Here is a 288,358-nt window from a genome sequence, read left to right on the forward strand (position 1 = left end):
TCTACCTCTCTCAATTTTTGCGATCATCTTAAAGGTGAAAACATTGAAAATCAATTGAACAACCAAACATTTCCTTCATACATGAGCCATACAAATGTAGAGCATATTTAATATTTGATAATAGTCTGTCTCAATAATGTCTACATAATCTCGCTGTGCCTTCGCACAGTTACAATAGTGCACATTCGGTGATAACTCTACACTAAGTTACTCATGTGCACTACTGTAATTGTGCCAAGGCACAGAGTGATTTTATGGACAGCGTTAAGACAGATTATTATGACAATTATATGTGTTCCACGTTTGTAAGGCTCATTTATAATGGAAATGCGTGTTTGATCCATTGATGTACAATGTTTTTCTTCTTGAAGATGATTGCAACAATCGAAACTGGTAGAGAATAAACATAAAGTTGCACAAATGTTTCAAATTATTTAACAACTGTAGACAATCACCTACGAAAAGCTCTACTTATATTTTCCCCGGATCTGCCCTCCGTTGTCTGTCGTAGCCCAGATTTGCGTCTATTCTGCCTGGTAGATAGGATGAGCCTTTTCTTTCAAGGTTCTTAGATGAATCACGAACATGCAGTGTCTCATTAATCAGAAGCGATTCCCTCGTTCCTTTCCATAAAAACTAAGCGTCATGAAACCGCTATTTATCATCGTCCACAGCTACAGAGGCTATCACAGTCTTTTCTTTGTCACATGTGGTTAAACCGGCACTTGTATCCTTTGTCAGCATATGATGTTACCTAAATGATTTTTCTACGGCTCCACACCCTATTTTACACAGTTTCTACTGGGTCACTCAACTCTGTGTTGCTCTGTTCGACGGCAGATGAACTGACGGAGTTGGTGGGCTGGTGACTGTATGAATTTAATGTTTTGTCTTTTCTGAATAATACTTAAGACATCCCCGGAAATATTTTGTTAATACAAGCTCTATTTCTTGAACATAACGGGTGCTATTTAATTTAAATTTCGTCATGTCAGCATTTCGCTTCCTAACTTTGACAGATCGTGACATGGCCATAATTCATAACATTACGAATCTTATGTAGGCTACAACCAAATTAGTTACTTTTGCAGACGGCCAATAATCCAAGATTAATGAGTCTACCACTGATGTAATTTCGCATAGCCGTGAGAAACAAATAAATGGTGTGAGACACGTTGGCGACTTGTCACAGGAGAATGAGTCTTACTTTTTTATTTTTTATGAATTCCTGATTTTAGAATTTCCCTCTGATTGTGGTAGCTTCTAAGGAATATCAATGAAAATAATGTGTCACCTGCGCAGTGTTTCGATGAATTTCTGTATAATATACTTACGTTCGGAGCTTCTAACGGTATACCATTTTTCACCACAATGGTTTCCTTTTCTTAAAAAATCGCATGAAGCTGGTAAGATGCCAGTGTGGAAATAATGACTGAGACTAGGCACTCCGACTACATAAAAGTTCGAAATATTGTGTACTTCTAAACCAGGTCATTTTTGTATTTTATTTGTTAGGAACAATGCATTTCTAAACTGTGACTACAACATTTGATTTAGTTCGGTGTAATTATGTATTTGTATTATGTATTTGTAATATAGCTAATTCCCCAATCTGCACATGGTGAAACCATAGGCTCCGAACTTCACTGTCCGTAATAAATAAAATGTTAGTGCATCTGAAAGTGGACTTCTTAACCATAAAGTCACGGTGAAAGATTCTACAATGAGGTATTAAAATTATTGTCTTTCTGCATCATCTTGTTTTTTTCTTGCGTTACGGCCTCTGTAGGACCGCAAGTATCCCCTAAATGGACTGCATTTTCCTTTTCTCCTCCCAGAACCTCTTCATCAATTCTCTTCTTCTCTCCTGCATTTCTTCAATGATCTTCAGTATCCTGGTGACGTCCTGTCTTTTACCTGAATCGTTGTCTGTTGTCGATCTCCGGTATATTGGTCGAGTTGTACTTGCTTCTTCCCTTTCCTTTCCTTCCACCTTTGTCCTCAATTCCGACCACACTTTCCGGTGTGCAACAACCTACTTGGTTCCTATCTTTCCTCTAGTCTTCCTTGTTGTTTCACATATTCTTTTCGTCATTATATCTAAATTCATGCTTATTACATGTCGGGAGTTACATTTTCAGTCTAATATCTCCTGAAATTGTCCTTTTACTCCGGTACAGTTCTTGCTAGGGCTTCACATCTACATATCACCATCTCCTTTAGGGCCCAGTATTTCCCTTAGCACTTCTCTCTCTTCTTTCTCTAGCTGTTCTCCGCCTTTTCTTCCTATTGCCATCACTTCAGCAGCATGTACCACCGCATTCCTCACGTTGCCTTGTAGTGTCTGAGAATTGCGTCAGTAGATATCTTTTTTTGTTGCATACCTCTCTGGCCATACAGGAGGCTGACTTCATCTTCTTTATCCTCCCCGTTATTCCCTCTTTGCTCCTGTTTCTTTATATTGTATGTTCTCCCAGGTGTTTAAATTTCTCCTCCTTTTTCACGGTGCCTTCTGGTATTTTCCAATACTCAGTGGTATTCGAATATTCGTTTTGTTGTAGGCGATCCACACTACTTATCCTTCTCGCTATCTTGCTTAGGTTGTCGAGCTGTGTCTTTACGTCTTCTTCCGTCTCACTTACTATCACTATGTCGTCCGCAAGGGCTAAGCAGTCAACTTGAGCCCTATTGTCCATTTTGTCCCCCACACACGTCTTTGGCATGCCCATTTTCTCGTTCATTGCATCCCACTACCTGCTCACTTCGTCTACTGCTATGCTGAACAAAACTGGAGACCATGCATCTCCTTGTTTGGTCTTGATTTTAAACTCTCTTGATAGTTTTTTTTTAATTAGGTTAGCAATTGAAAACTGTTGAAGTCAAGATCGCACATGAAATCTTCTTTATTTGGGTGGGTTACTAGTTTCCGCTAGCAATCTAGCCATCTTCAAATCTAATATATAAAACAATTTTTTTCTCTTCTTAACAACATAAACTACCTTACAGAACTGCGCATAATATTGCAGCAGGTTCAAGAGTATATACACGGGTTAATTAAAGAGTACATACCATAAACCATTCTTGATCCATCTTGGTGACTTTACACATAGTTAAAATCTTTCTTAAAATGACAACATTCATTCATGACATAGTTAAAAACAGCTTTTCATCGTTCGTGGCCAGTGTAATTGAATGAAGGTCATAAAACTGAACATATACATTAATATATACAAGAGCCAGCGGAAATAAAGGAATAATATTTGCATAAGAAACTATATACTAAAATGACTAAATGTAAAAAGTATCGTGTTACCAAAGACTTTATGCCGTTAAAACTTAGTACCTGACACAATCAGTACTTACATCATCTCATAACAGATATCATCATCATATGTATGTTTCTGTAACGTGGTTCATGTGAATAGTATGGCAGCTGATACCTGTTACAGCCTTCAAGAAACGGCAACAAACGTCAATAAACTTGATAAGCGTGCCAAGTCAGGTACCTTCTGATTGCGCTCCTCTGCATCTCACCCTTGCCTTTGTGTCTGCCACAACTTCCATTACTAGTTCATTTGTAGTCTCCCTCTAGTCTTCTTTTCTAAAGGACATTTCCAAGAGTCTGTCTGTCAATGGAGTCCAACAAGGTTGCTACGATCTTTATGTACTTCATCTTAAATCTCGCTTCGTAGTCTCCAACTGCACTTTCTGTTCTTCTAATCGGCTGAGGCGGAGTTTCGGCAGCATCTTGCATCCGACCTCTAGTAGCGATATTCCTCCGTAGCTCTTTCAATACCTCTTGCCCTCCCCTCTTATGTATTAGCACTGTGGTTGTATTTTTCCATCCTTCTGGTAAATTCTCTGCTCCCCAGATTTGGCAGATAACGGTGGTCTTGTTTTGAAAAAGCTTGTCGCCTCCCCACCATAACATCTTGGCCGCTATCCCATTTTCCCTTGTACGTAGTCTTTCCGAGTATGGCTGTTAATGCTATTTAAAGTAAACATTGTCATCAAATAAAAGAAATAGAACTTTAAAAATGAAAACTTAAGAAAACTTAAGCTGGATGTTAAAGTCCACTCTACAACCTCAAATCGTGGCCTGTTGAAACACAGTTCCCAAAGTCCATAGAACTGCGTAAGTATACCCGAGATTCCACGCACCATGTGGGCACGAACCATGTGGCAAGCACGAAAGAACACTCAGCTTGCATAAAAATAAAAACTACATCCACATTATACAGGGGATGAATCGTTCACAATTGGGTTACATTAGTGGCAAAAGAAAAAGGTGTAAACACAAACAGTGTGTGAGCTTGAGACTACAAAGATGTAGGTATCTAGAGTTGATATAATATGGTTTGTCCTTGTCACAAGCCACATATACAAGGTGTTTAAAAATTTTACAAACTTTGGTGACAGGTTCCTTACATCAAAACAAGAAAATAATGTTTTACAAACATGGGCTCTGAAACGCATACCCGTAAGAGCTATGACCACCTGCCTATCTTCGATGTTATGAAACGCATCTCTTCTGTTGCAACCTCTTTGCATTCCATGTTTTAGAAGGAGGTAGTACGGACAAAAACAAGGAAAAAATGTCTAGTAAACATGGGCTCTGAAATGTGTGCCTTACGACATATGAGCACTTCCTCAGTAGAAAGTATGTGTTTCATAGTAACTAAGATGAACCAGTGTTCATAGCTCTTAAGGTACGTATTTTAGAGTCAGTGTTTACTGGACACTTTTTCTTGTTTTGGTTGAAGGAACCTGTCCCTCAAAGTTTGTAGAAGCATTTTTGGAACATTCTGTATATTATTATGGCTTTACTATGTACTTAGATTCGAATCTGACAATTCTCTTTGCAGCACCTGGATGGTTGACTTCTATGCTTTTTTGTTACTAACCTGAATTATTTAATTCCATGCAACGCTGAAGAATTTGGTAAGAAATGGGTTTCCGTAGTGGCTGTGTAGTTCCCTCACAGTGAACGATATGAATCCCACCTGTTTCGTAGATACAGTTTAATGGGAACGATTCACTAAAGTGCTCCTCCCTTAAAGCTGAGTAAGATGAACAGTTTCTTCGTTGGTAGCTTCATAAAATCTGTCTACTCTATGGTCATGAAAAACTGAAACGAAGTGAAAAAAGAAAGAAAACTGATGTGACACTTCAGGCAACCAGGTGTCTCCAAACGAGTTGCCAGGATGAAAACAAAGAAGGTAAAGCAAACAAGATATGCAGAATCTTTAATTAGAAATATTTTGCAAACCGACAGTACATTAGGACGTAGACTTTGTTTCTTGTAGCATTATCCTTGAAATTCGTAGGGTAGAGACTGATTTGCGGATACGTCACAATTTCGTGACAATCACTGGGTAAAAATAGTAACTTATACCTTGTGTGAATGCACGGTACAGCGGCGATACGAATTAATAACATCTGCTCCAGCTTCAAGCCGCGTCAAGAATCCCGCTAGCTTTCGACCGAGATCTCCTCGGTAAATGACCACTTGACAATGATCGATGAGACCTCAGTCGAAAGTTCGTGATATATTAACCACCAGACGCATCTAGAATCCAGAGAAGATTTTATTAATTTATGGTCTATTTTACATTACAGCTGAAAAATTCTGGAAGTATTGGGTTCGGTGAATTTGCATGATGACGACGGATGCTGCCCATTCGTACTCAAAACATTTACCGCCTGACCAGGAGCCGTCTGTCCAAGCAGCTAATTTCATTTTTCTTCATGTCTGAAACATTTGACTGCGCTCATCATTGTTACATAGCTCGTTGGCTTTTGCTTCACAGAGAAAAATATCAGTTTCAGTCACTGTTTTCCAAGCACTGTCGGAATTGTCTGGTCAGTTCGACCATAAACAATGAGAGTCTGCATCAGGGGCAATCATGCAACAGTCAATTGCTAGAACAAGAGAGTGCTGCATCACTTACCTTCTTAGCAACCTACCGCACTTCCCGAGTGCGCTGCATCTCAGCCACAACTTACCCTTAGCTAAAAATATTTGATAGTCCGAAGACTTTTTTTGAGGACGGCGCTCGCCAGCTATCGCTTTCTGGTACTGTACATCCTGATACTTCATTGAGAACAACTGCCAGTTCCATAGAGCAGCAACTGCCTCTACACGAACGTAGAGGCAACAGAAGTGATACCGTTTCGTAACGTTGTCAGACGAATTCACATTCCCTCATCAGCGTCCCTCATTAGATATTCTATTTCAGGACCCTTTTTTTGTTTTTATCTCAAATCCATCTCATATCTACGAAGACTGTTACTTACAATGCATGTGTTAATGTATCTTTAAGACACAACATCTAATTTCTTTAGTAAGCTTGCTGCAAAAGGTCATTGTGAGGGTTCTACATCAAACAATGGAGTTATAAAACAAAATCTGTGAAGAAGCATCACGCTTCTTCTGCCATACGACAAGTCTCCTGTGGAGTAATAACAAACAGGACACATAAAATGTATTGTTCTTAATACATATCTGTTGTTAATACTTTATTATCTATTGAAGATGTTATATTATAGTTTTTAAAATCATTTGGGCTTTTATTCAGCGACAGAATGAATCTCCTTGATAAATTCTAAGTTTTCTCCCCGTCAGCGGTGACCATCTTCAATCAGCAACGAGCCACCATCTGTAGCTATTCGAAGCCACGAGCCTCCCTGAAGATGAAGGGTGGGACAAAATGTAGATTTTATCAAAGAAATTCATTCTACTATGGATTAATAACTCGGAAAAATGTTAGAAACGGTAACGTATGCCTTGCCAGATAGAGGCAAAGACAGAATCAACTGAGTGGAAATTTCGTTCGTCAGAATCATGCGTCAAAAAATCTAGAAGAAATATCTTAAATTACATAAATAAATAGAGACGAGACGTGTGACGAAGTATAAATGAAAAAATACCTACTAATAGGGATCGGTGACGTGTAACTGTACAATGAGGCTAATTTTATATATGCAATGGAGGACGAAGCACTGAAATTCATTCCGTGTCTCTCAGCATCAATACCGTAATCTTAGTAAGGGTGCAGATATTACTCGTGACACGCTGAATGTGCTCTATTTAAGATCACACTGTCCATTGTTTGCGCTGGGTTCAACTCTATAGACACGGACAGGTATTCAGTGAAAGTTATGAAAATGTCACTGCAGTCGAACATCCACGTACGTTTGAAACATGTTTAACAGACAAAAATTACTAACTTTCGTTACGTATTTACGTGTTTGAGGGAATACAGATTTTGCTGTGAGCGAGCAATCGTTTAGATGCCTTCTGTCATTCTGGGAACTTCATATAGTGAAATACAATTTTTGCTCGATGAGAATTCAGAAAGGTGTGTGACATAAAAGGATCTATTGACTACAATGGAGCCATATGAACGCAGTAACGGAAACTAACTATGATTTTATTATTTATTTCGAAATCGTTGAGATGTACTGTGGTCTACGGATAGCGTCTTTGATTCATAATCAAAACGTCTTTGGTCCTGTGTTCGATCCCCGCCAGTGCCTAAATTTTGATAAATAATCAGCATTGACGGCCGAAGACTTCCGGCATAAGAAGTCATAAGAAGTCAGTCTCATTCTGCCAATGGTCTTGTCAAAGAGAGCGGAGGATCGGATAGAGGTTCAGGGCACTCTCTTGTCCTAGGGGTGGGAAATTGCCCCTAAAGGCGGAAGAATCGTCAATGATCAACGACATGAGGATGCAGAAGGCAATGGAAACCACTGCATTAAAGACACGTAACGTGTATCCACAGGACATGTGGCCCGTATTTGAAGAAGTGTCATGATGATCTCTCCATTGGCAAAAGATTCCGGAATAGTCCCCCATTCGGATCTCCGGGAGGGGACTGCCAAGCGGGAGGTTACCATGAGAAAAAGATTGAATAATCAACGAAAGGATAACGTTCTACGAGTCGGGGCGTGGAATGTCAGAAGCTTGAACGTGGTAGGGAAACTAGAAAATCTGAAAAGGGAAATGCAAAGGCTCAATCTAGATATAGTAGGGGTCAGTGAAGTGGAGTGGAAGGAAGACAAGGATTTCTGGTCAGATGAGTATCGGGTAATATCAACAGCAGCAGAAAATGGTATAACAAGTGTAGGATTCGTTATGAATAGGAAGGTAGGGCAGAGGGTGTGTTACTGTGAACAGCTCAGTGACCGGGTTGTTCTAATCAGAATCGACAGCAGACCAACACCGACAACGATAGTTCAGGTATTCATGCCGACGTCGCAAGCTGAACATGAACAGATAGAGAAAGTGTATGAGGATATTGAAAGGGTAATGCAGTATGTAAAGGGGGACGAAAATCTAATAGTCATGGGCGACTGGAATGCAGTTGTAGGGGAAGGAGTAGAAGAAAAGGTTACAGGAGAATATGGGCTTGGGACAAGGAATGAAAGAGGAGAAAGACTAATTGAGTTCTGTAACAAGTTTCAGCTAGTAATAACGAATACCCTGTTCAAGAATCACAAGAGGAGGAGGTATACTTGGAAAAGGCCGGGAGATACGGGAAGATTTCAATTAGATTACATCATGGTCAGACAGAGATTCCAAAATCAGATACTGGATTGTAAGGCGTACCCAGGAGCAGATATAGACTCGGATCACAATATAGTAGTGATGAAGAGTAGGCTGAAGTTCATGACATTAGTCAGGAAGAATCAATACGCAAAGAAGTGGGATACGGAAGTACTAAGGAATGACGAGGTACGTTTGAAATTCTCTAACGCTATAGATACAGCAATAAGGAATAGCGCAGTAGGCAGTACAGTTGAAGAGGAATGGACTTCTCTAAAAAGGGCCATCACAGAAGTTGGGAAGGAAAACATAGGTGCAAAGAAGGTAGCTGCGGAGAAACCATGGGTAACAAAAGAAATACTTCAGTTGGTTGAAGAAAGGAGGAAGTACAAACATGTTCCGGGAAAATCAGGAATACAGAAATACAAGTCGCTGAGGAACGAAATAAATAGGAAGTGCAGGGAAGCTAAGACGAAATGGCTGCAGGAAAAATGTGAAGACATCGAAAAAGATATGATTGTCGGAAGGACAGTCTCAGCATACCGGAAAGTCAAAACAACCTTTGGTGACATTAAAAGCAACGGTGGTAACATTAAGAGTGCAACGGGAATTCCACTGTTAAATGCAGAGGAGAGAGCAGATAGGTGGAAAGAATACATTGAAAGCCTCTATGAGGGTGAAGATTTGTCTGATGTGATAGAAGAAGAAACAGGACTCGATTTAGAAGAGATAGGGGATCCAGTATTAGAATCGGATTTTAAAAGAGCTTTGGAGGACTTACGGTCAAATAAGGCAGAAGGGATAGATAACATTCCATCAGAATTTCTAAAATCATTGGGGGAAGTGGCAACAAAACGACTATTCACGTTGGTGTGTAGAATATATGAGTCTGGCGAAATACCATCTGACTTTCGGAAAAGCATCATCCACACAATTCCCAAAACGGCAAGAACTGACAAGTGCGAGAATTATCGCACAATCAGCTTAACAGCTCATGCATCGAAGCTGCTTACAAGAATAATATACAGAAGAATGGAAAAGAAAATTGAGAATGCGCTAGGTGACGATCAGTGTGGCTTTAGGAAAAGTAAAGGGACGAGAGAGGCAATTCTGACGTTACGGCTAACAATGGAAGCAAGGCTAAAGAAAAATCAAGATACTTTCATAGGAATTGTCGACCTGGAAAAAGCGTTCGACAATATAAAATGGTGCAAGCTGTTCGAGATTCTGAAAAAAGTAGGGGTAAGCTATAGGGAGAGACGGGTCATATACAATATGTACAACAACCAAGAGGGAATAATAAGAGTGGACGATCAAGAACGAAGTGCTCGTATTAAGAAGGGTGTAAGACAAGGCTGTAGCCTTTCGCCCCTACTCTTCAATCTGTACATCGAGGAAGCAATGATGGAAATAAAAGAAAGGTTCAGGAGTGGAATTAAAATACAAGGTGAAAGGATATCAATGATACGATTCGCTGATAACATTGCTATCCTGAGTGAAAGTGAAGAAGAATTAAATGATCTGCTGAACGGAATGGTCTAATGAGTACACAGTATGGTTTGAGAGTAAATCGGAGAAAGACGAAGGTAATGAGAAGTAGTAGATATGAGAACAGCGAGAAACTTAACATCTGGATTGATGGTCACGAAGTCAATGAAGTTAAAGAATTATGCTGCCTAGGCAGTGAAATAACCAATGACGGGCGGAGCAAGGAGGACATCAAAAGCAGACTCACTATCGCAAAAAAGGCATTTCTGGCCAAGAGAAGTCTACTAATATCAAATACCGGCCTTAATTTGAGGAAGAAATTTCTGAGGATATACGTCTGGAGTACAGCATTGTATGATAGTGAAACATGGACTGTGGGAAAACCGGAACAGTAGAGAATCGAAGCATTTGAGATGTGGTGCTATAGACGAATGTTGAAAATTAGGTGGACTGAAAGGTAAGGAATGAGGAGGTTCTACGCAGAATCAGAGAGGAAAAGAATATGTGGAAAACACTGATAAGGAGAAGGGACAGGATGATAGGACATCTGCTAAGACATGAGGGGATGACTTCCATGGTACTAGAGGGAGGGAGCTGTAGAGGGCAAAAACTGTAGAGGAAGACAGAGATTGGAATACGTCAAGCAAATAATTGAGGACGTACGTAGCAAGTGCTACTCTGAGATGAAGAGGTTAGCACAGGAAAGGAATTCGTGGCGGGCCGCATCAAACCAGTCAGCAGACTGATGACCAAAAAAAAAAAAAAAAAAATTCGAAATCTCATTATCAATATATTACGAGAAATCTTCCGTCTTTGGCTAGGATGTTATTGAGGTATTGCTATATCTGACCATTCAAATTCTCCATTGCTTAGTGAACTTAGAGCACTTTTCGTATTTATTGTTCTTGGACATAATTTAACTTGTTTCCACTGTTATATGAAATTTAAAATCGCTTTTACTACTTGCTCTTACGTGTAGTTTCACATCACGTATTCGCAAAGGAAATTATGATAAAAAGAATTTATTTTTAGAAAACTAAGGGCAGTTATAAGTTCTACTTGTGATCTCCGTTTAATCTGACAAGTATGTACATTAATAATATTACTTTAAGGCTTCACATAAATAAATATTGCTTACGTAACATACTGAAAGTTGTTTTATTGTGTTGGATAACCACTACATTTTAATATTTGGCAATTTTTCTGGATCAGTTGGTCTATTATTCATCGTTGTCTCAACAAGGGTTTCTTTTAACCTTAGATATTTAAAATTTTGGGTAAAACGAAGGCTATAACAAACTATTTGAAAATGGAAGGAAATAACAGACATATAGAATTTGAAAAGTTGTAATTGTATAATTTAATTTATGTCATATACATATTCATTTTTACATAAGACGTATTTTTAACAAAAAGAAAAACAATTGTATTTTAGCGAGAGGACAATCGTAAAAGGATTATGCACGCTGTGCGCCTGGCGCGGCACACAGTGCTGCCAACTTGATGACCTGACGCCTGCGTTAGGGATATACACATTACTCACCTCTCAGCGCCCTTGACTCAGTTTTGAACAGACTCGTCGTACTTACTTCCTTAAAAGAAGTGAGCAGTAAGTAGATTTTTCGATCGGAGAAGCTCTCTATGTAAAAGGCAAGTCGAAGACGACGAAGGTACGTTTTGAAGGGCTGCCTATTACCTACACATGACTATACATACATACTGGTTTTTTTTTGCTTAATCCACTGAGGTTTCCATTTTTTGAATTGAAAAACTCGGACAGTCACCATGTAAAGATAATTTGTAACTGGCTTAAGTTAATCTAACAAAAGACGTACAATAAAAGGAACATCGCACATACAAACGTATCGTCCTAAAGAAATACTTATGGTTTTTCCTGAAACATCAAACGACCCCCACGCATTCAAGCAATTCAACGAGCGTCCAAAATATCCGCATCACGATGTTGGAAACGATGAAGCGTATAACTGCTGTAGCTGCGGCTCTACAGCCCGTTAAAATTTTGATTAATTAAATTAACTGCTACTGATACGTATTCGTCCAAACGATCTGCGGCAAATGTCTGTTAGTGGCATAACAAATCAACGACACTGCATAATTTAGACAATGTTCGTTTTTTCTGCGACAGTCTTCGTCGCAGCATTGAATATGTTTCACATTGTACTGTTTTTGATGCTTCTACACAGCGTCGGAGGATACGAGATGTTTGAATCAGGCCCTGTACTGTTCTGGAAGAGTTTATTGCAGTAGCTCGGCACTCCCTTCCAGATGTAGAGCTGACGATCTCGAGGAGCGTAGTATTCCTCTCGGGAAAAGGGCGCTGGGCGCTCCTCTCGACGCCAGAGGTGCCAGCAATGTCGAAATATCTAGAGCGCACGAAAAACTGCAAGGCAGTCGCGGACAGTTTTCAAGTCGTGTCCTCGTCGTCGTACGAATACCCTCAGTGTGCGGCTGTTGGCACAGCTGTGTCGGCAGAGTGGCCTCAGGGGCGGATGGCGGCGGGCACCACCAGCAGGCCGGCGGCGAGCGGCCGCGGGGGCGGCGGCGGGGGCGGAGGCGGCGCTGGCCGGCGGCGTCAGTTCTTCTCCGGCGGGTCGGCGCCCGACGCCGACGAGCTGGACGACGAGGACGAGGAGGCGGGCGCGGGCGCCACCGTCAGGCCCTGCGCCGCGTGAGCGTGCGCGTGCGCGTGAGCGTGAACGTGCGCGTGCACCTGCGCCTGCGCCTGCGCCTGCGCCGCCGCCAGCGACGCCGCCTTGGACAGCCGCGAGTAGGCGTCGTGGTGGCCTGCCGCCGCCGCCGCCGCGTAGAAGCCGCGGTATAACTCCGGGTGCGGCCGCGGGTACCTGCAACACCCAGCCGCGGCTCTCACATGTGCTCCAGCGGAACATAGAAGCGAGTGCGTGGAGAACTTGAACGATGGCCTTCGTCAAGGATCAGTTCTGCCTCTCACACTACACCGACAGAAACGAAAACTGTTAAATCATAAACAAACTTGACGAAACGCTACCAAACAGATACACCGATACTTCCATGTGTGATACGTTGTTCAAAATTTATTTTCAGTACAAGATATATGGAAAGAGGACTAAGAAAATTCATTCTGAGATTAAAAAAAGTTAAAGAAAGATGCAACGCAAAGGAATTATCCGAATGCGGTGGATATCAGGAGATTTGATGTACTGTACATAGAAATTCTTCCAGTCCATATGTGGCATAACAGCAAACCAGTGCTTAACAGTATTGGTTAAAAACAGTCTTGGTTGTAATTTTTTTTTTTTTTATTTTTCAACGACGCGTTTCGCCTTATTTGGGCATCTTCAGGTTATCTTTTCTAGATGGACGCGAGAGGCATCAAGATCTGTATAACGCGTTCCCGTTCACAGGAGCGTCCATCTAGAAAAGATAACCTGAAGATTCCTAAATAAGGCGAAACGCGTCGTTGCAAAATAAAAAAAAACAAAAATTGCAACCAAGACTGTTTTCAACCAATACTGTACTGTACATGTTCAGACAAACATATGGTTACAAATTCAGAAAAATTGGATGCTTCATTCAAGGAACAGAGCTTCGCAAATTGACGAAGTCAATAATGCGATGTTTCACCTCCGCCCCTTTCATAAACAGTTTTTCGGCTTGGCATTGACCGAGTTGGTGGATGTCCTCCTGAGCGATGCGGCGCCAAATTCTGGACAAATGGCACTTTAGATCGTCAAAATCTTGTGATGTCTGGAGAGCCCTGCTCATAATGCTCCAAAAATTCTCGATTGAGAAGAGACCCGGCAACCTTCCTGACCAAGGCACCGTTTGGCAAGCACGAAGACAAGTACTACAAAACCTCGCCGTCTGCGGGTGGCCATCACCTTGCTGGAATGTAAGCCCAGGATGGCATGCGTGAAGGCGAACAAATCGGGGTATAGAATATCGGTGGCCGTGCGGTTCTAGGCGCTACAGTCTGGAGCCGAGCGACCGCTACGGTCGCAGGTTAGAATCCTGCCTCGGGCATGGATGTGTGTGATGTCCTTAGGTTAGTTAGGTTTAATTAGTTCTAAGTTCTAGGCGACTGATGACCTCAGAAATTAAGTCGCATAGTGCTCAGAGCCATAGAATCTCGTCAACGTTCCCAGCAGTCGCGGATGACAACCAAAGCAGATGTGCTATGAAAAGAAATTGCACCGAAGACCATAACTCCTGAGCGACGTCGTGCCAAATCCTAGTCAACTGGCACGTTAGATCGTCAAAATCCTGTGATGTCTGGAGAGCACTGCTCATAATGCTCCAAAAATTCTCGATTGGGAAGAGATCCGGCAACTTTCTTGACCAAGACAGTGTTTGGCAAGCACGAGGACGAGCAGTACAAACTATCGCCGACTGCGGGTGGCCGTCATCTTGCTGGAATGTAAGCCCAGGATGGGTTGCGTGAAGGCCAACAAAATGTGGCATAGAATCTCGTCGACGTGCTGCTATGGTGTAAAAGTGTCGCGGATGACAACCAAGGGAGATGTGCTATGAAAAGAAATTTCACCGAAGACCATCACTCCTGGTTGTCGGGCTGCATGGCAGGCGACGACACTCAGGTTGTTTTCTCATCGCTGTCTGGGGCTTCGTAAAGACACGTCTTCAGTCTGGAATCTCATCGACTATGGTAGAATTGTCTTCAGTGATGAGACTCTGTTCAAGCTGAGTCCCGATGACCAACAAAGGCATGTCTTGAGATTCCACCAACAGTAGCAAGGACAACCAGGAGTGATGGTCTGGGACACCTTTTCATTTCACAGCAGTACCTCATTGGTTGTCATCTGCGGCACCCTTACAGCACAGTGATACGTCGACAATATTCCTCGCTAGATTCGCTGCCCTTCATGGCAACCCATCCTCGGCTTAGGCGAGAGTTGCTAATGCCAGCCCTTGTGCTTATCAAACTCTTCCCTCGCCAGCAGGGTCAGCGGATCTCTCCCCGACTGAGAGCGTTTGGAACATTGTGGGTTCTCAACCACTTTGGCATTTTTACGATCTAACACGCCAATTGGACGGATTATGGCACGAGATTCCTCAGGAGCAGACCCAACCAATCTGTCAGTCAATGCCCAGCCGAATGATTGCTTGCCGAAGGGACGGAAGTGGACCAATGCATTATTGACTAACTCAATTTGTGAAGTTCTTTCTCTTGAATAAATCATCCTCTTTTTTTTTTTTTTTTTTTTTCAAATGGTAATCATTTGTTTGTCTGTACGTGTATATCATACCTACCGATTTCCGTCTCATTCGGATAATTTATTCGTTGAGTGCCGTATTTTCCCTTATAATGTACAGTAATAAGAAAGTATAAGTAAGAGGCATGGGAAACAGTATTGGGGAAACAAAGGATTCGCTTCAATATAGGAAGTTGGCGGACGAGTGACGGATGATAAGGGAGGTGAAAATGGCTAGCAGTTCTGCACCACAATACAACCTACATTTGTTGAAGAGTGGAGAAACCACTTGGAAGAATTTCTGGTAGAAGAAAGAAGAGGCCAGGTTATAGAAGTCTACAGCAGAGGCAGTAATCTAGGTAATACAGAATCTATAGTACGGACAGAAATAAAACAGGTATACCGAAAAAGGCAAGGACTGGATAGAGAAGTGGGCCAGAAGAAGTTGCGGTAGAAGTGAGGAAATATGGACCTTCTCAAGTGGTGAGACTTATAAGTAAATTTTTCAGATTTGTGACGGGGGGGGAGGGGGGGAAGCGGGGTGGTGGTTAGTGTTTAACGTCCTGTCGACAACGAGGTCATTAGAGACGGAGCGCAAGCTCGGGTTACGGAAGGATGGGGAAGGGAATCGGCCGTGCCCTTTCAAAGGAACCATCCCGGCATTTGCCTGAAACGATTTAGGGAAATCACGGAAAACCTAAATCAGGATGGCCGGAGACGGGATTGAACCGTCGTCCTCCCGAATGCGAGTCCAGTGTGCTAACCACTGCGCCACCTCGCTCGGTGGGGAAGCGGGGGTTGGTAGTACCAAGAGACTGGCGTGTATCATATTCATCTAATATCTATAAAAAAAGAAAACAAGGACCCGGGCAATTATTATAGGATTAGCGTTATGGTGTCTATCAGAAGACGCTTTAGCGCTATACTGACAGGCTGAGGAATGAGACTGAAAGAAATATGTGAGAGGGCCAAGCAGGTTTTATGGCAGGACGATCTTTTATGGGTCATATTTGCAGCCTTACACAAGTAAGTGACAAGCCATGTTGTAATGGTCATGAAGTACACCTAATATGCGTGGGTTCACAAAAAGCGTGTACTCGTAATTCTGTGGCCGTCAACGCATTATGGGAAACGAAAGAGTATATAAGTGCAGAAGCACAGGAGATACAGGGTACTCCTAATTTAGAGAATGTACTAACAATCGTACGCCGTAGCTAAAATAAGGAGAAAGATAAGTAAGCCATTCCAAACGTGGAGAACTTGCATCTGCAGCTTCTCGCCATCATTCGAACTCCGAGAACAGTGGAATCATTGGTATGACAGACGTGACATCATATCGCCAGATCGCACAGAAGGTTAACTGTGGAATGACGGCGAAACGAGTTGTGATGAGATGGCCTCAGGATTACACTACAGCAATGAAAGTAGGCTCGGATCTTTCCTGAGGGGCTACACCATGAGAAGATCGGAGAGCTGTTCGACTGGGTCTAACAGTGCATGGATGTCAACAACTGCATCCTGGTCACAGTAACAGGCAGTGTCATGACGAACAACAGGGAACAGAGTACCGAAAGCCGTACTCAGAGTTCGTGTTCCCATTCATCGTTTACTGCTGACACTTCGCCACAGACAGCGGACACCTATTTGCACGCGTGTGGAGCCAGAGTCAATTGGGACACTGAGTGACATATTGTGAGTTTCTCTTCCGTTTATGACGCTCATGTCGAAGTAATTGCATCTGCAGAGGAAATGGTGTTGGTAGCCATTAAATATGACAACAGGATCTCTTTGGTAATTGTTGAAGGAAGGCTGAATCCTCGGCAGTAAATGGCATGAATGTTAAACCCTGGCGTCATAGCCTCCATGACCACGATCAACGATGAGGTCATAAGAGACTCAGCACAAACACAGAATAGCGAAGGGACCATGTCGTATCGTTTCCGAGGAACCATCTTGGCATTTGTCTTGAGACATCAAGGGAAATCACGCGAAACCTATATCTTGTAAGCGGGACGGGAATCTGAAACGTCGCTCCACCGAATTCTATTCCAGTGTCTTACCTCTGCGACATCTCGGCTAGATACTTTTAAGGGCGTACATTCCGAGCAGCCAGGGAACGTATTACTTCACTCCATCTCGCTAAATGCACAACCGAGAAAATCAAAGAAGTTACTACTAGGTTAGGTTGAACTAGGTTAGTGCTCTTCTCGTTGACTTACTGTAACGGTTTGATAGAACAACACAATTCCAACAACTTCCATCACCCATCAGTTTCAGGACTAAGTAACAATTTCCCCGAAGATAGATACCTGATGGAAAGTTACTACATGCAGTTCACGCTCTACTAAAGTGAGAAAGCAGCTCTAGTAGCTGAAAGACGACATCTCACCTGTCAACGCACGCTGTCGACATATGTCTCTGAGCCGTGATGGTCTCTGCTGAATTACTACTGAGTAAAAATGGTTCAAATGGCTCTGAGCACTATGGGACTCAACTGCTGAGGTCATTAGTCCCCTAGAACTTAGAACTAGTTAAACCTAACTAACCTAAGGACATCACAAACATCCATGCCCGAGGCAGGATTCGAACCTGCGACCGTAGCGGTCTTGCGGTTCCAGACTGCAGCGCCTTTAACCGCACGGCCACTTCGGCCGGCTTACTACTGAGTATTTTTAACTTCTATTGTGATGTAGTATGTGAAAGCCATTACGTATGTTGACTTATGTGGCCATTTCCAGACACACTTATTCAGTTGTTTTGATCGCCACAATAGTCATAAGAGCACTGCTTCTCAATTTGAATAGAGAGAGTATAGTCACAGAGATATTATCCATGAAATACGTCGCCAGTACTATAGAAACCAACCATACATAGACTGTTTAGCCGGATAGTTACTCAGATTGTAAGAAGTGCGATTTGACAGCTTATTTTCCAATACTATAGCCGATGTGAGCACATGGTTAACGACTTAGCCAGAATGATGTATCTGCACGAACAAAGCATTCGCTTCCCTTTAGAAGCTCAAATTGTCTCGGCTGAGAATACGTAATGTCCATTGGGTATATTCTTCTGTTATCCCACACAGAAGCAGCTAAGGGACAGGGATGAAAACTGATGCTTGTTGACGATATTTTTCTGTGCACTGAAATAGAAAATTCTGGAGAACAGCCGCTTTACTGGTACTTCTTACCGTTTGAGTAAGTATACCAGACAGATTAATGAAAATATTTGTTTCAGAGCTCTGTAGTAGGTAAAGCAATTGCTTAAGTCCGAAGAACAAGGAGACGAACGTGTGATCTACAAGTATGTTTATATTACTGCAAACAGACTAGTCAATGAGGAACCCGCCGGGGTAGCCGAGAGCGCTAACGCGCTGCTTCCTGGACTCGGGTAGGCGCGCCGGCCCCGGATCGGATCCGCCCTGCGGATTAACGACGACGGCTGGTGTACCGGCCAGACTGGATGTGGTTTTTAGGCGGTTTTCCACATTCCGCTATGTGAATACCGGGCTGGTCCCCACGTGCCGCCTCAGTTACACGCATCGCAGACATTTGATACACGTCCGCACTATTTCACGATTTACACTAGATGCAGACAGCTGGGGTACACTGATTCCATCCCTGAGGGTACAGGGTGGCGGCAGGAAGGGCATCCGGCCACCCCTAAAACTAACCTTGCCAGTTCCGTTGTAACCATGCCGACCCTGCGATCGCTGCGGAACTATGGCGTAAGTGAAAGAAAGAAAGAAGAAAGACTAGCCAATGAGAAAGGGGTTACAAAATAGACTACCCGCAACTCTAGAACTTATACGGTGAACAGCTGCGACCACTCATATTTGCTGATGTGTCGTAAGTTATCGGGCAAAGTGTAGTGTAGTGTAGTGTAGCGTATTGTTGCCAATACTCACAGCAGGTGGTGGCGGTGCGCAGGTGCGGCAAGCGGGGCGACGAGCTTGCCCGAGTAATAGGCGGCGGCGGCCGCGGCGGAGGCGGAGGCGGCGGAAGGCGCGAGAGGCCCCGGCGCCGGCTGTGGGTGGGAGGCGGTGGGGGCGGCGACGGCGGGGGCGGGCTGGTGCTGGTGCTGCGGCGCGACCGGCGGCGACGGGTCGCGGTCCTTGCTGGCCATGTCTGCCAGCGACCAGATGCGCGGCTTGCTAGGCCCCGCGGGCGCCGACTGCTGCGAGCTGAGCGGCGCACCCGCCCCCGCTCCCGCCCCCGCTGGCCGCGTGTACAGCAGATGCGGGGGCGGCGGCAGGCAGTCGGCCGGCGACTCGGGCCGCGAGCCGCCCCACTCGCTGCTGCGCGGCCGGTCGCCGTCCTCGCTGGACCCCGTCCCAGAGTCCTTGCAGTCTGCAACGCAAACAGGCACTCAGCAACACGCCGCGTTCGTGGCTACACAACTAAGCGGACAGGATAAAAAATTATTCACCCCTAAGAGGTGTATATCGTACTTCGTACGATAACCTGAATGTATGTACCGAGTTCGCGATACGAAAAACACTCCTAAATCATCACAGAACCACTGCTGCTAGCCTCAATTTCAGGTTCCACAACCTAAGAGGTAAACGTTTCATTGCCCCTAGCGCATTCTGCAAGGGATCCACGATTCCTTACTCATATACAACCACATTTCTGCTGGCACAGGCCGATGGTAGGTAATAGAATCGATTGTCAAGCGCCGAGAGCGCCTAACGGGACGAGGCAGCCCTACCGGCGGGGTGGATCACCATTGCCTTTGACTGACCCTAAGCAAAACATAAGAATTATTCCGAATGGCGACAAGTGTTTCTACCAAAAGGTGATTACAAGTACGGAGTACCGATATTACGCGTTCTCGCCGACTGCGCCGGCTAATGTATTGCACCGAAGGTATCGTGTGCAGATTATTGTAACAGCGTAAGACAATACTCGATGTATTTCACCTTAGTTGAGATTTAACATGAATTGATATGTATAACAATGGCCGTGGCTGTCTCCAATTGTGTTTAACGAGAATATATAACTTTACTTGGTTAATGCAAAATCTCATTTTTCTTAGTATAGCATTAATGAGCAACAAAATTCCGACTGAAACAACTCTCGTAGCGGTTAAGACCTATCAACGCTATTCATTAAGTCACGGTCATTGAAACCAAAGGTTAAGCTGCAACAGTATTAGATCCCTAACAATAGGACATTTGATCGGGGTCTTTTAAATTCAGCCTTACATCATTTGAAAAGAATCAAAACCGCTGTTCATCGGGCCAAACTACAAGTCCTAGTCAGCTACTGGGTAGTTCTTTGCCGCCCGGTGTGGCCGTGCGGTTCTAGGCGCTTCAATCTGGAACCGCGTGACCACTACGGTCGCAGGTTCGAATCCTGCCTTGGGCATGGATGTGTGCGATGTCCTTAGGTTAGTTAGGTTTAAGTAGTTCTAAGTTCTAGGGCACTGACGACCACAGAAGTTAAGTCCCATAGTGCTCAGAGCCATTTGAACCATTTGGGTAGTTCTTTGTTGTTTGGCTCATTGCAGACGTGTAGCTTCACATGTCACTGTAAGCGATGGCCTTTTACTTCTCAGTGAAATAGCTCCTCAATTGGCCTCACAAAATCTGAGTGCACCCCGCTTGCTAACAGTGCTCGGGAGACCCAAATGGTCACCTATCAAAGCGTTAGCCAAGCCCGACAGCGCTTAACTTCGATGATCTGACGGGAACCGTTGTCACCATTGCGATAAGGCCATTGGCTTTTTCAAGGTACCCGATTCCAGATGTTCTTTGCGCACAGTTCCCTTCGCTATGTTCACTCGAAAAATTGTTGAGACCGATCTGCAAGCACGGACAACGATAATTTCTGTAGACGTTGAAACCGGTTGCCATTCACAAGGCGTCAACTGTGTCCCCCGGTTACGGTCACTGTTCTTACGCCGGGTTACCTGGTTGCTAGTGGTAAACCTTTCCATGTAGACACCTTGGACAGTCTGCGATGATGCACCAACAAATCGGGTATCTTCATCTAAGACCTGGTTATGGGGTCGTCGAAACATGACAGCTCCTTTCTGTTCTTCGGTCATTTTTCCACATCAACCCATCTTATGGCCCAAAGAAATGACAGATACTGGCTGCGAGCTGGCATTGATTGAACTCAGTGGGGAATGTTGAAAATTTGAGCTAGACCTGGATTCGAACCCGGCTCTGCCACTTAATAGGCAGTTTCCCGTCCACTGAGCCATCCATACCCCTCGGTTAGTGCAACTGCGCTGACTACCCTAGCACGCCTCCAGTCGGATCCAAATTCCCAACTAATCCACACACTACTAATTTTATATCCATTGCTCATTATTCTAATTACTCGCGGCATTTTGCCAATTCCCGTAAGTGTTCTAGCCCGGTGTGCATTTTCAGTAAAGAAATCATTGTCCGTCACGCTTGTATACAGGGTGTTACAAAAAGGTACGGCCAAACTTACAGGAAACATTCCTCACACACAAAGAAAGAAAATATGTTATGTGGACATGTGTCCGGAAACGCTTACTTTCCACGTTAGAGCTCATTTTATTACTGCTCTTCAAATCACATTAATCATGGAATGGAAAGACACAGCAACAGAAAGTACCAGCGTGGCATCAAACACTTTGCTCAAAATGTCCTCCGTTAGGGAGGATACATGCATCCACCCTCCGTCGCATGGAATCCCTGATGCGCTGATGCAGCCCTGGAGAATGGCGTATTGTATCACAGCCATCCACAATACGAGCACGAAGAGTCTCTACATTTGGTACCGGGGTTGCGTAGACAAGAGCTTTCAAATGCCCCCATAAATGAAAGTCAAGAGGGTTGAGGTCAGGAGAGCGTGGAGGCCATGGAATTGGTCCGCCTCTACCAATCCATCGGTCACCGAATCTATTGTTCAGAAGCGTACGAACACTTCGACTGAAATGTGCAGGAGCTCCATCGTGCATGAACCACATGTTGTCGTACTTGTAAAGGCACATGTTCTAGCAGCACAGGTAGAATATCCCGTATGAAATCATGATAACGTGCTCCATTGAGCGTAGGTGGAAGAACATGGAGCCCAATCAAGACATCACCAACAATGCCTGCCCAAACGTTCACAGAAAATCTGTGTTGATGACGTGATTGCACAACTGCGTGCGGATTCTCGTCAGCCCACACATGTTGATTGTGAAAATTTACAATTTGATCACGTTGGAATGAAGCCTCATCCGTAAAGAGAACATTTGCACTGAAATGAGGATTGACACATTGTTGGATGAACCATTCGCAGAAGTGTACCCGTGGAGGCCAGTCAGCTGCTGATAGTGCCTGCACACGCTGTACATGGTACGGAAACAACTGGTTCTCCCGTGGCACTCTCCATACAGTGACGTGGTCAATGTTACCTTGTACAGCGGCAACTTCTCTGACGCTGACATTAGGGTTATCGTCAACTGCACGAAGAATTGCCTCGTCTATTGCAGGTGTCCTCGTCGTTCTAGGTCTTCCCCAGTCGCGAGTCATAAGCTGGAATGTTTCGTGCTCCCTAAGACGCCGATCAATTGCTTCGAAAGCCTTCCTGTCGGGACACCTTCGTTCTGGAAATCTGTCTCGATACAAACGTACCGCGCCACGGCTATTGCCCCGTGCTAATCCATACATCAAATGGGCATCTGCCAACTCCGCATTTGTAAACATTGCACTGACTGCAAAACCACGTTCGTGATGAACACTAACATGTTGATGCTACGTACTGATGTGCTTGATGCTAGTACTGTAGAGCAATGAGTCGCATGTCAACACAAGCACCGAAGTCAACATTACCTTCCTTCAATTGGGCCAACTGGCGGTGAATCGAGGAAGTACAGTACATACTGACGAAACTAAAATGAGCTCTAACATGGAAATTAAGCGTTTCCGGACACATGTCCACATAACATCTTTTCTTTATTTGTGTGAGGAATCTTTCCTGAAAGTTTGGCCGTACCTCTTTGTAACACCCTGTACGAGTACATCAACCCAACAGGATGCTAATTATAGGCAGATACATACCAGTTTATTACCAGAACTTGCGTAAGAGACCGCATGGTACCGTTTCTACACCATCTACCACGCTCCAAAGCGATCAGTGTGTTCTTTTGAGAGGGTCAGTAATATTTTGTGAGGTGGCCGTTTCAATGTTTTTGTGTCCTCTACGCGAGTCTAAATATCGCTAGTGATCTTGTTTATTGTTTCATCTCATACGTACGCATTAATTTCTGTGGAAACTTGCGGCACCTTTTGACGGAATTGTCCTGTATAGCTGTTTGTTTCCGGCTGTTGGCAGAAAGCTGTCGACAAGTCGACTGTTGCGTGACGCGGTGAGCTTTTTGCTCGCGGCTGCCTGTTGTGCTCGGGGAACGAAGTAGAAGACTCAGAGAGGGCGTCGGAGAGGCGTGCCGCCCGTCTTGTGTGTGGCTGCACAACACCACGCACCACATGGTACACAGAACACGCCCCTCCCCCGCTCCCCTCCCGGCCACCGCCAGCTCTTGCCGCGCCGTTGCTCTCGAATACAGCCCCACCAGAGGCCGGGGCTGCAGCCATTCATCAAACGTCGCCCGCAAACGTCTCCAAAGGCGTGCTTGGTGACATTTCAAGAGAGAACCAGCAGTGTGAGAGATTTCCTATGACTGTCGCAGACTAGTATCTCCACATCTCTTCCCAGTGGCCCTTCTTACGCTCCTAACCAATAACAGAAGTTTGCTTTCTCGGTCAGAGAGCAGTGACAATGATTATTTACCGTACTTGTTTCGGGACGCAGCAGGCCTGCAGTACAAAGACTACTGCTGTCGGCTGGGGTCAGTAGTGCTTTTGATTAAATCTGATAAAGCTGAGAGTTTTAATTACCAGTAGGATCACTATAAGAACGTAACTTCATTATATGACATTCAGTGTCGCGGTAGGCAGTGGACATATTGTTTTGGTTTTCCAGAGTAAATACGAAATCTGTATGGGAATTTAGGATGAAATTCAGCGATGAAATTTTCTTGCGTTGTTACTGAGTAACAGAGTTCACAGAGCTTCAACGAAATTGCTACTGTTGTGGAAACGGTCATTAAGAAAACTGTTGCTTCCTCCACTATGGCGCTCTTACTTGTCCTCTCTCTTAATTGGCTATTACATTACCTAGTGCAAAACTTGAAGTACCCAGAAGTATGTGACGCTATTTCAGTGACTGCAATATTGAGTCAAATTCACAAAGATCTTGGCAATATGAGACCAGTTATCAGTATGACACTGCCCATCCTCTGGCGTAGATATATGCAATGATTTGGTTGGACAGGGTGTCATAAAGCTGTTATATCTTCTTCTGAGTCAATCTGACGCAGATTATAGCTGGTCCTTGACATCCTTGATACCGGAATTTGGCTGGTTGATGGCATCATCTATTGATCTGCCAGTTGTGAAGCCGAATTGGTGCTGGCTCATATACCTGAGAGCTCTGTGTGTTTGCAGGCACTTATAAAGTAGTTTCTCCCGAATCTTTGCTACGGTATTTATTAGGCATATTGGCCTGTAAGTCTTTGGATCTGAAGGATCTCTGTCCTCTGATTTCTTAATAATGACTGCTTTGGAAGTTTTCCATATTATAGGTACCCTGCCCATTCGTAAGGCATCGTTCAGTAAAGTTGTTAGGAACGGGGTGGTCTGTGGTGTTTCCGAGTCGATACCACCTGGTCCAGGTGCTTTCTTGTAGCGGCGTGTGAATCAAAACACACATGTCATAGTTACCGCCATCTACAAGCAAACCTACCGACGGGGAATGCCTACTTCTCCAGCGGGTGACAAAACCGGCGCATCAGGATGTCACCGACTTCCACTCGGACTTGAGGAGCGTCCTCGGCAGCCGTGACTCTGCTATTGGATTCAGCGGATTTTTCCAGTTGGGGAGAGGGCGGCATCTGGAAGGCTATTCCAGAAGACAGCCCAAATGTCCCAGCCCCTAATGAGATGATAGCACACTTTCCTGTCGGTAAAGTAGTAACGGTTTGACAGCAGTGCTGTCTTCTTTGCACTTGGCGGACGCGGCCAGCGCCGTGCGTGGGCGTGCGTGGGGGTGGCGTAACCCCCGGCTACGGCCCTGCGCACCCTCGCGGAAGCGCGGCTCACCGACCAGGCGAGGGCGGCTCTTATCGTGACTCCTAATCTCGTTATCAGGACCGAGTCAAATTAAATCGCAGTTGGCTATTTATGGGCTATTGAGCGCTGGGGTCTGGCGACATATGGAGAGGGCGCGAGCCCCCGCCGGGGGATTCCATTTACTGCAGTCATCTCAAGACATTATCAATAACTCGCGGCCCGGCACCCACTCGCACTCGGGATTAAAATATCTGCCACGACAGCTGCGAAGGGGATGTCACGGTCGGGGGAGCGGCCGACTTCCACACTCGCAAGTGGCGAGCAGCCGAGCTGAAAGCCACCCCCACACTCCTGTGCGCTAAGGGAAGTTGGTCCAAAGCACGCACGTGACAAAAAGCACTCCCCCCCCTCTTCCCCACACTGTTTGTAGCTAACAAAGATCTCATTTTACATTTGTTTAAGTCCACATACTGTAAAAATGTATTTAATGTGTGTGTGTGTGTGTGTGTGTGTGTGTGTGTGTGTGTGTGTGTGTGTGTGTCCTCCTAAACCACTGGACCGATTTCAGACAAACTTGGTATACATATCCCCTACTGCCAGGCATAAATCGCTGTGGGGGTAAGAGCCACCCACCTATTGTAGTTCAAGAGATACGACTTCATAATCAATGAGATACGTGAAAAAATGCCGCATCATGCATGAAATTTTAATACATTTATTCTTTGCTACTAAGACACTCCTATGGTTGAGACAACATAAGGAAGTCCCTGACACCCGGCAGCGTCTTTGGCAACTTTCAACTGCGAAGCGCAAATGGCTGTGGGCAAAACAATAGCGGTCTATAGAGCCCTGAAGAGACGTTTCCAAGGAGACGTTTCGGTAGCCAAAATCGCGTTGTAGACACGCGAAGTAGCTGCACCCAGCGTACAGAAATTGTACAGGCTACTGTATTTACACATTTGTACAATACACGTATTACTTTGTACGAATGTTCCATAATTTCAAAGGTGTTTTCACGAATACATGGAAATGAAATTTTTTAGATATTACACAACAAACACAGTTCATGTTTTGCCTTCGTTTCTAACAGAAAATTAGCACAATGAATACGCGGGGCATGTTCGGTTGTCAGTCAGGGTGTACACACACCTCGATCAAAAACGGCGTTGAAACAAAACGTATAAACCGGACTAGACGGCACACATCCCCGTCTGGTCAATCTGATGTAGGTTTCCCGTGGATTCTCGTAACTATCCCAGTCATTCTCGTTTATAAGAAACTTGTTCGAACAGAGGTACAAAACTATTCGCCTATAACTATGACATTGGTCTTATGCGGAATTTTGGAACACGTTTTATGCCTGTAGTATTATGACATTTCTGGAGACCGAAAATCTATGTAGGAATCAACATGTCTTCCGAAATCAATGATCGTGAGAAATTCAGCTCGCTCAAAAAGCAGTAGATCCAGGCGCCCAGGTTGATGCCACGTTCCTTGACTTCCGCAAGGCGTTCGATGCAGTTCCGCACTGCCGCCTAATGAACAAAATACGATCGTACGGAATATCAGACTGACTGTGTGACTGGACCGATGAGCATGTTACTTCTTAATGGAGAGAAATCTTCAGACACAATATATATATATATATATATATATATATTTATTTATTTATTTCTCTCCATTAAGAAGTAACATGCTCTTCGGTCCAGTCACACAGTCAATATATATATATATATATATATATATATATATATATATATATATATATATATATTGTGTCTGAAGATTTCTCTCCATTAAGAAGTAACATGCTCTTCGGTCCAGTCACACAGTCAGTCTGACATTTCGTACGATCGTATTTTGTTCATTAGGCGGCAGTGCGGAACTGCATCGAACGCCTAGCGGAAGTCAAGGTTTTCGATATATATCGGATAACGCCGAAGTTCCATGATGATGCTGGAGCATACAGCGAAGTTGCAGCGCTATAAAATTGTAGCGAAATGTAGAAAGAGCAGCAGATGATCGACACTCGGTGCAGGAACTAGCAGTTGGCAGCTGTATACTGCGCATAAACAGGCAGACAAACCCATTATTGTATGACCAAATACTTGCAGAACAATTAATGGAAGGAATCACAGCCATAAAATATCGAGAACTATGCGTAGGGGGAAATTTAAAGTTTAACTACCATATAAAACTAACTGCAGGAAAGGCAGATGCCGGACAGGTTCATTGGAAGAATCCTCAGGAAATTTAATCCGTCAACAAAGGAGGTAGGGTACAAAACCATCGTTCGAACGATACTGCTTGTCGGTATGGTATCCGTGCCATATAGGAACAATAGAGGAAATAGAGAAGATACAAAGAAGAGCAGCACGTTTCTTTACAGGTCAATTTAGTAAGCGCGGAAGCGTCACGGATATGCTCAGCCAGCTCCAGTGGCAGACGATGCAAGGGAGGCGTTCTGCATCACGGTGTGACCGACTGTTAAAATTCCGAGAGTATACAAGCACATACCTAGAAGAATTGACCAACATAACTGCATCCTGCTACGTATATCTTCTACATTTATACTGGCCATGAGAATACGTCAACTCATGCATAGCTTACACAGAAGGTAGAAAGAAGCAAGTGTACCTAAAAACTTTGTCGAGACATACTCTTGATATGCGTGGTCTCATAAGTAAACTACACGTTTGCATGTCCATACTCAAGCTCCATTTATATAGGGACCCAATCTTACGTAATACTAACCAGCAACTGTATATGAAAACAATTATTTTGAACCTTGAAAGGATCTACACAGTTGATTGTCTTAAACTCTTAAAAGAAATTATTAAACTATCACATAGCGCTGTTCAGATATCATGCAGACGCAGACACTACAAGAGTAGAAATTATTTTTAAATTTCGAAATGTCGGCTATGTGGCATATAACAGAGTGTCTTCTGATGCACGGGGTAAGATTCATACTTGTCAAGGAATAGGCACTTCGTTGAATGGCATAGGAATAACTGTACTCCGACGTAATCCGCACTTGTGGCTGAGAAGGTTATGAACTGGCGGATGCAGTGGCATCCAGCATGAACTGTGGAGGGTGAACCCTGGTGATGGCAATATGAAAGTTATCACCGCAGTTAGGGTCGTAAGCGCAAGTGACCGTTTCTTGAACAGACAAATCCTTCTTCTGTGCGTCCGGTAGTCCACTACGTCTTAGCGAGTGAGACAGAGAGACACGCGAACAACTATCAGGCGGTGGTCAAAAACATTAGGAGACTCGCCGATTATAGTACGTCTGTGAGATAAATTCGTTAAGTCCGATACCTCCCTTTCTTATTTATCATCATCATTATTTATTGTTTTGTATACTTATTATTTTACGTTAGAGTATGTAAAGAGAAATCCCTAGGAAGCTGACGTTCAGTATTGAAGAGCTAAAAAACGGCACGAAAAGCGTGGAATATATGATGCCGTACAATCGTATCTATGTAATGTGTAAACTACGTAATTACAACAATCAAAATAATCGAATTTACGGCGTACTCGACAATGGACACCCAGTAATAACAGACATCTCCTTTGGGGTAATTACAAAATGGTTCAAATGGTTCTGAGCACTATGGGACTTAACTTCTGAGGTCATCAGTCCCCTAGATCTTAGAACTACTTAAACCTGATTAACCTAAGGACATCACACACATCCATGCTCGAGGCAGGATTCGAACCTGCGACCGTAGCGGTCGCGCGGTTCCAGACTGGAGCTCCTAGAACCGCTCGGCCATCCCGGCCAGCGGAATAATTACACGTAGAACAGAACATCGGTTGCATTCGTCAGGAGAGAAGCCAAGTGTTCGCTATTACAGTACCTTTCCAGTGTCATGTTTGAACAACCAAAAAATGGTTCAAATGACTCTGAGCACTATGCGACTTAACTTCTGAGGTCATCAGTCGCCTAGAACTTAGAACTAATTAAACCTAACTAACCTAAGGACATCACACACATCCATGCTCGAGGCGGGATTCGAACCTGCGACCGTAGCGATCGCTCAGCCCCAGACTGTAGCGCCTAGAACCGCACGGCCACTTAGTAGATAGTGCAACACATACTTCAGTTTCTTCTGTAACTTAAATATACTGAAAGGGAAGTGCCATATTAGTCAAAAGTTAACCTCAAATTTATAACGAACTAGCCATATTTATTTGACTCGTGTTTCACAATCCGAAACTTGTGCAGGGACTATAAGCAGAAAACACTGTTCTCTGCGAGCGGGGGGAAAGAACAGGCCCTTTCGCCGTATCAGGAATTCGCACCGACAGTCTCGCCCTCGATATTCACAAGACGGCGGCTGCTTTTCCACCCCTCGGCTTTGTTGCTCAAGTCGGCACTCCCTTAAAAACTTGTCCCAACCCCTTGACTCGCTTAATTATTTCCTTCCAGATCCGTGATTAATGCCCGGGGGCGTCATAATGCGGACTGGGTGATTTAAACTGCGCCACGCCGCCTACAGCTGGCAGACAATTTGCACAGTACGGTGCGCGCGCTGCCCGCGTGCTGCGCGGTGCGTGGTGCGTGGCGCGTGTGCTTGGAGGCAGCGGCGCGGACGCGATCGCCGCCTGAGCCGGCCGCCGCCCAAAACACCCGCATTAATACTCCAAAGGCCGGCCGCGTCCATCAATTTCAGAGTCCGCCGGGCGCCGCTGGTCCGCTTTTCGCAATTTCAGACCTCGCTGCCTCTGTTTCGGCCGATTTACCGAATGCCACCCCTCTCTCTTTCTGCCATCGGCTTTTATTTGGCGCATTGCCTCGGCGTACACGCCCTTGTGCTACGCGCGGAACCGGCACCGTTGTGGCTGTCGAGCCGTTTTTATCCTCCCTGCCGCAGTGTCCTCTCGGGCAGATATTCCGCTCCTCGTTTTTTTTTTTTTTTATTCAACTTGCAGCTCTATTTACTGATCATGCCCTTGTGCACATGTAATTTCGTTTCTGCTCGGCTGGTTGTAGTGTGAATAAAATGCAGAATAGCTATAGCACGAAAGAATTTCTGAAAAAGAGGAATTTATCAACATCGAATATAAATTTAAGTAAGTCTTTTTTGAAGGTATCAGTGTGCAGTGTAGTGTTGTACGGAAGTGAAACGTGGATCATAAGCAGTTCAGACAAGAGAATAGTAGAAACTTTTCAAATACGGTGCTACAGAAGAATGGTGAAGATTACGTGGATAGATCGAGAGACAAATGACGAGCAAGTGAATCGAATCGAGGAAAATATAAATTTGCCGCAACAACTGACTAAAAAAAAAATGGTTCAAATGGCTCTAAGCACTATGGGACTTAACATCTGAGGTCATCAGTCCCCTAGACTTCGAACTACTTAAACCTAACTAACCTAAGGACATCACACATCCATGCCCGAGGCAGGATTCGAACCTGTGACCGCAGCAGCAGCGCGGTTCCGAACTAAAGCGCCTAGAACTGCTCGGCCACGCGGCCGGCCAAGTGACTAAAAGAAAAGCCTTTTGAAAGGATGCTTCCTATGGCATTCCGGAATTATCAGTGTGGTAATGGAGGGAAGCGTGTGTGAGAGGGGGAGTGGTGCTGCGATAAAAATATTGTAGAGGGAAACGAAGGAACGAATACAGTAAGCGTGTTCAAATGGACGTAGGCTGCAACAGTTATTCGAGACGAAGAGGCCTGCACAGGATGGAGTACCGGGGAGAGCTGCATTAAACCACTCTGCGAACTGAAGGCCACAATAAGAACGGCGATAATCGTCATCTGGACTGAAATTGTTCACAGATGCGTTCTCCAGTTTTCGCTGTTACATAATATTAAGTGCATTATCTTTTGGTAGCTACAGTCATCCTCGTGATTTGAAGAAATTCGTGAAACCATACGCGTCTCGACTGGCGCACGAAGAGGTTAGTTTCATTTGTCTGACTTCAAAAAGTTCGCCAGTGGAGATTCGATGTCAAGCTGGACTCATGGCAGGAAAGATTAAGAGAAGAGTCACAGCTTTATTTGATTATTGTAAGGGACTCACGGAAATGCTCGAGCGACTGCTACACGAAACGAAAAGAAAAATGTGTTACAGATCACGGAAACCTGACGCTGAAGTTCACAAGAGCGGTCGTTACAAGAAGAGTCAAGAATCACTTTACTTCCTTATATGTACACTAACCGAAGTGAAGCAGTGTTTGAAGCACTGGATTCCCACTTGAGAGAACTGGATTTCAAATCTCTTTCATCGCAGGGAATTGATAATCTCGTCTTCTGTCTTTACTTGCCAGGTGCGTCCCGTGTAATGAAAGTAAAGGTAAAATCATAGAACTTCAGAGTTATAGGGAGACCTGCTCACGATAGTTATTACCCTGTAACATTAGCGAATTAGGTATGCAGGAGGTTAATAAATGTGTTCATTATATACGCTAGTTTACGTCTAGGAAGATTCCTTCAGTAGCTACTCGATGAATTTATTTACACATAAAATCTTACTGTGCTACTGCTCCGCCACGAACGTTGCTGTCAGCTGCATACTGAACACCATTATGAAATATCTAAATCGAGCTACTGATTCTACGGTCTTCAGAGAGATTCTCCATAAATCTTTTTAAACAATGGCAAGATGCAGTTATCGAACAAATATTTATTTTACTTGTAGTAACTACACAATGAAACACTCAAATGCACTGGAGCTAAATTCTGAAAATAAGCAATGGGTGGTCAGTGTCACAGTTGGTAATGTGACCACCTGGTCGATAAATCCAAAATTTAACATTCTCCTCAGATTAAACTTCAGTACCCAAGGAAGACTGTAAACCACACATATTTTATTCTACGAGAAACACTTTCCCATTTCACCCTCTGTATCATCCGAATGTGCCTCAGAGAATAACTCAAAGATTCTAATTACCACTGTTCTCCTCCTGTTAGGAAACCTCACGAAAGTTCTCGTATAGAATTCGTTACACTGGTGGAATGAATAAATACATTTCTACACATTTCTACATCTCTTCTCTAAATATCACCGTGAAACCCATGGCGTAGAGTATTTCCCATTGTACCGCTTACACAGGGTAGGGTGGTGTGGTGTACTGCTAGAGTCTTCATTTAATGCTGCTTCTTGAGACATGGTAAGTAGGGTTTCGCGTGTCAGTAGGTGCGTATCTTCATGCATTTTCTCATCATCTCTGTGGCGCTCTTCCAAGTATCAAGTAAACCCGTGACCATTCGTGCTCTCTTTCTTTGCGCGCGTTCTATATCCTCCCAAATTCCTATTAGGTACTGGTCCTACAAACTAGAGCAATACTCTTGGGTTGTTCACACTACTGTTTTGTAAGCCATCTCCTTTGATTACATTTTCGCAGTATCCTAGCAATGATTTGAGTCTGCTTCTTTCATTAACTACGGCTGTGCCAATGTGATCATTCGATTTCATATATCTAAAACATTTTTACACCCAGATACTTGTGTATCAGTTGACTGATACCACTTGTGACTTAATAACATTGTAGTTATAGGATATTTCGTTTTAATTTATTTAATTTTGTAGACACAAAATTCAACATTTGTGTATGGAGTTTTAAAAGCAAGTTGCCAATGTTAACACAATTTGGAAACCTTATAGACAAAGTTTGGAGAAGTCAGAGCGATATGGCACGTTAGCAGTCTGAGGTCTGAACAATACAAAGCGTTATGAGGCGAAAATGGCTACACGTTCGATATGTCGGTCGAAATTTCTTATGTGACAAATAGCGTCCAATTTGAATCGCTAATAACTACAAGCCTAATAATGCGTAAACAAAGGCCGAGGCCAACAACGGATAGATCATCTCAGTATTTGTTTTGTACCAGTGCAAGAGCATGCGCGTTAATATTGCGCATTAGCTTCATGTAAAGTTGTTAATTTGTTTACCGTCGAAACGCGTTTAGCTAGCACAGTGATTTTGGTGGCATCGTAGGAATATATGTGAAAATCCGTTCCGAATTGAAAATTACAAAATAATGAAAGATGCCATCTCGCATGACTCGTAATGTGCCAGGAATCTTAGAAAATGTAAGTGAGAGGAAAGTTCACGTCGAAAGGCCAGTGTCGAGCGAATGCGAAAGCTAAGGTAGCGTTGGAAAGAAAATAAAGAAAGCACGGAGAAAAGCGATTATGTGCCTGGCGCAACGGGAATTTTGCGTTCTGCGGCTAGCGACAGACCTAACTTCTAGGGTCATGTACAAGCGTCGTTGGTACGGGAAACAGAAAACGGTGATGTTATACACTGAAATGACCAAAGCCATGGGACACCTCCTAATACCGCATCGATCCTGCTTTTTTATGTTGTGGTGCAGCAGCTCGACGTAGTATGGACTCAACAAGTCGTTGGGTGTCCGGTGCAGAAATATAGAGCCACGCAGCCTTTATAACCGTCGATAATTGCGGAAATGTTGCCCGTTCAGGAGTTTGTGCACGAACTGACCTCTCGGTTCTGTCCCATAAATTTTCGGTGGGATTCAAATCGGGCGATCTGGGCATCCAAATAATTCGCTCGAATTGTCCAGAATGTTCTTCAAACCAATCGTGAACAATTGTGGTCTTGTGACATGGCTCGTTGTCATGCACAAAAATTACATCGTTGTTTGGGAACATGGAGTCCACAGATCGCTGCAAATAGTCTACTCTAGTCAATGATCTACATGGATACTCTGCAAATCACATTTAAGAGCCTGGCAGAGGGTTCATCGAACCACCTTCACAATTCTCTATTATTCGAATCTCGTTTAGCGCGCGGAAAGAATGAACACCTATATCGGTTCAGTTGGAATAGAGGACCCAGTCCATTCCACCAGCTTACACAGTGCCTTGTTGAGAACTTGGGTCCATGGCTTCGTGGTGTCTCCGCCACACTCGAACCGCCACCAACTGAAATCTGGGCTCATCTGACCAGACCACGGTTTTCCAGTCGTTTATGGTCCAGTCAGCTTGGTCACGTTGACAGGAGAGTCGCTGCAGGTGATGTCGTACTGTTAGTAAAGCTACTCGCGTCGTTCGTCTGCTGCCATAACCCATTAGCGCCGGATTTCGCCACACTGTCCTGACAGATACGTTCGTCGTACGTCCTACGTTGATTTCTGTGGTTATTCCATGCAGTGTTGCTTGTCTGTTAGCACTGACAACTCTACGCAAACGCCGCTGCTCGTGGTCGTTAAGTAAAGGCCGACGGCCACTGAGTGGTCCGTGGTGAGAGGTAATCCCTGAAATCCGATATTCTCGGGCACACTCTTGACACTGTATATCTCCAAATATTGAATCCCCTAACGGTTTCCTAAATGGAATGTCCCATGCATCTAGCTCTTTCTACCAATCCGCGTTCAAAATCTGTTGATTCCCATCGCACTGCTATAATCAGATCGAAAACCGTTTCACATGAGTCACTTGAATACAAATAATAGCTCCACCAGTGCAGTGCCGTTTTATACCCTGCGAACGACATACTACCGCCATCAGTAATAGTGGATATTGCTGTCACGTGACTTCTGTCAGCCGGCCGCGGTGGCCGAGTGGTTCTAGGCGCTTCACTCTGGAACAGCGCGATTGCTGCGGTCGCAGGTTCGAATCCTGCCTCGGGCATGGATGTGTGTTATGTCCTTAGTTTAGTTAGGTTTACGTCGTTCTAAGTTCTAAGAGACTGATGACCTCAGATGTTAAGTCCCATAGTGCTCAGAGCCATTTGAACCATTTTTGACTTCTGTTACCCGAGTGTTGACATATCTGGCAACATGACAGCGCCAGACGATTATGTATCATGATCACCAAATAACACTTGTTGGTAACCGACGCAAAAACATGGGAGATCAATGCACGCACACCGACGGAGGGTGCTACGGTAGACTGATGTTACTGATATTAAAATTAGATTTTAATACGGAACATTTGCTATGGTTGAAACCCCTCGTTTTCAGGAAAATCTATGGCGCGGAGCTGAACTACTCCCAAAGACTTTTCTTCCGAGGTGTGGCAGACACACGAAACCTAACTTGCCAGGAAGGTCGACTGGATGCACAATGGAGGCTTCATTGCTAACATCTAGCTTTTCTGGTATGCACGAAGGCGAGAATGTGGCTGGGCATGAGAGACACAAGTGATAGTCGCAGAGCACGAGGCGACGGTAGGAGCAAAGACTAGGTGACAGCCAGAGATCGTTAACGAGTGACGCAAGCCCGTCGCGTCGCTGCCACCGTGCCTAGCTGACTCAGTCGCCGGTCAGGCTGGCTATTAATAGAGCGGAGCGGTGATATTGCGCCACCCTGATATTTGCACGCTTTTACGAGCGCTCACACGTGCCGTCGCGGGACCGTGGGTCGCGTCGCGTCGCCGGGGATTTTCATCTCGGCCTGGGGACACGCCGCCGCTCGTCTTTCTTTAAATATCTATTTGGACAGCTAACACAAACAAGCGGATGAAAGTGGACGGCGTAATTTAGTACCGCGGGTGCACAGTTACCCTGATAGAAGCATAGGTCGCCAATCGTCGGGCTGACTCAATAACTCTTCCGTCAAAGGCGGCCGGCGGCCGCGCGCCGCTTTGAGCCAAGGAAGGCCTGTCAACACGGCCGCTTGGAAGTTCCGGTGTCGGTAATATGCTGATGGGCAGCGAGCGGGCTTCTTTTTTTTTATTTTAAGTCAGTCGAAAGTTGGCGCGCGCGGGCATGTGTGTGTGTGTGTGTGTGTGTGTGTGTGTGTGTGTGTGTGCGATGCAGTGCTCAGCCCTGTAAAAGAGCACCTAAATTAAACCTCTTCTCTGAATAATGCATAAGATGGCTCACAAGGCGGGCAAGATGAAACAACATCGTTTGAAAATTCATCAGACTCGCGGGGGGACGGACTCTGAAGCGTGTGAGTAGCTATGCGTACGGCGTGAACAAAGGGCGTATAGTTACACGTATTTTTCGGTGACCTCTCCTTTCGCAATGAAGAGTGCCCTGTTGGGAAATGTTGTAGAGAAAGCCATGGGTAAAGCCTTTACTAGGACTTCAGGTTTCTTTCACGAGTATGGAGTAGCTTTTGTCTTTCGTTTTAATTTTTGTTCCACGGATATACGGAGAAATCTGAAATTCACGAAGTTCATTCATTGTGTAAGACATATAGGTAACTCAACCACACTACAATAAACTAGAGTCGTAAGGAGCTAGGCGCAAGCGAACCAGCCACTCCTCTGTTTTCCACATATAACAGACCTGGTCGTAGTGGTGATTCTGCGTATTTGTAAATGCTGAACGTATTATCGGAATTTTGAGAAGGGAGCAGCGATTCTTGTCTCTCACTTTCCATCAACAGTATTTTGTGAGTTTATAATAAAAAACGAGAACCCGTAAACAACTACCCCAATAATGACCTGTTTTAATTTGCGGGCAGGGCTGCTGAGGCGGTAAAAGCTAAATATCACAATAAAAGAGCTAAGAAAAGCAGAGAAAACCGTCATCACTAGACACGGAAAACGCTTCTCAGTCCTTTCTAGGCACACTCCATCTTGCGGAAAACGATAGACATTGAGCGGGATAGCTTTGCAGTCGAGCCACTGCGTAAGTATTTGGAAAAATCTGGCAACAGCGCATGTTCTGGAATACCGACGTGTTTTCTGTGATTTCTCTACTTCAGGCGAATACCTGCAGGATATCTTTGGGACGTCTACGTCATTTACTTCTTTGATACTTTGTCAGCAGAACTAACGACCGCCACTAATGATCAATCTGTCTACGACACGTTACATTCCAACCTTATTCCATTCCAGTTCTAGGTCCTGATGCGAACGCGAAGACAGTGCTTGTTGTATTGGGTACGGCTTTCATCGCACTGTCGAACATTTAGCAAGCAGTAACTAGACAGACTTGTTAACCGTTCCGTACGTGGTAGGAAAGACTCAGCGAAACGCGAGCGTTTGATTTATGAGTCCTCTCTGCAACTGGTTTGCTCCATCTTATTAACAATGTTGCGTAAGTGGGACTGTCACTCGGACAGGCTGACAGGTTCGTCAGCGCTGGATTACGGTAAACAGCACTTCCTGACCTCCTGGCCACTCGCAGGTGCTGCACTTATGTGTACTCTGTGACCAGTACAATAACTGTCAACTACCACGAAATCATCTCAAACGGCACCTAAAAGGTTCATCATACTTCTCACAGTTACACTTACATTTGCACTTCAAAATGAGAAGAAGAGGAAGAAGAAATTTTAGTAGCAAGCGTTAGCAATAACCATTGTACCTGACTAGTTCTACACAGAGAACGCCCACATCTTAACCGCGAGGCAGGTAGCCACACAAAGGCCCTAGTGGAAATGGAAATGCCGTGTGGCTAGGGCTCTCGTCAGGTAGACCGTTCGCCTGGTGCAAGTCTTTCGAGCTGACGCCACTTCGACGATTGGCGTGTCGATGGGGATGAAATGACAGTGATAAGGACAAGACCGCACCCAGTCCCTGAGCGGAGGTATGACATTCCGTCACGCTGACCACTCAGCTACCAATAACGCCCTAGTGAGGAATAGACATATAAATTATCATTTTGATGAAGATAAAAGAGTGTGGAAACAATAAGAAAGTAACTATGTTCCGCTGAGTTTGATTACTGTTGTTGACACTGAGGTTGCCAGTTATACTGTTTTGGATGGTATTTTTTCACTTCCTATTAAAAAGCTCATTCCCGATTGAACAGCTTCACGACAAGTAAAAATTCCTATTAGAGGCAAATGAACAGTATTTCACGTAATACCGTTCGTTCATTAGTCTCACGTTTAACCTTTTAGTCCGAAGAGAGCTAAACTGGCATACCTGCAATCAACAGGCGTCATACCGAGCTTACTCCTACTCAGTAGCGAGATGGATGTCTGTGGAAAGATTTGGGTTCAAATGGCTCTGAGTACTATGGGACTTAACATCTGTGCTCATCAGTCCCCTAGAACTTAGAACTACTTAAACCTAACTAACCTAAGGACATCACACACATCCATGCCCGAGGCAGGATTCGAACCTGCGACCGTAGCAGTCGCGCGGTTCCGGACTGAGCGCCTAGAACCGCTAGACCACCGCGGCCGGCGAAAGATTTGGGTGTTTTTACAGTCAGTTTTACCTTTCGTGATGCCTTTCAGCCGATAGCAAGCAAATGGTGTAAGGTTTACTCACGGCTTAACAAGGGTAAAGATTATAATGCTTTTTGCACTGTATGCCCTTGGTGATCTGCACTCGGGTGACAAAAGTCTTAGGATAGCGATATCCACATATACAGATGGCGGAAATATAGCGTACGCAGGGTATAGAGGGGCAATACACTGCTGAAGCTGTCGTTTGTACTCACGTGATTCATGTTGCCGCACGACGGGAATAAACGGACTTTGAACGCAGAATGGTAGCTGGAGGTAGACACATGGCACAATCCATTCCAGATACAGGGAATTCACTATTCGGAGATCGACAGTGTCAAGAGTCTGCCGAGATTAGCAAACTTCATGCGTTACCTCTCACCCAGGCAACGCAGTGCCTGATGGACTTCACTTAACGACCGAGAGCAGCGGCGTTTGCGTAGGTGTCAGTGCTAACAGAGAAGCAACACTGAGCGAAATAATTGCAGAAATCGATGTGGGCGTACAACGAATGCATCCGTTAGGACAGCGCGGCGAAACTTGGCTTAATACGCTACAGCAGCAGACAATCGACGCGAGTGCCTTTGCTGACAGCACGATATCGACTGCAGTGCCTCTCGGGGGCTCGTGACCATATCACTTGGACTCTAGGCGCCTGGAAAACCGTGGCCTGCTTAGATGGGGCCAGAGTTCAGTTGGTAAGAACTGATATTGGGCTTCGAATGCGGTGCAGACCCCACGAAGCCATGGACAAGTTGTCAACAAGGCACTGTGCAAGCTGGTGGTGGCTCCATAACGGTATGTACTATGTTTACATGGAAAAGAGCGGGTCCTCTGGTCAAATTGAACCAGTCATTGACTGGAAATGGTTATGCTCGGGTACTTGAAAATCATTTGCAACCATTCAACTATGAGATTATTGTGGATGACAGTGCAGCATGTCAGCGGGCCCCAATTGTTCCCGATAGGTGTGAATAACATTCTGGACAATTCGAGCGAATGATTTGGCCACCCAGATCGCCATTGAATATCCATGGGTTGTAATCGAGAGATCAGTTCGTGCACAAAACCCTGCACCGGCAACACTTACGCAATCATGAACGGTTATAGAGACAGCGTGGCTCAATGTTTCTGCAGAGGACTTCCAACGACTTCTTGAGTCCATGCCAGGTCGAGTTGCTGCACTACGCCGAGCAAAAGGAGATCCGTCACGATATTGTAGGACGTATCCCATGACTTTCGTTACGTTAGTGTAGTGTTTCTAACGGAGGTGAGAATGAAGTAAAAAACGTGGCTGACTACAAGGTAATGACAGTGTACAGTTGGGAAGTGTGACGTTAGTGGAAGCTCGCACTGCTGCGCGGCACTCACCGGGGTCCTTGTGGTGGTCGGCGCTCTTGCGGCCGCTGTCCTCCTCGTTGTTGTTATCTTCGTCGTCGACGCGGTTGCGCGGCTCCCACGTCATCTTGTTCTCCTTCTTGAGGCGGCGGCGCGCGTTCGCGAACCACGTGGACACCTGCGTCAGCGTCATCTTGGTGATGATGGCCAGCATGATCTTCTCGCCCTTGGTGGGGTACGGGTTCTTTTTGTGCTCGTTGAGCCACGCCTTGAGCGTGCTCGTCGTTTCTCGGGTCGCATTCTTCCGTCGCGCGCCGTTCAGGTCCATTCCGTACCTGAAAATGTACAGCCTTATATTGGTATCTTCACTATGAGAACTGTTTCAGTTCTGCCGTGAAACATTATCAGAGGAAACTTATTATGACATCGTCTTTCTACTACAATTTTCATTTCGTTTAATGGTGAGATTAACTGCCAACGCGTAGCTTGGACGAGAACAAGATATGTACAAAACCATCTTTACTACATATGGCAATAACATGCTTTTGCTCTTAATATTATGAAGAGTAATTGCTTTACGAAACGGAAAAGTAAACTCCGTAGTTAGGCAAGAACCCCAAGCGAATGAGTGCATAGGCGATAGCTAAGGATTTCGATTTCCACGAGGGTAATTAAGTCGATGTATTAGGAATCGGAAAATGGACTTTTATGGGACTGAATGTCGTAAGAGAGTGAGAAAACGTGAAGAATGATATAAACGAACAAAGTAAGGTTACACGTGATTCTGGAATGAAACTGGAAGAGAGAAATAGTTGAAGGACGACTGTAGGCTACTAACGACATTACGACGGTATAACGGTTATTAATAAATAGTTAAAACAAGAAGAAAATAGAATCTTTCGAAATGTGAAGCTACAGAAGAATGCTGAAGATTAGATGGGTAGATTACGTAACTAATGAGAAGGTGCTGAATAGAATTGGGGAGAAGAGGAATTTGTGGCACAACTTGACTAGAAGAAGGGATCGGTTGGTAGGACACGTTCTGAGGCATCAAGGGATCACCAATTTAGTATTGGAGAATACGCAAAGCAGATTCAGAATGATGTAAGTTGCAGTAGGTACTTGGAGATGGAGAAGCTTGCACAGGATACACTAACATGGAGAGCTGCATCGAACCAGTCTCTGGACTGTAGGCCACAACAACAATAACAATAAATAAGAAACGAATCAGCATGAGGTGATATACGTGAATGAATTACTGTGTAGGCCCTGCAGAATGTTTATCTGAAAAAAAAAAAAAACTTCGTCAGAGGCCTCCGAAGGTCCTGCAGAACTGACCGACAGCCGTGTTGTGCACAACCGATAGGGGTCACTGGATGCGCAAGTTGAGGGGCATGTGGTCAGTAAAATTTACTAGTAATTATGTCAGATGCTCCACAGAGGTTGCCCAGGAGAGATGGCACAGTGGTTCCCTACGATTAATGCTACGTAGCACATGATCTGTGCATACCAAATTTAGAGACTAAATAAATTCAGGTCACTCCGCAGTGTTCCTGGAGTGAAATTTCAGTGTTGATAAATCCTTCTAATCTAGAAAGGTGACCCTTAGGTTCCTTTATTTTAGCCGAAAACAATAAGCTGTCCCATTTCCTGCATAAAATTGTTGAAGCGCTTCCATGCAATATCTGTTTTATTACTGACGTCCCTTAGCTCATTACCGCTTTGATGTGTACAATGCTTTTCATCGCCTGCAGGAAACTAGTTATAGCAAACTAATGAAAGCTTTTCCAAAGTACTCGAAATTGTGGCCGGCTGCAGATTCTTTTAAGCGTAAAAACACGGGCTCGGAGCTCTCAGAGATCAATATAACTTACATGTGTAAGAACCAAAAACATTGCAGTATTCTGCTGACTCCAGTTGTGAAAGGCGCGTACAAGATTAAATTCGACTCGAGTTACGGCATTACTGTCCGATTACGCTGATGGCGATAAACCTCTGCAAACAGTAACAACAGTAAGATACCTGGGAGTAACTGTTGAGACAGACCTAAAGACGAATGATCACATAAAGCAAATTTTAGGAAAAGAAGACGCCAGGCGGAAATACATTGGAAGAATATTAAGAAAATGTAACTAATCGCCGAAAAGCCGGCCGTTGTGGCCGAGCGGTTCTAGGCGCTTCAGTCCGGAACCGCACTGCTGCTACGGTCACAGGTTCGAATCCTGCCTCGGGCATGGATGTGTGTTATGTCCTTAGGTTGGTTAGGTTTAAGTAGTCCTAAGTCTAGGGGACTGATGACCTCAGATGTTAAGTCCCATAGTGCTCAGAACCATTTGAACCATTTGAGTCCACGAAAGAAGTGGGTCACATAACACAACACTTCTACAGCCGATTCTTGAGTGCTGCTCACCAATAAGGGCCCTTGGCACTTTGGATCAAAAGAAAACACAGGCAACGTCCAATGAAAAGCTGCGCGTTTCGTCATGGGATTGTTTAGTAAACGGAAGAACGTTATGGAGATGCTCATAAAAAAAAGTTCAGATGTGTGCGAATTCCTAAGAGACGAAACTGCTCAGGTCATCCGTCCCTAGGCTTACACACTAGTTAAACGAACTTATGCTAAGAACAACACACACACACACAAGCCCGAGGGAGGACTCGAATCTGCGGCGGGAGGGGCCGCGAAGTCCGTGACATGACGCCTCAAACCGTGCGGCCACTCAGAAAACGTCAGTTGTAGATGCTACAACAAAGGCTTCGCGCGTCATTGTTGCCTGTTACCGTTTGCTGTTGAAATTCCAGGAGCATACGTACTAAGGAGACTCTTGCAAAATATTACTTCCATATGCGTCAACCGGTAAGATGACTATTACAAAATCGTAGCAATGAGGGCTCATTTGGCGGTCTATCGACAGTCTTTCTAACCACGCACCGTACGCGAAGTGGACAGGAAGGAGGGGTGAAGGTATGAGATAACTTTAATGATACCAGACGCAGTAGTCTGTGCCACACACATTAAAAATATGGTTCAAAATGGCTCTGAGCACTATGAGACTTAACATCTGAGGTCATCAGTCGCCTAGAACTTAGAACTACTAAAACCTAACTAACCTAAGGACATCAGATACATCCATGCCCGAGGCAGGATTCGAGCCTGCGACCGTAGCGGTCGCGCGATTCCAGACTGAAGCGCATAGAACTGCTCGGCCACCACGGCCGGCCACACACATTAAAATGGCTTACAGAGTACAGATGTAGATTGGAGATGTAGATGGAGGAAGTGTAAGTCACTTTCTCCATTATCACTACCGCTCTGTAGAGATACAGGGCATCTACTTCGTCGCCCCACTGCCACCTCCCAGCGTTCATAGATAATAAATTAACTTCGGAATTCTGTAACTCCTTTGAAAGTGCGTCAGCGGTGACAAAATACGTCGCTGACGTCGACAAATATTTCAGATTTGCGCGGAGGACGCCGCGATAGGCTGCTGTCAGCCGGCGCCGGCGCGTTTGTCATCGGGTTCGTGAATTAGCAACGGCAATCCCACTCGCGGGGCTCTCCAAAACGCGCGTAGAAAACGCTCAGTTTTCAGGGGCGCCTTTTATAAATTCGTGATGTGGCGGCTGAATAAAACAGCGCGCCGCGCGGTCTGCAGCGTTAATTAAGGAAAACAAAAACAGCGCGCTGCCGGGGGCGGCCGCGTATCAATTATGGAATGTTTATTCGCACGTCGCGCGGCGCCGGGCCGTTGCTGCGACGGAGGCGGCCGGCGCAGACGCACCTCATTACGCATTGAACGCAGCCGTTTGTTTTTGCACGAACGACGAGAAGACTTTGACAGGCGGCGCGTCGCGCGTCGACGGCTGCATTATGCACGCCGCGCCTCGCCTCGCCTGCACTCCTCTTCGACTCCTCCCGCCTCTGAGCGCCCGCTGACACTGAATTCTGCGCTGCGTTGTCCACTTTTAATATTCACATGCGCTGTCTGCCTGATGAAATGGCTGCGCCGAGCCGAGCCGCTCCCGTGCCCCTGTCGTCGCCCGGCGAAGAATTCCCGCCAGCCATCTGCAACGACGCTTGCGACTCCACGTACAAGCAGTGCAGGCATGTGAGGCCGCCAATAAAAGGTAAGGCATCCGACTTATTCTAGAGAATCAGTGTGCCTCCCTCAGCGTGATTTTGGTGTGATTCATCTTCATGGGTGTAATCTTAGCAGCGTTCAGCTGTATTTTACTAATACACTCTCACCAGCTTAGCGCCCACTGCTCTGCTCGTGTAGACTGTTTGCTCGGAACAGTTTTTTGTTTAATCTAACTTCTATGATGTTCACAAATTGTAACATCTTCTACACTTTTCACGCTAATTAAGGACACAGAAGCATTAACTTTTCCGATTGTACTCCTGACCAAAAAGTGAATCTGATGGCTGGAGTCCAAGGTTTTTGTTAATCATGCCTTTTGCGTTCTTTTGGTGATATTTCCATGGAAACTTTCGTTTCCTGAGGCATGTTTCTTTATCTGTAACGGAGACGTGAAATAGCAATTTTCATAGATTTAGTTTTAAAACTTTTTTTCATATAACGAAATAATTTCTTAAAAATGTTCCTATTGTATTTTCTCCCTTTTCCAAAAACAGAGAGACACATATTTTTAACTTCTAAGCAACAAGTCAAATCCAGTTTTAAAAAATTAGCTTTAAATATTATGCTTTCATAATGAAATATTTCCATAAAACATTTCATTTCCTTAGAGGTCGAATTTCCAAAAACACTGAAGAGGGTTTTTTTTTTACCCGAGAAGTAAAATACCACATTTCGTAGCCGTAGCTTTAAAAATTCCTTAGTTGTTTTTAATAACGATCTATTTTTAAAAAAATTTACACCAGCCATTTCGCCCCCACAGGGCGACCGACAAACCAAATGCTGATTTCCGTACATCTAGCAACTTATTTTCAAAAATCTTCTCATTCCCTATTTCAGCACCTTAGGAGTTGAATTTCGAGAACTCCCATTTTAAACGACGCCTACATTGCGAGATCAACACCCTCAGCTTTCTATAATTCGCGGTCTGGGCTGGGTGCTGATGAGTCATTCAGTCAGGACATTGCCTTTCACATATACATACATTGGATAATACATTCGGCCGAGCGGTTCTAGGCACTTCAGTCCGGAACCGCGCTGCTGCTACGGTCGCAGGTTCGAATCTTGCCTCGGGCATGGATGTGTGTGATGTCCTTAGGTTAGTTAGGTTTAAGAAGTTCTAAGTCTAGGGGACTGCTGACTTCAGATGTTAAGTCCCGTAGTGCTTAGAGCCATTTGAACCATTTTTGATAATACATTCAGTTGTTTTAATGATTATATTTAATTCACGAGATCTATTTGGAAATTATACACTTTTATCTTGAAACGGGTTTTAACCGTCCAACACAGACACTACATTGACGCACTTAAAGTTATTTTAATTATGATTATGCTCTGAACTGCAACAAGTATGTCCAGAGATGAAATTCTGTGACTCGGAAATCGATCATGCGAATTAAATACGAGGACTACGTTTTTCAACCTCCTATCGGCCATGAAATTAAAACCATATTGAAAATTCCGTGAAGCTTTGAGCAGATGTGTTGCGTATGGTCTCTAAAATGCCTGTCTATAGCGTCACGTCGTACTCTAAGAGCACCGAGCGCGCAGGGAGTACGTAAAGATGCCTGAAAGATAGTCATTTCAGACTGCGGGCAACCCTACGGATTTCCACATGTCGAATTAAATGACTCGCATTGGCAGTAAAAGACTTTTTGTTTGAAGTCACGACCGGTTTCGCAGCAATTGAAGACGCATTCTCAGATGATAGAGATTCTTTTTAATAAGTTATACAGGGAAGGTAACTGCCTTAGAGCCCTTCCTCATCAACCATGTCAAGTTACAAACAAATAGCGCACTGAAAGCGGTAGTTCATAGTTAAAATGAAGGGTGCATCAGAACGGAACCACCAGCAGCAAGGTGGTTGAGGGACAGCAGGAAAGGCAGTACTGACCGCTCGGAAAAGCGGTATTTTTTTCTAGAATATGTATTACCGCTTTTAGCGCGCTGTTTGTTTATAGCTTGACAAAAACGATAGTGAGTGGTTCTAAGTTAATTACCTTCCCACTATGATTTGTTAAAAAGAATCTCTAACACCAAAGGATGCGTCTTCATTTGACGTGAAATTGGTCGTGATTTTTAACAAAAAGTATTTTATAGCCACTGCGGGTCTTTTCAGTCAAAATCTAGAAAATAGTGTCTCCCACTCTTTTCCCCTTCTCCCTCCCCGCCTCTCACGTTCGATGTCAAGAGTTTAATTCCACATGCCTGTAATCTTTCTTTTATTGTTCTTTTTTTTTCACGAGCAGCTATAAACAATGTCTTCTGCACTATTCTGTTTTCTGCACTGTTCGTGTCATAGTAATTTCTAAATGTTGAGGTCTATGTAAGATGTAATTTATAACGTACTTGTGAAGAACGTAGTGTAACAGACGTACAATACCTGACCAGATTAAACAAAAAACCATTTGAACCATTTTTGTGGTCCGAAAATGGTAGTTTGTTGACATCTAACAACGAGCGACTTAGGATAGGGAAATTAACAGTAGAAACATCTACATCTGTAGCTATTTAAGTACACCACAGGACACTTCACAGAGAATGGCAGAGGATACATCGATGGGATGGTTGGTGTATAGCGTAAAGGAAACATAGAGTAAACATTTATGTTCAGTATGTGTGAGGGAAAAAGGAACTTTGATAAGCAGGAAAATAGCTTGTACCCTGCCTTCATAACGCAGCCGCAGCTGTTTCCGTCTGAAAAATAGGAGTGGTAATACGACGTGTCCATTTCGTTACTTCGGAAAGTTGCCGTTTACTGGAACGCGCTCCGTGTAGTGGTTAAGAGAGCTGAGTATCCTTTTTTCGCCCTTTTCCCTTTTCCGCGCCCCTTGTTTGGAGCGCCGTCTTTACTCAGTGCCTCGTGCCGTAATGCGATTTGCTTGTTATCGGGCCGGTTCCAGAGCCACGCCTGCACAAAGGCGCCGGCCGCCCTCGCCGCCGTGTCGGCGCGCTGCCGCTCCTCGGCCGGCGGCCGATCGGAATTTTCACCTCTTAATCGCGACAGGCTACGCGTCCCGGCGCCGCACGCGGACTCTACCAGCGGAAGGCGCCCAATCAGATGCTTCCCCCTCCCCCCTCCCCTCTGCACCCTCCCTCCCATAAAACTCTCGCCACCTCCCGGCCCATTACAGCAGGCGACTTAAGCCCTTATCAAAGATTAAAGTTCCCCCGCACCGGCAGCAACTGCTGAATCAACGAGATCGAAATTAAATTTCCCTCCCATTCCGCTGCGTTTTCCTCGGACGTGGAGAGAAAGAGGAGACTTAAATATGGTGAGGAGAGGCGCTTGGAAAACGCCTGTCTTACGGCTTAACGGCGAACTGTACCCAGCGCGGAGACACCGATAGTGCCGTCTCAGGTGCTCTGGGGCGTCGCGGAATTGTCGTCGACTTAAATTTTTATTAATTTCCCTCATTCTTCGTCTGCATTACTTTAAGGCGTGTCGGTGAACTGTAACAGTACGTCAGATCAATACCGCCTCCTGAACCTGGACGTGGACTCGAGCCCCAATTTACACTGGAAACGCTACCCAAGTAACGTCACCGGCAAAGTCAGTCTAACGATAACTCACAACGCGTAGGTTCTCGAAGCATGTCACGAGTTTCTCCCTGTATTTCTTGTCTGTTACATGAACACTTGACGTAAGGGCAAACACAAGTCTGAATACGACTGCGTGCCAAACTGCACAGACTTAGGAAGGGTCGCGTAGTATCAATGAAGACGGTACCGAGTGCAAATACATTCACGTGAATTAGGAGATTTTGGGGGCCAGATCAGAGACAAACTCTTTTCGAGACGCCATGAAATCTCACAACTGACTAAAATAATAATAACTTGGAAATGCGTTTATTACAAAAGATGTTGGTTTTCATTTGTTGATAGGCTTACACATTTTATTTTATGATGATGATAACTGTTATAATAAATATTTTTCTTTTGCTACATAATGTGAAGTGTATATCGGGCCACACATGCGAATCACTTATTTTGCTGTCCAACATTTGACAGTTTCTTCCGAACGTTATACCGTCATTTTGCAATTGTCTCTCACTTCAATTTTCCACGGCACTTTCTGGAAGCGATCTATCGATGTGGAGTTACTCCATTTGTATACACGGATAGTAGGCTATATTTGCAGGAAAAAAAGGAAGAACAAGAAGCTGAAATGGTGAAGAACAAGATCTACAGAGTAAGATATATTGAGTAGGAAATGACGTTACCACAGTTGTCTTTTCTAATCACTACACTAAATGTTCACTGACCTAAAGGTAATACCAGCAAGAGGTGCAGGAGACTAAATTTACAGTACTTGTAGAACAAGCGCCAAATACAGTATACACCTCGCAACCACACAGACACTGGAAGTTCACACGCTTCCACGGCGAGCGTCAATTTGAATAAAATTATTTTCGGTATTCAGCCGCGTCATTATGTACGAAATACATTACTAAAGGTATATGGACTCAGGTTGCTTATCTACCGGCCTACTGTGGCAACTAAAATTTGATTTTCAGCATTTCTCATGATTATTGACACAATATAAAAATTTATAATGTTATAATCTTCTACTCATTAAGAGTCACATTATTATAATAAAGGTGTAACACAGTAAGTCAAATATTAAGGTTAGAAACTGGTTATATTACGTCTATGAGACAGCATGGCTCTCGACGCGCAAGTTAACTAAATTATATTCGTCCAATGTTTGAGAATGAGAGCATTTAGCTATATCCAACAAACTTCACACATAATTGCAAACCTTTATGAAACTTTCTCTCGCTGATTCCCCCCCCCCCCCCCCGCGCACAAAATTATGATAGTTAAAAAGTTTATCGCTTACTGCATTTTCTCTGTTCATGCAGTAAAACTTCAGCGTCGGTCATCGCGTCATAGTTTATTACTTCTTTATTATTGACGATACGCACAATATATGTTGCAGATTGTATCTACATACACCACTGAATGAACCTGCAAAATTATATCCCTGAGCGGCACATATTTCAGAAGATATGACGTCATAAAAATTTAGATGCATAAAAAATAGCTTTCGTTACAGTGGAGCGCAACTTGCCCAGACTGCGAGATTCATCCAGTTTTTCATAATGAGAGAACTTAGCGACTTTCAATAAATTTTAAACTTAGTTTCGAACGTTATTCAAACTTGTCTTCTCGTACATGCTTAACGTTAAATATTTAACACATTAACTCATTTGTAATCAGACGTTTGAAGCTGTTTTATACATGGGAGTACGATTCTGTAAAAAAAAAGGGGGTTTATTGGTAAAATAATTAAACAAGTAAACAGAGGACGTTTCGTGCTTCTTTGCAATGGCCTTCTTCAGAGTGAAAAGGACTGCTGCAAAGAAGATTCGAAACGCCGGTTGCATAGCGGCTTACAAACTAAATGATTTTATTCAGTGTGGGAGCTTTCGTCTAGTTATGCCTAGTGTTATCAGACCACTATTGTAGAATTTACTCCAACAGAATCGTTGCTAGTCATAAATCAGGTATTTATAACTATGGCGGGATTTCCTTCTTGGCACCACAACATTACCTTAGCCGAAATAAGTAAGTCTGGTATTCGCCATTTGCCGGATAATCGTGCATACTGTGTACTCTGTGTTTTCGCGTTTAACTGTTTGTCTTTCCAAGATGCACCTTAGGAGACAACAGTTACACTGTATGTTATCCCCTAACACGGGTATCCTTGCCAGCCAGTGTAGCAGAACAACCACTTCTAATCTGGTCAGCGTATAAATCCGTGCCTCGCATGCGTCTGTCTAGTAAGCGCATTTTGATAAAGACATCAGCAACTGCTGTGATTTCATTCATTCCGGCGAGAATTTCTGACAAACCGAGATAAATGTAAATTAGACGCACGTACGGAACCACACACATTTGCCACTAGGAGTATACAACGAAGAAAACAAACTCATAGAAGACGGAAAAGATATGAGTCATTTCTACTTTTATCAGCCCTATATACGTTAACCTTTTGTAGATTGATCGGCCACACATTGCCCGCTTGTCACTTGCGTTAAATTAGACATCTTTTCCACGTTATTTCCGTTGTGACTTCCGTGGATCATGTTGCTGATTTTATAAATCACGCAAAAATCGTGGCAATTTCATTTCGATTCTGGATGGATGGTAGTTCTCTCTCCAAGCTATTTAACAAAAGAAATCTAGAATAAACGATTTGCTTTCTACGTGAACACAAAATTGTTGCATAATATTCAGAAGCTTTGGCAGATATCCAGGAATTCTCTGCGTGCTAACACGGAAGAGATATAACAGGATACAATCTAGTATGCGAAGACAAGAGAAGGAGAAGGCTACAGAAACGGACAGCATTGTTAACGACGGTCATAATTCTGCATTGTTTGCAATCACATCCCGCTATCCACTGCTGCTGATAAGTAGCTGTCAATTACTGAAATGCAGCAGGGTGATGGCTTTAGTTATCACCGTAAATCAGGTGCCGTAGGGGATTCAGAAAAATAACAAAAAATGCATAATTAATTATTTCCGTCCAACCAACAACGTCGAACTTTATTTAAATCAGTTTTACGTTTATGTTTAATCGCTATTAAAAGAATTACTTAAGCTGGGCACGTAGAAGTGTATGTAAATCCCTAATAACTAATAAGAGTATGCTTTTGAAACCAATAACTACGTCAGGAACATAATACACGGGGAAAAATAACACCAGTAACTACTTGTAGGGAGTCATTATGGATGTTTGATGTTTTTTCTTCACAAGCAACCAACAGTCTCCGACGTCGTACTACCGAGTAATTTAATGACGATGTCTGGAAATTAACTGTATCCCTTGGCCGGTTATTGTAATTAGGCAGTTAGAGATTAAAGTAAATATTAGAAGTTACTTCATTCATTGCTGTCCCTTATCGCAGTAGTTTTAAGTACAAACTGTAGCTATGTCGGAAGTCGGCAATTAAACTCGCATATCTTCCGGAAACGTATAGTCAAATGGTTCAAATGGCTCTGAGCACTATGGGACTTAACATCTATGGTCATCAGTCCCCTAGAACTTAGAACTACTTAAACCTAACTAACCTAAGGACATCACACACATCCATGCCCGAGGCAGGATTCGAACCTGCGACCGTAGCGGTCACGCGGTTTCAGACTGAAGCGCCTAGAACCGCACGGCCACACCGGCCGGCAAACGTATAGTCCTTACGATAGGATGTCCCTCTTGATTGATCGAGACAATGACTGGTGATAATTTGAACAATCTGCTGTAAAGTGTCTGTAGTTAATTCGTAATACTTTTCATTGTAATGTAGTAAAGCAATTCAGCTGGTGAGCTGGAAACAAGCGTTTTCAGTACTTGACAATCAAGCTATCCGATAAGAAGAGACGACGTACTTTTCTGTATACGGACATTGAGCCAATGACCTTTCGAAATTATCCTAAATTTGGCGGTGTATTTTGTATTCGTTTGGTATGTCGGCTAACACTGTTAGCAATAAAACAGCTGTAAAATCAGAGCTCGGATATACCGCGGTACGAATGTTCATGCTTTGAAGTAACTTACAGAATCGCTTGGTACGATGGTGTAGGCCGCTTGCTGCGTGGGTTTCCTCCTTAAATAATAATTTTAGATGGATAAGATTATTATTTCTCATATAACGGACATCTTTTATTAATTTCCTGTTGAAATTAGACCACAAAGAACTACAGAAGCAACGTAAATATGTTTTCTCGGATCCCTGACATAGCCGGGCGAAGACAGAACGAAAACACGAAATTTGTAGCGGTTGCACAAGAATAACTTTAGCATTGTAGATAGATAGGGTCCCTTTGGAGCAGTGAATATTAGCGACGTCGAAAATCATTGACAAGTTGACCTGCAATTATTATTTCGTAAAATTTCTATTATTAGTCTGTAGTGAAAATAGAATCAATTCGGCAAATTATTAGAGTTTGTATCTGTATTTATTTTAGTTGTTAATATCAACATTCAAACAACTTTAAATATAATACAGGAGGTATTTAATAATTTTTCCTTTTCATCCTATACCTTTCATGTTTCACATTCATCGAATAATAATGTCAATACAAATATTTTGGAACAACAGTAATATCAATCCTCGTTGGAGCGAATATGGGTCATAACATGAGACGTCAATTAAAATGTGTCACAGCTGAAAATTGCAACCATTCACTGTAAGGTGGCTGCTGGGACGTCGATATGAGAGATGAATGCTATCGTTGATTATTCATGAGGATAGTGCTACAACTCTCCTCAACCCCCCTCCTCCCACAACACAAACACACACACACACACACACACACACACACACACACACACAACCACAGCCATCCAGTTTTCTGTGTTTTCCCTAAAGCGAATGCCGTGATGGTTTCGTTGAAAATGACACGGCCGATATCCTTCACCATCCTTGTCCAATCGGAGCTTGTGCTCCAAGTGCAGTGGTACTGTACTCACTTAGACGTCGAGCATTAGTCTCTCTCTTTTCTCCCCTAATACTAATATGCGTATGTAGGTGGTTCATGGAAATCACAGGAGCTTCTTACACTGCGTATGTTGGAAATTCTCAGCTGCATAGAATAAAGTTTGTGTGATGGGATACAGAAGCCTGAAGACTGCTATTTCTATCCGGCGATATACGGACACGGCTGTGGGATGGGGGTCAGATTTGAAGCGGCGCGGCCCCGCCACGCGCTCGCGCTGCCATTATCTGGCGGACGTAATTTATTTTGCGCGGCGGCACAATGGACACAAAGCCGATATTCCGTCGATTATTTACCGTCGAGGTGGCTGAGCTGGCAGCGCCGCGTCCTCCCTGTTTGTTTTTCCCACGCCACAATGGAGCACAAAGAGCCCGCGCGAGGGAGCATCTCTGCCACCGCAGATGATAATATACGCTGTAAAATGCGCCAGGGGTGCCAACACTACCGCGAAGCGAGGCTGATTTCCGCGGAAGTAAACATCTCCGGCCGCAGGCCTGTTCCTAGTAGTGAGACGCAGGGCGGAAATAACAAAAAGAAAATAGGCTAAGTAAATAAGTTATATAGCAACTACAGTATCTCACTGGTTGCAGTCACGACAGCTGATTACACCATAAAAAAATTTGTGATATCATGGCGTAATTTTGAATGACAACCAAATAATATTATAGCTCGTGATTTAGTTCGTTACAAGTACATGTGCTTCTAATGTGTTTTGGAAAGTCATGCCTTACGAGTTTTTGTTTGTGATGTGGCTCAGAAAAGTAACTCTCAGGCTACATAGATCCACGTCCAAGATTAATCCTCTGTCCGTATTTTTTCCGTCACTTACCGTTGCTATTACATCTAGCGATATGTGTGAAAAATGGCAAGCTGCGTCATTGTTTGGAGGTCACGACAAAAACGGAGAGCACTATATAAAACGATAAATAAATTTAAAAGCCACTAGGAAGGCAAGGGAATACCACCTCCAATAAAAATACGTCTGATAAATTACTGTGTTGTTCGAACTAATCTTCAGGTCGCGGAAAAGTTGAAATTCCTTTTCATCTTTAGGAGATTATGGATTGTTGAAAAAAAAAAGTGATTTTCAACTGTAGGAAAACATATGGAGATTATGGATTGTTGGAAACAAAAACAAGAGATTTTCACCTGTAGGAAAGCAACTCATGCGACAGGAGCGTGCTGCAGGATGTATTTCTTGAGTCATCGTTATGTAATTACATCCTGTTGAAATTTATAATATAAATATTTGTGTAGAAAGGACAGTTTTTTTTTTACTGTTAAGATTGCCAGCTTTACACTGTTGTGACCGATTTGAATAAATCTGCTTTTATATATTTGTTGGCTGGCAAAGAGACTATAAAGTATCATGTTTATCAGTATGCTGTTATTCTTTCCTACATGTATTTACGCCTTTGAAAATGTCATTCCATTCTTCACATAATAATTCAGCATTGTAAAATTACTCCGAAACGATTGGAAATATCAGCCACATAGTACGAAATTTGATTATAATTTCAAAGCATTGATTTTCCTTTTTTTGCAGCTCTCTCCGAATGCATCACTGAAAATATGGGTCAGATTTGTTCGTAATAATTCATCCATTTTATTGGTTCACGCTGCGCATGGTTAGTATGTTCCAGTGTGCTAAAGATATCTATCTGTTCCAACAGAATTTCTGACGACCGGTGTATGGCAATAAGGCAAGAAAGTCCAACACACTAATATTAATTTTGTTGCCCAAATGATTCAAAATTGACTAGCGATGCAGATGGTAGTGGCTGACGATTAGGGTACGTATTGGACGGGAGAAGCGTTCAACTCTTGAGATGGCATTCCTGCTTTAGGTGTTTCGAAGTTTCGCGTATCACTTCAGATGAATCTCAGGGCGCTTGCCTGCAAACCCAAAAGACATTTTCTTCCCCTAATATTCTTCGACACAGTCAGTGCTCCATCCCTACTGATAATGACATAGACTTGCTTTTGCGAAATTATTTCTCTGAATTCATGGAAATGGGTTCCGTTTATGCAACTAAATCAAAGGCAGTTTGTTTTTTGCCTTACACGTTTCGCTTCTTTTATTTATGGAGCATCTTTAGTTTCCTGTAATACATGTCTTTTTTTCAAAAATGGTTCAAATGGCTCTGAGCACTATGGGACTCAACATCTTAGGTCATAAGTCCCCTAGAACTTAGAACTACTTAAACCTAACTAACCTAAGGACATCACACACACACCCATGCCCGAGGCAGGATTCGAACCTACGACCGTAGCAGTCCCGCGGTTCCGGACTGCAGCGCCAGAACCGCTAGACACCGCGGCCGGCCATGTCTATTTTTACACATATAATAAATATATTATGTAGTAGTTACAATATGTTTCTAAGTTACATTTTGCAGGTTTTTCTCTTGTTTCTAGATTAGAAACAACTCCTGTAGCACAAATTTCGTGATGTGAAATTATAGTGAAAACGAAAAAATGACAATATTCTTGTGAAGTTGAACGTTCGATAGAGGTTCTTACAATAATTAAAACATTACAAGTAGAAATTTTTGCACCTGTTTCCATTACCTTCATTAGCGTAAAAAATAAATAGCATCTCAATTCTGTAAATAAAATAATATTTCCGTCGCTCGTTTCACCTAACTTTATTGCTTCTTAAGATTTCCGAGTTATTCCTGCAAATGGGGAGCCATTCAGATAGCACTGTATATCAAATGTGCCGAAGTAAAAGTCGTTAGCTGACAAAGGATAACTTTCATCAACATAGAATTTGAAATATATATTACCATTATGTATACGTAGTTGCGATTGTCTCTAGGTGTTCGCTTTAATATAGCCTGACATCTTCTGTTTTAAGCCTCTTTTAGAGCAGTTGGTATTGGGTTCTTTATGAGCTCACACCGCACTGCTTCGCGCGTGAAATGTATCGTCGCGTTGTATGACTCACGAGTTAACTCTACGGTAGTAAATATCGCCCGACAGCACGGTTGCAATTTCGCTTTCGACACACACACACACACACACACACACACACACACACACACACACACACAAAACAAACACAGTTGAGCTCCATGGTAAACAAAAACATAAATTTACATCATAGATACTTTTTGCAAAATTTTTCTGTAAATGGTATCTGTGAAGCTCTGATGATCTGCCTTGCAAACGAATCGATGAGCGAAATAAGAGGGAAATTTGAGAAAAACTAAAATAATAATTTTGACACTTTCTTTTCTGTTGCATAGCCATATTTTCATATTTCGTAACCGTACATTCTTCACTCAGCTGCCAGTTTCCTATGAAGATGCAAAAATTACAAGTATGGCTTCACATCAAGAGACGTAATTGTTATTGTCTATTACTGTTTTTTTAATGTTCGAAAACGTACACTGATTTCACAATCCTATTTCTTCAAGAATGAGAACAGACTAACACAATTAAATGTGCATGCCAGTCTCTCTCTTAAAGGAATTACTTTACTGCACAAAAAATACTGTTGAGCAAATAAATAATTATGCTGATGTTTATGATCAGAATTTAAAAAATGGTTCAAATGGCTCTGAGCACTGTGGGACGTAACATCTATGTTCATCAGTCCCCTAGAACTTAGAACTACTTCAACCTAACTAACCTACGGACATCACACAACACCCAGTCATCAGAATTTAAACCCGTCGTCACTGTGATAAGTAGCTTATAGAGAACTAAAGCATTTGTGTAGAATGGATATCTACGTTTCTGGACATATGATGTATCATATCCTTTTTTTCCTATAATGGGTGTGTGGATGAGGAGGGGGGAGGATGAAAGGGGGGAGGGGGGGAGAGCGAATCGAACCGAAATGACTCAGTGAGTAAAGCACTGGTCTCGTAAGTGGTAGCAGGAATGACTGAAAAAATACAGGTTCTGTGCTATTTCCCCAAGGGGGCGCAAGTGTCGTAGAGATAAAGGGGTCACGACAGCTTTTTTTGTCATTTATATTAAACTGATGCTTCAATAAACGGATGCGGATGAAATGTTAAACTTCAATCTTTTTCTTTCTTATCGAGTGAGGTAGCGCAGTGGTAAGATACTAGCCTCATATTCTGGAGGACAGCGGTTCAAAGCCCTGTCCGGCTGTCAAGTTTAAATTTTTTCCACGATTGCCCTCATCCGCTTAAAGCAAATGCAAGGGTCGCTGGTCATTGCTGATTTCCTTCACCGCCCTACCACGATCCGAGTTTGTGGTCCGTCTCTTATGTCATCGTCATCGTCAGAACGTTAAACGATAACATTCCATTTTCCTTTCTTTCCATCGAAGAAAGAGTGTCTTTCCTATGCAGCATTGTCAACACCCGGTAAATTATTCGTATCATAGATTTTGTACGGAATATGTTTTGGGTTTCGTGTTGCAGCACAAGTTGTTACTGTGATTTTAGCAGTGCAGGTCTCTCTCTATCTGTCTGTTTCTCTCTCTCACTCTCTCTCTCTCTCCCTGACACACACACACATACACACACACACACGCACACAAACACATGAGCAACTACAATACTGAATAAAATCACTCTCACACACACACCCAGTGACTCTTATAATAAAAAGTACACAATGAGGATAAAGCGCAAAGCCAGTGGTGATTCCAGTAACCAGCTAACCAGCGCGGCGGCGGCAGTCTTGGGCAGAGCCCGCACGCTCAGCCACACTTTCCGCCTCACAGACGGCGCGGCGCTTTCCATTTAATCTGTTTCTATATACATAAAACAAAGAGAGCGGGGCGCGGCGGCGGTCTCCACCCTACCCCCGTGGCGCCACCGGGCGCGTGATGGAAGCTCCGGGATTAATCAGCCTGTCAGCCGGAGTTCCGTTCCCAGCGCCACTGTTCGCCCGTGTTTTGAAACATTTCCATTTGATGGCGCGTTTATTTAAGCCCTGATCTGTGATGTGAGTTTTAAACTTGAAAGCTCTAAAGCCCACACATCTCTCAACGATCCCACCCCCAACGTACCGTCACTCCCCGTCCCTTTCTCTGTTTCTCTCTCTCTCGTTTCGTCTCTCTACACGCGTACACCCAACCCTGTTCCTACCACCCTTGTCTCTTTTTCCGATCTCTGTCCGTGTCCCTCCCTCCCCTTTCACTCGGAACTGTTTCACGCTTCCCCTCCCCTCCCCCCTCCTACTCCCATCCTATTCCCTCCGGTTTTTCGCTGTCGCTCTTTTCTATCTCTCTCTCCCTCTCTCTGCCTTGCTCTTCCTCGTACACTTCGCGGCGCTAAACTCTGTGATGGCGTTTCGTGCTCATTTTAAAATTCAGGGAGAGAGAGAAAGCGGCAGAGCTTGGGCACGCTTAAAAAAAAAGGAAAAAAATGGAACGATGGGAGGGATGAAGGGGGCAGTGCTGGGAGGGAGAATTAAAGCGGCGCAGGCATGTCGGCGCTGATAACGGCGCGCCGATCGCATTATCAGGACGGCCGTTGCCGTGGAAACGGCGCGCGACGCTCCGCCCCGACGCCCCGATCTGCGGCCGCAATGGCGTCCCGCCTCGCTGCCCGGCGTCTCCGCGTCCAGCCACGGCTGCAAAATACCGCAGCTACCGGCAACACCACAAGTAGGCGATTACCCGCCAACGCACCGTGTGTATAATCCTCTTCTAAACGTGCTCGTACGGCCTAGCGCGTAGAACACTCTCTAGGCAGTGGTCGGCAAACTCACTAGCCAACCGATTCAAATTTCCTTTAAGATCCAAATATTTAAACCTAAGCTATAGAAATAGTTACATCGTTACTAACTTAACTAGGGATCTCTTAAGCTGGCCTCGGTTAACAATATCTTCACTCCCATCCACACACGTCTTGTCTAACTATTTCATGTATCTCAAAATTCTTTTCTGAATATTCGGCTCTACATCTTCTTTCTCTTCACATTGCTCCCCAAAATTAACTCGATAAACTTTGCTCGTATTCGTAAGTCTTAGTTAAAGTACGTTGAATAAAACTTGCTATTGTACTTAATAACATTGTTTACTGATAAAATTAAACTCTAAGTTATCCATAAAATTAAATCATGACAATGACTGACAAACACTAATGTCAACAATGGTCTTGCATATTCTTGAAAAGTTCTGGTAACTCGACCTTGTATATTGTTGTTCTTAATTTTAGGCACGATTCAAAAAATGTTCAAATGTGTGTGAAATCTTATGGGACTTAACTGCTAAGATCATCAGTCCCTAAGCTTACACACTACTGAACCTAAATTATCCTAAGGACAAACACACACACCCATGCCCGAGGGAGGACTCGAAGTTCCGCCGGGACCAGCCGCACAGTCCATGACTGCAGTGCCTTACACCGCTCGGCTAATCCCGCGCGGCTAGGCACGATTCCATGTTCTCGCAAATAAGATGACGTCTCAGTTTACTCCCTAAAGTTCGTGATTGAAAGTGATTGTTAGCATTGTGTTGTCCTAATCATCATCATTTCATCCCCATCGACGTGCAAGTGGCCGAAGTGGCGTCAAATCGAATGACTTGCACCAGGCGAACGGTCTACCCGACGGGAGGCCCCAGTCACACGTCATTTATTTATTGTTAGCATGAATATGTAGACCTGACCAAGGAAATAAAGGCAAACGCCAGATTTTTCAGCTGAATATGTGTCATAAATATCATTCTAGGTGTTAAAAGTCGACATATCTTCCTTCTCCAGGTCTTCTAAAGCATATCACTTTTGGTGTGAACGAAGTTCCTCCAGTACTTCTGTACCAGTGTAAGGACGTCAAAGTTTCGAGGTCCATAATTTTCTGGTTTGTAAGCCGAGCAATTGCATCTCCACGTTGCGTGTTAATCTGAAACGAAGAAAATTTAATTCTGCTAGAGCAGGTTTAAGGGGTATTTTAAGAAACGCTAGCGTCGCTTTGTTATTTCTTAATTCCTGGAACCTGCTTGGAAAAGCTGCCTTCTTATTTGAAAGTGCTGTTCCGAAATAGCAGATGTCATTCTCAGAATTGTTTTCTTGGGGATATTTCACCGTCTTCCAAAGTGAATCAAAGTTTCTCTTTCAAAATCTGGATCAAAATGAGATGACTTATCTTCGAATGAAATAATTTTTTCTGACATCGAAAAAAATGTTTTTCCTTTCCCTTGAAGATTACGACTAAGGTGATTTAATGAGACGTAACGTCTGCAACGATACAGAAGTTTTCGATCCATTGATAGTTCGTTTGTTCTGGATAGTGAACACGTTTCTCAAGGAGTAATGCTTTAATTTCTGTTAATAAGGAAGCGAAACATTTCAAAACGATCCCTCCTAATAACCGACCTGTCTTGCTATGCAAAAGAAGATATGCGTATTCTCTCTCCACTTCAACTAAAAGTTCCTTAAACTGGGGAAGCCGGCCGGTGTGGCCGTGCGGTTAAAGGCGCTTCAGTCTGGAACCGCGTGACCGCTACGGTCGCAGGTTCCAATCCTGCCTCGGGCATGGATGTGTGTGATGTCCTTAGGTTAGTTAGGTTTAAGTAGTTCTAAGTTCTAGGCGACTGATGACCTCAGAAGTTAAGTCGCATAGTGCTCAGAGCCATTTGAACCATTTGAAACTGGGGAAACCCAAGAACTTCGGCACTATACGTGCGCTCCTGCGCTCGCTATTTTGTTGAAGAGTCACGCTCAAGGGGCCGAAGAGCGACAAGAGGCTCGCGGCCCTCGGTTTGACGACCACTGGTCTAGGGGAGATTATCTGCACACTATACGAGGGCAGGGGAAAAACTTTCTTTCACGAAAGAGGAACTGTTTTTTGATCTCATAGCGCACTTACACTTCGTCAAAGTCTTCCTCTGTGTCTACGAACTTGTTGAATATTTTTTCAGTCCTTAGGTTCCATCCTTGAAGTTCGTTTAAGAACACAGATATAAGGCTCCCGTAACCAGACGTCTGCGCGAGCAGGAGAAATGGGACCAGCATCCGCAAGGCCCTTTCCACATACACAAGTATTTTAACCGCGTCCGCGGATGTAGAAGTTTTCTATACTACTAGAGGAAACTGGAGAAGTTATAAACTGTAGGGGAAGACAGAGTTTGGAATACACAAACAAATAATTGACGGTGTAGGATGGAAGTGCTACTCTTAGATGTAAATGTTGACGGAAGAGAGGAATTCGTGACGGGCCGCATCAAACCACACAGATGATGATGTATATTTTAATACAACATAGCTTCGCACAGTAAGTTACTACTTCGTCGTAACTAATCGTCAAAATTTGCTGCGAATCATTTCTACAGTAATAGGAAGTCAATTTAAGTGTTGTTACAATTTCTCAAATTCAAATGTCTCTGAGCGCTATGGGACTTAACATCTGAGGTCATCAGTCCCCTAGACTTAGAACTATTTAAACCTAACTTACCTAAGGACATCACATACATCCGTGCCCGAGGCAGGATTCGAACCTGTGACCGTAGCAGCAGCGCGGTTCCGGACTGAAGCGCCTGGAACCGCTCGACCACAACGGCTGGCTATAATTTTTCGTTGTTAAGCGTTAATTACACAGGATGCAACTCTCTTCCTTTACAGACTTTGAGGACAGGTTCCTTACACCAAAACAAGGGAAAAAATGTCTAGCAAACATGGGTCGTAAAATGCATTCTTTAAGAGCTATGAACACTTGCCCGTCTTCACTGCTGTGAAACATCTCTTCTATTCAATAAGTGCTCACAGCTCTTAACGTACGCATTTTATAGAGTCCATATTTACTAGGAGTCTTTTGTTGTTTTAATGCAAGAAATCTTTCCTCAAATTTTGTTAAGGAAACTTAGTTAAAACCTGTGTAGATCGTGTATCAGACGCGGGTTAATTCAGTAAATGTTAAACCAAGACCACATACTCTGTGTAGCAAGCGTTGCATTTTGTACGTTCAACGTGTGTAAAAACTACGAGGTCTGCAGTATTTCAGAGTGTTAAGAGAAGATATAAGAAAACATTTTTTCAGGCGAAAGAGGTGACACACGTGCACCATTTCCGCTCTAGAAATCCTTCAAGGGTGTGACGTTGGACTTCCATTACCCCAACGTTAACAGCTGTTCTGTCTGCTTGATATGCAAGACAATGACTCTGGAACCTGATTTTCAACACAATTACATCTTGCTGCTAGGAGGGATAAGTTTGCATTACAGCTAGGAGTGTGACATACCTGGATAAATAACTACATTAGGGCCTATTAATTTTTAAGTTACGTCGTGTTTGCATGAAAGTTTTTACTGATTTTTACAGGTTCTTGACGTCTGACGACAATCTAAGCGAGTTAGGTGACATGCATCTCATTTATGCCAGACACGATGCAACAGTCAAGCAACAAAGTGTCTGTAATCTCAAATAATGTAATCTCAGAGTCTTGATGAGTTCTTTCGTGAAACAGAAACCCCTAGACCAGTCCAACAGCAAACTAATAGACTTCGCAGTGTGTGCGAACTGTTCAGTTTGAGGAAGCTGTGTTAACAGCGAATTGAGGAAAGCCCCATTAACAGCACACAATCCATACCCAAAGGACTAAATACCACGAACACCCACGTGTGAAACGTTCTTCACGATACAGTTATGCAACCATTCAATTGTTAGAAGGTACAAGGCCTATCAGCTGATGACTTTCCCCAGGCTGTAGGATACTGCCAATGGTGTCTACATCAAACTCTAAACATTCCATACTTTCAAATGTGCGTTTTGATTACTGAAGAGGCCACCTTCAAAAGGAAGGGATTATTCAATAGCCACAATAGCCATTTCTGAGAGTTGGTAAATCCTAAATTAGCACGTGTGTTTCACCATTAAAAAAGATTTACCACAGATGTGTGGGCTGGTGCTGTTCACGACCATCTGACTGGGCCACATCTTCTGCCCAACACACTCACTGGACGAAATTACCATTTCTCTCTCCGCGAAGTATTACGGGAAATAATGGAGAATGCCCGCTAGCGCTAGCAGTCAGCCAGTGATTATGGTTCCAGCATGACGGGACCCCAGCACATTATGCCGTACACGTAAGAGAACATTTAGACAATGTTTTCCCCAACTGTTAGATTGGAAGATGTAAGCCAGTACCATGGTCATCACTTCCTACTGACCTCATTTTTATGGACTTTTTGTGGAGGAGACTAAGCGTTCAGCGGAAGATACTGCAAATGAGTTCGTTACCAGTTTGGCCGAGGTCCCATCCATTATTCGTGAGCGTGTTAGACAATCATTAGCACGTAGATTCCAGCTGTGCATTAATGTAAACGTACGAACTTTTCAGCTACATCTCTCAATATTCATCACGTTACAGTTTGAACACCACCTCTGAAAATCGCTAGCGTCAAAATCTTCGAGGATCTTCAGGACACTGTATTAACGCCAATATAGTGTCATTTTGTCCTAATTGGTAATAACAGTGACTTATAAAATATTAATAACTAATATCAAAAATGGTTCAAATGGCTTTGAGCACTATGGGACTTAACATCTGAGGTCATCAGTCCCCTAGCACTTAGAACTACTTTAACCTAAGGACATCACACACATCCATGCCCGAGGCAGGATTCGAACCTGCGACTGTAGCGGTCGCGCGGTTCCAGACTGAAGCGCCTAGAACCGCTCGGCTACCACTGCCGGCAATAACTAATATCGATTACGTTAATGTAAACAGACGTAAATCGACATATTGACACTGTCGTTTAACTTTTCAATGACATTTTTACGGATATTCGCTAAGTAATTATGCGGATATCCGATGATGTATTTGCGGATATCCACATCTGCGTTGATCTCTAGCCATAAGCTATTCGCTGGACTGAAAAAATTTCTCAGCCATGAATTTCTTTTTATGTGAAAATCGACAGAAGGATGCCACAAGAATTCATTCATAGCTTTGTCACTGATGAAACACCTTTGCCGTCAAGAGCCACACAGTTACTTCCTATTACCTTCCAAAAGGTAGTAAATTAGTAAGGGCCCATTTGTATCCTGGGAAACTCTTACACTGATGAAATATTTACGTGTAGTTTTGCGGATGTACATAAATTCTGAATTGCAGTTTTCGGCACACTGCCATCATCAGATTCAAGAGGAAATAAAGATTACAGAATATATCGTTAATTTTTTAACTGGATCGTACTGTAAGCAGATTGGCTACCAACTCAAAGTCTGCCGAACCGCATAATTTACAGCCTATCAGCGTTAATAACATTTCTTTTGTTGTGCAAGTCTATTTAATTGCTGCCCACATGTAAGACTTGCTGTCTAGGAAAATCTGGACGTAACGTAACCGATCCCTTTTTAGTGCCATGTTACCAGTTTCCTCTCAGTGCGTTGATTCTCTTTCGTTTACGGCGTACAATAACGTTTACTCATCTCATCGAATAGACGTACAAAACCCGTTGGTTCGTTCCAAATCGATGCAAACATTTCTGATAAATTCGTTTTTGCTTTCATTTCAAGTTAGTTTTTGCCCAATATTAAAAACATGTGTTACTCATCTTACACAATGTTTTCTAATGATTAATACTTTGATATTTTTTGTGTAGTCGGTGCTGCAGCGCTTCTAAGTACTTGAAAAAGAACTGCATGGCCACTAGTTTTGACGGATTTGACATCATACTGGGTAACAATTAAGAACCGTTCTGGTCATGTACCATTTTGATTAATTCTTTATGTGGAATATACCTCACTCGGTAGTTTTATTCATTCATTTCACGTATACGTGTATACCTTCGACCTCCGATCCAGTACAATACTGTAGCGAATTACTGCTGTCCGCAAACCATCTGAAATGTGTAATTATATGGCTAACGTTATTCCAATTATTCCATTTGAATGAAACACACACGAGGTAATTTCATTACTGAGCTGTATAAATAAAACTAATCTGCAGATCACGTAGAAACTCACGTTGCTGCACAAAATTTAAAAAGAAATCGTCCTATTTCCAATCCAGGTCAATAACGTTTCACATTAACCATGTAGAACACTTTTAGTTTGGTGACCGGAATATGAACCAAATGTGAGATGAACCTACTCAGCACACCATATTATTGACTGATTGGTGCTGCAAGCAATCTACTGTGCTTGTTATGTGCTTTCCCATATTGAAAGCAGTTTTTCTGTCTCTCCTCACAACCACAGCCTTTTTTTTTTTCCTGCGACATACGTTTGCGGTAATTAATAGTATTGTAAAAGTCAATGGAGGAGGAAGTAAGAGTGTAGGATGATTACTCGTAAAATGTAAAGTCTCTGCAACAGCAAGGTTGTTAGAGGCGGAGCGCAAGCTAATACTACGAAAGGATGAGGAAGGAAGTCGGTCGCGTCCTTTCAAAGATACCATGCCGGCATTTGCCTTAAGGGGGACGTTCATGAAATTGACTGAAAATGTCAATTTTCAGTTTATCTTTTATTTATTAGTAGAGCTCATGGACAATAAATTTCCAAAGTTTGAATGATGAAATCGAATCCGAAGTGCCAGAAAAGTAATAAAACGTGTGACGAGACCGTGCCACGCTCAGTTTTTGAAGCAACATTTCTATACTGCCTCGGCGAACAACGATCCGTGGATTACTTTCCAGCAAACTTGCGTGGGGTACATCTAGAAGGTTGTGAAAGGTGCTCTTTGGCTTTAGAGATCTTCTGTGACTCTGTTCCGCATCTTAGGAACAATAGCAAACCAGTTGCTTTGTTTATAAAAAATCAATTCTTGTTTTGCATTGTGCTATTGGCGGAAATTGATGGAAGTGCTCAATTCTTATGTTTAATTATGGGAACATAGGGAGGAGAATGTGGGCTTTAAGATAGGAAATTCCGTTCAAGATACCCCGAGAAAAATAAATTTTCAGGGCCTCTCAGAAGCTGAAAAACCAGTTAAAGACCTAATAAAGGAAAGAAGGCAGAAAACAAGAAACCAGAAGATAAGCCTTGAAGGGAAAAAGGACCCTGAACACAAATCTGGGACCTAATGAAGAGCTGACACGAGAAAAAACGTTAGGTTCAATTTTAAAACGCATTTCCTGAAAATTATGTTTTTTAATGTTTTTGTACCTTTTTCTCAGAATTTGTGAAGGCTAGAATTATGAAATTTCGCACAGTTATAGTGTAAGCTGAGATAAGGGGCAAAGTTCTTGGAATTTTGCATGAATTTTGTATTATTCCTACAGAATCATAATTATTAAAATTCTTGTGTTTGTTATATTAAAAAAAACTCACGGGAGAAGCTTGCTCTACACAAAGAGATTAAACAGAGAAAATTTTGTAGAAATCTCTTGAATAGTTTCTGAGAAAAAGGTACATATATTATTTTCTGAAAATAAAGTTTTTAAATCCCACAAAATCCAAAGAACTTAACAGCAACTGTCTTGATTTCATTTAAGGCATGGTACAAAATTTCATTGCCGTATCTTCAAAATTGTGGATTTGGAGCATCTTTAAAATAGTGTATGTTTCTCGTGAATCTCCCTCCTTGAGTGAGTTAGGGAATCACGAAAAATCTAAATATGGATGGCCGAAAGGGGATCTGTGCCGCTGTCTTTCCGTATTCGAATCCACTGTGCGAACCACTGTGCTATCTTGCTCAGATAGTAGGGGAAGATCATAGTCACACTCCATTTCTAAAAGATATTTTTGAAGCTGAAACCGATTTCTCAGATACACAGACTTCTCAAATAATATGCTATTGGTTTCCAGGTAGTATGCCACTGACTTGCATCTCTCTAAAGTGATACTTCGAAAATATTCCACTTCTTTGTTACGCCGTTCCTTGATCTATTCGTGTATATTGATCAGAATATATCTAAAACTTCACTGTAAGTTTTCCCTTTCGAGTAAAATCGAGCGTCGGATAGCGTTCTCTTTTCTCTTGAAGCTTCGACACTAAATGATTTAAATAAATAAGGCAGTGTAGGCTGCAGAATATAAGATTCCTTAGGGACACAGTAAGATGTGGTTGGAAGCGTGTTGCTGCGTTATTTTCGTTGAATCTCTACGATTGACATACTTCCAAACGCACACAAATACTTGAAAGTTTCTAATTATAACCTCATCTGGTACCTTGCTTTAACTGTCAACCACAGATGGCGAATTGGCGTTTTGGTGAATATTTACAAGCACCTTTAGTCTTTCTGTGTACTGGCGAAAGGTCCCCGTGCTGTGTAATATTTCCCGTGGGTCGTTTTAGAAAATCGTAGAGACGTAGAAACAAAGTTAAATACGACAGGCAATATGCATTAACGTCAACTGTTTGTTTGACAGGCAAATATTTTGAAGTATTTAGTGCCTAGTATTGTGAGTCGTATTATCTTTCGAATATGGAAATGGGGCAGCAAACATTACACACCTCGCCGTCATATTTGCGCTGAAGCGTGCTGTTTGGCGATGACTGCCACGTATTTGCGAAATGTGACGTAAGGCCATGGCGTGACGTGCCGTTTCACGTAACTGACCCGAATGGTGAGTAAATTTGCAGCAAAAAATTATTGTATGCCGGCGGCTTGATGTGCCTTGTTTCATTCGTTTCTATGCGGAAGTATCGGCGACAGTTTGAAAGATTCGGTGTATTCAAAACAGTGCCATTCTAATAACACTGAAAGTATCTTACTGCATCGATAAGGTGAGCTAGGTTATTACGAAATTGTTTCAAATGATTTCGTATAGTTAAAAATTGAAGGAAAATGATCAGAACGGTGTGCTTTATTCCCCTTTCTGTTCGTCCGTCTCGGTGCTCATTTAAGGACAAACAGCCTTGGGTTTTGCAACAGACGTTGTTCAGGTAGTTTGCTTGTGGCGAAACTAAATTACAGTTGTAATATCTACGGACTTGCAGCAACGTTAGTCAGGGATAGTGTTTATTTGAGAATCGTTTACAAAAGATGGCTATCAATGTCAGTAAGTGGAGCAAAAAAAGTGTATAGCTGTTGTGTTACGTAATGCAAACGAAACTATTTCTTTACAGAGAGAAACCTTCAGGTCTATAATAACGCAAAAATTAGTCCGCGGAACGTAGTTCTCCAAGCCTCTTAAGTGACGCTGAATATGACAGAGGATATTTTGTTTCAATAAAGTGACAAGTGTAACCTGTTTGCAATACTGTCTCTCTGGTCAAAATCAGAAATTTCAGCAGAAGTTGAAATTTATAGCCCCTTTAAAAAATCCCGCCAAATTATTGTTCACAGTCTTATTTGTAAATCAGTATTAAGTGGACGCTGTGTATGTTGCTGCTACGATATTAGTTGGGAAACAGCTCTTCTCTTCCCTACTCTACTCTTCTCTTCTCTTTACTGTCCCTTTCTTATCGTAAGAAAATGACGCAGAGCCTTAGTAATGTATTTACAGTTTCAACTACTTGATGATATTCTTGAGATAGGTCTGTGGCAGGAACGTCAAGCAGAACTGATCCTTCAGTTTCATCAAATTTGAGAAGATATTCGTCCCATATATATGAAAAAGAAAAGGCCAAGGCGGTAAGCCTGTGACATGAAGTGGAATGCTCAGCCTTACCTAGCAGTCAGATGATTAATCCACTGATTCCACCTTATTCACTGATGGGTAGAAAGCTACACCTGCGGCTCAAAGTGCCAAGACGGCAAACGCTGTCCAGGCGTTAGCGGGCAGATCCTATGCGGTCACTGGCGCGGAACGTTTTGGAAAGCAGGACGGCACTCGCTGCGGTGAATAGTCGCACGTGCTGCATAATTAACGTATAAAACGACCATTAAAGCGTTCATTACCGGTTTTCTTCTACAGGTGACCAACTAAGGACTTATACTTGGGACACTGACCTTTTCATGTAAGAAGCTGTACCGTTATCGCGAAACATTTTTCTGAGGGAAAGAAGAAATGCTGCCAAAACACTGCACCAAGTATTCAGGATCAAAACCTTTAGCAGAAAGTGTGTGTGAGGGGGACGGGGGAGTTTCAGTTGACGCTAAAACTGTGTAGTGGCTATATCTCACAATTAATAATTCAGCAGTTAACCAATCTGTTTGACACAGAATACAGGTGGAGGACAAAAATATGGAAACACAAAAACACAACATATAACTGTGCTTAACACGGTGCAGGAAAACCTTTGGAGGTCAAACAATCTTACAATCGTCTCAGAATGGGTAAGTACAGGTAGTTTACAGTTTTAAAGGGAAGCAGATGGGTTCAAATGGCTCTAAGCTTTATGGGGCTTAACTGCTCAGGTCATCAGTCCCCTAGAACTTAGAACTACTTAAACCTAACTAACCTAAGGACATCACACACATCTATGCCCGAGGCAGGATTCGAACCTGCGACCGTAGCAGCAGCGCGGTTCCAGACTGAAGCGCCTGGCACCGCTCGGTCACAGGGGCCCGCGAAACGGAATCTTATACCATTCTTCCTGCAAAACACTGGCAAGTTCAGGTGACAATGACGGCAGTGGATAGCTCCCTTCCCTCCAAAGTAGACCACAAAGGCTCAATGACATTGAGATCTCGTTACTGTGGTAACCAGGCGAGATGCGACAATTCATCGTCATGCTCTCAAAACCAGTCCTGGACGATGCGAGCCGTTTTACCATGGCCCTATCGTATGGAACACAGGATCGCAATTGGTGAACAGACATTTTTCCGTGAGATGGACCTGATCACCCAATATGGTCACATAATCCTTGCAGAGCATCCACTGGGCCAATGCAGTACCACTACATGGCTGCCCAAATCACCATCGAACCCCCGCCATGCTTCACTCTTCAGACGTAAATTAAGACAGAATTTGAAAACATTGTGAAACAAACACTAGTCCAGCCAAATGACTTCTCCAATTGCTCCATAGTCCAGGTATTAGACTTCGGCACTACGTTTCCGTGTTACAGGCATTTACACCACTGATGACTGGCTTTAGAATTCCAGCTCGCCCTGCAGAGTGGGACATTGAGTTCTGCAGTGACTTTGGCAGCTGTCGTCTTCTTATTTTTCGTCACAATCTTCTTTAGTGACCGTCTGTCACGATCCCGCAACACACATTTTAATCTGCGTTGTGCCTCAGCCGATGATGTTTTCCCCGCTTTTTTTCTGCAAGCGGCACAGATCTTCAGTGTGATGCCTCGTAAAACACCAAAGACATCTTATACCTTGGTTAGAGAAACACTCATCATATGAGTGCCAACAGTTTTCCCACTTCTGAATTCTCTTCGCCCCGACATAATGCACTCACAACTACACAAAACACTGTTGTGACGACATCTGACACTTGCCACGTATTGAGGACCCTGCACTGGTGCCGTTAGTCGTCAACACGACGACCCCACCTGCAGCCCTCGCTAGCATCTGCATTTATGTCCAAGCATGCATTTCTGGCGGTGTTCATTTTGTCTGATCCCTCTAGCTTCTTACCTTCCGTAGGTACAGTTTGACAATGACTACAGAATTAGGTAAGCTTTGTTTTACCTTATTTTGACATAAAACTAACGTTGTCAAGAAAATAATTAGGGTAACCGACCTACTGGACTTTGTACCAAATGACTGTTATATATACACAGTGCTTTTATTTATGAAAAAAATTTGCATCACGTAGTAAGAGGCTGATATGACTGAAGTGTAATCGCACGGTGTGTGATGTTGCTCCAAGAACTGATTTTACTGTTTGTTTTGTCAATTAGTTCTCACTATGAGCACAGACTTTATGAGTTGTAAGTAGGCTGTTTAGGTTTTTATATTGGTAACGCCACGAAGCGCTCTGTATGAAAATCACTGACTGTGCTGTGTGCAGTCTGTGGCTGGTTTGCATTGTTGGAATTTGCTATTGTAGTGCTGGGCAGTTGGCTGTTAACAGCACGTAGCGTTGTGCAGTTGGAGATGAGCCGCCAGCAGTGGTGGATGTAGGGAGAGAGATGGTGGAGTTTTGAGAGCGGATGATCTGGACGTGTGTTCATCAGAGACAGTAAATTTGTAAGACTGGATGTCATGAACTGATATATATATTATGACTTTTGAACACTATTAAGGTAAATACATTGCTTGTTCTATATCAAAATCTTTCATTTGCTAAGTATGCCTATCAGTAGTTAATGCCTTCAGAAGTTAGAATCTTTTATTTAGCTGGCAGTATTGGCGCACGCTGTATTGCAGTAGTTCGAGTAACGAAGATTTTTGTGAGGTAAGTGATTCATGAAAGGTATAGGTTATTGTTAGTCAGGGCCATTCTTTTGTAGGGATTATTGAAAGTCAGACTGCGTTGTGCTAAAGATATTGTGTGTCAGTTTATTGATAATCTGAATAAGTAAAGAGAGAAATGTCTGTGCACATTCAGTTTTGCTCAGCTGTTTGAAAATCAGCTAGCGTAAGGGGTTTATCAGCACAATCATCCATAAATTTTTCTAAGGGGAGGTTACAGAGTATTTACTAGACGTACATTGCTCGCTTGGAAGAGTTAAAAAACGTTTTTTAGAAATATAATAAAAAACTGAGTGGATTTTAAGAATTTCATAAAAGGTTTCAGGTGAAAAACGGGTCTACAGAACGGAAAGTCCAAGTGAGAAGTGGCAAAACAACTAAATAAGCAAAGCTGCTCCCATTATAAAGAAATACACGTACCATAACCAGTGAAGCAAGCGTATGTCAAGACACCTCTCTCTACTGTCAAAGTACTCTGAGAACGGCACAACAGTTACAGGAAGTGCCTTATATGGCGGTTTCCTGGAAAATAATTCAGTGTCTAGGACAAACTACCGCCCAAGAAGGCAGGCACGTGAGCAGGGACTAGGAAAGCCAGTAAAAAACCAGGTCGAAGAGATGTATTCAGAATTCCACAAACTCTATGTGTAGAAGTACATTCCCGTATAAAGTGCAGGCCAATGAAAACGAGAAAAATGGAAAAAAAAGTTAAGTAAACTGTTTTCAACTGTATTTCAAAGTAGTCGCCATAACTGTCAATACATTTATCCCGCTGTGAGACAAGACTGTCATCGCCTTTGTGCAATATGTTTGCTGTTGCCTACGAAACCACGATTGTACCCAGGCGCGCACCAGCATCTTTCTTCAGGGCGCCAAAATTATGGAAATCGCATGGGGAGAGGTCGGGACTATGTGGACGATTCATAGTAGCAAGCTTGGGTGAATCTTATGGGCTGCAGAAGGTAAGTTGGCATCTGTATCTTCTGAACAATTAATTATAAACCGAGGTCCGTTCTCCGTTACTCTGGTAATCAGCATTTTCAGTCTTGGTGTGGGAAAGCTTGTAACAACATGTGGGCTGGACACCATCTTGCCAAGGTTGTTTCGACTACAATGCACAAGTTTCGCTGGGAAGCCCTTGCACACCCTCCACTAAGTGCCCGTTTCTCCTCAAGTGATTTCCTTATTCTTAGAGCCCTGAAGAGAGGCACTGGTGGGCATCGATTTGCTCCTGATGGAAAGGGGCACGCCTGCATACAATCATGGTTCCGTAGGTAACGGTGAATGCACTGACCATCTTGTCTCACAATCCGATAAATGTATAAACAGTTGCGGCTATTTTGTAATAATAAACAGTTCATTTACTTTTTCCGCCTGCCTCGTTTTCATTTGACTGCCCCTAATATTTCACTAATTACACTATTTGTGAACAACCCCTCTTGCACTGCTCTATCAGTTCCCCACGTGGGTCGCTCATTTCATGAAAACTTGTGTGCAAATCTCTGGGCCGGAATTCCATGTGGTGGACCTAACCGCCGTGAATGGGCGCCGGTTCATCACGTGCTCGATTACCGGCTGCCACGAGCGCAGCAGACAGTAAAGCGGCGGTGGTTCATAAGCCGGCGCGGCGGGGCCGTGTTGACCTCTGAACCGCAGTAAAAGCTTTCCCCCGCCCGCCGACGCCAAATGTTTTGTTTGACAACAGCTCGCCAGGCCGCAGGCGGGCTTCCCCGGCCTGCTCCTCTGTTATTGCCCTGCAAACAGCTTTCTCCTTTGCGCTTCTCCTCACAGTTCTTTAATGTTTTACAGATCGACCCACCATTAGAGTTAGATGTTTCCCTAAAAGTAACACACAAATATCAAATGTGTAACAGAATATCTTAAGAACGTATAGGTACCAGTGTTAATTGTAGCCGTAAACATGTGGGTATTTTGGTGACTGTGGGGGGAAGAATATTTGGTTTCACTTTTGAAATGTCTTAATCAATTGCCGTTTCACAGCTAATCGAACAGGACTTGGGGATATGAGTGGTTGGAACTCTAAGTGCTGAAGTTTATTGAAAACTAGCTGAGGACTTGGCGCTGCCCCGGTAGGTATTTATTTATTTATTTCAAACTTCAATTAGTCCATGTCCACCTTCGCCCTCTCTCTGTTTATCTCCTCCTACCCCATTTCTCTGCACATCTCCTCCTCTTCCCTTTCTCTGATCATTTGCTCTTCTCCCTTTCTCTGTCCGTCTCATCCTACCTCCTCTGTCTGTTCATCACCCCATCCCGCCTATTTCTGTATATTGGTTTACTCTTTTAGGAACGTACGCCCTCGAAATTTTAACATAAGACCATACCGTGATTGACAACGCCTCTCTAGCAGCTCCCGCCACTGGAATTGGCTGAACATCTCCATGAGACTTTCGCGGCTGTTAAATGAACCTGTAACGAAACATGTTGCTCTTCTTTCGATCTTCTCTATCTCCTCTATCAATCCTGTCTGGCCACTGTGCAACAACAGTGGCTCATTTCAGAAGGTAGCACTTGCTGCTTCTTTCCTGTAGGCATAGTTCTACTGCAGAATGCATAACAGGTATGAGCGAAGTGTTGCAGCTACTGCATGTGTATTCCAAAGATAAAATATGCGGGACAGTATGATTCTTGTGAAGAAACATCTAAATAGCACGGAAATTCATCGTGAAAATCTGACGGTAAGTGGAGAAAGTGTAATGTGGCGACCAGCCGTAGTGAAATGGTGCCAATATGACCAGGGCCGCACAGACGTGGGTGACGGTGATCGGGAGGGACGGCCAACCACATCGACCACAGACGACAGTATCCAGGCCATCGAGGGAGAACACCAGGCTGCGGGCCGAGGAGGAAGATATTTTTCAACAATGATGTCTTCTAGCAAGGGATTCTCGAATGGTTCCATGACAAAAGAGCGGATTTCTATCGTCGGGGAATTGAACGACTGGTAGAACGTACTGACCGTTGTTAGCAGACACTGGGCGACCTTGTAGTAAAATAGCGTGATGTCTCTGTGTCACTTTCAAGTGTAGATCATCACTGAATAAAAGTTATTTCCCCCGCCAAAATAACGTGCAATTTATTTTTTTGAAATCCCTTCGCAATTTTAACTTGTTTGACATCAATTTAAGCGTCTCACTGATTTCACCATTATCAGTATATGTGATACATCGAAATAACAAAATATCACCTCAGAGTAGATGAATGAAAATGGAAAATCGTGAAAGAAGAGTTATCGTAAATCAGACACACATTATGATGATAATGAAGATACTGAAACCCTTTAAGTGATGTCAAATTACGAGGGTGAATCAAATGAAAACCTTAAATATTTTTTAAATATTATTTATTGTGGAGAAGTGGTACAAAGCTGCATCACTTTTCAGCATAATCTCCCCCACGCTCAATGCAGGTCCTCCAGCGCTTACAAAGTGCATAAATTCCTTTAGAAAAAAATTATTTTCGTAGTTCGCGCAACCACTCATGCACTGCGTGACGTACCTCTTCATCAGAACGGAAATTCTTTCCTCCCACTGCGTCTTTGAGTGGTCCAAACATACGGAAATCACTTAGGGAAAGGTCTGGTGAGTATGGGGGATGAGGAAGACACTCAAAATGCAGGTCTGTGATTGTTGCAACTGTTGCATGGGCAGTGTGGGGCCTTGCATTGTCATGTTGCAAAAGGACACCTGCTGACAGCAATCCACGTCGTTTTCATTTGATTGCAGGCCGCAGACGATTTTTTAGGAGATTGTGTATGATGCACTGGTGACAGTGGTCCCTCTAGGCATGAAATGCTCCAAAATGACGCCTTTTTCGTCCCAAAAGAGAGTCAGCATAACCTTCCCCGCTGATGATTCTGTTCGACACTTCTTTGGTTTTGGTGACGAGGAATGGTGTCATTCCTTGCTCGCTCTCTTCGTTTCCGGTTGGTGGAAGCGAACCAAGGTTTCGTCCCCAGTAACGATTCTTGTAAGGAAGCCATCACCTTCTCTTTCAAAGCGCCGAAAAAGTTCTTTACAAGCATCAACACGTCGTTCTCTCATTTCTGGAGTCAGCTGCCGTGGTTCAAATGGTTCAAAAATGGCTCTGAGCACTATGGGACTTAACATCTGTGGTCATCAGTCCCCTAGAACTTAGAACTACTTAAACCTAACTAACCTAAGAACATCACACACATCCATGCCCGAGGCAGGATTCGAACCTGCGACCGTAGCAGTCGCGCGGTTCCGGACTGAGCGCCTAGAACCGCTAGACCACCGCAGCTGCCGTGGTACCCATCTTGCAGACACTTTGTGAAACTGGAGCACATCATGCACAATGTGGTGTGCTGGCCTATGAGTAATCTGTTAACACGCTGCAGTGTCATTCAGTGTCACTCGGCGGTTTTCCATCACTATGGCTTCAACTGCTGCAATGTCCTGCGGAGTCACAACTCGTGCATGACCTGGACGAGGAGCATCTTCCACTGAAGTCACACCATTTGTGAACTTCCTACTCCATTCGTAGACTTACTACTGTGACAAACATGCATCACCGTACTGACCCTTCATTCGTCGATGAATTTCAATAGGTTTCACACCTTCACTAAGCAAAAACCTAATAACAGAACCCTGTTCTTCCCTGGTGCAAGTCGCAAGTGGGGCGGCCATCTTTATACTGATACTGCGACGGTTTGTGTGCATCTGCACTATGCTGCCACCTACAGGCCATTCTGCACGCTGTTTGTAGCACGCTTACCAACTTACAGGATAACGGCGCGAAGTTTCGATTTGTTATTACAAATTTAAGGTTTTCATTTGACTCACCCTCGTATGTTATCAAGGGTTTTCCTTATTTATTTATATGGGAGAACGTCAGTCTCACAATTTTCTGCTAGTTGCTTCTGCTGCATTTTTGCATGTATACAGTGAATTTAAAACAATGACGAGTGATCTGTATAAACTACTTTTGGACGCAGAAGAGCGTTACATCGGTATTTCTGCTGCTACCTCGGTATCTGAAACACACGTGAGATGCCTTCACACTTACGAAATTGTTGCAACTGACCTACAGAGCGTGATGGAGGATTCCTTAAAAATTCCTTTCTATTATACTATACAACTGCAAGCAGCCAACGTCCTGTGGTTTTCCGTCTCACGCAAACAGAAGGACGTCGGGGCGCCAAGCGGTGGAACGGTCTTCCGCAGCAGACAGTGGCTGCTGCTGGCGGCCCCGCCGATCCGCGGTAGCTGCAGAAGCGGCGTTCTTCCAAGAGAGCCGTGCCGGCACATTGCTTCACACGAAAGCCATCACGAGAAGGCAAACTTGGGCAGCGTCGAGTACGTGCACAGCAGAAGCGCAAACAGCCGCCTCTCAGCTGCGCACACTGCTCGCGGCGGGCCGTGGCCGTTGCCCGCTGTCAAAACTTGCCACTGTGCTCGCTGCCCGGCGCCGGCAAACACACTCCTCCTCCACGTTTAAATGTACATGGCGTCACGCCTTGCGGAACTCGACCCAGACTCTCGCGGAGATGTCAGCGCAGTTTCCGTGACGTACCGACATCCTTGACTTCTTATTTCAACAGTTAAATAGTACTTTTATACCGCAATGCCACTTCGGCTTTCTCTTGCTCTTATTTCCGGTTGTGAGTATAAGATGGCCGCCGGCCTTCTAAAACCGTGGGACAGGACGTCACTCTTCGCTGCAACTTGATAGACGACGGATGTGACGCAGGAGCTAGACGACGGATGTGACGCAGGAGCTGCATAACACGCGACGACGATACGCTCGTCCCAGAGGCATTGCTGAGGCACAAAGTAAACGTAGCAAGCCAACACCCAGTGAGACCCAGAGCTAAGCTTACGCCCAACACGACGTTCGCAGACCGAATGACGCTCCGTGCTGTGGCGCAGTGCTTTTAAAGACAAGGCCCTTCCGGGCAGCGCCCAAGCGCTTATCAAGCTGAAGTTGCTTGCGCAACCGGAAGTTTTGAGTTTAGCCGGCCGGGCTGCATAACACATGTTCCATGGAAGAGTGATGGTACTTATGGACGAGTAACTAGGCCATATTTATGATAAAATTTCAGTTAGTATATGATAAAATTAGGCAGACACCCCCGTGTAATACAAAACTACCATTAGATATCATGAGAGTCGGACCAGACAGTATAAAAAGGAGGCACGGAGTATTGTGTTGTCAGTAGGGGAGCAGTAACAGCAGAATGGATCGGTCAATACAGCTCAGTGACGTCGAACGTGGTCTAGTCATTTGATGTAACCTTGGCAGCAAATCCGTCTGAGTGACTACAACCCTTCTAAAGCTGCCCACGTCGACTACTGGTAATGTGACCGTGAAGTGAAGTGAAAAGCCGACGGAACAACGACAGCTAAACCAAGACCATGCAGAGCTCGTGTACTGACGAACAGGGACTGCCGAGCATTGCGGAGTAGTTCCAAATTTCTATCATACTCTAGATAGCTTAACGACTGTGCATCGAGAGTTCAAAAGAATGGCGTACAGTGATCTAGCAGCTTGTCATAAGCCACACATTTCTGTAGTCAACGCTAAGTGAAGCTTGAGTTGGAGTCAAGACTGACGCCACTGGACAGGATGATTAGAAAGGAATGGTTTGAAGCGATTAGCCAAGGTATACCCTGTGACAGCCCAGAGGAGGGGTTTGGATTTGGCGAATACCTGGAGAACTTTACCTACTATCATGTGTAGTGCCAATAGCGAAATGCAGAAGTGATGCTACGATGTGGTGGTGTTTTCGAGGTTAGGAAGTGGTCCCCTTATCGCTCTTGAGAAGGCGATAAATGCGGAAGGGTATGAACACATTTTACAAAATTACGAACTGTATACAGTAGAGGAACAGTTTAGAGACGGTGATTGACTGCATCACCATGACAACATTCACTGTCAAAAAACAGCATCTGTGAAGCAATGGTGGACAATAACATTTCTGAATGGACTAACATTCTCCCACAAACATTCAGACACCTTACTGCAAGTGTCTCCAGCACAGTCGTCAGGACGAGAGCAGTAGCATGTACAAATGTGAATATCTTAGGGTAACGCTATCCGGAAACTTTCGTTGGTGTTATACGTCCCTAAAACTAATCAAAATGTATTTCATTCACTGACAACCAACATTTTATTGTGCCTCACATCATAATTACACGTCAACTTCTGTACAGCTTCACTGTTCGGACTTGTATATGAAGGTCCTCGGAAATTTCTTTCATTCTTTTTTTAGGTGATAAAGCCTAGTAGTGACCCTTCAGTTTAATAGTTAATTTGTTCATGTTATATTCCAGCATGACCACTTGCCTTATAAAGGGCCAAAATTAATTTACACGCTGGTACGCTGTGGAGCAGTGAGCGAAGGAAATAAAGGAACTCAGATTGTGAAGGAGAATAACTGTTACAATCACACAGAAATGGTTCAAATGGCTCTGAGCACTATGGGACTTAACTTCTGAGGTCATCAGTCCCCTAGAACTTAGAACTACTTAAACCTAACTAACCTAAGGACATCACACACATCCATGCCCGAGGCAGGATTCGAAACTGCGACCGTAGCGGTCACGCGGTTCCGGACTGAAGCGCCTAGAAGCGCTCGGCCACCGCGGCCGGCGAGGAAGAAGTTTTGTGAGATCCTATAAGCTGCGCAGTGTAACGTGAGGCTTTGTGTTGTCTTGGAGAAGAAGCAGTTCGTTTACATTTTTGTGGCGAGACACACATTGAAGATGTTTCTTTAGTTTCTTGAAGACAGCACAATATACCTCAGAGTTGATCGTTGCATTATGAGAGAGAGAGAGAAACAGAACAGAATAACCCTTTGAGAACCCGAGACCGTCGCCATGACTTTACCGGTTGAGGGTGTGGCTTTGAAATTTTTCTTCGGAGAAGAGGTGGTATGGCACCACTCCATGCATTGCCGTTACGTTTCCGATTCGAAGTGATGAACTCAGGTTTCACCGCTTGTGACGATATTCGACAAAAAATTGTCATGGTCAGCCTCGCAACGTGCAAGCAGTGCCGCACATTTGGTCATTCGTTGCTCTTTATGGTATTCCGTAAGGTGGCGAAGAACCCGCGGGCACCTTCGAGTGCCCTAACTGCTGGAGAAGTGTGTCTGCACTACCAGCAGAGACGTCCAATTGAGCTGCGAGGTGTTTGCGATCAGTCGGTCATCTCGAATGAGAGTGTCCGCACGTTCCAACATTGTAGGAATCATAGCTGTGTGGGTCGAGCGGCACGTGGGACACCGGACAGGTCTGCGCGACCTTGTTGCGATGATGACGGACGCCTCGCCCAACGGCTCACCGTGCTTTTGTTCACTGCCAGGTCTCAGTAGACATTCTGCAAGTGCCTACAAATATCTGAGGTGCTCTGCTTTTCCGCCAAAAGAAACCCAATGACAGCTCTCTTCTTGGAACACACCTACGTTACAGAAAAGTATAGTGCGTTACTTATTGAAACGCTCTCGTGTGTAGTATCTGAAGCATGTAATCACTACGATTCATGAGATTTTCTTTTCAGTCAATCCTCAGGGCACTGAATTCAGCGACGTTCTCCACTTAAGACTGTGGAATGCTACCAAACTGTCCGCAGCTTCCCCGAGGTGATGCTCGCGGCTTGGACGGGTGTGTCTACGCCTGCAGCCGCCTGGGACGCCGGTGTTGCGCGCTGCACGCCGGTGTTGACACACGCGACGCTTATCGGGCGCAGTCTCGGAGGCGGCCCGTTGCCGTGTGTATTCGTTTATGTAACACTAATGGTCGGTCTCCTCATTCATTTCGGTAGCACTCAGAGCCCTTCGATAACGTGGTATTTGTCGGCTATTATCACGGCAGCCTATAAAGAGACTATCTGTGTACGCCCAGAGTAAGGGCGGATCGACAAACGCAGCGTGTATGTATGTTTTAGATTGTAGTTGAGCTTCCTGAGTGGTTATGTACATGGTGGGAGTAGTTCTTCACCTCACACTGGAGTGTTCGCGGCTCCGCCAATATTGCTGAAAACTCAGCACAACATAAGGCACCCAAAGTGGGAACATTATGTTCTCTCTCAAACGTTGTGTTACCGGTTGAATCTGTCTATTTCGTTCGCAACTGTTGGTCTAGTTTAGCCGGCACGGCAGTCCATAGTGTTCGGTCAGAGGACTGGACTCCATAAATTAAAAAAAATAAGAAAAAAAAAGAAAAAAGGAAAGAAAAAACTGAGTGAAGTTCTCATCGTTAAAATTTGGAAGGACTACTATCGAATAAACGACGAAAGACGAAGGAACGCATTGAAAGAAAGCAGAAAAAATGCGATTATATTTGCTGCCTGCTGAGGTTCCAGATTCGATTCCCGGTCGCTTCGGGGATTTCATCCGTTCGGAGACAAGGCATTGTGTTGTCCTGATCATCACTTCATCATCACCGAAGTGCAAGCCGCCGAAATGGCGTCGAATAAAACGACTTTTAATAGGCGGCCGAACAATGCCAGGCAGGGCTTCATGGCTAATAATGCCATACGATCATATGACTTCATTTCTGTCTTACATCACGTAACGCTCCAAGCCCAGCCCTCCACTTTAAGTCTTAGATAGCGGCATATGAAGTTACGTCCTCGTTAGGAGCTCCAAAACGGGATTGCCAGAAGCACTGTGACAAACTTCGCAAGTGTTAGTCTTCCGGTAACGTAAAGCCGGAATAAGGCTGGACTATCAACCTATAGCGAATAACATGTCATAAACATAGGTTTATTGGCTTTCAGGCCCAGTATCAATTAAAATGAAATCATTTTGGGTGGTCGGCCGTGTCGCCATAAAACTCTTAAAACAACTACACAGTCGATATTTAGTCGTCCTGAAGAGTCCTACTACAAAGACAGTTGAAACGCCGGTAGTGCAGTTCACTTAGTATTGTATATTTACGTCATTTAACGCCCAAAATTATTTTATTCACACGTCATGAACAGTTTGTGGTATTCCGAGTGTACGGCTTATGCACGAATTGGCTCATCTTGATCGTCTTGGTAGTCTGACGTATTTGTAGTGTGTAACTAAATACCAAAACAGAAGAGGCACGGCGTGTAAATCTTGCATCTCTCTTGTAAGTATGGAACAAGTAACATATTTTGTAGTAGTTACAATTACTTGTTCAATTTTCTAATATCGTGAAACTACAAACGAGTTGCGGAGTCTCGCGACATAATTGTTGGAAAGAACAAGAAAACTAAAAACCGTAACTAAACGGTGACCGTGAGAGCACACGACGGAAATAATGAATGGCAGCATTCTTTCGTATCAATATGAGGCTGTTTCTTCTCGTATTTAAAGAATTAGTTCCTGAATGCTATGCCCTGAGCTATAAACTATCATATACACCAAAACGATGTTTTAGAGATTTCAATCAACAATTGAAAACAGAAAATCCCGGAGCATGGGGAATCTATTCCGCAAATAAATAGCTTATGAAAAGTCTTACAGACATTCTACTCGAAGTATCTTGGCCGTAGGTATACTGATGGGCTCATTTTAGTATTACGCTTTCTGTGCTCCGATGTAAGCATTTAGCTCATAGCAAAAGTTTCCGAGGGACTTGGGAACAGATTTATTTTGAAAATGTATTTGATTTAGGAAGAAACTGGAAGAAGAGAACTTATGGTCATAAGCGTCGTTAGGGATGGAAAACAAGCTCGAATTTGAGAAAGAATAAGGCAAGAAACTGAACGTCCCCTTCCCAAGGAGCCAACCCCGCATTTGTTTTAAGCTGTTAAATTTGTCGTAAGCGATTTAGGGACACTAAGGAAAACCGGAATCAAGATGCTCAGACGGAGATTTAAACCACCGTCGTCTAGATAATGAGTCTATTGCCTTAGCACTTACGTCACCTCGCTCAGTGAAGAAATTAGAGCAGAAGCAGAAGGAATTGAAAATTTAACTAAAAGCCTGCCAATAGGATGCGGGGACTCACTCACATTGAAGCAAGATCTATGATAGCGTAGAGAATCACGAAAGTGAACAACATGAGTTCTGAGAGCCTAGTGGTGTAGCAGCACAATTCAACCTTGAGCAGTAGTAGTGGAAGCGAGAACCGGTGCAAAATGACGTCACAGCCGCACAACAAATAAAACGTGTCCATTATCCGGATAATGTCAAATCGATTAAAAAAAATTTCTTCTTAATTCAATTTGACTTACGCCGTCCCAGCCATCTAGACATGTAAAAACACTTCACAGAATCGATAAGATGCGTCCACCGCTCGCATACTTCCACAGTGTGGAAACGTGTTTACCGGCTTGGGTGGTCGCATTTACACTGATTTCAAAATAGCGTGACATATCGTTCAACTAATCATTTTGACCGGCTCGCATCTCAATGATCTCGTTATACGGAAACCATCGACGGCTGCGGCGCAGACTAGATATTCAGGCCAAATAACCAGGCAGCGTGTCCCAAAATGGAAAGCAATACCGTGAGGGAAATTTTAATTGGACGCGCCGCCGGGCGGCAACCGTACAACTGCGTTCAAGTGTCTCATTTAGTGGCACGACGCAGCTGCTCGAGATAATCGCGGTCGGTCGGACAAGCTCTCTTGACACTGGTTTCCCCTTAGCCTGTCAGCTTAACTCCTAGGAAAAGGAAATCATGTTAACAAGTATGTGACGGAAATCATAAATTTGAAACGGCAACTCTGAGCCACATGGCTTCGCGTAATGGGCCAATAAATTAAACGTCCGTGATGAGGATACAAATTGGAAGTCGGACTAAGTATCTGAAAAGTGGTATGTGGCTCCTTATTCTCATACTTTGAGGAATATACAATAAGAACATCGTAAAAAAGTACAAAATTAATTTCTTCTGCATTTTATTGTCCCTTTAGCAGGTTTTTTAAATTACTGTCGACAGGCAACTCCAATTCGCATTCATGTTTGCCCTCGTAAGATGCACGCTGAGGACTGCAGCTGCACTGAAAATTGGCGCAATACTCACACAAAGCCGTAATCAAAAATGCTTAACGAAGTTTTTCACGCTGAATTACGTCCACTTACGAAATTATTTACATCTGTTTTGTTCGCATCTTAAAAATAACTAGTTTCGAATTTACTTTTATTGCCCTAAGGACTCGAAACGTGAAGCAAATAAGAGTGGTGCAGCGATTAAGGGACTAACGAGTATTGTGGAAGTTCGTGTTTGAAATCCCCGCCTCGACATCGTCATTGCAATTGTTCCTGGTTTCAGGAGAACAGCAGAACGTTTTCTTTGATAATGCCGAAGTTGAGTGTTTCCTGCATTAATTTCCAAATGATATTTCGCACTGCCTCTTTTATTAGCTTAAAAGATGCTTCGAACCCTCTAAAATACTTGTCAAAAATCTAATCCCTGAAAAAATTGTTGTATGGAATTCCGAGCTCCTCCTCAAGTGTCTAGCATGACCCGCATCGGCCTACGTGCGCCAACTCGATAACCCCTGCGGTGTCTCGGTATAATTAGAAGTATTTCAACACAATAATATGTTAACTTGGCCTCAGCCAGCGTTAGAACGTGCAAGAGAAAAACAATTCTTTCGCTTCAAATCTTGATTTTTATGTGTGGTATTGACTTTTGATAGTTTATTTGTGATCTTATAGTATACGGTTTTGTCTTTCAAGTAAGAATGAGTGGCAAGAAGTCGTACTTGGGAAAAAAAGTATGTAAACATCATATCTAACGCGATATCGAAACAGTATATCGTCAGAGCGTCCAAAGAATGGATATGAGGCAGAGAGTAGTTCGGAAAGAGTCAGTGCCTCTGCTATGAAATTGAAAGACAGTGACCAGTATATTACGGATCGAGCTATAGGATTATAAATTTTCTTTCGGTTTTCTCTATTATTTCTCAACAAGCGAAATGTAAAAAGAGCAATGCAGACATTAAGTTGTAAGAACGAAATCCTGGAGGCTCAGGCCTCACAATAATTATTACTTGTCCAAACTGCACAGAAGTTGTTATACCTAGCAGTAAGTTTACGCGGAACGCATATGAAATCAACCATCGAATCGCCCTAACAATGCACAATGCACCTCCTTGGAGTAAGGCTAAACGGAATTGTAAAGTTTTGTGCGCTTACGGAACTGCGAGACTATATTTCTATCTTTCTGTGCTAAACTAGCGGACGCGATTTCGATCGCAAAGGCAACAGTACGACACGCCAGTCCTGGGAAAGCAGATTAATGGTATGAGTTTTTCAAGAGAAGAATTTTTTCATTTGTTCATGTCCGTAACACACTTCAAAACTTCAAACGCGTTTTTCTCGGAATACGAGTTTTCAAAACAGCACACAGCGTAATTCCAACACTTTTCAATCTTTTTATTTGAAAATTTAGCCACAACTTTGAAATAATTGCCGGCCGAAGTGGCCGAGCGGTTCTAGGCGCTTCAGTCTGGAACCGCGTGACCGCTACGGTCGCAGGTTCGAATCCTGCCTCGGGCGTGGATGTGTGTGATGTCCTTAGGTTACTTAGGTTTAAGTAGTTCTAAGTTCTAAGGGACTGATGACCTCAGATGTTAAGTCTCATAGTTCTCCGAGCCATTTGAACAATTTTTTTAAAATAATATTTCAAAGTGAACGACATAGGGGTTTTTTGATTAGTTAATTTAAACAATATTTATTAACAAATGACTGTGCTTTTTGGTGAAAATTGAACGACTTTCTTGAAATACTCGCCGACTACACGAAAATAAATATTTCGTAAAATCCCCTACGTGGTTCACTAGCTACACTCTAGAGTACACAGATTTTCTTTTCTCTTTTCTATATTCACATTTGCTCCAGTTGTAGCGCGTGCCGCTCATCGCCTCAAATTCAAAATGCATCTGGAGAATTGCTCCAGTCGCGATTTTGTAATATTTTACGAAGAAATTTTTCTGTGGTACACTTGAAGATATGCTTCATAACTACCCCAAGTGTTACTTCTCTATCATCCTTCCTTCAGCAAAATAAATAAATAAATGTCAAGAAAACGCTTCTTTTAGGCCTTTTTACCCCTTAAGAGCCGTATGAAGAATCTGAAGGAAATGTAATTTACCCACGTAATTCGGAAATTAGACAGCATCCTTTCGACTCGTTTTTGAGTGTTGCTCGTCGCTCCTGGACTCTTAGCTGACAGAATTAATGGAAGAGTTAGAGAAGATGTAACGAAGAGTAACGAGTTTTCCGTGTTTCTTCCGCAAAAGCTAAAGTGTCACGGTGATGCTCGACGAACGAGAGTGGCAGACGCGAACACAGAGACGTTTACTGTTAAAATTCCGAGAGCCTGCTTTCCGAGAAGAATCAGGCAATAAGCTAATTCCTTCCAAATATCCACATATTACGAAATGGCGACGTGAAAACCAGAGATACTAGATCTCAGACGGATGCCTACCGACAGATGCTGTACACAGGCGCCGTTCGCGACTGGAACAAGATGGATAGACGCACCCTCCTCCTCACACTGTAACGTGACTTGAAGAGTGTAGGTGTAGATGCAGATCACTGATATTCAAAAGCCTCTAAACGGGTGTGATCATTTTCCACATACAAAAAAACGTCGTGTTTCCAATAGCTCGCATGCGAGAGACGGGAATATAATTCATTTGTATTTGCGAAAATGAGGACGACAATCGTATGCTGTTTGTTCGCTAGGACACAGTGAAAGTTGAAATCCTATTTCAGCCATCATGATTTAGATTTTCCCCAGATTTTCTATTCAACTTTACACGAATTCCAGAATGGTTCCACGACTAATTTCCAGCTCCATTCTTGTCCAAGTGAAGCATTGTCTCGTTTCAAATGGACTCAGTGTCAAATTCCCACCATTTCGCTTTCCTGGAAGGTCGTTGTAATCTGTATTTCAGATGAATCGAGCACAGTCAATCTCCAACTGAATTTAAAAGTCTGACCAACGTTTGATATCGTAGCGCTACAACAGGCTAGTTTCTAGATTGCGCCGTATCTGACAAAAACCGATGACGGTAGGGCTGCCGCTGGAAGCCTTCGTTAAATATACTGCCATTTAAAACAATGAACGGATTCGGGATTAGGAAAATGTATTCGGGCATCAATTTATGTTGTACAGGATGGGAACAGCGCTGGGAAAACGCGCGGTGGTCGGCTTTTCGCGGAGTGGCGGCGCGGGCCAGCTAAAGGGACACCAACCTTGTTAGGCGGCGCACATAAATCGGGACACTTTCTGACGGAGAGGGCGCCAGCGGCGCAAAAACCACGTCTGGGCGGGGGCGCTCCAGCTGACGAGTCCCCGCTCCGTGGGAGGGACCAGGGGCACCTGGTCGTACGGCTCTCAACGGGTTAGCCACCGTATGCCACAGAAACGATGTGGCTGAGTCTACAGTGCACACTTCTTCCCCCAGATTCGTCAAATTACTGTAAAGTACATGGCAAAGATTTCTTTTGATGCTACCGTAAAATATACTCTCACATCACCCACGGGTAACGCATGGAGAAAGTGAGTGCTTGTATGCCTGTGTGTAGGGTTGTAAAACTACCTTACGCTACCGTAGACTACCGTAAGCGAGCGTAGAACACGGTAGTTTTCCCAGTAGCTTTGGTCGGGTAATGTTGTATCCGCGTTACCTGTACATAAGGTGTGTTGCATACGTATCGGGTGTTTACCTTATAACTATCGCTTTCTTTACATACGTCATCAGTGTCTTACTAGATTCTCCTAAAAACCGGAGGTGATGAAGCGTGTAGAAATTGAGTGAGGATATATAAAGGACCGGATAAACCATGGAACACTTTTGTTCTACATAGCTATCCTCCTGACTGTTGCTTAAAGGTAATCAGTATTTATAGTAAAACTGAAATTGTTTAATGCAAATTATATCTGAAAATTGTTTATTTGCAACACGAAACAAGGGATATTGCAGTAAAAATATAGCGCTAGAAAACGCAATTCCCTCAACAAAAACATAAAATAAAAAAGAAGACACACAAAAAACAAAAATATGTCAAACATCGTTTCAAAACTTCGTCGAACTTAAATAAAAGGGGTTTCTATTATTCATAAGCAACGTTCGTGTTTATCAATAACAACAGGAAATTCATTTCATTATGATGAAGAACGTTCTGTTGAGAACAAAATAACAACAATAATTGTACATATTTTTTACGTTTGTGCGTGTAAACTGTTCTTGCATAAAAAGTAATTGCTTTGGTTATATAAAAGCGCGGAACACACTCGATCAGGTAATTTCTATTACTTATAAAACGCAATCTGTATTCTGTGAGAACATAAAATACACATTGGACTAACAATGTATGATGTGGGATTCTAATTATTCGAAAATAAAACAACTTAACAAACGAAATTAGAAGATAATTTGTCAGATCCCATTTTCTCTCTTACACATTCATTTATGTTTCTTTCGCTACCAACTCTGCCAAGACTGTCGGTAGTTCTACTACTTACTACATCATTTACTTAGTCTATCAAAACTACCAAAATCGTAATTTTGATAGAGAGCAACTCTACCTGTCTGTGAATAGTTTACTAATTCAGCTTGCAGTTTCATAGAAACGACGTAATGCGTACGGAAGAATATCCACAGTACCCTCTGTCACAGCCAGACCCTACAATATTCTAAAAAAATTTTATCTAAGAGCCAGGCAATTCACCAGTTGCTGTGTTATACATTCCCAGGAATCATATCAAGCTGTGCACATTTGTGCTATTCAGTATCAGCTGTCAGTCCTTATTGGGAAGGATTCCACACATTGGACACATAGTCCACTATAAATTATGCAACGGATTACATGAGCACATGCGATGATTGGGACCAAGACCTCAAAAAGGATGGTTTATGGCTGGCTGCGACCTAAAATATCTGTTACTATATGATTTACTTAATTGGAATATAAGCAGGCGATTCATAACAACGATTACGCGCCTGCCCCTAAATATGACATTTCCAGTGCACCTGTTCCGAATATGAGTGAAAAATTTCCATTATGTGCTGTATTCCATGAAGACGGAGGCGTGAACCACATCCTATTTTCGTGCAGCAGTTACAACAGATAACAAAAATCTTTAATCTGTACATTAGTTAAGGCAGAGGTCCGTGCTTCAACATTGGCTGTAGTCCTGCTGTCAACCCAAAGGAGTGGGCTTGTATTAAATGTGATGTTGAATCACTTACATATATAAACATGTAGAGGTACTACGCTCATTATGGGTAGATATTTTGTATAATACAATAAGTCTTTTATTTAAGATACTGTATGCATTCTTCAGGGTTCCATAAGTATAGAAATCGCATGGGGGGAGATCGGGATTGTATGGAGGACGCAAAAACTGAAGGACGCCATCAAGTCCAAGCGCCCCAGGATGTTGTCGGACGCCATCATTCTGTTTGCAGAATAATGCCCCCTACATGTTGCCAAGGTTGTTTCGAGTACGCTGCAGAAGATTCGCTGGAAAGCCCTTGTACATCCTCCAAACAGTCTCGATCTCTCCCCCCACAATTTACATATTTTTGGAGACATTAAGAAAGACATCTGCGACCATCGATTTGCTTCGGACGAATGGTTTCATAGAGAACCGTAAACACATTTCACGAAGGTATTAACCGTCTTGTATCACAGTGGATAAATGTATTATCTGTTTTGCCGATTAGTTTTAAAATAATGAACAGTTTACTATCGTTTTGCCATCTGTCTAGTTTTCATTTGACTTTCCCTTATAAGAACGCAAAATCTCCAGGATTGGCTCGAAATTTAGCGTGGACCTCATTGTGGGATGCCTTTAATAGCTTCCACGATGAAATTTTGTCTCGAAATCCGACAGAAAATCCAGTGACTGGTCGTACGTATAGTGTAGTAGAAGCAAGACACAATCTTATTTTCATTGCGCGAAAGCGATGGCAATGGTTGTAGGTAATTTCTAAATATGGAGCTGTTACATCAACATACTCTGAGAGGTACCTAATCGGTATACTATCTTGACCGGGAGTCTTGCCAACTCTTCTTCATTCGCAGTCTGGAATATTTGCTTCGTCTCCATTGATGACAGAACTTCGGATAACCATTTTTAGTAATTCCGCTGTAGTAGCTGTGTCATCAGTAACATTTATTTATTTATTTATTTAACCTGGCAAGATTAAATAAATAAATGTTACTGATGACACAGCTACTACAGCGGAATTACTAAAAATGGTTATCCGAAGTTCTGTCATCAATGGAGACGAAGCAAATATTCCAGACTGCGAATGAAGAAGAGTTGGCAAGACTCCCGGTCAAGATAGTATACCGATTAGGTACCTCTCAGAGTATGTTGATGTAACAGCTCCATATTTAGAAATTACCTACAACCATTCACCCGATCAAAGGTCCGTAGCTATGGAATAGAAAAATACTCAGTTCATACCAGTATACACAAAAAGAAAATAAGTAATCCGCTGAATTATAATTCCATACTACTGACATCGATTTGTAGTAGGATTTTTGAACATATACTGTATGAGAACATTATGAATTATCTCGAAGAAAACGATCTATTGATACATAGCATGGATTCAGAAAATATTGCTCATGTTAAACACCAATGCCTCTTCATTCATACGATGTACTGAGTGCTATCGACAAGGGATATCAAATTGATTCCATGTTCCTAGATTTCCAGACGTCTTTTGATACCGTATTTCACAAGTGACTTTCAATCAAATTGCGATCCTATGGACTATCGTCTCAGTTACGCGACTAGATTCGTGATTTCCTCTCAGAAATATCACAGGTCGTTGTAACTGACGGAAGGTCATCGAGTAAGATAGAAGTTCCCTAGGGAACTGTTATAGGCCCTCTGCCGTTTATAATCTATATAAGCGATTTATGACACAATCAAAGCAGCCCTCTTATATATTTTTTATATGATGTTGTCGTTTGCCGTCTAGTAATGTCATCAGCAGATCAAAACCAATTGCAATATGGTTTAGACAAGATATCTGTATGCTGCGAAAAGAGGCAGTCGGCTTTAAAAATGAAAAGTGTGGGGCCATTAACGTGATTACTGAAAGAAAGCCGTTAAATTTCGGTTACATGATAAACCGAACACTTCTAAAGGCTGCCGATCGAACTAAATACCTACAGATTAAATTACGAACAACATAAATTGCGATTTCCTGGCAGATTAAAACTTTATGCCAGACCGAGACTCGAACTCGGACCTTTGCCTTTCGCGAGAAAGTGCTCTACCGGTAGAACAATTGCTCGCGAAAGGTAAAGGTCGCGAGCTCGAGTCTCTGTCCGGAACACAGTTTTAATCTTTCATAACAGCGCACACTCAGCTGCAGAACGAAAATTCTGGAATCTAAATTGAAACGATCACATAGCAAATGTTGTAGGGTGGGCAAATCAAATACTGGGTTTTATAAGCAGGACATTTAGTAGCGGCAACACGGCTACTAAAGAGACTGACTACACTACGCTTGTCTGTCCTCTACTGAAGAAATGCTGAGCGATATGGGATACTTACCAGATAGGACTGACGAAGAACGTGGAAAAAGTTCAGAGAAAGGAATTTCGTTTTGTATTGTTTCTAAATAGAAGAGAGATAAGCACGGATATGATAAGCAAGCTGCGGTGGCAATTATCAAAACAAAGGCGTTTTTCGTTACTGAAATATCTTTTCACTAAATTTCAATAACCAACTTTCTCCTTGGAACGCGGAAATACTTCATGCACTCCCATCTACATAGGAAGAAATTATCATTATAATAAAGTTAGAGAAATCAAAATTCACACGGAAACATTTAATTGTTCGTTTTTCTCACGTGCTACTTAAAAGAGGAACAGTTAAGGAACTGTCTTAAAGTGATTCTATGAAACCTCTGCCAGGCACTCACGCATGAATTGTAGAAAAAATGGTTCAAATGGCTCTGAGCACTATGGGACTTAACATCTATGGTCATGAGTCTCTTAGAACTTAGAACTACTTAAACCTAACTAACCTAAGGACATCACACAACACCCAGTCATCACGAGGCAGAGAAAATCCCTGACCCCGCCGGGAATCGAACCCGGGAAACCGGGCGTGGGAAGCGAGGACGCTACCGCACGACCCATGAATTGTAGAGTAGTCTCGTAGATGTCGATGTAGGCTCACTATTGAACTCTTAATGCTTTACAGGGATCCATTTTTACATCTAGTGTTGTACACTAATCAGTGTATATAATTTGTAATAGTGGCTGAAATAACAGACTTTTTGAGATATCTTTACAGACTGTAGAAGTAACAACATATACAAGTCTTATGAAATACTTCCGTGTACTGGAATGCTGTAATTCGAGTTTCCTTATAATGTCATTTTGTAAGTCATTATTTAATGTAAATATGCAGTATAAACCACTTTAGTCCTTTTTTAAATCACCTTTATCTGTAATCCTACACACTACAAATATATCAATTTTTATTTTGTAGGCATGCCGTAAGTTTCTCTTACGCGGCTAGGGAATCATTTGCTTTATCTACTGTCAGAGCTATCGTTCTACACAAGATGAATGGGAATACGTATATGAAAACATGAAATCGTGAAAATATTTTCCGTCAGTTCAGCGCAGTTTGCTAAAAGTCGAACGCCTATATATGGAAGAACAGATGGAAATAAAGTTAGAGCCAAGAATGTGACCATTGAAGATGCTTCACACAACGCGAAACGCGTCTGGTCCAAATAACATTTTATTACAGTCACAAAACACGGAAGAGCTCCCATATTACTTGCAAAATTGTGAGTGAGGAAGGGGGCTTCAAAAACAAAAAGACAACAAACACGCGTTGATTATACCGGAATGTTAATGGCATGAGAGGCTCTAGTTGTGACTTAGTAATCAACTAACCAACAACCGTTCAATATGAATAAGAAACAGAAAGCGTGTTCGTCGTTTCTCTTCATTCAGAAGTATTTATTGAGTCATGACTGAGGTAATTATGCGAGAACGAGGTGGCTGACTCATTAAGGTACCAACACATTTTTATTATCTTGACTACGGTCAGACGTGAATTTGCAGGCAAGAAGACAAATGTCGCAAATTATTCGTCGCTTTAAATGCAGCATTTCCCAGATGATTTTTCCGCATGGAAATCATACTAAGCATCTACAACTCGTTATACATTACATTGTTAGGGAAGGCCACATTCAACCAGAATAATTCAAAGGTAGATTGTTCTTAATTGTGTACCGCATACGAAGGGAAAACTTTTATAGTAACCTTACTTGATTTTAAGAGATAAAATGGGTTACGAATTACGTCAGCAACTGATTTATTTATTCCTTTCTCATTGGTCCTTGAAATTAATTTACTGGGAAAGTTACTGACGGCAATATTTTAACTGATTTTCACAACAGTATTACGGAGTTTAGGTTAACTCTTTATCTTCACCATGCAAAAGACATTTCACACAGTTTAACATTTATTAGTTTGTATACCATTGTTAATATATAGAGTATATATTAAGCGTGTTCTCTGAGAAATGTTAATTAATTAAGTTAACAAGCTCCTTGTATCTCGAATAATTTCTACAAAACTACTTGACTAACACACCGAAGCACATCTACATTCACTGTGTTCACCAGACCGGGATTTGAGTGATAATTCTTTTGTTCCGAAATGCAAAGACGTAACTAATCAGGCGAAAATTCTTCACTTCACTTTCCAAACCCGTCATATTATCCACAAGCTTTTGTTATTCGCCAACTAATTGTTTAAGATCTGTGACTTTCAACTTTAAAACAGAGACTTAGCTCACATGTCTGGACATACTTTATTTTAATCAATGTATTGTAGTAGTAGTAGTAGAAGTAGTAGTAGTAGTAGTTGTTGTTGTTGTGGTATTCAGATGCCGCTCTCTGCACCCTAGACTGTCCTGTGCAAGCTTATTCATCTCTGCATAACTGCAGCTACCTTTATGCATTTGAACCTATATTCTGTACGCTTTCTACATTTTTACGTGTCACACTTCCCTCTATTACCAAATAAACTAATGCCTGATACCGCTTGATGTTACATAAATCTCTTTTTCCCTCACTTCGTTACAGAATCTTACAATTAGTTATCCGATCTACCAATCGAACCTTCAGCATTCTCCAGCTGAAAAAAATTTAAAAAGCTTTTATTCTCTTCTTATCTCAGTTTTTCTCACTTGTTTATCTCTCAGGAAAGTCACAATTCGTAATAATTGAGGGGAAGTCACCTAGTGAAACCGAAGTTCTGTTTGGGGTTTCCCAAAGAAGCTTTATAGCCCGTCTGCTGTTCTTAGTCTACCTAAACAATTTTGGAGGCTATCTGAGCAGCCAGCACAGGTCTTTTTGCAGAGGACGCCGTCGTTTACCGTTTAGTTAGGTCACCAGTAAATCAGACGAAGTACAAAAGTAATTAGACATGATATCTGCATAATGCGAAAAGTGGCAACTGACACCCCCACCCCCTCCAAAAAAAAAAAAAAAAAAAAAAAAAGAGATGAGCCTTTCCAAATGAGTACTGTATGAAAGTAATCCGTTTATTTCAGGCACGCGGCGTATCACATAAACAGAAAAGTTGCCAGTTCAGCTAAATACCAGGGAATTACAAGTAAGAATAACTTAAAATGAAATTATCACGCGTAAGATGTTGTGGAGAAGGTAAACCATATATCGTGTTTTATTGGGTGAATACATATCTACTGAAGACACTATGTTAGGCGAGTTGCTTGGCAATCGCTAAAAGAAACAGGTTTTTAAGTTGCGGCGACATCGCACATGAAGTGAATTTTAACGTTATCATGATGAGCTGAATGTTCAAACAAATTTTGGACTGGCAGCCGGCCGTCGTTTAATTCATCCCACCATATTTCGACAGGACACCTCCCGGTCATCCTCAGGTGAGCCACCGAAGACTGTCTTCAGTGGCCCACCTGAAGATGACTGTCGAGTGTCCTATCGAAACATCGTGGAATTAATTAAACGATGCCCAGCTGCAAACCCGAATTTTTTTAACATCTATTCACGAAATTTCAGTCACCATTTTTTTCCTGTGAATGTGAAAATATTTTGTTGACCCCACCTACATTGGGAGAAATGATAATAGTGGTAGAACAAGAAGGATAAGAGCTCGCATGGAGAAATTAGGTTTACGTTTTTCCACCCGTGCTATTCGAGATTGTGATGGTACAGAAATAGTATGCACCCTGTTCCAAAGAAGTTAAGAGTGAATTATAGAGCAAATCATGTATATGTATATGTAGAACCAAGCTGAGCTGAAAGAATTGAAAGTTGAAAAATCCTAGGGTTGGTGTGTGTTGGTTCAAGGCTGATTATTTTAATTTTATCCATTGCTGTCAGTGTTTCTTCTGTGACTGTATTACTTTCATAAGATACAACCGCTTCCCTCACAATACTGTTGTTAGAAAAGGTAGATATGTCATAAATTTTGTGTTTCGCTTGTCATATCGAGAACTTTTTGAGCTTCCCTCGTCTGTTAGCAGCAGCAGCAGCGACGATTGATGGCAAAGCTGAGGCGAAGCTATTGGATTTATCAGGTAGCGTAGTGACAGGTAGGGGAAGCCCCTCGAGATGAGAGCGGCAGATGTTCCCGCGCTTTCCCCCCACTGCAACAGCTGGCCCGTCCGCCATTGTGGCCGACTGCTCTCGGTAAACATCAATTATTCAGGGGGCCGCGGCGACATTGTACTAAATGTAGAATAGCTAGCTGTGAGGTCTCGCCGGGCCGCCTCATTGTCGCCGAGTGTCCGCTGTTCTACTGTCGACCCGACCAAGAATCTCCCGATCCGCTCTGATCCTCCAGTGGAAAACTACCCGCGGGTGTACACCGACCTCAGCGCAAATTTCACGCCCTTTCTCTCCCCACACGGAGTCTCACCGGAACAGATTCTTGACTCAGACAACGGCGTTGCAAACAACCGCTTTACGAGTTACACGTTTTGAAGAACATCATTCAACTGCAATAAAGTTTACTGCCTGTCTGGCTATTGTTTTCAGCGATAAGAAGCGCTAACAAGTAACAAGATGTTGTTCTACTAGAATGTTTGTCATAGATATCTTTTGGTAGTGCGCGTGTACGTCCATACGCCATGAGAGATAGGGGCTTTTAACCATTATCGTGTGAACAGACTATTCTTCTTCTTCTCTTCCTCCATCTCCGTCGACTCTAGACCTTCTCGTGTCTACCGACTCGTTGTAATAACGCCACATAAAAATGCATTTTGTAAACATACTACAGGTGACGAGGCGGTCATGAGGAACTTTCCTATTGTGGGGCCTGCATTCTGTTTTTACGCACATCCAGTTACAAAAGGCTACTTCTTATGAAAGAAGAGGGAACGCGGGTATAAAGTTTATGGAATGGGTAATTCTAGAGTACAACCGCTAAAAGAATACACACATTAAAGCGTCTCAGGCCTGTGCTTATCTCCCACGTCGTGTCTTTCTGGAAGTAATGCCGCATGTATAGTCCTGACAAACATTAAAATACTAAAACACACCAATTAGTCGCGCGATTCTCTCGAACCAAACTTAAGCTTTAGATGAGTTCACATCACAAGCAGACCTATGACGAATTGCTAAAAGGAGCAACTCAAGAAACTAATCAAATTTGCCTACATGCGAACATCACTTTCGTATTATTATATAAGTGTTTGAAGGAGAGCAGAATGTAGAAAACTACTTTGCTACATCCACTGATAATAGGGATGTCCTCTTAATCTTGTATAGAGAAAGTGAAAAAAAGACTTGCATTATGCAATTAATTTTCGTTGAAAGAAATCAGGATTCACCAGAAAACGTTATTCGGGTTTTCTATGATTTGCAGTAGCGATCTATGGCGGATAGTCCACATGAAACATGCCCTTGGAAAAATTAATGAATGACAGTGCTGGAAAACCTCTACGTTATTTGATTTTCAAACAGCTGAGCAAAACTGAACGTACTCAGACATTCACTAAACTGACACACAATTTTTTTTATCGCAACGCAATCTGACTTTCAATAATCCCTACAAAAGAATGACCCTGACTAACAATAACCTATACCTTTTATGAATCACTTACCCTCACAAAAATCTTCGTTACTCAAACTACTGCAATACTGCGTGCGCCAACACTGCCAGCTGAATAAAAGATTCTAACTACTGAAGGCACTAACTACTGATAGGCATAGTTAGCAAATGAAAGATTTTGGTAGAGAACAAACAATGTATTTACCTTAATAATGTTCAAAAGTCATTATATATATATATGACATCCAGTCTTACAAATTTACTGTTTCTGATGGACACACTTCAGATCATCCGCTCTCAAAACTCCGCCATCTCTCTCCCCACATCCACCACTGCTGGCGGCTCACCTCCAACTGCGCAGCGCTACGCGCTGTTCACATCCAACTATCCAACACTACAATAGCAAATATTCCAACAATGCCAACCAGCCACAGAATGCATACAGCACAGTCAGTGATTTTCATACAGAGCGCTACGTGGAGTTACGAACATAAAAACCTAAACAGCAGCCTACTTACACACAGAGCTGCCGAACAGGTACAGTGAAATTCAGTGGATATAAAACTACTTTCTTCACCTGATAAACGAGAGACATGTAAAACATACACGTAGCTTCCAGTTACATAGCATCTAACGCCAACTTCTGAGCTACGGGTAAGTTATCGCGTTACGTTGCAAAATACAATACCTAGCAGTAACGCTGTACTTTTCTATGAACACTGATAAGCTCCTACAGGTGACGGGCTATTGTGTGGTAATTAGGCTGGAGATACGAAGTAAATAAGCTGTTAGTTAATACGATTATCACAGTCAGTGCAGGCACAAACGTTGACTAGACCCAGAATAGCTCAAGAACATATAATACACTTGGCGTCAGAAGTTAGACGAATCGATTTCTCGGTGGGAAGTGGTCCGCTGTGTCCAGCTATTCTAGTCACTTGGCAGAACCTCCGTCCACGTAATAGGCTGCACAAACTTTACGCTCCCCGCGTCCACGCAAACAGCCCCAGCGCTCGAATGAATCTGGACGCAGGCCAACGGCATGTGTCGGCTCTGCAACGCCTGTCAGCCCGCGCACACCCTCAACGGCACGGGAGGCTTCCGGCACCGCTACAGCCTATGTCTGTGCGGTAAACACACCAACGACACATGAAGGGTCCTATCTATAATTAGGTAAGCACTTATAGCGACCCCGATGATAGCAGGACTGGCAAAATATTCGAGAAAGGAAAAGACTAAGGTGGTAGTGCGTCACGTACAGTATATCGTAAAGCGGCCTGTAACGATTCCATAATTTTCCGGACGAGCATCTTGAATGCACAAACCAAAAACAATGGAATACTCTGCCGGAGCACCAGCAATAATCAGAGCTATAGCGAGACCTCCACTGTAACGTAATGCCGAATGGTGGCTATGGCAAACCTATAATTTTCGTGCTAATTGGGTAGTGTTGCATTACAAAAGGCCTCGTTTAGGGGAGAAGCATTTATTAAGACTGCACAATTTATAAGAAAGCTTCCACATTTCGAAAGCTTAATACTGAATAACAATGATTTTAAAATACGCAGACGTGTCTGTTGTACACTCGTTATTTTTTCTGAAAAATCTGCATTTGAGTTCAATCGAAATTTAAACGTTAACGATTACAAAGACACAAAAGCACAGATCAAGGAAGAGACAATATCGTGTGACATGCGATTGTGACCCACAGTTTAACAGGAGTCACAAAGAAGCTATATTTTGCAAGAGCAAATATTCGCATGAAACGTAAGTTAACACACGCAGTATTTACGCAGTCATATCTTCCAAAATATAAGTTGGTCAACTTGTTCTTCTGCGCTCTTCTCTGATTCATCATCGAACCGAAAATCTGTTTCAGTAAAGTGATTAAAACACAGCGGTATTTTACAGCTCGTGGCAAAGATGTGGATAGTACTATCACTGTGGTTTTGGATATTAGACCATTGCAGTCCGGGCACAATATAAATGATATGGCATGTCCACAGGTCGCCGCTGTCAAGTCTACGTACTGTTCCATTCCGCTGTGGTTTAACGATTTCACTGAAACTCCACGTTTTCACTTCGATGACGGATAAGGGCAGTAACTTATATTTTCGGAAATATCGTTCTTCATGTAAGTGAAAAGTGTTGACATCTATACATATTATAAACTGAAGTCTCCCAATGCATTTTTCTGCCTGTATGTGAAAGCTAATTTCAGGAATTACTGTAAAAATTTTGATACTATCTTCACTAATAGATAGACTGATTCACGAGGAACGTTTGTGTAAATAATTGATCAATATTTCGTGCAAATTATCCGAGATGTGATGAATTAACGTCCCTAGCTAATTCTGTCTGTATGCGAAAGCTGAGCTCAGAACTAATGTAGGGACTTTAAGGACTTTAGTACGGTATTCAGCAGTATATAAATTTGTGTATGTAATTAGTTACCCCTACACTAGACAAGTAGCCCAGCGCTAGGTACTGAGTGCTACCCGCGCGAACCAGGGACAGGTTCCTAGTCGAATACAAGTTTAAGTGTTAGAATGTCTTTCCTGAGGGTATTTGTATGGCGTGTGGTCTTTTACGGAAGTGAGACGTGGACGATGAGCAGTTTAGACATGATGATAATGAAAGCTTTCGAAATGTGGTGCTACAGAAGAATATTGAAAATTAGTTGGCTAGTGTGGTGTCACCGCCAGACACCACACTTGCTAGGTGGTAGCCTTTAAATCGGCCGCGGTCCATTAGTATACGTCGGACCCGCGTGTCGCCACTGTCAGTGATCGCAGACCGAGCGCCGCCACACGGCAGGTCTAGAGAGACTTCCTAGCACTCGCCCGAGTTGTACAGCCGACGTTGCTAGGAAAGGTTCACTGAGAATTACGCTCTCATTTGCCGACATAGTTAGCATAGCCTTCAGCTAAGTCAATTGCTACGACCTAGCAAGACGCCATTTATCCTTTGCTATGTATCTAATGAAGCATGTACAGTAACAAGACCAATGTTCACCAATTGTGGATTAAAGTTAAGTATTCCAGCAGCTACGTACTTTTCTTTATAGCATTCATTACGTATCCTGTTTCAGACCTCACGCCATCCTGCGTGAGCTTATAGCGTGCATTTCGGCCTCCTCAAACAACACGGTGTTGGCACGTCTGCCGACACTTCAGCTAGAGTGAATAACTTATGAAGAGGTACTAAAGTGAATTGGGCGAAACATAAATTTGCGACACAGCTTGACCAAAAGGAGGGAGAATTGATAAGAAACATCCGGAGGCATCAACGAAATGTCAGTTTGGTGATGGAATGTAGTATTTGATAGGCGGGAGGGGAGATTGTTGAGGGACACAAGGCTTGCGCAAGTTTGAATAGCGTGGAGAGCTGCATCAGGCGCGTCTCCGGACTTAAGACCGCAACAACAACAAAAAGGGCTGCATGTTTTAACATACATCGTTAAAGCAAGTTGTAGGTTTTCAGCAAATAATACCTCTTTAATAACTCTTGCGAATCAGCTGGTCGCAATTGTCTGTTACACGTTATTATTTCTTTAGCGAACAGTGCAACTGTGGTCGCTAGATTCGTTAACCATGAAACAAAGGTTTAACACAAATAAAAGGCTTTGCAGGTAAATTACCTTGATGGCTGTAAAAGTTGTCTGTTCATTCGCACTTTCATTTCTTGCCATATTTTGTTGTTTAGATATCGCGAAATTTATCTTTGCTTTACTTTACGTATATCGACTATGATCAGTTTCGATTGATCGATACAAGTTATTTGCATGTTCGCTGTATCGACTTCACATATTTTGAGGATCAGTTTTTTGTCGACTGAGGGAAAGCTTTTGCGGGTGGAAAACGACTGGTTTGAAAGAAGATTCGCCATCCCAGTTCGGTTTTGTTCCGGGTTCGTGCAGCCGTGTTTGGAGACAAGCCTGCCTTTGTCTGTTGGTGATGTGTGGTTGTGTGGATTAAAGTGGTTAGGTTGTTTGGCATTGCTTGTCGCTATTAATCCGCGGGTAGTAATGGGGCAGTGTGGTTTCGCGCAATGAAATGGAAACTTGTAGGTTGTTCTTATTTCATGGATTGGCAGCATGGAAGATGGTTATAGCGCATTATACTATCTTTTCACTTCGTCGTGCTGCAAATTCGATGTCGTCACACACTCATGGATTGTGAAATGGTTTTTGCTTTGTCCGGAATCGTTAACTAGGAATGTATGTTCCGATTACTTATCATTAGTGTGACTTTTGCACCTTTTGCTTTGAGTACCCATGTCGGCTTGTAAGTCACTGATCTGTGTTTAGAACAAGATATGGGATTATCAATCTACTTCTTACAGAATCAACTTCTACGTCACTCTTTGTTATAGATGTATCACACTGTGTCACGTTGCTTTCTTTGCCTGCTGTAAGATTCCAGGTACAGACAAAGAAGGTCGATGCATTCCGTTTCGACGACTGCTCATTATTACATATCGTGCGTATTAGTCACGCGCATTACTATGATGTTACATAAAGATACTGTTTAGGATTTTTATGTTTACTGAGAAGGCTTACAGATTCTTTACACTCAGGTTCGATGCTTACAAAACATAGGAGACATCCCAACTGCAGAGCTTGAAGCTATTAGCAGAAAGCTGTCACTTGTTCAATTTGATTCACTGCATTCACGAATCAGTACTCACCGTGTAATATTCAAATACTAGCCATACAGACCATGTAGGTGTGTGTGTGCGGGGGGGGGGGGGGGGGGGGAGGGGGGGGGGATGGGCGCGTGAGACAGACAGCGTTTCTAGTTTCCAAACTATTTTTGGGAGAATAAGAATTATACTTTTTGCGTAGCTTGGAGGTTTCATGACGGAACCAACGCTACTTATGGGAGCAGTCGTTGCTTTTTATCACAACACAAGTCTTTCCTATGGTATAGCAGACACGTCTGCGTATTTCACGATCACTTTTATTTGATACTGACCGTCCAAGATGAGGTACCCGCTCGTCAGCCAGCTGTTAAGGAAACTATTCTTTTGCTGGCAAAAGAATGTAATGGAAAGATGGAAAGACAGTTGTTGGTATCAGACGCCAAACACACGTTCTCGCATGTTTGACTAACAGCGGTGTGGATGTCCAATATGAGTGATAAGCCTCGATTCCCAGCTGGCGGGTCCACCAGCAAAGTGTAGCCGCGCCGCAAGAACTGCTCGGCGGTTCGCTTGCTAATAGCGAGATGAGCGCCGTAATTGGTCGTCCATTCCTGCTCAGTGTTCGCCGGTCCTCGGATCAAATTCGCGCTGGAATGCCGCCGGGTCACTGGCGTCCAACAATCAGCGGAAGTGCCTCTTTTTTACATTCCGCATGGCGGCTGTTCTGATTGAGAACCGGACACGAGCTGGCAGCTGCCAAATTAGTGACGAGTTCGATGGGAAACGTGAGACATTTGAGAATACTAATGCGGATCTACAATGCAGTCGCAACTGTTTTCGCCGGGGTAGATGGCACCGCACCAAGTCACTCCAGAGAAATGACTCCTTAGCGATCACATGCTTGATCACTTTCTGCCAATACCGCCGTCACTACATAAGACTCTGTACTGTCTACTGAGTCAAAAAAAAAGAAGAAAAGAAAAAAAGCCACTTCCCTACGCATGTGAACTCGTCCCGTAACTCATTTTGATAGGGAAAGACTTCGCATACGATTTAGTAGTATGAGCTCGCGGCATTTCATCAGCTTAAAATCAGATTGAACACTGGAAAGAAACTGCGGAGAAAGCCGGTCTATGTACATCTTTCGGAGAGACAGAGTACCTCACGAGCAACACAGAAGTACCAAAATTTATGAAGATGAAATATGGCAAAATTAAACGGATTCCACAACTTAAATATCGCAGTGAAATCATTCATGATAATGGCATCGAAACAAAACGAATGAAATTAGATACCACAAGATGAAAACTGCCTATTGACAAGTCGAAAATGGCGAAAACACGAAATGCGTATCCAATCACACAAAAAGAAGGCATTATAATCCGGTAATCAAACCAGAATGTCTCTTTGGATCAAAAACACTTATTTTGAACAGGAAAACAGAACAATGAAAAAACCAGAATGTCTCTTTGGATCAAAAACACTTATTTTGAACAGGAAAACAGAACAATGAAAAAACTGAGAAAAGGAACGCAAAATCGTAAGAAAAACTTACGAACAATACCGACTCAGAAGCAATCAGCAATTCAAATAATACAAAAATATCCATAGTGACATTAGAAAACGGAGGTTAAGATCCTATGGACATACAAGAATGAACCCCGACAGACTTATAAGACAAAGAGTCAATTTTGTTATGAGCAAAGCCAATACCGACACTGTGAAATTGATCGGCGAGATCAAAAACGACTGTAAACTGGCCAAAATTACTAGAGAAGATGTCCAAAACTGTGAAATCTGCAGGTTTAAAATTCTTAAATGGCAAGATGAACACGAGAAAAAAGCAAAGAAGACTGGAACAACATCGTCTGAAGATACAAAGGAAGTCCACAGGAAGAGAATGAAAGAAATATTTCTTTGGGTACAAAAGGAGGCTACTGCCCACTTCTAAGTACTCTGCGTAGTCCTAATGGGCTTCTTCCCAAATAAAATAAAATATCATTTTAAAATAATATAGTGACATTCACAATCTCACCTTAAACAAAAAAAATGCATCCCTCATTTCATCAACGTTTCCTATGTTGTTTCCCAATAAACCATCCTCAAATAATGCTTTTCGAAAAAATAAAAAAAATTTCCCTCACAGGTGAAGTTCATCCGGTCTTTCCTATAAGTGAGCAATTTTAGGTAATGACATTAATTTTCTTGGCAGCATATTCGTATTTATTGATTAATTCTCTAATTGTGTAATTTTATTCCACGGCCCAGTGAAAACAGTCCATTATTTTCGAAGGCAGTGTGCGCAAAAACGTTATGTACTTCCTACATCTGTATCACCGCTTATAATAAAAAAAATCTGTAACATTCAGAATTAAAGTTTGCTGACATCATACAACGTTCATTACAAAAAAAAAAAAATTGTTGATGCATTCGCTAACGAGCATTTGCTGTTCTGGTTTTCCAATCGTGTCACTTCCGCTTCATAATCACACGTCCATTGTAAACTTCCTTGTAATCATCTTAGCATTTCATGAGAATATGAGAATATCGGCGTCACGTTGATAAACAGCGAACCGAAATTCAAATTTCACATGAGGGGTGGACGATTTTTCATTTACGAACTTCCCGGACTGAATACTATTTCATTTGTTCTTTCGTCATTCTCGAAAAAGGAAGAACAATTGTTCTTCGAACTCAGTGGTTGAGGCCTAACTACGCAAGCTATCAAACGTTTGACTCTATCGGTACTCGCATCGCTTTGGAAATGTAATCGGTGAACGATAATGGCATTAAGTTCCTAACCAAGTAATGTACGTGATTAGTGTCATTTAAGAAATCCATTTGATGATGGCTGTACATTTCGTAAAGCGATGTTGGCTGCGAATCATAATGTATTTGTCTGAGTTAATTAAGAGAGGGTGTAACTGTCTGCCAGGTACTAAGTGTGATTTGTAAAGTATCTATGTAGATATAAAAATGTCAGTCACCATCTTTAGTTGCCATTCAAGCTTCTATCCCAGCGTCTGCAAGTAAACGCAATACGAATACCAAAATCTGGCAGTGTATGAAAAAGATAAAGATATATTCAGATGACGTTATGTTAGTACAATTAAGACGTTTAGAAGGCTAGATGTGATATTAGATGCAGTAACGACGGTGGATAAGAAACATAAAAGAAACTCAGATTTAAACTTAGTAGCGCTGAAAGATACAAACAAATGTAATTTAACAACATTTTTTCATAGTCACACTTTTAAAAGGTATCAAAATTTGGATAAGAGCAAATGAAAATACATTACAGGGAACTGAAATGGAATTTATTAGAAGAGTAATGGATGTGCGATACCGTACTAAACTGCATCAGAAATGACGCAATCCCAGAACAGCTAATGTTCTTCGCCGAGATTAATAAAATGGATTGTGGACTACTACGACATCAACATCGTTAGTGAATAAAGGATCATGTTTTATTTTCATTGCTCTCGCATCCTGTACAAAAGGTAAAATAAGTGTGCGAACACCTGCGACAAGACAGACCACGGGTCAGAAACGGTTGGAGTGCTCATCTATAAAGAAAGTGAATGAATCGTGATTTTATAAATAAATGGTTGGCATAATATATTAATGTATTGCAATTGATATCAACTAAAATTCGATTATTTGACGTTCCTGTTCTATTGAAACGTATTTATTTTCACCGCCGGTTATGAAAATAACTGGAACTTCCACTTAGAGAAATTGATAACAATAATTGCGGACACACTACGTCCGAGATGAGAGCATGTTCGACAAAATGGTTGCAATAAGACACATGGTAGAATTTTACACCATGATGTTTCAAGATATGGTTCTGTTGGAGGTGGTACACAGCGGACATTTTTGAACTGGTCATTTGGATAGCAACAGGGAACTAAAACGAAAATACTGTCTTACGTTAAATCCTATGTACGTTGTTGACACATGTTATCATTTATTCAAAGAACTGCTGGAAATGAGCATTCCCATCAGTGGTCAAAATATCCCGAGCAGCCAGGAGCATATGGAAACGTAATCATCTAAGTTTGGTACGTGACATTGTGTCACGAAACAACATGTCGCATAACAAGAAGAAAATCATAATTATTTTATCTATGGGAAAGAAGTCCGATGCTTCTTGACAGAGCATAGGGGAACGATGCGCACCGCCGTACTAGGCAAGGTCCTAATGGAAGCGATTTGCCATTGCCTTCCTCCGACCGTAATAGGGATGAATGATGATGATGAAAACGACATAACAATACCCAGTCATCTCGGGGCAGGTGAAAATCCCTGACCCCGTGCTCGGGAAGCAAGAACGCTACCGCGAGACCACGAGCGGCGGACTTCACTCTGTTTATAAAGGATAATATTATGAAGACTGCGACTGACTATTGAATATAAATAAAATTGTATTGTTTATTAGTTACTGATTTGTTGCAGCATCGAAACTCTTTTATACACAACAAATTGCTGATTGAGGCATTAATCTTTTATTTATATAAAAAGAGAAGCGTTGCAGGTGCATAAAAACGTATCTATTGTCACTTCTTGTTGTGAATGTATATACGTTCCTGTAGAACTGGACCTGCCATTTAATGATATTACCACAGTTGGACATACCTGATGCTACACGAGGGGCTGAGCGGTTCTAGGCTCTACAGTCCGGAACCGCGCGACCGCTACGGTCGCAGGTTCGAATCCTGCCTCGGGCATGGATGTGTGTAACGTCCTTAGGTTAGTTAGTTTTAAGTAGTTCTGAGTTCTAGGGGACTGATGACCTCAGAAGTTAAGTCCCATAGTGCTGAGAGCCATTTGAACCATTCCACAAGAGTAAAGCCTTTGGCAAAATAACAAAAATCATAAAATGTTCTCTATAAAATCCGTAATAGGTTGGTGCACCATAGTTCTCCATTGGGTACAGGTTGGAGGTGCCGTTCGTGGGCTATTCTTTAGGCCAATTTGAGATGGAGGGAATAGAAAATACTGTTTAACGTGGAATACGAACAATGTTGGTTTTTTTGTTCAGTTTTACGAATCCGAACCAGTTTGTCTTATGTCCATTTTTACCATTTAATAACATGCGTTCCGTGGAATAGCAGAAACCTGCAGTAGGATCAGGAGGGTTCGTAATCTGAAACAGCGCCACGAAGCTACGCGTCGCAAGAACAAGAAGATAACGATAATTATTTCGTCCATAGCGGAGAGTATCATGAAGACTGTGTCTGATTATTAAATATAAACAAAAAAGTTTTCTGCGTCAGTCACTTGTTTACTATCGGAAGGCATAGTAGTACAATTAATCTATAACTTTCGTACAAAACTGTTTTAATGATATTTGTTTATACAGGAAGAGAAGCGTTAATTCAGCTGTCAGTGAAGAATTATTTTGTGAGGAGGGAGAATATACAGATTTCTTCTTTAACACCCGCACATGTTTCGGTGAACTGTTATTTTATTTTCTGTCGTATAACAGGTAAAATTTTGTCATGATAGTAAATACAGCTTTGGGGTTAAGGTCAGTATATTCGTTATGTGTTAACTACACATATACCTTAACTGTCAGCCGGCAGCGGTGGCTGAGCGGTTCTAGGCGCTTCAGTTCGTAACCGCGCTGCTGCTACGGTCGCAGGTTCGAATCCTGCCTCGGACATGACTGTGTGTGATATCATTAGGTTAGTTAGTTTTAAGTAGTTCTAAGTCTAGGGGACTGATGACCTCAGATGTTAAGTCCCTTAGCACTTAGAGCCATTTGAATCTTAACTGTCTGTACTGGCATTTATGTAGCTGTCTGCCGCCTCCAGTACAGCTTTATATTTCGGTGCCATTGTCATCTAAGGATGACAATCAGTACAGGTTATTAACGGTGCGAGGTGGCGCTGCACTTAGTACACTGAACTCATATTCGTAAAGACGACGGTTCAAACCCGCGTCCGGCCGTTGTGATTTAGGGTTTTGGTGATTTCCCTAAATCGCTGTAGGCGATTGCCGGCATGGTTCCTTTGAAAGGGCACGGCCGCCTTCCTTCCCTAATCCTATGGGACCGACGATCTAGCTGTGCGACCCCATCGCCCCAATCAACCAACAGGCTATTAAAGTAAACATTTAGTTAAGTTGTACGAGTATAATCCCAAAACAGTTATTGTCATGCCAAATTTTTACCTGTTATTCAAAAGAAAAGAAAATGAAGGCGCTACCGGTGTTCTAGCTTCACCGAAACAGGTATGCGTGCTAAGGAAAAAAAAAAAAAAATGTGTTTCCTCAAGGCAGGGCCAGCCGAAGTGGCCGTGCGGTTAAAGGCGCTGCAGTCTGGAACCGCAAGACCGCTACGGTCGCAGGTTCGAATCCTGCCTCGGGCATGGATGTTTGTGATGTCCTTAGGTTACTTAGGTTTAACTAGTTCTAAGTTCTAGGGGACTAATGACCTCAGCAGTTGAGTCCCATAGTGCTCAGAGCCATTTGAACCTCAAGGCAGGACCCTTTCTAAAAATGGTTCAGATGGCTCTGAGCACTATGGGACTTAACATCTGAGGTCATCAGTCCCCTAGAACTCAGAACTACTTAAACCTAACTAACCTAAGGACATCACACACATCCATGCTCGAGGCAGGATTCGAACTTGCGACCGTAGCGGTCGCGTGGTTCCAGACTGTAGCGCCTAGAACCGGTCGGCCACTCTACATCTACATCTACATCTACATTGATACTCCGCAAGCCACCCAACGGTGTGTGGCGGAGGGCACTTTACGTGCCACTGTCATTACCTCCCTTTCCTGTTCCAGTCGCGTATGGTTCGCGGGAAGAACGACTGTCTGAAAGCCTCCGTGCGCGCTCTAATCTCTCTAATTTTACATTCGTGATCTCCTCGGGAAGTATAAGTAGGGGGAAGCAATATATTCGATACCTCATCCAGAAACGCACCCTCTCGAAACCTGGCGAGCAAGCTACACCGCGATGCAGAGCGCCTCTCTTGCAGAGTCTGCCACTTGAGTTTATTAAACATCTCCGTAACGCTATCACGGTTACCAAATAACCCAGTGACGAAACGCGCCGCTCTTCTTTGGATCTTCTCTATCTCCTCCGTCAACCCGACCTGGTACGGATCCCACACTGATGAGCAATACTCAAGTATAGGTCGAACGAGTGTTTTGTAAGCCACCTCCTTTGTTGATGGACTACATTTTCTAAGCACTCTCCCAATGAATCTCAACCTGGTACCCGCCTTACCAACAATTAGTTTTATATGATCATTCCACTTCAAATCGTTCCGTACGCATACTCCCAGATATTTTACAGAAGTAACTGCTACCAGTGTTTGTTCCGCTATCACATAATCATACAATAAAGGATCCTTCTTTCTATGTATTCGCAATACATTACATTTGTCTATGTTAAGGGTCAGTTGCCACTCCCTGCACCAAGTGCCTATCCGCTGCAGATCTTCCTGTATTTCGCTACAATTTTCTAATGCAGCAACTTCTCTGTATACTACAGCATCATCCGCGAAAAGCCGCATGGAACTTCCGACACTATCTACTAAGTCATTTATATATATTGTGAAAAGCAATGGTCCCATAACACTCCCCTGTGGCACGCCAGAGGTTACTTTAACGTCTGTAGACGTCTCTCCATTGATAACAACATGCTGTGTTCTGTTTGCTAAAAACTCTTCAATCCAGCCACACAGCTGGTCTGATATTCCGTAGGCTCTTACTTTGTTTATCAGGCGACAGTGCGGAACTGTATCGAACGCCTTCCGGAAGTCAAGAAAAATAGCATCTACCTGGGAGCCTGTATCTAATATTTTCTGGGTCTCATGAACAAATAAGGCGAGTTGGGTCTCACACGATCGCTGTTTCCGGAATCCATGTTGATTCCTACATAGTAGATTCTGGGTTTCCAGAAATGACATGATACGCGAGCAAAAAACATGTTCTAAAATTCTACAAGAGATCGACGTAAGAGATATAGGTCTATAGTTTTGCGCATCTGCTCGACGACCCTTCTTGAAGACTGGGACTATCTGTGCTCTTTTCCAATCATTTGGAACCCTCCGTTCCTCTAGAGACTTGCGGTACACGGCTGTTAGAAGGGGGGCTAGTTCTTTCGCGTACTCTGTGTAGAATCGAATTGGTATCCCGTCAGGTCCAGTGGACTTTCCTCTATTGAGTGATTCCAGTTGCTTTTCTATTCCTTGGACACTTATTTCGATGTCAGCCATTTTTTCGTTTGTGCGAGGATTTAGAGAAGGAACTGCAGTGCGGTCTTCCTCTGTGAAACAGCTTTGGAAAAAGGTGTTTAGTATTTCAGCTTTACGCGAGTCATCCTCTGTTTCAATGCCATCATCATCCCGTAGTGTCTGGATATGCTGTTTCGAGCCACTTACTGATTTAACGTAAGACCACTCTGGCCGGAGGACCCTTTCTAAAAAGACATATTTAAGTTGCAGTAAGTATGGATAAGGGTTTTATTCTTGGAGGCGATTACTCCCTTAAGTAGTAAGTGGTGGGGGCAAGGAGGTGAGGAGGAGACTACCGATCAGATTGGTGGTGTAACGCAGACATATAAGTTTGTAGTCTGATTTGCCGCGACGTTACAGGAGCAGTGAGAAGCATGCATTTGGACACGAATGATACGTTGTTTCGTGGGGAAGTAGAACGACAAGACGGCTTTGAGTAAAGGCGGTGAATGCCTCCTGGTTCGGGTGCATTTACAGCCGCGGCGGGCCGCGGCAGATGGCGGCACGCCGCACACACGGCGACACGGGCGATACGATTAGCAGCTAGGCGCGGGCGGCGCGGTGCGGTGCAGATTACAAGAAAATTAACTGTCCGGCAGCGACCTGTCCGGGCGAGCTGGGGGCAGACTACGGATATTAAAGCGGGGGCGGCTGCCGTCACCGGCGGCTAATCCCGGCAAGCCCGCCGAGACCCAAGTTGCGCTGACGGCCTTATCGGCGGCGGCGGCGGCGCCGGCGCCCGCTATTCCGGCGTCTTGGAGGCCGCCGCGACGCGCCGCGCTGCGCCGGTACTTTGGAAACTAATTATTCTGAGCGAGTGAGCTTCTTAATAAGATAGCGCTTGACGCGCCGGCAGCCGGGGAGAGGCGAGAGGCGGTTGCCGGGGGATGATGGATGGAGGCTGCGCCGCCTCTCGCACCCCCCGGCCCTGCCCGCCTGCCACCTCTCATCCCTACTCTTCTAAAATATTACCTGCGCCCGGTAATAACACGGGGGAAAATTGATCAATCGGCCAAGTCCGCTGCGCCGAGGGGAGGTACTGTACCCGTGGCCGCGCGGCCCCGATTCGTCAGTCGGTTCCCACAGGAAGAAGGGAGGGGGACAAACGAGCCCTCCCTGTGAAACCGGTGCCTTACCACCGACTGCTGTTCCAGCTGCCTGGCCTCGTATATTTACGACATTGCCACAAACAGCCTTTTACAAAGGACTCGTGCTCAGCTGTAACGGGGCGGGGTCTAAATGCGTAGGGGCGAGCATCTGCAGTCTTGCAGCACTAATTTCGGTGATTGTATAGCTACGCAAACTCAACCATTCACGATTATTTCGAAGCACACCGCATAACTAAGGAGGTGGACAGTGCGCTGTGTAGCTCATATTCACGGTGAACGAATGAGTGAAGACGAGAACTGGGTAGTACATTTTCTCGTAACTCGACTAACAGGCGGCAAAGCAGAGGAATCGTCGGCTTCGCAGTTAGTCTGTTGACATGCTCGGTACATGCTGTAGAAAAAGACTGTTTCGGCTCACATTTCTTCCGATAATTAATAACTGACATTTTATAAATCCTGCGTTTCTGCTTCACTCAGAGCGTAATGTCAGCGCTGAGTTTAGATTCTTTGGCCTTGCTAGTTTCTCCGCTAATGTTTCCTTCAAGTTTACTGACGTGACGCTTAATATTCATTTTACTCTCACCGTTTCTCCTTCTCTGCATATTTCTTAGAAATATCTGTCCGAACGCCGGCCGGTGTGGCCGAGCGGTTCTAGGCGCTTCAGTCTCGAACCGCGCGACCGCTACAGTCGCAGGTTCGAATCCTGCCTCGGGCATGAATGTGTGTGTTTCAGTACTTCTAAGGGGACTGATGACCTCAGATGTTAACTCCCATAGTGCTCAGAGCCAATTTCTGTCCTAATTTCCGATTTTCAGTATTTTGCAGTACTTTCCAGAAGTGTTATATTTGATGCCATGTTTAATATTGCTTTGGTCACAAGGCTATTATAATAGCTGCCAATCAGAACTGTTGCTACCGCATGGCTCACTACGACTGGAGAAAATTCTGTTACAATTCTAATGTATATTAACTCACGCCTTACCAAATTATCTTCAATTCTGTGGACTACTGTGGAATACCTTCGGTGGTATGCGGTTCATAACTAAAAGGAATATGGCTGCCAGTGTGTTGCTCAGCAGTTCCTGAAGTGTTGTAGCAGCAGTAAAACAAATAACTGGATAGCAGTGGTGGCTATGGTGAGCGACAGTGATTGGGGTGCCTCGCTGATGTTTTAGTATAACTACCTGTGGAGTAAGTTAACACTGAGATGTAGTCTTAAACTGTATTTCATTATGTAATTTTCTGGAAATTAATTCAGTATGTCAGTAGCATTTGAAAACTGTCAACTACAATTTGATCGCATTCTGCTTTACAAAGATGATTTATCTACCGTCATATAACGCCTCAACACGTGTCATACAGTCGTTTTTTCACGCTAACGAGCAGACTGAATATATAAATTGTAGCAACATGAAAATTACAGAATCAAATAAACATTGTCACGAGATTTCATGGATAATTTACTCCACGGATTGATAATGTCATGTTATGAGCAATATTTCGGCGACCCATTAGACAGTGAAATGTATATACACACCTCATAACTGTTTTCATATTTTCTGACGGTATACACGAAAACAGAAACAGTTAAGGGTTGAGTTTCCAGTAAAGTTAAATGGAACCAACAGATTCACAGCACAACGTTGTTAAAGTCATTGTCGAACTTCATTTTCTTATTTGAGGAACTACAACAATAGTAATAGCTCATTAGTTTCATTTCAATGACCACAATCAAGGCGCTGTACCGCTGTACCGTCACTGTAACGCAGCCACTGAGCGGCTTATTAATATCTTACGGGTATATCTTACATAATGCCAAGTCAGTTTAGCAACATTGTTTATTGGTACAAGCCAGAGGGAACGGAATTTTTCAGCGCAGGTACTAGCGTGTCAGGCGCAGCGTTTATCAGGAAAGGGTAGAAGGAGAGAATTAGTAGTTACAAATTACGAGAATGTAGTTTTATTACCCAGACATGAATACTAAAAGGACATTTTGTTATGTGTTACCTGTACCCGAATTTTATGTAAGCATTGATTTTTGTGTGGACTGCATCTATCTACTGACAAGCGAAGGCCGCACTGCGCTTTAAAAAGAATTGCGTCGGAGAGCAAGTTACAAGTGAGTGGGGAGTCGCCCGCGCAGACGGGCCTATTCCCATCGCCGACAGAGACGCTCCTTGCTCTCACAGGCGACATTATTTTCTCACGCGTGTTCTTATTTGTTAAATTAATCCGCCGCTTGCCGCAGCTGACGACGATAAATCTGGCGCTTAATTGGCTGGCCGTAATTCTCTTGCTTAATCAACTCTGGAATGACCGTGTAAATCATCTCCGCCGGCGAACACAAAAGCCCGCGTGTAAATTTCCGCCCGCGGCCGCTGTCCGCCTCGCGCAAACGGCGACGTCTCCCGGCGCGGCCGGTCGTGTGCGAACCACTGCGGCCTGCAGCTCGGGCAGCTCGGCGTGTATCGCACCGCGCGGCAAAGGACCGGTTGCTGCGGCCGCTCGGCAGGAACGTGTTCGTTTCGTCAGCAGCCCGCAAATTATCGCACTTCCTGCTACACCGGTTCTCCCCGAAACACGAGCTTCAAATTCGTTACACGGCTTGAAAATAAAAGCAGTTTCGTGGTACAACGTATAGTTTTTGGAGTCATCTAAGCGAGGATGTAACATTAAAAACAGATTCACAGGAAATGTCGCGCCAGTCGGATTTCACAGCGTCTTTTCTTCCACTGTAATTTTCGTGTCTGCAGCGTTAACGTTTTGTGATAATCAATTAGGTCCTCATTTTCGATACAGAGAGAGAAAATCTCGTATAGCGCACGGAAAGAATGAACAACTATATCTTTCCGTACGAGCTCTGATTTCCCTTATTTTATCGTGGTGATCGTTCCGCCCTGTGTAGGTCGGTGTCAAAAAAATATTTTCACATTCGGACGAGAAAGTTGGTGATTGGAATTTCGTGAGAAGATTCCGTCGCAACGAAAAACGCCTTTCTTTTAATGGTTTCCAGCCCAAATCCTGTATTATTTCTGTGACACTGTCTCCCATATTTCGCGATAATAAAATACGTGCTGCCTTTCTTTGAACTTTTTCGATGTACTCCGTCAGTACTACCTGGTAAGGATCCCACACCGCGCAGAAGTATTCTAAAACAGGACGGACAAGCGTAGTGTAGGCAGTCTCCTTAGTAGGTCTGTTACATTTTCTAAGGATCCTGCCAATAAAACGCAGCCCTTTGTTAGCCTTCCCCACAACATTTTCTATGTGTTCTTTCCAATTAAAGAAGTTCATAATTGTAATACCTAGGTATTTAGTTGAATTTACGTCTTTTACATTAGACTAATTTACCGTGTAACCGAACTTTAACGAGTTCCTTTTAGCACTCATGCGGATGACCTCACACTTTTCGTTATTTAGGGTCAACTGCCACTTTTCGCACCATTCAGATATTTTTTCTAAATCGTTTTGCAGTTTGTTTTGGTCTTCTGATGACTTTATTAGACGATAAACGACAGCGTCATCTGCAAACAACCGAAGACCGCTGCTCGGATTGTCTCCCAAATCGTTTATATAGACAAGGAACAGTAAAGGGCCTATAACACTACCGTGGGGAACGCCTGAAATCACTTCTGTTTTAGTCGATGACTTTCCGTCAGTTACTACGAACTGCGACCTCTCTGACAGGAAATCGCAAATCCAGTCACATAACTGAGACGATATTCCATAAGCACGCAATTTTACTACGTTCTGCTTGTGTGGTACAGTCTCAAAAGCCTTACGGAAATCCAGGAATACTGAATCGATCTGAAATCCCTTGTTAATAGCACACGGCTGTGCTACTTTATTTTTATTAAAGACGATCGATTCCGTTCTTGAATCTGGCCATCTTCGAGCATTCAGCACGCACTGTGCAACTGCAGTGCCCAATAAATATCTTTAAAGTGTTCTATTCTTAATACAGCCGTATTAAAAATGGAACTGTATTGAGAATGTAAATGTCTTAAGAACGGAACTGCATTAATAATGGAACGTTTCACTCCTTTCACTGGGCATTCAATAGTGCAATGCGCAGGTGAAAATCTTTTTGGGACCCGAATATTGTCAGATTCATGACCGAAATCGATTGTCTTTATTAAAAATAAAGTAGCACAGCGGTGTATTATAATTAAGTTAAAATGAACAGTCAAGATCACGGTAACATTTATTTATTTACCGGTTTCAGCTTATGTAAAAGCCGTCTTCCGAATTTTTGGCCCCCTATAGCTGGTGGGTGTCTTGAAAGGAGGATATAAGACCAACACCAACAAAAGCAAAACGAGTATAATAAAATGTAGTCGAATTAAATCGGGTGATGCTGAGGGAATTAGATTAGGAAATGAGACGCTTAAAGTAGTAAAGGAGTTTTGCTATTTCGGAAGCAAAATAACTGATGATGGTCGAAGTAGACAGGAATAAAATATAGACTGGCAATGGCAAGGAAAGCGTTTCTGAGGAAGAGAAATTTGTTAACATCGAGTATACATTTAAGTGTCAGGAAGTTCTCTCTGAAAATATTTGTATGGAGAGTAGCCATGTATGATAATGAAACGTGGACGATAAATAGTTTAGACAAAAATGGAATAGAAGCTTTCGAAATGTGGTGCTACAGAAGGATGCTGAAGATTAGATGGGTACATCACGTAACTGATGAGGAGGTACTGAATAGAATTGGGGAGAAGAGAAATTTGTTGCACAACTTGACTAGAAGAAGGGATCGATTGGTAGGACATGTTCTGAGGCGTCAAGGGATGACCAATTTAATATTGGAGGGCAGCGTGGAGGGTAAAAATCGTAGAGGGAGACCAAAAGATGAATACACTGAGCAGATTCAGAAGGATGTAGGTTGCAGTAGGTACTGGGAGATGAAGAAGCTTGCACAGGATAGAGTAGCATGGAGAGCTGCATCAAACCAGTCTCTGGACTGAAGACCATAACAACAAAAATGGCTGGTGGTGGTGGCTGCACGAGACCTCGTACAGTGTACGATCGTGCTGTCACAAGACAATCGAGGAGCTGCTGCACAAGCCACAGGGCACCAAATATTCTGAAGGTGGCTTTTTCACAAGCCGAAAGCGGTAAATAAACAAATATTATTGCGATCTTGAATGTTCATTTTAACTTAAATATAGCGTGACGTCGCTGTTCTCCATAGACTACGTTGTCTAAATTTATGGACGTGTACTGTAAAATTCAATTTTTTTCCTTTTCCGTATCACTATGTATGTAATGCAAATTTAAGAGAAACAGTTAATTACACCAGGTAAGTTGAGCTACAAAGTGATTTGGGGAATGCAGGCACTCACAAACAAAACAGCTATGTCCTTATTCGTTCTCCTTGAATGTTTATCTTAAATTGCTGGCACTTTAAATACAAATACGGTAGATTTTTGGTGGCAATGAATACGTGGAATGAACAAACATATTCGCTGGTTTTCGCAATCAGCACTTTCATGCGGGCCCATATTAACACTCTGTCGCGTTACCTGACGTCTTATCTTCACTTTAGATTGGTCGACAGCTCGCTGCTTGTGTCTAGATCCATCGCGTGCGACGCCCTTCTCACTAAAACCCATATTCTAGCATTATAGCCATTCCGTACCCTTTTTCCTTCCCATAAACGTGGTTCTACGCTTCTCTGTTTCTTTAAGGCTCTGTTTTGTTCTGTGGTTCGGTGGCTCGGTGGAAAAGTGCCAAACACACCACCTCCAACATGAGCGTGCCTAGTGTGCAGTTGAAACCAACCTTTGGGTTGATAACTGATATACCTTTATCTGTTCCCTTCATCACTTTCCTCTTACCACTCGCACATCCTGTTCTTTGTATGTGGACGTCATAGCTCAAGCTACCTTTTTTTCTTAATTTCAGTATTTAGTTGTTTATAACTTTTGAAATTCAAAGTTTGTTTATTTTTGCCTGGTCACTCTATTAAACTCATCAAGTTCCGAACATACATATAAGCACCACATGTCTGCCTTAATCCATTGCTTAGCTGCAACAAATTTTTTGTACAGGCATCGCGTGAATCGGTACCGATATTATATTCGATACCACACATCTCTGATCACCGATGGCGCAAGCGAGCAAGCACACACGGTTAGATCATCTGCGGCCTCTTATTAGAATATGAATGACACTTGACGAGATGGCTTGCAAGATGTAAGATGTCACGAAACCAAGGGTGTCTAATTTCTGTCATATCTCTAAATTTGTCGGAACGTGAACTGGAACAACATTAAAAACTCTGCTTGTTAGAAGAGTAGAAAAATTGCTGTTTTTTCTGGGTTTAAACGTTCCCTTGGCGTAGAGATCGTTACAGGGCCGTAACAGACCCCTATACTGGAACGAACACAGATATTCGACTACAGCCATCTTGCCGAACCCATTCACTTGAAACCAAAGGAATCCTAAATAAAGTATCCTCAGAAAGTACCTTTACTTGATCCAAGTATGAATCACTGGACCATCATTCACTCTCTCGAAAAACTGTCACATTGTCTCTCGCTTTTTGTATCATCTCTGGTATATAATCAGCATGTCATTAATCTGTTTTACTTCGTATGTCTTTCTCTTCTATCATTCCTACCTTAGATTTTTACCAAATGATACTAACTTCAGTGCACTTCAGTTATTAATGTGGTTTGTTTAAAACTTAATACATTTTGATCTGTTTCATGTTGTCGAATGCCCTCCTTAGGTAGCATTGTAAAGGACCACAAATTACGTCCTGAAAGCTTCACAATGTCTACATCTACATCTACATCTGTATCTATGTCTATACCTCCGTAGTTTGCGTCTCAATGAAATCCTCAGAAAACTTGTGATGTTCACTCTACTGCCTGTATCACTGTAATGCAGTGACTGAGATTTACTTGGATGATTTTGTTTTGTTTAAGCAATCCTGTACAGCTTAAGTACATTTAAAGAATCCCATCGTTGAAGCCACTGTAAGCTGCAGTAATGTGCACTCGTTCACGGACAACCAGTTAATGTCAAGTGACCATCTTCACTTCACGGATTAACATTACATTAGGTTAAAGGAAGGTTCTTCGGAGTCAAACACATAATTACTACAGCAACTGACAATTACGTATTTGACGCCAAGAAACCTTCCTTAAACTTAATGCATTAGTAATGTTAATCCGTGACATAAAGATGGTCGCCCAACACGAACAGGTTTTCCGTGAATAAATACACTTTACAGCAGCTTACGGTGGTTTCAGTGAGTCGTTCTTTAAGTATTTAACTGGATGAAAATAAATCTTGAGGAAATGAACCGATAATGCAAACATTTTTACCTTCATGTTGTTGGAGAAGCTAAAGATTACAGTTTAACATCTTGCTAACAGCGATTGGTATCATGGAGTGTGGGCGGCTGACGCAGAACTGGCCCTTATTAATGAACAAGAGAGCTACACGTCACAGGAAATGTTGGAAACCATCATTTCGATAGGCCAATCGGTTACTGTCACATGTCTGCGCATTCACATTTCTCGCGCGTACTCTTTTCAGAGAACTTGGCTGTGTTCTTACGGTTGAGTGAGTGAGACGATCAGACGTATTTAGTGACAAATGGAATACTAAACAAAATTAGCTGACGGTGAAATAACGCGTATTCATTGTTGGGTGTTATACGAAGCACAATTCGCGGGAAGCGAGTGCGGAACTGCGTGCACAAGAGTTTAAGACTGTAAGTGCTATGACAAAACCTCCAGGAACATCTGCAATGCAAAAGTGAGTGTCAGGATGGGGCGGATCTGGCACTGCAGCAGATAAAAACTGTAACTACTCAAAAGAGTTCGAACACCAGACAACACTACTCTGGTGAAGGAAAGCCTAGAAGAAAGATCGACGAAATCTCAGTGCCGTTCATCTGTGAAAATGCAAATTATGAGATTGTCGTATGGAACCAGTAACAAAAAAGACCTGCAAGTATATCCTTAAAATTTACTGTTGTGCACGAGCTAAAGTGTCCAGACGAACTTTCACCTGTTGAGTTCTGGAGGTGGTATAAGAACTTTTGGATCCTCATTTCTCCAGATGTGCTAGTTTCAGCCTGTCAGGGTATATGAACTCACTCAACATGCGCCATTACCCGTCAGAAAATCCTCATCATTACTGTGAAGATCCGTTGCGTAATCTCAGTTTTGGTGTTTGGTGCGCAGTATCTGGTGTCCGCATCATGACACGTTTGTCTCACCAAACCTAAACGCTAACCGGTTTCTCCAGAAGCTGTTCGATCCACATGCGAATCAACTCACAGAAGGTGAAAGACTGTATGGACATTTTCAGCAAGACGGAGCAACAGCACGCACCGCAGATAATCTGTTCACGAGTGTACGACGTGTTCGGTGAGACGTGATAATGAGCAGAGGCCTTGTCTGCCTCCCTGTGACTTTTATCTGTCCGGAAAATTGAAGAATCAGGTGCATTCAAACAATCCTCACACTCTGTAAAAGCTACAGCAGAACGCTGCTCTCTATCAGGATCAACTGCTACACGTTTCTCGCGGCTTGATAAATCGAGCACAGCGCTGCATGACGTCAACAGTGGCCATTTTAGCGTCTTCTGTGATGTTCATTAACATAAGTTAAGCCCGAGTTAGACTTAATGTAAATAGTTTAAGGCCAGTTAAATTTTGCTAACCCTGGACATGGAGCGTTAATTCACTTAGTGGCGGACAGGATCACGTATTGACTGCCCCTTTATGAGAAGATCATCCTAGATTTCGTGTCGTGTGATTTAAGAAAGCGACAGTGAACGTGAACCAGGATACCCAAAACGCGATATCAGTTCCATAACAACGGCGCCACCTCGTTCTGTAATGTTTTATACAGTGAACCGGTATTAACAGGGGAAAAACTGTATCAGCTTCTCGCTCTTGTGTAAGTTTTGTTTCTTGGAATTAATTAACATTCTGCGGTTAGTGCCTCATTTGAATGAGAATATTGCCAGAAATACGCGACACCTCACATGTAGTGCATACATACATGTTCCCACGAGTAATGGTTGATCCTGTCGTCTTTTTAGAGCAATTACTCCCATCGCTGCCTTGTCGTAGAGTAGTACACTCACAAATATAGCAACAAAATCAATTACAGTGTGCTGCGCGGTATAACAGTGTCTGCAGTAGAAACCGATGCATCTTCTGCGACGCTCGTGAAGTGGGAAGAAAAAAGAAAACACTCACAATAAAGACAAAGAGAAATGTCGCCTTGTGAAGAGACAGAGGGTCCCGGGCGGGCCTGGGAAGGAAACAGCCATTCGTCAACAACACCATTACGCGGCGGCGGCTTTACGATCCGCCTTCCGCCGTTCTGCTAACAGTTTTCAGATTGCTTCGCGCCGTTAACCGCTGGAGATCGGCCGCGAAGCGCTGTTTACAGTAGCTGTTACTGCCGACCATTATCACCGGATATTATTTATCGTTATTGTCTCTGCCGCCGGCCCCAATGTGGCGCGGCCGTGAAATGCCACATGTGGCTAGGAGCTGGAATTCGGCGCTTTCGTTGCCTCCCCAATCTGCAGCCTGGGAGCGTTCTTCAGAGGAGTGCGATGCGTTGTTCCATTACCTTAAGGAAATACTTCCTCAGCACTGTTGTAAATAGCACAAGAAAAGTACACATCTTGCACAAGCCAAAACTAACAAGCTAAAAACAGCGATTTTTCAAAACAATTTTTGAAGCGTAGAGCTATCTGGGATATCTCTTGTCATCCATGTAATTTCTTAACGTTGTTATCATAGTTAAACAGCCTTTTGCCATTAGATAATGTTGGTATGCAAAATGTGCTAAGAGCAAAAAGTCGGTGAACGGAAAGTACACTGTTCTCGAAAATAAAAAAAAGCACTTACGTTTCAAAAGTCGTAGTAATCAAAATCAGTGATGAAGCTTCCTAACAGGATAATCCCAGTTTTAAAACATACCATTTTAGGCCAATTTACAATGGATATCCACGGGCCGTCAACACTTAGAAGGTAATACATATCGCCCATTGTCTTACGTTTTCGTTTCTTTCTAGTTGCTAATAACGTCAAAAACTGCATTTCTGCCCTTTATTGTTGCTACAAGTTTACTGAATAATACTTTAAGAAACTTCGATTTGTGATTTTATTCGTGAACACTGCATGATTTTTTGTCGTTCGTATATTTATCTTTCAGATGTTGGCTCTTTTTCGTCTGAGAACAGTCGTAAGAAATATCAAGTTGTCATACAAATGTCGCAATGTGTAAAAACGAGGCAAGTGATAAAATAAAAAAGCCAAACAACACAAAATCATAGAGACTGGTGTTGAAATATAAGTAACCGCGGCAGCAATACGCTAATTCAGATGTTAGCAACCAACGCCATTGTGGTATCAACGAAGAAACATTTCTCCAGGAAACCTTTGACGTCGGATGGCGTACCCTTCCGTCAACAGTCTGTGAATCACGCCGTTTGACGTACATTGTGGATTATTACCACGTGAAGTGGCGTGACGTACAGTGTGAATCGAGCCTTATTACACCCTCAAAAGTTCCTCTTAAATCACCCTGCACTCAGATAATATACTACGTGACCTTCTACTGTATATTCATATTTTTCCCCACAGTGATGACTGTTTCCTTAGAGGTAATTAAGTTGAAAAAATCAAAGTAAAGTAATTCGTATGACAAACTATAGAAATGTTTAGTGCACAATGGAACGGGAGCTTCTGGTAAAAGAAGCTCAAGGTAGTTTTAAAAATACGGGTCTCAAAGGTTATAGGTCAAGAACTAGGGAGAAAGAACTAGATACGTATCATTTGTAGAATTTGACTCCCAAGTGACAACCACTCTCACAAATTCTCATGGGTGATATACCTGTCTCCATTTGTTAACGCGAACCAGAACCGTAACACGGAATTTTTCTATGAAAAACATTCTACAATTACAATTCATTTTTATTATTTTCACATATACCTAGGGTACCAAATAATACATTTTTTGCTACGTTAGTTTACAATAAATTTTGCGCTACAATGGATTAAAATGACCTTTCCTCCTTCAGCTCAGCCTATTTCTTTTATTTCTTGCCCCCGATACCTCCGCGGTGAGAGAATCTCCAATGGCCCGTGCCAACTATTAACAATTCAGCATTTGCTCTAAACTTTGGCCTTCCAGTGAGTAGTCGGAATCGATTCCCTTCAAAACCAAGACGTTTCACCGCCTCTCTGTGCAGTACAACTTAGAATTCAGTTTCGATAAAAGCTTAAAGAATCATTTACGAATGTTCTTAAAAAACTGAAGTATGTAATAACGAGCTTCTGTTGCAAGTACTTTAACTCAGAAGATATTTTCAAGCTAGCGATAGCATTTAAGCTTTGGACGAAATACACTTCCGTATGTGCAGCTTCTCCCTTTTACTATTTTCCCATTGCCAATATTTTTCCTTGGATAGATACCTACCCTTCTTCCGCTTTCTTGTCAGTTTTTGGTGCGGAACCAGAGACACGCTATTTAGTGGAATGTTGAATGTGTTTGTAATCTTACAGCAACATAAGCGTCAGAGCGAGCCAATTCAAACAAAGAGTTAAAACAACCACTAAAACTCTAGCACCCACTTGTCGTTCTGCGAAGCAAAGGGTGATTGCGTGGTGATGTTACAAACTTTCAGGAATAATGGAAAGGGGTAAATGTATCCATTTGCGGTACTGGATCCTGATCCGGAAACTAACGAGTCGAAATATATAAACGGAAACGGTTCAGATACGTTTGACAGTGGAGTACATGTACCGATACTGTTGTTGATAAGATTATAGGATACGCAACTTTCACAGGTGGTACTACGGACCAAAACAAGATAATAAGTCTATTAAATCTGGGCTCTAAAATGCACACCTTAAGAGTTACGCGGACTTGTGCCGTAGAAGATATGTGTTTCACAGTAGCAAAGATGAACAAATACTCATAGCTGTTGTGTGCTTTAGGGTCCTTATTTAGTAGACTTTTTATGTTATTTTGCTCCATACTACCACCTCTGAAAGTTGCCTACCCTGCAGTCTTAGCAACACTGTTAGGGGAATCAGAACGATTTTCGTTCATAACTCTCAACTTCGTCTTTTGAGGGCCAGGTTCCCTTACCTCAGATTGATACATTTATCCTTCTCCATAATCTCTGAAAGTTTGTGATGTCATTACGGAATCACAACGTACATGTACCCCGTTTTCTACCTGAAGGGGGATTTGTGGACCCCTCCTCGACATTTTCTGAATTCGTGTCCGCCCGCTCATGTGCCTGTGATCAAGACCTGACAGCTGGCGCTCAATATTAGCTCAGCACGAGTCCCTCTGCAAGTCTAAATCCATCGAAGAGTTTTTTCAACCGTTTTCTTAAATTTTTTATGCTACCTGTCGGCTTCACAAGAACCACAGGACTACCCGACTCGCGTACACTGTTTACTCAAGCGCCAGGGGATGTTCGGCAGGGCGACACCGCAGTCGCTGGCTGACGGCTCGGCGCGGCGCCAGTGCGCCTACCTGTCCGTGTCTGCTTTTTGTGGCCGCCTGCTGCCCAAGAACTGGTCCGGCGCCACGGCAGCGCCGCGCCGCGGCTAAAAAACGAAGCGCGCCTCCCTGGGCCCGCTCCGGAGTGGCCTTTCGCGGCCTGAGTGATGGCACCCCGTCACGCGCCGTGACCACCGATCGCCTTTTGTTTGGCGGCCTCCCGGGCCCCCGCTGTCTTCACCCGTCCGTCTGCCTTAATTCCTGCTTTGTTTGCCGGAGACGAGGAGGCGTGTTACGCCGCCTAATCCGCCTTTGCTGCCGGATATTCATATTTTCTGGACAGTAATTAAACTTCAGGGAGGAAAAATAAAAAAAATTGAGGTTTGGGATGACACTATAACTCTGTCAGAGACGGCAAACGCGGTTGAACGGAATGGACAATGTATTGAAAAGAGTTTATAAGATGAACAACAACAAAAGTAAAACGAGGGTAATGGAATATAGTCGCATTAAATCATGCGGTTTTGAGGGAATTAGATTGGCAAATGAGACACTAAAAGTGGTTGATCAGTTTTGCTATTTGGCAGTAAAATAACAGACAGTGGCCAAAGTCGAGAGGATGCAAATTGCAGACTGGTAATAAAAACCAAGGCGTTTCTGAAAAAAAACTTTTACATTGAATATAAATTTTTTGGGAAAAGTATTCTGGTGGTTTCAGACTGGCTGGCCCTGAATCCTGACATGAAGCCAGTTAGTTAAAACGTCGACCTCGCTCCGGACTCCATCGTTCAACCACACTTCCGCCCGCAGCTCGTGGTCGTGCGATAGCGTTCTCGCTTCCCCCGCCCGGTTTCCCGGGTTCGATTCCCGGCGGGGTCAGGGATTTTCTCTGCCTCGTGATGGCTGGGTGTTGTGTGATGTCCTTAGGTTAGTTAGGTTTAAGTACTTCTAAGTTCTAGGGGACTGAAGACCATAGATGGTTAAGTCCCATAGTGCTCAGAGCCATTTTTGAACCACACTTCCTACTCTGGTTTCTGGTCTTCAGGAAGAGTGGGCTGCCAGTTCTCCATAGACTTTCAGACACATCACTGAAAGTGCTCCAGCAGAGTTCAATCCGTCATATATGTGAAGAGTGGACACATGGCGCATTAATATCCATTAACAAATGTCCGGATATTTTTGATCGGATAATGTATGTACCGAATGGATTTAACATTGTATTCATTGCCATGCAAGGCTGAGATCGTCATTACGTCGCCACTATTCGGTCATCAACAACACTGGAAAATTGTTGAGGCCTTCGTGGTCTTCATGACATATTGTCTCTTGGCCCTGCTCTGCGGTCTTCGGCCATCAGTCGTTTATAGAGGTATTTTTGGCTGTTCACCAGCTCGAGTGTCTAGCATTGCCAAATGCTCACTCTCCGCCCACACTACACCATGCATGGTGGGCTCAGACTTCCAGAATAATGTCGTCAATCGTAATAAATTCTTCATACTTGTTCAGTTGAGCTAATGCATTGTATATAATGACTTTGGCGCGACTGGATACTGAATTTATCTCTCATTCCTTCGAAGCTCTTTAGCACCTACTTTATCACCCGTTTTTGCCCAAAGCGACTTTGTCACATGACATGACTCGACTGAAAGAGTGATGTTTGGAACGGCGAGAAGATCCTCTTGGTGTGGACAGATAAATCTTTCAGGAGACGAAAGACAGAAAAATACGTCGATCACAGGCTTAGTAGGGACGTTATACTAGTTATAGTGAATATTTTCCTTAAAAAAGAGATGAACTGGGGTGCTTTGACACATACGCAGTGAATTACACCTTGGCACTTACGTGGTTTTGTAATCATTCACGGTAAACATCTCTGTATAGAGCATAATTTATATTTAATTGTTGGTGCAATCACTATTATTATTCATCATAGTTTTGTATAGAAGCCGTGTTTGTAAGCTAAATTACGCGAATTCAGTCTGCCTATTGTACGAACAACAAAATTTTCCATGACCCAAACATATTTCGGAACTTTTTTACAATCAAAATAGTATGCTTTTATTCAGAATAGCTATGGTAAGCTATATGTGAGTGGAAAGAATGAGCTACAGTACCTAGAGTTCTGGGGAATAACACCTGAATAAGAGTCCCACTGATGATGACGCAAATGTGCCGAAACATGAAAAGATTAGTTGTTCGCGTAATAGGTGGAACTCAGTTCCCACAGTTGTTGTCTGCAGAACGAAACTTTCATTCCGCAGAGGAGAGTGAACTGTTTTCAAAATCCTTGGCATATTAAAACTGTGTGCCGAACCAGGATTGGATCCCGGAAAGTACAGTTCTCGAGGGGAATACTCCTACCGAATGAGCTATCGAGACACAACTCAGGACCTGCCCTCACAGTTTTCCTGCCGTCAGCAATTCTCTCCTGCTGCCCTTTTCCCCGGGAATTCTGGTCCAGCAAGGAATGCAGGAGAGTTGCTGTTAAGTTCTGATAGCAGCTGGAGGTCCTGACGACAGTAGCTAACCCTATAAATGAAGGAGGGTCGTTTATCACGCCTGGATAGCTCACATTAAAAGTATTGCTCACAAAAGGTACTGGTTCCGAGCTCGATTGCCAGTCCGACATACAGTAAGTGGTCTAATCTGCAACAATAAGTTAGACTCAAAATGGCTCTGAGCACTATGGGGCTCAATTTCTTAGGTCATCAGTACCCTAGAATTCAGAACTACTTAAACCTAACTAACCTAAGGGCATCACACACATCCATGCCCGAGGCAGGATTCGAACCTGCGACCGTAGCGGTCGCGCGGCTCCAGACTGTAGCGCCTAGAACCGCTCGGCCACTCCAGCCGGCAACAATAAGTTTCAGCGAAGTTTGCTCACCTTTAGTAGATTAATATTTCTGAAAACACAAAAAATATGAAAAATGTTGAGTGCAAATACACTGATATACAATGTTTCTAGTTACTAACTATGTAAACATCGTACGTTATTGTATTTTTCCGTGTTTTCTGAAATAAAAATCTACTGATGATGAAACCTTGTCAGTATTATGAAAGATAGGTAATAATGTTCGTCATTACCTCGACTGTACCGATTATACATTCTGATCTAGAGACTCCAAACCAGCTATGAGAACAGCTAAAGATGTTTGAGGATTATTCTCCGTGTATTCATTAAAGAAACAGTGAATTCCGAAGCTGATTTCACACCATAAGCCAGAAATGAAGTGGAGGATGATGTACGCACCATTCGAACCCCTTTATATACTATCTGCATTTGGTGAGTAATGGCGTTTTACAAGTGAACATTTGCTCTCTCTTCTTTCCAACACCGACAGTGACAAAGTGTGATGATGTGGGCAATAGTCCACGGAACTGGTCGTGCCCCATTAAAGATTATCAGACAGCTATAGGAGGTGTTCCCTTTGCAAGAAATGAAACGACCAGTAGAGAAGGAAATGGGAGTTTGAAGACAGAACGCGACCGAGACAATCGGTAATCGACGTGGTATCGCTGTAGGCGGTAGAGGCAGCCGCGTCTTGCAGCGCCAGCAGGATGCGAGTGGTGCAGTGACAGCGGCTGCGTGGCGTCTAGATATACGGTGGGAGGCCCCTAATAGCGGCCCACGGCGACAGATAGCGTGTCGGGCAGCATCCGCGATGCTATCTGCGCCTCTTTATAGCGGCGCGCTCCTGTAATCACGGCGCGCCGCGGCGCGATCATCCGGCGGATAGCTTCCGCCGCCAGAAATATGTCCCGTGTTGACAAACGCCGGACCAAGACGTCGAGGGGCCCGCAATCTGAGGCGCACGACCCGGCTTCGTGTGACGATGCACCCTGCGGAACCAAATCACTGATCCCATCTGCCGCCACATACTGGTGCGAAATAGTAGTTTTTGTGTAATATGTGGTGGTCGGTCGCCGACTCATTTCCCACCAGATGCAGAGGAGATCCGCACGCGCAATAGTACCGCTGATTTACGACACAAAAGTATTAATCGTGGTCACCAGGCGTAGATAGCAGTCTTCATTCACAGTTGTACTTCTACGGCGCCTCACTCCTGTGCAACTAATGTGCAGAAAAATTACTGAGTCATTTAATCAAGTTCATGGTCTTGGATACAATTAAGACGAAAAGAGGCGCACCACTAAGGAATTATCGAAATGGGACGGAATTTGGTATGTGATGTGTATATACGGATAAATAAATTATTAGAATTTCAGAAAAATTGGATGATTTATTTAATAGAAAGAGCTTCACATACTGAGTTAGTGAATAAAGTGTTTCCACTTCTGGCCCTTATGTAAGCAGTTTTTCGGCTTGGCATTGACTAATAGATTTGCTGGCTAGTGCCCTGAGGGATATCGTCCAATTGGCGCGTTAGATAGTCCAAGTCCCGAGCTAGTTGAAGAGCCCTGCCCGTAATTCTCCAAACATTGTCAGCTGGTGACATATCCGGCGACCTTGCTGGCCAACACGAAGACGAGCAGTAGAAACTCTCGCCTTTTGCGGGAGGGCATTATCATCCCAAAATGTAAGCTAAGGATGGCTTGCTACGAAGGGCGACAAGGCAGGGCGTAGAGAATCGTTGACGTACCGCTATGCTGTACGTGTGCCGCGGGTGACAACCAAAGAGGTTGTGCTAAGAAACGAAGTGGCACCACTGACCATCAGTCCTGGTTTATTTGGCCGTATGGTGGGCGACAGTCAGGTTGATATCCCACTGCTGCGTCTCCAGACACGTCTTCGGCCTGGAATCTCATTGACTGGAATAGAATTGTCTTCAGTGAAGAGTCCTACTTCGAACTGAGCCCCGATGACCAACGATGACGTGTCTGGAGACAGCTCCGGACAGCGGTATGATATCAATCTCACTGTCGCCCGCCATACTGCCCGACAACTAGGAGTGTTGGGTACGTCGACGATATTCTTCACCCGTTTTGTTGCCCTTCATGACAAATCATCCTGGGCTTACATTTCAGCAAGATAATGACCGCCCGCACACGGCGAGTGTTTCTAATGCTTGTCTTCATGCTTACTAAACCCTACCTTGGCGAGAAAGGTCGCCAGATCTCTTCCCAACGGAGGACGTTTGGAACATTAGGGGCTGGGTCCTCCAACCATCTCACGGTTTTGAAGATCTAACTCGCCGTATAGACAGAATATCTCTCAGGAGGGCTCCAACAACTCTGTCAACACCAAGCCGAAAAACTGCTTGCATAAGGGCCAAAATTGGACCGACGTGTTATTGACTTGCTCAATTTGTGAAGCTCTTTCTCTTTATTAAATCATCCAGTTTTACTGAAATTATAATAATTTCTTTGCCTGTACATGTAAATCACATCTACCAATTTTCACCTCATTTGGATAATTCCTTAGTGGTGCCTTTTATTGTCTTAGAATGTGTTTTGTACCTAATTCGGTCCCCACTAACACATCAGCGGCCGCTGGATGATCGGGTAAGACGATGAATGTGTAGACGAGTCACATGGTTTTACTCGTACGTTTGTGAACAAACTTTTAGTAATCGATTAAACAAAACAACTTCTCGTTATCAAATACATCCGAGTACAAATAAATCCCTTTGCCTGTCTCTCGTATTAACGGTAGAAAAATGTGAGTAATCAGTGTGTACTTCTTTTTTCATCAATCGTGCTTCATTTCCGGTCGAAATTCAGTCGCCCGAAGGAAAGAAAGGTAGAATGAGATTAAGCGTCCCGTTGACGGCGATATCATCAGATACATGTACAGAAATCAGGCGTGTCCTTATCGGAGGATCATTTCGGCATTGCGTTAAGCGATTTGGGAAGCTTAAATCTGGATGGCCGGTCGAGGATTTGAATTACCTTCCTCCCGAAGGCGAATCAAGTGTTCCACCTCTGCGCAATTTCGTTTTCTTACAGTGAAAGGGCCTTAGTAACTGCATGTAACAAGTAGGACTTGTACCTGATCAGCTGCTCTTCTTTTCCCCACCCGTCGTTTGAAAGGTATTGGGTCGTTGAGTGTGAGCACAGTTGAGAATCTTGATGCCAGCCAGCCAGCAAACACTTTTCCAAGACAGGATTTGTAGTTTTAATACGTACCGTTTCCGGTGCTTCTTACGTGACTGCGCAAGTATAATGTATTGAGGTACATAACTCTAACTTCAAAGAAATGAGGACATTCTCACACATTGTATCTGTTTGCTAGGCACAGTCCTATTAGATTGAAAAACTAATAGCGAGCATTAATATTGTATCACTAATAAAATGGTTTCAAGAACTATGAAGTTGAGTCGTGGAAACACGTCCTCTTAAGTGAATATGAAGGAGTAGTGTAATAATCAAGTCTGGATCATAATTTGCGTTGGCCAAAAGCTTCCAGTCCTGTTACCAATCCTTCCTTTTTTTCGCAAGTAGAGACTGCTAAATTGTCACAAGGAAGAACTTTTTATTTTCTTGTTTTGCACTGCCCTACGTAAACGTCTTCACAACAATTTCATGTCATTCAAGGTAACTGTTTTAATCACAACTAACAAAAGAATGTTTGTGCCAAATTAAAATTGATTTCCACTTCTCTGGTCAAATTACACGATATGTTTCACGATACAAAAATCAGAATTCGATTACAGCATGTACTTTTGGATTTAATTTCTTATATTCGCTGTTATCTATTATAAAAGTTGCATTTCATCGTTCCCTTTTGTTGCTACATCCGTTGACTAACTAAAAAAGTAGTAATATGCGAAATTGAATGATTATCCACGTTTGCAACATGTAAGAGTTGCCTTTGCGCTCATAAAGTAGCGTTGACGCTTCTGCTATTACTGGTTGTCGAATAATTATTTCTTTTGTGTCATTTTAGATGCCTTGTTTTCTTTTGTCAATAAAACATTATTATCAGCTGTAAGGTAAGGAAGTTTGGAGGTCACGGACGTATGTTAACGAACACCATAATTTAGAATCTTCTTACTATCTCTGTATATAACTTGATCAGAACTTGTTATCATCCAGGGTATTGGTCAACCTGATCAATATACCACGTTAAACCGTACAATACAGGCAGTGTCTCAACATTAACTCAATGATACTAAAAATTATTCTCATGTATCTTCATATTACGCAGTATATTTTCCATCAGTTCTTCAGAAAAAGTAGTTATCGATCAATAAAGTGAATAAGCATATTTGCTCTGTTCTTATTGGCATGTAAGTCTCCGGAATCTGTTCTCGCGACTCTTACCTCAACAGTTTTCTTTGGTGCCTTAAAGGATAAATATTACTCAGAATACTCCTTGCCTTTTCGGTGGTTTCGTGGTATCTTTTTTGAGAAAAATTATCTGTTCCAGTAAGAAGCTCCCAAATCCTGGCATGAGTATATAGTGCATATTTTGATATCTTCAACTTTTTTGATAGTCTACACAGTCGCTGGAATCAGCCTTATAGGCTGCAACTTTCTTCCGAGCACTTCCCTTTCCCAGCAAATTTACGATTCGGCCAATAAGGTAGTCTATTGACAGGTCATTATGGCTGAGGATTTTCAGAAGGAAAGGAATAAGATAGAACTAGCTTCATCACCAGAGGCGGATATCAAACTCGAATTGTACGAAGGATGGGTAGGAAATCGATCGTAAGGCTTCCAAAGAAAACACACTGGCACTGGGTACCGTACTTCATGGAAAAGAATAGAAAATGTAATGTGGACCGCTAGCTGAAAATTTGAAACCCAGTTTTTTTGTTATTGTGAGTGCCCATTGGAGACTAATATCCGACAATGCAGTTTTTTATGTCCGCAACCAGTAACATAACATTATAAGCGTGTATATTTTTATAGATTATGGGAGCATAACATAAGTGTTTAGGACTTTCGTTCATAGCCATGTACCTTATTATGCTAAGTAAAAAACGGGGCATCTATATTCCGTAACATATAATATAAAACCATCCTAACACATATTATGGCAGTTTGTTTGCTGTTACTGCTGTCTGTCCTTTGTTTACCAGCAGCTGGGTAGCTTTAATTGATGCACAGCTCACCCGACGAGATTCTTTTTAATATCCGACAGATTTATACAATTATAATTGTAACCATCATTGAGTGGCAAATGAGTTTCTTCGGCCTTTGTAACAAGACACTTTCTTATCGGATAGTAAGATATCCTTTAACTTCGCTTTCTGCAACATGTTCAATTTTTCTGTTCGGGCCACATAGCTTATCCTTCTTTCTTATTTTTTACTGTCATTACTGATTTAGGAGTGGCTCAGAATACAGGACGACAAAGCACTGTTCGATTCTGTGAATTCAGATACTTGAACCATATTCTATATTTCACTTGTTATGTTTCTCATTTTGTCAATATAAGACATACTTTTAAGCTAAAAAATATGTGCGCAGGAGGAGAACTCTTATCTTCAAATACTGTTTCAGCAGACCGGTAGCGAATATGGTTTCATAAAGCCATAAATAAATGATTTACAGAAATCTTCGGTGGAGGAGACGCAGTAGATGGAATACATTTTGATTTGTGTCAAAAACGGAATTAGCAAAACTGAGAGTGGAACAAATCTGCTTATCAGGAGTATTGACCCTTGGGTAATTACGAAGTGATGAAGTGACTTTTTTGCAGCTCTCTTTCACTGAAATAGAGCTAACGAGCAGCAGTTAAATACTGGATTGCGGAGAGGTTAAATAAAAAACAACGCTCATCCGGTGCGGTTGATAGACGATAAAGGTAATGTTTCCCGCCATTAATCTGGGCCGTTTATTTCCGTACTCATGGATGTGAAAATAACAGCACGGCAGTTTACCCGCGCGCCGCGCCCGAATGTAAAACTTTTATGCGCAGCCTAAACAATAATTTAACGATATGTCAGGTGGATTTGCTCGACTACATTACTCCCCGAAACGAAGTGTGTGGTTCTGCAGTGCTGTCAGCTTCCATGGGGATTGTTTTTTTGAAAACGAGGTTCATCTGATAACGAACGAAGTGTGCGTAAACCTCCTTTCTCTGAGTTCTGATGTTTTTCATATGACTATGATTATTTTGTATTGAAAATTAGTTAGTTTTTGTGTGTCTAAAGCGAAACGTTCATCCCTGTGTAAACAGACAAATGCCATTTAACTAAACTTTTATATGTTTTCATTTCACGAATGTACAGTGCAGAGCATTTGATCTAATACACATCTTTGTATTTCAATTTCATTATTGCTGTACCGAGCGGGGTGGTGCAGTGGTTAGCACGCTGGACTCGCAGTCGGGAGGACAGCGGATCAAACCCGTCTCCGGCCATCCTGATTTAGGTTTTCCGTGATTTCCCTAAATCGTTTCAGGTACATGCCGGGATGGTTCCTCTGAAAGGGCACGGCCCGATTTCCTTCCCTAATCCGATCTTGTGCTGTCTCTAATGACCTCGTTGTCGACGGGACTTTAAACACTAATCTCCTCCTCCTCCATTATTGCTGACGTAAGCGTTGTGGCATATCCGGCATCCTCACAACCGGAATTCCGTTGCAGAAAATGAAAAGAAATTGCTGTGGTTAGTTTAGGCAGTAAATTTGAGGTAACTACACTGGTGTCCAAAATTAAAGCAACAAACGGAAATTTTTGCAAGATTGTGTTTATTTTGCCACAAAACAGTATAAACAGATGATAGCGAAGTAGAAACAACGCAAAGAATACAAAACGTAGACAACTACAACATACATAACAGTAGACAAAAATGTTCTTCGTTTTGTCCAAGTTAAAGAGATTTCCCATTACGACAACTGGTTAATTTACTCCCTATGGGTTGTGACCACCTCTGGCAGCAATACAAATCTGACAACGACGGAGCATGCTGTAAATAACGTCATCAACGTCATGTTGAGGCAATAATACCCATTCTTCCTGCGGAGCTGCTCGCAAGTCTTGCAAAGTGATTGGTGATGTTGACGTGATACAACCCTTCTCTCTGGTGTATCCCAAACAAGCTCTGTGGGATTTGAAATCCGGAGAGCGCTCAGACCACGCCATGCGTGCAGTATCTTCCGTTTCCAAGAAAACATCAAGCACTCTTTCTCTATGAGGTCGAGCATTGTCATCCATCAACACGAAGTCTGGGCACACGCACCTCGCAACAACCGTACATGAAGTCCCAAGACCTCGTCGTGATACCTGACAGCATTTAAACCTTTTCGATTCACCCGTATGATTTCGTGAAGAGGTGTTCGAATGGTCAACACAGTGCCTGCCTACATCATTAGCGATCCTCCTCGAGATCTGTCGCTTTCCACAACGTTGCGATCTCGAAATCGTGTTCAGATGCGAATAGGTCGATAATCACTCTCTAGGCAGAATCGAGACTCATCCGCGAAAGGAATATTGGCCCACTGTTCGACTGGCCATGTGACATGTTGACGACTCCACTCCATACATTTCCTTCTGTGAAGACGCGTCAGAGGCACAGATACAGCAGGTCTCCGACAGTAAAGGCATCTCAGTCGAAGACTTCTCTACACCGCTTGCCTCGACACAACACATCCAGTGGATGCTGCAAGGTCAGATGACAGCTACTACGTAATACTAAGGCGGTTCCGTTGTGCCCTTACAGCCAGATAAAGGTTCTCTATTTCTGATGTCGCACGTGGTCTTCGGGATACGATTTCGGTCTCTATAAACTGTCGCCACGTCCGAGAAACGACAGAACGATTCACGTTAACCCATCGGGCCACTAAAGTTTGCGACTGTCCTGCGTCCATTCTTCCTATGGCCCTCCACCGCAGAGACTCTGGTACATGTCTGTGTCATACTGCAGCGTCTATCACTATGTACACAGCGTTTGTGGATGTGAGTGTACCCAACAAACACTACTCCGTTTGATAGGTGCCCTGACGCCATCGTTGGCGTGGTTTTCCGTTGACCGAAATGCCATCTTCCGTGCAGAATACGATCGTACGGACATCTGTCGACAGTTTGTATGATTATATTCTGAATTAACCACAGGACGGCGAAATAGCGGTTTGTTGCTTTAATTGTGGACACCAGTGTATTTACAATTTTTCTGCAACAGTTCTGATAACTGTCCCGTTAAATACGTGACTACCAAATGGAAACGTACATCTTCTGTGAGGAAGTATGTATACAAAAAAAGGGAGAGAGAGAAAGAATTGATCTCAGTCGTTGGTGCCTGCACGTTCTGCGAAATTTCATGAAAAGCAGACTAGTACGTTCTGCTTCGGACGTAAAGTTACGCCGATTGTTCTTGAAACTTCGTATCACCGTGTTTTCTCAGGGTTCGCCACCATATGCCACGTTTTAAGTAATACACAATAATGAAAATCCCTTCAAGCGTCTAAAAGCTTAAGTTTTAGGAAACACTCCAACAGGCCAAATAGCTTTACACGAAACACGCAACTCATCCATGTATTCTGTATCCAAGAGATGTTGAAAACAGGTTTCTATTAGCAGTTTTATTAAATGTGTATATTTTCATGATTAGTATTTCTCCCTTTTCACTTATAATGCTAATCCATATCTTATTACGCACTTTTGCTATTCCAATATAATACTTTGCTCACAATGCGTTTTAGCTATGACGTGTTGAAGGGATAGACAAATAATTGTGATGAACAATTATGAACAGTAACTCTTGCTAGTAAAATTCTTCACAATTTTCTAAACAACGAGCTACGCGTGACATTGCTGTGGATAGATGGTGAACTGACCAGAATCTTCACCTTGTTAGGAATAAGTATATTACACACCAGTTGACTGATGATCTTAGTTTAGTTCTATGGCTAATCGTCTATGTTTCTCGTACCACATTTTCACTTAGCAAACACATTTTACATCTGTTGTGTGGTAAGCAGAATAGAGGAAGTGAATGTGTTGCGATAAGTTAGCAAGATAAGTCGAAATAAGTCGCAGTTTTGCACGGACCGAATTATATCAGTCAAGATAACTTCAGTTTTATTGCATTCTTGAACTGATAAAAGATGTGTAAGTGATTTTACCGCGTGTGAACATATGTCGGAAGAATGCATCGAAAGTATTTTGAAAATAAGGAACTCTCGGCCTCTTTCCAAAGTCTGCTACAACATTCGATACTGTATTAACTGCAACAGCAGTGTGACAGTTACGGAATAATGGCTAGTAATGTGCCCCAGATATTGCAAAGAGAGATGCGTTACGAAGACAAAGAATCTTGCGACTACCTTTCTGTCTAGTTTCCCCGAAGAAGTAATTTGTAATTCCGGCCATTTCCTTGGCCTTTTGAAGTTTCTGGTACTCGTGGTGCAATGAAAGATGGATGTGTTCCATTTACACATTATTCCAAAGAATTGCAAGGGAAGAGTGGTGGTAATTTGCTCGTCCTTTTATTCATGCGAAAGGCTACCGATGTTGTTATATTTTGTGATATCCGTAAAAATAATAACTGAACTCAGGGTCGAAAATCTGAGAATAAATTACGCATTAGCCACTTTTTGCTTCAACTTCACTTCCTCCTCCTTCTAAATAATGGATACCTAGCTTCGTAAAGCCCGTTTACAGAGATTATTTTAACACTGGAGTACACAACTGCTTCTATTAGCTTCTCGCTCTTTTTATAAATACATATACACAAGTATCCAATGCATTATTACTGATGACTGTATGACTGGAATTTCTTTGTCTGTTACCCTGTTGCGGCAACAAAGTGCAAGTGTGGACTGAAGTCAGATATTGGTTCGGTCGTGTTTTAACATAGAGAAGATGGTTTCATTGCAGTGAATTTTGAAGTTAACACTGACATATCAATGACGCCAGTACTCAGGTTCGACATCAGCTCGCTATTAAATAGCCCGGAGTAGTATGCATTTCTGCTTTGTCTGCCTTCGACTATCTTTTATGTTGCTTATACTTAGTACTTTGTATGGCGTTTAAATAAAAATTCTATAATGAGCTAGAATTCTAGTGACCGAGTCGTTCTTGTCTTCAGCAATAGTAGCTCGCTTCAGTGTATTTTAAAACAATGAAACTAAAGTCTGTTACCTAAAGTTTTTCTGATACTACAGTTGCTGATGTATATTATTTTTTGTCTTACGAGGTAGGTATTTAGACACAAAGTTCTGTGTTAGTTAATTACTTGGTTTACTTTATGGAATTTTCTGAACTTGTAAATGAACTTCCGCTACATTTGTGGTTACTTACATTTTTAACGCTTGCAAGTTGCTGTTTTTTTGACGTCCTTTAATAGTCACTTCGCATAATCAAGAACTCCTTTCTTTATTCTGGCAATTGTAATGAAGGTGCCGCAGTGTGGATGCTCCATCCTTCACTTTCGCATTGTGTTTTACGTTACTCCATGCTACAATGTGGAGTAAATAACGCCTCTATTATTCACACAAAAGAAGCAACACATGTAAGAGATACAACAACAAGTAGTCAGTTCTACTGAAACAGAAACTATATTTCCTGAGCATCTAGTGTTGCTTGGTTCAGTGACGAGATAGACAATAATAAATTAGAAGAACAGTTTATAGAACATGAAATGTGTGGTTAGATATACGCTGTGTAAAAAGCCATTTGAAGTAAACAAAATGTCGTGTAGTGAAATGAGTATTACATAGCATATCTTAGTATAAACATATAAAAGGTATTAATGGTACATTACTTGGTGAATCTGGTTTTCGAAAAGAACCAGAAGATAAACAGGAAGGCCGAGGAAAGTGTGGAGGTGTTTGGAGAAGATGGATCCCTTTTCAAGGAAATCGATTACATTCAGACTATTAAGAGTAAAAAAGGGAAATAATGTTGTAAAACTATATGTACAGAATTTTCTGAGTAGATGCTTTTCACACTGATGAAGGGTACTAAGGACTGATGTCTTGATTTCAAAGAGATGGGCGCTGGATTTATCGTCACTTGATGCGTGGCTTATCTTATACATGGTTGAAATTTCTAGTAGTATGTCAAAATTCAAACAGTGGTGCTACTCTCTACCATTCGATACGGGCTGCTGTATTCTTCTGGTTCATATGCGTCATGTGCCGAGGGTCGCAGAAGACTGAGACGCGGAAGGAGTTTGCCAGGGGCAGAGCGGCCGTGGCCAGCAGGTGCTGCTGCGGGGCCCTGGCGGCGGTTCGGCCAACTAGGGGCAGGTGCGCGTCGGGCCAGCCGGGCGCGCGACACGCAACGCGACGCTAAGCTCCGTGTTTCCACAGTAGCCTTCCCAGTATCCTCAAAACACACTGCCGCATGACAGCAGCTTTGTGAACTCTGGTTTGTTGCCCGACTTTTGAAACACTGCTACTGCAGTCAGTTAGCAATACTGGAGAAAGGACTGGTAGGTTGTTATGCTCCCTCATTAATGATGGTTTTTCTCTATTTACTGGTTATCTATAAGGAATAAGTCTTAAGATCTATGTTCCTTATCAAGTTAGGAATGCGTTATACCTCTCTTCTTACTTTGTAACAGTGCAAACGTAAATTTTGCTCTAGTTTTGACTGACATACAGGGTGGCGCACGAAATGTGTTACCATTTTGTTTTTGAACATAAACTTTATTGTCAATACGATCTGAAAGGAACATTTACTACAATGAAGAGCCGTCCATGCAGATTTGTTCTAACTCAGCACATGCTCAAAATGTCCACCATTTCGTTTCCTAACTTCCTTCAAACGAACACTGAAGTTAGTGATTACCCTACGGCACACGTCTTCCGTAATTTCACTGCAAGCTTGAAGAATAAGTCTTCTGAGCTCCACGTGTAAGTTTCGGGAAAATTTTTTCCTTTAGGTACCCCCAAAGAAAAAAGTCACATGGATTGAGTTCTGGACTATTGGGGGACCAATTGTGTCCGTCATTGTAGCGACCTGGAAACCTGAGTGAAATGATCCGCATGGCGAAATGCTCGTGTAAGAACTCCTACACAGTGTTTGCAGTATGTGGCCTTGTTCCATATTGCATGAACCACTGCATGTTGAAGGGTAAGGCAGTAGCAAGAAGCTGTCGAATTTAATGGAGCTCAGAAGACTTATTCTTCAAGCTTGCAGTGAAATTACGGAAGACATGTGACGTAGGGTAATCACTAACTTCAGTGTTCGTTTGGAGGAAGTTAGGAAACGAAATGGTGGACATATTGAGCATGTGCTGAGTTAGAACAAACCTCCATGGACGGCTCTTAACTGTAGTAAATGTTCCTTTCAGACCGTATTGACAATAAAGTTTATGTTCAAAAACAAAATGATAACACATTTCGTGCGCCACCCTGTATTTCTTCTCCATGTACACGTCTGGACAATGATGAAAGGCGTATATAAATTTTCTTCAATTCATGATTTTTCACCTTAGCGTGCGTCCTCTTCTTCTTGTTACATCAACTGCTCGCAGCAACACCCCGTTTTTTTGCAAAGTTCTTAGGAAGCTAACACACTTTCGGCACCACTCTTATGTCTCTATCTGTTTAATAAATAAGAACAATTTTGTTGTAGTAATGTTCAGTTTCTTTCTAGACTACGCAGTTTAATACAGTGTTCTTTCAGATAATCACCTTTGCAAAACTGAAAGATCTTCGCGAATGCTACAATGATTGGCTTTTCTAAGGTCCATAGTAGAATCATATATTATTTCTTGATGTTTTTCCGTATTCTCTTGTATGCAAAATCTATATCACTATCATACACGAGTTTCGTACGTGTCATTTATTTTAATTTCGATATTTGGTGATGACTTCAGTCTCAGTGTGCCTGCAGAATTCACTTTTCCTTGGCCATTTATGTCCAGTTTACAATGATTTTACTATCCTCTGAAAATCTACTGACATATGCATTCCCTGTGCATCGTAACCCTTTCAGTAAAAGGCAGGTATCTACGCATTTGAGCTATGTCTGTTGTACGGTTTGTACTAAGGGAAACTAACTTCCCATTCGAGAATAAAATGGCTTTTATATGGAGATAGAGTAGTGTTAACTTCAGTCTTGTTTACTCGTCAACATTTTTACGCCAAAATAAAATATTTACGACAGAGTAAAAAGGTTAGTAATCTTCTCTGTTGCAAGGCAGTATCCTTGCTGTTACTTTGAAATGACTAAACAGTTCCGTGTTTTAACTATGATTTGTAGTTCTATTGTTTTCGTAGCCCTCTCTTACAGTTTAAAATGAATCCTTTATTGAGTTACTGCCGTCGCAGTGGAGCGCGTATCGGTGGTCATTAGTTTGACGAAGATCATCGTTATCTCTTTAGTGACACTATCATCATTTACGAGCTTGTTGTGTATCGTAGATACGCTTATTAGACGTCTGTTTATTTCCGAAAGCATACGCGACGACGAAATGGCATATAAATAACAATGTATCTTACTCATGGACAAGAGGACTGGGATGGTTTTACAGAAACGATTGTCAGTGCGATAAACCTTTAAGACTGATTAGTCAATGAAAGATGATGATATAATTATTCTGCTTTTCACCACTTCAGGTGCACTGGGAAATGTTTTACTTTCATTGTGACCAGAAGAGGTAAAACAGTTGGAAGGATATTGCAAGTCTTATAAAACCATTCTGGTGTTGGTGATGGACTTCAGTGTTGTGTATATCATTAGACAGGCCAATAAAAGGTGCTGCCCTAATTAACAGCTATTATATTTTGTAAGTTAACATTTTTATAGCTCACCAAATGCTTTTTTTGAGTGCTGCACTATACTTCAGACATAGATAAATGACACTGTTTCTCAACATAGTCATCACGTTTCTGTAAACAATGATCGGAATGTTCTGCCAGTCGTCTCAGTTCCTCGAAAGTAGTACTCTCCCTGGTTACAGAGCCATTCGAGAACCGCTGTGTGTACGTCGTCATCATTGGAAAACCTATCTCTGCTGTGAATCAGTTCCTCGGTTGCCTTCACATTTTCATCTGTGGTCGATTTCGGTGCCCTTAGTTCCTGATCAGAATCAGCCACGTCTGCACAATCATGGTCAGCCTGTTGGCACCATTCAACTACGGCTCGACACGACACTGAGTGTTTTTGTGATTTACTGCAATGAGAAGACTGTGTAAACCGCAAGATGTATTTTTCTTTAACTTTTCTACAAAAAAGGATTTATAATTCTACCGTTGCATCGCCCTAGGTGTGGCAATCGGAATGACGAAGGCATAGGTATAGAAGGGTTCGAAATTGGTATGGTATTCTATGGTTAAGTCCCTATATACTTGCATATGGTCATTTATATAAGTGAAACAAGTTCCCCCTTTTGTTGGTTTTACGTTCAGTGGATTTCCTGTTAATAAAAACGACTATTCTTTTATTCGTAACCGTCTTGATCGCATTTGAAAAATAAATTATAATCTACATTCCGGAGGGTCATCAAGCCGGCCGTAGTGGCCGAGCGGTTCTAGGCGCTTCAGTCTGGAACCGCGTGACCACTACGGTCGCAGGTTCGAATCCTGTCTCGGGCATGGATGTGTGTGATGTCCTTAGGTTAGTTAGGTTTAAGTAGTTCTAAGTTCTAGGGGACTGATGGCCTCAGATGTTAAGTCCCATAGTGCTCAGAGCCATCTGAACCATTTTTGAACAGGAGGGTCATCACGAGAGCAAAAGGTCCTGCTTACTGTTATGAAAGTAGCACGTCAAGCTGAAACGAGTAGGTGTGAAGTGACCACAATAACTTTTGAAACGAGATACAGGGTTTCTGGTTCGTATCTTTAACAATAAGAGTGAAGACCGAGAACCAAGTGCACGAATTAAAAATGGTGTGTAGCAGGGATGTAGTCTTCCGCCCCTGCTGTATGTCAAAGAAGCAATGACGGAAATAAAAGAAAGTTTCAAGAGTGGGATTAAAAATTGAGGTGAAAGGATATCAGTGTTAAGATTCGCTGATGACTCCTAAGTGAGAGTGAAAAACCATTACAGAATCTGTTGAATGGAATGAACAGTGTAATGAGTGCAGAAAGCGAATTGAGAGTACATCGAAGAAAGTTGTAAGTGATGGGAAGTAATAGAAATGAGAACAGCCAAAATCTAACATCATAACTGGTGACCACGAAGTAGATGAAGTTAAGGATTCTGCTCCCTAGGCCAGCTAAATAACCCATGACGGACGGAGCAAGGAGGACGTAAAAGGCAGACTAGCACTGGCAAGAAGTGCATCCGTGGCCAAGAGAAGTCCGCTAGTATCAAATATAGGTCTTAATTTGAGGAATAATCTTCTGAGAATGTACGTTTGGAGCGCATCATTGTATTTCAGTGAGACATGGACTGTGGGAAAACCGGAACAGAAGAGAATAAAAGAAGCATTTGAGATGTAGTGCTACTGGAGAATGTTGAAAATTAGGTGGACTGATAAGATAGGAATGAAGAGGTTCTCTGCAGAATAGGCGAAGAAAGGAATATTTGGAAAACACTAACAAGAAGAAGGGACAGGATGATAGGAAAAATATTAAAACATTAGGGAGTAACGTCTATGGTACTAGAAGGAGCTGTAGAGGGTAAAAACAGTAGAGGAAGACAGAGATTGGGATACATCCAGCAAATAATTGAGGACGTAAGTGTCAAGTGGTACTCTGAGGTGGAAAGGGTGGCACAGGAGAGAAATTCGTGGCCGACCGCAGAAGAGTGGCGACTCAAAAAATCATTAACAGTAATTAATCCTTGAAATGGGATCAAGACATTTGTAAATAAAGCATTATATTACACATGTATCGAAAGTTCGTGTTGGCAGTGTCAAATTTCTGACTATTATTATTATCTTCATTAGACATTCCCGTGCGCCCTTTAGTCCATCTATTTGCAAAAGTAATTAATATTATCGTATGACATGGAGGAGGAGGGGATGTGTAGGCAGCAGATTGCTGACATGGGAAGGATAGATTCTCTTGGAAGCTTTGGTACAAGCCTTTCTGTGACACGAAGTAAATTCTGTATTGAGATTGAGGAAGGATTGGTTTCTACTGTGCAGTGAATTTCGAGTAATTCGAGACGGAAGTTGCGCTAGGAAACGACAAAGATGGAGAAGATAATCGACCGCATCACAGTTTAAGAAACCATCTTGGCATTTGTCTGACACGAGTTCACTGTCTTCAGCGCTGGAACGTCACTCGGTGTAAATGCAACGGTAATTTTCAAATTTCACTTCATTTACTCCAGAGTAATAAAGAAACTGGCAAACGGCGTAATGATACGCCAGTTACCGCGCTCGTTATACGAGTTTTATTGTATAAATTCCAATGAGATTAATTTGGCGTATTGCCATAGCCATGTGTTCTTATGTGCAATATCGATGTTGCCATATGCTGCCTTTTTTGGAATTTGTATTTAGACGTTAGTTGGACGTTTGCTGTAGACGTACAATATATGTAATATTGCTGATCCACTGTCATCCAAACTGTCAAGAGGGAAAATAACGCAGAAAAACTGACTAACGTTTACCTAAAAATGACATGTAACAGTGCGTCTACAACGAACGTCCAAGTAACGTCTAAATACAAATTCCAACAAAATACAGCACATGCCCTCATCGTAAGAACATTTGACGTTGGCAGTATGCCGGAATGAGCTCAACCATTTACCGCAATCGACTTAGGAAAAGCACAGAAACCCTCCTGAATACAGTGCTCCACTGCTCCATCTCGCTCGCTGGTAATACGGCGGGGTATTAAGGACTGTATCTGCTGAGAAGAGGATGGTGCTGGCTGTCTGATGTGGGGGTAAGAGAGAAGCGCGGTCCTGAAAGAAGAGTGCTGCTTTGCGGAAATGGCGGCGTTGAGAGGTGAGTGCGGTCGGGGCGGCTGTGAGCTGTCGACCGGCGGCCGCGCTGCTGCTTCTGCTTCTTCTCCGGAGGACCCGGCCATTATTTCTGTCAACAGGCGGACGCCCATCCCGGCGACCGCGACACGTGTGCCGGGCAGGGCCACCCCTGGGACTGTCCGCGCACTGCGCCGTACTGAAGGGGCGGCGCAGCAAAAAAACGCCAAAGTCGCAGGGTGCTTCCAGCAGGATACTCTAGCACTGTGGTATGTGAGCAGGCAACCTCGACACAGATATATCCTAATATTTTCTAGAGGGTATAAGAAAAATTTACAGCAGATTTTGCAAGGCACATTCCTCACACGTAGACGAAGAAATTATGTTACATGAACACAGGCCTGGAAACTGTTTATTTCCAAGTTGCAACTCATTTTCTCCTACTCATTAGTCATGGGAAACATACGAACGGATCGCAGCAGCATACCACATGCAGCTCTTTGTCGCAGGGGATGTTCCATATGCACTTTGCGGGCACTGATACATGCATCATCCCGACACTGTAGTGAATCTCTGGTTTCTCAGCCTTCCATAATATTGACAACGAGACTCTCCACATCTTGTACTGTGGTTCCATACACAAGAGCTTTCAAATCCGCCCAATAGTAAAGGTCCAGTGGGTCAAGGTCCGGAGAGCGCGGACGCCACACAAGTGATGCATCGCTACCTGTCCATCTGTCACCGGATCTTTATTGCCTGGCCTCCATGCTCTCCGAACATAAAGCCGCTGTACATTTATTTGTGGGAGTACTTGAAAACTCTTGTGTATGAAACCCCAGTACAAGCTGTTCAGAATCTCCGTGCCTGTATTAAGAAAGGCTACGAAATCATACACAGTATTCCAGGCAAAAATCAGCGCATCCGAGATTCACTACGTTCTCGGGTTGATGCCATGTACCAATGCCTACGGAGGGCATATGGAACATCTCCTGTGACAAAGAGTTGCGTACGATATACTGCTGCATTCTGTTCGTGTGTGGTTCCTGTGATTAATGAGTTGGAGAAAATGAGTTGAAACAAGGAAACAAAGCGTTTCCAGACCCATCTTCATATCACATAATTTCTTCGTCTACGTGTGAAGAATGTGTCCTGAAATTTGTGCCGTTCATTTTAGTTACACCCCGTATATTTCATAAAGAAAGAATTCTCCACTTGGATGTATTTCACTTCATTAAATGGACGCGCTCCATAGTCGGTAGTAAAAATAAAATATCAAGTAGCCACAGTCAATTAGTTTCGCTTTTCCAAAGATGGGCGGAACTTAGAGGATCAGCCCAGATGAGATTAGCAACAAGCTAAATAGAGGATGTCACATAGCAGGCTAAGAGAATGAATTACGCTACCTTGAGAGAAAAATAACTCATGACGGTGAAGACAGGGGGATGTAACAAGAAGGCTACCAAAGACAAAGAGACCATTTCTCGTCAAAAGAAGTCTATTAATATGAAGCATGGACCTTAATTTGGCAAAGAAATTCCTGCGGACGTTCGCCTGGAACGAATTGTACGTAAGAGAATCATGGGCTGTGGGAGAGCAGAAAAAGAAGAGAATTCAAGCGTTTCAGATGTGGTGTTCCAGAAGGATGCTGAAAGTTGAGTGGACTCGTACGACATGAGGAGGACCTCTGCAGGATCGGCGAACAGATGAATATTTGGGAAACAATGACTAGAAGAAGAGGCAGGATGAAAGCCTTTGTACTACGACATCAGGGAATAACCTCCATGGTACAAGAGGAAGGGCAAAATTACTGAACGAGACAGAGATGTGGTTACACCCAATAAATAATTAAGGAAGTTGACTGTAAGTGTACTTTGAGATAACGAGATTAGCACATGAGAGTAAGTTATGGCTGGCAGCTTCATCAAACCCAGTCAGAAGAGTGGTGCCCCCATCCATATTGCCAGTGATGATTCAGAAGCCGAAGTAAATCACAAGGTGTTCTGCCATATAATAAGATCGTCTTCCTTGGAATAGAATGGTGTGCCAGCAATACTGAAATGTAAAGTGGGAACAACCATGCCATGATCTTATTGGAGAAACGACATAAATAAAATACTGGTGTGGCGAGAGTCGGCCTGAAGAGCACATATCGAATACTTCAGGAAGAAGTTGCTTGATCCATATTGTAAGTACAGAACTCGTTTTACACTGTTCTGGCCTGTCGGTCACCGTTTCCTATCTCTGAAAATAGCCGTCAGACAGATCCTTACAAATGTAACGTTTTGTGTGTACGGCACTTTAACAATAAGCCTTAAAAGTTCTGACATCTATTCTTATTTTCTGGAGAGACGAAATAGTACAGTTGTGAAGTGACCGTACACGTCTATTACGAATCATTATTGACATCATCACGCCCTTGTTGTATAGAATTTATAATTTATTTAACACAACATGTTTCGGGGCTACATTAGCCGATTATCAAGTTCTATAAAACAAGGAAACGCCTTAAAGTTAATATGCCATTAGGCACAATGGAAAATGGAAAAGAAGCAACCATGCACTGTCAGACATATAAAAATCTTCCTTGTATATCTGCTGTTGGTGCATAACATTTTCACAAAGCTCAGCTTATTAACTAAAGTGAACTGCCCTCCCAACCGATGATTGTACTATTATGTTAAGCATGTATCATAGCTACCAAAGATGCAGCTGTTGATAGTAAAATCTTTGAATGTTTATGTGTTGCAACGTAGGTGCAAGATTTAGTACCTGATTTGACCTGACTCATAAACCTTCCAAGATTTTAGTGTCTATAGCACACCTTCCAAGATTTTAGTGTCTATAGCACCATTGCCCCCCCCCCCCTCATGAACCATGGACCTTGCCGTTGGTGGGGAGGCTTGCGTGCCTCAGCGATACAGATAGCCGTACCGTAGGTGTAACCACAACGGAGGGGTATCTTTTGAGAGGCCAGACAAACGTGTGGTTCCTGAAGAGGGGCAGCAGCCTTTTCAGTAGTTGCAAGGGCAACAGTCTGGATGATTGACTGATCTGGCCTTTTAACAATAACCAAAACGGCCTTGCTGTGCTGGTACTGCGAACGGCTGAAAGCAAGGGGAAACTACAGCCGTAATTTTTGCCGAGGGCATGCAGCTTTACTGTATGATTAAATGATGATGGCGTCCTCTTGGGTAAAATATTCGGGAGGTAAAATAGTCCCCCATTCGGATCTCCGGGCGGGGACTACTCAAGAGGATGTTGTTATCAGGAGAAAGAAAACTGGCGTTCTACGGATCGGAGCGTGGAATGTCAGATCGTTTAATCGGGCAGGTAGGTTAGAAAATTTAAAAAGGGAAATGGATAGGTTAAAGTGAGATATAGTGGGAATTAGTGAAGTTCGGTGGCAGGAGGAACAAGACTTCTGGTCAGGTGACTACAGGGTTATAAACACAAAATCAAATAGGGGTAATGCAGGAGTAGGTTTAATAATGAATAGGAAAATAGGAATGCGGGTAAGCTACTACAAACAGCATAGTGAACGCATTATTGTGGCCAAGATAGATACGAAGCCCACACCTACTACAGTAGTACATGTTTATATGCCAACTAGCTCTGCAGATGACGAAGAAATTGAAGAAATGTATGATGAAATAAAAGAAATTATTCAGATTGTGAAGGGAGACGAAAATTTAATAGTCATGGGTGACTGGAATTCGAGTGTAGGAAAAGGGAGAGAAGGAAACATAGTAGGTGAATATGGATTGGGGCTAAGAAATGAAAGAGGAAGCCGCCTGGTAGAATTTTGCACAGAGCACAACATAATCATAGCTAACACTTGGTTTAAGAATCATGAAAGAAGGTTGTATACATGGACGAACCCTGGAGATACTAAAAGGTATCAGATAGATTATATAATGGTAAGACAGAGATTTAGGAACCAGGTTTTAAATTGTAAGACATTTCCAGGGGCAGATGTGGACTCTGACCACAATCTATTGGTTATGAACTGTAGATTAAAACTGAAGAAACTGCAAAAAGGTGGGAATTTAAGGAATTGGGACCTGGATAAACTGAAAGAACCAGAGGTTGTACAGAGTTTCAGGGAGAGCATAAGGGAACAATTGACAGGAATGGGGGAAAGAAATACAGTAGAAGCAGAGTGGGTAGCTTTGAGGGATGAAGTAGTGAAGGCAGCAGAGGATCAAGTAGGTAAAAAGACGAGGTCTAGTAGAAATCCTTGGGTAACAGAAGAAATATTGAATTTAATTGATGAAAGGAGAAAATATAAAAATGCAGTAAATGAAGCAGGCAAAAAGGAATACAAACGTCTCAAAAATGAGATCGACAGGAAGTGCAAAATGGCTAAGCAGGGATGGCTAGAGGACAAATGTAAGGATGTAGAGGCTTATCTCACTAGAGGTAAGATAGATACTGCCTACAGGAAAATTAAAGAGACCTTTGGAGATAAGAGAACCACTTGTATGAATATCAAGAGCTCAGATGGAAACCCAGTTCTAAGCAAAGAAGGGAAAGCAGAAAGGTGGAAGGAGTATATAGAGGGTCTATGCAAGGGCGATGTACTTGAGGACAATTTTATGGAAATGGAAGAGGATGTAGATGAAGATGAAATGGGAGATACGATACTGCGTGAAGAGTTTGACAGAGCACTGAAAGACCTGAGTCGAAACAAGGCCCCCGGAGTAGACAACATTCCATTGGAACTACTGACGGCCTTGGGTGAGCCAGTCCTGACAAAACTCTACCATCTGGTGAGCAAGATGTATGAAACAGGCGAAATACCCTCAGACTTCAAGAAGAATATAATAATTCCGATCCCAAAGAAAGCAGGTGCTGACAGATGTGAAAATTACCGAACTATCAGTTTAATAAGTCACAGCTGCAAAATACTAACACCAATTATTTACAGACGAATGGAAAAACTAGTAGAAGCCAACCTCGGGGAAGATCAGTTTGGATTCCGTAGAAACACTGGAACACGTGAGGCAATACTGACCTTACGACTTATCTTAGAAGAAAGATTAAGGAAAGGCAAACCTACGTTTCTAGCATTTGTAGACTTAGAGAAACCTTTTGACAATGTTGACTGGAATACTCTCTTTCAAATTCTAAAGGTGGCAGGGGTAAAATACAGGGAGCGAAAGGCTATTTACAATTTGTGCAGATACCAGATGGCAGTTATAAGAGTCGAGGGGTATGAAAGGGAAGCAGTGGTTGGGAAGGGAGTGAGACAGGGTTGTAGCCTATCCCCGATGTTATTCAATCTGTATATTGAGCAAGCAATAAAGGAAACAAAAGAAAAATTCAGAATAGGTATTACAATCCATGGAGAAGAAATAAAAACTTTGAGGTTAGCCGATGACATTGTAATTCTGTCGGAGACAGCAAAGGACTTGGAAGAGCAGTTGAACGGAATGGACAGTGTCTTGAAGGGAGGATATAAGATGAACATCAACAAAAGCAAAATGAGGATAATGGAATGTAGTCGAATTAAGTCGGGTGAGGCTGAGGGAATTAGATAAGGAAATGAGACACTTAAAGTAGTAAAGGAGTTTTGCTATTTTGGGAGCAAAATAATTGATGATGGTCGAAGTAGAGAGGATATACGAGGGGCGTTCAGAAAGTAAGCTCCGATCGGTCGCGAAATGGAAACTACTATGAAAATCCGATAAAGCTTTGCACAGATGTGTTGGGTAGTGTCTTTAGTATAACCTCAGTTAGCATCACGTCGCTCTTCTCATTTCTGAGCTTGCAGTGAGTGCGTAAAGATGTCTAGAAAATAGTGTCTGCCGCCAAGTACGAGGGCCTGGTGAGAAATTTCGCCTGAAGCTATGCAGCTAACATTACATAACTGTCGTGCTGTTTCTTCTTCAAGACAATTCTCAGCCGCATTCTGCAGGGGCAATGAAGATGCTCCTGCATCGTTTTCAAATGGAAATGTGAGATTACCCACGATACAGTCCGCAATTGTCTCCCCCTGAGTTTCATCTCTGGTCACATGAACCGCTGTCTTTGAAGACAACATTTTGACACAGACAACGAGGTGTAGGCCAGCGTGGAGAATTGGCGGAAAGCACTGTCGGCTGCCTTCTATGATGAGGCTATTGAAAAGTTGGTACAACGCTATGTCAAAAGTCTAAGTCAGAACGGCGACTACGTAGAGAAGTAGCTGAAAGGTGTAGCTAATTGTTACAAGTAAAACATTTCTGATGTTCACTGTCGTTTCAATTTGGCAATCAATCGGAGCTTACTTTCTGAACAGGCCTCGTAAAATGTAGACTGGCAATGGCAAGGAAAGCGTTTCTGAAGAAAAGAAATTTGTTAACATCGAGTATAGATTTAAGTGTCAGGAAGTCATTTCTGAAAGTATTTGTATGGAGTGTAGCCATGTATGGAACTGAAACATGGACGGAGTGATGGTGACAGACAGTCATTGAAAAGGGATATTTCGAAAAATAAGGGGAAGACACCCGAAAAAGTCACGGCAGCACTGGATGTCGCATTCGTGAAGACTGACAACACAAAAAAAAAAAAAAAAAAAAAAAAAAAAAACACGAATGGATCTCCGTACGATAGGAATTCCAGGCGAGCTCGAATTCCAAAACCACTCATCGATGATGCAAACGCCCGTAACAGGAAAATGTGCTCCCCAAGCCATAAAACCTGGCCTGTGGAGCAATGGAAGAAAGACATTTGGTCGGGTGAATCTTTTTCCATACTGTGCCTACTGAATGGTTGAGTTTATGTCCTAAGAGTGAAACATGGCGGGGGTTCGGTGACGATTTGGGCCGCCATATCGTGGTATTCCATGGTCGCATTATTGCCATGGATGATGCGATCATTTTGGATGATCAGGTCCATCCCGTGATACAATACTTGTTCCCCAACGGCGATGCTGTGTACCAAGACGCCTAGGCCCCTGTTCAAACATCTGGCATCGTCCATAACTGGTTTTGAGACCGCTAGGATGACTTCTCCCATCATCTCTTGCCACCACTGTCACCAGATCACAAAATCATTGAGCCTTTGTGATCTACTTTGGGGAGAACAACTCGTGATCGCTATCCGTCTCGATCATCGTTTCCTGAACTTGGCACTATTTGCAAGAAAAATGGTATGAGATTACCTTGGGTGCCATACAGGACCGTTGTTTATCCATTCCGAGACGATTAGAACTGTTTTGAGCGTCTTACATTATATTAGACATGGTAATGTGGTTCCATATTTTGGTCTACCTCCTGTATTTGACAGTGAATGTTTCCTGGTTGATAAATTTTTTTCACTGTGCCTTAGGGCCTATTAACGTTAACACATGTAATACTGTCGAGGTGACAAACTCTGTCTTACTCTAGATAGACTTACAAGATATGTGTGTTAGTAGGTGCAGTAAAGAAGTAATGGCGTGCGTTTCTTTGTTGTAAGGAAAAAGAAGTTGATACTGGGATAATGTAGTCCCGAGACATGTAGTGTTAAATAACTCACACATTTCTTACAACTGAGTGTAATAGTCTCACAAGGGAAACCCGTCATAGGTCACCCTCTGGAACTTGGTTTGGTGATGCTGTTGTGGTCTTCAGTCCAGAGACTGGTTTGATGCAGCTCTCCATGCTACTCTATCCTGTGCAAGGTTCTTCGTCTCCCAGTATCTACTGCAACCTACGTCCTTCTGAATATACTGAGTGTATTCATCTCTTGGTCTCCCTCTACGATTTTTACCCTCCACGCTGCCCTCCAATGCTAAATTTGTGATCCCTTGATGCCTCAGAACATGTCCTAGCAACCGGTCCCTTCTTCTTATCAAATTGTGCCACAAACTCCTCTTCTCCCCAATTCTATTCAATACCTCCTCATTAGTTATGTGATCTACTCATCTAATCTTCAGCATTCTTCTGTAGCACCACATTTCGAAAGCTTCTATTCTCTTCTTGTCCAAACTGTTTATCGTCCATGTTTCACTTCCATACATAGCTACACTCCATATAAATACTTTCAGAAACGACTTCCTGACACTTAAATGTATACTCGATGTTAACAAATTTCTCTTCTTCAGAAACTCTTTCCTAGCCCTTGCCAGTCTACATTTTATATCCTCTCTACTTCGACCATCATCAATTATTTTGCTCCCCAAATAGCAAAACTCATTTACTACTTTAAGCGTCTCATTTCCTAATCTAATTCCCTCAGCATCACCAGACTTAATTCGACTACATTCCATTATTCTCGTTTTGCTTTTATCCATTCCGTTCAGCTGCTCTTCCAGGTCCTTTGCTGTCTGACAGAATTACAATGTCGTCGGCGATCGTCAAAGTTTTTATTTCTTCTCCATGAATTTTAATTCCAACTCCGAATTTTTTGGTGATAGACGAGTGAAAATAAATGGACACCTATTTTGTCTCAGCTGACAATAGTTTCTGATAAAATGACAATCACACTTATGATGTTACTTCATCAGTTCGCGCTCGCAGCTTTACACCAAGCGGGGCGTTAGCGTACTGGCTAAAAGCACAGTTTAGAATTTTTGCGCTCCGTGTTCAAGTCCAATCGTCTGCATTTGTTTCTTCTTTTATTGTCGCGGTATTATGTAACATCAGTGTCATCAATATTTTTTTTGCGATGCCGAGAAATACAACGGGATTATTGATAAAAGAAGTGAGCACTTGAAATCTTATTAAAACAGATGTTATCATCCATCACTAATAGTTTGTAACTGTATATAATTAACAATAATTGAAAATGGAATCCATATAAACTCTAGGATTTAATTGTTTTCTTTCGTTTTGTACTTTTATACTTCAAGAGAACCAATACATTCCACCATAAAGACATTCAAAGCATAAAAATTCAGAGCACCACAACCAACATCTGGAGGCAAATGCACCGCAGTCACATTTTTTGTGCGAGTATCATTAGGAGAAGCAACCTCGTTAACGATGCTAAACAACTCGCACTCTAGCGATAATGTCGTGGCGTACCAAGCATATCAAAGCACTTTCTCTAAAGCTGGAGCCTAGAACTGATTACGGGTCCAGCCGTGTATTTTATTAGTTATCTCGTTTCTATTTGTGATTTTCGTTTGCTGTACGATGAGATTATGGTGCTTCTGTAATGGCCGAGTGTAATTCTTCATCTGCCAGTAAAAGTACGCGTCGTAGGTTGACAGAACGGCGCAATTACTTTTAATGAACACGTCGATATTCCAATTTCATCGACAACCAGAACATCGCATAAGAAGAGATACTTTTTCTTATTCCACGAGTCAGTAATTAACGTAAATAAATGACCTCAGTTTTACGCAAGGTCACAAAACTTTGTCCAAAACCTATGATAGATTTCTTTGTCTCATTTACCCGACAGCTATATCTATCACTTTCTCACCTCCAAACGATAACGTTCTCTTACTAGAGATGTGGTACTCACATTGTGTTTGATCCATACTTATAATGAAATCAGGGTTGAAGTCGTGATTTATAATGAAGGTATGAAGTTTAAACAGTCCCGCAGTTCCGAATAATTAATCAAACATACGCTTGTCTTTGTTGCTGGTGTATTTGGTGACACTGTGTTTCCCGTTGAAACAATCGAACACATGCTTGAGGCTTTGTATTTGAAATTTCCCGATAACAATGAGGCTGATGCAGCCATTGTCAACTGCCCCAGTGCTCTTGTAGTAACCACATGTCCATTGTTTCCAGCCTCTGTAAAACGATCCAACACCCACGAATCGATCATTTTATGTTTATTTCCTGTCTATGCTCCGCTTGTCATTGTAGGAGGCTAGGCCTCCACCGCGATAGCTGTTTTGTACTTCTGCGCCTGCGCAATCGTAAACTGCCCACCACGGATTAACATTTGCCGGAAAACTATTGCCTACAGTTTTTGTTTATCTCCAATAAGTCAATGACAAATTTTGTCCTCGAACCCAACAAGAGGTAATCCAACCAATGTGGCGGCGTTATATTGTGTACACAATAGCCACAAAATCTGGAAAGCTCACGAAAGGTACCTATCATTAGTTTTTGGACCATGTTTTATGAACTCATGCAAAAATTTAGCCGTTTCTACACGCTTCGAGGAATGAGCAAAGCTATCCCTCCGTATAGGATTACCTGGTTGTCGAAGAAGTCGGAGTATCGACGTGTCCATTAAAAGTAATTCCGCCAAAGTGTATGTCGTTCTGTCAACAAAACGAAATATACTTTTACTGACAGCTGAAGAATTACATTCGCCTATTACAGAAGTACCATATTCTCATCGCACAGCAAACGGAAATCACAAGTACAGGCGATGAATTTAATAAGATACACACCTGGATCTTCAATCAACTACAGGCTCTAGCTTTCGGGAAAATGCTTTGACATGGTTGGTATCCCGCGAAATTATCGCCAGAGGGCGAGGCGTTTAGCAGCGTCTAAGAGGTTGCTTTTCCTAATGATATTCAAACAAAAAAAGTGACTGCGGCACATTTGTCTTCACATATTGCTTGTGGTGCTGAGAAATTTTAAGAATTTGAATGTTTTTATGATGTAAATATCAGCCAGGGGAATCAATTGTCTTTCTTGAAGTATAACAGTAAAAAATATCAAATAAAACAGTGAAATACTAGAATTTTTGATGGTTTTCATTTTCTCTTATTGTTAATTATATAACGCTATATAAGATTAGAGATGATAAAGTCTACTTTTAATAAAATTTGAAATGCTTCTTTATTTTATCAATAATCCCGTTTTATTTCTCGATGTCACAGAAAATACTGATGTTATTGATGTTACGTACTTCCGCGTCATACGATTGGGTCTGAACACGAAGCGCAAAAACTTAAACTGTGCTCTTAGACGATGCGCTACCGCCTCTCTTAGTTCAATGCCGCGCATGCGAACTGATGAAATAACATCAAGAGTTTCCGTGGATACTATTGCATGTTGGCAGCTAAGACAAAATAGTTGACCCGTCATTTTCACCCTTCGTTCACCAACCGAAGTTTCGACCGTGTCACGGAACAACCAAGGGTAGATATCTCTTGTCAGTACTGAATGAATTAGATGGCCCTCAGAGCGTGGTTTTGTAAATTCACATTCTACACATTCTACATTAGTCAACCATCACTATATTTGAATGGAAATATTACACTCTGTGAAGTATCGTAGTAGAACAAAATTTCATATGGTCATATGGTGATACGTGGACGTAGTACACCCCATCAGCGATTTTACTAAGCGCAAAAATTTGAAGAGGTTTTAAAACGGTTGTGGTGTGGATCGCTGAAGTACCGCTTGTCGCTATTCGTACGTAGTTGCCTCGTATGAGCAATGTGTAACATACAAAAATCAGTGGGACGACTGCATCTCAGGAGAAACTGTAAATTCTGTAAACAAACGCATTTATAGACATCACAAATAAACCTTTTGTCTTTTAGATATAAAAATTTAATACTGCTCTGTACATAATCATTCTTCGTTAAGATACATAATGCGTGCGTGAAACACTTACGTTTTGTTGTATTTAAAGATGGGTGATAATTTTTATGAGTCCCCTAGTCGAACCCCCACAATAAATCACAACGGCTGACGGGCAGGTAGCGGGCTACACGTGTTTTATCGCCAGCCGCCTGTGTCTTCCAAACCCTGGGAGGTGCTGCACAACATTGGGAGGCGTGTCTGCAACCCCTCAGCCAGTCCGTCTGGCTTCTGTTAAGGAAGGGGGCTCCTCCGTTTTAGGAAGCCCCGTCGAAAGCCTTCACACTCGTAATGTGAGCGGCGAACGTTCTGCGCCAATATGCTTTTGCTCAATCATGCGGATATCTGACATGCGCTTTACGTTTGCAGCTTACTTTTTCTTCTGATGTGGACAGCTAACTGTCAAATGAAATGCGTGAACAGATACTAGTGCTGAGTACGGGACAAATACGTAAACAAAGTTTAGGGGGAAAAAAGAAAATACTTGAGGAATCAGAAGCAACTAAATAGGGTCCTCCGTCAAGAAAGAAATATTATTTTCAAGTCCATCTCTCTGACTACTCCCAGTTCTTCTGTTTCTCACAATGTAATGGTAATCAGCATAAATCAGTAGGCTTAGTCGTTCATTTTATTCGTTCCTCGTCTACGTATTAATCCCTGCCTCATATTGAAATCCTTGATATGAGTACTCCTCACGACATCGTCGAATCGTTAGCTACCTATCCTTCAAAGTTCTAGCCGTTACCATTCCTTTCACTATCAAGTTAACCACACTTGTCAACGTACTTAAATCTAGTCATTTTCCTAATTTATTACACAATTTCCTGCTAGCACATCCCCGAAATTTCTCACATCCTTAGTTGAAGTTTCCGTAATGGCCACCATTCAATTTCATTGAACCAAGTCCGGGCAAAAAATTCGGAATTCCATTTGAGACCAAGAGCTCTTGCAAAAAACTCTCCTTTCGCTTCAACTAATCTAATTTTCGTATCTTGTTTTTTATTAGTTATTGGTCTTCTTTTCGAATTCAAATCCAAATTTCTCGCTGTCTAATCCTTTTGTATCTCTCAATACTTGTTCTCATTATCTTCACTTTCAGACAAAATAAAAACTCATTTTAAAGAAATATCTGACAGATGATCGAATCAAATCTGAATAAACTATATAAAAACCATCCAACATAAAACACGCTACATAAAATGACAGATAAAATTCACCGAACAACTATCGAGACTAACGGATTGTTTAGGGTTCCGTTAAAGGCAGCAGTCTGCTGGCTATCATGAGCACTTTCTGTTGCTTGAATGGCCAAAATCAGAGAACCAGATAACGTGTTGATAACGTCAAACTGAACTAGAAATTATCATACACGGTAATACCCAACTTGTTGGAGAAACTGGATGAAATCAATAAAAGTGAGTCTGAAAAATACTAATCTCCACAGAATCAGCTGTCCGACAGATGACAAGAGTGTCAAGAGCGGTAAATGAGGTGTGAATGTATTAATCATCGTCCATGTACTACTGTTAGACTTCCTATTACAAGCGTAAAAGGGTGCGAGAAAGCTGTACGGCTTGCGTAGGAACACTGAAAGCTAAATTTTGCGCCCAAATTATTTCGGTTCCGATAGACAGATTCGCTTGAGATAATGTAAACACAAATAAAAAAAGCTAACTAACTTGACTGGGGATCCTTGGTGAACGACTGTAGTATTTTTTTTTTTTTTAAAAAAGAAGACAATCGTCTTCATCCACTTTTCGTAACCTTTAATATTATACGACCTAGCTTCGTGCTAGCGATGTCGTTCAAACATGTTATCCCTGTATTCTGGTGTACTGTGAAAGAATGTTCAGACAACAAAGAACTGATGTATAATTCTTACAACACACAACAAGGAAATTTAATAATGGCTTGAGACACTGTAGGCACGTTATCTAATAGATTACTGGTGAAATGTGGACTTCATTGTAAGTGGTGCCATACTCTCAGTATTTTATTTTTTTATTACAGATCTAATGTTCACGGGAAACTCATCGATTTTAGCATACATTTTCTATGGCTAGTGCTCGATAGTTCGATGTTGGTCTTTGCTTTAAGTTGATTGGAAACTGCAAAATTACATCTAGTGAATTAGGAACGAACATCATTCACCTTACTAAATTTCCATTAAGTGACTTCTACATTTATCCTACTGATTTTCTAACTCGCTTGATTTTCTTTAGAGGGCAGATATGGAAGGAAATTTCACCTTTCTTTTACTTAAAATTTATTCGCTAGTGGCTAAACTCGTTATTATTGAACTTCGTGTCTGTGACCTAAGCCTGTTTTTCGTTCTTCACCAGTGGTTGCACAGTTTCTGTGGAGTTCAGCGGATTCTGCTCTGGAGCACTTCAGTGACGCCGGAAGCTGTGTAGGGGCCGTGTTTTTGCACGGCTCATTGGAGAGGCCGCAGTATTTCTTGCGACGGACGGACACTGGGGGAGGCCGAACCGACCACAATAATCGGCTGTGAATGGACGCAACACCTGAGTAAACTCAGGAGACTGCGACGGCGACGTGGGCACATGGGGGACCGTTCTGAACGTGGGATCACCAAGGGGAAGGCGGCACACAGCAGCCAGCACCTCCGTGAATGTTGGCGGAACGGAGTGCGAGGTACCAGGTATGTGGTGGCAGCCGGCACTCCGCGAATGCTGGCGATACGAGGTACGAGGTACTAGGTACGTGGTAGTTGGAAAGTAGCCACGACGGCAGCTGAAGTGTGCTGGTAGTAAACGGTGCGATGAGCTACATGGCTACGTTCAGAATTTTATAGCTATACATTTTTTTAATCACCTCTTATCGAGCTACAAATACAATGAGGGGATGAGGGCGGAGGGGGAGAAGTGAGGACAGGATTTATCAGGATAATGGATAGACCAACTGTGTGTTGAACGAGAAGTGTAGAGTCAAAACATAAAAGTTTCGTTAAACTTTGACCTATACTTAGTTGGACACAGAACCAGGCAGCAGACGCATATAGTTTGAAGAAATGGTAATGGCTGCTAGCGTCGTGTACAACGTATTCTTGTAGCCAATTAACATAATAGGCTATCTCGAGCATCCATTAGGATAGAACCATAACAACAACTCGGTCGATATAATTAATGAACTATTTCTATACGTAATTTAGAGGACAATGAGCGACAAACGAGAATAAGCCATATAAAACATCGTTTCAAAAGTAAAGGAGGGACACCATATCAATTCTTTCTCTTTTATGATTTGCTAGGAGGTTCCCAGCAACATTCAGGAAATAAAAGTCTCTGAAACCAAACGGGCTAAACAATGAACTACCAGCAAAGGCCAATGAATGTCTCCTAAATAAAGTGAGCCAAACACAAGAGACCATGATATCAAATAGGAAGAGGTGGGACACGCACCACGTCGCCATTTCCTTTCAAAAGCGGAAACTGATAGACTCGAGAGTATTTTCGGCTGCTGTTAGTACCACATTGATTTTATTTGCCTCAGAATTCTCCCCATTTATTTAAGTGCCTCAGCAGCAGTCTAGAAGCGGCTCGAATTTGAAATGGTAGCCAGGGTTTCCTGTGGAGCGATATTCAAGAGTTGCAATGTACAACTCACGGTCAGCTAACTACTAGGGACCAGGAAGGCCATAGGTTGAAAGGGAGAAAATGAAAGACGTGGTGTGTGTGTGTGTGTGTGTGTGTGTGTGTGTGTGTGTGTGTGTGTGTGTGCACGCGCGTGTGCGCGCACGCGAGCTGTTGGGTGGATGGAGAAGTAAGAGACCCGAATTAAGCCAAACATCAATGTACCAAAATATAGGCATAGATATTTACGAAAGGTAGGCTTTACACCCCTGACACAGACAGTGCGAAAAAATTGCTCTGAAAGACGGGAAATTCTCTTTCGTGACTCGTAGAATATAACATCGAGACTTATCTCCTTCCCAGACGAAAGCATTTATACTATAAAAACAGCTTTTGAATGATAACAGCTTGATAGCATTTGGTGTGATGATTCACAACTATTACATCGCAATGCATAACACGCATAAAATTATTATGACACTAATTACTAAATGCCGTATTAATAATCCAAACACCTAGGGAATATCCTCCATTGACACGTAACGCAGACCATCTATCTCAGGAGTGTAACTATTATATTACGTGAGTAATGCTTCAGGTTAATTTTAGCAGGCTTCTGAATCATTTTTGCTAGCGTAAGCGAGCTGAAACTCACCAGAATATTTCATTTACAGCAGCTGTTTCTGAACCGTGCTTAAGCCAAGACAAATGAAAAATGTGGGCCGGAATATTTTTGTTCTCTCTTTTTATTGGAAACTTTATTTGTAATGCAAATGAGTCGCACACCTGCGCTAGTAAGGACATAAGTAATACGTATACCCCGTCACCTGACTAATCACAAAGAAATAAATGAGAAACATGCGGTAACATACGGAGCGAAGTCTGGCGAGATCTTCCATTTTGTGCGCACTCTCCGACGTTCCTCGCAGTTACTCACTCGTGAATAATTTAGCGTTCATGCAGATTTAGGTGTATAAACTTCGTTAGCGAACGTAATATACCTGTGACCGTGACATGCTGCATAACGAGTTATTACAAGCTGTAGAATGACAAATGTGGCCCCTGGAGCTGTACCTGATATAAACTAAACATTAAACGCGCGCTGTACGAGTGCTTAATTAAACACTGTAAACCCTGTTTACAAATTACCGGGTAGTTTTATAATAACGCCTAAATAAAAATCCGTCTTCCGTCTCTATTCCCTGTTCTCTTACTCGTACTTATGCAGCTGCCTCACTGTAAGTGCTTGTTCAGGTGTCCTCAAAGACATCCATGTTAATTCACACTAACCTCGGCATGAAAAACCGTTCTGTTTAAACACCTCAAGATAGATTAAAATACCCGAAAATAAGATGTGAGAAAAGGAAAAAAAGTTGATGGTTTAGTTATTTCTGCGATCCTCACTTGAGATGATTACTCGTGGTCGACCGGATCTTGTCATTACATTGCCATGCCGTACAATATCGAGCTGCGCATCTGAATGCTCCACATATCTGGATATTGCACGATTCGACCAGACGGACAAATGGAGACCCACAATGAGCCATCTTTCAAACTTTGTCAGGTGCTGATAACGCTGTCTAACACGAGTACCCGGTGATTGCTCAACATCTGATGTCATTCACGCCCCCAATCAGGAAGACAAGAACACTAAACACGATCAACACTAATGCACTCTGGTGTCCGTCCTACCTGTAGTCACGTACATATCCGCCGATGATATGTACGTGTGCGGAGTTATATTGACATTTGAGCATGTCTTTTTTTTTAAGAGCCAACGTAACTGGATCTCATCCAGTTGGTTGGTTCTCTCTAAACTTTAATCTCGTTTCCAAATGTTTCCTTGGTGTGCTTCACTGCTTGCCCTACATAAAAAATGAACGACATGGGGAGAGGCTGCAACTTCCCTCTGAAGTACTGCCTCCCATCATGTTCTTCGACATGTATAGCTGCCTGTCTCGTTTCTGTGAAAACTGTAGATAAACTTCTGTTCGCTATTTTTCAACCCTGCTGTAAACAAAATTTCAAACAATCTGTTGCAGTCGACGTTACCAAAAGTTTTCTCTAAATCTACAAATGCTGTAAATGTAGGTTTGCCTTTCGATTAGATGTTCATGTCATTTTGATACAAATGTCTTCACGAAATTGTTCCAGAGCTCATTATACGGATATCTACGTCTACATCTGTATACATTCCCCCAAGCAGTGCTTGGCGGAGGAAACTTTGTACTACAGTTATTCATTTTCTGTGGAACGAGGGAAAAACGATAGTCTATATCCTTTCGTACGAGTCCTGATATTTTTCTCTGTTAGCGCTCCCTATGCTCGGTGCAGCATCTTTCTGCAGTCCGTCGCAAATGCCTTTTACCTAAATTTCCTCAACAATATTTCGTGAAAAAAGGTCTTCTTCCCTCCAGGGATTGCTATTTCAGTTCACGTAGCATTTCCGTAATATTTACGTGCTGATGGAACCTACCGGTAACAATCTAGCAGCACGCCTCTGAACTACTGCAATGTCTTCCGTTAATCTACCGGTGGTAGCGCCAAACACTCGTACAGTACTCAAGAACAGGTCGCACTAGCGTTCTGTAAGTGGTCTCCTTTGTGGATCAGCTACACTTTCCTTGAATTGTCGCAATAGACGGAAGTCGACCATTTACCTTCTCAAATACTGGCCTCACGTAGTCGTTCCATTTCATAACGGTTTGCAACGTCACGCCTTGACATTTCTCTACGTGACTGCGTCAAGTGGCACACCACTGACACTGTATTCGAACATTGGAAGGTAGTTTTCTCCTACTCATCTGCACTGCCTTAGGTTTTTGTGCATTTAGAGCAAACTGCCATTCATTACATCAAACAGGTATGCTGTCTATCCAACGAAGAGCGGCGCGTTTCGTCACGGGATCGTTTAGCTGTCAAGAGAGTGTTACGGAGATGCTAAACAAACTCCACTGGCAGACTTTACAAGAGAGGCGTTGTGCATCACGGAGAGATTTACTATTGAAATTTCGGGACAGCACTTTTCAGGAGGAGTCAGACAGCATATTACTTCCCCCAACATACGCCTCGTGTTTTGACCACGAAGAGAAAATTCGAGAAACTAGAACCAATACAGAGGCTTACCGACGGTCATTCTCCTCTCACACTATTCGCGAAAGGAACAGGGTTGGAAGAGCAGATAGTGGTAACGAAAGTACCCTCCGCCACAGACGATTAGGTAGCTTGTGGAGTATGATGTAGATGTAGATGTCTAGTCATCCTGTATCCTCCTACAGTCACTCAACGACGACACTTTCCCGTATGTTTCAGTGGTCATGAGCAAGCACTCGCAGATCGTTGCTCACTCTGTTTATGTTCCTGGCATTCCTGTCGATGCCTTCTCCTCTTATGAACACTTGTCGTCCGGAATAACGCCCTGGGTTCCGTAACTTAAAAAATCTTAGGTCAGCTGTAAGCGCTTTCTACACTACTGGCCATTAAAATTGCTACACCACGAAGATGACGTTCTAGAGACGCGGAATTTAACCGACAGGAAGAAGATGCTGTGATATGCAAATGATTAGCTTTTCAGAGCATTCACACAAGGTTGGCGCCGGTGGCGACACCTACAACGTGCTGACATGAGGAAACTTTTCCAACCTATTTCTCATACACAAACAGCAGTTGACCGGCGTTGCCTGGTGAAACGTTGTTGCGATGCCTCGTGTGAGGAGGAGAAATGCGTACCATCACGTTTCCGACTTTGATAAAGGTCGGATTGTAGCCTATCGCGATTGCGGTTTATCGTATCGCGACATTGCTGCTCGCGTTGGTCGAGATCCAATGACTGTTAGCAGAATATGGAATCGTTGGGTTCAGGAGGGTAATACGGAACGCCGTGCTGGATCCCAACGGCCTCGTATCTCTAGCAGTCGAGATGACAGGCATCTTATCCGCATGGCTGTAACGGATCGTGCAGCCACGTCTCGATCCCTGAGTCAACAGATGAGGACGTTTGCAAGACAACAACCATCTGCACGAACAGTTCGACGACGTTTGCAGCAGCATGGACTATCAGTTCGGAGACCATGGCTGCGATTACCCTTCACGGCGCATCACAGACAGGAGCTCTTGCGATGGTGTACTCAACGACGACTCTGGGTCCACGAATGGATAAACGTAATTTTTTCGTATGAATGTAGGTTCTGTTTACAGCATCATGATGGTCGCATCCGTGTTTGGCGACATCGCGGTGAACGCACATTGGAAGCGTGTATTCGTCATCGCCATACTGGCGTACCACCCGGCGTGATGGTATGGGGTGTCATTGGTTACACGTCTCGGTCACCTCTTGTTCGCATTGACGGCACTTTGCACAGTGGACGTTAGTTACATTTCAGATGTGTTACGACCCGTGGCTCTACCCTTCATTCGATCCCTGCGAAACCCTACTCTTCAGCAGGATAATGCACGACCGCATGTTGCAGGTCCTGTACGGGCCTTTGTGGTTACAGAAAATGTACGACTGCTGCCCTGGCCAGCACATTCTCCAGATCTCTCACCAATTGAAAACGTCTGGTCAATGTTGGCCGAGCAACTGGCTCGCCACAATACGGCAGTCACCACTCTTGATGAACTGTGGTATCGTGTTAAAGCTGCATGGGCAGCTGTATCTGTACACGCCATCCAAGCTCTGTTTGACTCAATGCCCAGGCGTATCAAGGCCGTTATCACAGACAGAGGTGGTTGTTCTGGGTACTGATTTCTCAGGATCTATGCACCCAAATTGCGTCAAAATGTAATCACATGTCAGTTCTAGTATAATATGTTTGTCCAATGAATACCCGTTTATCATCTGCATTTCTTCTTGGTGTAGCAATTTTAATGGCCAGTAGTGTACGTTCTCAAGAGACTAGTGCTTAGACGCAGTCTGGGGTGTGGATACTGCTGCGTGTCTGCTTGCTCAGACGGTAGGCAGGCAGCAGCCGGCGGAGCCCGGAGAGGGCGGATAAGCCGTGGGCGTCGGCGGCCGCGTCGCCTCGCCTCGGCTGTCCGCGGCGCGCATGCAGAGCACGGTGCGGGCTTCCTGGAAGGGCGCAGCTGCTGCCGCCGCCGCCGCAGCAGCAGCACACGTGCCCCGCGCCGCGTCCTCACGCTGCGTCTCGCGTGTCCTTATCGGCCCGCTGGACTCTCGGAGCAAGCGACACCGAGCCGAGATAGAGCAGGGACCCTGCTGCGGCGCTGCGCTGGGGCAACCACCCGCCGCTTGTTACAGGAACACACTGACGACGACGTGTCTGCTGTTCGCGGGCAGGAACGCACTCGCTACCGCTTTGGACGGTTCTGTTTCTTAAATTTCCTCATGTCTAGTGCTGAAAGATCCCGCGAGTGGGTACACTGCATATGCTGAGTACCTCGTCGACTTCACTCTCATCATCTTTACTGTCATCGACACATAAACAGATAAGCACGCACTGGGCATACGAAATAGGTTTCCGCGGCCATTGTTTATTTTGATAAAATCTTCCAAGTTGAGATATACAGGGTGTAACGCTTACAAGTGTATATATGAAACTTCCTGGCAGATTAAAACTGTGTGCCGGACCGAGACTCGAACTCGGGGCCTATGCCTTTCGCGGGCAAGTGCTCTACCATCTGAGCTACCCTAGCACGACTCACGCCCCGTCCTCACAGCTTTACTTCTGCCAGTACCTGGTTCGCAGGAGAGCTTCTGTAAAGTATGGAAGGTAGGAGACGAGGTACTGGCAAAAGTAAAGCTGTGAGTCGTGCTTAGGTAGCTCAGATGGTAAAGCACTTGCCTGCGAAAGGCAAAGGCCCCGAGTTCGAGTCTCGGTCCGGCACACAGTTTTAATCTGCCAGGAAGTTTCATATCAGCGCACACCCCGCTGCAGAGTGAAATCTCATTCTGGAAAGTGTAGATATTTTTGTATGTGGACCTCTCACCTCCGCTTAACTGTCACAGTACTTGCAGTGGATCCTGATCCAATTTGGAATTCCTGTGTTATGGTCTGGATAGGTGTCTGCCTATTACACATTACGACCCTCTTCAACTGTCGGCGGTCTCTCTCAGTCAACAGACGAGGTCGCCCAGTACGCTTTGGTGCTGTACGTGTCCTTCCACGTTTCCACTTCACTATCTCATCGGAAACAGTGGACCTAGAGATGTTTAGGAATGTGGAAGTCTCGCGTACAGTCGTATGACACAAGTGACACCCAATCACCTGACTACGTTCGAAGTCCGTGACTTCCGCGGGGCGCCCCATTCTGCGTCTAATGACCACTGACGTCGCTGATATGGAGTACCTGGCACTAGGTGGCAGCACAGTGCACTTAATATGAAAAACGTATGTTTTTAGGGATGTCCGGATACTTTTGATCGCATAGTGTAAACTCACTGTTAGGAAGTAATTTCTGAAGCTATTTGTCTAGAGAGTAGGTTTGTACGGAAGTGAAACGCTGACGATAAGCAGCTGGACAAAATGGGATTACAAGATTTTGAAATGTGGTGCTGCACAAGAATGCTGAACATTTAGATCGGTAGGTCATTTAACTAATGAGGAGGTACTGCATAGAATTGGAGAAAAAAGAAATCTGTGGCATAACTCGATTAAAGGGAAGGATCGCTTCATAAGAGACACTCTGAGTAATCAAGAAATCATCAGATTAGTATTGGATGGAAATGTGGTGAGTTAAATTTGTAGAGGGAGACCCAAAGACGAATACAGTAGGCAGGTTCAGGTGGGTATAGGCTGCAGATAAAGAGGCTTGCACATGATAGAGCATCGTGAAGAGCTGCACCAAACCATTTTTCGCACGGAAGACGACGAAGACAACAAAAATAACAACTAATACTACTACTCTTTTTACTATTGTTATTACTGATACTATAGGTTATCCGTATGTGATAGGATACTGCACTGTTAGGTATCGTTAAGATCATAGCACCACGCATTTGTACAATTTGAGCCAGTTATCAGCTGTATTTAAATCGGGATGAAATCCTGGTGCCAAATGATGTCTCTTGGAAGTCAGTGGATGGGAGCCGCAATGAATGCCTGTATTCCTACGTAAAATAAAATCTATTTGTTCCCATTTTATTATTACATTTATGTTCAATTTAGCTACACTCATTATTTTGCACTAAAAGTAATTGATTTCAAAAGCAGAAGGCTTCGTCTTCAGGGTGATAGCGTAGTAATGAATGTGGTAAACATCCACAAATGACCAAATGACAAATGCTTTAGCACCAAGTACCCTTCGTTGGGCGTAACTACACTAACACCAAAACCGATTGCAATTAGTTGAAGGTAGTAAAATATAGCTGGCTGACGTAAGAAATAATAAACAAGGACTAAATTCTTTTTATTTTCCGTAACAAGAAACTGCCATCTGACTTCTTTACCTCTGCCTTCGCTATGGAAGCAAGAAGAGACTCTGCCGGCCGTGGTGGCCGAGCGGTTCTAGGCGCTTCAGTCCGGAACCGCGCGACTGCTACGGTCACAGGTTCGAATCCTGCCTCGGGCATGGATGTGTGTGATGTCCTTAGGTTAGTTAGGTTTAAGTAGTTCTAAGTTCTAGGGGACTGATGACCTCAGATGTTAAGTCCCATAGCGCTCGGAGCCAACCACCAACAAGAGACTCTCTCCTACTGTGCAATAGTCCAGCTTCTAACGTGCAAACAAATGTTGTATGCCCTTTCATTCCCGTTAGTTGCTTATAACACGTACTTTGTTCCGAAAATGGCGTGATATGGAAAACTGGAACATTTGTTCTCAGACTTTCACAAACAAATGTGGTCTGTCCATACTACATATTTCTGTCCTCTAATGAGATTGCTTCGAAGGAATTTGTTGCGTAAATCTGCGTACACTGATTAACGATGCGGATGAGCGCTACCTTTCCATCACGCATTATTTAAGTTCCAAACTCTCTTAGAACTATCGCACTGTTCAAGAATCGTACAGTGTCCTCAATGAAGGCTAGTGCAGATGTTGCCGGCAGGTGGAAAGTTGAAGTATTGCTGGCTGGAATCTTGCCGTGGATAAGACTGAATGTCACATTTGAACGTGAACGACCCTATTGTCTACGCATTGGAATTTGCATGATGCTCGACTTGAAAAGGTGTGGTACCGAAGTTCACCGGTTCTCGAGTACTTCTTGGGAAACGATATGTTGCTGCGAAACAGCGGTCTGTTGCTAATAAGGTTTCTTGTGGCCACTGAGATTCGTGACGACGATCCACCACGACCTGAAAGCGCATGCCCGGACTGACAGACGGCCGGTGAGGCCTCATGCAGACAGGCAGCGCCGACGCGAGACTCGCAGTTATGCCATTAATCTCCGCGGACGAGTCGGAGCGGCCGCTCGCCTGCGCAGCACTTATATCCATTTACTAGGAGCGCCTGCGCGTGTAGCGAATTTAAATGCTCGCCTAATGAATGTCTTCACCACCGCTACACGAAACTTGTCCGAGGAAGCGCCTGCTAACTCGGCAGCCGAGCATCAAAATGTCTGCCTTCACGCCGTGAGAGCGACAGGTCGAGCTTGAAAGAAAACCAGCAACTGCAGTACTAACTGCTCTTCGCCTTGTAACAGCACTGACTTGCGGATTACAGCTGCAAGTGTAATTCCTGTGCTCGTAAACGCCGGCCTCTGAGTGCGCTCTGTGCTAGCAGGCGTGAGAGCACAAAGATTTATGAATAGATCGTCCAGAGATGAGATCTTTTTGCTGGCGTGCGTTGCTCGTTATCTAAATGCAAGACGTGAGCGCACTAGTAAACTACAATGTTAATTATGAAAGATAGACGTGAAAGTACAGTGATAAATTAATCATAATTGCGAGGAATAATGAATATCTCCCAATACATTACTATGATTTGCTGCATAAATTAAGAAGTGATAGTTACTAAAAACACAGAATTGAACAAATACAGCGTCCACGTTTATGTAGTTACATATGGAAATACTGTCACAGGCGGTTATGCTTTTGCTGAAGGATGATGAGAACTGCGATCTCTGACTTTTCACGGATGATGCACCTATCTACGAACGGGTATAATCCAAAACTAATGTAGTAATATTCAGTCGGTAGAGTAACACAAAGTTACACTCTTCGGGAATAGTAACAACGTGTTAGTATTGTATTATACTGTTAATGAATCATTTCGGAAGTCAGTCATATCATAAGAAAAAGCAGTTACCAACTTCGATTCATTAGCAAGATATTAGGAAATGGCACGTCGTATACCAAATGCATTCATTATAATAACCCTTAACAGCTCATAACACAACACAGCTCAGGTGATCGGATCCGTATTATATCGGTCTAATAGCAGTCGTCTAGTGTAGAAAGCCACAAAATTGCCTAGTTCGGCAGGAAAGTGACAGGAATGCTACAACAGCTAAGTTAGGAGATGTTGATGTTGTGGTCTTCAGTCCTGAGACTGGTTTGATGCAGCTCTCCATGCTACTCTATCCTGTGCAAGCTGCTTCATTTCCCAGTACCTACTGCAACCTACATCCTTCTGAATCTGCTTACTGTATTCATCTCTTGGTCTCCCTCTACGATTTTTACCCTCCACGGTGCCCTCCAATGCTAAATTTGTGATTCCTCGATGCCTCAAAACATGTCCTACCAACCGATCCCTTCTTCTAGTCAAGTTGTGCCACAAACTTCTCTTCTCCCCCACCCTATTCAATACCTCCTCATTAGTTATGTGGTCTACCCACCTTATCTTCAGCATTCTTCTGTAGCACCACATTTCGAAAGCTTCTATTCTCTTCTTATCCAAACTAGTTATCGTCCACGTTTCACTTCCATACATGGCTACGCTCCATACAAATACTTTCAGAAACGACTTCCTGACACTTAAATCTATACTCGATGTTAACAAATTTCTCTTCTTGAGAAACGCTTTCCTTGCCATTGCCAGTCTACATTTTATATCCTCTCTACTTCGACCATCATCGGTTATTTTACTCCCTAAATAGCAAAACTCCTTTACTACTTTAAGTGTCTCATTTCCTAATCTAATTCCCTCAGCATCACCCGACTTAATTTGACTACATTCCATTATCCTCGTTTTGCTTTTGTTGATGTTCATCTTACATCCTCCTTTCAAGACATTGTCCATTCCGTTCAACTGCTCTTCCAAGTCCTTTGCTGTCTCTGACGGAATTACAATGTCATCGGCGAACCTCAAAGTTTTTACTTCTTCTCCATGAATTTTAATACCTACTCCGAATTTTTCTTTTGTTTCCTTTACTGCTTGCTCAATATACAGATTGAATAACATCGGGGAAAGGCTACAACCCTGTCTCACTCCTTTCCCAACCACTGCTTCCCTTTGATGCCCCCCGACTCTTATAACTGCCATCTGGTTTCTGTACAAATTGTAAATAGCCTTTCGCTCCCTGTATTTTATTCCTGCCACCTTCAGAATTTGAAAGAGAGTATTCCAGTTAACATTGTCAAATGCTTTCTCTAAGTCTACAAATGCTAGAAACGTAGGTTTGCCTTTTCTTAATCTTTCTTCTAAGATAAGTCGTAAGGTCAGTATTGCCTAACGTGTTCCAACATTTCTACGGAATATGTTGAGATTTACACCACATCTGATCCGAAGATGGCTCTGGATCTTAGTTACTTTATTTTAAAAAACATATGAATGTAACTATATAATTTTATACATTTTTTATCCACGGCCATGCTGGTGTTCTATGGTAAGATGTACGTGTAACAGCAATTTAGCTTTTGCAGCACTGGCTAAGTGAGCGTTTAGTGCATGTTCTACTGTTATTGAGGACGTCCTGATGGAGACGTGTTACTGCTGTCTTACTTCGATCTGTTAGGATTTCCGTGCTATTATTGTGGTAGAAGTGGGAGAAGGGAGTACTCGATGTCGAATCGCCGTAGGACTTACCGTTCTTGAGGCTTATAAAGACGCTAGTTGCGGATGTAAACGCACACATATTTTATCTTAGCATAAGATTCGCTCTAATGACGGGACCACATAATCCAGGTATAGTCTCTTCTGACTCTAGCCTAACGTCATAATTACTAAGACATCAAGTGATAATCTAGAGGAAACTGACTGTGCCAACTTCCATGCAATCAACAAATTTGACAAACACCAGAGACTTACTAACTGGCTTCTTTCCGTTACTCTTTGAATTTCACTGGCAGGACTTGTGCAGCAGTAGATGAGGGACCTTGGTATCAAGTCGCTGCACATAGTAGAACCACAGCTTTCACCTACAGTAGTGTTAGAAAATTTAGAGAAACCTAGAAGAACATCGCTGAATTGATAAGCTGCAATGGAATTTGAACACGGCTCCTGCATGGAGGGCGAAGTATGTGGTTTAACACCTCTTCGATGAAGTGGCCATTAATGACGGTTAACTTCTACAGGGATGTGGACGCAAGTCGTCTGGTCCTCATTGAGACAAAACTACCTCAGCATCGTCGTACGGCAAATGATACGGAAATCATGGAAACCTAAAGCAAAGTACGGTTGTTCCGTCCATAACGCTGAATAATGACTCCAGCTGTAGCATACTTTGTTTTGGAGCACATGGGCTATTTTGGTGCTAACTTTCATCGAAGTTGTGTTTGTTGTTTAACTTTATTTTAAATCGATTTCGAGGCCTTCTTTTGCTACACCTGTAGACATTTCGGCGCGCTTGTTGAAATGTTTTATTTATCATATTAAAGGATGTCTTCATACAACAACAGTGTATTCTTATATATGTACTGTATTTCTTTCCGATAATTACGCCTAAATGCCTGACGTTGAAGCAATAGAAGGCTTCAAAAACAATTATATATAGCAAAGAAGAAACACAATTGTGTGGAAAATTTTTATGATACTAGGCTCTGTCCTAGCCAGCAAAATAATTTTCAGTATAAGCCCCAACTGTCCAACTTCTTGGCATTAACAAGTTTATTCTGCTGAAGATTTATGTGGTGTCACTATTGCTTAAATAACTGCTGAGTTGATTTCTTTCAGTGAAGCGTAAGTGATTTCCTTCCACACCCTCCTCGAGTGGCCGAGCGGTTCTAGGCGCTACAGTCTGGAACCGCGCGACCGCTACGGTCGCAGGTTCGAATCCTGCCTCGGGCATGGATGTGTGTGATGTTCTTAGATTAGTTAGGTTTAAGTAGTTCTAAGTTCTAGGGGACTGATGACCACAGAAGTTAAGTCCCATAGTGCGCAGAACCATTTGAACCATTTTTGAGCCCTCCTCGACGTGAATCTCCATTAATGACATCGTCATCCAAGAGATGTTAACGTATATACCTATATTTCACACTTCGCCCAAACAAAATGGCCCGATGGGGCTTTGAACCTCGATGCTTCTGAATGAGAGTTGGTTCAAATGGTTCAAATGGCTCTGAGCACTATGGGACTTAACTTCTGAGGTCATCAGTCCCCTAGAACTTAGAACTACTTAAACCTAACTAACCTAAGGACATCACATACATCCATGCTCGAGGCAGGATTCGAACCTGCGACCGTAGCGGTCGCGCGGTTCCAGACTGAAGCGTCTAGAACCGCTCGGCCACTCCGGCCGGCGAAAGAGAGTTCAGTGTCTTAATCACTGTGCCGTCACGCTTACCACCATCACATGGAAACGCGATACTAGATTCCCTCCGTGTCAGCTGACGTGACAATTCACGCTCGCGAGAACAACGGAGTAGCAGAGAAGGCCCGTGACGCAGACGGTAAAGGCCACGTGACGTCAGAGCGCGGAGCTCGCCCAATGTGTCAGCAGGCCTGGGTACTCGCATGTGTATGTGTATGCGCGGCCGGCTCATGAGTATGTGCGGCCGGCGCTTCCGGCACACGTGCCGCTGCGGACAATGACACCGGAAGGCGCGGCGCGGGGCTGCCGTCCGGACGCTGCCGTCGTGTCCTGACACTCGTCACCCACCCGCCTCCGTATTGTCCGTCCGCAGATGAAAGGAAACTGCCGGCTACCTTCATCCTGCCCGCGACGTTGCGCCAAGGCGTGCTTCAGCCCGACCAAGCACGGATCTCTCTGGGAGGACCACGGCAGCTGGCAGTCACTCCACGGGCTGCGCTTGGAACGGCTTTACTTGAAGTCACCAAAGCAAAGTAGCCATAGATTCGTGTTCTGGCCGAGACGGGCCAATCGGGACCGATCGACCGCCTCGACATGATCTGCCAATGGCGTAATTCGGATGCAGCATGGACTGGCAAGGTGTCTGCACACGACATTCCCTGTCGATACTGGCTTTCTTGACCTTGAAACAGCTACTTCTCACTGGAATAGGTCCTCAGTTGGTATCACGAGGCTCAGTGCACTCCGTTCCAGTTCTTCTACCAAGAAAAAATCAGTAGCGGTAATCGAACCAGGATCCGCCACACAGCAGCCAGACATGGTGACTACTGAACACCTGAAGTTACCAGTATCTCGGTATTTCGCACACAGCAACAGAGCACTGCACTCACTTCCCAAACAGCTTAATATCCCTTTCTTCAAGGAGTCATACCGCTTTCTTTGTCGAGGATCTGTTGTTTATAACCCTCCAACATGCACACTGGACTCGCATTCGGGAGGACGACGGTTCAGTCCTGTGTCCGGCCATCCTCAGTTAGGTTTTCCGTTATTTCCCTAAATCGTTCCAGTCAAATGCCGGGATGGTTCCTTCGAAAGGGCACGGCGGACTTCCTTCCCCGCCCTTCCCTAATCCGATGAGACCGATGACCTCGCTGTCTGGTCTCCTCCCCCAAAACAACCCAACCCAACCTCCAACATGGACTCACCTTCTACATCTACTTAATGCATAGTTATAATTACAGTGCAGCAACTCACAGAGGTCCAGTGCGGACTGTAATTATTCTATGGCACCGAAACTCTGTACGTATGCTGATGTGTTAATGCGGAACCGGTTTACGTCAGGGAAAAAAAACTAGTTCCGATGATGGCCACCAGGTGCAAATCTGGAGCTGCACAGCATCTCGTCGACGTCTCCGGTGCTCATATTGAACAAGTTGTGTAAGCAGCGGTTAATAATAAAACCGACATGTTATCTTTCTCACTTGTTTGATCTTTAGTGCTCACGTCCCGTTCCTAATCCATTACATACAGAAACACTTCTACCTGTCTTTATTGCACTCACAGAGCCAGATTTGCACCTGGTGACCTAAACTGGAACTACCTTTCTCCAGCGTAAATCGGTTCCGCATTAAAGCATTAGAATAACTGCCAAATTTCGCTGTCATACGATAGTTACAGCCCACTCTGGACCCCTGTGAGTAGCTGAATTTTAATTACAACCACCCGGGACTTATTGTGTAAGCCACCTTAGAATTTGTGACGGAGAAAACTCCTAGTGTGACTATTTTTTTTCCTCTATTCCCTGTTTCATTAGCGAATGGTGCGTGTGAAGAATGATGTTGATAAACTTCCCGATCGGCACAAATTTTTCTGGTTTTCTCATTGTGTCATTTCGGATTATATGTATGGGAAGAAGTAACATGTTTTCCGACTCTTCTTGGAAGGTGCACTCTCAGAATTTCAGTAGTAGAACTTGTTATAGTCTCTTTCACTTTAGTCTGTTGAACGTCGCCGTATCACTTTCGCCCCGGTTAAGCGATCCCGAGACGATAAGCGAGGCTCTTCGTTGGGTATTGTCTGAGACAAACGCGCGGCTCTTTGTTGGGTATTCTCTATCTGTTCTATTAACCCAACTTGCTTAGAGTATCGGATTTAAGAACAGGAGTCAAGAATTGATCGAGCAAATGTCTTGAAAGTCTCTGACTTTCATAAAGGAATTACATTTTCTTATTAAGATTCTCCCAACGTGATTGATCTGAATTTTTTTTTCCAATAACTGGCTTTACGTGTTCATTTCACTTCAGACCGCTACGGACAGTTACTCCTACGTATTTTATAACTGTTACTGTTTACAGAGACTTGTCGCTTGTGCAGGGCTATAACTGTAGATAATGTGATCACTGGTACTTTAACATGTGCACGCTTCAGTGTGTTAGTTGTTTTTTCTCTGCTTGTAAAAATATTCCTCCAAATGCATCATATAATTTACTACCTGATGTTTTCTGCATAGTAGTAATGCACCACTAAGTGGACTAAGCTTGTATGTAAAGACTAATCGGGTTGTGTGCACGCATCCACACTCGCAACGTCTGACCTGTGTCCAGGCGAAAATAAACATCAATGGCTTGCTCTTGTCATATATAATACTCCTAAACTCCAAATAGCTATAATTATTAGTTTTGCAAATGAAGTAAATACTGTTGTAATGTTGTTCAGTACCCTGTCTTCAGTCACCAATATATGCACTGATTCCCTTAACATCCCGTTTATAATCGAACAGTAGTTGTTATCTCCAACTTTGTGCAATGCGTTACATTTATATTCAGGGTCAATTAACCAGTCACTGCACGAATCCTCAGTATTCTAGAAATCTGGCTGGATACCTGGCGTTGCAACCTTTCTAATGGTGTGACATGCATCCGTCTGGGATTCGTGTCAGTTCTACTGTGTGCCTTATCCATAGAGTGGTGGTGATTGGGCGTCGTGATTGTCGCTTAAGTCAGTTGAATAAACACGACACCCAGCCAAGGAAACGTTAGAGGTCTCTGCCATGTTGAACTGGTTTGATACAGTTACACGTTTATAGCCAGTCTATCGACTGCATGATGAATTTTACAACTGCCTTATGCAAAGTAACAGTTATTTTAACCACGTGTGACTTCCGAATTAAGGTGTACTTACTTCCAAGTTGCATTTCTTTGTTTCAGAATTATGCACCTTATTATATATTTGTAATAACTGCTTGTTCTTGTTTTTTAAAAGTACACACACACACACACACACACACACACACACACACACACACACACACACACACATATATATATATATATATATATATATATATATATATATATATATATATATATATAAAATGCTGGAGCAACGGATTTCAGCATGAATGCTAGTGAAACATATAAGCAATTAAAATCTTGCCATCATCACCAACGGAGGACTGTTTCCAGGCATTTAGTAATCGACGTCATGAAGGACAGGAGGAATAATTTTGAGCATATTCCTCTTAGTGCTGTCACCTCTGTAGATATTCAACTGTATATATGAATGAGCACCTCTAATGCTAGTTGCGTTCATAGATCAACATCAGATGACATACTTGTATGGAACTTTATGGATGTTCCGATGTATGACAAATCACTCCATAAAGTCCAAAACACTTGTCATATGGTGAGGTTTCATGAACGCAACCGGTAGTGAAAATTAAAAAAAAAAAAAAAAAAAGTGAACTGCGCTTCACGTGAGAATTTTTATATTTCTTAGACAACAGGAGGAATGAAGGTGCTTACCGTCTGTGAGTCTATTTCTATTCTTCTATTCTGTTTTTCATCGTAGTGCGAAATACTGAAATTGTTGCGTCATTGAGGCCATGGAAGGTAACAGCACCCCTTCCCAGTCTGAGAAGACGCGGAAGCAGTAGATGATGATGTTAAAGAAGTAGCCATACATGGCAAATGAGGTTCGTTATGTGATCTCACGATACTACTGCTACATTACATTGTTCGGTATGAAAGGCTTCCAGTATACGATGGATGATATTATCCGCCGTCGGGCATGTTTCTACAAGTGAGCGTAGTAGGGTTTCCTCGTTCCTGAAGATTTTATTGTGGTGTGCCTCACTTATATGTTTGTAACAACAATTAATTTTGTTTTGTACAGAGAACTCGACAAAATGAGGTCAAGAAAACCAAAAAGAAAAAAGTCATATTACATACCACTGGAGTGCTTCTGCTTAATGCAGCGTTCGTTCAAATAAACGTCCATAAAACTAGAGTAATCGATGTCGAGAAATGATTAAATTGAGGAATGTGAAATCTGGATATGTGTCCTGAATAATGCATGTCCATTGTGTGTTTGGAGCTTACAACAAACCACATATACACAAGCTACAGCATTAAATATCTTATGAATACAGTTGACTATTAGTTGCTTCAATTGAAACACAAAGTCCACACTATTAAGAACCTCTTCACCAGCACAGAAGGTTGTTGTGGTACGTCAGTAGGTCTGGGAATTAGTAAAGCTGTCGCTACGAAAGAAGAAGATCGAATAGAGAGTAATTGTCATAGGTGATATATCAGTTCGTAACGTCATGTGGAACAACAGAAACCTAGAACTAAAACTGAACACTTTCTGTCAGTACTGAATGGAGGATGGTCGTAGAGTGTTAGCGTACAATAGAAAGCGAATATCTTGGTGGATGCGTACAAGACGCTGCGCTCATAGGCAGCACACCGCGCCTGGTACACGCGGCGCTCGGGGACCACTGCACACCTACGATACCTGAAGATGGGCTTATAACAGTGCGAAACCGGTCGTGTGAAAATAAAGAAATTTTGAACGCCGAAAAGTCTAATTCTCCCACAAAGACCCTGGTGGGAGCCCAGTGCGCTGAAGTACTTGTGTAGGGTTTTATCCAGACGGGCGCTAGCGAGCGGTACTTACCCATTGAAGGGGTAGCCGGCGAAGGCGGCGTCGTACGGGTGGTAGACGGACGGGTAGGGCCAGCCCGCGCCCGCCAGGTTCTCCTTCAGCTCCAGGCCCGCCTGCAACAACCATCCCAAATGCTGTACACCTCGTCTTACCTAACTGTCAAGAACATTCACTGTGAACTCCTTCCTTTGTTCTCAATGTAAATGAAACAACGTCAGCATCGCATTTATGATTTTTTCACTTGTAACAGATTCCTCTCAAAACTCATACAGAGAACTGTACATATACCTGTCTGATCAAAATATCCGGACACCCCTACGTAAAGTGGGACTGGTCACTAGAAGTCCAGGGCGATGGGCGATGGGTATTGTGTTGTCAGTTGTCAGCAAACAAACAATAGCAACAAAATGGGTCGATCGAGAGAGCTCACTGACTTTGTCATTGGTCATTGGATGTCACCTGAGTCACAAATCCATCAGGGACAATTCAAACCTTCTGAAACTACTCAAGTCGACTGTTGGTGGTGTGACTGTGAAGAGGAGACGCGAAGGAACAACCACAGTGAAAGGAAGACCAGGTATATCTCATGTACTGACGAATAGGGAAGATCGAGCATAGCAGAGTGTAGTTGTAAAAAAACTGCGTGATACCAGAGGGGAGAACTACTCCTGAGTTCGAAAGCACTACAGCTAACGTAATAATATGGCTAGTGAAATAAAAATAAATGAATACAGTGGTCGAGTAGCGCTTCGTAAGCCACACTTTACTGTAGTCAAAGTTAAGAGGAGCTTGAGGTGGAGTAAAGACGACGCCACTGGACAGCGGATAACCGGAAACATTTGATTTGGAGTGGCTATACCCTGTGGCACTCAGGTAGAATGGTTTGGGTTTGGCCAATGACTGGAAAACATTACCTGCCTTCATGTATAGTGTCAACAATGAAGCTGGAGGGGGTGGTGTTGCGATATGGGAGGGTTTTTCGTTGTTATGTTGTGGTCCCATCCTTCTGCTTAAGGGAATGCTAAATGCGGAAGGATACGAAGACATTGGAAATGGAAAAAATAGAAATGAACTTTTGGCGTCATTGGCCGGGAGACCCCTTGCGGGGCAGATCCGGCCGCCTTGGTGCAGGTCTTACTACATTCGACGCCACATTGGGCGACCTGCGCGAAGACATTGTAAAGAATTGTGTGCTACATATAGCAGAAGACCAGGTCGGAGACAATGATTTTACCGCTGCGACAATGCACTGTGTCATAAATCAGCATTTGTGAGGCAATAGTTTGTGAACAAAAATATTCCTGAAGTGGACTGGCCTGGCCATAGTCCCGACCTGAACCCAATGCAACATCTCTGGGACGAGGTGAGACGTCGACTTGGCTCCAGATCCCAGCGTCCAACATCACTAGTTTCTCTGGTTTCGGCTCTTGACGATGAATGGGCTACTGGTCCTCCACAGACATTCAGATTCCTCAGTGAAAGTGTCCTCACAAATTTTAGGCCATCATAAAGGCGAAGCGTGGATTAACCTCATGTTAAAGTCTACTAATAAGTATCTGAATTCTTTTGATCAAATAGCGAAAACTACGTGCGGTATCTCTGAAATGGAGGGCAGTATTGTACAAACGAATTCTAATGAGCAATTTTCCAAATAAGTTCACTAGACAAAATGTTAGCCTCCGCCTTATAAGGGTACGCTAGTCGCTTTGGAGATTAATAGACGTGAAAAACTGGAACCAAGCGGTCATATGAGGCTCCGCAGCTGACGTAAGTCTTGGTAGTGAAGTGGTGTGTATGTGCCGGTCGCTCGTATAGAATCAGTAAGACTGGTCGACGTGGATTCGTGTCAGAATGGAACAAAGTAGCTGTAGTTTATGGACGTTCCGTGACCTCCCCGTGAATGGAATCACCTGATTGATGGTAACGGCATATCCAACAACGTGTCTACAAAGAATGGTGTACCACTCTCAGCACGTAACGCGGTGTAAGAACGGTGGCTGTAACACAGTCCTAATCGACAGCGACCGGAAACGTCACGCCTTACCAATGACGATCGGATTCAAATTGAACAGACATTGCCCTGCCAGTGAATGGAAATGGGTCTCAACCACCACCCTAGCAAACATTGCGAACGAAACTGCATTTGCTAAACATTTGGCAAAGGGTAGCTCGCAAAAGGCCATTGCTCACAGCGGCACGTAAAGCTGCATGTCTTCAGCGGGCCAAACAGCACAGAAACTGAACAGTGGCTGAGTCCGATGAGTCACTCCTTTCAAATGATGCAAGTCGTCAAGTGCACCGTCGGCCCAAGGAGGCGTCCGATCTGTAGCTTATGGTACATGCATTTCAGGCTGGATATGTTTCTGTGAAGTTTTGGGTGTGTTGTACGTGCTATAACTTGTGGCGACTCATTCAGATGATATGAACGAGTTCAACATTCTCTGGGACCAAGTTTTCCCTTTCTTCTAAATATTCAGGATGTGTATTCTGTGCACACTCCAGCTTTCCAAGATTCCTAATGTCGTGTTTACATGGCTGCACATATATGATTCTGGTTTAATTAACACTCAGGCATCCTACGACACCTCGAGTAGCAGACTAAAGCACTCGACCTTGATCCCATTAGAAAAGGATATCCTGGAACAGGTGGTGAAACGAAGCTATCAACATCCTTTGTATCTCTGCAGGATCCAACAGTCAGTGAATGGTTTCAGCTGTTAGTGATACATCTTAAGTAACTCTTTCCCGCGCCCAACAATTTTCGTCATCAGGGGTAGAGGCGATGTTATAAGATATTAGTGCGGTATCTCCTGGAAGTGACTAATTTTTCCTCCTGTATGTTTATAAACTGATGTATTCGAACATCTGTTCTCATCTGCTCAGTGCCTCCTTCAGCTGTTGTTAGGCGATAATTATGGTCACTCCAGTCCTCAGATGTTGTGAGCACAAATAACAGCTTCGCGTCTGGTTACTAAATTACGGGACAATGGTTTCAGATCTCTTGAGACAGAGCCCAGTGACATCTGATCGCATGTGTTTATATGGACCCAATTATAAGCCTACAACGTCAAGTAGAATTCACTCTTCTCCTCCAGTCATTTCTATCATGACCGTGTGATTTTGGGATCATAGTCGTCGAACAGAAAAAAATAGAGCATCCAGTTATATACACATCAGCCACTAAGAAGAAGTGGTCAACCAGTTCCATGTGTTGCTATACTTCACAGCTTTTGTGTTTTATTTTATAGCAGCCATTGTCGCACGTCAGCTGAATGCATCCGACAACACTACAACTGTTGGCGTCTACCTGAATGCGTATTGCGCTCCATATGACAAGTACGCGAATGTAAGAAGGCGATCAATCCTGATGCAACAATAGAGGGATTGTAATAAGCTACGAAGTCAGTCTAAATTCAATGGTCTCATTGTTCTCTTCTCGGATCACAATGTTCAGTTGCCCACTGCAGTCCAAACAGACGGTGTCATTGGATTCTCTACGGAACATGATGCACCTAGCTTTTTCTGTGAGGCTCAGTGCCCAAAAATTGTACGATAAATTATGTGCTCTGGATAACTTAAGCGTTCCCCAAACTGGTATTCCAATGTCATGTGTCCTGTAGATTTTTACCTATTTTCCAGAGCCGTGAGATAAAGTTTCCGAAGTCCACATTCGTGTATGAGACGTGATGTTCAATATGCTGGCTTCCGATAGCATGTTCACTGTCGTTCATGCGTTTTAAATATCATCTGAACATTCAAAACGCGTCACCGTTACTATAAACAGCGCTTTTCCTGTCCTTTGGAGACAGAGAAGAAATAAAATCTGTGCATCACTGGTCTTTGTTTCATACTTCTCGTATACTATTGCACAGTCATGGTGGCACTTAGTCGCACTCATCCACACTGTAGAAAGGTAATCTCCCTATAATGCCGTTTTGTTCACATTTTCGCCGGCCGGGGTGGCCGAGCGGTTCTAGGCGCTACAGTCTGGAACCGCGCGGCCGCTACGGTCGCAGGTTCGAATCCTGCCTCGGATATGGATGGGCGTGATGTCCTTAGGTTAGTTAGGTTTAAGTACTTCTAAGTTCTAGGGGACTGATGACCTTTGAAGTTAAGTCTCATAGTGCTCAGAGCCATTTAAACCATTTTTGTTCACATTTTCGAATCATGCCTTTCAAACAGCCTGAAGATATAGTGGAAGCTCAGCACTGTGCAGATGTCCAAACTCTGAGAACTGAAGCTAGTAACTGAAACTATAACACGATTGGTTGAAACTGCAAATTTATTGTCAGCAAATTATATACGTCCTTGTTAATTGATTTATTAAATATTTATGTTAAATTGGTTCAAATGGCTCTGAGCACTATGGGACTTAACATCTATGGTCATCAGTCCCCTAGAACTTAGAACTACTTCAACCTAACTAACCTAAGGACAGCACACAACACCCAGCCATCACGAGGCAGAGAAAATCCCTGACCCCGCCGGGAATCGAACCCGGGAACCCGGGCGTGGGAAGCGATAACGCAACCGCACGACCACGAGATGCGGGCAATATGTTAAATTAACTGTAATTTCCTCCACTACAAAAAATAGTTTAAACATGCTAGAAGAGTTCTGTGCCATCGGTGGAGCGTGTTTTCATTTGTTTTGGAGCGGAATATGGTGCACAAATGTGTGTGAAGTCTTATGGGACTTAACTGCTAAGGTCATCAGTCCCCAAGCTTACACACTATTTAACCTAAATTACCCTAAGGACAAACACACACACCCATGCCCGAAGGAGGACTCGAACCTCCGCCGGGACCAGCCGCACAGTCCACGACTGCAGCGCCCTATGGTGCACAGACCGCTCTGATGAAGAGAAACTGATTTGTAATATCAGCTTCCAAACCTTACCGACATATTCTGCATTGATAAACACTGGACACGTATTCATTCACACTCATCCTGAAACAGGCGTGCGATGCTGTTTCAGTAACTGAACTTAGACTGAGCTTCGAAGCGAAACGTTGATGCGGATAGCACAGGTACTTATTGTAAGAAGAAACCGTTGTATATTAACCGTATTTTTGGTGAAAGTGGTGAAGGATCAGAACGGTTGTGGAGACGTCCTGATGTAACAAAGAGGGGATACGCTCTGCAGTCGAGGGTCTCTGTTGACACAAAGACATTGACCTAGAGGTCGTATTATGTACAACCCGAGGCTGTTTTGACGGAGTGTCACACCAGCGTTGGGACACCACGGGCAATGTATCATCCTGTCATTTGGAACTGGAGGAGAGGGGCGGGCGATAGTGTCGAGTCGTGTTCGGCTAATTGTGCAGGGCGTCGCGCGCTGCCGCGGTCTCCGGGCGCCGCTTCTGGGTGGCCAGATACCACGAGGCCTTTGCCGCCCACTTGCGTCACACTGTTGTTTCTACGCGTGACTTCATCGCAGCTGCGACTTCCAGCTCTACTTCGAGATCATCCAGAGCCGACACTCCCTTACTGTCGGCCGTTTCGCTGCTGACTGCAAAATTATTTGTGCCATGTAATACCTTCATGACGTCTTCTTTTTTCTTTACCTATTAACGGCAGTTCTCAGATTAATATGATCTGCTACACTGAAGCGCCGAAGAAACTGCGTATTCAAATACGATGTAAACAGGCAGAAGGCGGCGCTGCGGTCGGCAATGCCTATGTCACACGGCAAGTGTGTGGCGCAGATTTTAGATCAGTTACAGCTCCTACAATGGCAGGTTATCAAGATTCAAGTGGGTTTGGACGTGTTGTTATAGTCGGCGACGACCGATGGGACACAGCATCTCAGAGTTAGCGGTGAAGTGGGGATTTTCTCGTATGACAATTTCACGACTGTACCGTGACTGTCGTGAATCCGGTAAAACATCAGATCTCCGACATCGCTCCGGCAGGAAAAAATCCTGCAAGAACGGGACCAACGACGACTGAAAGGAATCGTTTAACGTGACAGAAGTGCAACCCTTCCGCAGACTGCAGCGGATTTCAATGCTCGGCCATCAAAAAATGTCAGCATGCAAACCATCCAACGAAACATCATCCATACGGGCTTTCGACATTGTACCGTTAATGACTGGAAACATGTTGCCTGGTCGGACAAGTCTCGTTTCTAATTGCATCGAGAGGATGGACGTGTACTGGTATGGAGACAACCCCATGAATCTATGGATCTTGCATGTCAGCAGGGGCTGTCTATGCTGGTGGAGGCTCTGTAATTGCGTCGGGCGTCTGCAGTTGGAGTGATGTGGGACCCCTGATACGTCTAGATACGACTCTGACAGGTGATACGTATTTAAGCATCTTGTCTGATCGGCTGCATCCCTTCATGTCCACTGTGCTTTCCGGTGCACTTTACCAATTCCAGCAGGACAACGCGACACCCCCACACAGCCAAAATTGCTACAGAGTGGCTCCAGGAACACTTTTCCGAGCTTAAACCCTTCCGCTGCCCACCAAACTCCTCGGACATGAACATTATTGAGCATATCTGGGATACCTTACAATGTGCTGTTCAGAAGAGATCTCCACCCCCTTGTACACTTACGGATTTATGGACAGTCCTGCAGGATTCATGGTGCCAGTTCCCTCCAGCACTACTTCAGACATCAGTCGAGTCCATATCAAGTCGTGTTGCGGCAATTCTGCGTGCTCACGGGGAGGCATACACTATATTAGGCAGGTGTATCATTTTCTTCGGCTCTTCAGTGTATTTAAGTGAACTGCAGAAAGTAGATCTGTGGTTGAACACTGAAAACCTGATGACATGGACTGATACTCATAAAATCGCCATCGCATTTGTTGCGGCAACGTTTTGAGAAAATCCAAAACTGTCACCTGTTCCCACCCATTTATGAATTTAATACAGTTATTTTCTCGTGCCATCTTCCACTCTTATGCAGTAGAATACGTGTTTTAATCACTGCCATAGTGGTTCGAAAATTCGAGCTGAATGGAACTTTTCGCTTTCGGAATTAAGAGGCAAAGTCGGAGGGTAGCAGGCTAGGCACCGACACCGGGGTTAATCTTCCACCTTAATTTCAATTCGTACTCGTCGAAAGCAACATTAATGCAAGAAGAATTGATCATAGTCATCCACAAGATACGATACACACTAAAATGTGGCAACAATACAATAACAAGTACCCACAATTATGATATTGCCAGGATGAGAATGCAATGTCTTCTTTCTGTGTCGGAAATGTTAGTGAATTTTGTAGTGAAAAATTAATTTCACAGAGTTGCTTTAGCAGCAGTCTTTAAACCGCACGTAAATATAATATAACCTGTCGCGACGAAGGATCGACGAATGTAACACCCCTGTACATAGATTGAAGACTGTGGCAGCACGATGAATTAACTTTGCGAAATCAGCATATTGACCTCTACCATGAATAAATAAAGAAACAAGAAAGCGGACTTTGCGACTTTTACTATCTATGCTCATTAAATATTTCTTTTGTGTTATTTAATCGTTTCATTAAATGATTTGCACATATAACTTCAGCTTGCCGTAGCAGAAATGAATCACTTCGGAATCAGTTCGTCATCGGGCTAAAGGTGGCTGGTGCCATATTTGGGATATTGCATTACTCCCATGCGTCGTCTGCGGCAGCTGTTCTCACACCTCTGTCATATTATCTCTATTACCGCTTCCTATGCACAGAATACATGCACTAAAATACGAGAAATACGACGAAAATCCCGTATTACATACCTACTGACTACATAAATTTCCATTAAGAAGGCGGCAATGATATAATACAAAGGATTTAATCCCATCATGAGTTTTCAGCGTAAAGGAATAGTAAGAGGACGAAAAATTTGGAGGGTTAGAGCTTAATGTCCCGTTGCACTTGAGGTCCTTACAAACGGAAAAGTCTTGTAAGGAAGAGAGTATATGACTTGTCTAAGAAATTACCCTGACGGCTGATTGGTCTCCAGAAAAAAAATGTTCTTTTGAAAATAAACTATGAAATCTGACTCGCACAAGGTGATACTAATGGCTGAAGCTGTTAATAAAGACACAAATGAAGATTTCTGTGTGACATTTCTGTAGTCAGCATATCCTGCAGAGACATTAAAGGGAAGACATCAACTACGGAACAGTAAGCTAGGACCTGGATACTCAGAAATCTGAGGAAGAGTATCACCCAACGGTGACACTGACGATGCCTCCCAATCACGATAAGTTGAAAAAACTGCCTTCTGAATGTCATTATTAAGACATAGTTTAGCGCCCGCTGTTTCGCTCGGGTGGACTGTATTGTCTCGCAGATTTTTTTTTTTTTTACTCCTTTAACCGAATTTTTATATTGTTCGCAAATTTCTGGCCAGAAACCGATTTTGGTAGCTGGAGTACAAGATTTTTGTTAGTCATGCCTTTAAGGCTCTTGAGGTGATATTTCCATAGAAACTGTCATCGGCTAACACATCTTTCTTTATATCTAGCCGAGAAGTGAAATACCAGTTTTCATAGATTTAGCGTTGATTTTTTTAATTTAACGAAATATTTTCTTAAAAATTTTCATCCCCTATTCCACCATCGAAAGTGTTAAATACCAAAAACCGTGAAATGATTTTTTTTTCCAACCGAGAAACCAAATTCAGATTTTCATAGATTTAGCTATAAAAACGCACTCAAATTGAAATATTTCATAAAAAATTTTCTCCCCTTCTTCACCCCCTTAGGGATTGAATTTCCCGAAACACTCAAACTCGTATTTTTTTATTTGCAACGGAGAAGTCAAATACAAATTTTAATACATGTAGCTTAAAAGTGTTTTAGTAGTTCCTTCGAATAAACTTCCACAGACTGTTTAATCCATAGCGGTCAAATTTCAAAAAATGCTGGATCACACATTTATGTATTTCTGACCGAAAAATCAAATACCAATTTTCGTAAGTCTAGCTTCAAAATTTCCTTACTAGCAACATATTTTCAAAAAACCTTCCATTCTCTATTTTAGGGGTGGAATTTCGTAAACATCGCTTCTTAAATGACACCTACAGTATAAGATCAACATCCTCTACAAATTTCAAGTTTCTATCCCTATTGGTCTGGGTTGGATGATGACGAATCATTCAGTCAGGATAATGTCCTTTATATATATTCAAAGCCTTCATTCAATGAATACCACAGCTGCCAGTTTTGTGAGTAATATAAAAAGGTTAATAATACTCGTAACGCTGGGTTAGTAACAGGAAGAAGAGGACGACGAATGCTCACGGTCTCGAAACTAGATGACGTGGACGACCGCATCGCAAGTTCAAGAGCTCCCCCGTTAATGAACACAGAGTGTAAAAGTGACTGCAAGACTGAGGACTGTCTCTTTCTCGGGAACTACGAAGTCTTTTATCCTGCGGATAGCGACACTTGTGACGGCTAAACAAGTGTGTTGCGACTGCAGCCCGTCCTATTTCGAGCCTCGCAATCTCCTCGGGCCGGCTACTTCATTACCCGCGCGGACTGCGATTACCCCGCGCCGAACGCAGCCGGCTCCAGGGGCCTAAATAGGCTCGCTTGCCTAACGACGTATCCAGCTTAGGGGCGGCCGGCCGACGGGGTCGTTTTCTGATTCCATTGCCCTCAAACGGTTTAGCCGCGCGCGCGTCCCGGGGCCTAATGGAGACGCCTAATGCGCGCCATTGAATTATGCAGAGGAACGCGTGTCGGCCGCGCGGAGTGCCACGCCGCCCCGATAGCGCGCGCCCATTAGCAGCCCCCGCGGGGAGCCGCGGCGCCCGTCACACACCGGGGTGCGGCGCGACCCCCCAAGGCTCAGCTGTCCCCTCCAAAGGTGCGGCTTCATCCGCGGTGCGCTCTGTTCTCCAATCGCACTATACAGAACTCGGTACTATAGCGTAGTGGTAGTCCAGAATCAAAGTCCGAACACAGTCCGTGGCGAAAGCAGTGCCGGTGGTAATAATGGCAGCTGAGGCTGCAGGATGTAGAATAGCTAGCGCGGAATGAGAACGTGAACGCATCGTGTCAGCTTTTAACACCGCTCCGTAACGACAGGCGTGACGCAGGTGACGCTGTCTGCACCTCAGCGCCACCAGTGCTACAGTCTCCATCGCTGCAGCGTCTCTTGAGTTCGCTGACTATCGATGTAGCAAACACCATGCAGCCTTTTATTTACAGACCGGACAAGTGCGAGAAGGACTCACACTCCGAGGATAACGTACAAACTTAATTATTTATATAGATGATATTAATAATAATTTCGTGTGGTTCAATGGCCTGGTACCAGTCCTTCTATTCTGTGCCACTGCAGCGACTTCCGTCTCCCTAACCCACCCCAGCCATCCAACGGGGCGAAAGGGAACTATACTTTAACGTGGAATCCGAACCAAGTGTTGTTTCTGGCGACTCCTCACACGGTTGATCAAAAGAAGACAGAAAATTCCGTGGTCTGACCGAGATTCCCCACATTCAATCCCGCGACTTCTCGGTTTCCACGAACGCACTTTACCACCTTTCTTAGCGCTTAACTGTCTACTCACCTAAGTTTAGCCTTAGACAAAGATGACGATGAGGTCCCATACTCGTTGACAAAGCGTAGGGGACGATGCGGGAGACCCGCACCGCCGTACTAGGCAAGGTCCTAGGGGAGGTTGTTTGCCGTTGCCTTCCTCCGACCGTAATGGGGATGAATGATGATGATGAAGACGACACAACAACACCCAGTCATCTCGAGGCAGGTGAAAATCCCTGACGGCGCCGGGAATCGAACCCGGGACCCCGTGCTCGGGAAGCGAGAACGCTACCGCGGTCACGAGCTGCGGACTTAGAAAAAGAAAGAAACAAAAATAAAAGTTACCCTTACTTGACACCTCTACTTTCACCCTAGCATAAAAGATGAACTATTCCTCTTCAGGCGTCGCCCCTAATTATTCCCAAAAATTCTCCCAAAGTGATAGGATCCACGGTGCTATAATTTTTTTATTTTTTTTAATTACGTGATTATAATTAGTGAAGGTGTGCAAATCAAAATCCCATAAACATAATGTTACAAAAAATGTTATTAATAAGATAAACAAAAATACCATTTGTATATCACTTGTACTACTTCAGATAAAAGAATCTTTCTTCAAGAAACGGTGCTACTGGGTTTTTCTTGTCCATTGCTATTGGCGTTTTCTGTCTCTAATACTGCCAGCCTCTTTCCTTCCTCACTGATAACAATTCAAGATATTCTGTCTTCGATGTGATGCTGCGCGGAACGTCAAACTGAGCCTGGCACTCCATAACTAGTGGGGAATTAGATTAGGAAATGAGACCCTATAAGTAGTAGATGAGTTTTACTATTTGGGTAATAAAATAAATGATATGGCCGAAGAGGAAAGGATATAAAATGTAGACAGCCAAAGGCACGAAAATCGTTCCTGAAGAAGAGACGTTGTTAGCATGTAATACAAATTTAGGGGCTAAGAAGTCTTCTCTAAAGGTATTTGTCTCGAATGAAGTGAAACGTTGACGATAATGTGTCCAGACAAGAAGAGAATAGACGCTTCGGAAATGCTGTATAATGCCGAAGATTAGATGGATGGACAATTCGAAATATGCACCTACGCCCCACACAAATGTGAATGAGAAATGCTGATCGAAAGCACACTAGTGACGCCGATAACAGAAGGTAATTTTCAAATATTATCCATAAACAGCACTATGCTCCACCAAACCAAATTTAAGACCCTTGTATCAGTTCATTGCTACGGATTTATTGCAGGAACCGTGGAAATTTGATGTTCGCCATCTGCTGCAACAGACAATTTCAGTGAGATGGAGCCGGCCGCTGTGACCGAGCGGTTCTATGCCCTTCAGTCCGGAACTGCGCTGCTGCTACGGTCGCAGGTTCGAATCCTGCCTCGGGCATGGATGTGTGTGATGTCCTTAGGTTAGTTAGGTTTAAGTCGTTCTAAGTCTAGGGGACTGATGACCTCAGATGTTAAGTCCCATATTGCTTAGAGCCATTTGAACCAGTGAAATGGGAGTGGGAAGAAAAGTTGACGCGACACTAAATTCGTCCTCTGTCACTACTGCAAACATTTAGTATTCTTCGTGCTTTTCTGTGCCTTCTCATAAATGTCTTTAACCCGAATATCGCAGGAGACTAAGACCAGGTTTCGGTATTAGCTGCTCAAATTAATTACAATTTAGATATTTTTTGTGTACAGTGAGATGCTAAACTATATTTTTCGTTGGCGCTGAGCACCGCACGCGACACAGGACACACAGTTCTTGTATCCGGTGTCATCGCCGAAGTAAAATTGTTCTCAGCATGAAGCTTGGTTTGAAAACCGCAATGCGTTACTAGCCATGGTACTGTTAGGGGTGGTAAATCGTTGTCTTCTTCTAATCTTAGAACTGACTTGACTAGTCATTTGTAGGGGATATCCTTTTATGTACACTAAGAACGAGGGTGCCACTGGGCGTTTTTCAGAATTACTAATCACTACCAGAGATAAAAGAAGAGATAAGTCCCAGAAAAGAGTCCTATGCTGACTGGGGATCGAACACCAGACCCCTGCATTTCTTGTCTGAGAATTACACACAGAGTCATACACCTCAACACTTAATGTAAAAACTAGAAGCTCTAGAGAAATAATCCGTGATATCGCTTGGGAGAGACACGATGTAGACAGACACATTGCAGAAGAGTACGTTCAGCCGTTTAACTTTGGCGGTGATGCTCCCAGTGACGTGAAACAATCTGTAATTGAGGGGTCGAAGCTGCATTACATTCATGCCCATATCACCTACTGAATGGCGTGGCCTGCCAGTTGGTGACTCAACAGTATAAAAGAAGAAATAATTTACATCCCAGAGTAAGTTACTGAGCCGTGACGAAGATAATGGAAGGGGTTAGGATATTATCCAAACTTGACGCAGCAAGAAAACCAACAAGCTTTTTTGGCTACTCATGCTCATTATTTATTAAAGACTTCTGTTCGTCAATATTAGTACCGGATGTTTGTGTTCGTACGTTTGTCTCCCGCTGTTCTCTACGCACTGTCGTTCAGCTAACTGGACTTGTAGTAGCACATTGGAACTCGCGATTTCATATGATTTTTTACAACCACCCACCGCAAATCTCGACGGTCTCTGTCCGTCAGAACATGAATTCTGCATGGTCTTCGTTTAGGTATGGTTGTTCCTTCACGTTTCCGCCTCACACTCGTGGAATTAGGCAGTTTTAGAATGGGTGCCCAAGTGCTGGAATGGATTTGTTACTCTGGTTGTTGGTTCGACTTTGTATGCAACGATAAAGAGAGCGGCAACTGTCGTTGTACGAAAGCTGAACATGAGCAAAAATGATTATCAAACAAGTTGTATGTATTTTATTGTATTGTATGTGAACCGGGGGCCTAGAAACGACGGAGAGGCTCCGTCCCCGCCGCAGCTGCAGTGGTCCACAACCTCACGATGACTACCGCAGTCCGCCGGCCGATATTCCCGAGCGATTCTAGGCGCTTCAGTCTGGAACCGCGCGACCGCTACGGTCGCAGGTTCGAATCCTGCCTCGGGCATAGATGTGTGTGATGTCCTTAGGTTAGTTAGGTTTAAGTAGTTCTAAGTTCTAGGGGACTGATGACCTCAGATGATAAGTCCCATAGTGCTCAGAGCCATTTGAACCATTTTTGGACTACCGCAGTCCACTTCACCCCTCCACTGCCCCACACTAAACCACTCTTTCAGGGTTATTGTGGGTTCGGCCCCCCGGTCGATCCCTCCAGGGAACGTGTCACACCAGACGTGTGTAAACTCTTTGTTTGCGTGGTAGAATAATGATGGTGTACGCGCATGTGGAGAACTTGTCTGCGCAGCAATCGCCCACATAGTGTAGCTGAGGCGGAATAAGGGGAATCAGCGCACATTCGCTGAGGCAGATGGAAAACCGCCTAGAAACCATCCACAGACTGGACGGCTCACCGGACCTCGACAAAAGTTCGCCGGGCGGAATCGTGCCGAGGACCAGGCGCTCCTTCCCATTCCCGAATGCCGAGCGTTAGACCGCACGACTAACTGAGCGGGCCTATCAAACGAGTTATTACAACAAACGGTTGATTTTCTTAACTTGCATTTGTCCAAGAGTATGAAGACACATTTAAAAAAAAATTCTGCAAGAAACGGAGTCCAGCTATCACAAGGTCAACAAGGAAGAGTCTTGTCGTACCATGCACGATCTATGGTGTTGGAGCCACGACTAGATAGTGTCTGCATAGCGCCATGTGGCCAATGGGTCTGAGCCCAAGTGGACTGAGCGCTGCCGCCGGACATCCTATATCGTGGCTAAAGAGGGCACTCGTAGACCAGAGCTGCTAAAGGTGGTTCTGTGGATGTGCACCATTGAGTCCACCAGATGCTGCATGACAGCTATCGGCGTCAGAGGGAAACTTGCCGTTCCATTACCAACCTTGATACGGTCTGGGGTGGTATCGATACAAGCTACACCACATGTGGCATCCAATGACTAGTCCATATTAGAAGTGATTGACCTCTCCTCTTACTGCTTCTCTATCGACAAATCAATACTACCTGCCCTCATCCGCCTCTTGTGGCATCTAGTGCTTTTGATGAGATAGTGTATGTCTACTGGCGTGTGTTGTAGCTGTAGATGACGAACAACCACAATTCTCTCATGGTGACAGATGAGACGTGCCTAAAGGGGAGAGTTTCTGCGTCGTACGGGAGACTGAGAGCGACAGAAAGTTTGTGTATGGATGCAGAGTGACGGAGGGGGAGGCTTTGGGCGGTAGTGCTGCCACAGCAGCGGGTGCCCTCTGCCGCGTGGAAGCGGCCGGCTATCTGTCCGTACTGCAGGCCAGCGGCGCAGCTATCAGAGGCGCGCGGCCGACGCCCGCACCGGGTCACGGCCGGACCACACGCACGGCGGCCGCCTAAGTGACGCTAATTATCGCGGCCCGCCCTAATTAATTCGTCAGCTGTCAGGAAACGAGCCGGCCGACGGCCAGATCTGCCTAACGCAACGCACAGATACGGTCGCAGGCTAATTTGCGGACCTGTTTCTACGACGATTCGTGAGACGTTCCCGTCTTGACTGCACTCTTCGAGGCCAAAAATTCGGGTGGAGTGTCTCAAAGGGGGCCGCTCTACTCCCGAATATTTTCTAGTGCCAATACCTGTTACCGCATCAAGGGACAATAACTGCTACCGAATACGTTTTCGAAGTGTGAATGGTAAAGTTCTTTTTTTTAACTGTCCTAATTAATAGATGAGTCCAGTTTTATGAATACTATTCCTACAAAATCCCTTGCCTTCTTCGTCAGACGCTGTCCGCAGTGGTCTTCTCGCTGCGTCTATTCAAATCGGACTGCGGAAACGTCAGAAGATTGTTTCTTCAGAAATATATCTTACATCAGCCACACAGAGAAAAATCTGATATCTCACAGCTGTTGTTGTGTGGTCTTCAGTATTCAGACTTATTTGCTGCGGCTCTCCACGCTAGTCTATCCTGTTCAGGCTTCTTAATCTCTGCATAACTGCTGCAACCCACATCCACTGGACGCTGCTTACTCTAGTCAAGCCGTGGCCCCTCTCTGCAATTTTTACCCCCACTCTTTCCCCGTTTCCGAAAAAACTGACGATTACTTGATACTGCAGGATATGCCGATCACTTCTCTTACTTAAATATATCACAGATATGTTCGATTTATTCCATGAAATAAGAGTAGGTTCCTTCCATGAGTGTGCTAATTACCTGCACAGAGACAAGACACGATACTACCCGTACAGTTAAAGAGAACACCAGAAACAATTTCTGGGAAGGGGAACGTGAGCCAAGGATTTGGAAGTGGAGGGATGGGAGAGCCCCGCCACTGCCGGCTTCCTGCAGGAAACAGGGAGAGAGGAGCGGAAAAGAGCACTGTCTTGAGCAGGGGTATTCTGTTAAAGTTGGAAGGACTTGTGAATCTCTGGCGGATTTCATGAACAGGTGAGGCGAGACTGTTGAAGACTCGTTGAGACGCGATGTGAAGAATATGTAGTTGTACGGTTGAGAGCATGTGTTGGTACGAGTGCAGCATAGTACGAGAGATAGGAATCAGGTATGGAACGATAGAACTGTTTCTGTCAAGTTTCTCGGAGGTTTAGGAGATTTGAAGGTATTCACTACATGAGAGGAGAGAGGGGAAATTGATTAAGCGTTAGGACCAAATGAAACTCACCTGTGGTTGTTTGGTCACCGAGCGCAGGTCTATTTCTTTGACGCCACTGTGTCGACTCCCGTGTCCATTATCATGAAACGATAATGACGACTTCGCTACACCTAATCTCCGAGCAAATAAAATCTCCAACGCTGCCGGGAATCGAACCCGGGCCCCTGCAAGGTAGTCACGCGTCGACCGCTCATCTAGTGAAGCGGGATGATGGATACGGAAGGCGTAGTGCAGTGCATGTCTTTCCATTACTTGGTGTGAGCTCCAAAATTACGGTGTAATGGAAACTGAGGAACAATGACATAAGAGTGGAGAGACGAGATATGACTATCTTCTGTCTCATTTTTCGAGAGTGCAGTTGTAACTCACGTTACAGGTGCCCAATATGGGCACCGTTTGTTACATGGTAAATGTCAAAACACGTGTGTGATTCACTGAACTCGCTGCAGCTGTTGCCCGGACAGGAGTAATGATAGCAGCTCGTTTTGGAAATACGTTCGTTGGGTTGCCTATCTACAGGAACATGTTAATTCGATGCAGCAATATGGCGTGGGCGATTTGTCTACATGAATGTAGGAGACGAGGTACTGGCAGAAGTAAAGCTGTCAGGACGGGGCTTGAGTCGTGCTTGGGTAGCTCAGTTGGTAGAGCACTTGCCCACGAAAGGCAAAGGTCCCGAGTTCGAGTTTCGGTCCGGCACATACTTTTAATCTGCCAGGAAGTTTCATATCAGTGCACACTCCGCTGCAGAGTGAAAATCTCATTCTTGATTTGTCTACATGTTGTGACGTGCCTGGCCCATAATTACGCGCTCTGCAACTACGCCACGGTGCGTGTTACAAATCGAAACTATATCGACCGATGCCTGCTATTTATCTGTGTGTCTAGTAGTTTTAGTGCAATCGTCTTCTGAAACATCGGATAACTAATAACCCTCTATGTGAAGAACGATGATATTCGTTCAGTCGAAATTATTCCGGTAGGTGAACGACGGGCCTGATACGATAAGGCGTAATAGCAGGAGTCAACTCGTGTTGATGACAGCCTGAGCCGACTCCGCCTCCGGAGCGTAGCGGGATCTGCCGGTCGTTACGCCAGCAGGCCGCAGTTGTGAGCCAGCGCACGCACGCCGCCGCCGTCGCTAATTGCCTGCTCCGCCTCCGCCTTGCCGCCGCCGCCGCCGACGCGTCTCGCCTCTGGAGGCGGTAAGGCCCGCCCCCTCGTCGGGGGACGGCGTCACTAATAAAATGACACCGCCCTCCGGCCGGGGCGCTATAAAGTTTTCATAGAAGTGTCGTTTATTACGCGCCGCCGCCTTATTGCGTTCTAACGCCGCTTATTTCGTTTCATTAACACGCTACGCCCATTACGCGCCGGAAATTTGCCGAATTGCGCTGCCGCCTCCCGCCTCGTCTCGTAGCAGTCCAAGCCGCTCATTTCCACATACCGCGCGTGCGGACCAGAAATCAACTACGCGGCGCTCTCAAAGTGGCTGGCTGCCACATATCATTTCGAAATATCTTGCACAGAGGTCTTTGTTGCGGGGAGTTCGCCAGGTTTTAAGATTTCCATATTCCGCAGCATGTAGATTTTTCGCGTCAACTGAACCTACCGATACCAGATGTCTAATTCATGTGACTTAATGATGATGTGCCGCATGACATCATACGAGGGCAGACAGAAACATAACGTAATGCTGACAATATTTTTTGCCCCTATATTATTTTTTTGCAATGTGAAATGAAATGATCGTATTGCATTGCTGGCTGGGAGTTCCCACCTGGGGAAGTTTGGCCGAGGTGTTCCAAGTCTTTTCAGTTAACGCCGCATTGGGCGACTTGCATGTCGATGGTGATGAAATGATGATTAGAACAACGCAACAACCAGTCCCCGAACTTAGAAAATCTCCGACCCGGCCGGAAATCGAACCCAGGCCCTCTGGATGGCAGTCAGACGCACTGACTAATCAGGTAACAAGGCGCAGTTTTGGAATGTAAGCTGTGATGACAGACTGATTTGTAGCCCGAGGTGTATGTTATTTTGAGAGCTGATAATTTAGTTGTCAATGGGGTGATTCCAAGAAACGTCAATACAAAATCTTAGTTATGGAAACTAACGGACCTATAGTGCAGCCTGAGGTCTAGGTTAGTTAGTGTCAGTTTCGTTGCTTACCGAAGCGGTATCGAAGGCTTCAGTTATTCTGTACTTCCTATGGGACACTCCATTTTGTAAGTTATTCTCTTTTGGGGCCACTGTAGCCGTTCGAATCATAGAGCACAGAATATAGCTCGTAACAGACAATTTTAATGATTTGCAGATCTTGTACACACTTAAAATTAAGTCCGATATCTCATTAAAGCTCTCTTGACAGCCACGGTGCACTGAAGCGTCCCCTACATAAACAGCAGATAATTTACGCTTAAAAATTCCTCTCTGAGTTTGACCAACTGTTTAGTCAATAACTAATGTTTTTGTTTAGAGGTGCGGCATTTAAGAATCAGCTCTGGTGCGCGGATATCGGAATAAGCAGTCTACCAAGTTCGTGTGGACAATCTGCGGCATGTTATCTCAAGGGAAAGTACACCACATAACACATAGCGCTGCCGGCCAAGCTCAGACGGAGCGCGACGTCCCCAAAGTTTCATTCACTACTGTAACTTTTGCGTTCAATGTGATTTATTTAGACGAAGTAGCTCCATGAAATATTTATAGCGTGATCAGTTTACGTTTCAGTTCGTTAGTTTTGTGCTCTTCCGTCTTTTCTTTGCGAGCTACAGAAAAGTCCTGTCAGATCTTCTCTACATCCGTCTTAGCTCATAGTCCGCAGCAGCATCTGAAGAGAAATGCAGCTGTGGTAAACTTGCTCAAGAAGGTTACTTATCGTAAGTACTCTTCTATTTAATACTTGTAAACCGGGTAGAGAAAAGCGGTGTTTCGTTGTTTCGTATTTCACAAGAAACAATTCATAGTATGGGGTTTTGACATGCTGTCTACATTTAATAGCACGTTGTGTTACAGCTATCACTATAATTTATTAACTGTTTGTATTGGGTGGGGATGTGCCTTAGATTTTGGTTGATAACGAGACGAGTAAGGCGAAAGCTTTTAAACCAGTCTAAGTTTTTAGCCTGGAGATTTTAGTGTGTTGTAGAGCGACTGGCTGATACTTTTTATTTCAGCAATTAGACAGCCACATGTATCTGCAGAACTATTTTAGTCCTTACCACACAATTCATCTCTTTGATCGTAAGTTCTAGAACAGCCACAATGCACGATTTCGTAATTGTGTGTGTGTGTCTTTTTTGATATTTTTATATTTCAGTACTTTTGAGGTTTTACTATTTCGTTCAAACAACTGCATTCCCGTAAGTTGTTTGAACATTTTAAACAGCGGGAGAAAATCAAAGTTTCCCATTTTTCGTTTATCCATTCTCGTCACATTCGAAAAAATTGCTTGGCATGAACCAAAGGATATGCCACATCATCAGCAACCTCTTTAATGGTGATTCTGTGAGTTTGTAGAAGCATTTTCGTTACTTCTTCCACACTGTCGTTAGTTATTGATGCATTAGGGCGTCCAGGGCGGTCGTCGTCTTCAGTATAATCTCGACCTTCTTTCAAATGTTTATACCGCTCGTAAACTATTGTCTTGCTCGTAATATATTTACCAAAAGCTACAGTCAATATTTCGAATGTGGTGCTGCACTTTATTCTATTTTTTCGAGCCAAATTTAAAGCAAATTCTATGATCTATCTCTCTCTAAGGCAAAAATTCGCCGAGCACTCGAAAACACGTACAACCTTTTCGACTGTTAAACATAAACTACATACTCAAAACAGCTGTAAACGCAAACGTTTGCGTTTATGTACCAACAAAATAAAAAAAAAGACCGTTTTGAAAATCTAATGGCCGGTCGCGGTGGCCGAGCTGTTCTAGGCGCTTCAGTCCGGAACCGCGCGACTGCTACGGTCGCAGGTTCGAATCCTGCCTCGGGCATGGATGTGTGTGATGTCCTTAGGTTAGTTAGGTTTAAGTAGTTCTAAGTTCTAGGGGACTGATGACCTCAGATGTTAAGTCCCATAGTGCTCAGAGCCATTTGAACCATTTGAAAATCTAATGTATAAAGCCCGCGAAATTATAAGAAATCCCATTGCTTTTTGATTACAGGTCTTATGCATCCTTTGAAACTTGGTAGGATTGGGAAAGAGAAAAGGAAAATCGAAGACTATGTACGCCATGTGGAGTAATACATACGTCCTTTAATTTTCTTCAATCTTCTTGCGTGTGACAAATTTTGAGATACGTAAATGGAGCGATTTTCCGAGCTAAGGACGGGAAGAAGGGAGTGGTGGAATTCATATTAATTTCGAAATCTCACAATTGGTTTTGGGCACACTCGCTGCTCATGCATACTGGTATTGAACTGATACGCCTGCATGTGTAGCGGCGTAGGATCCGGCTTCGGGCTGCGAAGATCACCCCGTTTCCAGTGGGTGCGCCCATGGAGATTTTGTATGAGAGGCGTCACATCATTGCACTGCCATGCACAGTGGAAAGGATTTTCACGGTAAGCCACAGGCTATTTGAGAGATGTGTCCAAATGAAATTACCCTCACTGGTCAGCTGCTCCTTCGGTAGGTCCCTCGCAGGCGTCTGCTATTGTCCGCGGTGTCTCCCATAAGGAGTAAGGCACATGTCGCTAGCGGCTCGCCGCCCGCCCTGCTGGAGACCTGGGCGGACCCCGGACAATGGTGGCCGGTGGCGCCGCGGCAGAAGACGTGTTCATTAGCGGGCTAATCAGCGGCATTTAGCCGCCGTCAGCGTAACGAGCCGCCTTCAGCGCCCCTCGTTACCCGCCATTGAGCAGCCGCCTCTGTTCTAATGGAATGCGCTGACAGCTCGCCGGCCCGCGCTCTTGCACATGCGCACGCCGTGTTTTGTGTTTGTGTCAGTGCGTGAGTCCGCGCTTATTTGTATACCTCTGTGTACAAGAGCTTTTGTGGCGCCCGGACCGAGGAACTGATGTGGCACGACTCGGTACGTTGCGAGATGGCAGGGCTATACCAGGCAGTGTTCGTTAGGGGTTTGGGTACGTCAGCAACCGAGCTGTAGGCCAGATAATTCCCAGGAAAACCAGTGCTGCTGTCACTACCTTCTGATTTCGCATGACTGTAGAACTTCAGCGATGCTAAGGCGTCTTCACAGCTCGGAGAATTGAGCAAATTATGTTGGAATCGTGTGCAGCTGCTATTCGTTGGTGAACCACTGTCACGTTTATTCTACCACGGGCATTCAATACGTGATACAGTACTTTTTTTCTGAAAGTTGATTGATCGCTCCCAAGGGACACTGCCTTATCGAAGGTGCCTTGAGTACCGGGCGGGAGGGTTTGCGTGCTCCAGTGAAGTTGAGGAGCATGCTGGCGGTAGCGTAGCTACTGGCAGGGTCACCCAAGCCGGACAGGCCTCAACGGAGGAAATGTGTCCCATGTACGGAAGGGGAGTCTCTATAGGCGTGATGAAGCCAACCCTCCAAGGGAGTAAACCCTGATATCATTTCTTGGTCCTCCTAGTTGGGGGTTGGGTCGATGGATCAGCAACTCCATTATCCACAAAAAACTTCTACGAGCTCAAGAATCTGAAGCCGTAGCCTGGGAAATCGGATAGAAATTCTTTACGAAAATTACTGTCAAGGAAAGGACATTGAGAGTTGGTACATGGAACGTTCAAAGCCTGACAAATAAACATACCGAAATAGAGAATGAAATTAGTCGACCGAAGGTGGACGTAATTATTCTGTCAGAAACAAAAAAGAAGGGACAAGGAAATGAGAAATTTGGAAATTTCATACATTTTTGGTCTGTAGCAGGCGTTTCCATTCTAATTAACAAAGGTCTGAGCGCTTACATCAAGGACTATGCATTTATGAAAGAATTGCCACTATTACCATCACGTTATATGGCATTGAAACAGTTGTAACAGGGATGTGCGCACCAAATGACGATGTGGCACAGCAAACCAAAGACCATTTCTACCAGAAATTAGACCATCTACTCAAACAAACCAAAAAGCACCAAGAAGTAATAATAGCAGGAGATTTTAATGCGAGGGTTGGCTCACAAGTTAATGACTGAGTAGTAGGAAGATATGAAGAAAATGTAATTAATAGTTCTGGAGAAATGTTGATTGATTCAGGATTCCAATACACCATATTATTCCCTCCTTTTTGCTATAAAACCCTAATTTTCAACATAATCGCCGTTCAATGAAACGGCTTTACGCCACCTTACTGGGAGGGCCTGTATGGCTGCTTGGTACCACTCTACTGGTCGGTCTCGGAGCCAACGGCTTCCTGCATCAGTAACCTCCCCCCATCATCCTCGTACTGCTTCTCGCGAAGTGCATCTTTCACTGGGCCAAACAGACGGATATCGGAAGGTGCGAGAACCAGGTTGTTCGGTGAGCTCCTCCCACGTACGACTTGCATGGGACTTTGCGTTGTCGTGGAAAAGAAGAACTTCGTTTCCATTTTTGTGGCGACGAACACATTGCAGGAATCACAGCTGTGTGCAGTAGACCGGCACGCGGGATATCGAACAGGACTGTTATAACTCGGCGGTGTCAGGGATTTTCACCTGCCTCGAGATGACTGGGTGTTTGCGTTATCCTCATCATTCCATCATCATTCATGAAAATGGCGAGATTGGGCTGAGCAAAGGTTGGGAATTGGTACGGGCGCTGATAACCGCGCAGTTGAGCGCCCCACAAACCAAACATCATCATCATCATCAACATCATCATCATCATCATCATCATCCTTACGCCGGCCGTGATGGCCTAGCAGTTCTAGGCGCTTCAGTCCGGAACCGCGCGACTGCTACGGTCGCAGGTTCGAATCCTGCCTCGGGCATGGATGTGTGTGATGTACTTAGCTTAGTTAGGTTTAAGTAGTTCTAAGTTCTAGGGGACTTATGACCTCAGATGCTAAGTCCCATAGTGCTCAGAGCCATCATCATCCTTATAACTTACTACCTACGCGTTCACTCACCGTAAGTACTAATATCGTTTGTAGATGACACATTGTATAGCTTTGTCTTTTAAGTACAGCAGCCTCTTAAACTTCCCTCTGGGAAAGCACTGGACACTATTACAACGCAACAAAAATTCAAGCTTTATACCTTCAGAAGTTTTGCAAGCATTAAAACTATTGTAATTAAGAAATATATTTCGTCTGCATACAAGTTTTTTCCCATTAGCTCAGCTTAAATGCTTTACGTGTTGCTTCCCTCCAAATAGCAGAAGAATGACGTTAAGTATTAACTACCAAGACATGCTTCGTTAAATTAGCATACTGTTATATTTACATTTAGCTTATTTTTATCCACGTTTAAGACACAAATGGATCGCCAGCCTTTAAACAGCCTCAGGTTCCCTATGCCACAGATTTGTGAGGGCCACTTGCTCCATGCCAGATTGTCTTGAATATAGAAATAACTTCTTCCAGCAAGTGTTTACAGTGGTTTCTGGTGTGCACTTCATTACCAGAGAAATGAATTTCAGGATGTACTTTCTGTTCTAAGGGAACAATGAGTCATAATAAACTATTAAAATACGACTAGCAGTATTTCATTCACAAGCAATTCCGCCTTCAGTTTTTGGTTAACTCGAAATGGTTAATTCTGCAGAACACTCTTTACGACACATGCTTATTCTTCCGTAGCTTCGGTACTGACATTATTCAGTTATTATCCAAACGGTGAAGGTCAGTTCTGATCACGCCCAAGTTATTCTAAACTTGTAACTTGCGATACTCTGACACGATTCGAATTCCCAGCTCGGAACAAACGAAGAGATTGGATGAAAATCCTTTTGTTTGTGTATGCATGTGGGCGCACTAGTATCTCTCTGCCTCCCTCCTCTCCCCCGCCCCCACCCCCCACTCCCTCAGTCTGTGTGTGTGTGTGGACACATGCAGACTGACAGAAACGTGCTGCCTTATGTGAAAACATCGGTGAGACGGTACAGTTCTCTATCACGGAGGATGACTCGGCAGTCATGTCGCCGCTCTGGTGAAGAGGAAGGCCGTCTGTGCTAACGAGCGTATCATTGGTCTTCGATGTCCATCCTGTACTCAGACAGAACAAGTGACGTCTAAATTGGAACCGGCCTACGGTGGGTGTTACAGCCAAACGTATCTAATACATTTATATTAAATTGTATTTAGTTCGAGCTGATGGGCACCGAGCCTCAGTAACTCTGCAGCTATTTTCCGTATGTGTTATCATTCAGAATGCATAATCTCCGCCTGAGAGACATTATCCTGTGAGCCGGTGGTTTAAAAGGTACCACTTATTTACAATAGATGAAACAATGTACTAAGAGCGTTTACAGGTGAACAGTTCGAAGCTCAAGGGAAAGTGACTCGACGGGAACAAACTCGATTGAGTCTTTATTCTTGAAAGCTTCATCTTTGCCAACAGGCAGCTTAGATTCCGTTTCTTAATAATACAAACGACAAACTAATTGTATCACTTCAGTCATTCCGCGAAGCGAAAGTTGCTAGCTTCATATTTCCGTAATTTCCGAAATATAACCTTTTTCATTAACTTCACACATGTAAATACACTGATGTGGCAAAAGCCCTGGGACACCACCTAATATTGTGTCGGACCTCCTTTTGCCCGACGTAGTGCAGCAACTCGACGTGTCATGGACTCAAGAAGTCGCTGGAAGTCCTCTGCAGAAATATTGAGCCATACTGCCTCTATAGCCGTCCATAATAGCGGAAGTGTTGCCTGTGCAGGTTTTTGTGCACGAGCTGACCTCTCGATTGTGTCTCAGCAATATTCGATGGGACTCATATCGGGTGATCTGGATGGTCAAATTATTCGCTCGAGTTCTACAGAATGTTCTTCAACCCAATAACGAACAACTGTGGCCCGGTGACATGGTGCATTGGCAGTCATAAAAATTCCATCGTTCTTTTGGAACATGAAATCCATAAATGACTGCCAATGGTCCCGAAGTTTCCATTAGTATTGATCTTCATGAAGGTCATGTTGAATATTAAAAACATATATCTGTACAACAGGGCACGTGTGAAGCATAAGGAAAAGTTAAGGTTCAGCGTGGTCACTAGCACATGAACACAAAGAGACTACCTTCTGTCGTAGTTGGGAACACATTCTGTAGTTGCTCAGGTGTGATGCTGTTAATCTCCCCAGAATACGGTCACGCATCTGACGCAACGGACTGATTTTAGCCCAATACACATGGAACATGATTTAAAATCACATGAAGATCTTTAAGAGGCAATCTCAAACAATGAGAGGCAAACTGGGAGGAACCTCGTCCTTCTGGTACACATCAATTCAGATTTCCATCATAATACAAGCATGATTCCAGGAGAACCTCAAACAAGTCAAAAAAGAATAGCTCATAGATCTCAGTCTTGGTCATTCCTAGGTATACGTTCAATTTCGGAGTGTTTCTCTCCCTTTATTACGTTTCATGAGCATCCCCATAACCAGCAGTCGTGAGAGTTTAGAAAACCACACGTTTGAAATGTGGTTTCATCTGGGCAGAGGAGAATATCCAGTAGGTTTCCGTTTTTCATGGCCTCCAGAAAATCAGCACATATTTCCATACGGGCGGCTAATCACCCTAGGCTAGGTTAGGCACTTCCTGGATGCGAGACATCGTATTCTTCAGCATAAATGAAGAGTAAGGCAGACAATGGATCGTGGGATGTCCAGCTCACGGTTCAGCAGACGAACGGAAGATCACGGTCTCCTTTCAGAGGCCTCCTCAGTGCTCTGAACCGCGTCGTCAGATCTCGATAATCGACCTAGACATTCTTCACTGAGCACTGTACCTCTCCGTCTGAATTTGTTGACAAAAGACTGATTTTAGTCTGTATGGGTGGCACTCTTCCTTATCTCCGACGGTGGAGCTCACGCACCTTGTTGAATTTTTTACCACCAGTGATACTCTTCCTTCCAGAAAGAGCGTCTCAGTGACGTGTGAAACAAGAACTAATTACACTGATTATATTAACGTTTTCACGAATTTGTGTTGTTACATGGGGCATGCCTCCCTCACCTCAGCCCCGCCCCCCTTCACCGAGCGGTCTTAGGCGCTGCAGTCATGGACTGTGCAGCTGGTCCCGGCGGAGGTTCGAGTCCTCCCTCGGGCATGGGTGTGTGTGTTTGTCCTTAGGATAATTTAGGTTAAGTAGTGTGTAAGCTTAGGGACTGATGACCTTAGCAGTTAAGTCCCATAAGATTTCACACACATTTGAACCCCCCTTCTCCGCCCTCCAACTCTTCGTCGTCCTCTTCTCAGTATGCATAAACCCTATTCCTCACATCACATGTCAAGCTTCTGACATCTCAGAATAAACAAAAGGTCTTACTCATCTAGTTTCATAGTTGGGTCCATCCGTAAAAGAAAAGCCTTCCGGGTTGCAAGTTTTCGCCTGAGAAACTAGCGACTCTATTTTCTCTAGCACGGCTCAGTGACACCCTGCACTTAAGATAGAGTTGAAGCACTTTATTTTCCAGCCTCTTACCTTTTTCCTAAAAAAATTACACGGATGGTCATTTCCTTTGTAACAAACAGTAAATCAGAGGCTTGGATCTTTTTCCTGTTATGCTTCTTCTTTGTATTTTCGTTTCTCAATTAGTCACCCCTCCTTCATTATTTGTATCCTGTCACGTTCCTGTCTGTCCCCCTGCCCCACTCCTTGTGTCACGTACATTGCTGCCAGTGTCTTCAGTTTAAATCAGCCAGACTGGAATCTGTCTTCTTGGTCTACTTTTACGAATTAACATAAACTGCGTATTTTTTATATAGTTACTAATGTTTTCTACTATTATATTATCTGTAGGTGACCGACGCCATTGTACATTTAAGCAGTTTTACATGTACAGTGTTATGAACGTAATGTGAAGTATATAGAATGCCTCGTTAGATTTGAGGGAGGGCCTGATGGCTCTAATCTTTCTAGGTTAATAATAAACCGGGATGGACGAGCACGGCCTCAACTGTGCCCCTACCAACTACGCAGTTGGAAGCTGCGGCCATAGATCGTGTCTCGGCGTGTTTGGAGCAGACTAATAATGTATATTAACGGCGTCAGACGGTATGAAATTTATGTGCAGTGGCCAGAAACCAAAGAGCTCGGCGCGACACAAAGAGGAGGCGTCGCCTCCCCCGCCTAATACGCGCAGCACTCTCTCGGCCCCTTTGTTGCCTCGAGGGTGGCGGCGGCTGCGGCGGCGGTCGCTGTGGAGCTGGGTGTCAGGCCGCGGGTAGGGCTACGGCGCCCTGCAGGGCCGCTATTCAGGAGGCGGGAGGCCGTCTATGATGAATCGCAATACGCCGCATTGGCAGGGCTTTTAATAAACGGGGCGCTGCGCCTCTCGGCACTTAAGGGACCGGCACGGCACGGCGCGGCGCCTCGACGGACGCCGGGGGCGGCCTCCCCGCAGCTCGCCGCCGCGCGCGGTTTTTATCGCCCGCGTCTGCCGGACAGTCGTAAATAACGCCGCGACAGCTGTCCGTCCACCACAGCGCCGCGCCACGCCACGCCCTCTTGCCTGGCGTGGCAGAGAAAGTCGCTCTGTACTCTGGAATTACGATCTGAATATTCCTCGCCAGTGGGGGAATCGAATCGGACTGGACTGACACAAGAAATATTAATTACCTAAAAAAGACCATCGTGTTTCATATCGGCTCGTTTAGTAAGCACGGAAGCATTACGGAGATACTCAACCCATTTCAGTGGCAGATGCTACTGGAGACGGGTTCTGCATCAAGGCGCAGCAAAATGCCGAGAGCGTACTTTCCTAGAAAAGCCAACCAATCCACTGAAAATGGGAGAGACTTGAAACTTCCTGGCAGACCAAAACTGTGTGCCGGACCGAGACTCGAACTCGGGAACTTTGCCTTTCGCGGGCAAGTGCTCTACCAACTGAGCTACCCAAGCACGACTCACGTCCCGTCCTCGCAGCTTTATTCCGCCAGTACCTCGTCTCCTACCTTCCAAACTTAACAGAAGCTCTCCTGCGAACCTTTAAGGACTAGCACTCCTGAAAGAAAGGATATTGCGGAGACATGGCTTAGCCACAGCCTAGGGTATGTTCCCAGAATGAGATTTTCACTCTGCAGCGGAGTGTGCGCTGATATGAAACTTCCTGGCGGACCAAAACTGTGTGCCGGACCGAGACTCGAACTTGAGACCTTTGCCTTTTGCGGGCAAGTGCTCTACCAACTGAACTACCCAAGCACGACTCACGCCCCGTCCTCACAGCTTTACTTCCGCCAGTAACTCGTCTCCTACTTTCCAAACTTAACAGAAGCTCTCCAGCGAACCTTGCAGAACTAGCACTCCTGAAAGAAAGGATATTGCGGAGAAATGGCTTAGCCCGAGGTCGAGTCTCGGTCCGGCACACAGTTTTGGTATGCCATGAAGTTTCATATCAGCGCACACTCCGCTGCAGAGTGAAAATCTCATTCTTGAGAGACTTGGTTTCGCACAGACATTTACCAACAATCGTTCTTCCTTCCCGCGCACCGTTCGCGACTGGAACAGGACAAGGTGGGCGGCAGAGGGGGGGGAGGGGGAGGGGAGGGGGGGGGGCAGCGCAATGAGAGTGGTACGCACAAAGTGCCATGCCATGTCATAGTACTAACGACGTGTTCGGTACCGTTTCGTTGACATTCGACTCTTGACTCCCATGTTTGTAGCAGAAGGCATGAACTACGAAGATGATATCTAGTTAGAAGGTGCGATTAGTCCAGTGGATCTACCTAAGTCAATGAATGAATAATAACCCATTTTGCGACATAGAGTCACTTGTCTGTCGCTTTTCTCAAAGCCGTAAAAATCACTAAAAAGCGAGTTACGACTGTCTTTTCTAGGAGATACGTGGGCCAGGTTGACAGCCGCATCGCTGCTGATGGAGTGGCACGATAAAAAAGTTTATATGTTGAATAATGAACAATCAAGTAGGGGATCAATATGGGTGGCGGTCTGGTATTACCATCAGCAGCGAGACAGCGGCGAGTCACCAGTCCCGAAAAGTCTTAAAGAATGTGGTACATACAGGGTGAGTAAGGAGGAAAGGTACGTGTTTTGATGATAGCATTAGTGATTCTGAAAAAAACTTCATGTCAGCATATGCCCTATCCCGAATGGTTTCCGAGATAGAACACTTTTAACGTACATTTCTAGTTATTTTCTGTATTGTTATTGTTTACAACGTACCACAGTAGTATAGAGGAAGTTGAGACGGACATTTTGATACAGGGAGATTGTGTTCAATCAAGTCGGAAAACTGCCTCAAACAGGCCTACAAAAAGTACCTAAGCTACAGCGCACACGCGTCGTGCGAGTCTTTCAATATTCTCGCGGTCTCTTCGCGCAAACTGTTACTCCTGGACAAAAACTAAATAGGACCTTTTCTGTAGCAAATGTAATTTAGTTTCATTGCTTACTGAGATATGTTTTCGTTCGATTGTGGGGTTTTAGAGTTATTAAAGAAAAACGTATAAGAGTGATATTAAACGTCATCTATCTCGGAAATCATTCGCAATAGGGCATATGTCCATAATAAATTTTTGTTTCGGAATCATTAGTACTATCGCTTCTCAAAGCATGTACCTTTCCTCCTGACCCACCCTGTATTTACATGCTTAATCCTGGATAACCGTCACAGCCCGTTCTACGACCGCCTCCAAATCTGAATCTGTACATTTAATCACGAGTCGAATACACATACAGTAATGTGTGGTGTCGGTGTCAGCACAAAGCACCATTTCCGTGAACAGATTTACCCAGCCACCGCTACGCAAAGACCTTACCGTCAATAACATTGCCTTGTTGGAAAAACTAATTTAGCACTTGTGACAGATCAGCGTAAAACTGAAATTCGTAAATTCCTATCTTTTACGTCACACACAGTCTGGGCATTACCTTACAGTAACAACGTGTTGCCAAGGTTGTTTCGACTGTGCTGCAGAAATTCAGCTTGGAAGCCCTTACACATCCGCCATACGGTCCTGATCTCTCCCAGTGCAGTTTCCATGTTTATGGAGCATTGAAGAAAGACATTCGTGGCCGTCGATTTTCTCCGCAGAAAGAGGTACTCGCTGGGTACCATCGTGGTTTCGTAGCCAATACCAACAGCTGCTTCCATTTGGAGCGACACGGGAAAGAAAGTTCAGAACAGACTCAACGTGTGGAAATTACAATTTCACGAATACATCCTACATATCAGCGAGACCAGGACAGTGATGGTTTTCCCGCTACGGAGAACTTAGACCACCAGCTGTAGTGTACGGAGAGTTTCTGTATCCCGGAAATACAATCTCCAGGGATAATTAGATTACACAGGACATTGCCAACAGTGTGCACAACTATGCTGAATTGTACCAAAAAGTGAGAACCCTTTTTTGGGATGAAAAGTGATATACAATAGCTATTTCATGCCAATACTGAACCAAGTATCAAAGCATATACCGTGACAAAGAAAGAGTCACCGAGACTCGCGGCATGAGAAACGAAATTTCTGAGAACCACCATTCAGAAGACCAAGATGAGGAAGTTAAGAAAGAAGGAGGTGCGGAAGAACGCCGTAGTCAAGATTTCCCTTTTAGTTCGAATCAACACATCCACACTACGGTGGTATGGACATGTAATGAGTTTGGAACCTACAAGAACAGATCGAATAACTTTGGGAATGAGGTGGAGGAAAAACGTACTGCAGAAAGATCCAGAACTCGTCGGTTAGATACCATCAAGGATGACTTCGCTGCGAGAGGAAGAACATTCGAAGATGTTCTCCGTGACAGGTTATACATGGGTATATGGAAATGGAAGAGGCTCATTAACGGTACCCAGGAAACTGGAACTGCCCCATGATGATGAGAGTGTCTTGACCCTTTACGTCCCCTATTCTTGTTCAAATGTGTGTGAAATCTTATGGGACTTAACTGCTAAGGTCATCAGTCCCTAAGCTTACACACTACTTAACCTAAACTATCCTAAGGACAAACACACACACCCATACCTGAGGGAGGACTCGAACCTCCGCCGGGACCAGCCGCACAGTCCGTAACTGCAGCGCCTTAGACCGCTCGGCTAATCCCGCGGGGCCCCTATTCTTTCAATTTCTATCGTCGAAGGAGTATCTTTAACTCTACTATTCTACTCGAGTTTTGAGGGTGGAGATAGGGCGCCTTCCCGTTGCCAGGCAGCAGCGGAGATGCGCGTCCCGGCCGGTTGGCTCGGTGCGGCAGATAAATCAGCGGCCGGTACGTCGCGTTCAGAGCACGGCTGCGGGTGACGGCTGGCCGCCACACTCGCAGCAGGCTGCGCTTTTAATCGCGCAGTCGCCGGCGCCGTTTGTCACCGCTCTCTGGCGCAGGCGTCGCGTCGGTCCGGCGTCACCCATTGTCCTCGGTGGTGCGTCGCCGCCCCTTGGCCGCGGCGCGTGGCCCGCGATACTTAAGAACCGCAGATACCCATTGTGCTTCGCCCCTCATTATTCGCAGATCACGGCTTAGAGGTCCGTAAGGAACTTGGTGCTATGTTTACAGCTATTTTCCCCGCCACAGAATATCAAAAGAGACAGACATACTCTGAAGGAAAAAAATCGCAGTACCAAGAAGGAGTTGTGTGACATAAGCCAAAGTTGGTAGGTTTATTTCTTTGAAAGATGATGCTTACTCATATTTCGCGCCAATTGCATAAGAGTGGCGCTATTAGCGCCACTATGAATGAGGTTGCAGGTCAGGTTTGCTTTAAAAACACGCTTCAACGGCCACGAACGTTAATTAGCTTTGAGACTGGTCGTTGTGAGTTATTGTTGATCAAGAATGCCTTTAAGGTGACAAAGACGCCATTGAAAATGAAATGTCGTGTGGCTGGGGCCTCCCGTCGGGTAGACCGTTCGCCTGGTGCAGGTCTTTTGAGTTGACGCCACTTCGTCGACCTGCGCGTCGATGGGGATGAAATGATGATGATTAGGACAACACAACACCCAGTCCCTGAGCGGAGAAAATCTCCGACCCAGCCGGGAATCGAACCCGGGCCCTTAGGATTGACATCCCGTCACGCTGACCACTCAGCTACCGGGAGCGGACAAAGACGCCATTATCAACACCTCACTGAGTTTGAACTTGCTCGGGTAATAGGGCTACGAGAAGCTGCATGTTCCTTCAGTGACACTGTAAGTAGGCTGTTTAGGTTTTTATATTGGTAACGCCACATAGCGCTCAGTATGAAATTCACTGGCTGTGCTGTGTGCAGTCTGTGGCTGGGTGGCATTGTTGGAATAGTCGCTATTGTAGTGTTGGGCAGTTGGATGTGAACAGCGCGTAGTGGTGCGCAGTTGGAGGTGAGCCGCCAGCAGTGGTGGATGTGGGGAGAGAGATGGCGGAGTTTTGAGAGCGGATGATCCAGACGTGTGTCCATCAGAGACAGTAAATTTGTAAGACTGAATGTCATGAAGTGATATATATATGATGACTTTTGAACACTATTAAAGTAAATTCATTGTTTGTTCTTTATCAAAATCTTTCATTTGCTAACTATGCCTATCAGTGGTTAGTGCCTTCAGTAGTTAGAATCTTTTATTTCGCTGGCAGTATTGGCGCTCGCTGTATTGCAATAGTTTGAGTAACGAAGATTTTTGTGATGTAAGTGATTCATGAAAGGTATAGGTCATTGTTAGTCATAGCCATTCTTTTGTAGGGATTATTTGGTCAGATTGCGTTGCGCTAAAAATATTGTGGGTCACTTTAGTGTTGATCAGAGTAAGTAAAGAGAGTAATGTCTGAGTACGTTCAGTTTTGCTCAGTTGTTTGAAAAGCAAATAACGTAAGTTTCGAATCCTGCCTCGGGCATGGATGTATGTGATGTCCTTAGGTTAGTTAGGTTTAAGTAGTTCTAAGTTCTAGGGGACTGATGACCTCCGATGTTAAGTCCCATAGTGCTCAGAGCCATTTGAACCATTTTGAACAGCGTTCGTGGAGATGTTTTCCAACAGGATAACGCTCGCCCACATACCGCTGTTATAACCCAATATGCTCTACAGTTTGTCGAAATGGTGCTTTGGCCTGCTCGCTCACCAAATCTGTCTCCAATGGTATACCATCGGACGACAACTCCAGCTTCGTCCACAAACATGGGATCGACCACGTGGAACAGGCATCGAACTCCATCCCACAAGCTGAGATCCGGCACTTGTAAAATATAATCCATGCGTGTTTACATGCTTGTATTCAACTTTCTGGTGGTTACGTCGATTATTATTGTATCAGCACGTAAATGTGTTACCTAGACAAATGTATTCCCGAAAATTCATTTCTCTACGTTAATTATTTTTTGGTGTTGCGATTTTTTTCCGTCAGTAGAGTTACAAATACAGTGGTTCACATCCACCAGCAAAGATTAGAGATTTTTCTTTTGGACTCCTGAGAAGTACTTGTCCTAAACTTGACTTAATCGCGCGACACCTCCTGCAAAATGCGGAAAGGGACCTTTGGATCAGATGAAACTGTACCTTGGTCTGTAGCGCCTCTAACTGTTTTTGAAAGTGACCGTAGGCGCTAGCCCTGCCATCTGACTAACCACGTCTGCGTAGCGACATAGCTCTATCAGACTTGGACCATACACAGAAAGACGTGCTACAGAAAGTAACTGAAAGAAATACGCAGTGAGACTATCAGAAATTACATTTTTATTTAAAAATAACGGTTACACTGAAGTCACACCCATTTATGACGGTCCCTTGGAAATTAAAAAAGGCGGGACACGGTTCTTAATAGGATGTCTGATCATCACGGACAGCAACGTGCTCCCACGGTTGCCACCAGGCTGCTAAGAAGTCCCTATGATAGGACGTTCCATTAATGACTCCTGGATGGTCGTTCGTACATCTGGACGCGCTGTAATACGTCTCCCCAACGCATCCCACACCTGTTTGATGGGACTTGAATCTGGCGAGCGGGTAGGCCAGTCCATTCGCCGAGTATACTCTCCTTTCAAGAGTTTCTCCACCTGCGCTGTAAGACGTGGTCGCGCATTGTCGTCCATAAAAATGAAGTCAGAGCCGAACGTGTAACGATACTTTCATGTTAAGACAATAACATACACTCAGTCACTGACTTCCGAAACACAGAAGCACAGCATTAGTTTTATTTGTGATTTTATTAATTCCAATTCATAATTTCAGCTGGAATAATTCAAACTGTGCGCCACTGTTTTGTAACTGGAACGAATAACGCCATCTGTTAGTAGCGTGCCGGCAGGAGTAGCCGAGCGGTTCTAAGCGCTACAGTTTGGAACCGCGTTACCGCTACGGTCGCAGGTTCGAATCCTGCCTCGGGCATGGATGTGTGTGATGTCCTTAGGTTAGTTAGGTTTAAGTAGTTCTAAGTTCTAGGGACTGATGACCTCAGAAGTTAAGTCCCATAGTGCTCAGAGCCATTTGAACCAGCCATCACGCTCGTAATGAAACTTCGTACTTCTGTGCCCAAATAATCTGTAATGAAAGGTTGTGAAAATAGTTAAAAATGAAATCAGTTCCTTTCACTGCATTTATTCCCTTTAGTTAGGGAAGGTAATTATACTGTTTATTATTTAAAAAGTAATCACCTTAACTCTTAATAACTTTACTCCACTGTGAGACTAGACGATCAGTTCCTTCATGGAAAAAATGTTTGCGGTTGTGTATGGGACCATGATTGCACGCAGGCGTGCTGCTGTTCATACCACGCAAAACATGGAAATCGCAAGGGGGGAGATCGGGACTGTATGGAGTGTCTGTAAGAGCTTCCCAGAGAAACTACTGCAGCGTAATTGAAACAAAAGACACGCCAGCTCCGGGAAAGTGAAGACGACCTTTTTCTTTGATTGCAAGGGCTCAGTGCTCATTAACTTTCTGGAACACGCCACCAAAACGAACGCACAGCGGTACATGGACACTATGCAAAAATTGAAGCACGCCATCAAGTCTGGATGTCCAAGGAAGTTGACGGAGGACAACATTCTGTCGCAGGATAATGCTCGCACGTACGTTACCAGGTTGTTCCCACTACGCTGTAAAATTTTCACTGGAAAGCGCTTACAAATACTCCACACAGTGCCGATATCTCGCCGTGCGATTTCCACATTTTTGGAGCTCTGAAGAAAGACGTGACGGTCGATTTGCTTTGGAAGAAGAGACGCTCACCTAGATACAACTGTAGTTCCGTACGGAATTGCCAACGTTCTTCCATGAAGGAAGTGACCCTGTTGTTTCACAATGGGATAAATGTATTAACAGTTATGGCGATTCCTTTTGAAATAATAAACAGTTTGCTTACTTTTTTCCATCCGTTCAGTTATTATGAGCTGGAAGGGGCGATCTGTGATAATAAATTAGACAAGATAAATTTCTTTGCCACGATCGCAAGTAATAACCTTTATTCTCGATAACCGGTTCCGGTATTCAGTGCTACCATCTTTAGGTCTCGACGGACATGTTATTGCATATTTCTTAAAATAGCAATGAAATTACTCTTCCTCATGAATTGGCAGGTACGTAACAGACGAGAAGACTGATGCATCGCTTCTAGTTTGTTACGTACCTGCCAATTGATGAGGAAGAGTACTTTCACTGCTATTTTAAGAAATTTGTCTGTGGAGGTCTAAAGATGGTAACACAGATTACCGAAACCGGTTATCGACAATAAAGGTTACTGTTAGCGGTATTGGCACACATGTTTATCTTCTCTAATTTTTTCCATCAGTCTCGTTCTCATTTGATTACGCCTTATACATTCACCAGTGTGTCCTGGATGGTACTAACGTAACACGATCTGGTCCGAAAGACCTTTTTGCGTTCCTTATGGATACTGCTTCGCTTCAGAAACTCAAAGACGTGCTGTACAAGCAGTACGTTTCAATAGACGACGGACGTAGTCCCGTGTGGGGAGAGTGATATATTGCCAGGCGCATTCTCGGTGCAGACGTGCCCGGGCACGGAACGCCGGTAGCGGTTACAAGAGCTAATGCGCACACGGCAATTGTGAGGCGCCGCTGTCGGCTCCGCCGTCGTGAATTAAAACATGACCGTCCTCGGTCTTCATCAGCGGTAATTAATTTGTTGCCCGCCTCGCGCGCCTGTCTGCCCCTCTGAAATATTTCTTTTCCGTTCTCGGCGCGGCCCGGCAGTCCCGCCTCCGCGCCCGGAGCATAAAGAAGGCGCGGAGCGCACGGGAGTCGCTCGCCGGTTCAGTATGCGCGACGGCCTACAGAGAGCCGCTGAGAACAGTGCGCCGTGCCGGGGCAATGCGTCATAATCATAAAGTCATCGCCGGCGAGCAAATAACGGCGCGGCGCGCCGGAACGTGGGAAGCCGGGCGCGCCGAGCGGGCTGAGCTGCCTCCCAGACGGTTTGCCGGCTCTCGGCCCGCCACCGCGGCCTCCTGCACCACGTCACAAACTCTTCAGTTACACGATGTCCAGCACTGCACATCAGGGATCCCCACATCTGTCTCATTTAACCGTTGGGCGTTACTTATCCGGGTGGTCACCCATGCAAACAGGACGCAACATTCCATTTCTTGGGTGTTCATATTGATGATAAACTTGAACTGGAAGAATCATTCCACTAAGCAGCACTAACTACTAAGGTCAGCAATGAGGCCGGCCGCTGTGACCTAGCGGTTCTAGGCGCTTCAGTCCGAAGCCACTCGGCTGCTACGGTCGCAGGTTCGAATCCTGCCTCGGGCATGGATGTGTGTGATGTCCTTATGTTAGTTAGGTTTAAGTAGTTCTAAGTCTAGTGGACTGATGACCTCCGATGTTAAGTCGTGTAGTGCTTAGAGCCATTTGAAGCATTCAGCAATGATATCTCTTCCTATAACTGCCACTGTTTGGAACCTACAAATCAATATCTTCGATACTGCAATGCCTGCGTTGATAAGAAGAATGGTGCAGTATTCTTTCGGACATGGATGTATGTCCTAAGGCACATTGAGTCGTTCTTCCTAACAACAGAGGCACCTTATTATCATATTTATCTGCCAATACCAGACAGCAACTTTCAGTTACAATGTCCTCCCTTGTACGGGAATTACATAACGTGTGTACGAGTACAGGTTGAGATGCAAAAACGACGAAGTTTGGGGCTCGCCGTGAGTCGTGCAAGGATAGCCAAAGCGGCAGTAAAAGAAACTGGGTGAAGTCTTCAACGATGATCTTGTAGGAACGTTCAAATGGTTCAAATGGCTCTGAGCACTATGGGACTTAATATCTGAGGTCATCAGTCTCCTAGAACTTAGAACTACTTAAACCTAACTAACCTAAGGACATCACACACATCCATGCCCGAGGCAGGATTCGAACTTGCGACCGTAGCGGTCACGCGGTTCCAGACTGAAGCGCCTAGAACCGCACGGCCACACCAGCCGGCTGTAGGAACATCATGTCACGTCCGCCCAGACCAGACGAGGAGAACAAAATAAAGATGCGTTCTGTGTAAATCAGTATCGTAACATGTTTGGCACATTGACACTTGTTAATTTCTTACAGCATAATTTTCTTTCTAGGAGATTATTTAGACAGTATTGATTGCGCAGAAGTCCACAGTAAGAGTAACGTAAGATCACCCACCACCATTCTGTAGGCGCCTCTTTAACGAATTGCACACTCTGAGAAGAATACTGATGTCCACATCTACAAAAATAGAAGGCAAAAACATGATATGTCCGAGAAGGACTCTCGCTCTGAGTTCGTCTATCAGTTTTGACGATTGAGTCTGCAGGTATCAAAATATGTGGCATCCATGGCAGTATTTTTTTCTCCACTGACTTAGAGGCTTAAATTTTTTACTCCACCAGAGGACCGTAGACCTTAGTATTTGATATAAATTTCAACTTGGTACCTCTACCCGGCTCTGACAATAAGGGGTTCTAACAAGTGGACACACAGACTTACGGATAACAAATGACAGAAAATATATTTTGTGTGATATAACTACAAAGTAACTATTTTCGGTTATATTTCCTTTACTTGTACTAAGAAACGTTGCGTCTTGTGACATTTCAGGGTTCTAGGTCAGCGCGAAATGCCCTATAGGTTTTGATGGGCGAGTTTCAGAACATTAACATATCTGACATAAATTGCCGTACCTTTTCACAGTGTTGACTTAAAAGTTTAAATTTTGTGCATCGCCAAGGGACAGCAAGCCGTGACATTTGACATAAATTTCAGTTTAATAGCTCTACCCGCTCCTGAGTCAGCAGGCTCTTAGTGGACGAAAAACCGGACGGACAACGAAGTGCTTCTATCAATGTTTCGTTTTCACCTATCGCAGCACGGAACCCTAATCACATGTTTTACTCGTTAATAAGGATATGAGTGTCTTAGACCGATGTTCATCGTAGCTTCGGGAAAAAAACCTTTGAACCTTTGCCAGTAACGTAAAATGTCTCACAGAAGGCAAAGTATAAACCTAACATAAAGTCATTTATTGTGGACAACTTTTCCTCCACACACGAATACTTATTAAAATAGTAGTATCTGAATTTAAAAAACTAGTTACATGAGTAATGTGAAATATTACAGTGTTCATACCCTTTACATTATACCCATTGTACTATTTAGGTGCGTGGAGTGGCCGCGCGGACTTAGGCGACATGCACGGATTGCACGGCCCCTCCCGACAGAGGTTCGAGTCCTCCCTTGGGCATGGGTGTGGGTCTTGTTCCTAGCATCAGTTAGTTTAAGTAGTGTGTAAGTCCAGACCGATGAACTCAGCAGTCTGGTCCCTTAGGAATTCACACACACTTGAACATTTTTTACTATTTAGGAAACTGCTGAAGAGCAGCATGAAGCCGTACACACAAACATATATTGCGTATGTAGCCTATATACTAGTCCGCACGTTATTTCTATATGAATAATGAAAATGATATACACAACGTTTAGTTAACCAACTACTACAAACTCCTGCGAAGCACATCATTTAATACGAGCATACCGTATGTACTTCGTTACAATCGCTGTTTCTTACACAACAGAATTGTGCGGCTCTATAGCACACAGAGGGTGTGCTCCACAATTAGGAACCACACTGCCAAAGTCTCGCTGAAGGGCAACAGGTAAAAGACAGGGACAATTCGACTGGAGTGCAATTATCTGTTACGTGACAAGATATTCGCCTTAGCACTACTTTCATAAATGCACAAGTTCCTTCCGGTTTCGGACAGAATTACTAAGCATACTACAAAATGTGGATGCAATAAAAGACGCGAATTTCGTCTTTCCAAATTCCTGAGGAGCGTATGGCGTCATATATGTCCACCAGGACGAAAGTTCTGTAATCTTTTCTTGACTCCCGAAGGACAAACACCGGTATATTTCCATTGCAGAATGAATAACGTGTAGGGGGCAGCATGTCTGTTGAAAACCACCGTTATGAAATGGTGCTCCAATTTCCGTGCTGGTCGTGGTTTGACGCATATGTTTCCATACCGCAAATGCTGTGACGCAGAAGCTAACGCCAACTGAACAAGTAGACGCTCTGGACCCGTCCTACAGTTCAGACTTTTCCTAACTCGATTATCACACCTTCGGACCCTTAAAAAAGCATTGAAGGGTCAATGTTCCTGTCGGACGTAGATGTGCAGCGGGCAGTTACGCAACTGGACACGGTATCTTACCAAACGGTTATGCCCGACCTGCTTCGTCTGTGCGATGAGTCCCTCAGCACGCATGGCGATTTTTCCCGATTGACACACCTTTTTTGGGCTGTACGGCTTTCGAACGGAAACTTTTTGAACGTCTCTTATATTTTCACATAACTCATTTTCGAAATATTTCTGTTCACTTCTTTCAGATCTTCTGTAAAAAATCTGTAAGTAATTTTAACTGTGTATACTAAATATTGGTTGTCGGTTCCGACAGTCTATATTCAGATCAAGCCCATAGTAACACCTCGTTTCCTGGCCGTGCTCGTAAACTGTTCCCTTCGGACAGGATGAGGTTCTGGGGCAAGGAGGATTTCTTCAGCCTGGAGCTGGTGGGTCGGACTTTCCCTAATTCTTTCAAATGGTGTGTGATCGGACCGTATATGACAGTCTTAATGGGCGAATAATTTCCCCATGACGGCCGGTGTTTCCAACATCGTAGCAGATGAACTCCAAAAAGTCCTGCCGTGAAACAGCACCTTACACCTTTTTAGCGGGAGCTGGAAGTGGCCAATGAGGATGCCTACATTTTGCCTCTGATTCTGACTGGCTGATATGCCTGAAGATTAAGCAGCTTCGTAGAGCTCGTGTGCTCTCTGTGGTGGAGGTGATGTTCTCGTCGTGTTTTTCTGAAGTCGGGAAAGACGATCCGTTGTGGTCAGCCGAATTATTTCTTGCAGTGCGGAGCACTTGAACATTCCCGAACGCGGACCTAGAACTCTGAGTAGGCACTTTCCTGCTTCTCACTGCAAGTATTGTGGGTTACTGAGCGCATACTCGTTGGGTAAAAAGAAAAATTTCAGAACAGAGCATGGATCCAGCAGCTAGTTACAGGTGGTGCTGTATAAAAGGTGACGGGCTTGGCTAGGGTTAATTCATTCCAATAAAGTTCATTTGCTTCCATCCAGATTCGAGAATGATGATTCTGTGTGGCTCTTTCCCTACTGACTTCGAACTGTATTCCTGTTCTGTTGTGATTATTGCCTCGAACTGCTACTGTCCTATTGGAGGTGGTGTATGAATTGTTAGCGGAATACATATTCTAATGCAGTGGTCGGATCTCAGAATCTCGCATGAAAGTAGTTACAGAGCTAAATCCGGGTCGGCCAGTTTACGTTTGCTATTAAATTCGTGGAGTAGAACATCGCCAAGAGTACCTACGTCGATTCTGCTAGCGGCCTCGAGGGGATTCCGCGCGGTGCTACAGAAACTCCAAGGCACAGATAACAGGAACGTTTCACAGCTTGTGGTGTATGTCCCTATACAATATGTGCGGACATGAAACTGTTCATCTAATGATATTGCTTCGTAGATAGTCAACTGTCGTTTCACAAGACGTGGAAATATTTGTATTCATTTACACGACATGTGACGGTGTATTTCTTTCAGATATCTAGAGCGTTCGGAAAAATCCATTTCATTTTCAAATAAAAGACAACTTCTCCATGGATCCAAGAAACGAGAGCTAAGTAGTCACCACAGGTGGCACCTAAAGTGCGTTTATACTTTGTGTCAGATAACCAGCAGTAGCTCGCATTCGAAACCTGCACAGATAGCGCCGTGGCACGGAGCCACTCATGCGTCAGCCGCACTCAGTCAGCGACGAGATAAGCGGCAGACAGCAGCACGTAATGCGAACAAGCGTTCAGCAATCTGCAGCGTTGCTGTTGGATGAAACGACGAGGGGACGTTGCCACTTAAGATAAAATCTTGTCTGATACGTGCTGACAGGACCAATGTCGCCTATGTGCCGGAGAACAAAATTCGCTCTTCACTTTCATACAAGCAGCGCGGTGCCGAAGCTTTGCACGCCTGGATTGCACATAGATATCTAAATTTACTTATAGGTTCTGTTACCGTGACAAATCGCGAATGCCGGCGACAACACGCGAAATTTAATCTCTATGCCAATTATATCCATCTTTTATGAGCTACAAATGGCTTATTAGACTCTCGTAGTGATGATTTCATTGAACTGACGGCTCAACTTTAGTATCCTTCGCATTTTATATAGTTGCTCGTCCACTACTCCATTCTTGTTTCAGTTGCTACATACTTTGATATAGTTCTTTGGAAATTGTTACTCCTGCCACTAAATACGTTGAAAAGCAAAATATGAAAAGATAACATTTCTCAATCCGCTGATGAATGGTATATAACGATTTGCCTGGCATCTTTGTTTAAGGTGACGAAATACTGACAGCAAGAGCTTTTGGTTACATTAACTGCCATATTACTACGTGTGTGTTTTAAACACAAGTGAAGAATGTTGAAGATTTGACATAAAGATCGAGAAACTAAAGCAATGGCAGCGCAATGAAATGGAGGGAAAAGGACTTTCCGGCACAACTAAACTAAAAGGAGCGGTAGATTGATACAACACATACTGAAGCGTCAATGAATGATTAGTTTGGTAACTAAGGAAAGTGTGAGTGGTAAAATTTGCAGATGGCGATCACGGCTCGTCTACAGCAAACATATTTCAGTGGATGTAGCTTGCAGTAGTTACGCTCTAGGGAAGACGGTTATTACTGAAACAGCCGGTTTCCGGTTATAGCGCTTTTTTTCCACATTAGTTGAACCTGGCTGTTAAAACCGCTCAAAATAACCAGTTTCTGAGATAACCGATTTGCATTTTTCTATTCCTATTATTTACTGAAATAAAAGTAGAAATCGAACAAAAATTGAAGAATTTTGATTATCTTAGTTTCAAGACAGATAGAATAAAAATATTAAATTAAATAGGTAAAACAAAAGAAACCTTAGTCCCTCCGTCATTCGCTGCTTTTCTCGAGAAGTGGTATGTGGGTATTACAAAAATCACCAGTATACTATTGATTCTCATTTTTTGAGACTCTGCCCAAAAATCATGTTGTAGTCGTGAATCATACCACTGCCTGGGCACTACAAATAGTCAGTGCTAAAGGTTGAACACTGAGGTTGAAAAAGCCTGTTTTTCTTGCTAATTTGTCCGTTTTCGAAGGCTGCATGGCATGTTATGTAGACCCAGGCACCAGAGCAGCTACTTTCTATTATTATTGTATGCCATGAGCGAATTACTGTTGAATTTTTTAGTTATTGCTGTTACCGTAATTTACTTCTTCTTCTTATTTCACAGAAACGGAAGGCAAATATTTAATCTTTTAAAGCAAATGAAGAATTTTTACCTCATTTCTACTTCACTTCGTAAAAATATTTCCAGACCATGGTTGGTGCCGTTCTGCTATACAACAGATGTCCGGTAACGATAGCGACAATGCACCGTACACGCGTACCGTAAAAGCTACGAAGCCATGACACACGGCGACATGGACGATATTGTCTCATCAATGCTGTGCCAGTTCCTACGCCAAGTGTTTGTTGCTTGTTCATGTCGACATTGTTGTTGAAATGGCACTGTCTAGTTTCCCCATTTTCTATAATAACGGAATAGTTCAAACCAGTGTGAATGTTACGAATAAAAACTACTTCTTTTTTAAAAAAGATTTACTTAAAAAGGAAAAATTTCAACATTGCTGCTATGGCTAATAGGTATTTCGGCCTTTAGTCGATTATTAGTAAAAAATAAAGAAGAGGCAGCGTGGAGAGCTACACCGTATCAGCCCTCCGGCGGAATTCCACAACAAAAAGAGCAACGCAAGAATAAATTCACACTACGTGCATATCACAAGGCAAGTAGACATACAAGACAACGGACATTGGCTCTCTTATATTGTTACAATCTACCGAAAATGGAAAATATTTCCAAACGTAATCCATTATGGCTTTGCTATTTGTGCAGCAAGATGTAGAGACAACATGAAATGCATATTGGCAACAGCGCGAGAAGTGTTCCTGAAAAAGAAAAAGAAAGAACAGTGTCCGTTTGTATGTTTGTAATTTATTCAAATCTACGATTTTATTCCGATCCTGATGAAATTTTGCGCACTTTACCTTAAAGACAAGAGGAAGATCACTAGCTACATTAGATTTCGTTATACGACTCGGAACAAATGTGTATGTAGTATATAAACGGGAAAGGTTGTTACCAAAAATCTCTAAAACTTTTTGGCTGATTTACTTCGGATTTCTATGTGATTTCCTAATGAACATTTGGGTGGACGTAGACTATATATTTTTAACATACACAATACATAAATACATATACAAAATACGTAAAGGAGAAACGTTGTTACAAAACTTCTCGAAAAGCCCTTGACCGGTTTACTTCAAACTACTTGGCCGACTCAGATCGGATTTCTACGTTCACGTGAAATAATGAAGAAAGGTAATGAAAAGTAAAATGTCTAACAAAAGAAATACTTCGTGGAAAACCGACTATAATGCCTATGGCGAGAATAAGTTATAGTTGTAATACCCGTCTTGGATATAGTACCATCAGATATCATTAGAGGCGGGACGAGCGAAAGCTCTAGAATTTGACAGAAACGTGATTGCAAATACTTTCTTGTTGATTAGTTGCTGTTGTTACTTATAACACATACCCTATAAAATATTTTATTCCGTGTTTTACAGTTATTTGTATCAGTAAACTCCATAGTGCCATACAAACGCCAAGGTAAGTCGTGGATATAGTATCAACAAAAGTCACTAGATCGCTGACGCATCGAAAGATTGAACAGAACCTGGGATTTCCCGAACTGTGACGTAAATTGCTCGAATAGTTATAGTGCAGCTCAAACACATCGCTACTTGAAACATTGAAAAATGAACTGGAATAAAAGATGCGGAGTTTTCCAAAAAACCATTGAGATACTTATCGCAAAATTTAACAACAGATGGCGCAACTAATCATCATTTCATACAAGTGAAGACTTCTTCGTTGTTCACATTCCGTTGGCACCCAGTGATTCAAATAGGCCTACGATTAACGTGATTGCTGTTCCCCATGCCGCTTGCATTCGCTATGAGTACGACAAGGAACAGGGCCAGTCACTTTGCGTGGCAGATATTAAACATATCGGGGAATGCTGGGCACTGCAGCTAGTCGAATACAAAGTATTAAACGGCCTTTATGGAACAAATTTAAATGCGGTATATCCGTCTATGTGAGCAAAACGTTGACAAAAACCAATTCAGACAAGAAGAGAATAGGAGCTTATGAAATGTGGTGCCACAGAAGACTGCTGAAAATTAGGTGAATAGTTTAGTTGGCTAATGCAAATATACAGAAGCGAACTGGGGAGATAGGAAATTTATGGTCAACTTGACTAAAAGAAGGTATCGGTCGACAGGCAATGTCCTAAGGCGTTAAGCAATCGTCAGTTTGTTGGTGGAAGGAAGTGTTCATGGTAAAACGCGTGGAGAAAGACCAACATTTGACTGTAGTAAGAAGGTTCAAATTAACGTAGACGTCGGTAATTATGCAAAGATGAAGAGGCTTGCACGAGGCAGACTAGCGTGGAAAGCTGCATCAGATCTATCTTCGGATTGCCATCAACAACAACAGTCTAATGCGATACAAATCGAAACATAATTAGTCATAAAATTAATCTATCCTTATCCCTTAGTCACTGTTATGGAGTAACGCATTACTGTTTCAAAATACGTTTAAGTCACATCCGCTTGTAAACGCTAGACACTTATTCCAAAATCATTTCAAACCATACTGACTTACTCTGGTTTTCGGCACACGCCTAAAATACGCGAAATACTGAAGTTGCATCACCTTTTCACATGGTGTATAAACAAGTCAGCATCTCTTTTTGAGAGAAATGCTTAGCGTGACTGTTTGAGCGAGTTAGGGTGCTGTATGATGCCGTACATCGAGCTATTGTTGAAACTCGTGTCCGGATAATTTGCGCGCTTTAGCCTACGGTTCGCCGGCTGTCGGCAGCATTGCAGCTTAAGATGTACAGCGGCGGAGATAAGCCCCAGCAGGCGCCTGTTGACAGAACAAGTGTGTCCAAGGCGGGGCGCGCTTGTACGTGTAAGCAGCGATATCGCGTGCCTCTGGTACGGGAGCCGCGCCGCTCCTCTGCAAGGGCAGTTCCGCTGCTTTCATGTCTCGTACTGCCGCAGCCCAGGTTTTCGCTGAATACATTTTTTTACCAAACCTATAGCGATATGAACAAACAGGAAGGTTTCAGAATAGCAGTCACATTGACCGCGTGGAGCGTAGAAACAACGGCAGTGAGAGCCAATAACGTTCTAGTCCGTGTTGTTGACGGAGTCGTAATGGGGTGTCTTTCAGGCAGTTAACTGTTATGAAGGCTTCACTACTTCTAAACATACAGAAATCACATCGACGCTGTTTTACAGTGGCATGAAGGCGCGATGAATCCTCATACTCCAGTATGAATGAGGCGATCACAGAATATGACTTCCAGCATACTGCAAGCACTGAGAGATTGTCCTGATATATATTAGGGGCAGTCAAATGAAAACTTTAAATATTTATTTTAATTTTTTTAGTAAACGAAAGTGGAACAGTAGCGTCTCATTTTTCGACATAGTCTCCCTATTATTCCACACACTTCCTCTCGTGTGTAGGAAGCGCACGGATTCCTCTGGAAAAAGAGTTTTTTGGTCAAGTGCGCAGCTACTCGTGCATCGCCCGCCTGATGCACTTCATCTGAACGACGTTTCTTTCCTCCCATCACCTCTCTGAGTGGTTCAAAAATGTTGTAATCACTCGGTGCGATGACTGGTGAGTATGGTGGATGTGGAAGAGTATCGAATTGCAGGTCTCGATGCTGCCGTGGTGTCCAACTTGCAGACACATTGCAAAATTTAAGCACCTCATGAATGATGTGGCGAGGTGAACCATGACTAATGTTCGAATTTGGGACTATTTCATTCTCTGTCACTCAGCGATTTTCCATCACAATGGTTTCAAGTGCTGAGGTAATCGGTGCCTAAGCCTACATACTGATTAATCTAACTGAAACTAACTTACCCTATGGACAACCCATACAATCATGCCCGAGGGAGTACTCGAACCTCCAACGGGGGGAGCCGCACGGACCGTGACAAGGCGCCTAGACCGAGCGGCTACCCTGCGCGGCTGCGCTGTATGGTTTGGTTCAGCAACGAAGTCCACTTTCATTTGGATGTGTTCGTTAATAAGCAAAACTGGTGCATTCGGAGGACCAAGAACACGCATTTCACGACCGAGAAGTCTCTTCACCCTCAACGGGTGACTGTGGTGTGTAGTGTCCAGACACGGAATAATCTGTACGATATTCCTTCATGGCACGGTCACTACCGAACGGTTCATAAAGGTTTTGGTAGATAATTTCATCCCTATTATCCCAGGTAACCCTGGTTTCGACAAGATGTGGTTCATACAAGACTGAGCTCGACCCCATCGAAGCAGGGGAGTGTTCGATGTCCTGGAACCGCATTCTGGCTTTGGGATACCCAGAGGCCATTGGCCATCATATTCTCCGGATCTGAATACGTGTGACTCCTTTTTGTGGGACAATATTAAAGAAAAGATGTACAGCAATAACCCCAAAACCACTGCTCAGCTGAAAACAGTCATTCAGGAGGTCATCGACAGCATCGATGTTCCGATACTTCATCGGGTCATGCAGAATTTCGCTATTCCTCTGCGCCACATCATCGACAATGACGGCAGGCATATCGAACATGTCATAACCTAAATCTGAATATCTGTAGTAACGTTTACTTGAATAAAGAGTATGCACGCCGCAGTTAGTAGCTAATTTACGTTTTTTTTCGTATAGTTCAATAATTGTCACACTGTATGTTGCAAATTTATCCGGGAATCGAGGGTATCGACGAGTTGTCCCTGTTATCGACATTGATACTGGCAAGATGTCGGTTCCAGGGATTCCAAGACTTTCGAGAACATTTTAATTTCAAATCTGAAGTCAGGTAACAAATGGCGAAAATAATTTTTTCGTGTGGTAGAATTATAGATCAACAATTTTCTAATTTTTTGCTTTACTTGTACTGTAAAATCTGTGTTCTTGGCAGATTTCATGACTTTACGTCAAGGGGAAGCACCGTTTATTGAGTCACTTTGTCAGTATCAACATACAGGGCTATTCAATAAGGAAAAAGGCCTTTCAAACATTTACTGCTTCTAAACTACAAAACACAGGTACAGAATTCCAACGTTCTTGGAGAGAGAAAAGTTCAAAGTTTTGTACACTCAATGCGAGCACCATGTGTTAAAAGACAAATAACAAAACGGTAGCTCATTTTCTACCATACACGAAGCAGCTCGTCTCTCGCTATCTAATTCACAGCTTCAACAGTGCAACGTCGCAGACTTTCGAGAGCGTGAGGCATCGGGGGATAAAATCACGCTCTTGTACGTAACCTCACAGATAAAAGTCACAAGGTGCCAGCTCTGGAGACATGGGAGGTCACCGGCGATGAAGTTCTCTAAGCAATTCCGACTAACCGTGCCTGATGAAAGGTGATCTTAACAGACGGACAGAGATAGAGACAGTCCGATAGCAAACGACAAAAAAATAATTTTTTTCTTGTGAAATAATTACAAAATAACAATTTTCGGATGTTTTCCTTTGGTTGTAGTATGAAAGCTTGCTTCGTGGGAAAATAAATGGCCGTGACATAAATGGCCAAGACATAAATGGCCGTATGTTTTGACGGCATTGACTTAGAAGGTTCATTATTTTACATCAGCAAGGGAGTGCAGACCTTAATATGTTACATAAATTTCAACTTGGTACGTTTACCTGTTCTTGAGGAAAAATGTTTTGAACAATCAGACAGACACACAGACAGACGGACGGACAAGAAAGTGATCCTACAACCATACCGTTTTCACCGATTGAGGTACGGTAACCGTAAAAATAAAGATGTTCTCCACGGAATCAGCGAGTATAGAGATATATGGAAAACACTGAAGGTGGAGGGTGATAGGAACGAGAGTTAAAATATCAAGGGTAACTACCGTGGTAAAAATCAACATTTCGCACCATTTCTCTGTAAGTTGGCAGTACTGTTACCAATAACGTAAGAAATGCCCTACAGGCGACAGAATACTACATCGAAATGCAGCCACAATATCAGTTCAAAATAGTTGCCCCATTTGTGACATGCACCAAGTAAGAACAGCGTTTTGTCCTACGTCTTCTGAGCAGTGAAGGTACGAAACCTATTCAAATCCATCGGCAAATGAAGGACCAACATGGTGATGCATGTCTTTCGAATTCTTTTCCATACAGCGCATGCTAATTTCCATCGTACCCCGAGGCCAACCGTTCAGTTTAAACGTCCTAACGCTAACCGTTCAGAAATTATGACGATTTTATTTCATATAGTTCAATAACCGTCACCCAGTGCGCGAGTCCTACTCGAACATGACCACTATTTATTTTATTTTAGCAGCCCACTTAGTTTTCAGCAGCCTGCTGTATAACGATGTCGCAAACGCTTTGTGACTTTTCTTGTTTCCCCACAATACGAGCACAAATTACTCTGAGTTTTGTCACCACATCCATTTCACGAAACGTATGTGGGACGAAGCATTATGTGGGGTGTAAAATATCCTGTGTTATTAGGTAGCGTCATGTTCCTCTTCGGACTACTTTTCCGATATTCGACCCTTCGTCACACTTACTGGTATCTTCTTCAGGAAGTCGCTAGCAAGAGAGCGGTCGAAACGTCGATTATCGAGGAAAAAGTTCGAAGAGAAACAGGATGCGACCTAATAGGCCAGGAGACGTTACCTTCAATAACAACAGGTAGAAAAGCTTGCAGACTTAAACAGGCATTACGTTGCCTGACCCCTCTGACGACGTACTGTGTCTTTGTTTCGACACTGATGCACCACGCCTCTCTTTTATGAGTACTGGAGCTTTGTCCAGCTTGTATCCTGCACGGTGCTGGCAGTTGACGCGAGTCCTCTGTTACGCTACGGGACACGGACGACACGTGATGTCCACGTGGGGGAGGCCTCGCAGAGAACGATGCCATCGGACGCAGGCGGGCACCACTCGGCGGCCGATATAACGGCCGGGCAGTAAACACGTGTCCGTTATGGGCGGCACGCCGGACGCCGCAGGGCCGCGAGGGGCGCCGGGGGGGGGGGGGGCTGCGGATAAGGGCAGTTACCCCGGACCCACGCGCCGTGTTTGAGATTCCCGGCGTGGCGCGGACACTTCCCACAAAAATCGCTGCTACCGACAGATCTGCTCTGACACAGAGGAGTCCCCAAAGTCGTCACTGGAACAGAGCGTTAGGTGTGGTCGCAGATATACGGGATCGGTGTTGTCCACAAGAAGGTATCGTAAATTTCAGATGACGCCAACAGTCGTCATACTGTGTTTATAGCCAGCGCTTATAAACTGACAGCAAATGCACTGCGTATATTACTCGAAAAGACATAAAATGTCATGTTTATATCTTAGAGATTCTAAGTAGCTTGAGAATTCATGTACCGCGTTCTCACAATACAGAGGGGGCAATGTATGGCATAGCTAATGAAACAATAATTCATTTGTAGCAAAGCACATCATTTATTGGATTACACCTACGGCTCTTTCATTTTCATGCGGCCACGAAGTGATTTTTATGTTTAGTACGGAATCGGACGTTTCGTTTCCACTACGGACCAGATAATTTTGCGTTCCTTTGATGAACAAACATACGTTACTTACAGCAACTGACAAAAACCTATTACTGGCTAAAATTGTTTCCGTAATTGTTTGACATGTCTAAATGAGGTCCCTATCAGTAGCATGAAGAGCTACACGTGTAGATTACACAACGTGTTTTAGTGCTGCGTGTCTGTTTGTGTCTCGACCTTCGTTCACTTGATAGTAGCTACACTGATATCCTAGAAACACCTTGCGCAGGGGAAACAAGCAAGAACACGAAAACAACGATACAAGACAGAACAGTCGGTGTTGTTCACGGGGCAACTGATGACGGGCAAGCAGAGATGCACATATGGCAACACCCAATTTTGAACCTTCCCTCTTGCATTCAAATGTTTCACAATGGTGGAATGCTCACAGTTCATCACATTTGCCAGTAATCAAGTACACTGAGTGGATCATAGTGGATTCATGCGTGTAATGGTCTTCATCAAACGTCGAAGGTCTTCCAGAATGTGGAGATTCACTAATGTCAAAACGATCCTCCTCAAAAGAGGAAATTTTTTTATTGTCGCGCTCTGTCCAGTGGCATTATCCTCACACACGGCGCAAATGTTGCAGGCTGCCTCCGCTTCCGTCACCTCTCTACTGAACTCATACAGAAGAATATGTCGGAAATGTCTCGATTTCTCTACTTGGCACTCTATTTTATATCGTCCACAGCTCCACTATCTCCAAATAACAAAATGATAATACATTAACTCAAATAGCAACAGTAAGGCACAAATAAAAAATGACATTCTATAAATGAACTCATGGCAACCGAAATCAAACACGCAACACAGAAACACTACGAACGTATGTATCAATCTAATACATCATCAAACAAGTATATTACTTGCCGGTTTCTGTTAATGTGTTTCTCTGCTAACGCACTGCTATCTGTGGTAACAGGCAAGAAGCAAGGCTACTTAGTGCGCATTCCGGAGACAAATGCCTGTTAAGAGGGATATTGTTGTCTGTGATGCTTTGCTGCAAGACGTAAGTGGTTAAAAAGCAGTTGTCAAATCATAGATAGTTCCTTCGAATATCAGCAGTGGCCGGTCTTGTATGGAGGTATACCACGATCAACAGTTTTGTATACGCTTCTGTGTGGCTCAGACTCTGCGCATAGCCTTTACAGAACTTTGGCTCATATTTTGCGAGAGCGTAGAGCTGTCTGGATGTTGAAAGTTAGTTTCAGCATTGCAATAGGAGTGTCAGACTAGGTTTCTGAGATTAGTAGTGGAAAAATAAAAGTATTGTTATCAGCTCAAGCACTAGCATAGTATCTCAGTTTGATAGGTGACCGTGGGCCATTCTTTAATGCTGACGTAGAATCTCTTTTCTGAAGTGAGAGAAGAGTATTAGACATGTGTATATATATAAATTACGTGGATGACTGTTTTCAGTACTTCTGAAGCCTATCCTTGTGTTTCGTGCGAGTTTGTATAGATGAATGTAGAAATTGAAGATAGCGAAAGGGGGACATCTTATTCTGATATATAGTCTTCTTCTATTCTTGGAAACAGAGCGGACAAAGAAACAAGTGCCAAGGATTGTAAATGGCAGTGAATTTTTACAGAAAGAAGAAGCTATTGAAAATCAAGAAGAGGAAGGATAAACGTCATGAAAATTTATGTTTGAAGCTCAACATTATTTGTGTGCGAAACACGAACAGTGGGACGACAGAAATGAAACAATTATAACTTTTTTAAATATGGTGTTACAGCGGAACCTTGAAGGTGAATTGCGCTCGTCAAGTAACAAATGAAATTGTTCTGTAACAGGTGACGACAAGAAATACCTAACAAACAACGTATTACATCTAAGAGATGGAGAGATACATATAATGGCACGAGTCGTTGCTGAAAACAGTACAGTGCAGCCCACTGATAAAATGGAACATCCTGTGGTAATTCGCTTACTGCATATAGAAGGGAACAGAATTGAAGGAAAAGTATCGTAGCAATAAACAATCATGTGACAAAGTGATTAGGTGGGGCAGACATTTTCAGTTCAGTGGCGCAGATAATATGTGGAGTAAATGCTACTGGTGTGATGCCATGGTGATTATGTGATGCAGATGCTTCCAGTGCAATGGCATGGTGATTATGTGGTGCAGATGCCTCCAGTGTGATGACGTGGTGATTATGTGGGACACTCACTTCCAGGGTGATGGCACAGTAACTATGTGGGGCAGATGCTTCGAGTGTGATGGCACAGTGATTATGTAGTGCAGACGCTTCCAGTGTGATGGTACAGCGATTATTTTGTGAAGATGCTTCCAAGGTGATGGCAGGGTGATTTTGTGGTGCAGACATTTCCTGTGTGGACACATGGTGATTATGTGGAGTAGATGCTACCAGTGTCATGGCATGTTACTTACGTGGGGCAAATGCTTCCAGTGCGACAAAATGTTGGTTTTGTGGTGTATACACTTCCAGTGCGATTATATGGTGAATACGATGGTAGTTGCTTCCAGTGTGATACCATTGTGATTATGTGGAGCTGACGCCTCCAGTGTGATCAAAAAAGTTTGAATGGCAAAGAAAAGTATCAGACTACCTCTCTGTGAAGGACCAGGAATCGCAAGAGAAGTGGAAACGTTACTGCCAAAGACGGACATTTCACAAATCGCAATTGAGGCGATAGTGGAAAATGTGGAAACTAGTCATGGATCAGTTTTCAACGTACTCCGCGATGTTTTGAACTTGATAAAGGCTGCAGTTCGCTGGATTCCGCAAGTGCTCATATCCGTTCAGAAAGTCAGCCGAACCGAGGAAATGTTACAGCTCTGTCAGGTCAGTCGAGATGATTTCTTATCGGCGTGATCACAGTGGAAGAGTGCCGAATGTATCATTACAGTCATCAACCTCCGTGCCTCCTACTCTCAAGACAAGGAATCAAAATGAGGAGAGGAAACATATGGATTCACCACCACTGAAAAATACGAACATCCAGCTGTCATCATACAAGATGAGACTGATGATAGTGGGGGGGGGGGGGGGCGGCCGCGGTGGCCAAGCGGTTCTGTGCGCTTCAGTCCGGAACCGCGTGACTGCTACAATCGCAGGTTCGAATTCTGCCTCGGGCATGGATGTGTGTGATGTCCTTAGGTTAGTTAGGTTTAAGTAGTTCTAAGTTCTAGGGGACTGATGACCACAGATGTTACGTCCCATAGTGCTCAGAGCCATTTGAACCATAGTGCGGGGAGGCGGGAGGGGGGGATGGCCGGTCTGGCACAGTGTGGTGATATGATGCTAGCAGATTAAGGTCGCCAGGGGCAACCTGACACTAACATACTGCCGAAGTCTCTTTACGAGGTTGTGGGAAACTGTCTACATGAAAGGGCCTAGCTAATTTTGCCTCTGTCTTGTATTCTCCTGACGTGGCACCCAGTGACATCTTCCCTTTTCCTGGGGAACCATAACGCGGAGTAGGGGGACGGATTCAGAATTCTGACGAGGCGGCTTTCGAGGTGGAACGTTTCCTGAACAGACTTGTACAACAGAGGTTTCTGCCTAATCAGGCATCGTTGGATGTGCCACACTGGAGGGTGAATACATAGAGAAGGGCTAAAATAGTTTGATGCTCGCAACTTAATTTGTTCGAAGTGATAATAAAATTTTACGAATACCTCCCACACTTCCAACCTCGACACTTCGAAAGACTATAGTTACGTAAAATAACCTGAGCATGGCCGTGCTTCTGGACTCTAGGAGGTCTGCTGGACGGACCGCGTGGCAACATCACGGACAGCTCGGGAGCGGTGCGCAGAGCGTGGCGGTGGACAGGCGGCGGCGGCGGCGGCGTCGGAGGCGGCGGTGGCTGTCCGCAGGCGGGGCAGCAGGTGGCGCGTAATGGCCGTGCGGCCGTCCGCAGCAGCGGGGCGGCAGAGTGCGGCCGTGGCGCCTGCGGTCGGCCGCGCCGCACCGCCAGGTGGCCGCCCACGCCGCAACACTGCGCCACCCCGCTGTCCTGTCCTGCCCTCCCTAACGCGCCCCGACGAGGGGTTTCGAGGGGCGGCTCAGCACTGGACGTGCGTCTGCGAGGGCATTACGGCGCCGCGCTTCTAATCTGCATCTTCCGCAAATGTCAGGACGTACAGTACTTTCCGACTTGAATTTCACCAACGGCGTAGAAAAGTGTTTATAATAATGGTAATGTTTCCCCAGATAGTTTATGCCGTGCTATACAGGCTTCTTCGTGGAGAACTAAAAACGGTTCTGATTTTACAGTACTGAGCATTTGTATCATATACACTACTGGCCATTAAAACTGCTGCACCACGAAGATACGTGCTACAGACGCGAAATTTAACCGACAGGAACAAGATTCTGTGATATGCAAATGATTAGCTTTTCAGAGCATTCACACAAGGCTGGCACCGGAGGCGACACTTACAACGTGCTGACATGAGGAAAGTTTCCAACCGATTCCTGATACACAAACAGCGGCTGACCAGCGTTACCTGGTAAAACGTTGTTGTGATGCCTAGTGTAAGGAGGAGAAATGCGTACTATCACGTTTCCGACTTTGATAAAGGTCGGATTGTAGCACATCGCGATTGCGGTTTATCGTATCGCGACATTGCTGCTCTTGGTTGAGATCCAATTACTGTTACCAGAATATGGAATCGGTGGGTTCAGGAGGATAATACGGAACACCGTGCTGGATCCCAATGGCGTCGTATCACTAGCAGTCGAGATGACAGGCATCTTATACGCATGGCTGTAACGGATCGTGCAGCCACATCTCGATCCCTGAGTCTACAGATGGGGACGTTTGCATGACAACAACCATCTGCACGAACAGTTCGACGACATTTGCAGCAGCTTGGACTATCAGCTCGGAGACCATGGCTGCGGTTACCCTTGACTCTGCATTATAGACAGGAGCGCCTGCGACGGTGTACTCAACGACGAACCTGGGTGCACGAACGGCAAAACGTCATTTTTTCGGATGAATCCAGGTTCTGTTTACAGGATCATGATGGTCGCATCCGTGTTTGGTGACATTGCGGTGAAAGCACGTTGGAAGCGTGTATTCGTCATCGCCATACTGTCGTATCACCCGGCATGATGGTATGGGGTGCCATTGGTTACACGTCTCGGTCACCTCTTGTTCGCATTGACGGCACTTTGAACAGTGGACGTTACATTTCAGATGTGTTACGACCCGTGGCTCTACCCTTCATTCGATCCTTGCGAAACCCTACATTTCAGCAGGATGATGCACGACCGCATGTTGCAGGTCCTGTACGGGCCTTTCTGGATACAGAGAATGTTCGACTGCTGCCCTGGCCAGCACATTCTTCAGATCGCTCACCAATTGAAAACGTCTGGTCAATGGTGGCCGACCAACTGGCTCGTCACAATAAGCCACTCACTACTCTTGATGAACTGTGATATCGTGTTGAAGCTGCATGGGCAGCTGTACCTGTACACGCCATCCAAGCTCTGTTTGACTGAATGCCCAGGCGTAGCAAGGCCGTTATTACGGCCAGAGGTGGTTGTTCTGGGTACTGATTTCTCAGGATCTATGCACCCAAATTGCGTGAAAATGTAATCCCATGTCAGTTCTAGTATAATATATTTGTCCAATGAATACCCGTTTATCATCTGCATTTATTATTGGTGTAGCAATTTTAATGGCCAGTAGTGTAATTTCATTTTGTGAATGAAACCGTCTAGATTTCTTAATACATTGCCTGACAAGAAAATGAAACACCCAGAATACCTGGCCGTTTGTCATTGTAGCTTCCAAGGCGAAGACACCATCGGTGGCTATGTAAATGATTAGAGTTCTCCGGTAGAAGGGGCACAAGAGTGCATTAGCGTTGTTCGTGTTCAGAACTGTTACCGGGCCTTGCACGGTGTACACGGGGTGTGCACAGCGTGAGGCGCTGAGTGATCACTGTAAGAGATATGGGAGATGCTGCTGCGTATTCGCCTGAGACAGCGTTGTCAGCATCTGCAGAGTTTGGAAGGGGCCTTATTGTGGGCCTGCACTTGGCCGACTGGTCGAATCGTGCGGCAATGGCCCTATGTTGGCCTGCATGAAGACGTTGAGGTTCACGTCGGCGCGACGAAGTCCGACCATCTCGAGGTAGGGTCGCCATATCGTGCACCAAGCACATCGTAACGCTTTCGCATCTGTGCCTGCCATTCAAGAACAAGTAATAAGAGTCCCTGTAACATATTTTGTCTTCCTGCTCCTTTGTCGGAGAAGAACTGCGGCTGCACTTGGCAGATACCGTCCTATGCGTTGGTTCGAGATAACACAAGACAGACTGGTACGTCTGGAGTGATGCCGTGATCAGGAAGAACGGAGTCTTATTGTCTTCAGCGATCAAACATCGTTCCGTACTATCCCAGATGACTATCGCTGGCGACTGTGACGGCGACCTGGGAAGAGGTCCAATTCTTCCAATGTTCTGGGGTGGCAGTGGCGTATTACTTCTGGTGTCACCGCGTGGGGAGCCATGGGGTGTGACTTCATGTCGCAGCTACCGGTGATTGACGTGTTACCTCTCGTGCGACTGTGTCGTGATGCCGTTTTGCAAGAGGACAGTGCTCGTCTAGAGATCGGTCGTGTCTCATGAAATGCCTACGTCATGTTGAGGGACTCCCGTGGCAAGCAAGATCCTCCAATCTATGTGCGACAGAACGTGTGTGCGACCAGATCAGGCGTCAACTCCGTCCCAATGCCAGTATGCTGGAATGAAGCACCAGTTCAGTTGTGAGCCAGGTTGCCTCAGGAGAGGATACATTGGTTTAATGACGCCTTTCCCGACCGAATCCGAGCATGCATTCTGGCGAGAGAGAGTGTGACGTCATATTCATAAGTGGGCTCACTCTTCCAAGTTCTTTGTACATTTGACGCGAAATTCTAATTACAAGAAGTAACATCACATACACTCTTAATTCATGAAGTTTCATTTCGTTTCCCGCCTCCCTTCAGGGTGATTTACTATTTTTGTCAGGCAGTAGGTATTACTTTATTTATAACATCGTTACGGCTACTGACATTATCAGATCCGCAATTGATATTAAAATAACATAAAAATTAATTTCATTAATTACATATTAGGAGGTAGCGAAAGACGAAATCTTGTAAGGTTAAAAATAATAAAGGTTCAGTCTCGAAGCTTAGAACTTATACACTGAAGGGCCAAAGAAACTGTTACACCTGTCTAATATCGTGTAGGGCACCCGCGAGGAAGCCGGAGTGCAGCAACACGACGTGGCAAGGACTCGACTAATGCCTGAAGTAGTGCTGGAGGGAACTGACGCCATGAATTCTGCAGGGCTGTCCATAAATCCGTAACTGTACGAGGGGATGGAGATCTCTTCTGAAGAATGCGTTGCAATGCATCCCACATATGCTCAATAATGTTCAGGTCTGGAGAGTTTGGTAGACAGCGGAAGTGTTCAAACTCAGAAGAGTAATCCTGGAGCCACTCTGTAGCAATTTTGGACGTGTGGAGTGTCGCATTGTCCTGCTAGAATTGTCCAAGTTCGATCAGAATGCACAATGGACATGAATGGATGTAGGTGACCTTACGTACGTGTCACCTGTCAGAGTCGTATCTAGATGTATCATGGGTCCCGTATCACTCCAACTGCTCACGCCACACACCATTACAGAGTCTCGACCACCCTGAATAGTCTCCTGCTGACATGCACGGTCCATGGATTCATAACTTGTCTCCAAACCGTACAGTCCATCCACTCGATACAATTTGGAACGAGATTCGTCCGACCAGGCAATATGTTTCCAGTCATCAACAGTCTAATGTAGGTGTTGACGGACCCAGCTGAGGTGTAAAGCTTTGTATCGTGCAGTCATCAAGGGTACATCAGTGGACCTTCGGCTCCGAAAGCCCATATCGATGATGTTTCGTTGATTGGTTCGCACGCAGACACTTGTTGATGGCCCAGCACTGAAATCTGCAGCAGTTTGCTGAAGGGTTGCACTTCTGTCAAGTTGAACGATTCTCTTCGAGTCATCGTTGGTCCCGTTCTTGCAGGATCTTTCTCCGGCCGCAGCAGTGCCGGAGATCAGATGTTTTAGCAGATTCCTGATATTCACGGTGCAATCGTGAAGTGATCGTACGGCAAAATCCACGCTTCATCGCTACCTCGGAGATGCTGTATCCCATCGCTCGTGCTCCGGCTATAGCACCACGCCCAAACTCACTTACATCTTAATAACCTGCCACTGTAGCAACAGTAACAGATCTAACAACTGCAGCAGACACTTATTGTCTTATGTAAGCGTTGCTGACCGCAGCGCCGTATTCTGCCTATTTACATATTTCTGTATTTCTTTGGCGCTTCAGTCTAAGACTACGTTCAGTGTCAATCAGTAATACCTACGTCTAAGTAGGGCGACAACTGTCAACTTGGCTCAAAACTTTATTACAAAGATACAGGTGCCAGCCGAGAGCTGGCGTTAGTGTGAGGTTATTTTTTTTCTTTCCATTTTCATTTCTTACTTGTAAACTGACAGACATTCTGTAAAACTGCAAACATTCAAAGTAAAACAGTAAAACATGATTTGAAAAAAGCAGAGTTGTACATTCATAAAATTAGTTTTAGTATCGCAAATTACGTATCAACTACTAACGCCACCTATCTTCCAGTACCTATACTGACGTAACAAATTTTTGAGGTAATTCGAAAGTTAACGCTCCTCTGAGGCGTGGGTTTTATGATTGTCAGTGAATGTTGCTTTGCAATTTCTGAGTTTTGATGAGTGAACTTTCAAAATTTTCTAGCCTAATAAGTTTTTGTCCGTCGCAGTCTCAGTTTCGTTCTTATATCCCTTTAATCTTAATCGCAGATCTGATGATGACTGTAGCCGAAACAACATTATAAATGAAGTAACATAGCTAGCAATCTACACGTTTACATTCAAAAGACCGTGGACTCATTCAGGAAATTTATTTCAGTTATTAACTATTGTAATATAAGGCAGTGGGGCGGGGGGACATTGTGCCAACCTTTTGAAAATATTGTTAATTAGACAGTTATTTTATATTTTAAAATTTTGAAAATATATTTATTGTTTTTAATGAATCCTTCTATCACATTTCATAAATATTTTTAATTTTTTCTGTTAAACATAACCCAAAAATTTAACTCTTAGTAGTGATGTCATTTTCTACAACAAATGTCGTATTCAATACCTTTCAGATTCAGGACCTTACTTACACGTCAGTACCTCTTAAAAAATATTTCTTTAAGTAAAAGTAAACAACATCTAATGGGTTTTGCATTTTTAAATTTTTTGTGATGGTCATATGATGTTCTCAGCTTGATAGTATACGTTACTGAAAATGGGTAGATGCTGCTAAGAGCGTTACAATACATATTTTCTAGGTTCTGAACCCTAGTTATACATCAATACGTCTTTAAAAAATATGTTGCTTGTACAAGGCAACAACAACCAACGAATTTTGTTTTTTTAAACTTGTTTCATGATGGACGTGAAGTACCCCCAATCCCCTGCCCATTGATAATGCGTTCTGTGGAAAATGCCTTGGTAATTCAAGGTTTAATATCATTTCCTGGCTGCGCCTGCCTGCTCGCCTTGTTTTTTCTTTTCGACAGCAAAGATGAATGTGACTTCGTTCGAAGTTGAAGGGCTTATCTTTCCCTGATCCTTCTAGATGTATAGTATCTGGGCACATTATACCAATTCCAAGGTCGAGTAATTTTTCTATAACTGGCAGTGTCTTCCAGCATCTGGGGGCTATAAACTACTGAAGCTCGTGGCAGGAAGCAACACTTTCTAGAGAGCTTTTATGGCAGGGGGAGGAATTGGCGAATAAAGCTGCCTACATTTTTCTCCATATTCTGACTAGCTGCTATAGATAAATGTTAAATTATTTTGTGAGGCTGTTTGGAGCTCGCGAAATGAGGGAGGCTTTGGCGGCCTTGGTGGGGTTTGAGTAGCAAGTCGTCGGTTGTGTAGGTCGCAGTTGGTGTTTTAAGCGTTTTGCTATAGTCCTGAGTTGGTGATCCGTTAACCATGTTACTTTCTAAGTACCGGAAGACTTCAAGAATGAGAAGAAAGTTCCCCTGAGCGGACGTGGAGTCTTGGTTAGTCGTTTCCGCTTTACTGCGCCACTGTTACCTTTAAGTGAGCCTGCAGGTGCTCGATAGGAAGAAGTGCCTTATCTCAGAGCGAGAAGGCATTAGCAAGGTGGGGGAAGGGTTCACTCGATGGCGCTGACTTCGCGAGTTTTAATAGAAGCAAATAAATTTCAATCGTTTCGTGGCTATTTGAGTGGTTTGTTTCTGTGTGCCTTGTCACCTGCTGTCGCTGAACTGTTTTCCTATTACGTTTTTGTGGAGATTATGGACGGAAGTCATTAGCAGCCTTCTTGAGGAGGTATGTGAATCATAAGTGGAATACCTTTTCCAATACAGAGGTCCGATGTAGGAACCTTCCTGAGAGTACCTAGACAGCCATTGACTTTGGGGTAGTGAGATGTTTAATCCTACCTCGCTGCCAAGGTGATGCTGGAGACCATTATTTAGATTGGTTTTATCAGAATAGCAGAGCAGACAACCGACCTGGGTCCGGTATTAAATATTTCCGACTAAACCTTCGGTTCGGCACGTTCAGTAATTTGTCTCGCGCGCCGCACATCGCTAAAAGTGGAAGCGTTCTGGCCGCAACTGTGCTTTCGCGCAACGGCAAGAAAGCTCAGAGCCACGTAAGCGAGGAATATTTCACATCACATGTGAATTGTTGGATCTAATTTTCTTAATTTGTGATGGTGTGAACTGTATCCGTATTTTTTTTTTTTTTTTGTACAAAAAGTAAACAATCGCTCTGTGAGTAACTTAGAACTAGATATCCTCCGTAAAGCGAAGCAACATAAATCACAAAATAAAGGAAAGTCCTCCGGTCCAAACTGTATTACATGTGAATTTCTTTGAAAGTATGATACAATAGCTCCATACTTAGCAATCTTATACGGCCACTCCGTCTTCGAAATGTCCACACCTAAAGACTAGAAAGATGCACTAGTCAAACCAATACCCAAGGAAGAAAATAGGAGTAATCCGTTCAATTACAGACCCATACCACCAAGGTTGAAATTCAGTAGGGTTCTGGAACATATACTGCTTTCGAGCGTTATAAATTAACTCGGGGAAAACTATCTATTGAGAGATTGCCATTACGGATTCGGAAAATTTCGTTCTTGTGAAACACAAGTAGCTCTTTATTCTCGTGAAGTACCAAGTGTTACCGATAAGTGTCGCCAAACTGACTCCATATTTTTAGACTTCCAGAACGCTTTTGACACCGCTCCTCACAAGCGACCTCTAATCAAATTACGTGCCTACGGAGTAGCGTTTCTGTTGTGCAGCTGCGTTCCTGATTTCCTGTCAGAAAGGTCACAATCCGCAGTAACTGACGGAAAGTCGTCGAATAAAATAGAAGTAATATCTGGCATCCACACTCTACTGTTCCTGTTCTACGTAAACAATCTGAGCAGCCCTCTTGCATTGTTTGTCAGATGATACTGGCATTTACCTACCCATTAAGTCATCACATGATTAAAACCAACTGCAAAAGTTTTAGACAAGATAGCTGTATGCTGTGAAAAGTAGTAGTTGTCCCTATAGTGAAATGTGTGAAGTCATCCGCATGAGTAATAAAAGAAATCCGCTAAATTTCTGTTACACGATAAATCGCATAAATCTAATGTCTGTATATGCAACTAAATACTTAGGGATTAGAATTACGAATAACTTAAATTGGAACAATCACGTAGATAATGATGTGGGGAACGTGACTGCTATTTATTGGCAGAAAACTTAGAAAATGTAGCACGTTACTAAAGAGATCACATACACCCCACTCATCCGCCCTTTTCTGGAGTAATGCTGTGCAGTGTGGAATCCGCATCACACAGTACTGACGGAGGACGTCGAAAAAGTCCACAGAAGGGGAGCGCGTTTTGTGTTATTGGAAAATAGGGGTTAGAGTGGTAAGCATATGATACATGAATTGGAGTGGCAGTCATTAAAACAATGGGGTTTTTTGCTGCGGCTCATGAAATTTCAATGACCACTTTCTCCTCAGAATGTAAACATATTTTGTCCGTGTCACACTACATATGGAGTAATGATCTTCATCATAAAATAAGAAAAATCAAAGCTCACACAAAAGATTTAAGTGTTCGTTTGTCCCACGCCCTGTTGGAGAGTGGAACGGTAGAGAAGTAACTAGTAGCTTGAAGGTGGTTCGATGAACCCCCTGCCTGGCACTTAATTGCTAACTGCAGAGTACTCGTATAGATGTAGATGTAGAGATTGACGTATATGACTCAGTGGTTCGTTCTTGTCCACCAGGAGCAATGCATTTATTGGCGTGTACAACATGGAGCTCAGGGCACCGCCGACTGCTTTGCACTGGAGATTGTGAGGGTGACGTGGAAAACTTAATACAAATGGCTTGATTAAAGCTAGATGTAATGTTGGTCCCACCACCCTCTTTGCACCCCAGTTGAATACCGTTCTCGAATGTAGAATATTTCTTGCGTTTTCGCACTTTTCAGTATCATGTTAACGCGAAAATTACACCTGAGCTTGTTGTCATTGGATCCAAAAGCCGTCCGGTCCTATTTTACAAGTGCGAGTCTCTGGTAAATGGTGCCTGTTAAATATTATTACTGAAAAGTAGCTAGTACAGACGCATAGGCCATTTGATCCAGGTATTAGAATACAATATCCATCGACAGACTGATTTGGGGCAGACACGCTGCCAGCCTTTTATTCTCTGCGTAAACACATAGGGCATGTATATGTTGTGAAAGAGTTTGCATTTAGAGAATTGAGTATGTTCATCGTGGGTATGTTAAACTGGAGTGGGAACGAGACTGAGCCTTATGAGAGTGCCTCTTAGTGTCTACTTGATTATTTCGTGTTTCTGTAGACCACAATCCACCACTCAGTACTTGCAGTAGCTTGCAGCAAAGCTGATTTTGGTGGGTCCACAATGTATTTCTTAAGAGAGAACAATATACCTGTGCATTATCATACGTATCAACTATGTAGATGAACACCATATAAAATTTACTAGCCTCAGCGAGAAGCACTGGGAGATGAAAAATGAATCGTAGTGAATGTTAATGAATGGCAATGTGCAGTTTTTACGCATATATCCACTCAAACTGATAGGCGATGGACGAATAGAAACTTAAACTGAGCTCAAACTGAACTCTTTCGCGTACATAGTTGCGCAACAGAAGACTGCGTCACGTAGCCTCAGACTACATGCAAGACACACACCAACGCTTAAGGCTAGGATTCTAACACGAAGAGAGATCCGAAAAAGACTAGCAGACAAAAGTTACGTATTGAGCAGGTTTTGGGTGAAAATGTCAAATAGGCAGACCGTGCCAGCGGACGCGCTTCCTTGGTGTGAACCTGCTGGCGAATGGAAAGGTACCTACTCATCTGGAAGAGTACCTGCGCGCTCTTGTTTAAAAGGAAAAAAATCCACTTAACCGTATGCCTCACGTGCAAGTAGGGCCTCTCTTGTAGAACAGTTCCTGACGAGCACGAGCTAACAGCGTTAAAGTAATCCAATTGAATGGCTCGGATTCCGCCTGCTAATGGAGTAGAGGAGCACGTAACGTGATTCGTGTACATGCGATTAGCTGATTGAATGTACGCTTGCCGCTGCGACCAGGCCGAGCAGATGTTCCCACCCCCGGCGGTTCTGTGCCACCGGCCTCGGAGGCCACTGTTTGCTCCACTCGATTGATTTCCCTATACGCACTCCACTTGATTATCAGCCCTATCTTCGGAGTGTTTGGTTCAGCACTGCTTGCTTTTCGCGCTGCCCGACAGCTGATTCTGCTTCTCGTACAAATTATTTTCTTTTGTAGCCGGAAACACAGTATTCCTAACATAAAATGAACATAACAGACTACAGACTGATAGATCGATAACTGATAGATCAGTAAACATAGAAGTTAGCAGCTGAATCCGTTGCAATGTTCTGTTGCATGTTCTGAAATAATTATGAATTTCAGGGCAGATCCTACACGCTTCAATCATCTCCCATCTGTTTGTCAACAATGCATCAACTACTGTGTAAACGAAACTGCATAACCGCATTCTCAGCATTTTGTAGCGTAGCTCCGAAGATTCCGAAGATGGGTTGTTTTCTCAACTACAGATAGCATGAGGAGCTGTTAATAGAAATTAAGTTGCTTAGCATCTTCAAGACATACTTCTGTAAGAACATCGTCATTTAAGAAGAAGAATCATCATTTGTAAAACAAACAAACACAAGAATCTAATACCTCTGCAGAAAAAGAAAGGTGCCCTCGTTCTTCACAACAAACAACAATGGAATCCTGGTTTGCTGCATCAAAAGCTTGGAGAAGGCTCTGCCAATGATGATAGTTGCTTCTAAAATCACTTATCTATCAGAGGCTGACGAATTCGGTTTTTAACTAACGATCGGATGTAATGTTAGAATGTATCGCGCTGTCGACATGTACGACATGGAGCATTATCTTGGATAGTGGAACAAACCAGTCATGCTATTTTTGACGAAAACAATCCAATTTTCGGCGAAAATCGTGTAAGTAGCACCAAAATGAAGGCGACCCAACGAATATTTCAACCCCATTCTCTTTGTATGCGAATACCATTAGCAGGATCTCGTCTTTCCAAAATGAAGTGTCAGGCCGGGTATTCTGAAAGAGAGGTAGTCGAAGGTTATGTATGTCAGTGAGGTGTCCCAGAATGGGTGAATGGGAGATGCACTAACAGGAAGACATATGGTCTCGGGCTCCGAAGACGGTATAGCTCTCTGCTTAAATCTGTCTTGAATGTACAGCATGGAAAATGCTTCGAGCAAAACTAAACATTGTTTACTGGTTTACGATTACCTTGTTGAATAAGAGAAGTATGACTGCAACGGATATTCACCGTCTAATCTGATACGTTTACTCGGGTAAACCAATGTTTCGTAGGCTGATGTGAATCTTCAGTTAAGGAAGTCAATATGTTCGCGACGAAGAATGAAACAGATCGTCGCTGTAACTAACAGAGATACTTGTGATGAGAGTTGGTGGTTTAATTAGAGAGAGAAGATTCGCTATGTGGAATAAGCCGTGACCAGCTGGTGATGTTTAATGAATATTATCTATCGTGAAGCGGCTGTAGCAGATGAAATGAAAATGTGTCACATATTCACAAAAAAGTACTATGATCAGGGAAATATCACCTTACTTCTGTAACTGACTGTGTACCAAATACTTACAACGATACGCTATTTAGGTTGAGGCAACGAAACCTCTATCCATGTCCTCTGTTCCCAAAATATTCGTCTGCCGTTCATCTTCGTCAAGTTTTTAAGGAAACACCAAATCGCATTACTCTGTAATCTCACATCAGTTTGAAAGCTTTTGTGACGTCTTACTACAGCTCTACGACGTGGAGCCATATCACCTTTGAAGACAGATCTTGTTCTGAATTCATAGGCACTTTGCCAGTTGTTAACGAAAACTAAAATTCTAGGTCTAAATTTAACCCCTGTGAAGCTGACGATAGGTATCGGTCCAATAAATTCGATTAATCTGCCACATCGGCGAAGGCTGCTGGTCGCTGTAAGACACCTACAACCGTGTCTTAAGTACGAGTATCCCACAACAGAGAAATGACATCTCACACACGGCGAAAAGTTAGAAACGTCAACGTATGTGTGGTTCTATGTCGACTGAATTTACACTGCCGACTAACTGAGCTCACTGTCGAAGCCGTTAATCTGAAAGTAGTGGGGCGTTCGCAAAAAAGTGAACTGTGGGGAAACAATGTGGCCGGACAGAGCTTTGAGGTCTAGAAATGAACAAGGGCAATCTCATTCGTTACCCCAATTTAGGTAACATCTCTCGTTCCCTGCTCCCTGTTAAGATTCTTAAGGCACCTGCAACCTAGCTTCAGTGTGAGAATCGCGTCCTGGTTTCTGGGGAAGGTTTGAACGCCCAGTGTCTAATAAGAAAGAAGCATGGAAAGTACAGGTGTGCGACCTTTTACTGTGGTTCACTTCGTAACGACTGATCTCAGTAACGGTTGTGAACGACGCCTTGGTTATTGAAGTGATTCATCTTAACAACCTACTTCATAAACTGTACTGTCACTAGGAGAACAACGGTGAACTCAAAAAGAAAAATCATGAAGTACTGCTCTTTCATACGTGTTAAGGGATGAGAAAAAGACTATGTGCGTCCACAATTGACCAATTATGTACTCCCTAGTTAAGTGAGACTGATATGTCTGGAAAGAACCACTGTGCGGTTAAGAACCACGTACTTCCCAAAGGGGTGAAAGGCGAAGGTAGCAACTGCCTCAGAATTTGTGTGTTAGTAGGAAATATATATCAATCTGTACATCGCAACCTTTATGGTCCTTAATAATAGACAAACTTCCAATCATTGCACTATTCAGTCTCAGAACAGCCGCACTCGATTGAAATATCCCCGAAACCACAGCAGAAAAACCTTTCATCCATTAAGCACACGGTCATATAATCATAATAATTAACTGTTTGGCGGCTTCGGTAAATTATACAAAAGCCAATAAGGATTTTAAACGGGGGTGTTTCAATAGGAACACAGAGTGGTGGAAGGAGGACATGGACACAGAGGGCGGGGAGGAGTGTTGGACAGAATAGTAGAGGAGAAATGGACAGAGAAAACAAAGAGGAGGAGGTGGAAAGAGAGGGAGAGGGGAGGAAGAGACGGACCGAGATAGGGTTAGGAGGCTATGGACAGAGAAACAGGGAGGATGAGATGGGCAGAGACAGGAAAGAGGATGAGATAGACAGAGAGAGAGGGGAGAAAAGCAGATGTCTAGAGATGGAGGGAAGTAGCAGATGGACAGACAGAGGAGCAGGAGATGGACAAATAGTGGAGGTGGACCGATGGAGAGGTAGAAGGAGATGGATAGAGTGAGGGATGAAGAGATGGTCAGAGAGATGGGCAAGGAGGAGATCGACTAAGAGACTGACGACTACGCAGTTTGATCCCGTCGTCATCACCGCCACGTTTATTTTCCTGATCTGTGAATGAACAACAGACGAGGTGAGTGTGGCGGGTACTCACGGTGGAGGTGTAGAAGGGCGCCTGGTCGGCTCCCAGCGCGGGGAAGTAGGCGGCCATGCCGTCGGGCGTGGCGTAGGGCGCCGAGTACATGGAGAGCGGCAGGCCGGGCGGCGCGGCGAGTCGCTGGTAGCCCAGCAGCTCGTACTGGCACGAGCAGACGCTCTGGCCCGTCAGCGGATCCGTGAACAGCGGCCGGCCCGTGTCGCAGCAGCGCGCCGCGCCGCCGCCCGCCACCGGGCTCGTGGGCGGCGCGGAGGCGGCGGCGGCGGCGGCGGCTGCGGCGGCGGCGGCTGCGGCGGCGGCGGCGGCGCCGGGGGTGGGCACGGCCCCCGCTCCGGAGGCGGCCACGGGCGCGGCGGCGGCGGCCACGGTCGTGCCGGACGACGGCGGCGGGGGCGGACTACCCGACACGGCCACCTGCAACACGACACGGCGATTCCTTAGCTGCGACGCGCAGGCCGAGAATGGCGGGGGCGGCAGCGTATTCCGTACAGTCAAAATGTCATATTCATATCCGCAGAGGCTCTACATGGCTGCAGCTCCTGTAGCCTCTCGCGTACATGTCTCCTTGCCGGACACTGAGATGCGTCGAATCTGGGATATGCGCACAGAATTTTGACTGTTTTTGCGGGTTGCTAGCCTAATGCGAAATGCAAGCAGTTGAAACACCATCTCATACATTACAAAATTTATGTTATACTAGCAAAGATGACATACGAGGGCTATTTTTTTCTTAACCTCCGATCGGTCGCGAAATAGAAAATTACGTTCAAAGACCAGACTGGGTGGCCGAGCGGTTCTAGGCACTACAGTCTGGAACCGCGCGACCGCTGCGGTCGCAGATTCGAATCCTGCCTCGGGCATGGATGTGTGTGATGTCCTTAGGTTACTTAGGTTTAAGTAGTTCTAAGTTCTAGGGGACTGATGACCTCTGAAGTTAGGTCCCATAGTGCTCAGAGACATTTGAACCATTTTGAACCACTTTCAAAGTAAAAATGATTTTATCTGCAACATTTAGCTACATCTTCTAGCTACTTCTCTACATAGTCGGTGCTACAACTTAGGCGTATGTCATACCGTTGTACCACCTTACCAATAACCTCCTCATGGAAGACAGCCGGCAGTGCTTTCCGCCAATTCTGGTCTGCAGCTCGCTGTCTGTATTAAAATGATGTGCTCGTAGCCAGCAGCTCATTTGACTGAAGAGATGAAAGTCGGAGGGAGCCTAGTCAGAGGGTCCTATGATGAGTAATTAAACATTTCCCATCGAAAACGCTGCAAGAGTGTCTTCATTGCACCAGCAGTACGAGCACGAGAATTGTCATGAAGAAGGAAACGCATGACAGCTACATTCGATGCCTAAAATCAAGCGAAACCATTAAGAAGGACTTCACCCTCGGCCAAGGATACTTTTTCTACGCATTTTAATGTTCTGTGCACTTAGAACTGAAAAGTGCGACTTTACACGATAGACGGGCATACTAGAGACACTGCGCAACATATTTGCGTAGTGATTCACCAGTGGTTTTATTTTCGCAATCGATCAGAGATTGAAAAACAATAATGCTCGTACACCCGATGTTGGAGCCCTTGCCGACATAACCATCCTGCCCTCCAGATTGAGCTTTTCCGTCATTTATCAAAATCGCTCCAAGCAGATGTCGGGTTGGTTTCTATGAAAAGAGTCTGGCCGATTCCGTTCCCCATCCTCTCGTAATCCGACCTTGTGCTCCATCTCTAATGACCTGGCTGTCGACAGGACAGTAAACTCTTTTCTTCCTTCCTTCTCTCTGACGACGTAAAAACAGTTTATAATGTTCTTTGGCATAACGTCCAGTGTTACTGTGGAAACTGCACAATTTTTCAACTAGCCAGCTGCTTATTTGCTTCAAGTCCAAATACGGCTCTCCAAACAGCTTCTCACATTCGAACCTGAAAACGACGAGCAGTCGCAAGTGTGATTTCACGATAAGCCCGACCCTATCTTCACAAACTTTTGAACATAGGATAAATCGCTTTGTCCCGTCTTACTTTAAAATGACAATATGATGGCAGAAAGGTTACTGACCACAGAAATGCCGGCCGGGGTGGCCGAGCGGTTCTAGGCGCTACAGTTTGGAACCGCGCGACCGCTACGGTCGCAGGTTCGAATCCTGCCTCGGACATGGATGTGTGTGATGTCCTTAGGTTAGTTAGGTTTAAGTAGTTCTAAGTTCTAGAGGACTAATGACCTTAGAAGTTAAGTCTCATAGTGCTCAGAGCCATTTCAACCATTTTTGAACCACAGAAATACCCAGTAAAACCCAAATGAACGTATCTCCAACACACCCAGATTCTGAACACCGGACTAATATAAGGAAACCGACGACTCCAGAGGAGCCAACCAAGCGAAGGTGCGAAATGCTGTAGTCGGTTAAACGGAGATTGAAATCCTCCCGCCTTTTTCATGAATCGCGTATTGTAAATTCCGAGATGGTCCCTTTGAAAGGGCGTAGGCTGATTCCTTGTCCGTCCCTCCCCAGTTTGGGTTTGTGCTGAGTCTCTAATCTTCTATTATTTCGAATGTTCAAACGTGTGTAAATCTTACGGATCTTAACTGTTAAGGTTATCAGTCCCTAAGCTTACACACTACTTAACCTAAATTATCCTAAGGACAAACACACAGACACACCCATGCCCAAGGGAGGACCAGCCGCACAGTCCATGACTGCAGCGCCGCAGACCACTCGGCTAATCCCGCGCGTTTTTTATTTCCAGAACAATATGTTTTTAGAGCTGTCACGAATTACCAGTCTGTAGTGAGTCTTAATGATTTCGTAAGTCCCGAAGATGATCGCTTTTCAATCACTCAGGTTGGTTGACAGGCTACTTCAGACCCTCGACAGCACCGGAGAGAACAAACGCCTCTCTGTAACAACTTCTACACCTTTTGCAAGAAGGTAGTGAAAAAAAATGTAGAAAATTTCGCAGTGCAGTCCTCCTGGTCCAGAATGGCAAGCGTTGTGAATAAATATCAGTGTAACACAATTGGTTCTCCAGAAGTAACGCAGAGCTGACAACCGAAATCTTAAGTGACAAGCGTGGTATGCAATGTGTGAGGCAAGACCTACCCTAAGGCAGAGGGGGTTGCTTAGAGGTGGAGCGTAGAGGCACGTAAGCCTGTTACAAGGCGCGGTATTACAGCAGCTGCCGGTGGCTTCGCTAATAGCCGCCTGACACCTACACACACACACACACACACACACACACACACACACACACAAAACTGAGCACCTGGAGGCATTAATAAGCATTAGGCGGGCCCACCGCGGGATATTTATATTAGGAGTGTGTGCACTTGTTGTGAAACTTTACACGCAAGATGCTCGCCTGCCCGCCCATTCAGGATCCACCAGCTGCCGTCACAACAGGCGACGCTTCCCTCTTATTCTCATGGTAATTTACGGGGGACTCCAGCGGTGAATTTCCTGCTCGTAAATTCCAGATCCCGAACTGAAGTGAATTCAACGCGGCGACTAAGAAGACGAGCAGAGGCAAGAAGTGGAATGGTTGTTAGGGGTTGGTGGGGGTGGGGGGAGGGAGGGTAATGAGGAATGGGAAAGGGAGGAAGGGATGGAGGAGGAGGAGCAGACGCTGTTCGGTTGCGGGTGAAGAAGTCTGAGGAATAAAGGAGATACAACTGGCGGAATACCGCGTCGCGCCTTCATTACCAGACCGCACCGGAGCGCAAGTTCAGCACAAGAGGCAGCGCAGCTGCTCTCGTAAACACTTTGCACTGAACTTATTCCGATTTTCATTTACATTCTGCGAAGAAATATCTGCCTGCTACCGAACGTAATTCCAGCAAAACAATTTTTGTGCCCTATTCGAGAAACACGCCGAATATTTCACTGCAAGGCTCAGGCCTTAATGGTCGGATTATACGGAAGTAGCTTAATAGGGTCGCATTGTGAAAGCTTTTCAAATACACATTCGTATTTAACTTACATTTCAATAAGTATGTTGCCTTTGACTGTGTAACATAACTACATGGTACATAAAATTTCTGTATTCTGAAGTATCATGCCGCAGTACGAAAAAGACAGTGAAAAATTTGAAAAGTTAAAAAAAAAAACAATAATTGACACGTGACTTGTAGTCCTCCTTTTCAAGCTACTTTCGTGGCTTGCGTCTCAGTATCACTGTTTGCGTAATTATGAGCTTTGTGGACCCCGTCACAGCCGCTACATTGCGGAAAAATCTCGGTCACTGAATCGAAGCCTCTGATCACAGAGATGAGTGAGTATTTAAAAATATCGTAAAAACACAATTATAATAAGCTGTGAATATGTCGTTGTAAATCAACTTTTGAAAATCAAGGTCTTAGTGATGTAGAACGTCATAATGACAGCTGTCATCTGAATTAACTACTAAATCCAACCAATTTCTATCAAATTGTTACAACCACTATAATTACCATTACTGGAAACCGAAGGTTCATGAAATACTAAAGATCGTTAAATTACTTTACCCTCGAAATATCTAGTTCTACACAACAGCCCATTAGAGACGTGATAAAGACAGAGAGTGTATACAATGGGCGTATTCAGACCCAGCCGATTTCGTTATGAAAGAATTTAGATTCTACCGGAGAGATTCCCTATTGTTTAAGGCACTGAACAGCTATTTGCAAGAGCTGGGTTAGTAGCCCTTGTCCTGAGATCCAGATTTACATTACCCTAAATCGATTAGGGGTGCATGTCAGGTTGGTTCCTTTGAAAAAGTCACGGCTGGTCTCCTTCCTCATCCGTTTTCATCATCCGTTGCGACTCAAATATCCTCGTTGCCTCGTCTCATTTCCTTGCGGTTCTGTATGCTTTTGTATGGAGTCTCGTCAACAATACTATACAGAAAAATAACACAACAAAATAAAATATTAGGACTATATTCAATAGGCAACAGCATAAGCCTGACGAGGTTAAACTTATTAAAGGTTTTTCTGCGGATCATAAACCTGTAAACAATTAAATTATAAGTTATATTCGTTTTAGAGTTACAGAATTCGTGACTGTTTCGAACGAAATACGTAAACTAAACTGATTTCAAAACGCGTGAATAATCCTTGATAATAGTTGCATCTATCATTTGCGGGCAGCAGCTGAACAATGTGGGAATAATTTTTCATTACAGTTTAACAAACACTAAAATTAAACGTGGTAATTTCTTATCTATTCTTTCACCTAAAGGAAAACTATAGAATATTCGAATATCCACTGCTACCTTTACATGTGTCGGCGGGCAGATCAATATCAACGACGTATCACAGTCTCATTTCGTGAGATACTGGGGAAATTTTCATGGTTTATCACAAGACTTGTCGGAAAGCCATATGATCAAACACAAGAGAATGCTATCTTATATCTTGTTGTCACGAAAATAAGAGTTATTTTCGCCTTTGTGTATAAAGTGATCACCCCGGGTAGTATGACAAATCTGTCGATTGCCGAAAGTCGCGGAGCATGTCCTGGGCAGCAGGTAAGGTGTTGAAGTGTGGACGCATGGACGGAAAACGGTTAGTCTTTTCTGAGAAGCGGAGTACACTTGCTGGCGCAGAAAACATCAGATTCTGAAGTTTGTGACGTCTTTCTGGCAATACCCTTGCACGCAGAGAAAAAACAACTAACACGCTGGTATGTGTACATATTAAGGTACCACAAATAAAAATACCTGTACCTATATCCGTTACACCCTGTGTGATCAAGGGAAAATTGCGTTCAGTTTTCCGCAGTGTCTATGGATTAGTTCACGTGACGGCCGCGATGGTTCCATCGGCACACCCAGGGTGGATTTTGTTTGCCTAAGCTGTGCTACGTTTTTTCCTTCACAACATATAAAGGACATTGTACTCTAACGAACTTCTTTTTTTATACTAGACATGAACAGCTGTTTACTAATATGTCATATGCTTAAATATTATACTGCAATGGATTTCTATACGTCTGGTGTCACCGCCAGACACCACACTTGCTAGGTGGTAGCCTTTAAATCGGCCGCGGTCCGTTAGTATACGTCGGACCTGCGTGTCGCCACTATCAGTGATTGCAGACCGAGCGCCTCTACACGGCACGTCTAGTCTAGAGAGACTCACTAGCACTCGCCCCAGTTGTACAGCCGACTTTGCTAGCGATGGTTCACTGCCTGCATCCGCTCTCATTTGCAGAGACGACAGTTTAGCATGGCCTTCGGCTATGTCATTTCCTACGACCTAGCAAGGCGCCATATTCAGTTACTATGTATTCTGAACAGATAATATTGTGAATCATGTACCGACAAGAGCGACGTTCATCATTAATGGATTAAAGTTAAGTATCAAACTAATTACGTCCGCTTTCTGAATTCTAATTCCTTGTCATGTTCCAGACCTCACGTCAGTATAGTTCTTCCCTCCTCACGCCAGCCTGCGTGAGCTAAAACGCGTGCATTTCGGTCTCCTCTAGTAACACGGTGTTGGCTCTTCAGCCAACACAACAATAACGGTGTTCGGAACACCATTTTCAACAGCTATTCTCCGCTTTTCTGGTTAGATTTCTCATCGTTGTGTCAGCGAGCGGTTATCCTTTTGATAAGCATTTCTATGAACTGAAAATGACGCCATATGCTAGGCTGGTATACAAAATGAGTCGATCTCGTATTACTTCTCTCAGTTTAACGTATCTGTTGCAATTCACTTCATGTCAGTTTCTTCTGCAGTCCTCGCCATCTGGGCTAGCGCGCCGCCCTTAACGATCCCGGCGTACCCACGATGGAGAGCTCTCGCGGTGACTGTGAAACGAGTGCTGCGCCGCTCGCCTGTGCCTGGAATGAAGACAGCGGCTGACAGAGCGCGGACACGGCGGGCGACACGTCCGCGCGACGCCGCCTTCTATGAGCCGCAGTTCTTTGCGGGGCCCGTCCTGTCCCATAATTCTTCCGCAGTGAGCCCCGGCTGTCAATCTCGACGGCGGCGACGACGTCTGCTCGGCCGAGAGTGAGCCGGCGGGCGCGCCGTATGAATAATCCAGGCCAGAAGCCGGCGGCGTCTCGCGTCCCTCGGGGGCCAGGTAGCTGCCGGCGCGTCCGCCCAATGGAATAGCAATGAAGCAAATAGAGAGCCGTTTCACGGTAGCAGCACAGATAAAAGATATTGTGTGTCGCCTGAATAAAGCGATGTTAAACGCACGCGGTGCGCGATGAATATGAAAATATTACGTAAAGCCCGGTGAGCATAAAACAGGCGGTGCTCTCTCGCCGTAATATCCTTCATAAAGCAGCGGCGCCGGCGGAGCGGGGGCGGTGGCAGTGGGGGCGGGGGTGGGGGACGCGGGGGCGGTTTAATTCCGGCCGTGAATGTCGATACAAGCCGACCTGTTGTCGACGCCGGCCGGCCGCCATTGTTAGCATTCAAATAGGCCCTTGGCGCCCGCCGGCGGCGCGTTCGCGAATGCCGCACAATATTCGTTCCTCTCCTTCCGCCGGCGCGGGCCGCGGGTCTCAAAAGTTACGGTATAAGGCCCCTCGCCCTTTTATTTTCTCCCTTTACGCCCTGTTTTCCATTCGGGCCGTTGCCGGCTCTATTGCCGCCGATACGGCGGGAAACCTGTGCTGCGCGGGCGGAAAACGGTTCCGCGTAAGGGCGGCGGGTTATTTTTAAGTCGGGGAGGATGTGTAGAGTGGTGTTCCGGAATACCGTGAACTGCGCCGCGGCTGAAACATTTGTACGTACCTGCTACGCATTAAGAACGAAACGGGTACTTATATTCTATTGTTTGTACACGGAGAAGGAAAAGCAGCGTGCATTCTGTTGCAAGAGTCTGAATAACAAACAACGACCTACCTCCGGCGATGTGTCAGACGCAAGAAATCTCTCTACATAAGCATAGCCTGTAACCATTGTAGAGGGTTTTACTTGGAGGGCGTTTTGCAACTGAATTCCGTACACCTTTTACCAGTTCCCTAAAGTGAGAATTTTTCCGTGAGAAAGTCGACAGATATATAGGGTGTTCGGAAATTACCGTTGCAGAGTTTTAGGTCTTATAGAGGGGAATCAGTATATAATATTTTGAACAGGAACTCCTGTCCGAAAATATCACCGCTACAGGGAGTCAGAGTTATAGGCGCGGGCACCTGTAAATGTATGTATACACAGGTTGCTTCTGTGATTATGTTAAGAACTTTCTAGGACTGTAGAAAAGGACAAACGTATCAGTTTGAGGTAAGGTTCCCTGTATCGAAAGAAACGAGTCGAAAGTTACATATGAAAATCGCTCTGGCACCTCTGACAGTGGAATAAATTGTTGTAGTGTTGTTGAAAAGACTGTAGGATAGACAACTTTCAGAAGTGGTAGTACGGAACAAAACAACGAAAACATCTAGTAAACATGGGTTTAGAAATGCATATCTTAAGAGCTGTGTTTCACCAGTAGCCAAGATGAACAAGTGCTCATAGCTCCTCAAGTACGCGTTTTAGAGCCCATATTTACTAGACATTTCTTTCTTGATTTGGTCCATACTATCTCCTCTGAAAGTTGCCTACCCTACAGTCTTAGCAACAACACTACTAACACATTATTCGACTGTCAGAAGCATCAGAACAATTTTCGCTTGTAACTTTCGACACGTTCGTTTCCGATACATCAAATTGATACATTTATCCTTCGCTATAATCCCAGAAGTTTTGTAACATCATCACAGTATCACCCTGCACATCCACACATTTACAGGCGCCGTCGCCTATAATTTTGACTCTGTACCGCCGTTGGATGAAACCTCCGGTCAAGGGCTTCTATCCCTAATATTATGTACTTACTCCCCTCCACATGTCCCAGAAGTTTGTAATGGGACTTTCTGAATAGCCTGTATACTGTATGCGTATAGTTTCTACAACAGAATTTACATACTTATTACACAACCACTGAACACGGTCGAGGGTAGTTCGTGCCAATATTAGCAGTTTTCTGTCTTATTCCACTGGCGAACTGAGCGACAGGAAATGACCGTCTAAACAAGTATGTTATATCCATTGTCTCTAAGCGGAATGAACGATGGGGGCAGAAAAAAATTTGTTCTACCTTGAACATCCGTTCTCTAAATTTGCTTTATTGGATTTCAAGAGAAAAATGTCGTCTTTCTTCCAAATATTCTCATTGAAGTTCATCGAACATCTCTGTTAGGCATTCGTATGAGCTGCAGTGACATATTACGATTTTAGTACCATGTTTCAGAAATCGATCGGTGTCCTCTGTCATGGCCACTAGGTAATAACGCCAGACGCTAGAGCAGCAGTCGAAAAAGAGATTGCACTAGCGTTCCGTACGCACTTTCCTTTACAGACATTCCTCAGCTCCTTGCCTAGTGCTTAGCGTCACTGCTTCTAGATGGCGGGGTTCCGCTTCGATTCCAGGCCAGGCCGGAAATTTTCTTCACTCGTGTTTCGCTGGCTGTTTCCGTTGTCCTAATCCTTTCATCTGACCTTGATTACAAAGACGCGCAAGGCACCGGCGTAGCGTCAAACAGAAAGTCTTGCAGAAAGCTTACGAACAACTCCAGACGGCAACTTCCTATTAATAATGTCATACGATAATTTCATTTTGTTTTCTTCTGTAAATGATCTTTACCTTTCCAGAAACCTTCCAACAAATTTAAGTATTTCATTCACCTCCCCTACTACTAAGTTTATAAGGGGCAGTCAAATGAAAACGAGACACTTATAAAAAAGGAAGTAAACGGTTTACTGTTTCAAAAATAGTCGTCACAACTGTTAATACGTTTATCTCACTGCGAGGCAAGACGGTCAGTGGATTCATGGAGAAATGGAAAATCGACGAGCGCGAATGTCTTTCCTGAGGGCTCCAAAATTATAGAAATCACATGGGGAGAAAACGGGACTGTATAGAGCATGTGTAAGGGCTTGCCATCGAAATTTCTGCAGCGTACTCGAAACAACCTTGGCAACATGTGGGCCCACTGGAAACCCTTTCAAATTTTCCATATAGTCCCGACCTCATCCCATGTGAATTCCATATTTTTGGAGCCCTGAAGAAAGACAATCGTAGCCGTCGATGTGCTTCAGACAAAGAGGAGCAGGCCTGGACTATGTCAGGTTGGACGGTGACAGTTCGGATGTCAACTGGCCAGACCAACGAAGGTGAAAGCGAGAAATTCGTGTGTGGTGACAGACTGATCTGCAGCTTAGCCCGAGGTCCAGGTTAGATTTTAAAATGAGAGTCGGTTTTGAAGCTGGCGAAGCCGCCGAATGTAAAAGCGGGAAAACTGTCGGGACTGATACGTAACTTAGCTTGCGGTCTAGGTTAGGTTGTACTACGGACAGTTTGGTTGTGGATTGACGAAGCCAACAAATGTGAAAGCAACAAAGTACAAGAAGTGTGTTGGATCCCACAGAAAATTGAACACATTCCATCACCGCAGAAGCGGCACCCTGCACGACTTCTTTGAATTCTGCAGCTCTTACGGCTCTCGCGTTCACAGTACTTCGCTTACAACAAGTGTTGTTCAACGAAACTCTTCAAAAAATTTACTTCTCTACTACGTAGGACCATAAGTAGTATCATCATATTTCGTACCCATCTTCCATTAACACTGCATTACGAGCTGTTTCGAACAGCTAAGTTATTTGTGAAATGAACACGTTTCGCTGTTACCGGATTATGTCGTGACCTCATCTTTTCCTTCCATGTAAGTTGTCCTCGATGGTGAGTGTTCATCGGAGGTGAGGTCATCATCTGGAGTGCCCCAGGGAAGTGTGGCAGGTCCGCTGTTGTTTTCTATCTACATAAATGATCATTTGGATAGGGTGGATAGCAATGTGCGGCTGTTTGCTGATTATGCTGTGGTATACGGGAAGGTGCCGTCGTTGAGTGACTGTAGGAGGATACAAGATGACTTGGACAGGATTTGTGATTGGTGTAAAGAATGGCAGCTAACTCTAAATATAGATAAATGTAAATTAATGCAGATGAATAGGAAAAAGAATCCCGTAATGTTTGAATATTCGATTAGTAGTGTAGCGCTTGACACAATCACGTCGATTAAATATTTGGGCGTAACACTGCAGAGCGATATGAAGTGGGACAAGCATGTAATGGCAGTTGTGGGGAAGGCGGATAGTCGTCTTCGGTTCATTGGTAGAATTTTGGAAAGATGTGGTTCATCTGTAAAGGAGACCGCTTTTATAAAACACTAATACGACCTATTCTTGAGTACTGCTCGAGCGTTTGGGATCTCTATCAGGTCGGATTGAGGGAGGACATAGAAGCAATACAGAGGCGGGCTGCTAGATTTGTTACTGGTAGGTTTGATCAACACGCGAGTGTTACGGAAATGCTTCAGGAACTCGGGTGGGAGTCTCTGGAGGAAAGGAGGCGACATGGCTACTGAGGAAATTTAGAGAACCAGAATTTGAGGCTGACTGCAATACAATTTTACAGCCACCAACTTATATTTCGCGGAAAGACCACAAAGATAAGATAAGAGAGATTAGGGCTCGTACAGAGGCATATAGGCAGTCATTTTTCCCTCGTTCTGTTTGGGAGTGGAACAGGGAGAGAAGATACCAGTTGTGGTACGAGGTACCCTCCGCCACGCACCGTTTGGTGGATTGCGGAGTATGTATGTAGATGTAGACTGAATACATCTCAAGGTTCCGTTACTTGACAAATAATGAGATTCTAAAAATAAAGACATTGAGACACTGGAGAAAAGTAGCTTCAACGAAGGCGTTCCCACGAGACAAAGAATCCGAGAAAAGGTGTTTGTCTGTTGATGGGAGTCGCTGCGGGCCCGGAAGCTGTCGGCAGGTCGTGACGCGTGCTCCTGAGTGACGGCGGCGATGGTGGCGGCGATAGCGCGGACGTGTGCCCAGCCGGCTCCAGGTGTGCGGTCGCCACGCAGGGGGGGCGGCTGTGGGGGCGGCGCTGCCGGCTGATCAAGATCTCTCCTGTCCTCCCACGAGGCGGCCCTCCGAGATGCAAACGCTATGCCCCCAACGAAATACAACAGCGCGACTTTAATGAGCGCGCTCTGCGCAGCATCCTAACTCCGAAGCGAGGGTAGGTCGGTCCCACTCATCGCTCCAGAGCGTCGCAGCCGCGCTGTAAAAGAACGTGTGCGCTCCACACCAGTGCTTACTGTCTTCACTAGTGCAAAGGCGTGTATCGAAAGGGGTGTACGGAATAAGCTAGAGGTGACTGACAAAAGATTCATTATCATTTTTCAACGATTTATTAATTCAGTTTGAGTTTCGTACCGTGTCCTACACCTCGTTCAATAGAAAGTAACGTAGCGGTCAAACGTGAAACCGGAACAACAGCTGGCAAACTACGACATTTTTTTAGACAGCGTTAAATTACACTGAAGCGCCAAAGAAACTGGTACAGGACTCCACATTCAAATACAGAGATATGTAAACAGGCAGAATACGGTACTTCGGTCGGCAACGCCAATATAAGACAAGTGTTTGGCTCAGCTCTTAGATCGATTACTGCTGATCCAATGGCAGGTTATCAAGATTTAAGTGCGTTTGAACGTGATGTTATAGTCGGCACGTGAGTGATGGGACACAGCATCGCCGAGGGAGCAAAGAAGTGGGGATTTTCCCTAACGACTATTTCACGAGTGTACCCTGAATATCAGGAATCCAGTAAAGCATCAAATCTCCGACATCGATGAGGCCGGAAGAAGATCGTGCAAGAACGGAACCAACGACGACTGAAGAGAATCATTCAACGTGACAGAAGTGCAACCCTTCCGAAAATATCTGCAGATTTCAATGTTGGGACATCATCGATATGGGCCTTTGGAGCCGAACGCCCATTCGTGTACTCTTGATGACTGCACGACACAAAACTTTACGCGTCTCCTGGGCCCGTCAACACCACATTGAACTGTTAATGACTGGAGACATGTTGCCTGGTCGGACGAGTCTCGTTTTAAATTGTATTGAGCGGATGGACGTGGACGGGTATGGAGACAACCTCATGAATCCATGGACCCTGCATGTCAGCAGGGGACTGTTCAAGTTGATGGAGACTCTGTAATGGTGTGGGGCGTGTGCAGTTAGAGTGATAGGGGACCCCGAAGTACGACTCTGACCTCCTGCATCATTTATATTCGTTGTGCATTCCGACGGACTTGGGCAATTCGAGTAGGAAAATGCGACCCCCCCACACGTCCAAAATTTCTGCAGAGTGGCTCCAGGAATACTGAGGAGTTTAAACACTTCCACTGGCACCAAACTCCCCAGACATGAACATTATAGAGCATATCTAGGATGCCTTGCAACGTGCTACTGACAAGAGATCTCCACCCCCTCGTACTCTCACGGATTTATAGACAACCCTGCAGGATCCATGATGTCAGATCTCTCCAATACTACTTCAGGCATCAGTCGAGTCCATGCCGAGTCGTGTTGCGGCACTTCTGTACGCTCGCTGGGGCTCTACACGATATTAGACAGGTGTAACAGTTTCTTTGGTTCTTTAGTATATATCATCCGTCCGGAAGAAATTCCCCTCGCAACGGGAAAGATACCAAACGTTTCCCGCATAACGTGCCTTTGATGTGTGGAAATTCGTGTGCTGCAACAAATATCGTTGAAAGTACATGGAGGTATGCTCCGTCATTGACCTAAATGAAAGGTAGTTGTTTATTTACCATATGCGTTTCGCTTCCCTCATTTTTGAAGGATCTCGAGTGGCCTGTACTACATGTTTATTTTTATACATTTAATAAATGAATTATTTAGTAGATACAAATTTGTTCATATGTGGCTAGTTTCTAAAGTGAAGAACAAGACACTAACGTGAGAAAACTAAACCCATATACCGCCATGAATTTTGAAGCAAGTAGGGAACGACGGAAAACGAGAAAAAGTGGACGTTGACAGTACTTGTTTGATGTTCACCTGCCTGGTGTATTTAGGTATGTCTGAAAGTTCTCTATTCCGTTGTAAGGTTTCATGGCCTCGAAACAACTATTTTGCTGCCTTTCTGTGATTGTGAGTTCCCCTTCCCGTTTATGGATGTGTGCAACTTAATTTTGATTTTTAAAACACCTCATTCTGCGAAACACGTTTTTGTTTTAATTGTCTACCCAAACTTGTATCGACCCCTACGTGTCATCTTCAGCAGGTGTCGTTTCATTTTTGTGAAATATTACATATATTTTCGGCTAGTTCTCTGTTTCACGATTAAAAACTACAGCACGCGTAATTTATTTTGTTGTGACTGCTCACTCGAAACTGTGTGAATTATAAAGACGGTATTTTTCAAGTTAGCCAGTTTCTCCTGGTGGACGTTGACAGTACCAAGTGGGACAGAAGTAAAAAAAGTTTATGTATTTACAACTCTGAAAGAAACACACCTAAGCTGAATAATAGTACGGAAAATGCACGCACAAAACAACCACTTGTCTTATTCTCGGCAAGAGTGTACCAAAATAAGTACTTTGTGAACAAATAAACATATTTCTCCGGCTACTTTGCCGATGACCTGTTGTCAAGCCCTAAAACTTGAAATGAGGCCATCCTGTAAAGCTGCATTTATAAAATTAAGGCAGTTTCAGGTGAGCAATCACAACTAAACAATTATGTAAATTGAAGGTGGAGGGGACACAAAGGAAAGAGAAGGAACTATTGATGTCAGCTGCACCGGGACTTTATGTGGAATCAGCGGCGACGACATGCCCGAAAGAACAGACGCCACGCATTACAACGAAATAAAATGCACATGGTACAGTTTTTAGGCCTACAACACAGAACCAACGAAAAGTCTGTGTAATATTTTACACAAATAAAACGAAACCCGTTGGAGATTACACATAGGGTTCGAATTATGTTTTGGTAAAGACTAAAATAAGGAAAATCATCGTATTTTAAGAAAGCGGAGTGTTAAAAACCAAATGTTACATGCCTTGCTATTCGCAGAATGAAGAGAAAAAGATTTTCGACTACAGCATCTTCCTCGAATGATGGTATCAAACCGCCAGCGATGTGCAGCGGAGGACAAACAGCGACGATGCGCAACGAACACCCCGAGCAGTTCCATACAAATTGAAATATCTAGAGACTTATAATGCAGAGCTACACGTTTAAACAGATGCTGACAATGATTGTTACTGTAGCAAACACCAAACGAGCTGCGCAAGGTGACAAATCTAGGAGAGAAGCAATGTTGAGGTGAGAAGCTGGCGCAGACAGCGGTTCCACCCGGACACGCAGGGGCCCGTGGCTTGACTCTCCCCACAGCTAGCCAGCTACTGCCAGTGTGATGTTAATGCGACGCGGGAGCACGCCCTCGCGGCCGCATTCCCGAAGCGTCACAACGGGCGGACGGATACTGGGTCTGATAGCGGAGATCTCCTACTACAGAGGTGCAGACTCCCACTAAGTCGTATATTTATAGAAAACGGATACGTCGATTGTACTAAATAGTAACTGTAGGACGTTATTTTTTTCCCCTGCGCCGTACTAGAGTAACCTGGTTTCAGACTTTAGTTGCAATATCTTCATTCGCGCATATACCGGGTGAACCAGAACACCACCGACAAACTTTCAGAGGTGGTAGTAAGGACCAAAACAAGAAATGAATGTCCAGTAAGCAGGGATTCTAAACTAAATACCTCATCAACTATGAGCACTTGTACATTTTCGCCACTGTGAAGCACATCTCCTATACTGAACATGTGCTCACAACTCTTAAGGTATGCATTTTAGAGCTCATATTTACTGAACAATATTTTCTTGTTTCCATAATACCCCCACCCAAGCTATGGAAAGGAACGAGGTTACACTAGATGTGTTTCACAGTGTTTAAAATGAACAAGTACCGACTACACGCTCCCAAAATATGGAAGGCAAAGACAATTACAGTACAAGAGATGAGATTTACAGTATCGAAGATGAACAAGTGCTCGAAGCTTCTAAGGCATGCAATTTAGATCCCATGAACCATCCACCACCTTCGGACTCCTATGTATAGCAAACACATAGCCTATCATATTTTAGAAAGGACATCTAATATCTGTATTTACCTTCTTCAGTGATGAGATGTTCACTATATTACGCTGAAGCAATTATCATTATATTATTTTCACCACATCAAATTCGAGGATGAGAGACCGTTTAGCCATCAACAAACACACACAGTGCTTCCAAAGGAGACCAATGATACATTTCGGAAGTACATGTGAAACGTCTACGTTATTTGATTCTGAAACAACTGAGTAAAACTGAACGTACTGAGCCTACTTTCTCTTTACTTTTTCTTATCCTACCAACACTGACCCACAATATTCTAGCGCAACCCAATCTGACTGCTCAAAAAAATTACAACCTGACTTCAAATAATTAATTCAAAAGAATGGCCCTGACTAAAAAGAAGTCTTAACAATAACGTATACATTTTATTAAGCACTTACCTCACAAAAATCTACATTACGTGAACTACTGCAATACAGCGAGCGTCAATACTGCCAGCTAAATAAAAGATTCTAACTATTAAAGCCAGTAACTACTAATAGGCATGTGGTTACCAAAGGAAAGATTTTGTTGCAAACCAAATAACGTATTTTTTACGTTAATAATGTGACATCCAGTTCAAACAGGAATATAAATCGTCATTGACATCTAGTACAAAGGTATGTAATCATGAATAATATTCAATCTCCAAGTCGAACATGTACAGATCATTAGCCTGCTCTAACGCTTCAGGCCTCTACCCTCCGTCAATGCCGGTCGGAGTGGCCGAGCGGTTCTAGGCACTACAGTCTGGAACCGCGCGATCGCTACGGTCGCAGGTTCGAATCCTGCCTCGGGCATGGATGTGTGTGATGTCCTTAGGTTAGTTAGGTTTAAGTAGTTCTAAGTTCTAGGGGGCTGATGACCTCAGACGTTAAGTCCCATACTGCTCAGAGCCATTTGAACCATTTGAACCACCATCAATGCTAACTTCGCACATCTAACATCCTACACTGTTCACCTCCAACTGCCCAACGGTTCTTCCATCACTGCTGGCGACTAACTTCCAAATGCCCAACACTACTGGCGATTAACTTCCAACAACGAGTCTAACCAGCCACAGATTCAGAGATCCAATGCAAAGCGCCACACAGCCCTGCTAACACAGAAGCAGCCCACTTACACTTGAAGTTCCTATTGATTTTTGCTTCCTTATTACTTATTAACCGTTCTCAAGAGCAGAGAGCAATGTTCACTTATCTTGTAGCTTCCACAGTGATGGAAGTCGGTCCTGGGGCCAACTGCCAAAATTTTCAGAAGAGAAAATGGATTGTGTTAATTTCCTTTTTATTTCCGCATTCAAACAGGTATTTATTGTTTCCCAAATTAATTGTTATCTGTTTCGAAAGACGGAAGGAAAGGAAGATAGGTTCTAATGTCCCGTCGACATGGAGGTCACTAGAGACGGAGCACAAGCTCGGATTGCGTCAAGGATGAGGGAGGAAATCGGCAGTGACCTTTCAAAGGAACCATCCCAGGACTTGCCTGGAGCGATTTAGGGAAATCACGGGAAACCTAAATCTGGATTGCCGTACGTGGGTTTGAACCGTCGTCCTCCCGAATGTGAGTCCAGTGTAATAACCACTACGCCACCTCGCTCGGTATCTATTTCGATGCAACACGGCACCGTCTTCAATTACAAGAATCAAAGTACTGTGTATTCGCAAGTGTATCATTTGAACCTGAGAAAACTGCTCATGTATCACTCAGCAGGTGCGGAAACCAACTACATTTTATTTAATCAGCTGATGTGGGGTGTTGTCATAGTTACTGGCTGATGGATCAGCTGCTTCCTGGTGTTTACACTATGCGGATACTGTACATCGAGCTTCGTATTGTTGTGCCTGAGTATGGAGCCTTGTGACTTCGGAAGTGATAACGTTTAAAGTTTAAGAAGAACAAATGCACCTGTTCACATGTGGAAAAAGTAGAGGGAAAAATAGTATTAATTTCCGCCTTGACAAACACTGAAGACTCTTTCCCATTTGTTAGAAGTATATGAATACCTCCACTTCTTTTTCCCTCCAACGCGCAGTACGACACACCGCTGCTCTTATCGCGAGACGCCTGTTTCACCAGGTTTCGCAAGAAACTCCCTTACATATATGCCATGTATGCAACACAGCCACAGGTAGGCCATTAGACGATCGGTGGAAACATTAGCTACGTAGGACTAACCATGCGGTGGGACGTTGAGTGGAATGACCATATGAAACAAACTGCCAAAAGCAGATGTCAGATTGAGATTCACAGGAAGAATTTTAAGGAAATATATTTCATTCACGAAACACGAGCCTACAAAATACTCTGCGGCCATTAAAAGGTTAAATTAATAGAAGAAACAGACAAGATCCAACGAAGAGCAGCGTGTTTCGTGACGGGTCGGTTTAGGCGGCGCGTGAGAGTTACGGTATGTTCAACAAACTCAGGAGGCAAACGCTGCAAGAGAGGCGCTGTGAATCACGGAGAGGTTCACTAGTAACAGTCCGAGAACGGACATTCCGGTAAGAGTCGAGTAACACGTTACTTTCTCCTACATACGTCTCGCAAAATGATCACAACGAGAAAATCTAGAAATTAGAGCTAGTACCGAGGTATACCGACATTCATTCTTCCCACGTGGCTTTCGCGAATGGGACAGGAAAGGGAGGTACAGACAGTGGTACGAGAAGCACTCCCTGCTAGACGTAGATGTTGTGACGCATAAGTAGGAGCAGGTCAGAAGTGCAGAAGATTGTTCTCTTCACGTTCCGTTCACGAAAGAAATTTTACCATTAGTACATACCAGCCTCCACCACTGATCGGTAGTCGTCTTCTGGAACGCAAAACTTGTGCCTGAAGATGTGTACGCGACGACGTTAGCACTGCCGCAGAAGGCCCCAGGGAAGCGGCGTAACCGCGCGCGGTAGCCAGAGTGCGTCGTCATCTGAGCAATGTTTAACGCGCCCCGGGCCGCGTGTATAATTTATGCCAGGTAAGTGGCTGCTGGAAGTTGGCGCGGACGCCTCGTGCAAATTTGAAGGCTGGCGCCTCTGTCCCTTCGTTAGCTGCCGGCAGCCCCGCCTCCCGGAGCCGAGACCCCGGATCCCAGACCCCAGGCGCCTTCGCGATTAATGCCTCCTCACACGCTCCCCCCGTCATCTATCTTTCAGCCCTCGCAGTGTCTTATTACCGTCAACATGCCGGCGACCCTCGCTTTTACGGGCGCGCATGAAAGCGCATTAATGGTGTCAGAATGAAAGTGCATCTACTTTCACGCCCCCTGGCTCTAGGCGAACCCCCTCCTCCGCCAGCCGGGTCGCCCGCTGGCGCACTTTAATGGCATTTTGATCCCGCGTTGCCACGCGGGGATAACTGCCGACGCGCCGCAGCCTGACATAGGCACCACCGTGTTTCACATTTCACAGATGTTACTCACCGTAACTCTGTCCCTGAAGTCACAACTGTTGTTCGTATTGAACGAAATGGCAGGAGGGTCCTTAAGTTTAAATCACAACACGACCTGTGTAATTTATGTTTTGATTTGATTTCATCGAGCGGCCCAGTCAATAACAAACTGATAGTTTAAAGCAGGGATACCCCACCTTTTAGCTCACGTGGGCCACATTGAAAGAAAACGAGTATTTTTGTACCGCACATAATATACTTAACACTAACACGCTGATAAAAAAAAGGAGAGAGAGAGAGAGAGAGAGAGAGAGAGAGAGGGAGGGAAGGAGAGAGACCGTAGGAGGTATGGCGGAGGTGTGCCAGGAGTTTCAGATCGAAAATATTCATTTTATCATAACGAAATGCCATGGAATTTTATTTATCGATCGTGCCATAGGCTGTTACTTCTTCGGTCACACTGATACTTGCTTTGGACAACATGCAGACTGAGGGGCAGCGCGTTGGACACTCCTGCTTCAAAGCAAACTCGGTGGAGCAATTACGCTGCTGCACTTGTATTCAGGAAGAATACGATACACATCCTCGCGCTTTTAGTCTGATTTGGGTTTTTCCTTTATCTTCGTAAATCATTTGAGAGGAATGCCGTGACAACTGGATCAACTAGACCACATGCTACGACAGACTCCTTTCCAAATGGTTGTCCAAGTCGAAAAATTAGCGGTTTGATAATGCAACATCGATGGAACTTTACACTCCCAATCACTTCCTTTCTCTACTTCTTTCTATAGAGTCCTGAACATTAAATGCCGTTCTGGCACAGAGGTAAAAAATATCAGCGACATTCATCGAGATGCTGGGATCCACAACTACAAAAGAAAAGCCGAAGGAGAAAAAGGGAAGATGACATTTACCGATCCTTAGTTATTCATTTTCTTTTTCCTTAAACAGTAACAGTTTGCAACGTACCAAAGTGACGTAAGGGAACTCTGCAGCTACATCTACATGACTATGCTGCAAATCACACTTAATTTCCTTGAAAAAGGTTCTTCGAAGCACTTTTAGACTACTTTTCCTGTCTTCTACTCTCTAACAGCGCTTGGAGAAACGAACAGTTAAACCTCTCGGTACAAGCTCTGATTTCTCGAAAGGAAAAAGTTGGTAAAAACACCTGTAGTCCATGAAGCCGGGAAGTAACCTCAAATTCGCATACGAAACCCATCCGAGCATCAGCATTTGCGCGCCGCGAGACCTATTTAATATCCCTTTTCTCTTTTACGTCCCCTGTTTAGTCGTGCACTTGCAAACTGTAAAACAGATCTCTATGTAAATTTAGTCGCTACCTTACATATATACTTCTTCGGTCACACTGATACTTGCCTTGAATTTATAAGTGATGCGCCGAAATGTGATACAGTATGTTACAGTATCGCACCTAATGATTCTAACGCTTTGTGTACTTTTTTAAAATTTCGAAATCGACGATAATCTATAGTATTATACAAAGACAAGACGTTGTTTAAAGCTGTTACCAGCAATCTCGAAGCTCTTAACCACTTTACTTCAAAGTTTAAACAGTACTTTTAATAAACATTCAGACGGACACAGACGATATATGTTTCTAAACCGCACTGTACGGCTTTTCTGATAAATACGATTGCGAGAAAAAAAGCGAAGCGCTGTGTCGTGGTGTGCTTTAAAAATTAAGGTATGGTTTTCTTTTTCGCAGTCCATTTCATCAGTAAACAGGAAAGTTTTTTTCATTGCTTATAGGCTTATGATTAGAATACTTCTAGGGAATCAGAATCGTCCGAAACTTAATAAACCTACAATCGCAGATTAAAATTACGCGAAAAACTGACACTGAAACTACTACCTTCACAAATCCATCAAGTGGATACGTCTCTCTCACATATCGTACACCGATGATCGCCACTAATTTTACCCACTCATTTTAAGCGACTTCATTTCCTTATTAGGGTTTTGTTTGCAAGGATCAGTGTCAGAGAGAGAGAGAGAGGGGGGAGGGAGGGAGGGAGATGGACAGATATGGGGGTTGAAGGCAATGGTCATGGAGTGGGGGTAAGGAGGATGTGGATTGAGAGAGTGGGTGAGGAGGAGACAAACATAAAGGAGGGGAGGAGGAGGTGGAAAGAGAGGGAGAGAGGGGAGGAGATGGAGAGGGAAAGGAGGAGGAGGTGGGACAAGACGGGAGGGAGAGTTTGGGAGAGAGAGGGAGGTGGAGGTGGAGAGACAAGGATAGAGGAGGAGGTGGAGAGAGATGGGGAGAAGGAGATGGAGAGAGAGGGGGGGTGAGTTAAGGACAGAGATCTGTCGGAAGAAGGAGATTAGGACAGAAGCAATTCCAGTACATATTCAGCAATTGCGATCCATTGTCGGGCTCGCCAGTATCAAATAAAAGCGAACCGTTGTGAAAGTCCTTGAATAGCTGATGATACCCGACTATCGAGACACACGGATGCAGTCACTTTACTGCAGAAGGAGGCGAGCGCCTGAATCTACAACGCTTGTGTGGATTACTCGGAGATCTCCGAAAGCTGAGAGAAGTGGACCGCGGGTGAGTCTCCCAGCGGTGCCCGCTGCCGCGCCTTCGGCTGCTCTACCTGTCTGGGCAGCTGCGGCGCCACAAGAAAGGCCCGCTCTGAGCCAACACGGTCTCTGATAGATAGCGGCCAATATTTGAGCAGGACCGACCCAGGGCTCAGCGGCCGCCCGCCGCTAACGGATATTTCGGGCAGCTGGACACCGCCTCCACTGGCGGTCGGCGCGGCCCGTGTGTTCCCACCGGCTGGTGGCTCTGAACAGCGTCCCACGCGGTCCCCCGAGTGTAACGTAACCAACCGCCACTGCTGATCTTGTGGTAACTCTGCAACCTACCTGTGTACCGGCACTCTCTCAAAACCGACTGTAGCCCACGTTATGGTTAAAATGGCTCTGAGCACTATGGGACTTAACATCTCAGGTCATCAGTCCCCTAGAACTTAGAACTACTTAAACCTAACTAACCTAAGGACATCACACACATCCATGTCCGAGGCAGGATACGAACCTGCGACCGTAGCGGTCGCGCGGTTCCAGACTGAAGCTCCTACAGCCGCTCGGCCACCACCGGCCGGCCACCTTATGAGATAGTAAGTCTTCAGTGATGTTTCGTAAAACTCGAACCATTTTTCGGTCTAAGAAAGAGTTGCGAAAGGTTGTGTATAGTGCCATAGACCATTTTTGAAGCGTAACTCGGCAGCTAAGCGTAATACTAGCATATGCCAGATGATGGTCGATTCTTCCATCACCACGAATTTCTTGTTTCCATTTGTCGTAGTGCCAGTGATGATGGCTATGACTGAACTTCTGAAAGAGTTCTTTACTTTATAGGAGAAGCAGATCTAGAGAATATAACCTTCTCATATGAATAATGAACATTAAAATAATGGATCATCTTGACAAATACTGCATCTTCTGAACCGTAATAGATAATACCCCATTTGAGCTGGTCTTCAGCTTTAACATTTTTAGAATGAAGTCTTAGCTGAGAAATGGACAGGGATACAGAATTAAAATTAACTAATATCAGTCAGTATGCGGAATTATAAGCAAAACAAAATTCGGAAGGAAGCAGAATTAATATTTTGTGAAACTATGGATCCTTGGACCCCCAAAATTCGAGTTAAAAGTAAACTACAAGGTGAAGAAATAATATTTCTCAGGAAAGTTGGAGGTGTTACCGGGGAAGACCATGTAAGAAATGAGATTATTGGGAACCAACTAAATATTTATAATATTACTGAAAAGGCTGAACGAAATAAAAGATTAAAGGAACATCATACACGAAGAATGAGTGTAGAGAGAATCGCACGTCAGGTCGTGCTTTACGATCCAAGACAAAGTAGAGACCCAGAAAGAGGTGACAGAACGGGCACAGCTGCCTAATGCTTGAAGTGCAGAAGAATAAGAGAGATGTAGTACAGGTCATCATTCCAAGTATATACACGTATAACATAATTATAAATAGTTTCAAGCAGTACTATTACTCCTGAAATTAATGATCTTTTTGTATATGGAATGGACTACGTTGAGCGAAATATAGATTATGTTTACAATTATTGTATTTACTATTGTCATTTAGAGGTTTAAGCGATTGCGGTGTGGTCAGTACTGTTTTGTTTGCTGAAGCTCAACCACCTTCCTGCTAGTGGCATGGTTCTGCAATACCTTTCATTGTAACTCTGGACTACCGCTTTAAGCGCACAGTTTGTCTATAGCTTGGCGTGAGTGGTTGGGAATGGCTCTAAGGCAGTTACCTTTCTGCTCTGAAAATAAACTCCATCAATTGAGGATGCGTCTTCAGCAGACGCGAAACAGACCGTGACTTGAAAAGTATTTCACAGCGAATACGCCTGCAGCTCGTGGTCTAGTGGCTAGCGTTTTGGTGGGGTCCCGGGTTCGATTCCCGGATGGGTTGGAGATTTTCTCTGCAGAGGGAGAGGGTGTTTGTGTTGTCCTCATCATTTCATCGTCATTCATGGAAGTGGCTAGATTGGACTGTGTAAAAAATTGGGACTTTGTATGGGCGCTGATGACCGTGCATTTGAGCGCCCCACAAACCAAACATCATCATCATCATCATCATCACAGCGAGTGCGGATCATTTCATTGAAAATATGAAATCTAGCTTCGATTGCTCGCAATTCAAAATAGCATGCTCAGTTTTAATTTAGTTCAATCTGTCGTGCTGTAACACTCAACGTAACCAGATTTCGTGTGACGAATGTGGTATTGACGAAGCAGCTCGATACATCATTACCTGCTGCTATTTCAACCCTCAATCTGTCTTCTTTTCAAGGAGTCTCCTCTCTTTGTAATAATAAATGTACAGTTACATAACTTCGACGGCAACCTATGGACGGCTTGTTTAAAAAGTTGATGGGAAAGGAATTGCGACTTGTGCTCCCACTTGGTAGTGCATCAACAGTAGAAACAATCAAACCAGATGTGTTTAAAAAAAATGGTACAAATGTCTCTAAGCACTATGGGACTTAACATCTGAGGTCATCAGTCCCCTAGAACTTAGAACTATTTAAACCAAACTAACCTAAGGACATCACACACATCCGTGCCCGAGGCAGAATTCGAACCTGCGACCGTAGTAGCAGCGCGGTTCCGGACTGAAGCACCTAGAACCGCTGGGCCACAACGGCCGACAGATGTGTTTCCTCTGTTTCCAAGTCAACGAACGTTTTGCACTGCACTGGGAACTCCTGAGAACTCTGTATGCTCACTGGTGTGTAGTTGAGTTCTGATCGTGGATGTTGTTCTCCGCTTCAGGCTTTTCCGTGCCACTTCGTTAGCGGTTTGAAAAACTCATTAAATGATCTGGCCTCTTCCCCGATAAAGAAGACACTACGACGCTAATTACTGAAATATGGAAGCCAAACATACTTGGACACTAGCAGCCCCAAAATTTTGCTAATATTCTGTAAAGTTGTCGGGTACACGAAGAAAAGAGAGCTTCTTGATTAGACGCCACTTCGTTTTACTCGAGGAAAGTGAAATACAGGGTTAGAAGTAAGATACAAATATGAAACTTGTGTCGAATTGTTTACAACTATCAAAGTTTTTTTTCTGTTTTAGGTTCGCAGTACGTAAGTAGTGGATGGGGTGCAGTGCCCAAGAAGCCATGTTAACCAATCAGGAGAAGGCACAGTGTGTCCTGTGGTACCATGAGACACCATCACCAACTACAGTGCAGAGACACTTCCAGACAACATTTGGAAGGAATCCACCTGATGTCAGGAGCATTAAAGCCTGGTATGAGAAGTTCAAGAACACAGGATAGGTTGCTGACCTTCCGAGGTCTGGTCGACCAAGAACCTCAGCAGACAGGGTGGAAGCTGTAAGGCTGTCTTTTCTGTGAAGTCCGAAGAAATCGATGCGCAGGGCCTCACGTGAATTACAGATGCCAAGAAGCTCTCTCCATCACATTTTATACAAACGTTTATTGTTTCGTGCATACAAATTGCAAATCGTTCAGGCCTTGTTGCCCAGTGACAGTACACGTCGATATGACTTTGCGGTCGAAATGCTATCACGCATTGAGGATGATGATGGTTATTTCAGACGTATTGCCTTTTCCGACGAAGCGACCTTATTTGTCAGTGGAGTAGTGAATCGCCATAATGTGCGCATTCGGAGTTCACAACCCCCTGGCGAGGTCATGGAGTGCACCAGAGGCAGTCCAAAGGTGAATGTTTGGTGCGCGCTATTGCTCGATCGAATTATCGGACCATTCTTCTTCGCTGAGGCTACCATCACATCTGCAGTGGATCTGGACATGTTGCAACTGTATGCTGTTCCTCAGCTGCTTCAGCATCACCCCGATGTCTTGTTTCAGCAAGACGGTCCACCGCCTCATTGGAGTTTGGACGTCCGTGCCTATCTCGATATGACCTTTCCTGGGCGATGGATTGGTCGTGATGGGCCAACGGTTTGGCCTCCACGCTCTCCTGACATAACTCCATTAGACTTCTTTTTATGGGGTTATGTCAAGGACGAGGTCTACCGAACACGTGTACCAGATTTTGAAACCCTGCGGCAACGGATAACCACAGTCGTTGTATCGATCCCTCCAGTTGGCTAATGTGTGGACGGAAATTGAATATCGCCTAGATGTGCTACGTGCTACCAAGGGTGCTCATGTGAAAGTTTACTGATGTGTGAAAAAAACTTTGATAGTTTGTAAACAATTAGACACCAGTCTCATATTTGTATCTTACCTCTAGCCTGAGTTATCAATTTATGTAATCAGGGAAAGACTTTTCGGACACCCTGTATTTATTACCGAATAGCATGAGATCTGCCGTAACACCACGCCGCTATACTCCAAATTTACGGCCTTGTTCACTTTGATTTCTTACTGTAGGAAAGCGTAGTACAGTGTGTTTCACTATACGGCGTGTACCACATTTCCGGTGCAACGGTCTGGAGCCCTACGCGGTGATCCCAGCCTGCTTATACCCGGACTAGCTCCGGCGCAACGCGTCGAAAATGAAACATCCTGTTGTTGCCGGCGGAGTAACAAGTGATTCAAGCTCGGTACCAGTTCCCTGGTCCTTAGTCATTCGTGCGAAGAAGCCACGTTCCCGCACAAGCTCGGGAGTCGTAATTTAGTTCACAACAGACTAGTAGACTCGCGGTGGCTGTTAAGTTGCTGCCTGCTGCGGCTGCACAGTGGTGAGCCGACCACTGGCCGCATGCCGTGAGCGGCGCTCTGCTGTGGCGGTGCGGCGGCGGCGGCAGACCCTCACAGGGCCGGCCGGCGCGCGGCCGCGCCGCTGTTTGCCGCGCAAACACATACATCATGTGTAATTTGACGGAAAGAGAAGAGCGGTAGTCGCTTAATACACATCAAATAAGGCGTGCGGTTTGGGCAAACTGCCCGCCCCTCCCCAGCCACCCACTCCACACACACACACACACACACACACACACACACACACGAGCTAACAGGCCCACACACACACACACACACACACACACACACACATATATATATGCACGAGTTTCCTGCCGAGACTGGAGAGCTTCTGCTCTTTTGCTGCCCGCCAGTCCTACAAGGGAACAGACAAGTGAAGCACCCTGTCTACGAGAGGGAAGTAACTGCTGGCGGCTTCATTGTTGTTATTAGCTTTACCAAATGGCGCACGAGCCTGCGGCAGTCGACGGCCTGTTACAGAGAGAGGATGCAGCGCAAGGATCAGCAGCTGATTTTCGTGTCTCCAAAAGGAATCGGCTTCGTGTTAAAGAATCAGTCATTTGCAACGCTATTCGGTATGGATGTGATAGCATGCGTACCTAATATTTTATAAAACGCCGTGCATAGAAACAGAATTTTACGATGCACATACCTGCGGTTCTATTGCTGACGAAAAAGATGCGGTCAAGCGTTTTGGATAGCCCTGGGCTAAGGACCATTTGTATACCCAATAGAAGGATCGTCTCAGTGTCACTATCTTACTGTTCAGGGTCAAAGTATGAATATTACACACTTCCTCCTGCTTAGGCAAACGGAGCAGAGCAGTTGGTTCTTTTAGAATTTCATGTGGTCTACGGCGGGCTTGATGAGACTTGTGGAAGCACCATTAGTTCATGGGCCGTCCCTCGGGAAACTCCAGGAAAAGAGCTTTTTTAATATATTTTCGCCTTCATCGGCGGACCAAAACTCAGCCGAGGTTTTCGAAAAGGCTACAAACAAGAAATGGCTGAAATTTTTACGTCATATTTCTGAGATCTCCATCTCGAACAGCTTTGAAAATCTTCATCGTATCTTTATCATTTCCGAGATACAGAGGTTCAAAGTTACCCTATTTCTAGGCGTAAAATCCGGTGTGAGGTGAAAACTTAGTTTATAAAGTGACGTATCACGGAGAAATGTGCTGTAAAGTGTCTCCGATATCACCTGAGAGCCCCCTGTTTTGTACTGTAGCGCATACAAAATATTTTTGCACGTAAAATCCGATCTGAGCTTAAAATTGGTTTTGTGCCATTTCAATTTCATGTAAGTAAACAATGTAAATTTTGCTCACCAATACATTTCTTTTCATGCTCTGCTAAGCAGGGAAAGAAGGGAACCCGCGGGAAAATGCTTCTATCGGAGCACAAAAAATGCGAATCTGCTCGTGTTTATATAAAAGACGCCGACGGAAAGGTCGAGTACCAGTTGCCTCATACTACCTCCCTCAGCACCTTGAAAAATTTTCTCAAAAATTTTGGCATACTAACATATTCACGACTTTTTATGCTGGGAGACATAAGGACAGTGGCAGTGACAAAGAGACGGAAAAGTAATAAATACTGGAAGACATTAGACAATGGCTGTGTTATAGAAAGAGCGAAGGAGACAATGGCAGTTGACAGAAACAGAGAGACACAGTGTCAGTGGAACATACTTGACAATGACAGAACAGCACTAGGAGAAGAGGGAGGGAGACAGTAGCCGGCCGGTGTGACCGAGCGGTTCTAGGCGCTTCAGTCTGGAACCGCGCGACCGCTACGGTCGCAGGTTCGAATCCTGCCTCGGGCATGGATGTTTGTGATGTCCTTAGGTTAGTTAGGTTTAAGTAGTTCTAAGTTCTAGGAGACTGATGACCTCAGATGTTAAGTCCCATAGTGCTCAGAGCCATTTGAACCATTTGAGGGAGACAGTGCCAGGGGGGCGAGGGGGAGGGGAGGAATAAAGAGCAAGAGGAAGCAGAAGTGGGCGAGAGCCAGTGATAATCAGAGACAGAGTATATGCCAATGACAACGAGGAAGAGAGAGACGTGACAGTGAGTAGACAGAGCAGCATTATGAAGGAAGGAATAAGATGTTACAGAAAGAGAGAGCAAGAGGGAGACACTAACAGTGAAAGGTGACAGGAGAAGTGGAACAGAACGAAGGGAACCGTGGCTGTGCCACAAGTGAAAATGACAGAGAGACACATAGAGACAATCACACTCAGCTGGGCTGAATGATTCAGTAAGAAAGGCAGCTGGGAGTGGATGGGTATGGGCGACGTAGTGCGATTGGGTGTGAGTGAGTTACAGTTAGGGGAGTTTGTGGAGTCTGAAGTGAGTTGCATGCTTTTTTTTCTTTTTTTTTTTTTTTTTTAAATGACTATGTTCGCGTGCTAATATTTTCCGGAAATTTTTATAGGTGGTGAGCAAGGTAGAATGAGACAGCTGGTAACCCACTTTTCAGTCAGCGTCTTTTAAGCAAACAGGAACATATTCGCATTTTTTGTGCTCCGATAGAAGCATTTTCCCGCTGGTCATTTACATGTCCACAGATGGCGCAGATGGCACATCAGACCAAGTGTTCTGGGCGCTTCACTTTTTTTCTTGCCAGTGTACTTGCTGCGAGCAATGTTATTGCCAGAGGCAGTGTAATACTAATGCTGAAGCTATTGGGGTGTATGCGAAGGTGGAGAAAAGATACGCGGCTTGAATATGAAGTAATTTTCGCGATGCGAATATGATGAAGAGAGCTAGCGCCGCACCTGTCTTCCGAGACAAAGCCAACTTCTACGAATCGAAACGGATAGGTGCCGAATGCGATGAGCGGTACTTTGCATTCTTGCTGAAGGCGCGAAATGAATCGCTCTCGCTGTGCCTGGCGCATACGGGAAAGGCGGCGGCGACTGCGCGTGCCATCAGGGTGCGACGGCGCGCGCCGCGTCCCGGCAGCGCAGCAAAGCGCAGCTCCGCCTGTCCATCTGAAGTCCGGCTGGCGCTTTGGCAAGCGGGCGGCGTCCGCGCATCCCAAGCAGCAGTCATTACCAGCGGCTGCGACGCGTCGGGAAGCCGGCCAACGGCGAGACGCAGCCTGCCAGCCACGCTCCACTGCCTCACGGTATACCGCGAGGAATTAACTGGCGACTATTTGGCTTAAACGGCTCGGAGACCGTACTACTGGCGGAGGCGGATCTCGGAACAGGTGAAGGAGAACGGCAGTAGACGCGATAACGCCGTATCCAAACTTCCTTTCAAGTAAACTCATTACTTGCGACGATCAACGCAGATCATAACTGCCAGTATCCTATTTAACTGACAGTCAGATCTGGTCGATAACCGGTAGACAAACAATTGATTGTCTGTTTGCAGTCCCTACGAAATTGATACGGCTGTCTGACAAAACTGGAGGAAACCATGGAGTCCGGCGCCGAACCATAATCAGTAGATGATGAAAGTGTCGGAGAAGTCCTATTATTATATGATACACTACTGGCCATTAAAATTGCTGCACGTAGATGATAAACGGGTATTCATTGGACAAATATATTATACTAGAACTGACACGTGATTACATTTTCACGCAATTTGGGTGCATAGATCCTGAGAAATCAGTACCCAGAACAACCACCCCTGGCCGTAATAACGGCCTTGATACGCCTGGGCATTGAGTCAAACAGAGCTTGGATGGTGTGTACAGGTACAGCTGCCCATGCAGCTTCAACACGATACCATAGTTCATCAAGAGTAGTGACTGGCGTATTGTGACGAGCCAGTTGCCCGGTCACCATTAACCAGACTTTTCAATTGGCGAGTGATCTGGAGAATGTGCTGGCCAGGACTGCAGTCGAACAGTTTCTGTATCCAGAAAGGCCCGTACAGGACCTCCAACATGCGGTCGTGCATTATCCTGTTGAAATGTAGGGTTTCGCAGGGATCGAATGAAGGGTAGAGCCACGGATCGCAACACATCTGAAATGTAACGTCCACCTTTTAAAGAGCCGTCAATCCGAACAAGAGGTGACCGAGACGTGTAACCAATGGCACCCCATACCATCAGGCCGGGTGATACGCTAGTATGGCGACGACGAATACACGCTTCCAATGTGCGTTCACCGCGATGTCGCCAAACACGGATGCGACCATCATGATGCTGTAAACAGAACCTGGATTCATCGGAAAAAATGACGTTTTGCCGTTCGTGCACCCAGGTTAGTCGTTGAGTACACCATCGCAGGCGCTCCTGTCTGTGATGCAGCGTCAAGGGTAACCGCAGCCATGGTCTCTGAGCTGAGAGTCCATGCTGCTGCAAACGTCGTCGAACTGTTCGTGCAGATGGTTGTTGTCTTGCAAACGCCCCATCTGTTGATTCAGGGATCGAGACGAGGCTGTACGATCCGTTACAGCCATGTGGATAAGATGCTTATCATCTCGACTGCTAGTGATACGAGGCCGTTGGGATTCAGCACGGCGTTCCGTATTACCCTCCTGAAACCACCGATTCCATATTCTGCTAACAGTCATTGGATGTCGCCCAACGCAAGCAGCGATGTCGCGATACGATAAACCGCAATCGCGATAGGCTACACTCCTACCTTTGGCAAAGTCTGAAACGTGATGGTACACATTTCTCCTCCTTACGCGAGGCATCACAACAACGTTTCACCAGGCAACGCCGGTCAACTGTTGTTTGTGTATGAGAAATCGGTTGGAAACTTTCCTCATGTCAGCACGTTGTAGGTGTCGCCACCGGCGCCAGCCTTGTGTGAATGCTCTGAAAAGCTAATCATTTGCATATCACAGCATCTTCTTCCTGTCGGTTAAATTTCGCGTCTGTAGCACGTCATCTTCGTGGTGCAGCAATTTCAATGGCCAGTAGTGTAGTTTTGCGAACAGAAGCAGCTTAGCTACTCATATTATCGCTTGACGAACAATTTAATTTATGCTGGGCAGTACAAACATGTCGGAGACAGGGCTTACCCTCGACTGGTTTGACCGTTACAGATTTTAAGACTCGGCGAAAAAGTGAGAAGTAGTTCGTGAAAAGATCCCATAAAACGTAATCACTCTCTACAACTTGCCGTATCCCACCACTCCCCCTCTCAGGTCCACAGGTCCAAAGCGACACTGCAAAAATACCGTTAAAAAGGCCTCACCCTCAGCGATCTTACACCTAACCTTGAACAAACCCCAACGAGCTATTATTTATGCTATAGGTTCGATCGCAAATGTGACTGACACGCTAATAATTTCCCGTTCTAAGCCGTTTCAATGAAAATGTTAACTAATATTGTTGGATTCTTGAGGCACTGTCGGAAACTAATTAGCCTCTCCTTTTCTCGCACGGTATTCTGCGAACTCTGGATGAAGAGCAATAGGCGGATTCTATATTTCTAGATTTCTGGGAACCTTTTGATACAGTGCTGCACTGTAGACTGTTAATGAACGTCTGAGAATATGGAATAGGTTCCGAGATATCTGAGTGGCTAGAAGACTTCTTAAGTAATGGAACCCAGAACGTTGTCCTGGACGGCGAGTGCCCCATGGATGTGATAGGACCGCTGTTGTTCAGTATGTACATAAATGTTCTAACGTACAGGATGAGTAGCAATGTGCGACTGTTTGTTGATGTGCACGGGAAAGCGTCGTCATTGAGTGACTGTAGAAAAATACAGGATGAGTTACACAGAATTTCTCTTTAGTCTGATGAATGACAGCTTACTCTAATTGCGGAAAAGTGTAAGCTAACAGAGATGAGTATGGATAACACTTCTGTATTATTCGAATACACTATTAGTGGTGTACTGCTCGGCACACCGACGTCGGTTAAATATCCAGGCGTAAAGTTGCAAATGGAGCGGGCTCATAAGCTCGGTTGTTGGGAAGACTAATAGTCGACCTCTGTTTATTCGGAGAATTCTAGGAAAGTGTTCATCTATGAAGGAGACCGCCTGAAGAATGCTTGTGCCATAGAAACACTTCAGGGGTGAGCTGCTGGATTTGTTACCAGCAGGTTTGATCACTGACCAACACATATGTCAATGGAAAATTCACAAACAATACAGATTATATTCTAAAGATCAATTCATAAATTGTAACAACCGCCGTATAGCAAAAATGCATCTATAGCTTATATAGACGAAGTAAAACATAGAAGGTGAAACTTCCTGGCAGATTAAAACTGTGTGCCCGACCGAGACTCGAAATCGGGACCTTTGCCTTTTCCGGGCAAGTGCTCTACCATCTGAGCTACCGAAGCACGACTCACGCCCGGTTCTCACAACTTTACTTCTGCCAGTATCTCGTCTCCTACCTTCCAAACTTTACAGAAGCTCTCCTCCGAACCTGCAAGGAAGTAAAACTGTGAGGACCGGGCGTGAGTCGTGCTTGGGTAGCTCAGATGGCAGAGCACTTGCCCGCGAAAGGCAAAGGCCCCAAGTTCGAGTCTCGGTCGGGCACACAGTTTTAATCTGCCAGGAAGTTTCATATGAGCGCACACTCTGCTGCAGAGTGAAAATCTCCTTCTGGATTGTAGGTGAAGTTATGAGAGTCGTGGGCGGGCTGCATGATCTCGCCAGATACGTGAAAAAGTATAATAATGAAAACGTTAAATATGGTGGCGAAAGTGCTCATGGATAAACCGAAATGGAAGAGCTATTTCTGTAATCCTTCTTCTACAGCGTTCATCTTCGCATCACGAGAGAATGGGAGCATAGGGACGATGACTCCACATTGTCCAATAGGATAGTTGTAACAAATGGTTTCATATTGTGTCCAATGTACTTTTACAGTGCAATGGAAATTTATTGATGAGATTTTGTTATATTTGGTGGAAAAAATTTGAAATCCATCTTTACCAAATTATTCTCTTTGTTATTAGCATCAGCTGCAGTGAACTTCAATCTTCAAGAAAGTAAATACGGTAACTAATACGTAACTTAATCTTTTTTGCATGAAATGAAAGAGTCTAGTAAATATGAACTGCAGTGGGCGGTAAAATCAGGTACTATATGGGGCACAAAGGAGCAACTTTGTATTTTCCGTCTGAGGTATGGAACACACCGATACTCACGCAAATCATCGGCAGTCCACCTTGTACAATTCTCATGGGCCCACTTCACACGCTTTAAATACTTTACCCAATCATCTGATTCTATTGTTGACGAGTGGTTTCTTTGTAAAGAAGACGAGGCGTTTTATTCACATATTCATAAAAGCTGTTTGCCTCACTCGTCTTGAGGCTCCTGTGACTCTTCTTTATGGTCTAGAGCCGAAGTACTTCAAAAAATATTTTAACCTGCTGGGAAGGTGCTTTTGCTGCTCTGAGTCCATTTTTATAGGGAGACTCCGTGATCACAGCGCATTTTCCTCTTCACCTGTCTGATGATGATCTCTGGTAATGAGGAACTGGCTTTACACTTGCCAGTGGTGATACAGGGAATAAACGACGGACCAGGATGTGGAGAGGAAGCCGTAACTGACTCTGTTGTGTTTTGGGCGTCTGGCATTATTCTTTCTGTTGTACACGATGGTGCAAATTTCATTCGCGAAATGCGTTTACATTAAGCGGGAAAGTACCCGTGTTCTTAAACGTAGATAGGTCATTTTATATTGTTGCTGTTCAAGTATGTGCAAGTCCGAACAGCTGAGCTATTTGATACTGGGTTTCCACTATTCCTGGATGGCTGTTACACCGTCCTAACGCCCCATCTCAGATGATAATATGCATCCCCAGTAAAGGATAATTAATCAGATCGTTAGTGATAGAAATAATCTAAACTTGGAGCAAAATAATTGTAAATTCTGTATTTAAGTATTAAATTGTAGTTATTAAAATGTGTACTCACAAGCAGTGCACCGATAAAAGCATATGCTTCGTACGTCACACATATAAATTTTATGTATCGAAGTCGTGGGGTAATATCACGTAGTTTGGAGTTTACTCCGTTGATTCTACCCACTTTTACCCCCACTGTACCTCATCGGTAAACGTCCTTCTATATAAGAAAGAAGGTGAAGGATTGTTTAATATGGCAGATATTCATAAGGTCTGTTAAAAGTATTATTCAATTTATTACTTCTTTCAGCTGGTAGTACGATGGTATAAGTTCCTTACTGAACACAAAATATCACAGATACACAACCATAAAAATCTAAAAAATTATTTTCCTCAGCAACAAAGTATCTGACTCTACCAGGCCGCATGGCGGTACTGAAGTTGTCGGCTGTCATTCCGGCCGCCTTCATGGTCTAACGGCTACAAAACAGACTCGTAAAGAGAAGTATGAGGTTTCCAGAATGAAATTTTGACTCTGCAGCGGAGTGTGCGCTGATATGAAACTCCCTGGCAGATTAAAACTGTGTACCGGACCGAGACTAGAACTCGGGACCTTTGCCTTTCGCGAGCAAATGCTCTACCAACTGAGGTACCCAAGCACGAATCACGGCCCCTCCTCACAGCTTTAATTCCGCCAGTACCTCGTCTCCTACCAGAAATATGAGGCTTATCACTTTTCACCCCCATTCCAGATTTCACCTCAGCTTCCCCCATTAGGCGTTGTGATGTTTCGCGTACTTGGTGTTTCCACATTATTGTCCACCACCTGTATTTAGCACGTATTGGGACAAATGCGGAGTTAGAAAGAGTCTCTGGCAAGAGGCTTTTTGGCTGTAGAAGCGACGGTTGTCTGGAGGGCGCCGCGGCGCACCTGCAGAGGAAGGCGGCGTCAGCGGCGGCGGCCGGCCGGTCCAGCAGCGGCTGCGGCGCCGCTATCTCCCGGAAGGTGCGCCGGCGATAGGCGTCCACGTTATCTGGCGGCGCCTGTGAGCCGCCCACGCCCGGCGCCTCTGCTAATGGCCGCTGCTGTCCCTGGTGGCGCTCCCCTATCTTATCTCGCCCCCGTCAGCTCCTTCCCAATAACGCCTTTCAGTTAACACTCCGCCCGCCGACCCGACGCCGCCTCGCCGGAAATCTCGGCGAGAGTCCTTCACACAGAGGGACACGGATACTACAAATAATCTTAACGCACGCTTTCTTTCTTGTTATGCTGCAGATTCAAATACCGTAACTATCGGTTTTGTACTGATATCGAAACTACACAACCCTTCACTTCCACTGTCCTTTCCCAGAACTCACATTTTCACTTAACACATTCCACAATACTGTGTGCAAACACTGCTCACTTCTTCTAAGATTCGATTTTATTCCCCTACAATCGTTCCATAATTAATATACAAAATAGCCTCCACATCCTATTTTATTTGCTTAAATTCGTAGCGATCAATGTACGAGCAGTTTCTTCGTTATTTTCGAACATTCTGTATTTTTTTCGTCTTCCTACCATATTCTGGTTTTAATTCTTTTATCCGTAGTTTCCCATATCGAAAGTGCAGGCATACGGAATGGGTTCCCAGATTTGTGAGTGGCTCCAAGACTTCTTTACCAACAAAGCCTAATACGTTGTCCTCGACGACGAGTATTCATCAGAGATACGGTCACCGTTAGGAATACCCCAAGAAATTATGATAGGACCGCCCTTATTCTCTATACACATAAATCTGGCCGACAGTGTAAGCAGCAGTATGCAGCTCTTTCCTCATGATGCTGTGGTCTACGGGAAGGTGTCGTAGTTGAGTGACTGTAGGGGGATACTAGACGACTTAGACAAAATTTCTAGTTGGTATAATGAATGGCAGCCATCTCCAAATGTAGAAAAATCTAAGTTAATGCAGATGAGTAGGAAAAAAACCATAACGTTCGAGTACAGCATTAGTAGTGTGTTTTTTGACACAATCACGTCGATTAAATATCTAAGCGTAACGACATAAAACGACACGAAATGGAATGAGCATATAAGGACTGTAGTAAGGAAGGCGAGTGGTCGACTTCGGTTTATTGGGAGAATTTTTAGGAGATTATGGTGCATTTGTAAATCATACAGCGTATAAGACACTAGCTCCACCCGTTGTTGAGTACTGTTCGAGTGTTTGGGATCCGCACCAGTTCCGATTAAAGTAAGACATCGAAGCAATTCAGAGATTTGTTACCGGTAGGTTCGAACAATTCGCAACTATTACGGAAATGCTTCAGGAACTCAATTGGGACACTACAGGGAAGCCGATGATCTTTACGAGGAGAACTACTGAGAACATTTAGAGAGCCGGCAACTGAGGCTGACTGCAGAACGATTCTGCTGTCGCCAATGTACATTTCGAGTACGGAGGTATGTAGGTAGTCATTTTTTCCTCGCTCCGTTTGGCAGTGGATCGGGAAAGGAAATAACTAATAGTCGTACGGGGTACCCTCCATCACGCACGATACGGTGGCATGCGGAATGTGTAGGTAGATGTAGATATTTCTTATTTTTTTCCCAATAGGCATCTTATAAATTTAGTACTTTATTTCGGAATAGAAGCTCTTCGTGTTCAGTGCTCGAATAGTCTGCTTTTCACATTCTAATCTTTGTTTACTGCACAGGTTTTTTAATGCACGTCCCAGAACCAAGATAATTATATCTCGGTACTGCAGAATGTGCCCCGCTATCCTTTCAATTTTTCGTCTTTTTCTCCGGCAGCTGTGGCCGAGGGGTTCCAGGCGCTTCAGTCCGGAACCGCGCTGTTGTTACTGTCGCAGGTTCGAGTCCTGCCTCGGTCATGGATGTGTATGATGTCCTTAGGTTAGTTAGGTTTAAGAAGTTCTAAGTCGAGGGGAGTGATGACCTCAGATGTTAAGTGCTGTAGTGCTTAGAGCCATTTGAACCATCTTCTTTTTCCACTCTCTCTTCATTTCGTACAGCTGCTTCCCATTTATATCTTGATGTCCATATGACTGAGTTACTTGAATAACTCATTAAATGCAGTGGTAGAAAGTCAAATAGAAACGATTTAAAATCATAAAATTAAAAAACTGTGCCGCGTTAAGCAGCATTCTGTCTTCTCTACCCAGGTACCTGTGTGCATTGCGATAGAGAGCGTAGAGCCGTACAGTTAATGCTGTGTGGCGAATGACGCGAATGGCCGCCATAACAGACACTACTACAACTGGTACGGAGCAGCTGCATTATTAATACACTATAGACGTAACGGGAACAGACGTTACTTCAGTACTATCCTAATTTCTTTGGAAGGATAATAAAGACTTTTTGACTTAAAGACGTAAGTTACGCGTGACGGTGACTGGTCAACAGCAATGAAAATCACATCGAAGATAAACAAAGAAAAAAAGCTACAGCATCGCACACGTTACAATAGATCTAAGCGCCGTGAACTCTAGAGTTGTTTTCGGATAACATCGTATAAATATCGTTGTAACTAAGACAGTGAAAGCTACAATTTGTCAAGGAAAATTCAGCTGACGGTGGTACGTTCCTATACCACGGCGAAAGAGCGTCTTTCCAGATGCAAATGTAGAAGATTACACGCGATAATAATGAGTTGAGAATGAGTCCGCCTTTTTGCAATTACATAATTACTGTTTTCCTTTATCACACACAGTTGTGGCATCCTCAGTGGGATTTTCCTTTTACTATTTTTTTTAACATTGTGTGTGTTTTGTGGCTGTCAACCGAAATGAGGCACATGATACACACAATGTAAAATAAATGAAAAACAAAAGAAAAGGCCCACCGAGGTTGCCGCAGCTGTAGTGAAACATGTTTGAGTGTTAAAGAAAAACAATAATTCTGAACGTGCAAGAAAGGCTGATCCATGCTTAGCTCATTATTATCTTCTGCAAGTACAGTGACTGAGCTCAGAAACCCAGTATGATAATTACACGCGATGCGACGCAATTGTGTTTCTATAAAAGCTTCGTTGTCTCAATGCACTGTATTTCTGTTTTCCTTCTACCTCCGCTTGTAGATGAAACTGAGACATACCACGCAGAAGTGTCCAAGGAATAGAAAAGCAACTGGAATCACTCAATAGAGGAAAGTCCACTGGACCTGACGGGATACCAATTCGATTCTACACAGAGTACGCGAAAGAACTTGCCCCCCTTCTAACAGCCGTGTACCACAAGTCTCTAGAGGAACGGAGGGTTCCAAATGATTGGAAAAGAGCACAGATAGTCCCAGTCTTCAAGAAGGGTCGTCGAGCAGACGCGCAAAACTATAGACCTATATCTCTGACGTCGATCTGTTGTAGAATTTTAGAACATGTTTTTTGCTCGAATATCATGTCGTTTTTGGAAACCCAGAATCTACTATGTAGGAATCAACATGGATTCTGGAAACAGCGATCGTGTGAGACCCAACTCGCTTTATTTGTTCATGAGACCCAGAAAATATTAGATACAGGCTCCCAGGTAGATGCTATTTTTCTTGACTTCCGGAAGGCGTTCGATACAGTTCCGCACTGTCGCCTGATAAACAAAGTAAGAGCCTACGGAATATCAGACCAGCTGTGTGGCTGGATTGAAGAGTTTTTAGCAAACAGAACACAGCATGTTGTTATCAATGGAGAGACGTCTACAGACGTTAAAGTAACCTCTGGCGTGCCACAGGGGAGTGTTATAGGACCATTGCTTTTCACAATATATATAAATGACCTAGTAGATAGTGTCGGAAGTTCCATGCGGCTTTTCGCGGATGATGCTGTAGTATACAGAGAAGTTGCAGCATTAGAAAATTGTAGCGAAATGCAGGAAGATCTGCAGCGGATAGGCACTTGGTGCAGGGAGTGGCAACTGACCCTTAACATAGACAAATGTAATGTATTGCGAATACATAGAAAGAAGGATCCTTTATTGTATGATTATATGATAGCGGAACAAACACTGGTAGCAGTTACTTCTGTAAAATATCTGGGAGTATGCGTGCGGAACGATTTGAAGTGGAATGATCATATAAAATTAATTGTTGGTAAGGCGGGTACCAGGTTGAGATTCATTGGGAGAGTGCTTAGAAAATGTAGTCCATCAACAAAGGAGGTGGCTTACAAAACACTTGTTCGACCTATACTTGAGTATTGCTCATCAGTGTGGGATCCGTACCAGATCGGTCTGACGGAGGAGATAGAGAAGATCCAAAGAAGAGCGGCGCGTTTCGTCACAGGGTTATTTGGTAGCCGTGATAGCGTTACGGAGATGTTTAGTAAACTCAAGTGGCAGACTCTGCAAGAGAGGCGCTCCGCATCGCGGTGTAGCTTGCTCGCCAGGTTTCGAGAGGGTGCGTTTCTGGATGAGGTATCGAATATATTGCTTCCCCCTACTTATACCTCCCGAGGAGATCACGAATGTAAAATTAGAGAGATTAGAGCGCGCACGGAGGCTTTCAGACAGTCGTTCTTCCCGCGAACCATACGCGACTGGAACAGGATAGGGAGATAATGACAGTGGCACGTAAAGTGCCCTCCGCCACACACCGTTGGGTGGCTTGCGGAGTATAAATGTAGATGAAGATGTAGATGTAGAAGATTCATTGTCAGCCATAGGATAACACGGTCAACGACACGGAAGCAGAAGCTGCAGGCGCCGGCATTCTCGACTTCCGTACCGTGATCGCAGCTCCACTCGTGTAATTAATAGCCGCACCGTTCGTCATGCACTCGTTTCACAGCGAGCGCACCAATGGCCTCTAGCGCTTTCAAGTTAGGTGAGGGAACGAGGATCGGAGCGTCGTCGGCCTGATGCTAATGAGGTATCGCATAGATCAAGTGGCTGACTCCCGCGCCTGTTGCGCTGTACTGCGTACAAGTACATGCCCTCGGCAAGTCCGACCGGGGTGGCGAGTGCAGTGTGAAAAGCACCAGCACGGCTGCTGCCATAACTCCGGGTGTCCCACCGTCTAGTTAATTCAGCTCGCATCTCTGAGGTCTTGTACTCTGTTTACGACCAGGGAACTGCTCTCCAGTGATCACCACACTGGGATAATGTATGGAACTGGTATCAAAACTGGATGCCAAGTAATGGAGGCAAATAATTTTCATGGCGGGCCACAAACTGTCGAGTACACGTCGTGCGTCAAATAGTTGAGCACGTGAGGCTGAAGCACACTCGTTTCTCGTGTTCCTGACAAACGCGTAAATTATTCCGACACGGAAATGGCACTGCTCTGCCTTGTACAAATTTTTTCCAGTGGATTGGATTCCTGTTCAATGCTGAATATACAAGTGTAACATGTGCAGGTGACTCTACAAAAACTTTCTTGGCTTTCTGGCGTCCTCTTGTTTGTACGTGCGAACCGACTGTAATTCACATATCGTCTTCTTGTAGCTAGTGCTTTCGCGTTTTATAGCAGTTCTCAGCTTCATTTAGACGGTCTCTTGTTGGATATATGCCTCAGCGAGGTTGCACCGTGATTAATGGCACAGGCGTGTTCAGGCAGAGAGGTGTTGGTTCCTTGACTGGCTACCTCCATTTTTCCATGAGAACGCCTCATATAGACAATGACTAAGTCAATCTCCACAGTTCTGATACAATAATGTCGATTCTGTGAATACTGCAAATGTACGGTCAATTTCTTCAAACAGTGGTTCCTTGTGCGTACAGAAGTATAAGACAGAGAATTGCAGCAGTGGATACATTAAAAATGTGAATGTCGCATAGCGTCGACGACTGGGTTCGGAAAGGGTGTTGTACCTCCAAGCAAATTGGAACCTTTCTTTGCAGACATGTGGAAAATGTGTCATATGTGTCTTTGTGTAGCGTTTGTTTTGCATGATTATGATGAGAGAAGGTGAAACCTAGTCCGTCGCCAAGCATACGCCTCTTTAATAGTATCAGAGAAGCCGCCGAACTTAAGGTCCCCATCCCTTACCATCAACAGTATCATAAGCCCCCCACTTCATGTGACAATGCGAAAAGTTTATAAATTAATCCAGGACGTTGGCGCCAAGACTGGTGATCAGAAACTTTATGCCAACAGCTCCCCTCCCCTCACCGGCCAGATACTGGCAACAAACATTTCATCCATAGCGAGATTCGAGATTCGAACCGGCATGTTTCCACGTCGATCACCAACGCACACGGATGCGTTAGCGGCTTCGGCTATGGGTACGGGTAGCGAGTACATTTACTTTTACTGATACTACAAGGTACTCTTTTTTTACGATGTAGGAATGACAGTTTAGGCTTTTCGAATGCTGCTTTTGTTTCTGGTGCAGAGAGACAACGTCTCTTTACTTCTGGGCAAACGCAAATCTTATTTCCTTTTTTTCTTTACATTCGTATGTTACTGGCAATTAAATATGCTTTTTACACTGACTGACAAAAAACTTAATTGGTACATAATTTCAGTAAGTGGATTTCTCACTTACTGTGTTTTCTCCACACATTTAGCATCGTAGGTGTGGTTTCCACAATGGTTTCGGAAATATACAGTGCAAATAATTTGAACGTGTCTTTCACAGGTTATTTCTGTAACAGTAAAAACGTTCGGGCATGATGGAGAAAAGCTAGTTTATCAATCTGACATAAGCAACATTGTTTCGAGAGTCGAAAATTACAAAGACGAATGTGTTATGGAATAGCAGTATTCTTTATCAATGCTGCAGGAATGAGAAACTGTATGGAAATGATTTAGTTTTGACTCTTCTTATTGTGTGGTTGTCCACTTTGTGCCAACAATTTATGACGATGGCTGGGATAGAGATTCCTTGAGCTCACACATTGCGAAATGGTCACAAAGAACTGTGTAATGCGGGCAGCCCCAGCAAGTAAATTTCATAATGAATGGAAGTAAAATGAACCATAAGATAGCTGTAATTTATAATTTATTTATTGTTACAACCGATTTCATTGCATTAAAACAGCATCCTCGATGGAAATAGTGTCACATTAGCGCACCACGACGTCCCCAACGTTCGTAGTATAAAACTAAATCGCTGAAGAGGTAAGTGCACCTCACACCACTGTTTTCACCTGGGGATGCTGTTTTCATGAAGAAATGAACAATTAAACCTGCTTTGCGGTTCATTTTATCACCATTCATTATACTGCGAGATAAATTTATGAAACTCTTTTTCTTTGTAAATTTCTCAACATTTACTGTTTTCATATGCTGATGGCGCTGCTACTGGCCGAACAAATATTTAGTAATGGTCTCAGCATAACCACGTGGAAATTCTCCCTTTGTAAACAACAGCGTCGCAGTTACTTTGTTCGCTCTCAGTCCTGAGTGTTATTTCCTGTCAACACGGCTGTGTACCAGCAATCTCGTTTAAGCGGAGGTAAGTAAGCGTATCGGGAAGCACCGGGGCTTCAGAGAGCGGTGAAGACGGACTCAGACAGATAGCTCGGCCCCCGGCGCCGTACGCAAACCACGGGACACAGCGAGTAATCAAAAGCAAACGTCGCGCGAGAGGAGAGGAGAGGCGCAATAGAGCGGGCGCTGTGGCGCCCCGGCTGGCCGCGGCGCAGCGGGGTAAATATTGTGACAAGTGCGCCGCCGGCCACGGCCGCAATCTCCGCCCGCCATAAAGGCGGCCATTCAGCTGCGCGCACACCGCCCGCCTTATTAAAGACGTATACAGCCGCGGACGCTCGTATACCGCCCAGGGCGCGCGCAGCACAGCTCACCACAGCTCAGCACTACCCCGAGCCACCCACCCAGCTGCACCTCACGTCTTCCGGAACACTCCTACACTATCCCATCAAAAGTACCCGCGTACACTAACATAATGCGGAATTAACCACTATATGTAGGGAGAGGTGGACCTGCTTGTACACTGACGTGACAGCCATGAGATGGCAATAAGCACGTATACAGACGGCGATAGTGTCCCGTACACATGGTATGAAAGGGTTACGCAGCGGCGGAGCTGTCATTGCCACTCGGGTGACTCATGTGAAAAGAAACTTCCTGGCAGATTAAAACTGTGTGCCCGACCGAGACTCGAACTCGGGACCTTTGCCTTTCGCGGGCAAGTGCTCTACCATCGGAGCTACCGAAGCACGACTCACGCCCGGTACTCACAGTTCACTTCTGCCAGTATTCGTCTCCTACCTTCCAAAATTTACAGAAACTCTCCTTTCTTTCAGGAGTGCTAGTTCTGCAAGGTTCGCAGGAGAGCTTCTGTAAAGTTTGGAAGGTAGGAGACGGATACTGGCAGAAGTGAAGCTGTGAGTACCGGGCGTGAGTCGTGCTTCGGTAGCTCTGATGGTAGAGCACTTGCCCGCAAAAGGCAAAGGTCCCAAGTTCGAGTCTCGGTCGGGCACACAGTTTTAATCTGCCAGGAAGTTTCATATGAGCGCACACTCCGCTGCAGAGTGAAAATCTCATTCTGGAATCACGTGAAAAGGTTTCTGACGCGACCATGGCCGCACGACTGGAATTAACAGAATGTGATCGTGTAATGGTAGTTGGAGCTACACACATGGGACATTCCATTTCGGAAATCGTTAGGGAATTCAATATTCCAAGATCCACAGTGTCAAGAGCTTTCACGGATTACCTCTCACCGTGGACAACGCAGTGGCCGACGGCCTTCACATAACGACCGAGAGTAGCAGCGTTTGCGTAGAGTTGTCAGTGCTGACAGACAAGCAACACCGCGTGAAATAACCGCAGACATCATTGAAGGCGTACGACGAACGTATCCGTTGATAGTGCGGCGAAATTTGGCGTTAATGGTCTATGGCAGCAGACGACCGACGGTAATGCCTTTTCTAAGAGAACGACATCGCCTACAGCACTTCTCCAGACACTGTGACGATATCGGTTGGGCCCTAGACAACTCGCCTGGTCGGATGAGTCCCGAATTTCAGTTGGTAAGAGCCGACAATAGGGCCCAAGTGTGGTGCAGACCCCGAGAAGCCATGGACACAAGTAGTCAGCAAGGCACTGTCCAAGCTGATGGTGGCTCCTTTATGGCGAGGGCTGTGCTTACGTGGAATGGACTGGGTCCTCTGGTCAACTGAACTCTTCTGTTTTCAAACAAGCATTTCAATTTTTGGTGTCGTTTGTTACTCCTTACAGGTACGTAAGTGTTTTTGTAGTTGTGCATTAAAAATAAATACATGAAGAGACATCGTGTTGAAAAGAGAACTTGAGGGTAAGTTGAGCTCAATCGGGACAGACTTGGAAGCTCTGATTAAAGATGAACCGCAATGTGAACCGACTGACATATGTAAATATTATTTCATCAAAATCTAAATTTGAAAATAGATTAAGTACTGATCCTGAAGCCTGATTTACCGGCGAAGTTTGATTTTTTATTCAGAATTTTTTATTGCATTAGTTTATTACAGTCCGTTCTCAGTATATTAATCTCCTGCACAACTAGTTTATATCATTTGTGATGCAAAAATTTACTAAAAATTTTATGTCATTCCTTTCTTACTCAGGGAATATACGCATCCGAATCGACATAATTTAATTTGATATTATTTGCTACAAATAAGTACGACATGTGAACATCAACAACTCCGTAATAAAGTGCTTCCACGAAACCTTATTAGTTTGTGTGTGTCACACTTCTACCATACACAGCAGCTGATCGGCAAGACACTAAAACCGTCCGTGTGTTGTCAGCACTGAGCAAGTTGGCAACATTATTCCGCCTATACCGTTCCTTATTCCTGTGGCAGTCGTCGCCCGATCTTCTGCACGCCCAACCCCTCCCCACTCATCTCAGAGTTCGTCAAAAAATGAAGAAACTATAGCGGTACTCCCAAATTTATAAAAATGTCAAGTGGTACCCAGTGACAAAAAATCGGGAAACCCCGGGTGCAGTCAATGGTAAGCGACCCTTTAGTTGGGTTAACGAACGACGCCATTGAAAAGTGAATGACTGGAAACGACTGATTTTGAGTGATGATTCACGCTACGGGATGCGGCATTCTGATTGAAGGGTTTGGGTTTCGAGAATGCCTGAAGAACATTACCTGTCGTCATGTGTAGTGCGCAGGAGATGCCATTACCGTAATTGGATGTTTGTCGTGGTTAGGGTTTGGTCCCCTTCTAGCTCTTAAGGAAACACTTAATACGGAAGGATATGAACACAGCATCGTGTACTGTGAACAAGTAGCGCAAGATGATCCTTTGTATCAGCATGACACTGCACCGTGCCATAAATTAGCATCTGTGAGGATATGGTCTGTGGACAGTTGTATCCCTGAAATGGGCTGCGCTAGCCGGAGTCCCAACCTGAACCCAAGCAAATATCTTTCAGGCGAGCTAGAACGTCGACTTTGCTCCAGACCCCAGCGCCCAGCATCACTATTTTCTCTGGTTTCAGCTCTTCATTAAGAATGGGTTGCCATTCCTCCACAGACCTTGGGACAACTCACTGACGCAGTTCAAGCCATCATAAAGGTGAAGTGTGGATGTAGCCCATATTAATGTCCAGTAACAAGTGCCCGGATACTATTCATTATATAGTGTACATACGTGTGTTGTACAGACACATATCACTTGTTACCGCAGCTACCCTTATTATCGAAAGTACGATCGTGTGAGATACCAGGCGAAATTTGTGAATGTATCGAGTATTTTTTTTTTTTTTTTTTGTAGTGACGACACAGAATGTTATCTTGGATAGACATTCATCTATAAATGTAGCTTAAAGTGAGTGCAGAGAAATGTGTTGTGATCCTTGCTGCTCATGTTGTATATTATCCAACTTCCAGACACTATTCATAGCAGATGATG

At 43.9% G+C, this 288,358-nt stretch overlaps 1 protein-coding gene across 1 annotated transcript; it reads right to left on the reverse strand.

Annotated features, from left to right (window-relative positions):
- Window positions 1-12,632: 12,632 nt before the first annotated feature.
- LOC124773714 (homeobox protein caupolican) lies at window positions 12,633-242,312 on the reverse strand (the record flags this gene model as incomplete). Its single annotated transcript, XM_047249428.1, has 5 exons — window positions 12,633-12,788; window positions 19,342-19,598; window positions 39,836-40,137; window positions 174,390-174,490; window positions 242,052-242,312. Coding segments are annotated over 5 exons (1,077 nt in total), but the record flags the coding sequence as incomplete, so codon positions are not given.
- Between the last annotated feature and the right edge of the window lie 46,046 nt (window positions 242,313-288,358).

The sequence above is a fragment of the Schistocerca piceifrons genome, chromosome 1 (assembly GCF_021461385.2).
Source record: "Schistocerca piceifrons isolate TAMUIC-IGC-003096 chromosome 1, iqSchPice1.1, whole genome shotgun sequence".
Classification (NCBI taxonomy): Eukaryota; Metazoa; Arthropoda; class Insecta; order Orthoptera; family Acrididae; genus Schistocerca; species Schistocerca piceifrons.